The sequence below is a fragment of the Lutjanus erythropterus genome, chromosome 16, assembly GCF_056507025.1.
Source record: "Lutjanus erythropterus isolate fLutEry1 chromosome 16, fLutEry1.hap2, whole genome shotgun sequence".
Taxonomy (NCBI): Eukaryota; Metazoa; Chordata; class Actinopteri; order Lutjaniformes; family Lutjanidae; genus Lutjanus; species Lutjanus erythropterus.
Genome location: NC_139332.1, coordinates 28,759,637 through 29,040,297, shown reverse-complemented (window position 1 = coordinate 29,040,297; position 280,661 = coordinate 28,759,637). Strand labels below are relative to the sequence as shown.

At 39.5% G+C, this 280,661-nt stretch overlaps 11 protein-coding genes and 7 non-coding genes across 28 annotated transcripts; 7 read left to right on the top strand and 11 right to left on the bottom strand.

Annotated features, from left to right (window-relative positions):
- Positions 1–5,311: 5,311 nt before the first annotated feature.
- Positions 5,312–13,200, bottom strand: LOC146313304 (hepatoma-derived growth factor-like). The gene is made up of 6 exons (XM_084739325.1): positions 12,735–13,200; positions 10,668–10,744; positions 9,612–9,750; positions 8,734–8,892; positions 8,455–8,643; positions 5,312–7,084 (listed from the first exon to the last, which is right to left on the bottom strand). The coding sequence occupies exons 1-6, from the start codon at positions 12,819–12,821 to the stop codon at positions 7,064–7,066; spliced, it is 672 nt and encodes a 223-aa protein (XP_084595451.1). The 5' UTR covers positions 12,822–13,200; the 3' UTR covers positions 5,312–7,063.
- A 2,580-nt stretch (positions 13,201–15,780) lies between these two features.
- On the top strand, positions 15,781–21,885 carry prcc (proline rich mitotic checkpoint control factor). Its single transcript, XM_084739177.1, has 7 exons — positions 15,781–16,587; positions 16,684–16,731; positions 17,078–17,566; positions 17,972–18,064; positions 18,298–18,444; positions 19,196–19,261; positions 21,219–21,885. Exons 1-7 carry the CDS (start codon positions 16,276–16,278, stop codon positions 21,303–21,305), a joined length of 1,242 nt encoding a protein of 413 aa, XP_084595303.1. The 5' UTR covers positions 15,781–16,275; the 3' UTR covers positions 21,306–21,885.
- Positions 21,886–25,519: 3,634 nt separating this feature from the next.
- On the bottom strand, positions 25,520–28,486 carry mrpl9 (mitochondrial ribosomal protein L9). The gene is made up of 7 exons (XM_084738893.1): positions 28,210–28,486; positions 27,099–27,258; positions 26,848–26,972; positions 26,696–26,749; positions 26,476–26,577; positions 26,250–26,333; positions 25,520–25,967 (listed from the first exon to the last, which is right to left on the bottom strand). Exons 1-7 carry the CDS (start codon positions 28,297–28,299, stop codon positions 25,632–25,634), a joined length of 951 nt encoding a protein of 316 aa, XP_084595019.1. The 5' UTR covers positions 28,300–28,486; the 3' UTR covers positions 25,520–25,631.
- A 1,313-nt stretch (positions 28,487–29,799) lies between these two features.
- On the bottom strand, positions 29,800–32,741 carry LOC146313301 (transmembrane protein 272-like). Its single transcript, XM_084739208.1, has 4 exons — positions 32,447–32,741; positions 32,306–32,356; positions 31,982–32,185; positions 29,800–30,304 (listed from the first exon to the last, which is right to left on the bottom strand). Exons 1-4 carry the CDS (start codon positions 32,553–32,555, stop codon positions 30,036–30,038), a joined length of 633 nt encoding a protein of 210 aa, XP_084595334.1. The 5' UTR covers positions 32,556–32,741; the 3' UTR covers positions 29,800–30,035.
- A 3,290-nt stretch (positions 32,742–36,031) lies between these two features.
- Positions 36,032–40,466, bottom strand: LOC146313300 (uncharacterized). 2 transcript variants are annotated; one of them, XM_084739062.1, is made up of 4 exons: positions 40,143–40,466; positions 39,489–39,560; positions 37,930–38,500; positions 36,032–36,680 (listed from the first exon to the last, which is right to left on the bottom strand). In XM_084739062.1, exons 2-4 carry the CDS (start codon positions 39,533–39,535, stop codon positions 36,312–36,314), a joined length of 987 nt encoding a protein of 328 aa, XP_084595188.1. In that variant the 5' UTR covers positions 39,536–39,560; positions 40,143–40,466; the 3' UTR covers positions 36,032–36,311. The 2 variants fall into 2 exon arrangements, with proteins under 2 accessions (XP_084595188.1, XP_084595187.1); XM_084739061.1 differs by having other exon boundaries at positions 40,186–40,466.
- Positions 40,467–45,510: 5,044 nt separating this feature from the next.
- LOC146313299 (type-2 ice-structuring protein-like) lies at positions 45,511–50,281 on the top strand. The gene is made up of 6 exons (XM_084739106.1): positions 45,511–45,595; positions 47,568–47,693; positions 48,285–48,362; positions 48,953–49,107; positions 49,679–49,803; positions 49,898–50,281. The coding sequence occupies exons 1-6, from the start codon at positions 45,568–45,570 to the stop codon at positions 50,079–50,081; spliced, it is 696 nt and encodes a 231-aa protein (XP_084595232.1). The 5' UTR covers positions 45,511–45,567; the 3' UTR covers positions 50,082–50,281.
- A 903-nt stretch (positions 50,282–51,184) lies between these two features.
- clptm1l (CLPTM1 like) lies at positions 51,185–63,593 on the top strand. The gene is made up of 18 exons (XM_084739274.1): positions 51,185–51,625; positions 53,859–54,084; positions 54,490–54,584; positions 55,742–55,931; positions 56,325–56,512; positions 56,662–56,740; positions 57,027–57,144; positions 57,294–57,388; positions 57,912–57,996; positions 58,657–58,760; positions 59,091–59,156; positions 59,634–59,684; positions 60,072–60,154; positions 60,258–60,292; positions 60,433–60,488; positions 60,655–60,699; positions 61,219–61,334; positions 61,433–63,593. The coding sequence occupies exons 2-18, from the start codon at positions 53,920–53,922 to the stop codon at positions 61,515–61,517; spliced, it is 1,656 nt and encodes a 551-aa protein (XP_084595400.1). The 5' UTR covers positions 51,185–51,625; positions 53,859–53,919; the 3' UTR covers positions 61,518–63,593.
- Positions 63,594–64,599: 1,006 nt separating this feature from the next.
- On the top strand, positions 64,600–67,009 carry rplp1 (ribosomal protein lateral stalk subunit P1). The gene is made up of 4 exons (XM_084739739.1): positions 64,600–64,816; positions 65,957–66,031; positions 66,371–66,482; positions 66,883–67,009. The coding sequence occupies exons 1-4, from the start codon at positions 64,745–64,747 to the stop codon at positions 66,963–66,965; spliced, it is 342 nt and encodes a 113-aa protein (XP_084595865.1). The 5' UTR covers positions 64,600–64,744; the 3' UTR covers positions 66,966–67,009.
- Positions 67,010–69,111: 2,102 nt separating this feature from the next.
- trnah-gug (transfer RNA histidin (anticodon GUG)) lies at positions 69,112–69,183 on the bottom strand. The gene has a single exon. It is a non-coding gene; the product is annotated as a tRNA-His (tRNA).
- Positions 69,184–69,922: 739 nt separating this feature from the next.
- trnah-gug (transfer RNA histidin (anticodon GUG)) lies at positions 69,923–69,994 on the bottom strand. Its single transcript has one exon. It is a non-coding gene; the product is annotated as a tRNA-His (tRNA).
- Positions 69,995–70,913: 919 nt separating this feature from the next.
- trnav-cac (transfer RNA valine (anticodon CAC)) lies at positions 70,914–70,986 on the top strand. Its single transcript has one exon. It is a non-coding gene; the product is annotated as a tRNA-Val (tRNA).
- A 2,168-nt stretch (positions 70,987–73,154) lies between these two features.
- ptk2aa (protein tyrosine kinase 2aa) lies at positions 73,155–152,879 on the bottom strand. Of its 8 annotated transcripts, none has more exons than XM_084739222.1 (36): positions 152,667–152,879; positions 129,815–129,841; positions 121,072–121,316; positions 119,700–119,869; positions 117,734–117,821; positions 117,151–117,230; positions 116,462–116,524; positions 113,365–113,419; positions 106,063–106,203; positions 105,833–105,910; positions 105,492–105,599; positions 104,082–104,199; positions 103,713–103,743; positions 101,758–101,822; positions 101,297–101,383; positions 97,944–97,961; positions 94,561–94,617; positions 92,109–92,129; positions 89,616–89,713; positions 87,887–87,971; positions 87,663–87,763; positions 87,292–87,407; positions 86,902–87,002; positions 86,356–86,445; positions 85,985–86,189; positions 85,570–85,681; positions 85,402–85,461; positions 82,842–82,949; positions 81,930–82,034; positions 79,046–79,108; positions 78,428–78,467; positions 77,670–77,773; positions 75,134–75,289; positions 74,902–74,982; positions 74,487–74,572; positions 73,155–74,389 (listed from the first exon to the last, which is right to left on the bottom strand). In XM_084739222.1, exons 3-36 carry the CDS (start codon positions 121,270–121,272, stop codon positions 74,275–74,277), a joined length of 3,207 nt encoding a protein of 1,068 aa, XP_084595348.1. In that variant the 5' UTR covers positions 121,273–121,316; positions 129,815–129,841; positions 152,667–152,879; the 3' UTR covers positions 73,155–74,274. The 8 variants fall into 8 exon arrangements, with proteins under 8 accessions (XP_084595348.1, XP_084595346.1, XP_084595340.1 ...); XM_084739220.1 differs by lacking the exon at positions 152,667–152,879 and adding an exon at positions 138,443–138,682; XM_084739214.1 differs by lacking the exons at positions 129,815–129,841; positions 152,667–152,879 and adding an exon at positions 123,343–123,507.
- A 2,653-nt stretch (positions 152,880–155,532) lies between these two features.
- Positions 155,533–155,604, bottom strand: trnah-gug (transfer RNA histidin (anticodon GUG)). The gene has a single exon. It is a non-coding gene; the product is annotated as a tRNA-His (tRNA).
- A 317-nt stretch (positions 155,605–155,921) lies between these two features.
- On the bottom strand, positions 155,922–155,993 carry trnah-gug (transfer RNA histidin (anticodon GUG)). The gene has a single exon. It is a non-coding gene; the product is annotated as a tRNA-His (tRNA).
- A 953-nt stretch (positions 155,994–156,946) lies between these two features.
- trnah-gug (transfer RNA histidin (anticodon GUG)) lies at positions 156,947–157,018 on the bottom strand. The gene has a single exon. It is a non-coding gene; the product is annotated as a tRNA-His (tRNA).
- Positions 157,019–157,486: 468 nt separating this feature from the next.
- trnah-gug (transfer RNA histidin (anticodon GUG)) lies at positions 157,487–157,558 on the bottom strand. Its single transcript has one exon. It is a non-coding gene; the product is annotated as a tRNA-His (tRNA).
- A 1,754-nt stretch (positions 157,559–159,312) lies between these two features.
- Positions 159,313–190,565, top strand: dennd3a (DENN/MADD domain containing 3a). The gene is made up of 30 exons (XM_084739297.1): positions 159,313–159,495; positions 165,713–165,801; positions 167,308–167,463; positions 167,693–167,825; positions 168,175–168,290; positions 168,394–168,524; positions 168,631–168,742; positions 168,849–168,968; positions 169,105–169,203; positions 169,302–169,421; positions 170,895–171,010; positions 171,271–171,426; positions 172,257–172,353; positions 172,512–172,615; positions 173,915–174,120; positions 174,193–174,352; positions 175,879–176,035; positions 176,724–176,946; positions 178,504–178,583; positions 179,525–179,704; positions 179,944–180,114; positions 181,142–181,271; positions 182,121–182,228; positions 184,388–184,485; positions 186,828–186,982; positions 187,773–187,839; positions 188,070–188,142; positions 188,233–188,351; positions 189,153–189,290; positions 189,379–190,565. Exons 2-30 carry the CDS (start codon positions 165,721–165,723, stop codon positions 189,571–189,573), a joined length of 3,801 nt encoding a protein of 1,266 aa, XP_084595423.1. The 5' UTR covers positions 159,313–159,495; positions 165,713–165,720; the 3' UTR covers positions 189,574–190,565.
- An 8,717-nt stretch (positions 190,566–199,282) lies between these two features.
- On the top strand, positions 199,283–280,329 carry slc45a4a (solute carrier family 45 member 4a). Of its 3 annotated transcripts, none has more exons than XM_084739133.1 (16): positions 199,283–199,544; positions 201,897–201,979; positions 234,413–235,626; positions 265,666–265,854; positions 271,154–271,333; positions 271,539–271,729; positions 271,836–272,022; positions 272,720–273,163; positions 274,763–275,034; positions 275,134–275,295; positions 275,647–275,746; positions 275,851–275,931; positions 276,016–276,146; positions 277,318–277,386; positions 277,487–277,641; positions 278,749–280,329. In XM_084739133.1, the coding sequence occupies exons 3-16, from the start codon at positions 235,311–235,313 to the stop codon at positions 278,948–278,950; spliced, it is 2,679 nt and encodes an 892-aa protein (XP_084595259.1). In that variant the 5' UTR covers positions 199,283–199,544; positions 201,897–201,979; positions 234,413–235,310; the 3' UTR covers positions 278,951–280,329. The 3 variants fall into 3 exon arrangements, with proteins under 3 accessions (XP_084595259.1, XP_084595261.1, XP_084595262.1); XM_084739135.1 differs by lacking the exon at positions 199,283–199,544 and adding an exon at positions 199,641–199,786; XM_084739136.1 differs by lacking the exon at positions 199,283–199,544 and adding an exon at positions 199,681–199,791.
- Positions 280,330–280,661: the final 332 nt, after the last annotated feature.

The window sequence follows — 280,661 nt, the reverse complement described above, 5'->3', positions numbered from 1 at the left end:
AACAATGCTTTATGGATACATATTTGCAATAAGGAATAATTCAATTAAAACATTTTTACAGAAGAATATCTAGAAAGATAAGATACAACTGAGATACAGGTCATTCAAAGTTATTAGTAATTACACCTGTGTGTTCAGAAAGTCAATCCTGAGTACAAGCTTGTAAACCTGCTCCATGCTGCCCTCCTGTGGTCTCTCCTTGTATCTTCCTGTCTGTGACCAGGTCAGTCCCCATTATGCAGACCCCTGTCCCAGGTCACATTTCACCATTGTCGGCCGTGCACTCCGTGAAGTGGCAGGTGTCATGTTCACATTTACACCACTGACTCAGACACTCTAACAGGCACACTTGAGAAGCTGCAGTCGCAGTTACTGGGTCACTCCTAATGATGTCTCCTTGCTGAAGTCTAGTGTTTCATCGCTAAAAGTTTACAAATGCACACACATCCAATGCAATAGATACCAGGCACTGGACGTCAAAAGTCCACATACAAGATAATGCTCCCAGCAACATTTAATGTGGCCGCAATGAACAGGGTCCAAGGAAACTGTGAGTATTTGGATGATTGTAAGAAATTGATAAGAAACACAACACAGTCATACAGAGGTCGTCACATTGTTTGCAAGTGGGACTTGATCATGTGGGGATTTTGAACCCTTGACCTTTGGATCCCCAGAAAAGGTGACTTACAGACTGCACCACTGGAAGGACGTGGTTTCTACGGACCTTCTTACAAGTTGAGACAATCACATCAGATGTTGTGTATACAGAACAAATTACTGCAAGACATTAAATATCACTGCAGACTCACCGTTTGACCGATCTAAACACAATTCAAAAATATTTGATATTGACCATCTAGAGAACAGCTGTGCTGATTTTGGTCCCATTTGAATGAAGAGTTTTGGAGATAGAGATGTTAACTGATTTCTCAGATTTTGAAAAATAAAGTTTTGGACTTCTGAACTGAAACAAACTTTTGCCACAATTCAGCAGCTGTGTCGAAGAAATTTCAGCTCTGCAGGACAAACGGCTGATTTTTTTTTTAAAGTTTGGTTTGTTTAGATTTGTTGGAATAAGTCACGCCCAGTTTAATCATTCATTACCAAAATTCATGCACAGACTGAGTCATGACCCGAGACTGTGCAAAAAGATTTTGTACAAATCGATGCAGCCAATTATGAACTTTCACGTTTGTGCCTCGCCTTTGAGGAAAAATGCGGTACACTTTTATACATTAGCTTGGTGAAGACTCCTGAAAGCATAACTCAAGTTTTCAATGTGTTCATGAGTTATTGCAAACTTTTTGAAAATGAGCTATTTTGATTTAAAAAAAATGTTTGTCTCATACAATGAAAACACACTAACAAATCAAAATTCCTTTGATAACTTTAGATCAGCAAAGTGACGCTGACTCATTTTCAGAACGATTGACTTAAAAACGCAAACTTGTTGCAGTGCCGCCTCACAGGTTATGGTTTAAAGTAGCCTATCCTGACGTTAGCATGTGATACTTTGAGGTGAAATGTGACACGATGTCACGTATATGTGCACATTACGCCATGCACCCTGCTGAAGTCGTGTCCTCTCGTCACTCAGGGGAAGGGGCAGTGGAGTCAGTTGAAGAAGAAGAATGTAAAGGTAGATGGATGTACAGCGCTGAGTGAATAACGTTACAGTCTAATATGAAACATACAGTTCATTATCATTACCAAAGGCCACCTGAATGGCAGCATAACGCGTGCCTTTCAACATTATTGGGGCCTTCACAGATGTGATAGTTACCCATCATGCCATGGGCCGTAACACTCCCACATACCATCACAGGTGCTGGTTTTTGAAGCTTGCACTGGTAACAAGTTGGATGGCCCTTTTCCTCTTTGGGCCAGAGGACACGACGTCCATGATTTCTGAAAACGGTGTGAAATGTGGACTCATCAGACCACAGCACACTTTTCCACTTTGAATCAGATCTCAGATGACCTGCAGCGTTTCTGGCTTTCACTTTGCACGGTTGAGTCTTAACTCCTATTTGTACTTGCTGCGACAAACTTTGCTGACAGCAGTTTTCCAAAACGTTCCCGAGCCCATGTAGAATAATTATGTGGGTCTCTAACGCAGTGTCACCTGGAGGGTCAAAGGTCACAAGCATTCAGTGTTGGATTCTTGTGAATGCTTGTGAATGACTGAGCCTCTGTCTCTTTAATACCCAATCATGAGACTATCACCTGTTACCAGTTAACCTGTTTACGTGCTGAATGTTTGAGCATTCCACAACTTTTACAGTCAATAAAGTTTATCAGTTTGGACATTAAATATATTATCTTTGTTCTGTATTCATTTATCGAAATGTTAGACAGAATTATATTCACTAATCGTGTCTACAAAACATTTAGAAGACCATGAAAGAATTTATTTAATTTATTTTTATTATTTTTTGGAAAACAAATAATTAACTTTTTTTAAGGCCAAAGATGGTTTAGTTTACTACAATTTTAAGGGAGACTCTGCTAGTTTTCACATTAGAGACATGTAAAGTCAATCTGCGGAGCTTTTCCCATTCAGACATCACTATTAAAACTTATAATCACTGTTCATGTCCTGCAATTCCTGCTGTAGCTGCCTTCTGCCAGCAGATGTCACCATTTTCACTGTCAACAGTTTGATTTAGGTGGATCTGATGGCAGAAATGGAATAAAATACTAACAAGTGTTTTTATTAGCACCGGGCTTCTCAAAGATTTCGATAACTTTTGATAACTGCTGATTCAGGGAGCCGGCATATAACTGAGAGCCACACAGGAAAACAAATTAACTTGTTGGTTGTGTTTGGCCCCATAATGGAGTTTAACACTGAATTACGTGAGCATCAAATTCTCCTCAACTATGCAGTGTTTTTAGCCACGGTGGCTTTTTCATCTCACTTTCACTTTAAACTGCGGAGTTGTCCGCCAAATCACAGCGTGACTGATGATTCATGACTGAGTATAGACCCTCCAACACTCACCAGGTGACACTAGTTGCCATAGAACCAGTAGCTTTCTACAGGTTGTCGTTTCTAACCTCACAGACACTTGCTGGGGCGCAACTAATTTGGACTGTTGAAAGTGAAGTATTAGAATGGAATAATTGAAATATAATGCATGCATTTCATGTCATGTCTGGAGGCTGGACCAAAAAGGTGTTTTTGTTAAAATGTACAGGAGGTGTGCGGGTCCTCTTCTCTGGAGGCTGTCATGCTGCACAGCCATGTTTATACAGTAGATCAGAACGAACAAACCGAACACTGGCTCTAGACAGGACTTTTCATTCATTCAAGTTTCAGGGTCACCGTAGCCTCTCCTGAACGCTTGGAAGGGGAGGGTGAGATTAACTGTTTGCAATGCCCGTCACCACCGCTACTACACATCTCTGGTCTCGACTCCGCTCAGCTTTCTTCCAATGTCATGTCACTTTTCTGTACGATCATTTACCATTCACAAGTACAGGTAATGGTCATTTTCCATGGTGTGTTTTTATGATCTAATAACCAAGCATCGTCATTTTAGACGTGTAGTTTCATGCACAAATATTTGCAAAGACAGAATATTTTGTTTTTAATTAAACTGCAATTCCAAGACAGTTAGGATGTTGGGTAAAATGTAAAATTAAGACAGAATGCAATGATTTGCTAATTCTTTCCCACTTGTATTCATTGAATACAGTACAAAGGTATTTCTTGGTCATAAGGGGCAAGTCTAAAAACCAATGCTGAATGCCAGTGACCTTTGACCCCAACAGGTGTCACTGCATTAAAAATTCAATCAATTTGAATTTAGAAAAAGAGGTTGTGCTTCAACAATGGGATTCTCAGTGGAGTGTGAGTATTTTGTCTTCCTTGACTTGAAGACTTGAAATGAGATACCTTTTTTGGAGTAAACACAGTTTGTCACTGCATCTACAAATGCAAGTCAAGACTCGACCATGCAAAGTGAAAGCCAAATATCAACAACATTTAGAAATGCTGCAGATTTCTCTGGGCCTGAACTCATCTGAGATGGACTGACGCAGAGTAGAAAAAGTGTGCTGTGGTCTGATGGATCCACATTTCAGATTTGTTTTTGGGAATGAAGGACGTCGTGACCTGGGTAAAGGGGAAAAGGACCATCCAATAGTGTCCTCAGTTCCCAAACACCAACGGAGTGTCGGTGTTCAAAGAAAAGGTGACCTATCACAGTGGAAAGTTTTAACAGTTTGAACATAAAGGTTCTTGTCTTTGTACTGTACTCAATTATGTATAGGTTGTAAAGTAGTTGCAAATCATTGCATTTTCAGAATTGGTTTGTAATTTGATCAGTTTAGTTTGAATAAAAATGATTTTCATCCTCATTTGCAATTTAACTGCAACATCCTGTTTGGATTTAGAATGTTTTTGCTAAGTGTTGAATGAAACTATTTACAAAACTCAATGTGTTTATCACCACGGTTCATTCATCTGTAAAATCTGGACTGGTTGGTTGTTGAAACAGGCCCTGATTTCCTGTTGTGAGGCATCATGGAGGCAGATACAATGAGTTATTACAAGCCATACTGTAGTGTTACTGTGACAAGGCTGAGAGATATTTATAGCACCCATGTACCACAAGACAAGTTAAAACCTGCTATTGTACAGTAAGCAGTCATTAATCTTGTGAACCAGCTGCCACAGAAACAATTTACAAATCAATACTTTGCAAAAGTTTTAGTCCAGCACCTCGTGATATTGTACAAAGGACAATGAAAGTGGAGTTAAAACAAATCTCCGCCGATGTATTTAACAAACTCATACTCAACCAAACCCCATGACAAAGTCAAAACTGTCAGGACATGTTACATAACACCAAAACTAGTTCAGCCATCGCAGTGTAAAGCCCCGAACTGTGCCGCAAGGCTCCCTTGGGAGCAAATTATTTGTGACAAGCGCGCGCGCACACACACACACACACACACACACACACAAAAAGGTGCCATCGTTGGTTTCATATATTTGTACCACAGTGAAAAATGATATGTCAAATGATTAATTAGGTCTGGTTGGTTTCAAAACTAACAGCGGATTTTCCCCTTACTGAAACTTTACATAGAGCAAGACACTCTGCATAATTTCTGGTTTAGGAGGAACAGTACGACTGAAGAGGAAGATTTAAAAAACAAAAAAGTAATTACAGACAATCCTGTTGGTTAAAAAGAACACAATGACTAAGCTCAGATTGTTTTTTTAGGTGCTTTCCAGACTAAGGTAGCGGGTAATAAACAAATACGGTTTATTGAACGTAAACATGACAAAAACAAGTTTTTTGTGATCGACATGTTTATTAAATGGACTGGCAACTACAACAGTAAACTAAGCAGCAGATTAAGATGAATGACAACTTCCAAAAGTAACAGAAAGCTAAACCAAGAATTACACTTTAATGCCAAATTATACCCTTGGAATTTCTCCAGATTTAAGTGGGCAACTTTGAGCATTTTATAGTTTGAAGTCAGTGGTGTGGTGTAGGTGAGTATAAACCATCTCAGACACTGCAGTCATCATGATTTTCACTTTTAAAAGCTGAAATTTCCCTTAGGTTCATCATTTGATAAACTTGCTTAAAGTACAGAAAAAACACTGAAGCGATGACACCCAAGTAACATGGTGAGCAACTATAGCATTTTAAAAAAAACAACAACAACTTGAACCTTGAAAATTACCTATAGTGGAAAATAACAACACCACATTTTGAACATGTTTTCTAAACAAATGCTGAAATAAAACATCTTTTAAACATCACAACTTTGTTTCACAACCAAAATAATAAGACCATTGAAGTAAAACAGACTCATATTCCAGTTAAGAGGGTAGGAAACCAAAAATAATCAGAAACTAAAGTTTTACAGATGGTTTACTCTGTAGATTTTTATCATATTATTTTTGTCTTGATCATATGTTGGCATTAACAATGTCGGCGATACATTTCAGAGCTGAAAAAGAAACATATTTGGTACAACCAATTACTGAATGCAATTCACAATTATATCTCCAGTATCAAGCAATGGCAGCATTAATGTGAGCTAAATAAGAAATTATAATAACATGAAATTGAGAGCTGAGTTGGTGGATTTGAAAGAGTTTGCCAGATAATTTCTCCAGGAAAAAAAAAAAAAAAAAAAAGTGGTAACATATTACTTTTACCCACCCAACAAACCACAGCTCCACCAACATTCAGGAATGTCTTTGCTTTCAATAATGCACAATCATCAGCAAAAGAAAGTTACAGAGGGGTTTACAAAGTGACTTATTTGAATCCTAAAATAGCTCTTCTCAAAACGGGCTTTAAATATTCAACCAGGAGAAATCAATCACATAATTTGGTCACCTGCAATGAAGCATAAACTACACCAAAGCAACAAAACCTGTGTTGCATAAAAACGTCATACAGTGAACTAGACAATGATTAACGGGGCAGGACGAAGAAATCTGGAAGTGCAACTCATTGTGTGTCCAATGACTGAATATGATTGAAGATGAGGCTGAGAAGCTAGGTGAAACATATGGAAGTAAAACATTTGATTTATGTACTAAAGCTGAGAGCATGGGTGAAAAATTTGTTCCTGTACAATATCTAAGTTTTAAAACCATCAAATGAGTATTTATCTTTTTTTTGTGGTTTAAATGTTCTCCTTTTTTTTTATTTACTATATATTCAGTGTTTATTCCCTCTAAACTGAAAGAAAAAATGTTTTGACACCTAGCATTCAGTCTTTGTAATTATGTAATTGCACTTAGAAATAAAAAATATATACACACCAAAATCCCATTTATAAATGAGCCTTAAAGTGCTCATTTCAATTGTTTGAAATCAGATTAGCAAACTTTTTTGTTTCTGGGATATATGATATCCCAAAAATGGCAAATGAAGATTTGTTTGTCTCTCAATACAAACACTTAGTTTTTTAAAATTCTCCTATTAATTAAAACAGCTGAAATCTGGCATCCTGCAGGTAATCATGTTGATGCTTGAATTCCAGAGAAAAGCGTCAAAGGTTCTTGGTTTTCTTGATGTTAAGCACTGTCTGTCACAGGCTGCAGGGAGAACAATTAGAGAAAAGATTTCAGAAAAGTTTTAGAAAAATACTTAACATTACTGCAGTATATTTTACAAATCATATCATTGTGTTTTTGCCTGTTTTGAAAAGACACTAAAACGGGACTTTAAGTCCACATTAATGGGATAGTTTGGATTATTAGAAGTGGGGTTGAATGAGGTACTTATCAAAAGTCAGTGTATAACCCACAGTAGATGGCGGTCAACATGCACCAGTGCAGAGAAGCAGAGAGGAGGACCAGCTAAGCAATGTGCTGCTGTGGAAAGGATCAACAGCAAAACATGCTTTAGCCACCTAACAAAGCAAAATCAGTATCAGTTTAGGTGTATGCTATATTTTGAATTTTTTCCCACCACTTTAACTTGCCGTCAGGCCACCTTTTCTGACGGGAAATTCCTGTTCTATGAGCTAAATATCACCGTCTCCAAACCAACCAGAATCCATTGGTGAAAGCAGTAATTCTGGTTCATAGAACATGGGAGCTGCTGGTCTACCGCTGCCTCGATTGATTAGTTTGTTTGTGTTAATGTGTCATTTTGGTGTTTTAAAAAGTTAGCTCAGATGCACTGAAGTCACACAATAAGGCAAACTAACAGATCAAGGCAGTGGTAGACCAGAAACTCCAGTGAGGTAAAATTACTGCCTCATAGAACTCAGGTTTCCTGTCAGAAAAGGCTGACGGCAAGAAAAATCAGGGAAAATAGTCTTGAAGTAGCATACACTTATACTAATACTGATTTTGTTTTAGGTGCTCCTTTTTTAAACAGAAACAGTAGATTGCAAATTCAAAAATATATATTTAATATATATAATATTTATTTATTTATATATATATATATATATATATATATATATATATATATATATATATATATATATATATATATATATATATATATATCTATATATATATATATATATACACACATTTTTTTTTATATATAGTTTTGGAGATATCGACGTCGGCCTTCTCTCCAATGTAATGGGAGCTATTTGTATCTCTAAGCTGGGGAACAAATATGCATCTTGTCTCTTTAAGCGGTTAAAATACGTTTTGCTGTCGACCCAGTCCACAGCAGTACATTGCTTAGGTTCCATGCTGGTACTCCTCTCTGCCTCTCCAAACTGGGGGTGTGTTGACCAGTATCTACTGTAAGTAATACACCAACTATTGATAAGTACCTCATACAACCCCACTTCAAATAATCCAAACCATCCCTTTAAGTATCTATGTTTAAACATTACTACAGAATATTTTACAAATTACATTAATGGTGCTGAAATGGACATCAAGTCCTCATAATTTCTGACTTAAAAAAACGAAACATTAACAACTTAGTGTCTCACCTTCTCTGCTGTTAGCTGGCCTCCTGCAGGAGCGTTTTCCTGGGCCTCTGCTTTTGACTCGCTCTGTGAGGAGGGAGCAGTTGCCTTGGGTCCAGCCACATCATTGATTTTGGCCTCTGCGTTCGACTTGTTGCTGTCTACTTTGGAGTCACCTTCTGCCTCTGTATCCTTCGGCCGCTTGGGAGATGCCTTACAAAGGTATGACAAGTGTGAGAGAGCGTACAGCTACAAACTGGATATGAAGCTCTGTTTGTGACAGACCCTGTGAGTGAGCCTCACCTCTGTGGACTCCTCTGCTTTTCGTTTAGTGCCTCCTCTCTCATTCTTCTCGTCGATGACCAGGGCTCCTTCATCCTCATCGCTGCTGCCCTCAGCATCTGCTTTCTCCGAGCCACCTGTATCCCCTGCTCCTTCTGACGCGTTCTCCTTCTTCGATGACTGAACGCAGAAATGCAGTGGTGTCAGGCGCACACAGAAATACACCAATGTCTAAATGTTGTCTTGTATTAGTATAACAGGGATATTTTCTTGCATTCTTACAGAGTTTGGTATAATATTCCATTTGCAGAACTAATGGTAAATGCTTACATAAGGAAGGTGACTGTTCCTTATAAAGAAAGATTGTGTTAAAAAGAAACTGGCCTATGATGTTTGTGTTGCCCGTGGAAAGCAAAGGATCAGAAGCTGAACTGAAAAGAAAAGACAGTTTTCCTGTAGCTGCCATTTATGGCTTCAGTTCATTGCAGTTACCACTTACATCTTAAAGGCATAGTTCACCAAAAATTCAGTCATTATCTGCTCACCCTCATGCTGATTGAAGGTAGAGTTTAGTTTTTTAGTCCACAAAACACAGAAAAACAGTGTTTTAAGTGAATGAGGACCAGCAATACCGTTTTCCTGTTTAACTCCAGCAGTGTTTTGTGGACTAAAAACAATAAGCCTGGCTTTCAGTCGGCACGAGGGTAAGTAGATGATTCATTTTTTGGGTGAACTATCCCTTTAATGCACCTTATTTCATAAACCTTTCCTGGGAATTATGGGGAACCTTTTATACAGGGCACAGAAATATAATGAGATTATTCATGGTACAATAAAACAAACTGACAGCACAGCAGAGCTGACAGCTGGCCACTATCCTGCTATAGAAAAACACACACCTCGTAGCCTTCGTGTGTGACGGTGGGGTTGTTCTCGATCTCCCAGAGCCCCTCAGCAAAGCCTTTCCTCTTGTTTGTTTTTCCAAACTTTTCCTTGTGTTCATCATACGGGAACAAATCCTTGGCCCCCAGGTATGCCCTGTGGTGGTCAAACATAACAATTCAATGATCCGTCTACGTCGACTGTTGACTCAATCATATCAATATAAATGTGTGAGAGGGTTTTATGCCACACAGGTAGCAATGTATTATTTTTACAACTGGACTGATGGAAATACACAATTTTTTCACACAATTTTGTTTACTGAGAGTTTCAAGGCATACATGGAACAATATAGAGTAATAATAGTAATGATGAAGGTAGTGATGAAAATACATTCTAGTGATAAAATGAATATCAATTATTATTTAATCAACACAAATTAGCAATTTTGACAACCCACTGTTTTTCAAGTTGAATAATATGAATTATTGTTAAATATAATTTGTAAAAATGAGCACTTCAGTGTGCTTCAAACAAATAAAAAAGGAACATCAGTGTAATAAATATAATTAAAAGCAGGTACAAAGATAATAGAAAGTACAATCAATGGAACAGAAACATTATGACAGTGACTTCATAGGAATGTGGACCTGGGGCAGGTTGCAAATGTTGTGCACTATCCTATACAATCCCATGTGAAGAATTTAAGTTTTAACTTGACTGCTAAATTAGGGGTGCATCAAAGATCTTCCACAAGTTTATTCCATAATTCTAGAAATGTAAAATTTAATTGAAATCAGGCCAGTGTGACATGACTCAGATGGGACAGAAAGTGGATCAAAGGAACATTTTAGATGGCAACAGGGTCACTAAAAATGTTAAATATCATCTGGAGATCGTGGCTGAAAGCAAAAATCATAATGTGGCCAACAACTGTTAAAACATCTCTTTATGGACCTTTGTATGCACTACATTAAATCATGCTCACTTCATGTGTTCACTTCAATATTATCAATTGCTGAAACTGCCATTATTTAGTAAAAAGACTGACAATATTAACACACATTACTCACGTCTCATGCGTTCCAAAAAAGAACACCTGATACTTGTTTGAGGGGGACTTGACGGCTCCTTCAGGTAACTCATCAATCTGGAAATCAAGAACACAGCTTCATAAGAAAGGATGCTGATGAATCAGAAAAATCCATGCAATTCTTTAGATATTAAAATGACATTAAAGCAAAACAACTGATGCTAAATGAAGCTTATAGGACAGGACAAGCATGCAACACAATGGAGTGCTCTTCAATTGCTTACTGAGATGTATTTAAATGTGATTCACAGCTTGATGAAGTTCTACCAGCTCGTGTAAAAGTGCCTTCAATTTGAACTCCTCGTGAGCCTACTAGGAACAGAGGTCACTCTACTTTTGGTTTCATTTCCCATGTTTAACATCCTTACAGTTCTATGTTAGCCTCCACGTCTCTGCGAATATTTATTTGTGTTTTTAGAAAGAGCACAGACAGACACCAAGGCACAGGAAAGCAGTATTGTGAAGGCCAAACATAGTGTCCGTTGGCATCAACCAGACAGGCCTTTTGGCATTCCCAGATATGGCCACTGTGTCAGGATAGGTGGGGCAGGCAGGGCCTGTGGCCTGCTGACATGGGACATGTGTGATAAGACTGAGAAAAAGGAGGGAAAAAGGCAGAGTTGAATAGTGACACCGACTTCGCTATTTTCTCAGATCCGTTAGTTCTTAGTTAGAGGAACTCTTCATAAACCAAGGGAGTCTTGTATGGGTGGACGCAATAGATTCTATCATTTAACTGTATGAATGGTTGCTAAATCAAAAACAGAAACAGCAACCCAGTGTTTCCTTTTCAACCGTGCAGGCCTGTTGTGGTTTGGGGTTAAGTGTTGATTTGTTTCCACATTCTTCTATTTTTGCTTTGACTTCACTGCAATGCCAAACCGTTTTGGTTAGTTTTAATCACCATATTCTCTGATTTTGCATAGGCATGACACTATTAATAAAGCTCTGAGTAAGGCTGCGTTTTAGAGGGAAAAGCAACCTAGTTTGACCCGAGAGTTCAACATTTTCTCTCATGCTGGATTATTAGGAAACACTGACGGCTACTGTGCGTTTATGGATCGTGTAGACATTACGTTACACTAATGTTTCATTAGCCCGGACCAAGTTTAAACGTAATGGAAGTAATTAGTTAAACGTTACGAGAAGTAACACTACAACTTGTCGCAAGAAGTGTGGGCAGACAGGCATGTTTACAAAGCACCAACGCATATGGCTACACCAGCAGCCATGTGTAGTTGTAATGCAACAGTTAATGGTGGAAAAACTTAAAACTTATCCAGCTCATAACTTAGCTAAGTAATAACGTGGCTTCGCGTCGGTGTCCACACATAACCCAACTTTAAAATTAAGCCAACGTTTGCTACTGGAGAGACGTTAACGTTGTGTATGACATGACCGTTAATTTGTCTGTTACCCAACGGCTATTTTTAACGGTTACGAAAAAGCTTTAAGTTAACATTAGCCTAACAGGCCCCCGGAGAGACGAACACGGCACATGAAAAGCAGCACTGGTGGCGAACAGCAGCTAGCAATAACATTCATATTTAGTTATCCAAGCAGGGTACTGAGGTGTCTGACTGTCTACACGATGAATCACCCGAAAGAAATTTGCAACTGTCTACTGTTGGCTAGCTGCGTGTGGATGCTGGGCAACGTTAGCTAACGGCCGAGCAACGGTCGTGTCTAAAGGGTAACCCCAGACCCGCGAAAAATCTCGCGCGAGTGCAAATATTGGAGCAATACATGATCTTTCTCTAACCACAACCAAGTGTGGTCTGTCCCCAGACGTTACCGCAGCGTTTTAACATTTTATTACATAACAGAATTGTATAAGATTCGCAATTAAAAACAAAATCTTACAGATCTCGCGAGCGTTTAGCAAATCAAGGGTTCCCTTCCGGACACAAGGCTAACTCATGGTGGCTAAATGCTAACTACTGTTAGGCCGCGCAGGTAAACAACTGCTAGAAGCAGACAGTCAGACGGGCAGAAATGAATACATAACCAAAGCCTGGAAACAAGAGATTTAACATTGTGTGCTTACCCTCGCAGGCCAGTGCGGATACCCCTTCATTTTAGCAAATACAAGATCTCCAGGTTTGTACTCTCTTTGCCTGTTGGACCTCGGCATGTTTCTTGCAGGAACGACTTGCTGTCCGATAAAATGTGATGTTACAACAGAGTGAGTAGTTTTAATGTGATGCAGTATCCGGATTGGTCAACACCTGCAGCAGCAAACAAGCCAAGCGTTATCCAAATTAACCAGACGCGGAAAACTGGAGCGAAGACGCGGCGGGCGACTTTTTTTTTTTTCTCGGATTCTGTGGACTGTAACCACGGCCGATGACAGCAGCAACGCTCTGGTTTATGTTTGAATGGCCTTACAAATTCAAAAACGCTGTAACTAGTTGGTTTGGTGGTTTGGACGTTATCCCACAAGCTACTGGCACGTCCCTCGGACTGTTTGGGTTTGAAATTGAAACCCGCTTCCCACTTTGCAGACGCGCCCCCAGTACCTGATGAAGCTGCACAGTGGCGCCCCTGGTGACCAAAACCTCACACTGCAGGTACGCTTCTCATGTAAAACACATATTAAGCAAATTGATCAGTCACTTGGAGATCTGCAGGACAGTTGGTTAACTGAAACTGAAAAATAAATTTGTATTATAAAATACAGTAATCATATATTATAATAATTATAGGTCCGGGCGATATGGTTGAGAAACCTATCATAATAGTGTAGTTTCATATCAGTCAATATCAATAATTATTGATCATGCTGGTTGTGGCTGACAACCAGTGGTGGAAACAGTACTGATAATCTGTACTCAAGTACAAGTACTGTTACATTACTGAAATATTACTCAATTACAAGTAAAAGTACTAGTGTTACAAAAATACTTGAGTAAAAGTACAAAGTACTCGTCTCAAAAACTACTTAGAGTATTAGTTACCTTGGTCCTATAATTTCATGGTTAACTGTGTGGTAATTAGTGAATAATATATTTGAATTTTCTCAGAAATTACCCCCAAATTAACCCCAGATTTAATGTGTAATAATGTGATAATCAGCAAGTGGGTGGTAATCACCAAGTAATATATCAAATTTGCAGTTAATTTCAGAGAAAGTTCAAATGTGTGAAATGGTAATTTCCACCTGCTTGCATAAAAATGACACTTGCGAATTATCACATACTTACCATGAAATTTGGGGGTAATTTCTTAGAAATTTCAGACTTGGTAGTTACCACCCATTACATGAAAACATTACTTACTTACTTACTAAAACTGTTGACATTTAATAAATTATTAATAGAGGATATTCTTTTGGCTTTCCCCCCCCTCATTTTAAATTTTAGTTTCCCTATTCATCAAATGGTTCTACCAGAAAAAAACAAACAAAACAACAATGTTAAACGAGGTGCAATACATCCATACATTCTGGTTTTCATTGATCCATTTGCAATCAGATCACCTGACTGGCTACAAAAATGCACATGAAAGGTTTGGACATTAATCCAACTTGTACTCAGTACTCAATTATGATTTTGAAAGTAACTAAGTAGATTACATAGTGTAATATATATTTAAGAGCAAGTAAAAGCAGTAATAATCAGTAGTGTGAATATAACAACTAACTTGGCAAAATCAAATAATAGAACAGCTGGAACAGCCTGATAATTCAGAAAATGACATCACTTTACTGTAATACAGCGTTTAACATCAGGAGAAGAACACTTATGATGATATCCAAAATCTATCATGATATCTAGTCTCATATCACAATATGATATAATATAGATATATTAATTAGGGCCCTAAGCTGATATTAGGGAGTAAAACCATTCTGATATTCTTGATACAGAATATAATATACAGAATATAGAACATAAACACACATTTTTGCAATGATCCCTCAAAAGTGGTTAACACCTGTGACAAAAATATGTAATGGAGGCAGGATATTTTACAGTTTAACAATAAATGTTATAGTCCAAAATAATATTAAGGCGCTTAAATAGGGAAATCTGGAATACCTGTAAAAGTGTCTCAAAATACTTCTCCTCTATTAGTTATTTTACATGTGTGTTTATTATTCCATCTAGGATTCATAATGCAGATACCATTTATTATCAAAAGGGGTTATACTCCTAGCAGGGGAGTTTAGGGCATGTTGTCACATGGGTAAGTTGTCACATGGTTATAGCTCCAAGACCAGGTTGTGCTGTCTGAAAAAATATAACAATGTCACATGCAGTGCTCTGTTCTGAAGTAATTTAGCTCTTGACATGCATTTTTCAGCCATGAAGGAAAACAACTGAACTGCACTATTAATGTAATAAAACTCTGATAAGTAAGTTTTTGCACTGTACTTATGCAACTTCTCTGCTGCAAATGGTCTCAGTGATTTTGGGGCAAATTGTCACCCCAGTATTATCCAGGTACAACCCTGAAGAAGCTGATTTAGCTAGCTGCTAAAGTTGGTGTAATGTTCTATGCAACATGCAACAAATGGCTGAAATACATAGGGGATTGCATAAAAAACCTTTAATTAGAAAAACCTTAGAATGATAAAATGTCTTTTACAGGAAAATGCAAAAGAGTGAAGGACAAAACAAGGCCAGTTAAAATGTTTTGAAATTAAAAACGAAAGACCAGCAGCAGCCACCTGCTTTTACAGAAGTTCTTATTTATTGAAAAGTCTCATGTAACAATTAGCCTCTAGTGTGACATCTTACCAAGTGATCGGGCAACTTGTTACAAATGCACATTCTCTACTTAACCATTCATAAGTCTGTATTAAAGTGAGCAGCAAAAATCTAAAGATTATACAGTTTGATTATACATTTTGCAAATGAGTGACCAAAAATGTACTGAGACCAAGAAATTAAAAAGAAATAATAAACCATTACAAATAGTTTTCATCTTATAATTAAATTCTCTGCTTCTTACAGGAAAGGATTTAACAGAACGGAAACGCGAATAACATTAGTGTTTTAAATACTGTAAATGTCCGTAGGGGGCGTTAATGCCCTGAAGTTGTTTACCGCCGTAAAACAAACAGACGAAGAAGAACGAGCTGCGCAGAAAGCTGCGCAGTTGTCATTTCTTCAATCATGAATGATGGAGGCGAATGTTTTGATGGAGTCTAGTGACTAAAAAGGCTCGGTTTTGTGGCGTGAACCATAGCTGCTATATCAGCCGATGTTATATCGTGTGCAACAACAGATGTGAGACGAATTTAATTGGACTGAACGAGAAAAGGTCAGTTAGCTCGCTAACATCGTCTGCTGCGGCGGCCTAGCTAACATTAGCTAGCACCGTTAAGTTAGGACAGTCCTTTCATTTAACGAGCTCACTGTGAGGCCCTTCTTTAACTTGATGTGTTGTTCATAATACTACAGTTACACTGGGAAGTATTTTATTATCTGTGTGGCTATATTATTCAAAGATCATCCTACCTTTAATCGAAGTAAGTTCGTCGCAAAGCGTGAGTACGCCTTCTTCACACCTAACCAAAGGGAAGTAGTTATCCATGTACACGACTTACTGCAGACTAATAGTCTCTAATAACCTCAGCAAACATGTCTTTAGTCGCCTATGGCAGCAGTGATGATAGTGACTCAGAGGAAACTTCCACCTCTGCAGCACCGGAGAGCAGAGTTGGCACAGGAGGGCTCTTCTCACTTCTGCCTGCTCCCAAAAAGACAGGATCTGCAGGAGGAGATTATGGACCAAGCAAGGAGACAAAAACGAACCCTTCAGCAGGGGACAGCACGTCAAGCGATGACCTAGATCCTCAGCCATCTAAAGGAGGCTTATTTTCTAGTCTGCCTAAGCCGAAGAAGCGAACAGAGCCTGTCAAGATCACTGTGCCACAGATCCAGAGACGGGATGTGAGTGCTGACTAGAATCAACTGTTTGCTTACAATACATGTTGTAGCTCCTGTGGTGTATAATCAGGTTGTAATTCTTGGCATTTCTTTCCATAGTCAGACTCTGACGACGATGAACCAGCAAAGAAGAAACTACAACCTCAGGTAAAAGTCTCTCTTACCGTGTTTGACTATATTCAATTACTTGAATTATCTTTCTACCCTATTGAGATATATTCAGGCTGATTAGTAAACACTCAAACCTGTTTTTAATAAAATACAGTCAAAGCAGTTCTACATCATCTGCTGTAGGTAATATTGATATGTACCTCATACAACCACTTCATATAATCTGCACTATCCGTGTAAGACTAAAAATGCATAAAAATGAAGGGAACCAATGGCACATAATATATTATTTCATCCATTATGCATTGTATATAAATGGTGTCAAACCGCAGCTGCTCCCTGGACTCACTGCCCCTTTCCATCCATCTTTTGCCTCTTCCAGGGTGCAGGTTCAGGCCTGTCCTCTCTTCTACCACAACCCAAAAACCTGACAGTGAAGGAGATCGATAGACCCCTGATTCCTCATGCACTCACCAAGCGCCAAGAACCCAAAGGACCCAAGCCTGGGACTCCCGCTCAGGGTCTGCTTGGTTCTAGTGCATCACCTTCTGCCATCAAAGCTGCGGCAAAGTCAGCCGCCCTGCAGGTGGCTAGACAAATAGCCACTGACGACCAGGATAACGAGGAGGACATAACCCCACAGAACTACTTTTCTCTGGGTGAGAGCTCCCAGCCTCTCCCCGCAGTCGTCCCCAGTGTAGACCCTGAGCCAGGAGCCCCTGCAGAGCTTCTTCCTTTTTCACCTGCAGACGAGCCCGGCCAGTCAAACGCCCCTCTCGACTTTGGGGGGAACCACGAGGGAGCTGGTGCATGGGGAGGTCAATATCCCCAGTACCAACAGCCCATGGCAGGCCCAGAAGCTTTTCCTCCGGTAATCATGACCCACACACTATCTTATATATGTGCATGTCACCCAAATGGCTTTAGATTCAGATTAGATACACTGCAAATATTTCAATTTGCTTGATTACATTAAGTGCAGTATTTAAAAAAAAGTTGAGGCCAATCCAATTCAAAATGCAGTTCTTTTGTAAGTGCTGGATTGTCCTTTAAACTGTCCACTCATCAGATCTGAGTACAATCATGGAAAAATTAAAGAAGCCTACTCTTCATTAATGGTTGAGGTGTGCATGAACTTTTATTTTATACAGTTAGGTACTGCTGATGCTGTTTACAGCGTAGATGCAAATGTGACAAAAAGTATAATAAATTAACACCCGTAAATAACAACCATGAATTTACATAAAAGCTGCTGTTTGCCTCTCTCCTTCGACAGGGTTATTATAATGAGCCATACTACCAGGATCCTAACCCCGGACTGGCAGAGGCTGAGGAGCCTGGCCACTCGGCCATGTTTGATGACGAAGCGGTAAGAAAAATGCTGCTTCTTCTGTTTGCATTGCTTTGCTACATAACCTAACTCCATACTGAATAATGGGTTCATTCTTGATATGTTTGCAGTTGCAACACTTTTGTTTGACTGTTTCATTCCACATTTATGTTCAACAATAGCTCCTAATTCAGAAAGAATCACTCTATGACCTTAAAGTCTGGCTGAAAACGGTGTTTAATTCTTTCGAGCATCTTCTTCCTGTACCTCAGTTCATGCGGCTGCAGGGGAAACGGAACAGGGGCAAAGAGGAGGTGAAGTTTCTGGAGATCAAAGGTGACGACCAGCTGAGTGGCAACCAGCAATGGATGACAAAGAGCATGACAGAAGAGAAGCAGACCCGTCAGTCCTTCAGCAAGGTAACCTGTGGTGTTAAAGTTGTGCTTTTAGGCTATTTTCATTATCAATTAATGTGCAGATTATTTTCACGATAAATCAATTAATTATTTCATCTATAAAATGTCAAATAATTGTGAAAAAAGCTCATCACAGTTTCCCAGAGCCTAAAGTAACATCTGTAGATTACTTTTGTCCAACTGACAGTCCAGAACCCCAAGACTCTTCTTTTATTATCATAAGTGACAAAGAAAAGCAGCAGATCCTCACATTTAAGAAGCTGGAACCAGCAAATGTTTGACATTTTTGCTCGAAAAATGACTGAATTTCTTTAGATTGACTCATCGATTAATCAACTTAAAGTCGCAGCTTTATTGTCCTATGGTTTATGTTCAGATTTTAACTCAGTGGAAGTACATTTTGTGCTTTTTGCTCACCATTGATTTACACTCAGTTGAGACTGAGAACACATAACATCTGGCCTGCAGCCATTAAATGTTTCATGTGGTAGAATCTAAAAATATTTAATGGCATGATTCAACAGACAGGATTCTCTCTATTGTGCACATACACATGGAAGGAAACTGCACCTGTAATTTGACTCTTGAAGGTTCTGCTAAAAAATGCAGATGGGCTTGATGTTGTCATGAAAACGCAAGTCAAGAAGCATAAAAAAAGAGATGTCCCCATTGCTTGAATCTGAATCAGTTTTGCAAAGAAACAACACATTTAACTTCTGTGACATCTGTAACATCTACTTTTTTATCTCTGCAGAAAAAAGGGGAACAACCCACAGGACAACAGCGACGCAAGCATCAGATAACATATCTCATTCACCAGGTGAGTGCCGCTAAAGCCCTAATTCTACTTTCTCTATTGGTGCAACATAAATTTTGTCACCTGATCTCACCTGTGAACGTCTGTGGGGACGTCTGTCTGCTCGTATATTTTACAGGACTGCACCTTATATTTGAGAAATCTTCAAATCACTGTTTAGTCTTTTTTTTTTTTTTACAGCTTGTCTCTGTCCTGTGCACACATTAACGTGTCAGCATAAACTCACAGTGAGCTGATACTCATCTAACATTATTTAAGCTACGCATTTGACAATTGAAACACCTGGAATTGTTTGTGTTTTCTTTTGTTAATGCTCTGGATCAACAAGGGGATATTTATCCAAAAGTCAGTGCTGTCCTTGAACCACAGCATCATATTTCTTTTGACATCAGAGCTGCAGAATAAAACAGAAAATATGTTGTAGATAAGCCAAGAGCTTCTGGTGCATGACTGACTTAGCAAAATTCATAGATTATTATTGAGTTTGTTTTGAAGGTGATACAGAGCAGGATGGGAGTCAGGGTTTCTGTACCAACATACTTAGAGTCTGCACTCCCAGTGTGACACGCCCGCACATGCTTCAGGTTGCTGGCTGCCATTCAAGTTTGTACAGAGCAAACCTCAAACCTTGTGTTTACTTCTTTATACCTGAGGTTTGTTCAGTAAGCGGAAGCCGATGGTGAGCCCACACAAGACATTCAGACGTGTTTAAGAAAAAAAAGAAGCAGAATTTTTCTTAACTTTGCTAGTAGTGTCTTGTTAAAGGGTGTTTTCACATTGGGTAATACTGCTTTGTACCGTGCCTGACTAAGATCCCCCCCTTCTTCTCTACTCCCCCGCTGGTCAGCTTTCACATTGGTAATAGTACACTTGCATCATGGTTTACACAACATTTTTTATTGTTGCTGTGTGGCCGGCCAATTGCAAGATGCCACTAGCGGTCCACTTCCTTGTTTTGGTACGGTACTCAGGATCTCCTCTTTATGTGGACTTGGCCACAGATCAATGAATAAATCAAACAAACTGGAGTGGGTTGCACTGACGAGGACTTTTAAACCCGTTTAAAGAATGTTGCACCAAACTTGAAAAGTAGCTTAAAATTAAGAAAGATTCAATTTAAACCTCTCTTTAAACCTCAATTTAGTTTTTAAGAAAATACAAGAAATTAGAACTAGCGAACATCGAAACATTTTAAATTTTTAGCTAGCAAACAATGTTGTGTTTTATAGCTAATTAGCAAGCTACCGAACATCCTGTTAGGGAATACAAAGTTAAGTTTCCCCTTACTTTTATACTTACTAGGTCCCAACAGCATTTGAATTTATTTATCTCATTGCGTGAGCAAGCATCTCTACTTTGATTTCACTCGAGTTAATTTCAGTTCAAGTCACTAAACTTGGATTTACTAAACTGATGTTAGTTTTTAATTGCGCACCAGAGATCTGCTTACTTTATCTGGTTCTGCTCGTTTTAAACCTAGCGTTGCTAACCTCTGATTAGAACTATGCTTAGAATAAATTAATCTTCGGTAGTTCAACCTGGTCTGAGTGTCTTGTTTAGTAAATTTTTCTCAGTCATGTTGGTTATTGTTCTGTCACACACACCAGGAATGGTATTCAAAGTTGGGATAAGCACACAGGGTGGGGATTTATTTGCATTGTTGGTTGGTATTCAAATCTCATATTTGTCTGTGTCCTTCCTCTCTACTAAACTCCCCCCCCGCCCCATGATATCTCTGGTAATCTGACTCCCATAATTTGTCTTACATACCCTTTAGAGATTCCTCACTGGCCACTCACGTTTAAAAAATGTAGCAGTTAAAATTTAATAAACCGATCTGGCCCCCAAAAAATCAACATCTTTAAAATCAACATTTGCTCTTTTGAAAGGCATTATCTGTGTGACATTTAGTCTCACAAAAGCTGACCAGGAACTTTACTTTATTTTCCCTCTTTCACAGGCAAAGGAACGTGAGCTGGAGCTGAAGAACAACTGGGCAGAAAACAAGCTCACCCGCCGGCAGACCCAGGCCAAATATGGTTTCTAAATGTCACACCGCGGACTCTTTGGGGGCTTCAGAACGTAGAGTAGAGCTCTCCAGATTTCCCTGCACACAGAGAAAACTTGTGCTTGGGAAGAAACTATACACACCTTAATACAGATTTCTCCCTCCAGCCCTCCTTCCTGTATTTGTGTTGAATTGTTAATATTCAGTAGTTCTTTTGGTGAACTGTTTTATAAGGTGTCACTGTAATGAAAATCCAGTCACAGTAAATATAGGAGCTGTACCTACATGAGAGTGTAACAGTGTTTTTAAGGTACCTGCAGCCAGTCAGTGGGAGAGATTATATACGTTTTCCTTTTTAACATGTATGCTTTCTCTTCATACAGCGATGTTGGTTTGTTTCTTGGTGACAGATGACTGGAGAGAACAGGTTTGGTTCTCTGGCAAACATACAGATGTTAGTAAAATGTTTCTGATCATAATGAGAAATGAACTGAAGTCGTTATAAAGCTGTGACACATGACATATTCATACATTCAATCAGCTGCTTTGTAATAAAAAATAAAGTTGAACATGATGTGGTTGCCCATGACGATTTATTAAATTAAGGGTGTAAAACTTGTGTCAGGTATATGCTGCATTATTTTTATCCCTGTTTTTTGAAATTTCTTTTTTTTAGGTTTTTGCATTGAAAAGTTGGTTGTGAAAAAGTCTGTTTACATAATGATTTGCCAGAGAACCAAACATGCATTTTTTTTTTTTTTGTTTCAGTTGGTTCTTTTGTTGCCATAAGACACGAGAATCATCTGATTTTAACATGAAACAAGGAAACTAAAAAAGAAGAAAGGGTAAATGTAATACTGGCCTCTGGTTGGCGACAGGCAGACCAGTTGAAGCCTGTGGGAGAAGCACATTGAAACTCAACATGTCTTCATCGTCTGACCTTTGATGAAGAATCGCCTCTAAAAAAAAGAGAGAGAGAGAAACTTTCTAGAAAAAAAAAAAAAGACTTTTTTTTTAGTTTCCTTGATGTGAAACAGGAATTTTACCTCAGTTTTACCTGGTTGTACCCAGCATGCATCTTACTGTTTCAGTTGGTTTTCTTTCCTCTAAATCCCAGTAACAAGTCTTTTTAGTATCTTGAATTGATGTGATTGTCAGCTAGGCTGCGTTGCACCAACAAAAATTCATTTTTTACACCTGCTTAAATCATGTTTTAACTTTAATTTATGGTGCCTTAAACTTTGATCTAGCTTAAACTTAAACTTCTTTTTAGGTTTTGTTTCACTCTTTTACTCTTCGACTAAGTTTAAGCTGAAATCTTTAACCTTCAGTGTAAAATGTGATCTTATTTTAACTTAAAACTTACATTTGAGGAGGTTTGACTTTTAAGATGGCTTGAGCAAAAAAAAATCTCTGCTGACCCATTGTGAGTAGGCTGACTAGGCTATCAAACTTTTTAGTTAGCTAGCGAAGATTATAAGTTTTTTTGTTTTCTTGTTTGTAGCTGGGTATCAAACAATGCAATGTTTTGTTTCACATCTAAATTTTAAGTTTTCCGCCCTCTTTTACACTTACTAGGTTCAGAAAGTGCTCAGATTTATTTATTTTGATTTGGGTAAATAAGCATCTCCATATTCATTTACATCACTAAACTTGGATTTACTAAACAGATCAGTTTTTAATTATGCAGCAGAGCTCTGCTTAATTTTAACTCTAGCTTTACTGAACTCTAATCTTAGATTAAAATAATCTTTGTTGGTGCAGCCCAGTCTTAGCATCTTGAAGACATCCTATGTGGCGAACGCATTCATATTGAGTTGTTTTATTTTAACATTACAATCAGATTCCTGAATTTGGTATTTGCTGATACTGACACTGTTAACTGAGCAATTTTCTTTTAAATATTATTATTATTGGTATTATATGTAGTTACATGATGATGCACTAAACCACTCAGCAAAAATATACAAAAATGCATTTAATTTAAATGTATTCCAAAGTAATAAGTGTGTTCAAGCTCCGCCTGTACGTCTTGCTCAGAATTCTGGGGGACAAAAACATATAGGGACTATTTAGCATCATTGCAGCTACAATGTTTTGGCTATGGGCTTAAAATGGCATTATTATATATTTACTATAACTCATGAAAACATCAGACTATGAAATCTGGATTGGTACATGGATCAATGATGGAGGTCCAATATCCTTCTCCTATATCAGTGAGTTAGGTCAGTATCAGCACCAGATATTTGATAGGATCAGCCCCAGCTGTGTTTTATTTTAGGTGGCTGAGAGGAGAATATAACTTTCTTTTTGCTGCTCTGGTTTTTAGAAAAATCCTGCCATCAAAGTGAATCAGGATTATCATTGCGTGTGGATTGTCCACTGCCAGTGAGCCAGAATGTTTAAATAAGACTTCTGTTAAGGGAAACTGCTGTGAACCGTTCTCAAAATACTGCCAATCTCTCCAGCCTTGGGAGAATATTGCAGATTTATGTGTTGTTTTTCTTTTTATAACGCAGTAAAGCTCAATCTTGCATCAGTCTTTCTCATCCTGCAAAGCCGCCTTTTAAATGGAGCACTACTAACTTCTAACAAAGCAATGGGTCGTCCACACTCTAACATATTCCTTAGTTTTCCAATCAGGAAAAACAGAGCAGAAATGTGAATTCATGAGCCAGGTTGCTTCTACGTGCATTATGTATCATTCAACATTTGATTTTATGGAGAAAACTGGCTAAGTGTGGTGGCAGCTGTGCAGCTGTTCACTATTACTGTGACACCTGTCTCAAAAATCTGATGTTCGGCAGAAAAATACCAGCAGTCCAGGGAAATCAACTGTTTCCAGACTTCACAGTTATAGTTCAGCTAAAAGCAAACAGCTGACAGTCTGAATTCATATCCTCACACATATCACAGTGAGAGAAACGGAAGTCAGAGAGGTTTAACTGATTGAATATTTCTTGTTTGAGTTCCAGTTTGTTTTTGTACCTCTGGCATCTCTGGGACGGTGACAGGGGTGTTTCAACGAAATTCTAAGACAATTTAATCAGACATTCACATCACTCTTTGGTTTAATACACATCTGTGTGTCCTGGAACAAAAAGAAGCACGACTGACAAAATATACCACATTGGACACTGACACTCCAGATTCAGTGACTGACATGCTTAACGGCATTGCTGAGAAAAATATATATATTTTTTTTTTTGTTTACCCTTTACTTTTGTTAAGCGTGTTGTGCAGTTGAAATCAACGAATAAATCTTTTCCTTTCCTGGCTCCGAACCTTTGAATGCAACTGGGTAGTTTTTTTTTGTCTGGAATCTCAATAATGCTGGTTTATCCTGCTATAATTCAGAGATTAAGTGTAATATTTCGAAACATGAGACGGCATTTCCATTTGTGCTCAAGTTCCTTTGAAGTCTTCCACTTTTTTTTTAATTGTTAGCCTGTGGGAGTCTGATGACATGTATTCAAAAACAGTTTACTAATAATAATCAGTTAATAATAAATTAATGTTATACATAAATGTAGGCATTCATTTATAAAATGTGACATAAATTGACATGTTTTAATTCGCTTGTGTTTATTTACCTTGGCATTAATTCCCCTATTCATGTGCTTTCCCATTTTGTATATTAGTTAATTCTTTTTTCATTTCTGTATTGTTTCCCTTTGCCCCCACCCCATGCAATGTATTTTATTTCATTACATTTATTATTTATTTCAGTATTTAGCTTCATTATGCAAATGAGGGGAGGTGTATAAAGGAAATACAGAAATAAAAATAAATAAATGAATATATAAATAAATAAAAATTACGGTAAATGGTTGAGTAAATAGTGAAATGACACCAAGGTAAATAAATACAGCAGCGAATTAAAACAGTTGTCAATTTGTCACATTTTGTTTTTTTTTTTAAATATATTTTTAGTGCATTTAAGGCATATTATTTAGTTATTTTTGATTTTGGCAGTTACAGTCCTCCATAGACATGATTAGATTTGGTGAATGTGAGCGTGAACGGTCTGTGTGTGTGTGTGTGTGTCAGCCCTGTGATGAACCAAATGTCACCCGGGATCGGCTCCAGACCCCCACCGCCCTGCTAAAGATAAGCGGTTATAGATAATGGACGGACATTGAGGGAAGTCAACCAACTGAGAGGCAACAGTATTGTTTCCCACAATACTTCATTGTTTCAAGTGTCCAAAGTTGGATTAATACTCACATTCTTTTTTTTAATGGCATATCCACATACATTAGACAGCTGGTCCCTTGAACTGAATGAAAATGAACACTTTATTACACAGACAACTGTTTTTTTATGCATGTATTATAAGTAAACAATATCAGTTTCAGTCCTTTAATCCTTTTTGGGGCTGTCACTTGGTGGTGCTGTTGAGTCTTCACTCGTCTGTGGACTTGTTGCCGTTTCTTCAGCAGCAGCAGCAGCAGCAACGGCTTCTGCTGAGGCTGAAGCTTCACAAACTTGACTCACGGAGTCTTTACCATCTTCAGCAGCTTCGACAGCAGCGTCAGAAACTGCCTTCACAGCAGCTTCCTCCACAGCAGCAGGTTCTGAAATGTCTGCTGCCGCCTGCTGCAGCGTTTCTGTTGTCAGCTGCTTCTGATATCTTGCGGACCGGTCCTCGTACGGCACCACTGACACAGGGATGCGAACCGTGTCCAATCCATTAACCTGAGGAATTAAAAATATGAAGAATAAGCAGAATGGTCTTTGGTAGAATAACATTATATGTCCTGGGAGTCGGACATGAATTGAGAAACTGTTGGCTATTTTCTTATATGGCTTATACGACCCCACTTCAAATAAGTTAAACTATCACTTTAACATTTTAAAACATTTTGCTAGCTGTTGGGAACAACTACTAAAAAGACACCTAAAGCGTGGAGCTGAACTCGCTGCAAAAATTAAATAAAATAATTATAAAATGATGCACTGAAAATGAGCGTTTCTTACCGTAACTTCACACCAGTAGTCACCCAAGTCCTTGACTGACTCAAATGGAAGACTCAATGCATGAGGTGGCACAACAACTCCCAGCTGAGGAAAAGTTTCATTTTTTAATACTTTTCTGTTCAGCAGAAGCTTAACATACTTCTGGTCAAATAGGACATTTCTCAGTGTTTTGGCTGGATAATGAAATGTTGGGGAATCGGAAGAGAAAAGACAAAGACAGCCTTACCTTCTTGAGGAACTGTCTGCAGATGACCTCTTTAGTGACCTGGAAATCATCAGTGGGCATTTTGTTTATCCTCAACTTGGAGCGTTTGAGGAACTCCACCGTCTGTAAAAACAAAACAAAACAAACAAACAAAACATGAGGAATCTTCTTCATTTCGCTCCTGGAGGAAAATCAAATACTTTTAAATATTTTCAGATAAAGACAGCAGATTAAAACTCACCAATTGTCCAGTGCGGGTTTGGACTCTTTCCTCTGGCTTCCCTTCACGCAAAAGCTGTTGTTTAACAAGGTGACAATGATCAGTTGCTGCACATAACTGTCTTATATGTGGGGGGAAATAAATGAACGACGGTATTAAAATGCAGTACATACTCTTAACTCCTCAGCAAACAACTGTTTGTTCTCCGGTGATGGATACACTGCGAGGCCTTGAGCCAGAAGCTTGTTTCTGCCGACTGACTTTTTGACAAACACAGTGTCTCCTCGTCCACCAAGCTCTGTCAGAACAAGTTACAGTTATTTTCATGATGCAAATAAAAGATTTAAATACATATTTTACTTCACATGAAAGTGCACAAATATGATGATGGTGTGATCTGTTCAGAGGGCACTGTACCACTCACTGGGTACTGTCTGATTCAGGATGAGCTCCATCTTCTTCTCGGGAGCATGTTTGGTGTCTTCAACCAGCTTGTAGATTCTGTGCCTTCGAGGGTGAAGCCTCGGCGGACTGCCGACTTTAGATAAGGGCACCTGCCACCAACGTTCCACCACAACTGTGTTCTGTAGAAACAGCAAACTTTGATGTCTCATGTCATTTCCTCGTGAAAAGAAAATGTTACAAAGTGAACTGCAGCGTGTCATGTTTGACGTTACATCTCTCCAGTGTTTTATATCACATTAAATTGAATATTTATTTAGTGACATTTTTTTTTAAACTGACAGACACACACATATATAAATAATGGACAGATTACTTTATTGTGGAGAGAACCTTTACTTTCAGTTCACTTTACTAAAACTCCACTGTGACACATGAAAATTAAAAATGTGGGTACGAATAAAAGAAATGTACTAGTATTAACAGTAAAAATACTCATGCAGAAAACTGTTGGATGTGACTATTCATATTATATGATTGGATTATTATTAGATTACTCATGCATTAATATAAAAGCCTGATTACATTTCAATAGAAACTAAATTATTAAAATAATTACAAGCAACATCAGCAATTGATTAATTAATTGTCTCTCAATCAACACCTACTACTGTAGCTGGGTAATTTAACGTCATATTTTATAAGCTTTGTTTTATTTAGTTACTAAAGCTGTCAGATAAATGTAGTGGAGTAAAAGATGCGATATTTCCCTGTAGTGGTATGGAAGTGTAAAGGGCATGAAAGCAGAAGATTCCAGTAAAGTACCTAAACTTTCTACTTAAGTACAGTACTTGAGTAAATGCATTTCGAAACTGTCAGCCAATGAACAGGAACATATCTGACCAAGTTCAGAGGTCATGTTTTTCAAAAGTCATTTTGCCTGAGCCGAAAACAGCCACTTCATTATATGGCCAGTAAAGTTTTACACAATTCACATCTAATCTAAAAACAGCTCGCTACAGCTAATTATAAACAGTAACGTACAAGTTATTGAGCGCCCTTTAGTTTGTATCAAAATGCTGAGGATCAGTTTCAAACCCTGACGGACAGATTTATTATTTTGAGACACTGACCTGAGCAGGAGTCAGAGAGAAGCTCCTGACAGCCGGCTGGCTGAGCAGGTCCTGAAGGACACGGCGGCCGGTGGAGCTCCACATGTTCATTTACCACCGAAAAACACAACGCCACCTTTAACTCCACCTTTTTATTCGGATAAATCACTAAAAACTTCACTGCAGCCTTGATTTACACACCTTCACCATCTAATTATTCCTCCATCACCTGACAGATAACCGCTGCATGCATGTTGGCTAACAGCTAACTAGCGTGAGCATCTTTGGACGTAAAAGGACCCCATTAGCTCCAGTAGTAGTCCCGAAAAATGCCTGAACTAAAATAAATGATTTTGTGATTAAATCGGGATTTTCAGGCTTTTCTTTTTTTTCTCTCCTTTTATGACTTTATTAATTCCTTCATTCTGTATTTCGTTTTTATTTGTACTGAATATATTTATATATCATTAAAAACAAAGAGCAAGCTTTTTTAAAATATCTTTTATACGTTTTATTTTAATTTCTTTTCAATTATATACTTTTTGTTGTTTATTTGAAGATTTACCGATGAGAAGAAAGAAATGGACCCTGTTAATTCCACCAAAATTCACTTATTTTGTCTCTTTTATGAAGTAGACTAAAATGTTGTACATTGTTTTGCTGATGACAGGAAATAAAAACAATGAGATAACCTGTTAACTCAGCCTGAATGTGTTTATTTCTCAATTATAAAGTATTTAACATGTATAGATTTTAATGCACGTCGAAACAGTATATGTCGATGTGGAAATAGCTGTAAAGGGAACATTCATTAATGCAAAAATTAACTCTTCCCAAGAATTATTGATTAAGCCTTTGAATTGGGTTTGTCATTTAAAAAAAAAAATCGGTCCCCAGAAAAAAAGTTTAAAAATAATTGCCATAGGATTTTCATAATGTAATTAATTATAACAACATGAGAAAACGCCCCAGGATGCACTCAGTGAGCCTTATTATAGTACATTTCAACATTGTGTTTGCTGACCTCCAGTGGTTTCATCTCTCAGCTTGCTGCAGTGATACTCCACAATGTCCCGGTGCTCTTTTGCTTTATGCTTAACACCGTTTCTGCATCAAACATAGTCACATTTGAGCTGTATATATATATATTTTTGTTTAATATTACCCAAGGTTCATTAAAACATCAGCTACACATTCAATCATACAAACAACATAATATCAAACTTTTAATTTCAAGCAATACAGCACAGCACACACACACACATAAAAGAGTAAAATATAAAACACAGTACCAATGACAGTTTATTCAACTCAAAATGTTAGCTGCCTTCGATTATCTAACAACATATCTTCTCAAACAGGAATTGATTTTGTTGTCAAAAGGAAGCACGTGATGTGACAATGCAGTTATGTGAAAGTAATGTGATGTTTCAGCAGGGGTTAGATTTGACTACACTGGCCTGTGTAAAATAACTAATGCTGAATTAAGCTGCAGCACAGCACCATGTGTGCTCATCATAAAATCAAAATTTGATCACACTTTATTCTACAGTACACTGATAAAAAAAATAACAAGCTGTACTTTGTTATAAACTGATGGAAACTAGATTGCAGAAATAAAAATGTAGTTGCACGCTTTGAGAGCTGCTGTTTAAGTGATTTTATTTGCTGGCTACAACTTTTATACCCACTGCACAAGTACAAAAAGAACAGCAAATAATAATAAAAAAAAAAATGAAAACCTCAGCAGCAGAAGCAGAATCCGTCAGGTGAATGGTTGCACTCTTGTAAAAATCACTGTAAATGTAAATTCCTTTGACATCTGGAGACATGAACAAAGGTGTAAATCATACATCACCAGCAGTGGGTTCCTCGGCATTACTTGTCGCACCATAGAAACTGTAGCGGCTCGGTATCAACCTGCGTCTTGCATTTACAGTCGTACAGCAGGTCACTAGAATGCAGCAACAGCAGCAGAAGACCATGACAGCAATACCGATCCACGTCAGGGTGGTGACGATGAAGGCAAACAAGTAGATGGTCCTGTCGCAGTACCGAGACGATTGATCTCCAGATGTGTAGTTGGGAGGATAAATAGGATAAATCCAGTTTGAGCCTACAGGGGAACATTTCACAACATTTTAGTTCAATTTAGAGTTTAAACTCCACACTAAAACTGAACTTGAAGGCTCTTATTAATCCAGAACTTGAGTTTTTGGGTTTTCTTCAGTATCAAAGTAATTCAGTGATAATTCACTGCACATTCATGGATACACTGCAAACAGAAAGAGCTAACAGCTAATCTGGCTGCTTTTCATTGCATGGTGCCAATATGTCAAAATATAAACAAATATTGGTATTTCATGTTGTTCTTTTGTTTGCTGCTATTTTATGTACAAGTAAAAATACTTTGTTACTGTACTTGAGTAGATTTTTCAGATATCTGTACTTAACATAAATATCTGTACTTTCTACTCCTCACATTTTCAAAACAGGCTTCAGTTTTAATGCAAAATGAAAACAAAATAAAAAGATTTAACGAGACAGTAACGACATAAAGGGAAGACGTGACAAGATGAGAAGCGACAAGACAAAAACAATGTTTATGTTAAATATGATGTAAGTAACAACATCAAAATTATGTAAAAGACGTAACAAAATGAAACAGGCAGAGGTGGAATTTCAGAACCTGTAGTTTTTCACTTTTACTTGAGTAAAGAAGTTAAATCAGAACTTCTGCTTTGACCAGAGTATTTTCTACACTTGAGTACTATACTTGAGTACATAATGTGTGGCCTTTGACACCTCTGACTAAACGACATGAGAGGTTTCTGTCTATGCTGCCTTCACTGGTTTTAAGTGGGTGTGACTCGGTGAGAAAAATAGGATGTCACAAACTTCCGTGCACCAAATAGGATTGAGCAACATTTGAATCTGAATCTGATGACAGTTGGTGGGTTGTTTGGTTACCATAAACCAAATCTGATCAAACTACGCTCACACAGATGAGAGTTTTTGAGTGTTAAACTGTTAAAAGTATAGATCAGATTATTTGAAGTGGTAGTTATCCATAGTCAGTGTATTACCAACAATAGATGGTGGACAGGGTCAGCAGCAAAACAGATTTTAGCCACCTGAAAAAGGCTCATTTACAAGAATAAATATCTGTTTAAGGGTACACTATATTTAGAATATTTTCACCACTTTATGTTGCTGTCAGACAACCTGGTATATAAGTAAAGAGCAGACACAACTGGAACGTACATATAAATCACAGGTGGAACTAAAAGCTCAACAGATTGTCTGATCCTGTGCACGCACTTTTCAGGTAGATGTTTTAGAGCTGCTGCAGCAACCAGAAATATTCATTAAAAAAAAACAAACTTTCATACCAAATGCAATAACCTTGCTAAACTTGTTAATATGATTCAGACTGGAGCTGTGCCTGTTATTGTTGTCTGTACTGTGCATGTGCTGTTATAAACAAATGCAGATTGAGGCAGCGGTAGACAACTCCCAGCAAGTCCTGTCTTCTGTGAGATAAAATTTCTGTTTTTGCCAAAGGAGTCTGGTTGAGAGTGAAAGAGTGATATTTGACTTACATAGGGCAAACGATCCCTTTTTGGGGGGGATCTTGGAACTTGTTTTCAAATACAAATCATGTAGAGAAATAGCTTAAGTATTTGTAAACTTAAAAACTTTAAATTAATGTAAACTTTAGCCTCCTGCCTGATTTCATGCAAGAATGTAGAGAGACAGATTTATCCTGCTATAAACTTAACATCTCTGTGATATTTTCTCCCACCTGTGATGAGCCAGATCAAAGTGTACAGGTGTAGCAGGATCGTGCAGGTTGAGCTCAGGATGCAGACGCATCCATCGTCCCAGGCACATCTGAAGTAGGTCACAGTCAGAGCGAGGAGGCTGACCGATCCCAGCACTATCAGGTAGATGGGGATTCTGGGCTCTAATGGACAGCTGTTCACATGTGTAGCCCCTAAGATGCAGGTGTCCCAAATATATAAAATTATATAAAAAAAGAAAGACTCCAAAACATACTGCTTGCTGTCATAAATCTCAGTGATACAATACAGTGATCAAATAGAAATAAACCCACCCAAACCGATGGCTGCAATCATAACCATCCACCAAATTATATTTAGCACAGCTACAGGAAAGGAAGAAGGAGAAGGTTAAGAATCAGTGTAACAATAAAACATAAAATAAGACAGACATAAACATGCAAGAAAGACCTAACCAGTTGCTGAAATCTGCAAGGCACCCTGCAGCCTGATTTCCAGCGGTTCAGACCGATCCATGTCTGCAGTGAAGAAAGTAAGAGTGTTGTCACATTTATAAACAGACATCAGCGGGGAGAGGAGTTATACTGTGTCTTAGTGTTATACTGTACCTGTCCAGGTCTGAATGGAGACACTCTGAAGCCTTTTTTCTTCTACCAGTAGTCACTGAGTGAGTCTACAATCATGCATGAGCTCGCATTAGTCACTTCTTAAAGTCCTACCTATGTTAACATCCTTTGGCAGGATGTTAAGACATATAAGTCAAAGTGTTTCATCAACTCTTTCACAAACTCAGTCTGTATTAAACAAGGAGGAAACGTTACACAGCCCCTTATCTGATACAAACAATCTGCATGCAAAGTGTCATGTGATGTCCTTCTATTTCTCTTGCAAACCACTCTTTTCTTAAATTTTACATTTTGCAATTCACTTGACATAATTGATAGATCTCAATGGGATTGCATGTTGCAGCACAAGAGCTCGATGGATGCAATCCAGCACAGAAAAGACTGTATGTGCACTAAGAGTTACAGGGACAGGAAAACTGCATTATCATCTCATCTCATCGTTGTGATAGCGCGTGTGTGACATTTCGTCAGCTAATATTTTCTGCAGAGCAGGCGGACAGTAAAAACTGAGTACACCTGCTCATGTTTGGTTTTCTCTGTAATTTTAAAACCTGTGCCCGATTGCATGAAACCAGTTAGACTAAGGTTTGTCTCAAATTTTGTTCTAAGGACGAATAAATAAAAAAAAAAAAAAACGAGCTGTGTAAAATCACCATCATATCACAAGACAATAGAGGAGCTTAAATCTAAGAAGTAAAAGCTGTATCGGCTGATCTAGATGAGAAGAATTAAGCAATATTAGAGGGTGTGTTTTTGTGATTCAGTGAAACGGCAATTATGACAGTAAACCTTACTCTAAAGTAGGGTCAACTTGCTCTCCCTATAAAACTTTTTGCTCTTTTTGTCACAGTTTCCCTGGGAACACATGGGCTCTGACGAATAACTCAGCAACAGTCACATCAGTAATAAAACCATAGTTTATAACTCCGGCAAGTAGGTTGACCCTTAGTGCTTTAGTAATGACCTAGTATTCTATATCAGCCATCTGTGGTTTGCTTTACTTGTTGTATAGTTATTGATCAATACTTCTAAAAGAAACCTCAAAAGTTTTAAACAGGTATGGCAGCATTTTTGTGAAAACAATATGAGGGCAGCAGACTGGGATCCAGCTGTGATCTGATCTATACCCCAGTTTAAAGGAGAAATCTGTAATATATTTACTGCACTACAGCATAAAATGACATTAGAAATTTAGGGAAACATGCAAAATTGAAATACTCTCTGACAACAACACTACGGTCAGCATGTTCTCCTCTGAAATTTCCATACCAGTCTGGGATGTTTGTTTCCGTTAATTAGAGTTCACATGAATGCTGAATGTTCGCTGAATGTCTGTTTATGAGTTGTAAGAAATCATTAAAAATCTCTTAGAAGGAGAAGATGTTTATAACGGTTAAATTGAACAAAATGTTAATGCAGTCTGGCAGGCAGTTAATGAACACAGCGGTGGGCTGAACTTCACATTGACAGTTTCTGATCCTGCATCCTGCAGGCAACCAACCTGAGCTTTGAGTCTGGGGAGGAGGAAGCAAGCGAAAACCAGTAGCTTCAACCATAAATTATATATTAAATAGGGAGTCAACCTATTTAATATACTGTCTATGCCTCCAGCTTGTCATATGGGCCACAGTACTTTTTGAACCCTATAGAGTCTTACATGCTGCTCTTTTAATCAAACTGAAGACTCCAGCGATTCAGTGTTGCAATTCTGTAAATCTGTAGGACTTACAAAACACTTAGGACAAATAAAAGAGTACTACTGTTCCAGTATTGCATTATAACATACTGGAACACTGTCAGACTCACAATGGACTTTTTTGAGAAAAAAGTTGCAAAAATGCTGCAGAACCAGATTTCCTCAAAACGTGATGCCTACATTACCCACAATGCAACTTGTCTGATGGACCCTCAGTCTATCAGGTTTGCATGCTGTGTGTCAGTGACAGTCAATGTACCCTCATGCAGATATGAGGAGTGAGCTTCAGGTCCGGTGAACTTCCTCATTTCGCGTTCATTTTCAAATTTGTAGCCTTGAGGCAAGAAAAGGCTTCATGCAACTTTTTTCAGTACTCATCAACAGAGTTCTCTTTTAATGTGGTTACTGTGTTCAGTAAAATGGTTTTTAAAAATTAAAGGTAACAGTAAACCATGCAAACACAATAAAATCTGCTTCAGCATGCATGTGGCTCATGTTCTGCAAGTCATAAAACAGCAATGTGACGGTTGAAGTTGGTTTATGATGCAAAACTTGGTACACTTGCGCTCTACCTCATGGACACACACATACACACCAATGAGCCACAACAGGATGTTTGTGGCAACAAACAAGTGCCTCTGCAGCAGCACTGCCACCCTGTGACAATGAAACATGGCTGCTTACATCTGAGTTGGCTCAAATATAACTCCTGTTACTGATTCTTTCCCTCGAGCAGTCTATCCCTGAAATGCTCTGGAACGGAGCAGAGATCGATATTTAGGTAAACTGTGCCACCGATTTCTCACCTGTAGACCAGGGGAAATGGCCGTATGGCTGTGTTGTGGATGAAAGCAGTAGCACTGCAGGGATAAGTAGGTAAAGGGTTATGTCCATGTTACAGTACAAACCCAGGGAGGTCAGAAAGAGACCAGAGAAATATATGAATTATCTCCACTCTGAGACATTTTATCTGTCACTCACTGTGAACAATACACAACATGATGAAAAACTAATATTTTATGTAATTATGTAATATAAACTAAAGTCAGGGCTTTTTGGGGCCCTATGCAAAATGCTGTTTGGGGGCCACTATTTTGTGAAATTATGGTGGGAGAATCCCAAATCCTCTAAGGCAGTCTGGGGTGTGGATTTAACATTTAAATGCATCAATCTGTTGCACTTCTGTTGCATGACTGTCAAAATCTACTGAACTGGGCTTGCTCCTGAATAAAGTTGCATGCTTTAATAGTGAAAATCACTAGTGGAAACTACAAGTGAGAAAAGGCAGAAGAGACACAGAACCACAAAACCTGACATTGGCTTATGCAAAGTCAAGAAATATCTGTGACAGCTGGACTGGTGCCCCCAGGTGATACATTATTATTTATTCAGGTTATTTGGTCTTTATCACAGTTTCCAAATGACCGTACTGATTGTGGTAATTCACAATATGTGTCAAAACAGCAGTTAAAACACACTAGCAATTTATTTTCACATGTTGCCGTTTTTATTTTGTGTGACATTTTATTTTATTTCCAGTATCTTTGGCGAATGACACAATGACAAGTTTCATCCGAGGTATAATTTAAATCTCCAGTGTGTAAGATTTACAGGGATCTATTGGCAGAATATGGCAGGAATGGAATATAATATTCATATGTGTGTTTTTATTAGTTTATAATCACTTGAAAATAAGGATATTTGTGTTTTAGTGAGGCGTTTATATCTGCAGAGGGGTGAAGGTCTTCTTCCATGGAGGCCGCCATGTTGAACCACCATGTTTCTACAGTAGACCAGAACAAACAAACCAAACATTGGCTTAAGATATGACCTTTGCGTGGAAGGGGAGGCGAGAGGTATTCAGTTGGTTTTAATTAACAACCTCACCTGCTAGATGCCTCTGAATCCTACAAACTGGTCCTTTAAATCATGTTAATTCAATTTTAAGCAACATTTCTCATTGATCGTACCGTCATTGACCAGTCTACTGTTCCCTCCTTAATGTTTGATCAGCTTTTTTCTCAGTGAAGAAATCACATATTTCAAACTTGCCTTGCTCTCTACTGGGTCATAGGCCTGACTTCTCTTTACAGCCTCTGTTACTTGGAAGTCAATGATCATTTGAATAATGGGAGCGGCGGGAAAGTCCATGCATATGATCCCAAGGCGCTGGTTCAGGTCCGTCTTGGCCTTCAGGTATTTGTACAGTTGTGCGTTGATGCGCTGAGCGACGGCTCTGGGGTACGCAAACAGACCAGCTCCACTGGTGTAGGTGAGGAAAATCTGGGCCATGTTTCCGGTAGGTGCAGCCTCCAGGTGCTCATAGACGCTCTGCCATTTCTCCTCCAAATTCAGAAGGGTGGGTACCTACAGGGAACAGAAAACATTTGAAGGGATAGCTCAGATTAATCAATGCGGGGTTGTGTGACATAGTTATGCATAGTCAGTGTATTACCTACAGTAGATGGCGGTCGACGCACCCCCAGTTTGGAGAAGCAGAAAGGAGTCCTGCTGTAGGAAGCTAAGGAATTAACTACTGTGAACAGAGTCAGCAGCAGAACTACATGAGTTTAGTTTTACTTTGTCGTCAAACCTTTTCTACCGTTATATAATACAAATATTGCTCTCTCCAAACCAACCAAACTCTGCAAAAACACCTGACTGAAGTGTTTTAAGGGGTTAGCTGAGATTAACCAAAGACACACGATGACACAAATGAACTAACTAATCAAAGCAGCAGTAGGTCAGCAACTCCCATCTTCTGCAAAGTAAAATTACTATTTTCGCTTAAGGAGTCTGGTTGCTTTGCAGAGAGTCATATTTGGTTTACATAACAGCGGTTTCCCGTTGGAAAAGGCTGTCCGACAGCAGGGTAAAGCTCTGAAAATATTTTAATTATAGTGGACACTTGATTTGTTTTTAGGTGGACCTTTTTTTAAGGTGGCTAAAATATGATTTGCTGTTGATCCTGTCCACAGCAGTACATTGCTTAGCTTCAAACACCAAGTGCTCCTGCTGCTTCTCCAAACTGGGGTTGTGCCACCCATCGCCGTCTACTGTAGGTAATACACAATAAACTATACATAAGTACCTCCTGCAGCCCCACTTAAATATACAATATATTTATATTTATTTAAATATAAATATACAAATTGTCTCTTTAACAACTCAAAAGCATTCGGAAAATATGTCTTGAGTTTTGGTGCTGTTCACCAGGGGACTATTTACAGATTCATGAATCCTTGAATGCTAAATAAAGGCGAGGTGTGGAGCTATATGTAAGTCATTTTAACAAGGTATTTGAACTTATTTTGCAAAACAAAAACCCACATATTAGATACAATGTATTACTTCTTGAATGGGTGGATTTTTGTGCTCTGATATTAGGTTTGAATTGGGCGTGCTTGGACAAAAATTATCTAATTAATTCAGTGGACCAAACATAAAATAATGGCAGGTTGAGAACTCCTGAACTAAAGTGTACTACTCTTGGTTGAGCTGGAACATTTAGCAAGATCTAGCATCCTTTTTGTCTTTTTTCCCTTTTGTTGTGGGCCAAATTGGTTTTGATTTGTGTTTTTTTTATTTTTCTGTGAAATCTGTGACTTCTTTATACCCTCCAATCATCTGCTATGTCCATGGAGCCATAGCGCATCCCCAAGTCTGGCCCAGAAAACTCCTGCAGGACGATGATTTTCCCTCGGGCCTCTGCCATGGTTGGTATGAGCCGACTGTGCCACAGCATGTCCCAGTTAGCGTAGCGATGGATGTAGTCGACCACGGCGCCGTAGATGTCGTGCGTCTCACTGAACTCCTCCCTTACGCGCATCAGCACCGTTTCACTGGGGTACTCTTGAAGGAAGTCAACCACACCCTCCAGCACGTGGCCGAAGTGCGCCCGCTGATAAGACACCCCATGATGGATGGTGAGGTTCCCCTTGACGTGACGGAGACGGATGTCCAGGTAGCGGACGCCGGCTTGGAGCTGAGAGGCCAGGCTCCAGGTCTGGCACTCGGCGTACACGCCGCCGTAGACCGCCATGGTGTTGTGGGTCCCAGGCATGGTGACCTCAGACAGCGGCTGTTCATCGGGGATGCTGGCCATCCAGGACGGGTTGAGGAACTCTGGGTTCGGTGTGTCATCATAGTCTGGTCTCTGAATGGCACCATGACTCAAAACAATGACACTAAAACACAAGAGAAGTTTGTCAGTGAACAGAGGCATAAAACCACATTTGTCAAGTTTCCCTTAAATTAAAGTGCTTTACCTTTTCTATAAGTATTCTGTTGTTTGTTGCTAGAAGGTCCTCTGTGACTATTTTCCTCAGATTTTTATTATAAATTTATTTATTATTATTTATTATAAATTTTAAGGGACCCTCAACAGTCCCCTAAAAATTAAATAATTGAGAGACCAAGATGCATTTTTGTGGACAGAGAAAACCCACTGGACACTATGAGTGATATGCAACTTGCTCGAGTGTTTAGATTTGACGTTAACACTAACAACTTTGCAGCTAGCAGGCCAAACTCATATATTTGTTTCACAGCAAGATTGATTCGTCAGTTACTTCCATGTATTTGTTATGGCTGAGTTAAATTTACTTTCTGTGCTTGTGCTTTCCATATTCTTCGACGGGAACAACATTTGCATAATTCTTCTTCTCTTTCTTTTCTCTTTGTCATTGATTTTGGAGAAGCTAGCTAACTCGAAATAAATTTCGGTTTAGGGAATTATTTACCTTAATGGACAAACTTCTTCTTCTTCTCAGATGACGTGATGATGTGATGTGGTGTTTTTTTTTTTCATATTTGAACTTTATTCTATTTTTTTAAGTGTCTTCTAAGTTAAGACAAATTGTCTAACTTTAAAGGTCCAGTGCATAATATTAAGAGGGATTTATTTACAGAATATGACAGAAATGGAATATAATACCAAACAATGGCTCTAGATAACGTGTCTCACACAAACACACTCTTTGTCCCACGTTTGATTTGTTGGGATTTGGTCACCCTATGTGTGTGTCCTGCATAAATCGGCCTCTGGGATAATTAAAGTCCTATTCAACTGATAATAAAACTAAAAAACTAAAAATGTTTATGTAAATAAATGCAATGCTAATTAGTCAGTTAGGATACTGCGTAATCAATATGATGCGTTTTTAATTTACTCACCCCACGAGCACCATCAGCTTTAATAACATCTTCTGCACTTTCGTCATGTCGGATCAGTTGTGATGACAGGCTCTGTGATCAGCAGAGGTAAAGAAAAATACAACTGAGGTCAACATTCAAGAAAATTCTGAGAAAATTCAAGTTCATGTTCTGATATTATGGAGTATTTTCCCAATTACGATGTTAATGGTGACCTGAGAAACTAATCTAAAAAGCCTCACATGTTGTAGGGCTACTAAAAACTTTCCTCAGTTGATACAGAAATTTTACTTGGTCTCTTGTGCTGCTGTCTCATAGTTTTGATCCCTGGATGCTGAGTTCAAACCTGAAATCTACATTAGTCACATCCAGACAACGTGTCCAGAGCTTTAGGCTGTTTAGTGTTTATTGAGAATAAAACACATCAGATAGCAAAACCCACAACTCTAATTATCTGCCAGGCTGGAATGCACTTTAATATTACTAAAAAAGAAAAAGAAAAAAACACTTTCCCTTCGTGTGAGTATGTCAGCCAATACAGAAACCCAACAAACAGTGGAAACAATTCGATTCTGACGTTGACCCCAGCTCACCCCACCGCACCATTTCAATGGCAGGCTTAAACCTTTCTAATCCCAAAACTGAACCAAACCGCCCACAGCTGCTGTGTCAAACCTGCTGATGTGCTGCTGCTGCTGTCATCCGCTCCAGTTCATACCTGAAACCAGAAGGTGTTCGTCCTCAGTCGGGTCCGGGTGACTGTGGACAGAGAGAGAGGGACAGAGAGAGAGAGAGAGAGAGGGAGAGGAGTTTCAGGGGGTCAGAGGCAAAATGACAGAGTCAGAGTGTCGACCTGGGATGTTATTGTGGGAAATACCATAGAGGAGCAGCTGAGCTCTACGCTACAGAGCAGGGGAGGGAGCAGAGGGGTGTGTTTGTGTGTGAGAGGGTTCATCTCATCACGTCCCTCACTTACTGTGGCTCAGAACAAAAAAAAAAAAAAAAAAAAAGTCAAAGAAAGAAAGAAGGAATCCAATGAGTCTGTGAATATCTTGTTGAGCATCTGAATGTTAAAGGGACAGTTCATCTCAAAAATGCATATTTTTCCTCTTACCTGTAGAGCTGTTTATCCATCTAGATTGTTCTGGTGTGAGTGACAGAGTTTTGGAGACATCGGCCATATAGAGAAGTTTGTCTTCTTTCATACAGGCTTGAGGAGTAATGGATTACGTGTAACAGGATTATCTGGATAATCTGGATACAAAAAAAGGTAGCTGTATTCCATTACAGTTAAAGATAAAGAAGATGTAATCAGATTGCAGTTGAAAGTTAAAATAAAGAGTGATATACTCCAATGCCCAGTGTGCACCAAGTTGCCATTTCATTATCCCGGTCTCTGGTGGAAAAATTATTAATTGGGAAGAAATTTCACCATATTTTGTCAGTCAATCAATCAATATATTGTGTAACAAAGAAAGGAACAGCTGGACAATAAACCTAAGAATGAACTATTAAATTAATTTGTATCAAGTTTGATAATCATTTGAAATAAATTTGTTAAATAAAAAAAGTCAAAGCTTCCAAAATGTGAATATCTTGTGGTTTCTTTACTCCTTTCTGACTGAATATTTTTGAGTTGTGAACAAAACAAGACATTTGAGGACTTTTTTCATCTGACATTTTGACTTATTGATTAATGATCAACAGATTTATCAATAATGAAAACAACGGTTACAGGAAATATTTTTCAAGTGACAGGATTGTAATACGGTTAATTGATCAGTTAATTGTTTTGAGGTAATAGAAAAGTAATGGAAATCACTTTAATATTGTAATACTTTGATTACATTGCTGACTACTCCGCAAGTCAAATGCCGTCTCGTTCCATTATATTAGAGACATGGGAGACATTTCTGGCCGATGTCTCCAAAACTCTGCAGCTCACACCAAAACTATCTCGATGGATAAATAGCACTTAGGTAAGAGGAAAAATAAGTATTTTTGAATTTTGGGTGAACTGTCCCTTTAAAGGTTTCTTTAATCCCCTGTTACGGGTGCTGTAATAACTTATAGCACCTTATTTTATTTAAAAAATCTGATTCATACATTTATGTGTAACAGGCTACAGTGATTTAAAATACAACATTTGACTTTGGTCAGTACGCTGTAAATTCTAACAAGTTAAGTTTAAAACAATCAGGAAACACTTTAGGAAAAGTAAATAAAAGATCTTAATTGTATCAAATTGTGCCTCCAACTAAATATATAAGAAAACAGGTAAATATTATAGAATGAAACAAGTGTCAGGGCAAAAAGCTACTATAAATTATGTTAAGGCACTATTTAATTTAAGTAAGGACTTTCTTTGCATTTACAGCAAAGAATGACTTTATAATCACCCAGAAATTGTTTGTTTTAGTTACAACAGTCTTATGTGCACAATGGCAGGTGAATGTTTTCCCACAGGGTTTCTTATCAGTTATGAAAACCCCCCAAAATAGACCCAATATTGATTATACAAAAGTAAGAATTTCAGTAGAAAGAACTTAGATAGATGTAGTCTAGATATTTAAAACATGAAAGGTCTATGAATATATTTTGACATACAACAGGCTATTTTAAGAATTATTTATCCTTAATATCTTACCTATTATAAAGTATCCTGTCGACTTTAACAGGATATAAGATACGTTTTGGTGTTAATGTGAGGGGTCATCAAAAACAGATGAATAAAGAATAACATAATTTGAATCTCATGTCTTTGTTTTATTAGTTTTCATACATTTTTTAAAGGTAAGTATTTAATTAGAAATATTGCAGAATTATTTAAAACTTGAATATTAAACAAAATGGACTGAATTTTTTGAAAACAAACAAACAAATAAACAAACAAAAACCTCTTATTTTATAATGACATCTCTTTGCTCACTTGCAGTACCACCACAACCCACCAGATAGCGTCTTTTTTAAATCACATTGTCAGACATGGGCTTCCTTCGCTCACAGAGCTTTTGTTAAAGCATATGAGGTGGACAAAAAAAAAAAATCAAACCCTGCAAGAAGGATAGACATATTATCCTTTTTTTGTTTGTTTGTTTGTTTCCTTTTTTTCAGAAAAGCTCTTGTGCTCTCTGTTTTGATTTGTTTGGGCATTAAGAAACTACACGTCACACTTGTCACATTTTCACAAAAAGCCATATAACACAACCCAAGTGTATAAAACTATGCTTTATGTTAATATCTGTGGGGAAACTGAAGGTGTTTGACTTGAATCCCTGCGCGCAAAACAACACAAAAATAGTATGTGGAAGACTTTTTTAAAAATTTCACAGAACAGTAAACTGAGAAAGGTGTAAAATGAGATCACAGTGATTGACTTGCACTTCAGTTGTACACAGCTGCTGTTCACACACGTCTTCTTGCAAACTAGATATTGGAAACTGATCAGTTTGCTCCAGTTTCTCTTCTTTCTCAGGTTACAATCCGGTATGTAAATTCTCCTCACTCTGCAGCAAACGATACATCAAAATAATACAAGTGCACAAAATACTAAATGTAATAAAGTTTTAAGACATTTTATTTTGTAATTTTGAATGGTTTCTGCGTGATGTATCAAGCATTTGTTGTTGTTCAAGAAAATTATTGCATCAATTCGCAATGGAGGTCACATACTGTGTTTTTTATGGAACCTGGCAGCAGCAAATATCCACAAATCTCTGCATATTTGCAGAGATTTGTGGATATTCCTGCACAGCAGATTGATGAATGGCAAAAACAAAGCTGGGCGATACAGCCTTTAAATAATGTATTGATATTTTTAGGCTATTCCGCAACACAATATATATCTCGATATACACTCTTTCTCTAAAATAACACTGTTAATGCTCAATAGTGCAATAAGATTTCTGATAAATAATCATCAGATAATGTGGATATACTGACTAAAATATATCTGCATATATTGCCCAGCTCTGCTCACCAGCTGGTGCAAGTGGCAACTATATAAACTGTTCATATTTAAATTAGTCTTAAATTATTGCATGACCAGATTAAAAAAGACTGCAGCTCTGTCACAGATCAGATCAGCTGTCTGCAAAACATCTACTGGATAAAAAAAAACAACAACACAAAAGAGCGCCGCATCTCAGAGCTCCTCTACTGTATGAATGACATCATTATGACAAATATGCTTGAAATTAATATTTTTGGACGAGCACAAAATAATTCATCTCAGCACAGCTCGTCCCGTCACAGGACACACACTGCGAGGTCCTGCACCCTGTGGGGTCAGACGGAGTGTATCTGAGGAGTGTGTGTGTGTGTGTGAGTGTGTGTACATGGAAAAAGTCTGCAGATGTTTTCCAGATTTGTCCCATATCACTACGCGGGAAGTCAAATATTATGTAACAGACTTGTCCTTGTCCTGCTGAATAATATTTGGTCAGCTGTTAATACAGATTTTACACCCAGAGTGCAAAGAGTAGAAATTCTTGGAGTTTTTATGAAATAATGAGGCCAGGTGAATGAACACTGTAAACTAATGCTTTCTTTGACTTTTACCAGAGAAATGCAAACATTCAACATTTCTATAAAATATACTGTTACAGATATAAAAGTTGCCTATTTAATTTGTCATAGATTCCAGTTGCTTTAATTTGCTTTAAGATTTGTTTACTTATATTTGTGTCTCAGAGAATTGCCCTTTTTAGTGCACTGCAACTATTTTAAGTTCGACCATAGGTTTCAGTTTTGGAAGGGAAAAAGTTTTTCCACCCCTGATTTAGATATTCTAAACAGTCCATATTACCTCACAAACAGCAGTCAGCACAAGTTAAACCTGCCTGTTTGAAGTCACGAAGCGGCTTTAATCCTCCATCTTGCAATCCAGAACAGGGTAAATATGTGTATTGTAAGATAAAACTGTGCAAGTCACTTCAGACAGTTTAAAAATGTGTTTTAGTCTGGGTCTAGTGAGTTATTCATATTATCTGATAAATAATGTTATCATTAATGGCCTCCTGTCATTTTGCAAAAGTGGCCCTCAGGCAAAACAAGTTGAGTGTCCCTGGTTTACAGAATGTTAAGACTGATTGAGAAAAGCTGCAAATCACCTATTATTTTGTAGTTATTTGCATGAGATGCATGAGTTATCAGTCAGCTAAAATATGAAAATAAAAGATTTACAAGTGAAAAAGAATAATAAAGAATCAAAGAAAATAGAACGTTAATTAATAAAATAAAGACATAAAGAAAGCTGAGGAGCACAGCTGGAGAGATGATAACTCTAATCACATACATCTGTATTTCATACTGAAAGATTTCATTCTTTCTGCCGCTGGTTGGATAGAAGAGGTTCCAGCTGTGTTTGATATCGTACAAACTCTTTCAAATGTTATCCAAAGCTTTACAAGTAAAATGTAGTTGCAGTTATTAAATGCAGTAAAATATCAGATTTATCTGTCACTCATTATACCACTTTAATTTAGTGAATAAATCAAGTTATGAAGTAAGTCCACTTGAAAAAAGAAAAATGAGATATGAGCCTTTTTCATGTTTATACTTGTTTGTTACTTTACTTTCAAGTAATTTAATTTTTGCCATTTCCAGTGCAGCCAACTGCCTTATTCTTTCTGGCCTCAAGCTATGGAAACTCTTTTTGAGAGCAGTTTAAGTTTTTATTTAAAATAAAAACAAAAATGTCCTCACAGCAACAACGGATTCAGCTTCAGTTAAAGACTCTGTCCTCTCTCTGAACTTAGAACAGGAAGTTGCACTGTTTAAAAGAAGAAGTTGAAGGCGTTGGTAGCACTTTGATGTTAAGTCAAGACACCCAAAAGAGCAAGTGGAAAAGTCGCCGGTGAGTTTGGACGCATCAGGTGATGCTGTCTGTCTGTTTATATATCTAAAGCTAAATATTTCTAAAAGTTACCAAATACAGCCAGATTTCTTATTTGTTAGAGTTGTTTACAGAACAAACGGAAAACTTAATTTGTTAAAAAATATATTTCAGCATTTTGCTTTTGTACTTTTTGTTGCAGAGAAATTGTCCTCATCGACTGGCGGCACTTATTTTGAAGTCAGGATCTGGAAAGCTCACGTAATGAGCCAACCACCGCGCTACGTAGAAGGTAATGACTAAGTGCAATTCATGCAGTGAGGCCACTTTGCAGATTCAGATTATTAATACAAAAATAAATCAACTAAAAAATTATTATGTATTATGTAAAGGATAATGAACACTGAGTGGGTTTTTATTGTGGAAAAAAAATCCCAACAGGGTGATGCAGGTCTCCAATCATCCTGACAGGGTTTATTTCACAATAATGACCTGCTCACTGTACATTATCCTGCTTATTACATGGTTACTTTAAAAAAAATCAATAATTTGACACAAACAATATTAATTTAAAACAATATAAAATAATATCTATTACTTTTGCTACTTTTAATACATTTTGTTGAAAATACTTTTGTAGTTTTATTTGATTGCAGGACTTTTACTTGTAACAGATTACTTTCACACTGTGGAATTGCTACTTTTACTCGTAAAGGACCCAAGTGTTTCCTCCACCACGTCAGTCAACAGAACTGAACTGTGACCTTCTGTCAGCGGTCGTCAAAACGTAAAAATCCAACCAAAACATGTCTATTCTTGCATTAAAGGCCAATTTGATTTGCGGCGGCCTCTCCTACAATCAACTAAATCTTTAAGCTTTAATCCTTAGCTTAAAAGACATGTGTCCACATCTAACAAAAAATTAGGCCACCTTCAATATTGTGAATACAGAATCACAGATAGTTCTAGTTTCATGGAAAATAAATTAATTTAAACTTTATGTATGACTCCTCTTTACAATGGGAGTGTTAAAACATTGTAGATGCAACTTGAAACACAGCATTGGAGCTAAAAGATGATAAATAAATAAGCTAAAAACATCCAATTCAGCTCATGGTAGTGAATGTATTTTGAGGTTTATAGTACTGTAGAAGTCTTATGGACACTTTTAGTCTTCATAAATTAAAAGGAAGTAGTTCTTTATGTGTCTGTGCATACAGATGCTCATGTGTTTGTCACCAGTAATGAGTTGACATGTGCATAAAAACAAAATAAACATCACTGTGCCTTAGAATTGGAAGAAATATTAACAGAACTGGTTGTTTTCAGCCATTTTCACTGAAACACTTTGTGTTGCAAAAAAGGAAGCAAAGTTTCCTCATGAGTTCTGTTCTTGTAAAAGATTCCTATCTATTCAAATATCATGTACTTCACTTTATTCATTTGGTAAAAAGACCAGTTTTAGTTCAATGAGGTGTCAGGCTAAAACTAAAGTCTAAAAAGTATTCACCCCCTTGGATATTTTCGCCTTTTATTGCTTTTATAAATGGAATCATGGTTAATATAATTTGGCTTTTTTGACAAAAAAACACCAAACTTTTCAGTGTCAAAGTGAAGTGATTTCTGCAAAATAATGTCAATTAATTGAAAGTATATAATGTAAAATATGTGATTGCATAAATCTTCACCCCCTTTAAAGTGACTGACCTAATTATTATTATTTTTTATTTATTTACTTTTTATTGACATTCAACGACAAAGTAGTATGTACATCTACTTCAATTATTAGTCAGAGTATCAGCAGAATGTCCCCTTTTTTTAAGACAAAAAGAACACAAATAAAGAAAGAAATGAGGAACGGACCATATATAATATTGGTTAGACAACAGGACATGTGAAATGTGCACAGAGCAGTTTCTCATACTGACGCAGGGCAGCTGTGAAAAGTTCACATTGCTGCTGTTGTCTGTTTAAAATCTCAGCATTTCAAGGTTCCTTTTAAAATAATGATTCTAACTCATAGAAGTACAGTATGCTAAATAATTTGCCATTGTTTTTTCAAGTCATTGTTGTGCTTAAATTGAATCCGTCCAAGGCGTGGTCTTTGTTCCTGAATCCAGTTATAAAACTTCATTTATTAAGTTTTTTTTAAAGTTTTGTTTGACTCATTTCTTAGCTTTTGGAAAGCTTGTCTGGGTGTTTATGTACATGTCGGAACATATTCTCACATCTCTTTCACATCTCTGTCTCTTCTACCTGAACAGGTGAAGCTCCAGCCTCCCAGCAGCAGTCGGTGTCAGCTGAAGGGTCAAAGTTCAAGTCACACAGAGTGGCCCTGCTGGTTGTCAGTGCTCTCCTGGCAGCTGCTGTCATCGTGATTATCCGTCTCTGTGAGTTTGTCGTGCAGATTGATTTATAATTAGGCTAATCAGGTGGCTGATTTCAATGAGCACAGCAGATAAAAATTGGACAGACTCGCGTAATTTAAAGGATAAAAAAGACAGGTAGAACAAATGTTTTGATCTGGTATGATTTCTGTATAACCACTGAAATTAATGTACTATGCATGCCTATCTCCATCATGGCTTGCATTGTTTTAATTTAAATTCCTCTTAGACGTATGTACACCTATGAAAAAAGGCACAAAACGGCTGATAACTTAGTTTTATGTAAGGCCTTACAACTTATTAATGCTAAAACATATAAGTTTACAGTGCAGCGGTACAGATTTTACAATGGAGCAAGCTGAAATCAAGGGAATCACGGCACACCAGTGTTTATCTAGGTCAATAATTCATCAGTTAATTTCACCCCCTTAGAACAGTCATAAAAATGGGAAAAACAAGAAATCCAGTCACACTTTGGTCTTTGTTAGAAACCAAACTAAAGTAGTTCATATTCCTGCAGCAGATAAACTTCATATTGGAGAGATATTTACTTATTATCAAGTATTTACCAGTGGAGTGTTTTTTTTTTACCAGCTTTTGCTCATATGGACACCAAGAGAAGTTTCCAGATGCTGAGAGACGAGCATGACGCTGTGATAAAAAATCTTGCAGGTAAGCTGGTCAGGTTTGGAAATGATCACAAAGGGTTCAGTCTACAAGTTACAACTCTACTCTAACTTGCATTTCAGCACTAAAAGGTCCTTTTAAACAGATTCCCAACCTTTTACTAATGCAGCTCCTTTTCTATCATTGAATAAACTGACGTCCCCTGACTAAGCAACATATTTTATGGATCTTTCATATAGCATTCAATGTATATAAATAGCAGAACAGAAAAACTGAGACTGTACAGTTAACCCACAGATTTCTTTTTTAAAATCATTAAAGCCTTACGACCCCCTGTGAAGCTTTGGCGACCCATAGTGGGGGTCAGGACTCCTAGGTTGGGAACCAGTGCTTTAAAACGTGACATCTCACATTTGAGTTTGGGTAATGAAACTGAGTTTAGTCCTCAAGTCATATTTTGTACTAAACTTGGATTGTTTTCAGTTTAATTCTTACAGTTTAATTCTGACCCCTGATAGTTTGTTATAAATTTATCAGACGCTTTCATCTAAAAGTTCCTGCTGCTTCCAAATTACACTAATGCAAACGGTGATTTGTTGCACCAGACTCAAGTCTTTGCTGTCATCTCTTCAAAGCTGATGGAAGCTGTCTGAAGTGTGGAGATGGCTGGGAGCAACATGGAGAAAAGTGCTATTATTTCTCCAGCGATAAATCACCCTGGGAAGAGGCCAGAGCTGAATGCCGAAAACAAGGAGGAGATCTGGCTCAGATAGACAGCAGAGAGGAGCAGGTATAACACACTGCTGCAGGTTTATGTAGCTCATTGGCTTTATCCATTGGTGGATTCTGAGTCAGGGCAGTGAGGGTGAGGCCCTGTGTTAAAAAAAAAATGCTGCAAAATTGCCCCCTAAGGTAGTTAAAACATGCTGACGTGCCCTCTAGAGCGCCCTTCAGTAGACGAAATGTGGTAAAGTGCCTTATAAGAAGCCCTTATAGTGGATAAAACATGATAAAATGCCCTCCAAGATGCCTTTACAGTGGACAATGTGTGATTAAATGCCCTCCAAGATGCCCTTGCAGCAGATAAAATGTGGTAAAGTGCTCTCTGAGGTGCCCTTACAGAAACATATGTGGTGAAGTGCCCTTTCAGACACCCTTACAGTGAATAAAATGTGATTAAGTGCACACTAGAGTGCCCTCCAGTGGAGAAAATGCAGCGCGTACAGCTGGTGCCCTTTGTATGTTTTTTCTCCCCTGCCTCTCAGACAGTCCACCACTGATCACATCCCAAGTTAACATTATCTCTTAGTACAGAAAAGTGATGTTACATTTTGTGTTTTTCAACAACTTTCCTTGTCCAGTCATTTCTGAACCTGAAAGTGAGAGAAAACATGAACAAAACTGAGGACTTGTTCTGGATTGGACTCACTGACTCAAAAGAAGAGGGCGCATGGGTGTGGGTAGACAGCTCGCCGCTGAACAGAAGGTCTGACCGTTGTAAACACATTTGTTTTTGTCCATTCAGAGAATCAAAGTTGTCAGTTTTATTGAACCGGTTCCTTCTCTACTCTATATCTCAGCTTGACCTTCTGGAGTTCCCGTGAGCCAGATAACTGGACTGGAGAAAATCCTGATGGAGAAGACTGCGTGAGGATGGGAGAGCAATACGGAGCAGACGACCTGAGGTGTTGGTTTGACAGATCCTGCAAAGTGCCTCACAAAAGAATTTGTGAGAAATCAGCAGAAACTGGATGTCTAGTGTGACAAGTCAAGCATGTCTGAAATGTGGTGCAGTTTAAACCATAACTGTATGTCAGCCTGGGCTCTATTTTCACATGTTTTTGTGTCTTATGTCATCTGTGTTTAGATCTATGATTTCAATACTTTACTGTTTTTAGCCCATGTAATGTTCCAATATAGTATCCAGTTTCTATTCTTCATTTTGCCTTTGTGAATACAATATTTATCTTATAAAATAAAACATTTGAAAATATACGATTTTTACAGTCTATTTCATTCTTATAATTTTTCAACTATAATTTTTAAAGAACAGCTATTCTATACTTAACAAAATCATCTAATGTATTCATAAAGTAAATGACTAATACTTAGTTTTGTAATTGCAAAACACACAATTCCATTAGTATTGTCTCTAAATCTTGAAAGCACTGTTTACAGGATAAATCAAGGTACTTCTCTGATCTTCTCATTAACATTCTGCAGTAGAACCTACCAGAGCTAATTTTTTGTAACAGAGAGAAAGCAGTTCTTACATGAAAGTGCTCACAAAAAGGTCGGTGAATTATCTCGAGTAACCGGGTCATGACTTTTGGAAAGACTGAGGTTTTAAATTTTTTTAAATGTATTATTTTGGCCGCTTTGAGCACCACAAGTCGAGTGCTATTTAGTCCCATTATAATGAAGAGATGGCACACATCAGTACTTGGCTGTAGAGATGTCTCCAAAACTCTACAACTTACACAAAATAAAGAAAGAAATAAAGAAAGAAATTGATAAAGAAACAGCACTTACAGGTCAGTGAAAAAAATATGTATTTTTAATTTTGAGGTGAACTGTCCCTTTAACTCAGCTGTCAATAAACAATGTTTTATTTTTAAATCCAAATTATGTGGAGATTTTTTTTACGCAGACTATAACGCTTGTTTATGTTAGTTAGCCATTTTATCTGTTGTGTTTTTACATAATACAGTTGTTTTTTTTGCTTTTATTTTGATAGTGATCGCTGAAGATATGACAGGAAATGGGAGAGAGAGAGAGAGAGAGAGAGAGAGAGAGAGAGAGAGAGAGAGAGAGAGAGAGAGAGAGAGAGAGAGAGAGAGAGAGAGAGGGGAGCAACGCAGCACGCAGCAAATGGGCCGCAGGTGGGATTCGAACCCAGGCGCCCTAGTTACAGTTACCCTAGTTACCCAGTACAGTTGTTATGATCACGTCTTCGGCGTCTCAGTCACGTGAAGTCTCGCGTTACTACCACCCAAAATCCCGTCTACAGAAGAAGAAAAAAAAAACAACCAGGAAGCGAATGGCGGAAATGCGAAATGTAAGTCCACATCACGCTTTTAGCTAACAGTTTTCCTGCAGATCTGTTGTGTTTTTTTTCCTCGTGAATGGAGAGGCCAGCCGAGTAGACAGCAGATGTCTTCAAATAAAAACGGTGGACGGTTGTGAAGAAGCGATGTCTTCTCGTCTTACTATCTGGCGGGTTCGGTAAAGTGGATGGACGGATAGCGAGCCAATGATCCCGCTGATACTGTCCTGTCACTGACAGCCTGCTGCCAGATTTAACACCGGTAGGTTTGACATTACTTTCTGGTTTTTACTTTTATTACATGACATAATGTAGCTGTTATGCGGGAAAACCTTCGACTTCGGATGAGTCGAAGATAACAGGTTTCAAAAAACAAATCCTCGATTCATCGTTTCCATAGAGAAACAAACATATGGACAACTTGACAGAGTTTAAGGAATTTAAAGGCTTTGAGATTGTCTCTAACCTGTCTACAGTCAATCAAATGGTGGGAGATTAATTACTATCACTAGGAAATCTCGTGGCTATTTACTGTAACTTCAGACGTAAATAAATTTGTGGTCTGACAAGTCTGACAACTTCACTGACTAAAGTAGTCACAGTAAGTCAGCAGCAGAAATCTGATTTGTGTAATTTTTTTTTAATGTTGTGAATTTGCAAATATAAAAAATGTTTCTTTTCCTTATAAACTAGAGCCTGACCGATATTACTGGCCGAATTTTGACCTGTCACAGCAATATCGCCTAAATTGACATCGGCATGAACAACCCCAATGTTGAAATTGTAAATAAAAACAAATTGCAATCATTTGCAAATACTTTTCAATTGAATGCAGTGCACAGACAAGATATTAATTGTTCAAACTGATAAACCTTTTTCTAAATATGCACTCATTCTGAATCTGATGTCTGCAACATGTTCAAAAAGTTGGGACAGGAGCAACCAAAGACTGGGAAATGGTCTAAAAACACCTGTTTGGAACATTCAACAGGTAAACAGGTTAATTGATAACAGATGACAGTATCATGACTGGGTTTAAAAATGGCATTTTAGAGATACTCAGTTGCTCACAAGCCTGGATGGACTGAGATTCCCCACTTTGTGAAAAACTGTGTTGGTAAATAATCCAACAGTTTAAAAATAATTCTCAGCACAAAACTGCAGGAATTTTGTGTTTTCAACACCTACAATTGTTAGGTAACAATTATTTGCCGCATCTACAAATGCAAGTTTAGACGCCACCATCTGTCAACAGCATCCAGAAACACAGCAGTCTTCTCTGAGCCTGAGCTCATCTGAGATGGACTGACGCTAAGTGGAAAAGTGTGCTGTGTTCTGATGAATTCGCATTTCAGACCGTGTCCTCTGGGCTTAAGAGGAAAAGGACTGTTCAGATTGTTACCAGCACTAATGTCAAAAGACAGCATCTGTGATGGTATAGGAGCGGGTGTGGCTAACTGTTACATCTGTGAAGGTCCCATTAATGCTGAAAGGTACATGCATGTATGTTTTTCAGCAAGACAATGCCAAGACACATTCTGCACGTGTTACAACAGCGTGGCTTCGTATTAAAAGAGTTCAGGTAACTGACCTGCAGTCCAGACCCGTCTCACTGAAAATGTGTGGTGTATTATGATGCACAAAATACTACAACAGAGACCCCGGACTGTTGAGCACCTGAAATCAGATATCAAGCAAGAAAAAGAAAGAATTTCACTTTCATGCTCATGTCCCAACTTTTTTGGAACATGTTGCAGGTATCAAAATCAGAATGAGTGAGTATTTACAAAAAAATAGAGTTAATCAGTTTGAATGCTAAATAACTCGCCTTTATACTGTAATCTGTGGAATATAGGTTGAAAAGTTTTTGCAAACCATTGCATTCTTGTATGTTGTCTGATATGAACCAGTATGAAAACTTAACTTTTTTTTATATAACAGACTTTTTTATTTATTTACTTTTGCTTCATAGACAGCATTTAGGGCAATAAAGTTGTTAAATGATCATACAAGAACGAGTTCCCTTGATTACTCAGTTTTTGCATTTAGCTGCATTTTCATCAAATTTAGTAAAATGAGCCCACACTTTTGAACAATTAGCCTTGTCAGCTGTTTATGCAACATTAAATAAATACTGATAGCAGAATCGTTTGTCCAGGAGCTTATCAGTTTTTCAGTCCCGACCAGGCAGGAACCAGTACTGGTTCTCGATACCCTTATACTGTACATTATATTCTGTATTTTGTGCCCATGGTTTTGGAATTAAATCTTCAGCAGTCACATAAAGGGAGCATTGTTCAGGAGTTCTCATACTTTTGGCCAAGTAGTGTGATTTATTTGTCAGATGACAAGGTTGTAAGAAGTGAGTTAAGCAGAGAGGCCTCTGCCAGCTAATGAACACAGTCAGCATAGATTTTTGTCTTTTATTACAGCTCCTCCAGGACAAACACCATACCTACGCTTCTAAGCTTCTATCTATGACTCTTCATTTGCAGACATATGGCCCTGCTCCTCAGCTAGCCGAGGGAGACGACGTGACAACACAATACTAGCATCATGTTCCTGAAAACATCGTTCACCACCCTGATCGTGGGGGTGTTTGTGGTGTACGTGGTTCACACCTGCTGGGTGATGTATGGGATAGTGTACACTAAACCCTGCGACAGCCCCAAAGGTGACAACTGCATCACACCTTTCCTGGCAGGGAACCCGAAATTACAGGTGAGTTGGATGGGTGGTGTTATCGTTCAGTTTGATTCCCGTATGGTTTCTGTTCATCTGTCCATGTAGGTTGTTTGGTTCAATTGACCTTCCCTAAGCTAGCTTTTTGCTAACATTAGCTAACTTAAGATGTGACTGTATGTACTGTATGTTGCTTTAACAGGTCACTCAGCAACATCTTTTAACCATCTTCAAAATTTGAGTTTCCTTTCAACATATAGTAGACAAGTCAAAGTTGACAAAGGTTCCACCGGGTACTAAACTTGCTCAAATGTGATTGGAGCACAGAGCAAAAATGGGCAGGACTTAAAAAGGGACAACTGGTGGGAACGAGGCCACTAGTACACTGTATAAATGTAATAATATGTGTAATATCTTTGTGTGTGTGTGTGTGTGTGTGTCCAGTTGAGTATCTACACCTCACTGCGACCCAATGCAGAGGGAGGACATACCCTGATCCACAAAGAGGACAAATTTGATGTCAACACCAAGTTTGAGAGGTTGGTTAATCACTTCTTAGATTTGATGAATTATACAAAGTAGAGCTGCATTACAATAATTTTTCAAGCAAAAACATCAAACATTTTCTGGTTCCAGCTTCTTAATTGTCAGGAGTTGCTGCTTTTTTGTCATTTTTCACAGTAAATGAAGAGTCTTTGGGTTTTGATTGTTGGGTGGACAAAAGAGGCAATTTAACAATGTCACTCTGGACTTGGATGCATCGATTAAATGTGAAAATACTCGTCTGATTAAATGATGCTGAAAATAATTGGCATTTGCAGTCTTAATGCAAAAAGTCTGGGAAATGAATTGTCTCCGTCCGCTGATCTGATTGGTTAGGTCAGATTCAAAGCTTGACAAAGCATCGATACACCTGAAAAAACTCCTCAAATGCTGTCACACGTGCATTAGATGGTATATTAACATCATTATGAGTCAGTGTTTAATGCTGCGTATATCTGAACCACCAACCAGCAAGTATTTTAGTGAGAAATCTTAATTTTTTAAATGATTTGGCTCTCATTCCCAAAATCCTCTCCCACCAAAATAGCCATCGGAGGCTGGTAGAATTGAGGCAACGAAATGTTTGTATGGAAATACAGTTTATCTTTATGGATTGTATTGATGCTGAATGGATAAGAAGACTGTCGACATATGGTACCTTTTATCTTGTGTTTCTTGAGTTATATATTTGAATGGACATGTAAGAAATTGTTATTATGTCATTATGTCTTTGTTAAAGGAAGTTTGGCATAATATTTTCCCTGGAGAGTGCAGGGAGCTTTAGTTTATGCTGTCACATTTTAGTAACAAGGATTTCTTTTTATTGAAGTAATGTTAAGATTTTGTTTTACCTTTGCAGACTGATATTTTACGTTTTTAAGACGCTTTTCAAAGGAATGTGTATAAACAAGCCAGCAAGCAAAACTTAATTTACACAGTACTTTTCTTTGCAGGCAGAATGACAATGTGTCGTACAGAGATTTGAGATTTGATAAACATTTGACAGAAGTAAACACAATTAAAACACACACAGATAACACAAGGAAGCAAAGAAAGATGGAATAAAAAGTAAAATAATTAAGACCAGCAACCAATCAGTAAAAAAAATGTTTAGAGTTACATCCATCCAACTTTTTTTTTCTTTTTCCTCCAGGATAGTAAACGTCTCCATCCCGAAAAAGACCCGTAACAATGGAACTTTATATGCACTAATATTTGTCCATCAAGCTGGCATGACTCCGTGGCGGGATCCACGACAGGTCCACTTGGTGGCTCAGCTCACCACGTACATGGTCCCTAAACCGCCTGAAATCTCTCTGATATCTGGAGAGGATCAGAAACAGGTACTGTACTGAGTTTTTCCAGAGTGATGATGTTTTCTGAATAAAGACGGGGGTGTTTAAGAGCTGGGGGCGGAGCTTAAAGTGGCTGTATTGTATAGCATGCAGAAAAATATAACTTTGTGATTGATTGTTTTATAATTACATATTTTTGTATTTCAAACACTTTGCAGATTTGTTTTGTATGATGCTTAGATAATTTATATCACTATTTTTATTTGTAGCAGGTGTTTTATTTTGTAATATTGTTGTTAATATTTGTGACTTCTTGTTCACTCACACAACCACTTTTAGCTTAACTGCAGAACATGTAGTATCCGTATCATATCAATATAGATCAGGGAGAGTTTGGTCGTTTGATTTGAGGGTAAAATTTCTGTCTGTGTGATCTCACAGGGTCAGAAAGAAGAGGCTCAGCAGAAGAAACAGCGTGACGGCGACCCTGCGGCAGAGGGTGGTCCCACTTCCACTTCAGATCACCCGTCTTCCCACTGGCGCTCCCGTCTGACACTCAACATCGTTGGCGACCACTTCCTCTTCGACAGCAAATCCCTGCCCAGTGACGTCCACAGATACCTCAGAGTGTAAGACAGTGGACACAACACAGAAACACACACAACACTGTGAGAGAATGTTTGGGTATGGTTTGGAAACAGTGTGTACGGATATATTCAAGCAATGTGAGACAGAATTTTATTTAGTGATAGATTACACTTGTTTTTCTGTGTTTCAGATTCCAAAATGGTAAGAAGATGGTTTATCTACCTCTGCTGTTTGTTGATGAGCTCAGCAACCGGGTCAAAGACCTTGTGGTAAGTTTTTACATATAAAAAATATTATATAATACACTGTAATTGCACTGTATTTTTCTGTTTCTGGAAAATGCAAACACTTATACTATAAGCCCTAACAAACTATTTCATGTCAAGGACCCTGAAAATGCACCTTGGATCACAGACCCCCAATTTGAGAGGATTTTTTTTTTAAAATATAGAATCTCCCCTTTTCTTATTTTGAGGTTTAAATATAATAAAGTCTTCTTCATAGTCAGTTGATGCTTGAAGCTGATTATGTAAAATACTGTGCGTGTGTTTGTAGGAGATCAACAGTACCTCCATGGAGCTCCCTCTGATCATCTCCTACGACTCGATCTCTCTGGGGAGGCTACGATTCTGGATCCACATGCAGGACGCTGTTTACTCTCTGCAGCAGTTTGGTATGTTAATCTTTTTCTCTCTCCCTCACACACACACACACACACACACACACACACACACACACACACACACACACACAGTCTACAAGCATTATACCCTAACGCCATGTCTACTTTATCTGTCTGTCTCCCTGCATGATGTGTTGCAGGTTTTACAGAAAAGGATGCAGATGAGATTAAAGGAATCTTTGTGGATACCAACCTCTACTTCCTGGCTCTGACCTTCTTTGTGGCTGCCTTCCATGTAAGACTTAACTACAGAGCACTGCAACATATTACACTAGAAAAGAATAAAGTATAATCTCAAAAGATTGGTAAATGTGTTTATTCTGCTTTTGGTTTCCTGACATAATAGCATGTGAGTACATTTCTGATTAGACATATTGGATTTTCGTGACGTGGAACTTTCCAAACAGCACATTAATTAACTGTAAATGACGACACGCCTCCACTTGGTACAGAAATGAAAATACCAGGGATACGAGGGTTGCCATCTTACACAGGTGATGTCATTTGTAGTCTGCACAGACTGATAATAGCTCAGGTGTCAATCATGGCATGAAATACGCTATTTATGGTGTCAAATAACTAATTAAAACCAAACTTATAAGAAAAAATAACATTTTAATATACAAGTGTGATGAGAATGGCCTGAAATGACAGAAACCATCTTCGGGAAACATTTATGAGGTGTACTGATCATGAATGGTTAATGATAATCTTTAGCGTAAGTGTTTAAAAACAAGTCCTGTCTCTTGCCTTTTCAGCTCCTCTTTGACTTCCTGGCGTTCAAGAATGACATCAGCTTCTGGAAGCAGAAGAAAAGCATGGTGGGGATGTCCAGTAAAGCAGGTGGGGAACTTTGGAAAACTGATGTTGCATATAAGCCAAATATTTCTCTCTTCAAACCAACCAGACCCCATAGGCAAAATCGGTAATTTTAGCTCTCAGAACACAGGAGCTGCTGGTCTCTCGCTGCCTCGATCTGTTAGTTTGTTTGTGTTATTGTGACCTCAGTGAGTCTGAACTGAACTATCCAAACACTGAGCTCACACGGTAACACAAACAAACAAACAGATCGAAGCAACCGCAGAACAACAACTGCTGTGTTCTGCAAAGTAAAATGACTGATTTTGCCTATGGAGTCTGATTGATTTTGAGACTGTGATATTTGGCTAATATAACTGTGGTTTCCTGTCAGAAAAGACTGTCGGACAGCAAGAAAAAACAGTAAGCTTTTAGTAAACTATCCCCTTAATGATTCTGTATGGTTACGTACTAATTTGGTCAGACTTTTTTCCTGCACTGAAACTGTGTGTGTCCACAGGTCTGGTGTTGTGAGACAACTTATGGATTTTTACAGTAGAAAATATATAAGTAAATATAGGTTATAACCATGCAAATGCTGCAACATAGTGGAAAATCAATCATCTGCTGGATTAAAAGATTAAATCTTGACTTAGGCAAAGCTGTCACAGTATCATATTTTCTGTTTGTGTGTTTTTTTTCCAGTGCTCTGGCGATGCTTCAGCACCATTGTGATTTTCCTCTACTTGTTTGACGAGCAGACCAGCCTGCTCGTCCTCATACCTGCAGGCATCGGTTCCATCATTGAAGTGAGTGCACAAAGAATTGGAAACACAAATATGTTTAAAAATACATGTAAATACACACGTTAATGCACTCAGAACTAAACAGAAACATGTACATGAATTCCACTACATTCTCCAAAGTGGTCACAACAAACTGGGTTTAGTTCAGTCAGCATCAAGGCCTCAATTAAGGGACATTATTTAATATAGTGATATAATTCTCTATCTTAACGTCACTTTAACATCATTGTTTTGCTGTTACATGCAGGTCATAAGAATAATTTATATGATTCTTGTAGATTAATGCAATATAATTTTTAATTTTTTTGGTAATTTGTGTTTCTTTTATTGCAGGTATGGAAAGTGAAGAAGGCCTTTAAGATTCAGGTTATCTGGAAAGGAGGCAAACCAAGATTCCTGGTATGTGTGTGTGGGTGTGTGTGCTTGTGTAACTGGTTGATCTTTGTTCTATTATCTGCCATTTATTTTTACAGCTCAGTATAAATCAAATCTTGTCTATCTAGTAGGTTGCTCTACACTGTTTGACTGGTAAACGGTCGAGGAAATGATATTAGGATCATCCGTAGCGTTTCCTGTAACTCTTGTGAATGTTTTTCTTTGAGTAGATTTTCCTGATTCACTCTGACTGCTGCAGTAATAGAGCTCACAACTAAATTATTGTGGGTTGAAAGCACAGAGCAGGCACTGGAATTTGATGAACAAAGAAATGAAAATGTTTTTATGCAGTAGCTTGGGTTGGATAACATGAGATTTAAGTGCTACAATGGTCATTTCTAGTGAACACATAATGTTCGTAATTGTCTCTTTGGCCACAGCACACACGTTTCAGATCCACGCTCCTCACTCACCTGTGTGTTTTTCTTTTGTGTGGAACAGTTTGGGACACTAGATGAATCAGAGAGGAGAACAGAAGAATACGATACGCTGGTAAGACTCTACAGACAATACAATATAAAAACCGGAGATAACTGGAGACTTATCACTCATGAAAGCCAAAAATCTTTTAGTATTTAAGTTAAGTCCTCTGTTGATCCTTTACTCTGAAAATTAGAGTAGTTAGCAATTGCATTTACGTGGCAAGTTAGATGTGATGATAAAGCCTTCGAAAGTCAGGAAAGTTTTGCTTTAGGTAACTTGAAAATGCTTGAAAAGCTTTACAAACGATTCTTGTAGTCTTTATAAATAATTATTTTTAAAAATTAATGTGTTAATTACAATCAGGAAATTAATTTACTGAACTTTTATACTGGGCAGTATATATTATAGTGTAACTGGATGTATATTAATTGTTTTGTGTGTCGTGTTTCTCTGTAGGCCATGAAGTACCTTTCATACCTCCTTTACCCACTGTGTATTGGCGGGGCTGTGTATGCTCTAATATTCCTACGATACAAAAGGTAGGAGTACACCTGTGAACATAATATGCAATATGTTTTTTATAACGTGGTACTGATGGTCGTTTCATAATTACCTCTCTCTGTTTCTCTGTCCCCGTTTCAGTTGGTACTCCTGGTTGATCAACAGTTTGGTTAATGGTAAGCTTTTTTTAAACTCTGAACACAATGGTTAAAACACCTTTTACCAAATAAATGAATCAGTTCATTAATAACAGTATTAAAATTACAATTTAATGAAAAGAAAAGAGTTTTCAAAAACGTGTTCCTGTCCATTCCAGGTGTATACGCCTTTGGCTTCCTCTTCATGCTTCCTCAACTCTTTGTCAACTATAAGGTCAGTTCATTATTGAATTTAAAAATGTGGCAATGGACAAAATACATTTTATCGTAAAGACTTCCACAATTATGTGTCATAATGGGAAGAAAATAACTGCTTCATTGTTGACTGTTTTTGTCTTTCAAACATCAAACTGACTGACTTTTTCGGCTTAATTCATCAGCTGAAATCTGTGGCCCACCTGCCCTGGAAAGCCTTTATGTACAAGGTGAGAACACGATAGTCTGGGTTTTGAGATTAATAACTGATCAATCAATATTGTGGTGTTCTATCACAGATGACTGATTGATAGATACTGAATTACAGTTCCAGTAAACGGTTTGGACTTCTCATTCAGTGCTTTTTCTTTAATTTTATTATATGTAGATTAATACTGGAGACACCAAAACTATGAAATATGGAGCTATATGTAATTATGTAGTAAGCAAAAGATGTGAAAACAAGACAAAATATGTTTTTACTTTTGGGAACCTGTAATATAAAAGACTCTCACACTCTTCCAAGTAGCCACCTTTTGCTTTGATGACAGCTTCGCACACTGTTGGTTTAATATGAACCATTTCTCATAACAATAAAGGAAACTGAATTAGTGTCCAAACCTTTGACTGGTACTGTACGTTTGATATAACAACTATTCTTCAGCATTATTTTCAGATGTTAAATAAATGATTAAATTGAAGTCACTGCTTGTCCTTTTTTGTGATTTGGTGCATTTGATTTTCACCAGGCATTCAATACCTTCATCGATGATGTGTTTGCCTTCATCATCACCATGCCAACGTCCCACAGACTGGCCTGTTTCAGAGACGATGTGGTGTTTCTCATTTACCTCTACCAGAGATGGTACACACATACACACAAACACCACACAGATACTTTAAAACACCAACAGACTGTACCCGACAGTTTCCTAACCTGAAACTCTGTCTCCCCCTCCCCAGGCTCTACCCCGTGGACAAAACGAGAGTAAACGAATATGGAGTTTCTTACGACGAAAAACCCAAAGGAAAGACTCACAAGGACTAGAGAGGAAAAGAAGGGTTCTTGGCTTCCATGATCTGGCATCTTTTTGTCTTCGGTCCACTGGTTTATGAGCTGGTTTAACGCTCCAGCGGCACCTGGGAATTATTTTTCTGTTCATGGTTAGTCAGTTGTAAATGGACCAGCTGCATCAACATCCTCATGTTTTTCTTTTTTTTTACTTTTTCACCCTGTCCCAGAATGCAAAGGGTTTAAAAGTCAACATCTGCTTCTTTGTCTTTTGCCATCTGAAGGGATATTTTTCTTTGTTTTGCATCGCCGACTGGACAGGAAGATCAAGAATATAAATCTCTGACCCATTTTAAACTGACGCAACAACCCGGAAGAAATGTGTCTCTGATTGGTGTGAATGGCTGGCACCCTGCTCACATCTACCAGGGGTCACGCACTTTGGTATGAGAGGGTACTTTTACAACTACACTGTAGTAATTCTTCCACAGTAGATATTGGTGGCAACTCTGAGCCTTTTCAGCCATAAATTCTGCGCTTTTTTTTTCCCCCAGTCACATTCCTTGTCTATTGGAACAGCTAATTCCTGTTAATATCAGTGAGAAATATGATTTATTACACTGGGTGCATCTCCCATTTTAAGCTGAAGTTGCTGCTTGAGAACTACTGTAAATATTTTATTTTCATAATTGTAATTGCAATGTCAAAAAGGGATTATTTTAAACATTTTGGTGTTTACAATTTCCAATTAACTGACAGTACATATTGAGAAGAGCCTGTGAACCAATGTCTGAATATATCAGTTTTCCATTTTAATATCCCATATAATTCTATATTATCTCATAAGTACAAAGCCTGATGCATAAGAGCTTTCTGAAAAATTTGAGTTTCCTTTATATAATTAGAGCTTGGATGGTGATGTGAATGCTATTTACAAGCTGGAAACTGGTAATTACAGTAATGATGATATAAAAGGAAAGCTGCATTAGGCAAAGGTGAGCAGCGCTGAGAAATGCATTGTTAGCTCAGTTAAATATTCCTGATGCAGAATGTGAGTGCTTTTCTAGAAATTATATGACATTATGCTAACTGCTCACTGAAAATGCTTTTAACGATTTGCCTCTTAGAAAACATCAATGTGTAGACATTACAATTTTAGTTTTAATCCTAAATTGTAATGTGGACAAAGCTAACAAATTACAGAATGACAGACTGTTTTAAAGTGAGAACATAAAGTAATATATGTGCTCTAAAACTCTGAGACAGGAGTCAAAGAAAATGGCACTTAAATAGTAACAAAAAAAAATGTCAGAAAATTCAAATATATAATTTTAACTTTATGACCTAAAATAATGTACAATAATATGTAATAGATGCAAAGTAGCAGATTCCAATTTGTTGCCACGGTGATGGGAATGAATTGCCTGAACATTCTAGAATTCTGAGCCAGTAGAAGCAGATAGGCTATTCTGATTTGTTGCCATGGAGATGGGGACACACTGTCTGAACATTCTAGAATCTTGTGAGTTGAGTTGAACTCTAGCTCTGTCCGCTCCTCGAACGATACTGACTTTTATCACACTGTAACACAGGAGGGTGCCACTGAAAGCCATACTGTCCTTTCCATCCACTCTAGTTTTGTAGTTTTACCTGCTCAAGTATTTTTTACATATCAGGGCCAAGAGAATATGTTAGTGCCAAATGTGAGAATGATCTTTAAACCGTTCATGAGCTTTGTATGTTCACCATAACTGGTCCAACTGATGTTTTTAAATAGACACTAACATTGTGGGGGGAACAGTAAATGGTAAGACTTGTGAAAAGTATTACTACATCTGGACATTCAGTCACATTTTGTTTTTTGATTTTTTTTGCCATAGTTCTGATGTTATGTTGATTTTTGTTTGTATGTTTTAAATAGAAAGACTACTTGGAATCCATTTTCAGAGATCAGGATATAATAGGTTTGTGTACAGAGATGCAGTGCAGGTTTTCTGTTCCTGTGTGAATGCAGCCAGGAGAGATTTGCCAGAAATTTGCCTTGAAATGATTTTACTTATTGTAATGTTTGTGTTTTTGATTGAGATGAAATAAAATTGACTGACTGAACACGTTATTTGCATTGGATTTAAAACTTCTGGATATTTTTCTTCTGCACAGATCTTTCACATTTTCTATTTGAAGTGATAACAAATTGTCAAATTTCTAAACATCCGATGCTTCAGTCTGGAGATGTGATAGAAGTGCACCATATATACATATTCAGATCTTCAATACATAATCAGGTTTTTTACAGGTTCTTAAAATTTCTTTAAAGTCTAAAATCCAATAATCTGAATCTAAGGCTTTAAAATGATTTAAATATGATTTTGGCATGTCTTAAAATTTGAATTATGTTAAGTTAGTGATACTATTATATAGTTGAATTTAACTTAATTATTGCTTTTAAATGCCCTTAAAGAGTTATATTGATCATACTTATAGTTCACGTAGTTTTATCAGGTGATGTGTGATACTTGAAGGGGTGTGTATGAGAAGCAGAAAAACATTGCCTGTGACCCCTCGATGATTTTGTGATTTTAGAAAATCTTTTGTTTTATGTCATTTGTTTTTATTAAGCTTATTCTTTGATTTTGAAACAGTAACCTTATGATCCTGATCATGCTGTAACAACTACAAAACAAAACCAACATTAAAACAACACTAAATTATAATAATGACTTGAATGGAACAGAATCTTACTTAGTATATTTTTTTTTACCTGTGTTGTCCATATCATTTCATGCCAAAACAGCTACTGTGAAAAATGTCTTTAAATGTACTCAAAAATACAGTGAAGCTGGAGATGAAAAAAATCTATATATAAATTTAAATTAGAATAAAATAAATAATGGATTTGTGTGAATAGACCTTGAAAATAAAGTCCAAACAACGATTTGTTGTGTGTATTTGTATTCGATTTAGCAGAAACATACATCCATTTTTAAAGGAAAAATTGTAGTAGGCGCTTTCCAGACTTGAGCACAACCCTAATATAGATTGACGTCTGTCGTCACTGTCTGTGCGCCCTGACGTTGCAGACACGCAGCCCTGACGTAAGTATATATTCCAAAATCCCGCCCTCTGTCCTTCCTTTTCCGCTGTACGAAGCTAACGTGCCTAAGGTGCTCGGTTCTTCACCCGAAGCTAAGGCCCTGAATCCGGCGACTAGCACCGTCAAATTTAGGCATCCAACGCTAAAAAGCTAAAATCTATCAACTACAATGGCCTCCGTGTCCGAGCTCGCCTGTATTTACTCCGCTCTGATCCTCCATGACGATGAAGTCACCGTCACCGTAAGTGTCCTGATGTTGCCGGCTTCTCCTCGACAGTTCAGCCTGTACCTCTTTACTACGGAACATTTGCGGGTGCTGAAAGCTCTAGCGAATAAAGCTGTGAAAATGAGAGGCGTGTTGACAAACGGGGATAATGATACGTCTGTCAAAATACGTATATGTGTAATATGTATCCAAACAGTACAATGTTTAGGGTAAAAATGGCGGCATGCTTGTTGCTAGCTAACGTTAGGCCACGTTTCTGTATCAGGATAACTTCTGTCTGTGTTGTGACACTCATGAGTTATATTTACAACATGTGATAGTAGTTGTTTACTCGCCTCATGTCGGCTAAGTTATTCAGTCACTCATTGACAGGTGATAGCTAATGCTAATCTCATCCACAACAGCACACATTATGCTGTATTCTAAGACGTGGTATCAAACTGAAAAGTAGAGTAGTTTTCTACTGTATATATGCTTTGTTACATTAACTGTAATTCTAAGTAGTTTTCTAACCTTATCCTGACAGCTTGATACACGTGTGTGCTGCACAACATCAAATGATGGGCATACTAGTATTAATCATAACATACCATGTGAGATAATATAATAATGCTAATGTGATAAACACTTTTGGCAGATCAGTTTATAATATGAAACAGAATAGCATTAAATTCTCACATTTAAGTAACTGGAAATATTGTTTTATGATTTAAATTATTAGTTTATTATTGAAGTAGCTGTCAGTCCTTGTAATCAAACACAACTACCATGTGACATGATGTGGATTAAGTCGTATGAAAATTGATTCCATGATGGAAGACTTGGCTTGCCCCAGACTTGATGTTTTTATTTCCAGGGTCCCTAAAAGCCAATAGTCTGGTTTTAATGTCTTAATTACAGGCAGACAAGTCTTTAAAATTGACACTGAGGGTTTTGCTCAAATTGTAACTACAAAACAGAACAAACATTAATATACCTTAAAATGTGTCATACTTTTTTGTTATAAACTTGAAATGGGTTTAAAATTGCATTAAGTCTTGAATTTAAAAGTAGAAACCCTGATATTGTGTGCTGATAATTTTGAATGGAGTCTGTTCTATGTATTTAAAAATGTATGAAGTGGGTTCTGTAACCATCACTGTTGTGTCTCTACAGGAGGACAAGCTGAATGCTCTGATCAAGGCTGCAGGAGTCACTGTGGAGCCTTTCTGGCCAAGCCTGTTTGCCAAGGTAAGAATGACACATACTTTATCACATCATACATAAATCGCTGTTGTGCCCTGATGATGTGGAGAGATTGTCACTAGCATTTGATGAAGGTGACATGCACTTACAGGGTTTAAACCAGTAGGATGTAGAAGTGTCCATTTTTCTTAAAAAGTGTGTATAAATATTTTGACTGAACTGTGGTAGGGTTTGTAGTTATTGAAAATGTAAACGTGTTTCTTTCGTTACATAAGAACAATAGTTATCTGGCTGTAGTTCTGTAGGTTTGTGCATCACTCAACAGAACCGACCCTGAACATGTGAATGAAGTGACTCTGATCTGTAAATGTTGTCATTTTATAGGCTCTTACCAGCATTGACATCGGCAGCCTGATCTGCAACGTCGGAGCTGGAGGTGGAGCTCCAGCTGGACCCGCTGCTGCTGGAACCGCCGCCGCTACTGGTGACGCCCCAGGTAACTGAACATATAGACTTAAGCAAATGCTCCCGATACTTTTGTGTTAACAGCATTACTAAATTAGATTAATGATGATGTGGCTTGTTTGATTATAGTCCTGTGCTGTACTTGTTCCTTTAAAAGACAGGACTTAACTGAGCCAGAATTTTGAGTGTAGCAGTGGTGTAGTGATAATATCATTTCTAGATTCAGAGGGAAATCTCTTTAAGTCCTTGCCATAAAGGAAGAACTACCACTTCACCCTCATCTTTTAGAATGATTTCAAAAAGCCAGTCTGGTTTTGGCCACGTTTTTGAATTGTCAGAAATCTCCTAGACTGTTCCTACAAAGACTAGATTGTGCACCCTGCAGCTTTTAACTTAATGTTAACCATACCTTATCTTGTTTACCCCTACAGCCAAGGAGGAGGAGAAGAAAGAGGAGAAGAAGGAAGAGTCTGAGGAGTCCGATGATGACATGGGCTTCGGTCTCTTTGATTAAAACAGCTGTTTTTTTAAGAAAACACAATAAAACCACAAAAATGACTGCTGCCTTCTCTGAATCTTTTGTTCCCCCATCATAGTGTCTGGTACCAATGCAAAGGTCATCTTTCACTACGAAAACTGTTCCCAGGAAGAGACTGTGGTACATTTAATTGCAGGATTTTATAACCGCTACAAATGTCAAACAATAGGTCAGCACACCAGAAACTGCTCCTTTTTTTACTAGTATTGCCACGTGTGATGTTTTGGGCACCAGCCCTTCATCAGACAACTTGATTTATCAATGGAAAAACAATACATTTAAATAGAGTTAAAAGGGCGTTTACTTTTTTTTTTCTTTATCGGGAAAACAAAGGGCACTTCATAAATGAGACAAAATAATTGCATCAAAGTGGAATTAATGGACCCTTGTGTTTTTTCCTTTAGTCGGTAAAACAATATATGCAATTCTTTATTTTCTTTGACCCAAATAAAATCTGGTCATGTTGCAGTCTCTGGGAATGAGTGCACTAGTGTAAATGCTGTCAACCCCATTAAAAACAATGTGGTTTGTCAAAATATACAAGCCCACTTAAAAAAGGACTGGAGGACCATGGTAATAATAACAGAATAGTCTATAACAAAGCCTGTCATACTTTTGGAATCACAATATCTCAGATGATTTTTTTTTTTAATTGATTACCACTGAGGATATTAGGTTGAATAAGCAGCAAGACATAGATAATGGAGCAGTAAAACTGAAATAAAGAGAGAACAGGATATAAGAGCATTTAGAGACAAAAAAAAAAAAAAAAGATACTATATATCTTACAATCTCAGAAACCATGAAAATGTCACTTTAAGCGTTTGTGCACTGTGAAGAAAAGTTGGAAATCTACAAATCTGAAAAAGTCACTCAACAGAAATTATGTTTTATTTTGTGTTATATTTTATTTGATTGGCCTCTTAAAACCCGAAAAACATTGTTATTTCCCTTTTTTGATGCCCACAAAACTAAATTCTGAGCCATTTTTCGTTTGTCAGTTTGATGATCACGGAGAAACCCGAGACCCGTGAAAGATCTCGCGAGAATGATCAGTTTTATTCAAACAATGATCTTTCTTTGACCCTGACCAAATGTTTTCTGCACCTAAAAAATACTTAGGCCTTCAACACAGCGTTGTCAAACTTTAAAACATATATAGTTTGTACAACGTCCTAATGAACACAAATCTCGCGAGAGTTTCACAAAACTAGCGTTCCCAAAACACTAGACACAACTGTTGAAAAGCCCAGCAGTGACTCCTAGCGGACTAAAATAAATGTCACGTTCAGACTTCCGGTGTTTTGGCAATTTATGCTACCTTGTCGAAAAACTGATCCAAGAGATCTCGACAGGTAACACATTTTGACAAGACACCAGTTACCTCACTCTGTGGCACCATGAGGAGACGAGTTGACAAACAAGGGGAGAATGGACTATTATGTTGTTGTACGTTGATGAAACAATGTAAGTAGTAATTATTTACTTATCAAAGATGTCTCTTGTGTTCGAATTTTGTGTTTATCTTTGAGTTTTGTCGAGTTTTAGCCATTTGTGTTGTAAATTGGCGTGACGCAACAGCTAGCTAATTAGCAGACCAGTTTCAAGGCCGTTCGGCCGAATCGGTGCCTTTTCCATCCCCAATACATGCGTAAGTAATCATGGAAAATATCTGAATATTACACCATGTTATCAAGCAAGGCATCCTGTACTTTGTGCTAATTACAATTTTATGGTACATCATGCAAAATCCTAGTAAAAACTTCTGAGAACACTGCTAGCATATTAGCCCGCCACCACTCTTCAGACTGAAATAAAATACCTCAGATATATTATTTATTACGGAGAGGTGCATCTTGTTATCATGTGACTCTATTTCCATTTTGGGCATTTAAATACATTTCTCATCAGAAATGTATACTGGTTTTAATTTGCATTTCAGTCATGTCCCCATGCTTTCAGGTACCTTGAAATACCCCACCCCCCCTTCTTGACTGAGATCTCAACGTTCAGTCCTGTTACCTAAAATATTTCTTCGCATGCGTGTGTGTGTGTAATTTATTTCTTTAATTTTGTGTGTGAGTGCGTCTGTCTCTCTTGTAAAAACAGTCAGGATTCAGGCTGCCGTGACCCGGATTCGAACCGGGGTTGCTGCGGCCACAACGCAGAGTACTAACCACTATACGATCACGGCTCGCCAGTGTCCCAGATGATATAATAACTAAAACCAAAGGTCACACAATTGATTTTTATCAGGTCTACCAGTGTAGGTGTTATTTAATATATGTAATAATTTAGGCCTTTATTCTGAAGGCTTAATGCGATGGAGTTTTTAGCATAGCCATAGCAAATACATGAATAGTATGTGGCCACATTTAAAGGCTTGTTGACGATCCCAAAGTTTTAGAAAGTGCGGCGTAACAGGAAAGAATACTGACTGAAAACGTGGGGACATATGACAACAACATATTGTGAATTTCTGGTCAGAAAATTGAAATGTCTAAATTGTAAATAGAGTCACACGATAATACAATAAAAAATATTAAATATTCTTTTTATCAAATATCATAGTAAAGTGCTGTGTTAACGAGTGGGGACGCGCTAAAATCCTATAATTTCAGTGTTCTGGGTAGATTTTATTAGGTTTTACATGATGTATTTTCAAATTGCAATTAGGATAAAATGCAGGTCACTTTGATTGATAAATACAATGTATTATAGACTGATTGTTTTCATGCATATTTATGCATTTGATGTCCCGGGTAGTGAAAAGGCGCTGATTCAGCGGAAAAGCCGTTAACGAACACTAAACACGTCCAATGAGACAATTGCATGGATGTATTTGTCAGTCAGTCGTCCTAGTAAGAGTGGCATATAAACACGTATATTATCTTGTTAGCCTTTTTGCCTCTGCTTCAAAATGCACACCAGGTTGCCGTGACCCGGATTCGAACCGGGGTTGCTGCGGCCACAACGCAGAGTACTAACCACTATACGATCACGGCTCACCACCTGTCCTGGCTGGTGTTGCAGAGGGAATTAGGGTTCCTGGCGGATATTCGCTCTAGAATATAGTCCCAATTTCTTGTTTTATACCTACCAATCAAAAACTGAAGGCTGTGTTTGTTTTGTCACTATAAGTACACTGAGGAACGTTTATTTACCATAGTCGTAAATCAGGTAATGTAATAATAAATAAACCATCATTATAATATTGCTCAACAGTTACCTTTTAGTTAGGTACCGGAAGTGAAAATCCCTTCATATTCTGAATAGAGGATATACATTATTAGTCATAATGTCGTAACCATCCCAAGGTAGACTGTCCACGAGCCACGGGGTTGTGAAACGCTAGAATATCCTCCTATAGAAGCCAAAAGTGTGTATGATATAAACGTTGTTTTAAGAAGAATACATTGTGTTCGCGATATCGCGGAGAAGTACTACATTACCCACAATTCTAAAGTGCAACAGTGACGTCTCTGATTGGCGGACCTCGCTGTTACCCTGGAAATGTGTGCCATCCGCGCTAACGGGTAGTAGTAGGAACCAAACATGAGTCATACTAATAATGTCGTTATGCTGCATTAAATATAATTTATATAGCGTTACACATAACACAAAGTACAAAACATTACAACAATGTTATTAACAATATAAACACTGTAGTAATGACCTACCTTAAATTTAAGACGAATCGGTATTATTCGCATTGGTTTACGGAGTCAGTAGTCCCTTCACTCTTAGAGTAATTATGTACATAGTCTTGTATGTACTTTTGTCTTTTTTTCCCGTTTTTCAGTACTTTTTTTGCACTGAATCAAATGGTTTATTGGTCATATTGTTATTAATCCTAAATTGGAAACCCCTCGTATAAGGCTCGATACTAGCATGACTGTAGACGGGGGCAACTTGTAGTCACAAGTTTCCGTAGTGTAGTGGTTATCACGTTCGCCTCACACGCGAAAGGTCCCCGGTTCGAAACCGGGCGGAAACAAATTTTCATTTTCTAAATATTACTGTTAAAGAGAGAGAGGACAGTAAGAGAAGTGCCCCTTCTGATGCTGGACTGCTGAAGCCAACTTAGTAGGCCCCTCCACTCTCCCTCTGCTTACAATATCAAGCTTCACCCCGGACTTAAACCTGCAAATGTGAAAATTGCCTGAACTGTATGGATTCATATATTCACTTGTTAGCATATGGTCCCTTTATGCTCATGTAAAGTATCATATCATTTATCGGCAATAATGGAAGGAAAAAAACAGCTGACAGTGTGACAAATTTTAAAAGTGACATCCTCAAATAGCTTATTTTGTCCAACCAACAGCCCAAAACATGAAGACTCTTCATTTACTATTGTTAATGCCAAAGAAAATTAGTAAATTTCATAGCTTATTTTTGATTCTTTGCAACAGCATTTCTCATCACTTTTCAGTGCTAATTTGTATGTTTAGCTACTCACCCTGTGATCAGCTAGAAGTAGGTTTGTGTTATCCTTGTAGCTCAATGCTAACCTAACCAGTGAACTTTGATAATCTTAACTCAAGGTCTACTGATTAGCTTTTTCTGGACTTTTCAACAGCATTTATCTCCCTCAGTGGATGGAGTTTGCTTTGTTGTAGTAAAGGTTGAAAGCTCCAGAAAGAGCCTGTAAGAAGACTTTGTTATAATGAACATGTCCTGCATTTAAATTATTTGGTTTTAGTCCCTCAAAACTTAACATTTACAGTCAAAAAGTGCAAAGTCAAGCACATTGTGGTTCTGGAAAGTCAGACACCTTTTAATAAACACGTCCAAAGAATAAATATTAGATTATTAGGGCAGAGACAGGCACACATAAAGAAGCAGACTCACAAATGATTTCTTTAATAATGATAACAGTGTTTTATTTGCTTGGTTTAGCAACTGTACATGTGACTCCTTCCTGAGAATACCGCTCGCCTCAGGGGAGAGGGAACAGTGGAACGGAGAGAGAATCAGAGAGGGAGGAGAGGAAGACGAAGCTGAAGGGAGGGATGGTAACACCAGGAGAAGAAAAAGAGTAGTACTGTGTGGGTGACAGAGCCGGAGAAGAGAGAGAATAAAAAGGTATAAATAACTCCAGTGGAGGGAGGTAGAAAGACAGGGAAGGAAAACAGGAGGACTGATGGAGGAGAGATTAAAAGCAAATCATGAACAATTTAAAATGGTAAACCCAATAAATAAGAACTGTGCCCTCTTTTATCCACCAACCCATCCTTCATCTATCTGTCTATTTGTCCCTGGTTTTGAGTGGAGTTCAGGTTATACATGTAGCCATAAAACAAGTGAAGACTGACATTCAGTTAACTTTCAATCTAGTTAGTTGCAAATTAAAATAATCTAAGTGCAACTGGAATTAACCCACTAATAAAGACTAACAGATTGCTATTAATAATGTTGAATTCTACTTTGAGTATGAGCCAGAATTTTTAATAAAGGAGCAATTGTAAATTGAGTACTGCAGTCTAAATAGTGAGTTTGAGCCATAGACGATATTTTAAATAGGCTAAAATCATATTTAATATACAGTCTATGGCCCGACATTGTAATTGGACAATAACAAGTGACAGTGGATCCTACACTATGAGTTGATCAGCTGTTTATAACTGTCAGTTGTCTGTTGATGTAATTTAGCCTCGTTATCCTGAAAACAAAAGCCCACTGCTCCGAAAATGCGCACTGCAGTTAGAGTTCAGTGACTGCCTGCTTTACTTTATGCCAAAGTCCATTAAGATATTGCTCAATTTAACTGTTGTAAACATCTACTCCTTCATAAAAGATTATTAATGATTTCTTACAACTCATTAACAGACACTTACTCATTCAGCAAACATTCAGCATTAATTTAGTCTCTGATTGACATAAAACGGGCTATTAATCACACAAGTTATGGGCTTGAAAATAAATTTTTGAGGACACTACGGCTGTACTGTTGTCAAAGAAGTGAATATTTCAGCTTAGCATGTTTCCTTAACCTCAAGTCATGGTCATTTTATGATTTATTACAGTAAATATATTACACATTTCTCCTTTCAAAAGGTGTCCCTGAAAATCCAATTCCTGGATCGAATAAACCAAAAGGTATTTACTTTTTAACTGCAAGCTTGCACTGCATGAGTGAAGACAAACAGGATAGAACATGGCTGATGTAATGACACAATTAGGCTTTAATACTTTACTTCTTTTAAGCAATTAATGCAAACATGATAGGTGACTTGCTGTTAAAAATTGTTTTTGAATTACTGGGTAAAACACTATTGGAGCATTAATTTTGTAATAATCGATTTCAGTTCATATGGCACAGGGTCCAGCACCTCAGCTGTAACTCAAAAACCAGCCTCCCTCCACCTCTCAGCACCTCTCTCCCTTCCTGTTCATCCCTCTCCCTTAATTCACTATTCATGCCTCAGAAACGTGTTAAAAATATAACTTCTTTGTATATTTACTATGCAAGTTAACTTAACAAAAAGTGGCCTGTGACATTTAGTTTGTTCTTCAAAATTCAGCTTTCATATTTCATTTTTTATGCCAGCTCTTGATGCCTGAGATAAAGAGATCTAGAGAGGAGAAGATGAGAGAAAGAGATGAAAATATGACATTTTTGAGGAGCTGTAAATCAATAATTTTTGCCCATACAAGACTGAAAAATTGACAGAGGCTGTAAGAGAAGAGTCAAGGCTGAAAATAGTAATAATAATAATTAATAATGATATAAAAGCATGTTTAAAAACATTATCATCTTCATCATCCTCCTCATCCTGGCTCTTCAGTTCCAGTTGTTACATCCTGCATATATGAGAATGTTAGTTGTGTTTATGTGGCAGATTCTGGTGCGTCCGTTCACCAAAAATATCTCCGCAGTCCTTCAAGCGAGCCTCTGAAACTTCTGCTGGATTCAGTAAAACATTAAAAAGTAGTAATGGATGATTTTTTGGGGAAAAAAAAAAAAAAATCATCTTAGAGGATACGTGATGGGGGAGGAAGAAGAGCGTTTCTCTTGATACAAAAGCAAATAATGCAGCAAAATTACAAAACAAGACGATATTGACTGAAACATGACCGTCGCCAGAGAGAAAAAGGAAATCGATGAATATTTGAGGGAGGAGAAGAGGGAGCTGATTGTTTCAGTCATGTCTGCTGTCCATCAGTTCATTTGTTCATCCGTCCGTCACTGATAATCCATCCAAGTGTTCTCTTCTCTTTCTGATTGGCTAAGAGCTACTGCACTCCCCGTCTCCGCAGCAACAGCCCCCCTCTGACTTGATTAGATCCTGATCATCTTGAGTCGTGATTGGTCGATGACATCCAGCAGGTTCTTGGCGTCGACTGCGAGGGCGTGAGCTGCCATTAGCATGTGTTTCTTGTAGTCCTTTTGTAAACTGTCCGGAACACAGAAGAAAATTCATTACTATGTGACGTTAATCATCATCATCATCATCATCATTAGTGAAACATGTCAGGGGTGTTTGAACCCACCTTGTCATGACATACTGTTGGGCCAGTTTCATCTTCGATATCAACTCAGCCAGATCTGAATTCAACAACTTCTGGGCCATCTCAATCTGCGGGAACACAAACAAAATGTTAATGTGACATTTGCAAAAGAATAAGAACTTAAAAGAAACTTCAGTACATGCTCCACCTAAGGGGTGTCCCCAACTAAGATTTTTGTCAGTCGAATCATATTTGGTTGTTATAAACAAATATTCAATTATTTGTGTTTTTTTTTCACAGTCCAGCGTGCCACACTAAAATTCTTTTCAGAGTCTAGATGAGTATGTTTTACCAGTAAGACTCACATTTTAATATCAGATTTTCACACAGAAAATAAAAGTGTGCATCCTCCTGTAGGTCAGTTGTAATTCAGTTGTGTGTGTGTGTGTGAAATTACCTCTCTGTGTGTGCTGGCTGGGAGCACAGGAAGCGTCTCATCCACTGTTGCTAGCAGAGTCCTCAGTGCCAAACCCACCTCCTTCACAAACACATATTTTCATCCGTCTAGAATTAGTCTGCACTTTCAAATCTGGTGATGATAACTTGTGACTACGTACTTTGAAGTAACTTAACTTACAGCTCAGCTCACTGTGTTTTGTTTCTTGCCAGAGAGTGAATAGTGATCCTACCTTGACCATGGGGACGTACTCCTCTGGGGCTGCAGGCTGAATCCTATTGGACATCTCAATCACAGCTTTGACCAGTCCTGTCACGTTCTCGTACACTTTGTCGTTAGAACGATCCAGGTTGGCGGTGGGGGGCGGGCTGATCTCCTGAGGCTGCAACTGGAACGGTGAAAAGTACAGTGAGCCACTGAAAACATTTTTTTTTTCTAGTAAATCTTTTCAAAATAAGACTGTATTAATTGACTTCCTCTTAGAAATCTTATTACAATTTAATTTAAACTACCAGGGTCAACAAAGGTGACTGTAGTTAGACCGACACAACACTGGGAGGCAGTATCGGACTAAATTCACTCACTCTCGTACACACTCACTCATTCACTCTCATAGGTTAATTCTGTCTACATGCATTTCCAACTACATACAAAATGCGTCTATTTTCTACAGGGTGTGTAGGGTTGTTAGTTTGGTGTGATGGCAGGACAGACGGGGTCAGTTGTCTAGTAACAGACTCAACCTGCAGTAAACAATAGATTTTATACCAATATTAAATCAAAAGATTTACTGTGATGTGAAAGGGTTGCTCACAGATCAGTACTGCTGCTAAATGTTTATGGTTTGTTTTTGTCTCCCAGTGGTCAAAAAATGCCTTAACCCTTTGTGGTACAGTCCTTCCCTCTACGTAACGTAATTATAATTAATTAATTTGTCATGTGACTCTCTGGAGGTCATGCTAAATCCTTTTTTTGCACATGGTTCACATGATTCACCTCAGTCAGTGACGTTTGCTGAAATATCTCTACATTCAATCCTATAGACTGGTACACAGTCTGAAGGCAACCTCCAGACAAATAAACAATTTCAAATGACATGATAAATTTTAAACTGGTGAGGCAATTAAATGTTTTCCATTACTAATGTAATCAATTTTATGCAGAAGTTAAACAATAACTCTGTCACCCTGGTACCCTAAAAAATATTCCTTGAAAATGTCTTTATATTATGTTTACTTGGTCTATCTTATGAAAAAAAAAAAACTATTCCAAATTGTTTTTTACCAACTTGCATCATAATGTGCACCACAGAGGGTTAATGCAGGTTTAATCAATGTTCACAAAACTTTTTTTTTTTTTAATAAAGTGGTGCAGCCTTTTATATGAGAACATAATTAAAGCGTGGCTGAAGTCGTAGGCCACCTGAGAAAAAGATCAGCGGAGAGATGGATTTAAAAGAAAAATAACTGCCTCAGTTCAGTTTTTGAGCTTAAAAAGTTGGCTTGTGAATGAACAGTAGTATAACAAACCCAGAAACAATCTTCTGTGCAGTGAAAAAGACAAACATATCTCACAGTTTCTCTTCTTCAGAGGAACAACACAAAATTAATAGAGATTTTCAACAACTATTAACTACATTAATTGAACTACTGTATATGCTACAGTTATTGGTTAAAAACGCATCTACTGATCTATTGATGGTGACTTTTACTTTTTAGTTTTATTTTTCTTTACCAGGGATATTTTTCACAACTCTGGCTAATACAGCCCTGAAGCCATCTTATTCATGTGATTAGTGGTGTCCGTTACTTTGAATGGGGAACAGTGGAAAAAGCTAACAATGTTTTATTTGTGGCAAAATAATCTCGACTCCAGGGTAAATTCATAAGCCTTTTAGAGGTTTCAAACATGGTCTTTTCCATCTTTCCATGAGATGCATTTGAAAGCCCCAGTTGAGATTGTTTAGTCACAGATACTGTTCTGAGGGCCAGGAATGAACTTTAATGCTCCGATATTTTGTTTGATATGCCACAAGTTTATATTTTGTTCTGACTCTGGTAAAGAAAATAACTTTAGTATGATTCAGAGAGCTACAGAAAGCTTCTTTGCACATAATAGTGATGGTAACTAATATCTAACTAACTCTACAATGATGACAGACACACAAAGATCAGCTTACCCTCCATGGCTATAGGGAGAATGAGGAGATGGGAGGGAGGTGTGGTTGGGTGAGAGATTGAAGGAGATAGGTGTGTGCAGGTTGTGGGAAGGGGTTTGACGGATTGATTGATCGATGGATAGAATAACAGGCCAGGAATGCAGGATAAGGAAGAGCGAGATGGCAGAATGTTAAAAGGAAACAAACAGAATGAATGCATGGATGTTAATGAAAGAGGGGGAGGAAGGAGTGACGGGGGAGAGAAGAGGGACAGCACATTAGGCCAAAGCCAACCACAGGCAGCACAGCATGCAACCCATCGGTGCCAAATAGTGTTGAAGTCAACTCAAAAATGTCAGAGTGGAAATGTCCAAACCAAACATGCAAGATTAGCAAAATAAAATACAGAACTGCCAGACTTCCACATGTGATAGAGGTGAAATAAGAGCACATTGAGGAGAACAAAAAATGATCTTTAATCAGCTTCATTTGATCATTTTTAAACTGAGAAAAACATTCTGCATTTTAGGAGATTAACTGTTCACAGCCCTGATGTGTTACGACTTTTTTTTTTTTTTAAGTTTGAATATATGTATGTGTGCTTTTATACCTTGACCCCCTCGTTGTAGCTGTCCACGGGGCACAGACTGGCCAAGTTGCCTAGGTGACCAGGAGCTCCAGGGCGGGGAGGTTTCTTAGGAGGAGCCACGTGTTCTGAAAAAACCCCCAAAACAAATTAAGATGACTATCATATATAGTGTGCTAGCATTCTGGGTAATGCTAGTATCGCTGACAACATGTATGCTATTGCGCTAAGTAATGCTAATGTCGTCAGTATGGGGTCTGTTAGCATGCTAAGCAATGCTAGTGTCATTGGCATGGAGTATGTTAGCATGCTAATTCATCCTAGTGTCAAGTAATGCTAGTGTTGTCACTATGGAGTACTGTATGCTAGCATGCTCAGTTATACTAGTATTATTGGTATGGAGTATGTGAGCATGCTAACTAATGCTAGTGTCATTGGTAACGCATATGCTATTGTGCTAAGTAAGGCCAGTGTCATCGGTATGGAGTCTGCTAGCATGCTAGCTCATCCTAGTATCATCAGTATAGACTGTGTAAACATGCTAAGTAATGCTAGTGTTGTCTATCCAACAGTTTATAAACTAATGCTAATATGAACTTATTTTTAATATTCCAATATTACTCTCTGAACAGGGAAATTCAAGAATGTACAATGAGTACTTTGCAAACATTTTGCTGATATCACTTCTGTATTTTTGAATAAAACTTTCCATGCAGGGCACTTATTTTTCCAGCATGTAATAATTTCTTTTACTTCAATTTGTCAGTATTCAGTTCTCTCACCTGGTTTCCCAACAGGCTGATAGATATGTTGGCTTCCACCCTGTGCAGAGACAAACACACACACAGAAACACCAGGTTAACAGTAGACAAACTTTCATATCTTCATAACTGTTGAAGGAAACAAACTCTTTGAATCAGAGCCAAAAACATTATGTAATACTGATTCCACATTTCCCACCGGTGGAGTCACGTTTCAGCTGCAGTTACAGCCGACAGAGTGGAGATGATGAGGTTAACACTGAGAAGTTCTTAGCTTTAGGATATTATAACCCACATTTACAGTAAAATGGGGCTGCGCAGTGCCTCTGGGTTTAAAGTTCCCATGAGCCCTCTGTGGTCATGTGGTTGGTGTGTAGGCAGTACCCTCCCTGGCACACAGACAGAAATACTTTCTCCCAGCCTCTGTATTTCCTCTGTCTGTCCGTCTGTCAGTCAGTCTGAATACTTTCCCTCTGCCTCCTTCTTGCACTTCTTCATTCTTTATCTTATGAGCTGTCACCTTCTCTTCCTCCATTCTTATCTCCATGAGAATGTGCAGCTCAACAAAACAAACTCACTAACGGGTAAACAGCCAATTTCAGTTGAAGTAACAACAAACAAACACACACAGTTACTGACCGGCGCTTGTAGTGTGCCGTCCTCTCTGTCGATGCTTCCTCTGCTGTTCCTGGACTCCGTCTTCTGCAGGAAAGAGACAAAGACAAATTTAGTGGAAAATACTTTGAATTTAAAAACAATTACTGCACAGTTTCCATAACTGTAACACAACAGTTGTTCTAGTTTAGTGATAAAGCAAAAGAAGCAACACATTGTATATGACACCTGCAGGTTATACTTATTTTTTCCGATGCAAACAAGACACTTCAACAGAAAAATGCACCATTAACCAGCAAAAGTGTACACAGAATTTAAATTCCACCAGTAAGACCTGCAGGAGTTTTTCATTTTTCCTTCTGCACTGCCTCAAAAAGTCAACAACATCATCAAGTCGGTGAGGAAGAAGAGCAGCAGATAAACACAATCCTGTTCACTCAGATGACTTAATGACAGCAGACTGTTTGTCTACAGGAAAACAGCCACATTACAAAACTCTGCCCTCAGCTGCACCACTAAAACCAAGCATGACTCCAAACTCCCCCTCTCTTTCTGTTTCAGTACCGTTTTGGTGAAGCACGCCTTGAAGAGATGCATCCTGGGAGAACAGAGGCTGAAGAAGACGGGAGGAGGAAAGCAGAGAGTGGAGGCCATCGAAAGAAGGGCGGAGATCGGGACAGAAAGTATGAGAGAAAGGAAAGATGGAGGCGAAGAAAAACTTAAGACATAGAGAAGGAGAGTGATGGAGAGAAGGATAAAAAGAGCGGAGCAGCTAAGGACGTGGAAGATGGTGCAGGAGACGGAGAGAAATGAACCGAGAAAGACAGAAAAATTGAGTCAGAGAAGAACGGAGGGGGAGGAAAAGACAGACAGAGAAAGAGGGAAAGTTTTTCCAGAGGAGGAAAAGCTCCACTGAGCCACAGAGGACAAAATCCTGGAGAGAAACGATCCAAACGCCTCACTCTGCTCTCTGTTTCTCTCCCTCAGTCTGCTTCTCCCTCCCACTTTTTCCATCTCTTTGCATCTCCCTCTGTTTCCCTCGCTTCCTCAGATGGGTGACTCCTTGTTCGTTCCACCCTCTCCGTGGCTCTTGCCAATCCCACTTCCTTTCTCCCTCCTCCCGTCCTGCACTCTTGTTCCTCCTCACAAACTTCCATCTCTTTCGTCTCAGGCCGTACTTTCCTTCTCTCTCATTGCTGTTTACGTTCTCCTTCAAGTTTATCAGAAACTTTACTCTCATATTTCACAGATGGAACTGCCTGACAGTCCTCTGCAGTGGTAGAAGTATCCAGATCTTCTAGGGACCACAGGCTGGGAAATTGTTTAGCCTAATATAGTGTTTTTAAGGCTGCAGCTAATGATTATTTACATCATCGATTAATCTGTTAATCTGATAATTTGTTTGGTCCACGAAATGACCATGAAAAATGTTGATAAAAGCTCAAGAAGACGTCCTCAAATGTCTTGTTTTGTCCAGAACTCAAAAATAATCAGAGTGAAGAAACCAGGAAAGAAACAGAAAATATTCTCATTTGTCCAGCTGTCCCTTCCTTTGTTGTGTGCAATTTATTGACTGATAAAAAAAATTGCAAATTTCCAACAAGTGAAGCATTTTTTACAAGAGGTCATGATAACAAGTTGGCAACCGTGTGAGCGGCCCGCATGGTAGAATATTGTTCTTTACTCTAAAATTATAATCCTACTAATAATCCCCATTTTTACTAAATGTATCTGTAATCTGATTAAGTCTTTTTTATCTGTAATGTAATACAGTTACTTTTTCTTAAATTCAGATTATGTAATCCAGTTACATATAATCCGTTACCCCACAGGCCCGTGAGCCACTCAGCAAAGAGGACTGTTTTGTGTCCCCAGCCTTAAAGCTCAGTCTCACAAAATGTCTGCGAAGATGGATGCAGAGAGGAACTGGTACATTAAATGAACACTTAAGTCAGTAGAAAAAAAAAAAAAACTAATCCCAGCCGTTATCAAATAACAAGTAAGATATCAAAAAATCAGTGTGCCAGGTCTGTCCAGAGAGATTTTGTGTTCTGTGAAGCAATAAATGTGCCTTTAAAATACGGCAAAGCTGGGCAGATTTATCAGAAAGAACAGAGAGGGGACGTCGCTGACTCCCCATCCGTCATCACTCATCTCTGTGGTTTCCTCTCTCCGTCTCTCAGCTCTGCTACACCTGGCTCAAAAATGAAGGCAAGAGGAGAAACAATCTGAACCCAGAGAGAGAAGAAAAACAGACTTGTTTTTGCAAAAGCAGTGATTTGGCTCCTTTTGGGGGACGTTTCAGTGTCTGATGAGATAAATCAAGCACAACTGAGCCGGTTCAAATATCTGAGAAAGATATTCTGCAGATCATCTGGGAACAATAACACACACAGAGAAGTTTTACCAAGTGGAAAAAGTTCAGACCTACCGCAATTTTATATAGTTACATCAAAATATTTGTTTGTTTTATGTAGATCCATCCTGTCGGCCGTGACAGCTACAAGTTATGACACTTTTTCCAGCATCCAGTGGTTTGGATTACTAATATTTTTGATTTTATTCCTTTGTAGCTTATGTCACTTAGGGTATTGATGTAATCTTTTAAGATAACTTTTGCTATTTTTGAGTGTGCTTTTAGGTTTGTTTGTTTGTTTGTTTATATAGCACCAAATCATATCAGAAGTTCAGAAAAAGTATCAGAAAAACTCAATTCAGTAAAAGTAAAAATTTGTTTGGAAAACTTTTGGGGGCTCTTTCTAGTTAGCCTGAAAAAAAAAGGTATTTGTTGGGTCACGTTTCTGCAACAGAGGTGGAGGGTGATCCCCTTTAAGATCCCATTTGTTACTAGTGATGTTTTGCTTATAGTGCGGCGCAGACAAAGATTGAAAATGTCTCTGTGTGTTACCATGAAGCTCTCCTCCTGCTCCAGCCACCGCTGGTCGTCCTCCATCTGTTGCTGCTGCATCATCAGCCTCTCCTCCATCAGAGCCTGGCCGACACAACCGCTGTCCTGTAGAAGACATGAGTCACGTTTAATCATACTAAATAATGAAATTTAAAAGTTGTTTATTTAGACTTTTGAGGAAAGGTAGAACCTGGATAAACAGGTTCAAGCTACTGACTGTACATAAAGATGGACGCTGCATCTCCTCTTTCTCTCACTGTACAAAAAAAAAAAAAGCCAAAATATCCCAGACATGAGTGCTGCCATCTTGTGCTGGTGACATTTAAATAATGCTTATATATTCTTTATGAAGACAGAAACCTGCTTTGGTAAAAAAAAAATAATTAATAAATATTTGAGGTGTACTTCGATGTTTTAGTTTGTCTGACTTGTACTGCAGCCAACCACCAGGGGGCGACTGAGATGTTTTGGCTTCACTGTCATGTTGTCCGTCTTTATATATGTCAGTATGTTAAGTCACATGATCACCTCAGTCATCTTTATATGCTTACAAATGATTGAACTGTGTGATGATGTTAAATACTTAATAAAAATTGCTGCAGGGATCAAGTTGCTATTTGAATCATTTTCCTGACTGCAGTGACTTGATTTCCCGACACAGAGCACTGCGGTCTAGTTAGGAAAAACAACTTTAGCAGTGTGGCTGAGGTGCCAACACCTCACTGCTGTGAAGGTACCTGCTGCCTTTCATCAAAATGAAAAGTAAATTACAGAAATGTCTATGAAAGTCGAGCTGTTTTAGGCTCAACTAGGAAAAACCTGTAAAGCATTTCAGTTGTATTACTCAGCTACGATTCTTCAACTGTATTCAGGTCTGTGTGTGTGTGTGTGTGCGTGCGTGTGTGTGTGTACCTCCATGTTAGGGTTCCACAGTGCAGTGTGTTCAGGTCTGTGCTGATTCCAGGAATCAGGAGGAGGGTAGCTGCCTCCGACTCCTCCGACACCACCATGAGCTGACGGCTGGAGGGGGACAGAAAGGCAGAAAATATTAATCATGATTAAGAAAATCTCCTTTTGCATACTTGTTTTGAAGACACGAGATCCAATTCACAAGAATTCTTACAGGAATATGAGTAATAAGTAAAGCCTAACAATATTCATCTTTATATGGAATCAAATTTATCCCCAAATCTCAACTAATTTCTAATTTGTTAGTGTCATTTTTGAGGTCTAAAAAAGTTGCTGGGATGTGAAACACAAATACTGGTTTTGGTGAAAACAGAACTGCAAAAACTAATCTGAATTCAATAAAGCAAAAACATTTTGAAATGCATAAGAAACAAACATGAAGGTTAAGCTGTGTCGTAAGTTTACTGGTGCTATTAATTGACTGTTACATTAATGGACGACTAGTTCGATAATCAATCAATCATTATGAGACCCTTTTTCAATAACAAATGTCCAGAGTAAACTGAATATCTTTGGGTTGTGGACAAAACAAGACATTTGAGGACTTCATCATGGGCTTTGGAAACACTTTTCACTATTTTCTGATATTTTATGGACCAAACTAGTTATCGATTAATTGAGAAAATGATCAACAGATTAACTGATAATGAAAAAAAGAACTGTACCCTTCATGACCTTCGGACTCTCTATGATGTGACGGTCATCTCAAAGGCAAAGACTTTTGTTTTAGACCCTCATCATCCTCAACATGTCAAGTTCCAGATGCTTCCATCAGGGTGAAGGTTTATTCTCCCCCGACTAACAGATGCAGATTATCCTTTGTTTCATCTGCTACTGTTATTTTTTTTAGACAAACTTTAACCCTGGATGTCATCATGTCTCTCTTTTTCTTTTTTTTTCTCCATGACTCATTGTGACAGTGTGAGATGTGGATCTTGTGTTTGTTTCTGAATCAGAGTAGAATCTCAGTTAAAAGATCGAGGCATCACATACATCAATAATAATGAGCCTCAAAGAATCATGGGAGTTCGCGCAGACCACTTCAGCTGCTCTCAGTCTGGTGTGTAATACATGCTACCAAAATATATAGATGTTATTCTTACTGTGACATAATCAAGCTTGACTTAAATAGCAGTTAAAATTACACACTCCTTATAAGGTCGAGAACGAGAGCAGCTTATTGCCATAAGAGCTGGAGAGTGGCTTTGATTTGTGTGTGTGTGTGTGTGTGTGTGTGTGTGTGTGTGTTTTTGCACTACAGGAAATGCCTGCTGTCTGCTCGGTTTATGAGGAGAGGAATAACTGCACTGAGAGTCTCTCTCATTTTCTCTGCCTTCACATTTCTCTTCCTGACGTTGACACACGCCCGCCGTCCTCCGACGGTCTGAATTTACTGGGTCGGCCTCGATTGCGACGATGGAGCTCAATCTGTTTTCAATTTTTGATAGTTAAAAGATGACGAAGATCATTTCTAAAACCTGACAGAAGATGCTTCCAGAATTGCGGGATAAAAATTTATTAGTATTTTTCAAGACTTGTGATTAATGTATTGTTCTTAAAAGCAGCATTCCTAAAAAAAAAAAACAAAAAAAAAAAAAAAACCTTTTGATTTAATGCTCCTTGCACTTTTTCCAGACATGAACTTCCTCACAAGATTTAAGGAGGTTTGTCTTGTGCTGACTGCCACACTGCCCAGCCTCTACCCATCATTTCTACATTAAATATAGCTTAAAAGTAAAGGTGACATGGTCTGAAAACAATACAGTGTTAGTATTCTTATTAATATATCTCTATATTTATAATTTAAATGATTATTAATATGTTCTAGTCATATTTTTCAGAAATCCACATGAAATATAATCAATGTTGCAACAGATCTATGTAAGAACTAAAACACGATTCTTACTTTCAGGTGATTATACACTAATCAAAACATGATTATGAATATTATATTCAAATTCTGCCATATTCTGCCCATAAATCACCATAAATCTGACACACCTTTAACCTTAAACAACTGACAGTTAAAATCAAGCAGATTTTGTTGAAGAAAAAAAAAACACATGAAGTCAGAAAAAATACACACAATTTGCTATGAAAATATTGGATCAAGGATCTTAAATTAACACTGATAAGATCAACATGTTTCACCACCATGGTCGAATTTTTATGGGTCAAATGTACCATCGAGAACACCAACATTTCCTCAAGAACTATTTTGTTATGTATTCCTGATATTTCTAACTGAGTGTTTGTGGTGGTTTTCTTGATAACTTGGATTATACAACAGTTTGTTTGTTCTTTAAGATTCCTGTCGGACTTTATAGAGTCCTGAATTCCCAGATCTTCCTCTCTGCACAGCTAAAACCTCTGGAGGTCAGAGGAAAACACCGCTGCAGCCACGGTGGATCAGAGGAAACAGAGCAGCACAGTTTTACTCACTATGGGAGCTGTGTGTGTGTGTGTGTATTCTGAGTGTGTGTCTGTGTGTGTTTTGCTGTACCGGGAAGTGGTTGAGGAAGCCTTCACTGGAACGAGGACTGGGGTAACCGGGTCTACTGGGCTGCAGACAGAGAGACAACAGTTTGTTTTTGTTTATCAGTCATGACAGACACGTGTGCTTAAATATATTAATAATCAGAGAGCAGAGAGTCAATAAGACAATCTTTACTTTAGGCGGTGCTTCATCGGACCCCCCGGAGTCCCAGGACACGGTGACTTGTCTCCTCATTTCCATCCGAAGTCTCTCCTCCTGTTGAAGCTTCTCCTCCTCCAGTATGGTGCTGCAGGAGTTACACAGAAAGACTCGTCTAAATAAGAGGTTCATATCTTAATATGTGGATTAATACCACACTTTAAAAACATACATCACAAGTAAACATCCTGCATTTAAAATGTTACTCAGTAAGTATAATCAGGAAAATGTACTACAAGTAAAAGTATTCAATGCCTGTGGCTGCTATACTATTATATCATTATTGTTATTCATGCATTAATGTAAAAGCATGATTTTAGATTTGATTAGTAAACATCAAATGTCTGTAAATATTCAGAAAATAGTGAACGATCATTTATCAATTTGTTACCTGAGTTGTGTTTTGAGTTCGGTGAATCGCGGTCGCTTGCTGGGATCATACGACCAACATTTGGTCATCAGACTGTAGAGGGTGGGCGGGCACTGCGGAGGCATGGCCAATCGCTCGCCGTTCTCTATCCTGCCAATCACGTCGTTGTTCTTCACCCCCTGGAAAGGCTTGATGCCGTACATCAAGATCTCCCACATGCACACGCCTACGGAGAGACGGAGGATCAAACAGACGGGGCTCTTCAGGACAGAAAATTATTGACTGAATGTCAAAAATGTCCGACACGGACGCTTCTAAAGATGATGTAGCGTGATGCTGCCTGACCCTTACTGAACATATGCACACACACATAATAAATGATCATAACTCACCAAACATCCAGACATCACTGGCAGAGGTGAATCTTCTGAAGTTGATCGATTCAGGCGCCATCCATTTGATAGGAAGTTTACCTTTAGAAGCTGAGACAAAGATAAACATTAAAATTACCTTTAGCAAAATTAATTTAGTTAATAAAATAATCTTTCTTTACTCTGACATTTTCAAGGACTGGCTGAACAAACACCTGTACAAACCCTAAAATATATTTAATAGATGTCTAATATTTTTATAATAAATTTCTGGTGTTGTTCTTTCACATATTTAAAACTATATATGTGTGAAAAAAACAGGCTACATCTAATTATTCCAAGGGACGGACATGAGGGGGTCTCACTCAGTTCAACATAAACTGCAGTACCCTGATGTAACCTTTTGATGGTGGTAAAGGACCGGCAACCAGAACAGCTGGTCACAAACTGGTCTCTTGGATGAGTAAAACATTAGTGGCTCAAATGTTCTGTCATGAGAGACAACAAAGCTGTGGACGGACGTGTGAATTGGTTTTAATGTGTGTGTGTGTGTGTGTGTATCAGTACCTTTGTAGTAGGAGCTGTCCTCCATGTATCGCGACAGACCAAAGTCTCCGAGCATCACGCAGTCCACTGAGGAGACCAGCACGTTACGAGCTGCGATGTCCCTGTAAACCAGTACAGACTGTCAGTAAACCTGAATCAAAGGTGTTATTTGAAAATGTCTCTAAAAGAGCAGCAGAGATGAGCCGTGACACCGCTCCACTATATATCAGGATTCTGAGTCTCTAACATGCACGCTAACTCCTGCTAAATATCCCATGATGCAATGCTCTGCCTTTGATAGATTATTACAGCTATGCAACACTGCACCTGCCAGTAATGATGCAGAATTTCTTCTCCTATTTTCTCTCTCTATATTGTATTTTATTTGTGTGTGTGTGTGTGTGTGTGTACCTGTGCACAAAGCGTTTACTCTCCAGATAAGCCAGTGCTGTGCTGAGCTGGTAGGCAAACAGGATGAGAGTGGCCAAATCCAAACTGTACTTCCTCACCTGAAGGAACGAGCGCAGCTGTGGACAGAGAGAGACAGGAGGACAGGAGGACAGGAGGACAGGAGGACAGGGACGGGGGTTCGTGATAGAGAAATGCTTTTAACATCATGTTGATGCATGTCACAATCTCATACTGACAACGGTCTGTCAGCAGGACCTCGCCTACAGGTACTGAACATGCAAGTTGTAACAGTGGACTTTAACAGTTTCCTTTGTACACTGATGAGAAGTGACACGTTCTACTCTACTCGGTCCGTATGTGTTCATTCGTACCTCTCCGAGGGTACAGAGCTCCATGATGATCCACACGGGGTTTTCTGTGATCACGCCGATCAGCTTAACGATGTGAGGGTGGTCAAACTGACGCATCGTCACTGCAACGGAAACAAACGCGCACAGATCAGCACACTCAGTGCAGATGAGTGAGTCATGATTTGTTTAAAAGTCAAGCTGATACACAGAAACACAGAAATAAAAACAGAAGAGTGTGGTCTTACATGCTTCTTGTAGGAACTTTTCTCGGACGCTGTCTGACGTGCAGTTCTTACAGGTCTTAATGGCGACAGGTAGAGCTGGTTTGTCCTGCGCAACATACAGAACAACACGGCACAAGTTAGCAGATTATAATACAACAGGACAAGTGTTTTATTTTGACATATACAGTATAGTATATCACATGTAGTTTAAGGGTGTTCTGAATTATGTTTCTCTTAATATTCTCTTTTCTTTTTATTATTGTTGTATAAATGATGAATAACTTTGTAATTTGAATGTGATATTCTGTTTTTTAGGGTGACCTGTCATCTGTCCTGGCACTACAGATGAACAATAGCCTCTTGGCTGGTTTATTTACAGCAATGTTTATTAAATGTGCACTGCCCCTTTAAATGAACCTACGATAAATATAGCAAACATATGCAAAATTACATTACTTTATATTATATTTGATGCAGTATGACAGACAAAACTCTTAATCTGAGCTTAATTCTGACTTCTATTGACCCCTTCCTGATTTCTGCCCCTTTTCGTTCTGCTCCAGTAACAGTTGAGCAAACTGTTTTCACGCACGTCCTCCAAACAACGTCCTGACAATCAGTTGTGGACATCGTTCGAAAGTGGCCTTTCACACATGCAGCAGCATTAGGGGATTCTTTGCGTCAATACTCCCTATGGTTCATGTGAGGAGGCGCCTGCAGAGCGAGGAGGAGGAGGAGGAGGAGGAGGAGGAGGAGGAGGACTTGTCTGTAACGATGACTGTTTCTGTGTTGACATCAATACAAACTGAGTCTTGACAGTAACAAACTGTGATGGAAGCAGGAAGGAATGATAAGATGCAGAGATCAGCTGACTCTGGAGTGCTGACTCAACAATGATTTTTTTTTTTTTTTTTTCCGGGATGGTGAAGCTGCTGTTTGCAGGACGCACACTAACTTTTCTTCTCTGTATTCTGATGTTTTTACATCACAGATGATGAAGAAAGCCACTAAAACGTCAACTAAAAAAATATGAGACTTGCGTAGGCGAGCAGCTGCACATCACGTGGGATCATCAACACACCCACTGGCTCGCCCTGGACACTGAGCTGCTGTATTCTAGCAGGCGGGGTTAAAAAAATGCGGACATGTGTGTGCAAACATTCAGCTCCTCCTGGTAGCTGGAATTCCATGTGTGCATGTGTGAAAGAGGTTTTGGTACCTCAGTTAACTTCCTCCTTTTCCTGCAAAACTGACATAAAGGGTCACGTCTTAAATTAGTTAATGTCAGCAAAACACAAGCTAACTAGCTAGCTAATGCTAGCAAAATACTAACAATCAGCTTGCCATTGATGAATGCAGATTTTCTAGCTAGTTAGCTTAGTTAACATTTGCTAATTTAATCACTTTTATATCTGATAACTTGCTTTAAACAATCTTTAATTTAAGTACAGGAAACAAGTAAAATGAAAGCTTACAGAGGTACCAAGCATGTGCAACTGTCATTGGAGCACAGAGTGAAAAGGGGCGGGACTTAGGAAGGGTCAATTTACATGAAAATATTTGGACAAAAAAAAGTTTGTAAAACTTTTCAACTTAACATGTTTGGCTTATAAAGTATCATCATAAGCAGGAAGTAATCTGATCTTTACACTTGTACTGTTAGGATGCAGACTGAACACCTGCTCTGCTCAACAGCTACTTAACACCTGCTCTTATTTGTGTGTGTGTGTGTGTGTGTGTTTTCACATACCGGACTGTTATAGACTCCTTGGTGTACATCTCCAAACTGACCCTCTCCTATGCAGCGGCCTAACTCTATCCTGTCCCTCTGGATCTCATAATCCCGCGCTGAGAGAGAGAAGAAAAGAAAAGAAAAGAAAAGAAAAGAAAAGAAAAGAAAAGAAAGAAAGAAGTGGACAAAGTGAGACAGGAAACTTTACCTGCTTTTTTCACACACTGGAAAGATCCATCACATCTGACATGCTTCTCTCAGACCACATGGATGGGGCTCACCAGAACAAGGCAATTTTTTTGAATAATAAAAAGTAAGTAAAAGTATGAGGATACTTTGAAATGATTTCTAATCTTCTAGTCTTTTCAACTCTTTTTGGTAATCTCCACCCACCAGCAACCCAACTAAAATTAAAATAAGCCATTAACAATTAACAAGAATACATTTGACCCAGATTTGTACACCGTTAACTTGACAAACCTTGACTCTGACATGCACACTGCTACACAACATTACAAACACACCAACATAACAGGCAGAATGTACGGTTCATAAAGATCAGTGTTTACATTCACAGCATCATTTCTGTTTAACAATTTTGTCTCTCTTTTGCGTCTCCCCATTTTTCCAGCGTTTGCTATACGAATTCTAATTAAGACGCTGCTACTTTACTTGTCTTTTGTAGCCTTAAGCTTGTGTAGTAGATTTCTTACAAGTGCCACCCTTCAATCAATATTTCTGCATTTTTCTGCAGGGTGCCCTTTTGGTGTTTTGTGATACATCTGTTTTCTGATGTAACTGTTGTTGATATTTGGCCCCTGCCTTTAGTTTCAGCCTGATTCAATCAGTGTCTGGTTAGGGGAGGTGATTTAAGAAGATGGAAGTCTATTCTGATTGACTCAGATGAAGACGCAGTGTGCATCAAAATGTTGATAAAATATTATTTGTCACCTTAGTCTGCGTGCTCCGTTTCTTAGACCATTTTTTCTGCGATGAATCTACTTCATCCTGCCATCTAAAACTGGCATGTCTGACCCTCCTTCCAGGTAAAAACTGTGCGAATCCATTTATTTTCATTGCGAATAAGAAAATGGTCGGAGGGCCCCTCAGCACCCAATCGGGGGCCAAATTTAGCCTGTGGGCTGCAAGTTGAGTATCACAACTGTATGTTGACAGTAACAAAGGGGACTACAGGGAAACACAAACAAGCTGCTCTCAATATGATCATTAACTTGAGATGAAAACCTGCAGCGCTCTGCGCAGTAAACGTCAAGAGTCCAATTCTCAAACAAAGTAGAGCGGAGCGCCTGAATCCTTTTAGTGAAATATTCTTTAAAAGTCTGATATGACCTGATGCACTGGATTCAATATGTTTTATGTCTGCAGTAACCTTTTCATATTCAGTGAGTACGTCCAAAAGAATCTGAATGAAAGCGGTTGTTTTTGTGACTGACATCCACGTTCTTTGACATTTTATCATTGACATTTATGCGTTATCAATATTTCTGCCTTGTTGAAAAGGTCAGGAAACATTTCTACAGAGATGCATCAGTGTCAGCTGCCAAACTACCGCAGTAAAAAATGGACTAAATGTTGAGTTCGAGAGGTTTATGCAGGACACTGATCATCAGGAACTTATTCTGTAAAGGTTTACTCATCTGATGGGCTAAACAAAGTTCAGCTGTTTCACTCAACCAACAGATAAACAGTAAAATCAAAACAGTGAAACCAAAACACATTCCATTACAAGGAAATTTACTGCAATTAATTCATATTGTAGGAAACTAATAGTTGCTTCAAACACAAAAGAACCCACAGATGGCTGAAGGAAAAAAAAAAAAACATAACCATGATAATAAATCACAATGAAGAAATAAAAATCTCATAACCAACACGATGGTGAAATGAGAACCAAGCCAATAAACAACGCGAAGCTGCAGAGGATTCAGCTTCAACCGTTAATGAAGAAACATCTTGCATTGTTTATGGATTGGTCCTCCCTTTCATTTCCAACACCAGACCCGAATAATGAACTGCATTCTACGAAACACCAACGACCACAAGTCAACAACAACCTGGATATTTAGGTACTTTTCTTTGCCAGATACCAAAGATAAAAGAAGACCGGGGCCTCGTCACAGGTATCGACTGAGGTAATCCAGTGTCAGGTAGTGTCGAAACTTCTCCTACATGTCATCCAAAACTGAGATAAGATAATATTTACGACTTAGGAAGTGTCTGTGATGAGGCCCCTGGTTCCAAACTACTCAAACAGGCGCAACTGATGCTGTTACTCATGTAAATCAGTGGGTATTGTTAGGTTTAAATGAACAAACTAACATGCAGGAAGATGCATTTTAATGAGGAAAGCAACTTTTTCTCTGCAACATAATCAAGTGTCCGGCAAAGAAAAATATCAACATCAACAACAACAACAAAAAAAAAAAGGTAAAATTTCCAGGCATTTCGTAGGGAGAGAACGAGAGAGAGAGAGAGACGGGGAAGTTTTACCTTCGACTACTCCATAGCTGACTGTGTTGGCGATGGGAGAAAGAGGAAGAAAGAGAGATGAAGAGAGGGAGAGAGCCAGACAGCTGCTTTAAGATTGAAAATAGCTCAGATAGCACATCCACATATATATACAGACCCATGTCTCTCTTTATCTGATGTCTGGATGATAAATTAGCTAATGAATAAAAACAGTGGGTCTGCAGGAAATTTAAGACTTTTTAAGACCTTTGTAAGATTTGTGAATACATTTTAAGTCCATGCTGGCAAAAAAGAAAGAAAGAAAATGAAAAGAAAATCAGAGTCCTGACATGCAATTGAACGTGACTGCACAGAACCGTGTGCACGCAAAGAGCCGTGGTAGCATTGGTGATTATTGGTTCCATGTTGGCTTTGTTTTGTAGCTGTTCCAGAAATTACAAAACGTTTCTACAAAACACAGAGCAAATTCAGAACCCCATCAGTTTTTTTTTTCATTATTCATCCCCAGAATCAAAAATACATATTTTTCCTCTTACATTAAGTGCTAGTTATCGTTCTGGATAGTTTTGGTGTGAGTTGCAGAGTTTTGCAGATATCAGCCACAGAGTTGTTGATTTTCTCTTGGCACACGGCTTGTGGTACTCAAAGCACCAAAAAAAAATATCAATTTGAAAAACTCAACAGCAGTTTCTTCAGAAATCACGACCTGGTGACTGAAGGTAATGTACGGGCCTTGTTGTGAGCAGTTTCTGGGGGAACTATTTTCTCTCTAGTAGAAAGAAAGTAGTTCCAGTAGATTTTACTGCAGATAGGGATAAGGTCTGTGGAGTAACCGGGTCATGATTTCTGGAAGAAGACACTGGTGGTGAAATTTTCAAATGTTGCACAAACCGATGCCATTCAGTCCCACTGTGTTCCAGTAAAGGTAGAAACCTCCACAGCTGATATCTTCAAAACTTAGTGACTCACACCAAAACTATCTAAATGGATAAATTGCACTACAGGTAAGTGGAAAAATCTGCATTTTTGATTCTGACAACCGCATTTAAAGGAGAAATATGAAGGAGCCTTATATAAAATAATGAGTTCTGCAGTCCAAATAACAAGTTGGAGCCATAAACTGTATATTAAATTGATTGAATTTCTTTTTATTATACAGTCTATGGTTGAATTTAGTTGTTTCCCCTGCCCCCTCTTCTCCAGACTCGAAGCTGAGGCAGGATGCACGAACAGCAGAAACGCATGACATGTACAACACTGATATCTGACAATGACAAGCAATGATCAGCTGTTTATAAGCCCCTGAAAACAAAAGCCCACTGCCCTGAGTTCAGTGACTGTCTGCCAAACTCCATTAACATATTGCTGAATATAATCGCTACAAACATCCTCTTCCTTCTAAAAGATCACTGATGACTTCTTATGACTCATAAACAGACACTTACTCATTCAGCAAACATTTGGCATTCATTTGTACTCGGATAAACATGAAACGGACAAACAAAAACAGAGATTTCAAAGCAGAACATGCTGGCTGTGGTGATTTTGGAGAAGCCAGCATTTCAACTTTAATCTGTGATGACATGTCACGGTCATTTTGTTATTTAGTACAGAAAACATGTAACATATTTCTCCTTCAAGACGTTTTGAGGCATAAAATTCAGAGATTGTTGGACTGACTTTTTAAGCTGATGCAGCGACAGACTAAAAAAAGAGTAGGTCTGCTGTAGCCACGACAGTTTTACAGCTTCATTTTAAACATACTGTACAGCAGACAGTTATGACATGAACACGCATACAAACTCAGACGCAGAGTAGGAAAATATGTCTGCAGACCGTCTGTTTAGAGGAAGTCGCAGGAAGAAGGGGACCAAAAAAGCAAAGTGAAAGAGACAAACAAATCAAGCCAGACAGAGAGAAAGATAGAAAAAGACTGTGGGAGGAAAAGGAGAACACAGTCCGTTTTTTAAAAGTTGGCCACGCAATCAAATACATGAGCACTCTGTACCGGCCAAAACATCCACATCAAATGTATTGCAACAGAGGGCTAAAGCCACCATTACTTACAGGGCTGCAGCCAAACTTACCAGCACACTTAGGTTTTTTTTTACTAACATATGAATGAATTTGACAGATGTAATGCGAGTCCAACCAACCGGAGTTACACAGTATGAGTTGTAGCCTCTCTGACCTCCAGCTGTTTATATAAGACGCTGACACTGGCCTGAATCTGATTATCCGCTACCTAACCTAAATGTGGTTTAATGCAGCTCCTCTGATGTTCGGCGTGTGAGTGTGTTTCTTGGAAAAGTTTCACACCGCGCTCTGCTTTTAGATAGCAGTACCAAATAAATGAGAAGGTAAGCATCTGACAGAAGAATAACAGTCAAACGGTTAATATATAGTTCTCTTACTGCAGCTCGTTTCTTCAGTATAAATTAACTTAAAAGAGAAGACTGAATGAGTTACTTACTGGAGGGCATGGTGTATGTGTCCTCTTCATCAACTATCTCGGCATAGTCATCAGTCTCTGTAACATTACATACAAAAAAAAAAAAACAGTGAAGAAAGAGGAGTAAAATAAAAGCAAACAAAGGCATGTAAGTCTAAAATTATACAAACACAAACAATGGGAAAGTCATGCACATATTCAGTTTTACCGTGTGTCCATTACGGCATGAAGGGTCACTCTTACAACCAAAACACAAGTGAAGGAAAAAAAACACAAAATTGCACCACAAGTCTAAGAAATAAAGTGTGAAGCTAACTCAAGAGTTTCGACAACTCCTGCACAAAGCAACACCCACGTAGCTCCTCTCTCCTTCTCTCTCTGCGCACACACACACACACACACACACACACACACACATTTGGCGGAGAGTGTCAGCTGAGCATGTGTTGTGCATATCTGTCTGTGTGAGAGCAGCTGGCTGCCCGGAGTAACTGTGGCGGTGGAGGACAGGAGGGGAAGAAAAAGAGACGAAGACGCAGAGGAGAGAGTTTAAGAAGTAGCAGGAAATGAAAGATAGAAAAGGAAAGGGCACCTAGTTAAAAAGGACGCGGGAATAAGAGGGAGTGAGACAATAACAACAACAGAGAGCTGTCATGTGAGCAGATGGAAGCGTTTAGGATCAGGTCTGTGCAGAATCAGACAGATAGGCAGAGAGAGAGGGGGGAGGGAGGAGAGGAGCCAGCAGGAAAAAGAAAGGGGAAAGATGGACCGAGTCTATCCCAACCAGATGGCGGTGTTTAAAATAAAATCAGTGTGCAAACTCAGCTGTTGGAAACAAGAGTCAAACATCTGCTGTCCTGAACGCTGCCCTCGCAGCTCTGCTCAGGATTTATCTCAGCACTGTGGGAACGTGTCCCTAAATTTATCAGAAATCCTGTCCTAAAGCCTGCAGATGATTTTCTCAGGGAAAGCTCTGCCATCAAGAGAATGTAGAATACGCTGGAGAAAACTAGAAAAGTGCTGGCTACAGAGTTCCTACACATTTTCCTAATTTGAGCACTTTGCAATAAATTTCAAGGTGCATTTTCAAGATTTTCCAGCACCTTACAGCTGTGGCAAATCACATGTTCTCAAAATGATTATTTCACTTCTTCATTACACTGAATCAGATATTACTGTGCTATAAACAACCATGATAGCATTCTACACGTTTCAACATATGTCACCTGTCTGTAGGTAGTAAAAGCAGACTATTCAGTCAGGAAGTGATTTATTATGAAAGTAATTAAGCATTAAGAAGTTTCAAACCTGTTTTCAGGGATTACCAGCATCTATATGAATCCTGTGGAATTTAGCTGTTAATGTTAAGACTAAATAATACGATGGATGGTAATAAAGAAGAATGGAAAGTGTGTAATGTTAAAAAAAACAACAACAACAAAAAAAAAACACTGTAGTTTGAGATTTTGGGAAATATGTGTATTTGTTTGCAGATGAGAAGATCGATACCACTCTCATGTCTTTATGGTAAATGTGAAGCTAGAGCCATGAGACACTTAGCTTAGCATAAAAACTGGAAGTAGGGGAAAAAAGTTTAACTGTCCAAAGTTAAAGTTCACTAATTGACATGTTATACCTCCTGCCATCTTTAGTGGCATCTAACTCTGAGCTTGTAGACTGCAACATCTTGTCTCATCCTCCCCTTCCAAGCATGTAGAAGAACCTACAGTGGCTGCAAAAAGGTGAAGGGCCATATCTACAGCCGGCGTTTGGTTTGTCCGTTCTGAGCTACTGTAGAAAAATGGCGGTGCAACATGGCGGCCTGCATGGAAGAGGACCAGCGCCCTCTGTAGACACAAACAACTCATTCTAAGGTAACAAAACCACAACGATTCTTACTTTCAGGTGATTATAAACTAATGAAAACTGGATATTATATTCTGTAACTGCCATAAAGCCTTATAAATCTTACACACTAGACATGACAGTGATATCAATCTTTTCATCTGGCTCTCTAGTGTGAAACTACTCCTTTAAGGATAATATGAATAAAACACTGTAGGCTTTAAGGTTTTAATTGCACTTAAATTACTAACATTAATTTATCAGTACAATGGCTCATAGGAGAGGAGGCTGGAAAATGTTCACTCTTTTAATCAAACAGGCCTGACTTTTGCTAAAACAGTGCTGTTCATGATTTATGCTTCGCGTGAGAGGAGAGGAAAGACTTTAATGCACCTCTAAAAATATCTTCATAGGAGCGGGAATAAAAGCAACAGCGCTCTGCCGCTGCTGCTCCTAAAATGTGTTTTATTAGATAAACCGATCATAAACAACATTCAGTGAAAGGTGGCTTTCATCACTCATGGTTTATATGATAAAACACATTTCAGCAACAGATCATTTTACTTCTATATTTATTTATTTTTTTCACAATCCAGCCAGAGCTCTCAGTATTTCCATATGATAGAATACTTATTTAACTTAAACACCTGTAAATCTGCAGCTTTCTTAAATTGTTTCACTTCTATATATTAAAATGTTTTTAATACAATGTTCTTAGTTTGTACCGTGAAGCTGATTGTTTGTATTGCTGCATACTGGCTCCCATGTGGTTTGTTCTAAAGAATTAAGCGTTTCTAAGTTTGACTGGTCTAACTCTGTCTCTCTCTGTTTTCAGTGGAGGGTTAGTGTGTGCGTGTGTGCGTGTGTGTGTGTGTGTGTGTGAGAGAGAGAGAAAGAGAGATCTAGTTAGCCCATTATAGCCAGGAATGCACCCGCTCTTGAATCCAGCAAACCTCTCCCAACTCCACTCCATGTGTGCATGAGTGTGTGCGTGAATATATGTGAGTACACGTGTGCATGATTTTGCGTGTGTGTGTGTGTGTGTGTGTGTGTGTGTGCGTGTGCGTGTGGTGAGAGAGAGCAAGAAAAGTTTGGAGAAGTTCCCTTAAAGAAAATACCACTTAATATTCAAATTCTGCTTTTTTTTTACGTCATTCTTGTGGTTAAAAGCAGACATGGTTCAAATTTAGTGTTAAACCATTTTAAAAATAATCATAAATAGACACAAACACACAAACAACTTAAAACCAAAAACAATACTAAAATAGTAAACCACTCTAGCTACTGACACATCAAGCTACTGGTGATTTATTCATGTTTCCAATCACTGAAACATGAGAAAACACATTCAGCTAATGAATAATTTCATTCTAAATGATTTCAGTCTACACATACACACACAGCACCATTGTTAAAGATGTAGGAATGCATGCATAAACATCAACCCACACACCAACACACACACGCTACCCTTTCCCAGGAGGCTGCAGTGTGTTGGTGGAGTGAGGACTATAAAGACGGAACAACAGAGAGAATGATAAACAACAGCAAAACTTTACCATCCCCGCTAAGATCTTCTGCAGGGTCCAGGAGAGCATGCAGGAAACGGGACAGCAGAGGAGGAGGAGAAGGAGGAGGAGGAGGAGAACGGAGTGAGAGAAAAGCGAGAGGCAGAGTGGAGAAAAGAGGGAGAGAGAAGAGAGCGGTTAGAGCACGAAAAGCCTTGAAACAACATGGGAGATGTTGCAGGATCTGCAAAGCCAAACGCTCAGCGAGCAGTTAGTTAAGATAAAAAAAAAAAAAAAAAATCTCCAGTGAAACAGCTGAGTTAACAACTTTCATTAATGCTGAGCAGACACACGTGGGTGAAATGAAGTAATGCAAGAAAGTCCTGCATGGTTTCAATGAAGAGTAAGACGTCTGTGTCAAGCTGCAAATATTTGTGAGTTGGTTAGCAGACAGAGGAGTTTAAAGTGGTGAAACGGTGCAGTGATATAATGTAAACAGTGAGCAGAGTTAGATCCTCAACACTCTTTGCTTGATCAAAGTTTCTGACATATCTAGAAACTAGAATTTCTACCTCGTGGTTGTATGCCTCTGACAACCACTTAAGGTGCAGTTTATAACCATGTCTGTCCAGAGTCAAGTAATATGTCATGAAGACCTCGAAGGAATTTCATAAAAGTTATTAAGTGTATTTTTTGACAAAATTGACACACTAATTCCAGTGAATAACTTTCAGTGAGAAACATGCCGTTTTCACTTAGAGACTATTTTTTACAGAGGAGGACAGAGGACTGATAGAGAGCTGAACATTACGATGTCACAGTGAAGTTGACCTTTGACCTTTTGGATATAAAATGTCATCACTTCATCATTTTATCCTATTAGACATTTCTGTCATAATTAGTGCATGAAATTAAGAGTTATGGCCAAAAACATGTCTGACCTTTGACAATTTGTCCTTGAGTCCAAGTGAACATTTGTGCCAGATTTTAAGAAATTCCCTTCAGCTGGTCCTGTTTGAAATTTGAAGAAATTCCTTCAAGGCTTTCTTGAGACATCACAACAGACAACCCAATAACATGATGCCTCCGACCACGGCTGTCGTTGACATGGATGTTACTGGAAACCTGAGATTTAGCTGAAGTTATGGGGCTTTTCCGCTGGTGCGTTTGTCCGCTCTCAGTTAAAACGTGCTGCGCTGATTTGCATTTACATGACCAGTTTAAAGGTGCCGAGCTGAGTCAAGTCACGCCCGAGATGGACGTTCTTTAAAGAGGGGTCAAAGTGAGCCTGACCCGCCTCTGAGCGGGCCGCGGTGACATCTCACAGACTGCGGCCAACCTGCGACAACCCCCCCTTCTCCATTCAAACAAACGTGTGCTGCGAGAGTGAGCTTGTGTGTGCTGTCAGTACTTTTGTAGCTTCTAACTGAATCTCTGTGGTTTGAAGTTTAGTTTCTCTCCTATGTTGCTTTTCGTACTTTCAGGTATCTGATTCATTTTACTGTTTCATATTTAATTCAGCTGATAGGAGTCATGTCAAGTTACTGCTGATGAAAAGCAAACATTTCCTGATTTAGTTGCTTCATAATAAAAGCACAGGACTTTTATTGTGAATAATTTCTCGGAGTATTTGTTCGCTGTTTTATAGCCGCTAAACTTGAGCTGGATATTGGGTAGCTCTTTTGTTATGGAGGTGCAAATCCTTGCTGTGCAAAGTCAAACTGAGTCAAACCAGGACAGCACATGTGTATGGAAAAGGGGTCCTAGTTGTCCCACTTCACCACAGATGATTTCCATAAACTCTGAGAGAAGAAACTGCTGTGCGTGAAACAAAGTTCTACTGGTTCCTCTGATTCGGACAAAGAACAAAGGTCAAGCTTTCAGTTACTGTGGCTCAACTAATTTGAAGTTTATTGATACAATTTAGGTTTCTAAGACAAATCTTTAAACATACTTGGTTAGTGAGGCTTTTTATCTGTTTTAAAGTATTTTTTAGAATTTATTTTCCTCCCTTTCTTTTCATTTACCTTCTTAAAAATGTCTTCTCTTCCTTAATTGACTTGATGTCCTTATTGTTGTTTGTATTGTCATTTTTTATTGTAGTAACTCTTGCATTTTAATCCTGTGAAGCACTTTGTTGACTTAGTGTTTTAAAAAAAAATGCTATACAATTAAAGTTATCATTAAAGCAGCTGTGGAGTCGTCATATAGTAGTTCACAGTGCAATCTGAAATTCTAAAAGTAGGATGTGGACCGTGCCTGCGTGTCATGTTTGGAGCCTCCGGCAGAAAAAGTTTGGATCGTTTGTTAAAGTTTCAACAACAAACCAGCTGCTGTCCAGATCCATTGCTCTCTCTGAGCTACTGAGGAAAGCTGCCAAAGCCATAGATGGAGACACGAGGACGTGTGCTGAGCCATTCAGCATGTCCATCTTGGTTCAGGACGATAAGTAATTCAAAAGACAGAACTACATCTCTGTTTGAAAACACTTTAACAAGGCAGATACTTAGAGGTTAAACTCAGATCATTTTAATGGAAGAATGATCTTTCTAACCACGTGGCCACCCTGCCATGAATTAAGCTCTGCCCTTTTGAATTAACTGACATAAAACACTGAAAATAATGATTAAAAATAACCAAACTGTGACCTCAGCTGCAAGGCATGAGCTGAACTGAGACTCCAGAGAACTGTTTTACTCTGTGGGTCAGTCCCGACTACTTTCAGTCAAATTCTGTTGAATGAAAGTATTTTGCAAAGAGAAAAATGTCCGTCTTTGCACACAAACACACACAAGCCTCAAGTTTTATATAGATACATTTTAGTTAGAAAGTACTGCACAGTTCGGTCTCTCCCGTTTGTTTTCCAGTCTTATTTAAATAGAATTGGCTTGGTTATAAGCAGAAACACACAAGCAGTTATTGTGGTTGAAGCACGAGTCTGCGCATGTGTGTTTGTGTGTGTGTAAGACTGAATTAGTCAAAGCAACCAGGACAAAGAGGGATAAAGACAAGACAAAGACAGTTTAATAGAGGAGAGCATCTCTAAAAAAAAACACAGCTAGATTGTGATGCAACAGATAAAAGTGATTAAACCTCAATATTGTTTAAATTTAACATTAAAAATAGGGGATTTCTTTTTAAAAAAGCTGCCAAAACATGTCAATATTTAGAAAGTTTATTTTTTAACCTTTTTCTTGACCAAACTGGTGCTATAAATCAATCAAAGAAGACAAAATCATACTTTTAAAACAACTCCCATATTTTTTGTCTCATTTTATGTTAGATTTCATCAACAGGTTAGTTTTTGTCCGTTACACGATCATCAAATCAGACATTTTATTCCGCCACATCACAATTTTGTGGATGCGCTCCTCCATTAATTGTCCAATGAGAGCCGAGGGTACCATTGGGCGGCGAATCTGAACAGAAGACAAAGGGGAGGAGGAAACGCCGCGCCTTGGTTGGCTTAGGAGGTGTCGATGTCACTAGGTCTGCAGCCAATCAGGCGGGAAAGAAGACCAGAGTGTGTGAGGAAAAGAAAGAAAAAAAAAAAAAGAAAACAGAGTGAATGGAGGGGAGATGTGAGAGAGGAAGTAAACAAAAGAAAAGCAGGAACAGAGAGGACGGGATGAGAGAGAGAGAGGGAGGGAGGGAGGGAGCGGCAGTCCCAACAGAGAGGAGAACAATGAGACGGAGAAAAAAAAACAGATGTTGGAGGAAACGGAAAAGACAGAAAGAAGACAGTATCTGAAGCCGAGGGAGCTATCAGACTCCTACACCAGTCGACTCTCGTGTGTGTGTGTGTGTGTGTGTGTGTGTGTGTGTGTGTGTGTGTGTGTGTGTGTGTGCATGACTTCTGTCCTACCTGAGACAGAGATGGCTCTCACTCCACTCCTGACCGCTTCTAACTTCTTCTCATTATTGGACACTCTAGAAGAAGAGGACAAAAGTGAAAAAACAGCACATTTATCAAAGCGGTTGACACACATAATAACAAACCAAACACACGCAGGTTAAATCGAAGCCTCTTAAACATACATATGAGTCTCACTGAAAGAGCTTCAGTAAACTAACCCTCGCTCTCTGCCTTTGCTGCGGTCTCTCCGTCTGTGTCATCTGAGCTCTACTACAATCTTTACATCACAGACCACAACAGGCAGAGAGAAAAAGACAGACGCAGCGAGCAGAGAGAAACTTTAGTGTGAGAGACCGAGAGAAAGAGGAGGAGACTGCCCAAGTGTTTAAAAACCCTAAGTGGAAAATATTTGGCTCCTAAACTTATCTCCTTATTTGACCAGAGACAGCGGGAGAAAGGGGAAGAAAAAAAAAACAGAGAGAGATTTGAGCTGAAATGACCAAAAGTAAGCAAAACGTTGGTGTTTGAATTTTCGTCAGCTGACAGTGAAATGTGAACAGACAACGTCCAGGCTACTGTGATCACAGATGAGCAACCACAATCAACTCTATGCTACAAAAAAAAAAAAAAAAAAAAAAAAAAGGTACTGACGTTTCCTTTAAAATCATTTTTAAATCTCTGCAGGCAAAAACACTATAAAGGTGCATTTTGGAAAAAAAAACAGAATGTATTTGTTGTCCCAGTTAAGTTTTTCTCAGTTTTTAAGAGAAAAGGATTAAATTAATGAATTACGGGTAAAACATTTTAGCATAAAACCTTTTTTTTTAATGATTAGCCTTTTGAATTTTCATGTAATTAATTTATGGCCACACTGAAATACTCTGTCAATGTAATGGTATGTTTCATTTACCAGAGAGTTGACTGCGTTCTTTTAAAATATTTTCTTGTGCTCAATAGTGATGTCGTTCACCATATTTTTGTGCAAACAAACACCGTAGCGACACGCCCACAGATGGTACTGTGTGTACGACTGATTTAATGAGACACGAGTGCTAATTAACAGCTTTCAATACAGCTGATCCAACTTCAGGGGGGCGTTCCAGTTAAAATTTCCAACTGGGAATTCTCAATTCAAATGGAGCACACCATAAAACAAGTGGGCTGCAACTGATGATTATTTTCATTGTAGCTTTATATGTTGATGTATATGAGAAGCCAATTGTTTAGTTCATAAAATTCATCAAATTCATCACCACAATTTAGTCATGAAATAAAACAAGGTAAACTTACTCATCAGAATTTTCGTGGACAAAATTAACACTGAGTGGCAGTGAATGTCACGTACAGGAACTTTAAAGCCCAACTTCACCTCTATAAGTCTCTTTTGTTTGACAGCTTGGGATTTAATGGAGGGTTTCTCCACGGTGTGCCGGCAGTATTACAAAAAAGACGTTTCCTAATAGAAATGTCAAAATGCCTTACTCTGTGAAAAAGGAACTTAAGGGCCAGCGGCAGGTTGAAGTAATTTTGCATCAACAGATTCTCAGGAAAGTGATTCTGTCTGACTCTTGTCAAATAGCCCCTGTGACTGTTCCTCTTAAACAGGCGAGTTACTCAAACCCTTTTATTTTCAGAAGAACTGCAGCGTAAAGGATTTCCAAGGTAATGATCAGGAGAAGCAGAGCTGCACTGAGGCTCATGCATTAAACACTTTACTGTTATAATCAAACATGCAAAAACGTAAAAACTGTATTTTTCTGAACTTCTTAAGAAATGTCTGATTTCTGTGACAGGACGGGTAAACCTACCAGTACGTCCCCTCTCACAACCAACATACCATCATTGTGAGCAACAGATATAGAAATTAAAGATCTGATGACTTATAGCAGTGATATAAACTAGTTTGTTACAGTAGAATTAACATTACTGAAGTCTCAAACACTAAGAACAGAACAGGTACTTACTTTGGGATTGAAGGCAGCGCTCTCTCTCCCTCTAGAGGACAGAAACACACATCAACAGGATCAGAACGAGTGTGTGAAACACAATAAATGTACAAGACTGCATGCAGGATTTGATAATGTTTCAAGACTCATTATAAACATGGAAAACAGGAAGTTATACACAATGCAAAGGACACAACAAAATACTTCCCTGAATGTATAACACATTACTTATACAGCATTAGAACTGAACACAAGCTCATGTTTTTCCTTAAGACTTCTTCTGATAGCATATCTTTGTGCACAAAAACTGTGAACACACCTGTTTTAATAATTTTTGTTCCATCCTAAAGAGGCGGGACAGGAAAGGAGGGATCTACAGTTTCATACCTTTCTGAACTCTGACGATGAAGGAATGAGTTTCCATGGAGATGAGCCGACAGTAACCATCAATCAAGTCAGCCAAGTTCTCCGCCATGGTCAGTGATGCTGTTGTGACTGTGAGAGGCTGCGCACACACGTGCACACAAACACACACAGACAGACACAGACAGGCATGTTACAAAGAACCATTATCATACAGACACACACACACTTACACATAACAGCACAGTGGGGGTTTCCAGCTGCTCCTTATGTCACGGCGTCACTATGTCAAACTCCACTGTCTCATAGTATTTGTGCATGCGTGTGTGTGTGTGTGTGTGTGTGTGTGTGTGTGTGTGTGTGTGTGTGTGTGTGTGTGTGTGTGTGTGTGTGTGTGTGTAAATCCAATACTATAAAAGCCAATAAAACTGAAAGACTCCACTCATACAGCAGCGGGTGTTATGAACCCTTCCTCTGTGAGAGGAGCCATTATATGGAATCTATACATGGAAAACCATTAGCTAATCTCTGTATCTATGTCAGACACGCACACACACACACACACACACACACACACACACACACACACACACACACACACACACACACACACACACACACACACACACACACACACACACACACACACAGAGCCGACCGAGCTACGCACCATGATGAGCACAACTTATGGTAGTTCTTTACTAACCACTAAAGGCCAAAGCAGTCATCATGACCAAACAAATACCAATAAAAATGCCATTAGAGTCAGAGAACTTTATGTACTTTGCAGTCTTCTGTACTTTTCATAGAGTTTAGAAAACTTATTTAACAGTGTGTCAGCCATAGGAGCCAATTAAAGTTTGTGCTTGCGGGCGCCCAAATGAAGGGGTGATGGTAATTAATTAAGGTGTTACAAACTCACTTTTTTTGTGCTCGCTTTAGTTGTTACTGTGAAAATGCAAAACTGCTCTGCCACAAATTATAAGAGGCTACACTACCAGCACACAGTCTGGAGAGGGCAGTATTTACATACACATAACACTACGTCACCCCTGTGTATAGTAGTACAACCAAAAGGCAATAGATTTCTCTATTAAGACCAGACAAACCAGATCATGCTCAGCTGGCCATTTTCATCAGAAGTATTAAAAACAAATTTGAAGGGACAGAAGAGTTTGTATCCAATGCAAATGTGATGAAATATGTTAGTTAGTGTAAATGAAAAAGTAGACTTAGAAAAATATTATGCTTTTTTGGGTAGTATTTGTCCTATAAGATGACATTACCATCAGTGGCCCTGAGCCAGTTTAAGTTTGAGGCTCCTCAATTAGACAAATAGAAAGACAGACAGACAGACAGACAGACAGACACACAGACAGACACACACACAGACACACACACAGACACACACACAGACAGACAGGATCATAGTACCTCAGCAGCTCCAGCTACGTTAAGCTGTAGCATCCCTTTCCTGTCCTTCTCCTCCATAGCCGAATACTGGATGGACTGAACTTGGTTAAAGTTGGCTAGATGGGTGGGCTGAGGATAGAGAGAGAAATACAAAAAAACAAAACATGTAAACTCTGCTATGTTTATTTATATTTATTCATAATCAAATGAGCGATATCTATGTCTAATTTTATCCGTGGAGACCTTGGCTTGGACATTTGGTTTAAATATGTTTATGATGCAGAGCATTACAATCATTCATCCATTCATAACCTATTTTAATCCTGGCTGTGCAGTATGACATGGACTAGACAGGAGCTCACCGTGGATCCTTTGTCAGTGAGGTAGCTGATCCCCTCCTCTGGCCCGATGGCTAACTCCACCTGAATCACCCAGCTGGACTGTTGGAGTGAAGAGGAGAGACACCGGTTAAAGGAGGAAGAGAGACTGGAGAGTGTCTTGGATACATGCAGGACCCAATGCCACCAAAAGGGGTCACCCTAACACAACTAACTAACACAGCGGAGTGGCGGCGAGGGAGGAAGAAACCTACCCCCAGGGCACATTTGAAGCACTCCTTGTCATAGCGGTAGATCGGTGCGAGTATCTCCAAGAACTTGAGGATGCACTGCTCGTCGTTGAGATTCGCCACCTGCTTAAACGTCTGCTGGATCAACTTACGAAGAGTTTTAGCCTGAGGAGAGAGGAAAATTACAATAAAAAAACTGACTTCATGTAAAGTATTATGCAGCTGTTAGAGCAGACAATCTGTAGCTGCGAGGAGATGGTGGGAGAGGCATGATGGGATGTGTGTGGGTGCTGTGTATTTGTATGCTTGTGTGCAACAGAGACATTGATTGACTAATAGGCCACTCTGGTTCCAATCAAATTGACCTCAGCACTTCATTGCAGAGGCACTCTTAGTTCAGATCAATATCTTAACAAAGAGCCATTGATGCTGTTAGTTACCACCCAATTAAACACCACAGTCCGCCTCCTCATTCATCTGTAGTGTGACTTTCATCTCACGACATGTAATGCATACAGTTTTTTTTTCCCCAGTGTGTGTGTCAGTTGTGTTTTCTCTGCTGGCCTCACACTCACATGGTCAGACCTGATTTTTTTTTTTTTTAGGTCTGTTATGTCACCAGAGAGTCGACAGATGTGGAGCTGACAGAAGGAGAATCCATCGAGCAACATTATTCTGTCATTTACAATCCTCTCTATACTTCATCACTCGAGACGTAAGGATTCTCGCACGCACACACACACACACACACACACACACACACACACACACACACACACACACACACACACACACACACACACACACACACACACACACACACACACACACACACGTTATATCCAGTGTAATCCTCTTCATCTGATGTATATCTAAAGGCATTGTGGCTTACATGAAGAGGAATTCACCGCCAACAAAACGACCCTTTTAACCCCTCTCCCCCCTCATATGACCTTGACGTGTTTTACACATGTATGCACAAATGTGCAGTTTTAAGAATATCGAGGGCAGCTTTATCTAAACACACATAAACAGACCTCTTCTGAAGCCAAATTCAAGAACCTTTAAAGCATTTTCAAGCTTTTCCAGCACCTTCAAATCAAAGATGTCCCGTCAACCTGGGGACAGTAAGAATAGCACCTGGGGCACAAAGATACGGTGTCTGGGACAATTCTAGGACAGTACAGAAACTTTTGATTTCAATTATCATTTTAATTATTAAGTGTTCAATGTGAGGTGGCACCGGCATGAGCTCTATGCTACGGTCACATGCAGACTAAAATGACTATGGTGTTTAAAATAAAGCAATTTCTGATGTCAGATATAAGTGTGTATATGTAAATTTCCACCACCGTATAGCAATTAGGAACAGGTTCACATTTGCACCACAGTTTGCAATAATCCATTTCTGGATCTAACAGAAATAAACAAGAAACAGTGACTCAACCAACGACAAAAAGAATAAAGAAAACTCTGGATTATGGCCATTTCTAGTGCTGCAAGTGATGATAATCAATTAATTATTTAGTCTATAACATGTCTAAAATTCTGAACAATGCTCATCACTATTTCCTAGAGCCCAGAAAAGATGTCTTCACATTGCTTCTTTGGTCCAACCAAGAATCCAGAACCCAATGAGTGTTCATTTACTGCCACAAATGACAAGGAAAAGCAGCAAATCATCACATTTAAGAAGCTGGAACCAGCGAATGTCTGACATTTTTGCTAAATTTGGAATAATGGTTGTCAAGCCTGAGACACTTGAAAGTAGAATTCAGGACAGTTGAGGGAGACTGAGGAAAAAAAAGTTCATTTTGAGGCCTAAACCTACAGCTGTGGTAAAATTACATTTTCATACTCAAAATTATTTTTTACTTCTTCATTGCAAGAAGAAGGAAGTAAAAAACAAAGTTTTTTGATTTCAGCCTGTTGCTGTCTGTTATGCTCTCCACAACTTATTTTATTTCTTAATCTAAAGTGCAAACTTTTCAGTCAGATAGAGATTTATTATGCAATTACAATTTCAGGCAGTTTCATGCACTTTATCCAGAATCTAAGCTCTTCATGCCTTAAAAACGCTTTAAAATTCAAGAATTTTCAAGGACTTGCAGCGCTCATACGAACCCTGTAAACACTTTACATTTAGTGAAAATACAGATTCACACAAGCCCACATACAGCACAGGCAATCCCAAACTATAAATAGCTCTCCATATATAGATTAAGATAAAGATTAGAGGAGATTTAGTTCACTACAGACCAGGCTTAAAAAAAAAAAGCATGTGTGGATTTACAGTAGACTAGTTCAGCACATTAAGGTCATTCTACACAAAACAAATGAACAGTTTAATATTTAAAGTAACAACATAAAAGCAATCAATTGCACTGATTTATTGACTTTAAATGCAAATTAAACACAAGCAACTGACAGATTATCCAGTGAGTCTAATGAGGCCCAAACATTTTATTCTCAGAGTGCAGTGTGTGTGTACTAAACCTTTCACATTTTTGAGGACAGAATCATTCATGTGATCATTATTAAGTCTGAACTATCTGTTTCTATTTTATTTTTCATTTGTAGGTCTGCAGCTAACAATGATTTTCATTATTGATTAATCTGTCTATTATTTTCTCCATTCATCAATTAGCTGCTTGGTTCATAAAATGAAAAATGTCGAACGTTGTTTCCAAAAACCCAAGTTAACGTCCACAAATGTCTTGTTTTGTCCACAAACCAAAAATGTTCAGTTTACAGTCATAAAGGAGTAAATAAAAAAACAACAACTATTAATCGATTATCAAAATAGTTGGGGATTAATTTAATAGTCCGTTATTAATCGATTAGTCGTTGCAGCTCTATTCATTTATAAGCAAAAGCATAACTATCTATTCTTCAGTCTACTCATTAAGCCTGTAGGACTCAAGAAACACACACACACACACACACACACACACACACACACTTATCTACAATATTCCTGTGTGTTCAGATACGTGTGTGTGTGTGTGTTATTCAAACAGATGTGATAACACACATGCGATGACAGAATATAATGTGTACGCGCTCGTGTGTTCTACGTGCTCTTGATAGGATCAGTGTGTTAATTCCTAGAATTCCACAACACTCTCACACACACACACACACACACACACACACACACACACACACACACACACACACACACACACACACACACACACATAAACACACAGGGATATTGTCAGTACAAAGCGTCCACCCTTCCTGAGAGGAAATACTGCGAGTGGTTATCACCCTCCCCATCACCATGCTGACCATCACTACGGCGACAGTGCTGACAGTCACAGGTGACACAGAAACTGTTACAGCCTGCTCACACATTAGAAATCTGACTGATATTTGATATTTAATGGCAAAAAAGCCTCTTAAACAATAATACACTGAAAAAACAAACAGTTAAGAAAACTTTAACTTCAAGAGATTTTTGAGTTTTGACCCCGACTTGAATCTTTGAGTTCAAGAAAAACCCCAAACTACTGCAACCATTTATTTTTCAGCCACCCAAATAATGACACATCAGGTCCACAACTCACTGTGAACAATTTTTGGGGGGTGGACCTGAAACCTAAAGCTTCAAGTTTATCAAAAAGAGAGGAGCAAATTATCTCAGGTCTGCAAAACTTTGTTTAGTTTAGTTCAAAACTTAAAGAGATTGAATCAAAACTTAAAAGTCTAGTGAGTTTATGAGTTTTTCTTTTCTTTACAGTGCAGAAAGTGGGGCTCTGAAATTACACTACACTAATACTATAACTCTAAATGGTTCTACAGTGAAACCAGGAGCCAAGTCTAACATGGCTTCAACTTAGCTCACATTTGATATATGGTTTATTATGATTTTTGAGTCATCAGTCCCAGTGATCCTCAGCAGCATACTGGTGTCTTATAAGAGACCTGGACTAAACACAACCAGGAACCACTGTGATAAATAGTACGCTGAGGTTTAGCTTGAGGTTTCTGCCTGTTTAAAGGAGGTTTCTCCTCACATCTGTCGCCAAGTGCTTGCTCATGGTGGGAACTGTTCAGTCTCTTTAAATGATATCATTAAAATAATACATAAATCTGTACCTGCTCTACATGAAAAGAGCACTTGAACTCTGCATGCACTGAAAAAACAGTTTAAAGAATATTTAAACAATATAATTTAAAATATCACTGAATATTAAATAACAGAGTCAAACTTTAATCACTTGCACACCCACACAATATTTCAGGGTTTTATTCAAACATTTCATTGATTATTGGGTTTCACTTCTTCATGTAACAATAAGTGTCACTGCAGCGTCACCTAATTGTTTCGTGCTAACTGTCGTTTCATAAAGTTGAGGGTGATTCAGTAAGAAACAGACTGCGGGGCTCAAGCTGGGCTGTTTGTTCAAACTTTGATCTCTGAAGCCTCTAAAGGTCAGTTTCAGTAAACCTGCCGCCCGGCCTGTCGATATGAATGAACAGACCCCGCTCTTTATAACGCTTTGACCGCTGCTAACATCAGTCACTGTTTACTACCACAGCCATCTGCTCTGTGTGTGTGTGTGTGTGTGTGTGTGTGTGTGTGTGTGTGTGTGTGTGTGTGTGTGTGTGTGTGTGTGTGTGTGTGTGTGTGTGTGTGTGTGTGGAAGTGGAGTCCATTGAGGGAGAATAATCCCATTAAATGACTACCATTCTCTTTCACCAGAGCGAACCACAGAAACGTAAATGACAGCTGCGCTCTCTGTCTCTCTAACACACGTCCATGTAAGTATAAAAGAGCAGATGTGTCAGACACTTATCACTCGCTTAGCACCACTATAACTGTTTATAACCGCTAATACAGGATACAATTAGGCATAAAAAATACTCAAACATGAGCACAGCCAACTCTTCTATGTCTCGTTTTCATTATCAATTATTTTCTTGAGTAATCGATTAATCATTTGGTCCAAAAAGGATGCTCATCACAATTTCCTCAAATTCGAGGTGATGCCTTCACATCACCTTCTTGTCCTGCCAACAGTCCAGCACTCAAAGATAGTCAATGCATTATCAAATCTTACAATTAAGAAGCTTGAACCAGAAAATGTTTGGCATTTTTGCCTAAAAAACAACTTAAAGAATGAACTGATTGTCAAAACAATCTATTAATTGGCTCATTGCTTTAGCTCTAGGGCTTGAAATTTTATCAAAATCACAAAAGTGTAAGTGAAAATACCATTTTAAATCAGTCTAAAGACTCACGAAAAACATCTTTATTTGGTACAGATCACTGCAAAAATCACACCATAATTATTTTAATAAATTTTTCAGTAAAAATGAGAATAATGGTGTATAAATGATCATTCCCTCTAACATTGTAAATCATATTGCAATTGCAAAATCAGTCAAAATAATCACAATTAGATATTTTATCATGATATTTAGCTCTATATCTCATAAGCCCTAATAAACTGTTCTTAAATGACATCAGTCCAGACGTCTACCATGAAGTCAGATGTGCCAGTTTATGGATGTTTGTTTTGTGTATCTTCATTTTCATCTTTATATTAAGCGGGCTGAAGAGGAGTGTGTGTTGTCGTGTTTGCCAAAGAAGCAGAAAATGAGAGGAAGAGGAGTTAAAGTTCGTAGGTGGGCAGCTGATGAGGGGGGAGTCAGCAGGGCTTGACAGACATAAGGGGGGGGGGGGGCCCAAAAGGAGACGCACGTTGACGCCTCCCCCCCCCTCCTCATTGTTGCAAAGAGAAAGTGGGTTTAAACATGACCTGAGGGTCACACACACACACACACACACACACACACAGTTTCAGTCCCCAAGCAGAGCATCTGTCTGCCCGCCTGCTGACATCAAGACCTTTTCGGGTCAGCGGGCCCTTCCTTCGTGCACACACACACACATTCAGACACACACCAAGACCCTCCCCATAAACGCGTGCCGTAAATTTATCACTGACACAGACACTGCTCATTATGCAAGCACAGCCAGCCGTCACACACAGGCGTACGCAACCAAAACCCACCGACTACAAATCAAGTGATTTTTCTAGAACAGAAGAAATCCGAAGACCTCATTTAAAAAAAATGCACTGACTAAATGATTAATTGTGAAAATAACCTGCAGATAAATCAGTAATTGCAGCACTAATTTAATGTTTGAGTTTATCTAGTGTTGAGGATTTGTTAACTATCAACATGGAAAACATTTCAGTAGAAAGAGCTCCATCCTGTAATGGCTCCGTAAATTCTCTGTAAATTACAGCAGATCTGCAGATATTTGTCTTGGGTCCCGGTGGTAAACGATATCCTAAACTGGCCTGTCTAGTCAGATGATTATGTCTGTGTCTGATGTACACTGCTTGTTCAGAAAATCACAGGGGTTTCCTGCCACTCAGGACGAATACCTGAAGAACAGCAGAAGACTGCAGTGTAATCTTTTGTTTACAGTGAGGCATGAAGTAAATACCGCACTCATCTGCATATATATATATACATAATCATTATTGTTCCATTTAATACTGACAGAAGATCATTTGTAAATATAGAACAGAGGAGAGGTCCTATACAACTACCCTGTGGAATGCCACATGCAACCCTCTGCTTTCAGAAATATACATGATGATAAAAGCATCCGGATTTCTAATCATCTGCCTGTGAGTGTGTTTTTATTCAATAAATGTCTGTCTGATTTACCTCAATAGTTGAGGATGACCGCAGTTTGTTTCCTGGCTGTCTGAACTTTTCTGCAGTTACCACTTCTCTGGATATAACCTCTGCACCAAGTCATCGCCGAAAAAGGAAAACTAACCCGACAACACAACACTGAACTCACACTTTCCTCTTTATTTCAGCACTAAATCATCGCTACATCATTGATCATCATTATATTTGTTTTACACACCTGGGTGGTTCTTTCTTTCCAGCTAGCGCACCGTTTCTATATCCATCACATTCACTGATTTACAGATTAAAAGTAGGTTTTTCCTCATCCTTCTCTTGCTTGTCTAAATTCACCTAAACTTCACTTCTAGTTGGCCCAGATTTCATCTCAATCTTGGACTGCTTCACACACTGTAAGCCCGACCAGACAAAACCTGACAACACATCAAGTCACACATTTAAAAACTGGCTCAGTCACGCTGTTGAGCTGCCCATAAAACAACAAGGTTTGGTTACTTTTGGTAACTGAGCAACTCCAGACCAGCTGCTGAATGATGAGCGAGCATTACCCCGACAGTTTTATCAGAAACCCTCTTATTGACCATTATTTTAAGAGTGCAGTGTTTGTTTCAGCAACTCGACACGTTAAACTTTTGATCTCACCTTGACTGAATCCAACAGGTCTTTTGGGAAAAAACGCCTCAAACCAACGTCTTTCCTGAAAAGAGAGACAGAGAGAGATACAGAGGCATGTTTATTACGCTCTCATTACACCGAGGAATGCTAATTGACAAGCGCTTTTAACTTTATCTAATCTCAGCAGATTATTTTTTTCCTCCGCAGAGAAATCACCAACAGCAGCTTCAGACAGATGCATTTAGGCAGAGGGGCAACTGAAGACGAGAGAAACTGAAAACAGAAACAGAAAGCTGTGACTAAGTGCTGACTGCGGAGCACTACTCATCTTTTCCTAAGAGACGAGACTGAAGGGAAAACAGAGAGAACAGGGAGAGTGATAGAGACGCAGGGAGGAGTACAAAGAGGGAGACCGCAGAGACAAAGAAAGATGTGCAGGGCTAAAACAGGAAGCTAGCTAATGACTCAAACTCCTCTGGAGAAAAGACAAGTACAGGAGGAGGAGGAGAGAGTGAGTGAACGCTGAGGGCTTACATCATCTTATTTCTCCACCAGAGGTCAAATATCAGTCTCCAATTATTATTATAGCATTATTATAGTGTGTGGTGAACAACAGGGTTGGGATTTCAGTTCAGATGGTGTTGAGTAAGTTATAAATCACAGAAAAAATGCAATAAATAAACTTTTAGATGCTTCCCTGTGGTTCTCTAAACTACCAAGCTTGCCTCAGCTTAAAACATTCTCCTCTATGGGCAAACAGAGACGTGCAAATACTATCATTTCGCTTGGGGCTTTCCATCATTATGTCCATGAAAGAATAACTTCATAAAATGTGCTGTATGCCACCCCTAAGACTGTTCTTTCATTCTGAAAAATCAAAGCTATATCAAGCAACAGATACAGTAAATAAAGGGCTCTGAAAGATGACACACCTCAAAAGAACAAGCGCTGACAAAAGACCCACTGATTACACACTTTGCATTAGCTCACAAACCACAAGGACGACAGATGACTAAAGCCAGCTGATCTCCAACATGCACATATGTTCAGTGGCTGCAGAAGAGAAATAACCAGTCAGCAGTTTGTCCTCCTAAACTAAACAACAGCGTGGAAATGAAAAAGAAAACAAACTGGTTATATTTTCACACTAATGAACATCTGTTGACACAATCTTGAAAAAATGAAACTCGTCTGTAATTTCCCAGTAATTTCCAAATAACGTAATATAATAAGAAGTTTCTGGGGGAAAAAATATTTATTTTAGGACAGATGTTTATACTACAGGCATATATCAGGACAAGGACACTTTAATTTCTTCTGTCTTCTACAGATTTTTACAAAATGTAAGAACCTTTGCATTAAAGCGTGTACAAAGGTGCAATGGAAAGTACTTTAGGGGGAGCCTGCAACAAAAATGAAATGATAATCAATGAGATTTGCTAAAGTAAAATAAAATCACAGGGTCATTTGTTCGAAACCACCACAAAAACTGGCTGTGAGGGCTTTTCTTATTTGATCCACTTGGTCCAGAATTTAATGATCTCATTTTGTAACTGGTACAAATTTGAAGTATCCAGTGGTGCACTTCTAAGTTCATTAATTCCAATTAATAGAGTGCTGAAGAGATGACAATTTTTTGTAGGACAACTTGAAAGTTAGCTTTCACTGGTTCTCTCAACAAAAAGCCGATGGGATTGTCCAGCAAGATTGTTTTGGCACATGAACACCACTCCAACGATTTTTGAAGCAAAAATGCCATCGCCAAGGCTATAAAGGAACTGCAGCACGGTCACACGACTTCAGTGAGTGTATTTACTGATGTATTTTATGTCACTGAACAAAATGTGAAAAAGCTTTTAATCTCATGTTAGCCACGGACCTTATTTCATGCATCTAACCAAAAACTTGTTCAAAAAACAAACTGATTTCAAGACGAGGGAGCCAGAGTAAAAATGCTACCTCATTTCTGGATTTTAGGACTCATTCTTGCAGAACTCTGTTGCTAACAAAACCTACACAGTGAACACGCAAAAAAATGGAAACAAAAGCTTCCCAGAAAACTTTTTTAAGAATGAGGCATCTACTTGTGGTCTTTTGCTATTGGAAGAGCGAGAAGGAAAAGCGTAGGTGAAGTAATGTAGAACAGAAATGGGTGAAATCATTGATTTATTAAGCTGAACATACAGGTCTCTCACTGGTTTCTCTGCCAGCGATTCAAAATGGTCAATGACCATCCATAAGGGCGGACTACAGCCAACAGTGCCAGACGAGAAAATGTATGGGCGGCGATCCACCACAGACACTCAACAAGCAGAGCGCTGACAGCCGACTGTCAGCTCGGTGTATTAAAGCCCCAACAGCACTTTCCCTCTCTGTCTCTCGTTGGTTTAAAATATGCATGACACAACATCTTTTTCCAATCATCAGAGAGGCAGCGCGGGGGAGATGGAGAAAAAAAAAAACACAGAAAGGAAGAACTCTGACAAAAATAGAGTTTGAAAGCATAGAGAAGGGAGATGGACGGACAGACGGACAAAGACCGAGAGGACAAAGAGGTATCGGTGGGGAGACAGTGGGCTTTCTTCTCAGTTAATTGGAGAGCTCATTAGGCTGACGGGACAGAAAGAAAGACTTCATTGGAAGAGGGCAGCTCATTAGGATCAGACCACGTTAGAGCCAAGCCTCGTTAGGGACGGAGTTTGTTAATGTTCTCCATCGACATCCATCTACCAGGGAGCAAACCAGACAGCCAACGTACTGTAGACAGAGCAGCTGAACCCACATAAATCTACAAAAACCAAAGAGTATTAAAAACAGGTTGCTGCGACGGTGTTGAAAATGATATTTGCAGCTAGACAGAATGTAAAAACATGTCAAATCGCAGTTGGACTGCATCAAAACTGAACAATATCGATCTCTAAATGTTCCCAGACTTTTGGGCAAACTCTTTCTGAAATTGTTTTCCACTTCTCCAGGAACTGCAATGAGAACCCTGCACTAAAAAACTGAGATACTGTGTTGTTTTTCTGTTATTTCTGCTGGGTTACAAGACATATTTCCAGGTGGAAGGGGGATGTGATGTAGAAAATTTGTGCACAGGGCTGACAGTGAAGAAAATACTTACTCAAGTAGTTCATAGTTGGATTTCTTGTCCAGGGCGTTTCCTCTCATCTCTTTGAAGAACCTCCTGGAAATGGAACCAGTGGGACACAGAGAGTGAGAGAACACAGTCAGATACTCGCTGCAGACACACCCACAGTAAAGGAACTACTTGGTAAATGTCTACCAAACACAATTACTCATGTTTTAAATGTTAGCAGAGCAGAGTGTTCATTTAGTTAACTAAAACTATGACAAAACATGCTCATCAACGACCGATGAGACAATGACGACACGGTTTCATTAAACAGCGACTATTTTACAGAAAGAAAGTTAATCACAACAACAAGGCTTGGGAGAAAGAAACAAGGTGATATTTTGGCCCATTTTCAGTACAATGAGGCTGAGAAAAAGCAAATGCACAGCTTCATCAGAAGGGAAGAAATGGGGCCATACAATAGTTGGCACTTGATCTTGATTTTCAGTGTGAATACAGACCATGAAAGCGGGGCCTCACGATCCTTCTGACTTTTTGGGTTTTAAGCAGGAGGTGTCAGAAAAGTTACCACAGGGATAACTGGCTTGTGGTGGCCAAGCGTTCATCTGTGACTGTTTAAAAAGTTTGTACTGTAATATTGTGGTACACTGTACAAGTTATTCACAGACAAAGTCCTAAAAGAGCCACTGTTCCTCTCTAGTGTGAGAGCTTCCTACCTGATTTCTAGACAGCCCAGTTTGAGAGCTACATCTTGCTCCACCTGATCCCCGATCTCTGTCATATAGTCATTCTTCACCTGGGGGACACAAATACACAAGACAAAATGGTTAATGGCCTTTTCCAAAAAGCTGGACAAGGTTTTTACTGCTTATTCGTCCACTCACGCCAGCACTTATACACATATGGCTGCAAGTTACCACGCAGGATGCTGACCTGACCATCAGGAGCAATTTGGCGTTCATTGTCTTGCCCAAGAACAATTCAGCATGTGGACAGGAGGTGGGGATCGAACCACCAACCCTGTGATCAGCGGCCGATCCACTGTACCTCCTGAGCCACAGTCACCTCACATAAATATGCTTATTAAAACATTTATCTCTTAAAATTACAAAAGGCGAGCGATCTATCACACACACAAACACACACACAGTCCCTCTGACCTAGATTACCAAAAGGCAAACACACACTCTCTTCTAGCAGTGCCATATGTCTCGGTGCTGACAAGCTGCTGGCAGAAAATTAAATATGTTAGTGTGTCTGGGTGCATCTGTGTGTTTGTACGTCTGTTTGTGTGTGTACCTGGTGGTAGAAGTAGTTGAGTGTGGGTTTGTCTTCTGTAAACTGCTGCACAAAGCCCTTTGGAAGATACCGGATCCTTAATTCATACCTACAGAGGACAAGACAGAAAAGCAGAGTGAGTGTGTTATGTAACAATACCATTTTTCAAAGGTCTCGACCTTCGTACTGTACAACAACTTTAAGCTTCTATATCCACCGGGAAGAAATGTCGGGATAAAGTGATGTTCGAGCGTCTTCTATGTGCTAAAAACATCGGAATAAGTCAGTTTAAGAATTTACACCAGGTGGAGAGGAAAGGAAAGACATGAATAAGTAAAAAGAGGCTTGGAGGAGGAGAGGGGAGAGAAAGAGACAGAAGGTGGCGAGGAAAAAAAATTTATGCAAGAGTGCAAATGAGAAGACTGATTGCAAGATGAGTGGAGGAGAGACCGACAGAGGAGTTGTTGACTTAGTCAGACAAAGCGGACATCTGTTTCTCCGTCTCTTTATGTCCACAGTGTTAAAGGTCTCCACCTCACAATAGCATTAGCACCAAGACCGCCACAATAAACCTAATATACACCAGTGCATTAACATCCAAACTGCCAAACCAACACAACCACAAGGCATCCCATCACCATACAGCAGACGGGCCGCACTATTTTTCATGACGTCGTTTGCAGTAAATCTCTTCTACTACTTTGGTAACAATAGGGCAGACTGCTGAAGCAAGCAGCAACTTTGACTGAATTTACAAGACCAAATAAGTCATGTTTAATGTCTAGGAAACTGGTTAGAAAGTGCGAAAGTGCTGCCTTTCTCAGATGTTCTTTCCTCGAGGATGTGCATGCACGCACCCCAGCATCTGACGGCAAGTTGGACTACATTTTGTCTTTGACATCTCAATAAATAAAGCTCACCCACCGTGCTGCCTGGTAACTTTTTCAGATGATGTTTTTAAACCTCGGGTCACACCAGATTCTGCTCCGCACTCACTTCTGTGAGGCATGGAGCGGGACACGTTTCAGTCCGTTTCATCTGTGATGTACAAAAGGCTCTTCAAAGTCCAGCCAGTTTGAGAGAAAAGGTGAGATTGACTGTTTTTTTTATAGGAAATATCCATTGTTTGTATTGTGGCAGAGACAAGCACCCAAGTGTCCGAAGCCAGTTGGTGTTCAGTGAGACAGTGTTGTCACTTGAAGAAGTTGGATTTGGGAGGATCTGGTCTGCTTCAAAACAGACTCTGGTGCAGTTTGTTTGCTGTTTTAAAGCAAAGGTTTTAACCACAGTATTTTATGACAGCAGATATAATTTCAAAAGCTAAACTACTAATAAATCCATCCACTGGTTGTGAAATCTGTTCAGGAGGAAAAATTTTGTAATTGATCTGTGTGAGTCATTTATATATTTATGCAACCCTTTCGTAACAATGGTATGCACATGTGCACGCGAGGACGGGTATTTTCCCTGAAAAACAGATCAAAAGCTGTTCAATCTGCTGTTCTTGTGTCCAACTGTCAAAGTAGAAAGTGTGTGACAGCGATCCCACAGTAATAAGCTACGAATCAATTAAAAGATGCCACCTGTCTCCTCCTTCTCCATGGTCTCTATCGGTAAGTCACTGTAACATTAATGTAACCTAACAGGTATTAGAACACAGTAAGGCGGAGTGACACGTGGTTAAAAGTTCCAGTGATGCTGTTCTCTGTCAGCAGTCATAAAATGTCTCTCGTCCAATCAGATCACTTGGTCAGAACTAACTGTTGTATATAGAAAACAACAGCTCAGTATCAGACATTTTATTTACAGCCTGAATCAGTGACACTGAACAAGCTTCAGAATCCTGTGTTTGACGTAATCTGATGTTACATTAGTTCAATCATGACTCATCAACATATTGTTCAGTAGAAGACACACACACACACACACACACACACACACACACACACACACACACAAACACACACACACGCTCTTCTCGTCTCACCTCCACTCTTCGTTTGGTCGAGCCTGTTCATATTTCTCTCTGACGTGGGAAACGCCCATGTCGGGGTGGAGCCAGTGCACCTGGTCTCTGGATTGGCTGTTGCTCAGACGCAGACCAAAACAAGACGTCCAGCGCACTTTGTGGATGTCCAGAATCTTTTGGATGATTCCCTGGAAACAGAGAGTGAACAATTTTATTGTGATGTCCTTTTTTTTTTTTACCCACTGCCCATACACAGTTGCATAAACTTTAAATTTAAAGACTAAAAAAAGGCAATAAAAACATAATTTAGAACATTACTCTTGTATTTGTGTATGGCTGTGTATGATACTAAATTCGGCTGAATTACAAAGCATTTTCCCCTTCCTCTACAGCAGCACTCTCCTCGTTGTGGTGGCATAAACTCATGTATATCACTGTGGTGAGTGCTAAAATTAAACAGATGCCCGGTGGACAAAAACAAACAGTCTGCCAGTCTTTAAAGAAGTCAGTCTGCCATACCTCAGTGTGCCAACTGTGCCAATGTTTACGTCTGGCATTTTGCATCAGGGCAATGAGGGCACGAGTCCATCCGTGTGCATGTGTGTGTAGGTTACTTGAAGCGATTTAACGTGACATTCCCACCCAAACAAGTTGACAGACATCATACACACACGCACGATAATGCTCACAGCACCATGTGTGTTGCCATGTAAAATGCTAGGGGGTCTGACCTAGATACTGAAGGAGTAAGAGAGGAGGAGGAGGGGAGAGGAGAGGAGGAGGAGAGGAGAGGAGAGGAGAGGAGAGGAGAGGAGAGGAGAGGAGAGGAGAGGAGAGGAGAGGAGAGGAGAGGAGAGGAGAATATTTGCAGTGAAGTATCTCGTACGACCACTAAAGTTTGAGTAGTGCTAAGTAGTTTCTGCATCATGGGAGTGAATCTAAAAGCATACTGCCAAGTAAAACTCGACTAGTACACACACGTACACACACACACAGCGTGAGCCCCGAGGGTATTATATATTTTGCTAGGAAAATATTCTCAGTGTGCTGAGTGTCCTTTATCAGAGGAGACAGCTAGGACCTTGAGCTGAGGGCAAACAGGGAAAATCCACCTTTAACATTACTGCAAGGGGTAAACTGCAACATATAGAGGGTGGAGGTAGCAAATATTACCACTGTTAAGGTTATAATGTTCAGTTTTAGCAGGGATATTCTATATTTTCAACGAAGCGGTGATCCCTCTGACAAACAGGGTTGCCACCAACACTTTTTTTCATTGTTGATTAATCTGTTGATTATTTTCTCTCTAACTGATTAGTTGTTTGATCGATAAAATGTCAAAATAGGTGAAAAATATTGATCAGAATCACGGTATTGTGTCTGTTCTTACCCTGACATCGGTTGCATCTCCATATCTGATGTTGGAGGACCAGCAGCTGTTTTCAGTGTTGGTCTCAAAGTGATGGAAGACCTTCAGGACCCTGTCCACTGAGCCGGCAATGGTTCGGTCCGACCCCCCCGCACTCAGCCGTGACTTGGCGCCTCCCAGGAGGGCATGGTTCAGGTTGGGGTCCAGGTAGGCCGTCGCCATGGTTTTCCCTGCTGACACTGCTGCTGCTAGGTGTCTGTCATATTCTGGGCGGCGGGAGAAAGCAAACCAGACATCAGTGAAACAAGGACAAATTAAGAGCAGAATCAGAGGAGAGAAAAGGAACTTTTTGTTTGTTTGTTGTTGTTTGTTTTCATCATCACTGATTAATCTCTTGATTATAAATATCCTAATTCCCAAGGTGACATCTTCATATTGCTTGTTTTGTGCAACCAACAGTCCAAGACCCACAGATATCCTGTTTATACAAAACAAAAAAAGCAGCAAATCTACACATTTAGAAGGATGAAACCAAAGAATAAAAAGAATCACTTACAGGGTTGCACAAAGATTTATTTAATCAAAGATTAGCTCTAATCAAAACTAGGTTTAAAATGAGTAAATACAAATTTTAAATGAAGCAGAGTTCCATTACCAAATTAAAAACTAATATCAGTTCAGTAAATCCAAGTTTACTGATATAAACGAAAATTAAATAGCTTCTAATTAATAGGGAGATGCTTGCTTACAATAATTAAAACAAATATAACAAAAATTTGAGTGTGAACCTAGTTAGTACAAAATATGGGCGGCAACCATTAACTTTCCTGTGCTCTGTATTCCTTAACTAAACTTTACTTTGTTTGCTAGCTAGCTAAAAAGTTGGTTAGCCTAGTTAGCCTGCTTGTGATAAAATTTAAACCTCCATGAGTGTAAGTTTAAAGTTAACACTGAATCACATTTTAAGTTTTAAGGTTTAAACCATGATTTAATTTGGTTTGAAAATGAATCCTTGTTGGAGCAACCCAGCCTTAAATTATAACTCGTTTATCAAAATTGTTGCCAGTTAATTTTCTGTCAAGATTTACATCTATAATTGTTTCAGCCCTACTTCACATCACCTGTTTTGTCCAACAAAAACCCCAAAATATTGAATTCACTTTCACATGAGTCAAAGAGCAGAAAGCAGGCAGCAAATGGTCACATATAAGAGGCTGGAAGCAGCAAATCTTTGCCATTTTTGCTTAAAGAAATGACTGAAACAACTCAATCATCGCCAATAATAGCTTCCAACTATTGATTAGTCAACTAACTGACTGATGCTCTTGTGATGTTGTGAACTTGACTCTTTGTCTCTTACTTGGAATAAACGGTGTACAACATGTGTTTCTGATACAATGTTCTTTGGAAAGCTAAAAAACAAGATAAAAAACACTGAACAATGAGACACCAGAGAGACAAACAGTCATGGCCAAGCCTCGGCGTATAAGCACCTGTGTCTACGTACAACACAAAGAAGACAATGCACCTCAGCCTGACGTTTTTCCTGAATAAGAAGCCGCGACATTGACACACTTCCTGGAATTTCCTGGTAACTTCATCTGGGAATGCCCGACAAGAGCTGCCTCCTCTGTGTATCTGTGTGTGCGTGTGCAAGACGTCTGTATTTGCGTGTGTGTGTCTGCTGTAATCACGACACATTGTGTAGAAAAAGATACAGAGATCTCTTTCACTCTCTTTTTCTGCTTCCTTTTTGTCCTGCGCTCTTCCTCTGTTCTCCATTTAAAGGAAAATTGATATGTTCTAGCAGGTAATTACACCTGAGAGATGGAGAGAGCGGATACACACACTCACACACACTTGCACACTAAGAAGAAGGACTGTAAAGCTGTTGAGGGATGTATCACAGTGACATAAAAAAAAGTATTCCCATGTTACTTTGCCAATTTAGTAGTGACTTTTATGTCAACAAAATCACTCCAACATCTTTCAACACTTTAAGTTCCCTTTCTCTATCTCACACACACACACACACACACACACAAACACACACACACACACACACACACACACACACACACACACACACACACACACACACACACACACAACTTCTGCAGAGCAACGGTAGCTTTGGCTGTACACCAAGTCAGTTCCCATGGAGTCAGATGTCACACTGCAGAGGGGTTTCATGCTACTTGTGTTTGTGTTTCTGTGTGTGTGTGTGTGTGTGTGTGTGTGTGTGTGTGTGTGTGTGTGTGTGTGTGTGTGTAAAGGAGATTTCATTCATACCTCTGTCCCAACACATGGGGAAAGGGCTACAGCCGCTCATCGCCATGGAAACACATGTCTGTCCCTCTCTGTGTCTGCCTGCACCGAGGACAGACAGACAGCTAGCGGTCTCACAACCCCGCATCACACACGCCGAATGTCTCGTGTGCACAAGTTGCATAAATAAAACGCACTCACACACTCACACAGACACACCGAGGTCCTGACACAACTACGAGAACACAGACCCTCTGTCTCTGAGGCAGAAATCTTTGTCTCCAAATTTTGGCAACAGCCTCGTTAGCCAAGATTTACTTCCAGAAGGGTAACAACAGCAGTAATCCACAAAAAGGCCAATTTTCTGGTCTGTTGACACTTTGTCTCAAGTGTAAAGATGCACCAGAAAACTCATCAAAAGCGAAAGCGTAAGAAAATCCCATCCTCCAAAAGAGTTTCTTCTTTGTTAACGCTTTTCTTCTTAATCCTTTTCTTGTTATCCACAGTTGCACGAGTCAAGAAGAGATCCCCGCAGATGTAAACTTCTTTTTCTCTCCACTTCTACATGACTCCTCAGCGGCCCCTCTCTGATGACAACACACTGTTTGTTTTTTGCCCAATTTCTGCCCCATGCCTGCACACCATAGTTACACAGTTGCCGTGGAAGAGTCAAGCGACCATCGCTCAGGAGAGGATTTCGTCCCTGTGATGGTGAGAAGACTGAAAGTTCACAGCCAAATCCAACTCGTGCAAAGTGTTGATCCAGTGGAGATTCAGTCAGTTAGCGGTCACACAGAAGGAGAGACAATTACTGTGCTCGGCTGTGATATACAAACAGAAATTTATCTTCTTCTCTTGGAAAAAGAAAGTGAGAGAAAAGAGCGAGCCACAAAAACAAAGGAAACTGAGACAGCGGGACAGAGGGAGACAAGAGAGAAATGCAGCGATTGTTTCAGGATGAATGAGAGGAAAAAGAGGACAGAGCAGCAGCAGAACTGAAAGAAAGTTGAGTGGGGAATGAGGGACATCAAGAGGGAGAGAGGACTGCTGGAGAAGCAGGAGGAGCTAGAAACTATTAATATGCTAATCTCAGTGGTCTCAATGAAAAGAGAAACCCTCCCACTTCTGTTTATCAAGCTGACCTCACACTTATGTTGTACCATTATTGCAACCATTGCAAGAAAAGGAGAGACAATAAGAGAAAATGCCTTAATTTAACTGATCAAAGATACTACCAGACACATCTACGGTGTTTTATTCACTGAAGATAAAAGCAAAAACAAGGAAAAAAAGTCCAGGACCAAAACAGATGACTGATCAGAGGCACAAAAAACACTTTACATCTCCATCATCTCACACTGGATATACACCTCTCACACGTTACATTCAAAGTAGGGCTGCATCATATGGTAAAAACATCACAATTAGTGGGAATGATCATTTTTCATTTTCACTGAAAAATTATGATGATGTGAAACTTGTTGCAATCTGTGCCAAACAAACATGTTTTCTTATATCTGGAGAAAAGGATTTGAAGGCCAGGAAATCCCTGCAGCACTACAGTGCTTCAATATAATGCTGTTTTGTTGCACATCTTTCTTTTATCAAAGTAACTGTAGCTTCGGTGATTTGGATATTGCACTTGCCACACTGGGATTTTGCCAATAATGTGATTAATTGCTGGGATGTTATGATGCTACAATTCAAATTTTGATAATAAAACAATAAAAAGTTCAAGAAAAATTATCGTTTAAAAAAAAAAAGAAGACATGTAATTTATTACATTTATTTATTAAATTATGTGTGCAGAATCTTGTTGTTTGTATAAAATTTGTTTTTCTTTTTCACTTGTAGTGCATCTGCTTTCCTTCTTTAGTAAGATAAAAGCAACCAGTCATGACCTAAGCCTGTGCAAAAAATGGCATGAATTATCTTTAGCAATGAATGTTTAAATTATGTGTGGACAATTTTGCACAAGATTTATTTGCTTTTCATGGCCAATACAGATAGTGTAACCATACTTTAACATTTTCATGTATTCTAATCTGTATATCTTTTTGTAAAAAGAAATTCATATACTCTGTAGTTTATGGAAACTTATGGCTGTGAAAGACTCAGACATTTTGGGCAAATATGCATGATTTAATATTCGACAGCTCTGACTTAACTAGATTTAACTGCAATCGCTGTTAGGCTGGAGATAGGCATGCCGTTTAACCACATGTTTGAGTGCACATTAGAGTAGCGTTAAAATCTGTGGACGTACACAACAATCTCTCCAAACTGACACAGGAGACGAGAGACAGCCATGATGCATATGCAAACGCCTAGTTTAAAAGCAACAGGTCTTACCACAAAAACAAAGACCACAAAGAACAGCCGTGAAAAATGCAGCAGTGAGTAGCAGTCCTTTTATAAAGCCCATCACAGTCCAGTGTGGTACTGAGACATTTTTTTTAATTGCAATATCAAGATATTCGTTATGTTTTTGCAGCCCTAATTAATTGTGCAGCCTTAATCTCCCACTGTATATACACTCCCCCAAAACCCCATTTAAAGCTGAATATCTCCATACTGAGATAAATTGCGACCATCCCCTGAACTCTACTCTTTCTGGCTGCCCAAATCCAAAAATGGACAACTCAGCCAACCCAGACAGTGAAATTACTGAATCATGCCCTTCCTTATTTCTAACAAAACACATCAAATGCAAACGAGAAGAGAGGAGAACAGAGTATTTTTGCCCACACAGACGTCGTCCTGGCTTTGCCCAGCATGTAAACTAGCAGCTGGTAGCAACATGCCAACCAATCCACTTCCAAACCTCAAGGTCTCAATCAATCACACTTCATAATCCACATTCAGAGTCATTACGCCTGCACTTTGGGGGTCGGACGCTCTCTATCTCTCAGAGGGCTCGAGGTGCTGCCCCGGAGGCTCATCTCCACGGCAACATGCCGACAATATCCTGCGAGCGAGTGGCACCTATCTGTGTGAGGGTTACTGCCGACCAGATGCCAGCCTCCATTAATCAAACGGACATTTATATGGCTGAACAGACCACAACGACTTACTGAACACACTCAGGGAAAAATACACACAGCGCAGTCACAGAAACCTGAAGGCTTGATGCTACCTTGTGTGTGTGTGTGTGTGTGGGGGGGGGGGGGGGGGGGTGCACATGTGGGTTTCCTATAATTTGTGCTCTAACTCAGGCATTGGCCATTGTTATGAAAATCTGGTGGGAGCAGGGGGTTTCAGTCAGGGGTGTGTGTGTGTGTGTGTGTGTGTGTGTGTGTGTGTGTGTGTGTGTGTACCATTCAAAGCCTTTTGTCAGAGGGCCGGATGTTGCCATGAATGGGAAGCGCTCTTTTGGGACTGTGCCAAAGTCTCTCTCTGTGTCTTTCTGGCTGTGTGTTGATGAACACATAATTATTTTAGCAGGGAAACACACACACACACACACACACACACACACACACACACACACACACACACACACACACACACACACTGTATCTGCTAAATGCAAAATTCAGAGGTGCAGGTAAACCTCAGAAATGTAACAGCTACTTTGATGTATCCTCCTATATGTTTTATCAGGGAACAATGTGTCCACATCTGTGCCTTGTGTAAAATTAAAATGCAAAAGCTATTTGAACTACAAACATACTGTATTTCACCTCATAAATTTATTTTTTTCTTTACTTTACTACTTTATGCTTTTGCTGAATACGCAGTAACAATATAGTTTTTAGAGTCACAGTCCATTTACTACTGACAATGTCAACTTTAGTGCTCTCTCTTTCCATTTGTGATTCTGCAGTGAGGTGGAATTAGGTTCCATTGTTCTTAAAACACACTTTACTGTATCTATTTTATCTGCTGTATTATTAAATGAATGATGGATTAAGCCAGTGGTGCCCAAACATTTTCATGTTGCAGACCCCAACAATAAAAGCACATTAGTCCATGGACCCCCAGTTTGAAAGAATTTTGTCTTAAAGTGACAGTTCACACCAAAATCAAGACTACATATATACACTTACACTATGAATTACAATCAATCAAATCAACCAACCCCATTTCTTCTCTTGTTGTTTCAACTTTCAAAAAAATATGCTAATATTTAAAATATTCTCTCTCTCATTTTGCCTCTAAAACCCACTCAAGGACCCCTGTTGGTCCCCAGACGCCAGTTTGCAAACCACTGCAGGAAGTGCTTCTGGAGAAAGACAGATGCTTATTGAGTCTCATTCCCTGGTTGTCAAATACTGGACCGAGCTGGGCTCAACAGCCAAACCAATAAAACTGGTTTAAATCAGCACACCTGGATGTGTCAATAATGTGTGCAGAGTGTGTGTGTGTTCTTGTGTTATAATGTGGAATCATTTTCCGTTTCTTCCTCTCTGAGTCAAGTGATTATTGGTATCGACAGGTTAACATGATCAAATGAATAAATACATAAATCAGTGGACCAATGACAAATTTCTGGAGCGTAGTGATGAAGACCCCACACCTGAGGGTTTATTGACTAAACTTACAAGAAAGCAGTCTTTTAATTGAGCCAATAAAACCACAGAAAACACTGGTACACACACTGGAATTACCCTGAAAACATCCTGTTCAACTTTGCCTCTGTATTGACAATTCCATTGTTATTATCTTGCTTCCTCACAGCAGCTGGCAACGAGCGCTGTGAAATACATTCGCAGCGGCAAGGCCGCCTTTCGGGGCATAACGCCATGACACATAAATATGTTTCCCTGCTTGTTTTATTTCAGTAACTCAAAGGAAACAAAAACACCCTCAGGTCGTCGGGAGTTAAACTTGGACTGCCTTCAATGAACATATTTTGTTTCTGGTATCTACAGTGTGAAGATGGCAATTAGTCACGCTCTCCAAATAAGGCCATGTTCAGACGCTCCCCAACCCCTGTCTGCAATAATAACAACAACACACTGATAAGAAGTCCCACTCTGTTTTCACTCTTGTTTAATTGTCTCGCAAATATGACTCACGTGCAATTAGTGCGTCTTCTCACCAGCGCCAACACAGATTATCAGCACCTCGAGCAAAAACAGTTTTCTTCTCACAAGAGGATGTCAACACACACGCACAATAAATTAGCACATACACCTATCCTTATCAAACCTGCAGTTTATATGATTTTTTCCTTCTCTTCAATCTTGACTCACATTGCCAATTTTTTCCCATTTTCTAAATAAAGTAAATGACGACAAAGTTAAATACTGTTTAGTGGATTACAGAAGGCCTCCTTAACCTTAACTCCTAACCTTAACTCCTGGCTTGTTTTAATTTCCTCAGACTTCGACTGCATCTAATGCTCTTCATCAGCGAATTGAGGAATGATCAGTTGTTCTTGAGTTGGATTACTTGTCATCTAGAGATGGTAACAATCAGATCCAATATTGGCATCAGGATCCGATATTGGCATTAGTCTTTTATCTGGTATTGGACTCACGTCATGGAATTAATGTACTAGACACCTCACAGCAAACCAGCACAAAAATGACAATAACCAACATAAACCGCCATGTTCTGACTCTCAGCAGTGCATCAGGGGAAATGATGCAAATGACGGGTGTCTCTCAGCCACATGAGAATGTCAAAAGCCAGAATCCTACAGTGCCCCGCGGTGGCCGAAAGACGCCATTACACAAGTAACATTACGCAAACTAAACAAGCTTTCCAGACGGTGAAAACTCAGACTGGATGTGCATCAGCACCAACTGGCACAGAAAACAGAACAACACTAAACTTAAGTTCAGTTTCAGCTTACTACAACTTCTACTACTTCTACTACTACTACTACTAATAATAATAATAATGGTACTAATCAAGAAAAAATAGTGCTGGTATTGGTATAGTATTGGTATCTTCAGATATCATGTGACCTAAGCATGCAAGTTTCACACTTAAATCACAGGATGACAATACAGATACACAATACATTGTTTTAGTTTGATCATGATCTTGAATTTGCATCATGGCTAAGCTAACTCCAATGTCCTGATGAAGACTATGACACATGGTTGAAAGCTCCAGAAACAGAAAAAAGCTAACTAAGGGGTCCTTGAGTTAAGACTAAAGCTGCGATACTTTCTCAGCCAAAAGAAAACAAGTTGCTCTTGATAGTCAGCCATTTTTGAAACAAAAACACAAAACCTTTGCTGGTTCCAGCTTTGGAAACATGAGGATTCGCTGCTTTTCTTTCTTATTCATGACAGCACATGAAATGTCTTTGGGTTTTTGGCTGCTGGTTGGACAAAAGAAGCAATCTGAAGATGCCATTTTGGGCTCTGGGAAATTGTGAAGCATTTTTACAATTCCCAAGATCATGAATGGAGTTTCTCCTCATGTGTTCCCTGTTAGGGGCCCCTTGTGGTGACCTGAGAAAACCTGAGCTGCTACAAACTGTGTGTGAGTGAGAGAAGCAGCTGATCATCAGTGCTGTGGGGGGTCAGCCACTCACCTGTGTAGTAGGCAATCCTGGAAATATCTGAAAGACAAACAAAGAAATAACAGGGTTAGCTGGTTTATTTAATTATGAGCCACTGAATAAAGACAGAATAAGAAAAAATCTAACTAGAGTTTATTAAGTTAAGCCCCACAGCAGGGGCTCACGGTTCAGTTAATGAATGTGAATTGCAGAGGGGATGGCTTTGTGCCCGCTGAACAACATTTGTCAAATTTAACAGCTTCAATCAATATCCTGTCGACTTTTCAACAGGATATTGATTAAGTTTTTTAGAATCAATATCCCATTGTTACACGATTTACCCCCCCACACTTAAGACATGCTGAAGCTTCACTGTTTGAGAGAGATAACTGTGAAATGCCAACCTTCTTGCATTTGTTTGTTGGTTACGCTACAGTATGACATGTGGTTGTACTCTTAAAGGTTGCAGAGTTTACATGCTTCTTTTTTTTGACACAACAGTATAAAACCCACAGTTTTAATGCTGACTAAAAGAGGCAGTCAAGATACAATAACACCACAATAAAGAGCCCACGATACCATGTGGCAATATAAAATAAAAACCAGATCAATATATCAGTAAGCCAATATTTGGCATATCACAGCTTTATCAGTCTACGCTGTTATCAATATGTATGTTAGCCAGTATGCACCAATATGAAAGCTATTTTTTTTTACCCAACTTAACGCAGATTGTTTTAATATTTTAGTTTTGTACACATCATTTTATTATTTTTTTAATGAAAGTTTATTATATGCTGATTTTTTTGCCCTTTTGTAGTTATTTGTCATTATTAAGAAATACAACTGCAAGTTTATAGTTTCAGCATCCTGATGTCATTTTGGACAATAAACTGTAAAAAATCCTGCCACCATTACATACCTTTGACTTAAGTGACTGACAACCAAATAAGGAATATCATCCAATATATATCTAAATCATAATTATTTACTCTATAATATTTGTATTGGCTTCAAAAATCTAGTATTGGTCAGCTCTATTAAAAACATAAGAATGCCCTTTATTAAACGTGATGTGTACAACATTTTTCGTTCATATAAAATTTGTTTTTCTTTTTAAGTTAAAGTGGTTGTGCTTTCCTTCCTGCATAGAATTAAGTAAAAGTAGTCAGCCATGATCTAAATATGTCCAAAAATAGCATCTATTGTCTTTGACAATGAATGATTTAATCACTTACAAAACAAAAACAATGCAGCAGTCAGTAGCAGTCCTTTTATAAAATACAATAAAAACAATAAAATAAAATAATTAACCATGTAATATCACAATAGATTTGTCACTGTAGCTGTGTCATGCTTTTTTTGACTATGTTATTTGTTTGTCTTTATGTTAAATCTCTCACATTAGGAGGACCACTCAGCCCTTATGGGGTTTTTTGACACCTCCTGCATGTTTTTTTAACTTTCCAATCATTATGTACTGTATGCATCTTGTTTCTTTTTTACTGACCTTTTATGTATTTTCTTTTCGTATGCGTTATAAAATAAAATAAATTTAAAAAATTAAATATAAGTCCGGTACGGTATTCACACTTTTTATTGCGATTTTGCAATATTTGGTATATTGTTACACTACATTAGGTACACTAAACTACATCGATACTGCAGCTCTCAAACTCCCACAGGAAGTTCACGAGAAGCTTTCTGAAAACCTGACACCCAGTTAGAGAAGTGATAGAGCTGACTGCAGGAGGAGGTCAGGAGGATAAGTGCCTAAGTGCTTTAGACACCCTGATGTACACACACACACACACACACACACACACACACACACACACACACACACACACACACACACACACACACACACACACACACACACACAGGGTGAAATGACAGCAGGGGTTGTCAACAAAAATGATGTAATGGTGAGAAGAAAAGCCGCAAACCAAAAGGAAATACCAGAAAGGTGACTCATGGTGTGTGTATTATCGTCAGACCCTTTGAAATATGAAACCAGGACCCTATAGTGAGTGTGTGGTGGTAATGGGATCCAAATAAGACAACATCACAGGAAGACAACTATTGACACTCCTCCAATAACTCACACAACCTGCTCTGAGAACTTGTTAACTCGTCTCCCTGCAAACACAATGATTATATACAGGCGATTGATCACAATATTTAGGTGATCAGTTTCAATTTTATAAGTTAAATTTATCTGATAACTTAATTCTTGTTAATACACCCATAGTCACGACAAATCAACAAGAGCAGAGGAGTTTCTATGCCGCAGCTTAAATCTCAAAGTGTCTATAATGACATTTACGGTATATCGACACTACACACACACCATCTGTCCTGTGGATGCTCCCTCTGTCTATTCGTCTTTGTCCGTCTCTCTTGTAAGCGTTCAATGCAAGTTAAGTGCTGTGTAGCCTCACATCAGGAGACAAACTGGCGTTGCTAAAGTCTAGACTAAAAACCATAGGAGTCTGTGGCCTTTTTATGTCTGACAAACAGGATTCGACAGCACCTGAAGAGCTGGAAAAAAAAACATACTGCTGTCTTTATACAAATAATCAGTTTAAACACCAGCCCTCAGCGCTTTTATGTGTGTAACCTTATGTGATAAATGTCATATAATTTGTTGATTTAAATCATCACTGAGCTGAAAACTGTTAACTATAGCTCGCTGTGTGATTTTTTTTCACCGTATAATATCCTGCAGGAGTGCTAGCATGGTGCTAATTACATACCAGTCTGTTTAACAGCCTCCACTGCACATATATCAAACACACACACACACACACATGTGCACACACTTGCCTGTAGACTGGCAGGCGGCCCAAAACACCTGCTCCTCAAGCTGTCCGCAAAAATCACACATACGCAGGAGACGAGAGGAGCAAGGACCGTGATAGACTGCTGTCTGTCCGACAAATTATTAGCATGTGTTGTCAAAAAGACAATTAAGTCCACATTTAGTACTTGGCGGAGAAAACTCCTGCTGTGAGCTTGTGACATACATGAGCTTCTGTGAAGGAGTGAAAGCAACATAAATAGAAGAGTTCAAGCAGAAACACAAACAGTTGCCCTCAGATTTACAGCACTGTCGGCTAAAAAAGAGACAGAATGAAGAACTGCTTAACAAATTTGGATTAATGTCACCACAATCTGAATTTTTAGGGTTGTTCTGATGCTGCCTAAAATGCAGGTATCAGTATCAGGGAGTACAAGTGAATCTGCACCAATCCAACACTACGATTTATTCATCCCAAAAGCCTGCAAATTCCCAACAGCATCCCGTACTCTATTGTTCTCCCAGGATGGTGAAGTCCTATGACATGACATTCATTCAAAGGGTTAGACCAGAGCCAGGCCAAACAACAACAGTAATCATATCACATCATACAGGGGTTAATACAGCTGGTAAAAATTTATTAATATATATTTTTTAAAACACACAAGTATCAGACTATCAGACAAAAAAAAAGTTGTTTTAAGTGTATTAGAGACACACATCAAGTTTCATCATGGTCTCAGGAGAGTTTTCATTCTTTAACAATGCATGCTGGGAAGTCTGCTAATTTGGCGATCATGTTTCAAGTTGGGAGAACTCTGCCTGGGACATTTATGCAACTCATCATTTCAAGTTAGAGGAACTCATGTTTATGTCTTAAGTGTGCAGTGGTTACAATTTTTAAGGTTTTTTGTTTATTTACATTAATAACAAAAGATTAGTCGATTCAAATTCCTCTAGGATTTTTTTTTTTTTACAGTGTACTCAGTATTGGTTGACATGCAAAGTTCAGGTATTAAACTGGTATCTGGGAGAAAATAATGGTACCAGAACATTTTCTCTTTCTCTCTTCCACACCTGTGTCATGAACCAGCATTAGTAAAGGTTAAGTATGTGGATATTCATACCTGCTTGTTATTACTGAACACAAAAAAAGTAAAAAAAAACTAAAAAAAAAACACAAAAAGAAAACAAAAAGAAAACAAAACGCCATCACACAGACACCTTTACAGACTGATTTATCTACAAACGGAGACTGTGGACAGTCTCCATGTCTGCGAGCTGTGTATAATTGCATTTTAACCACAGGTTTTTTGGTGACAGTAATTTGACAGAACAATCGAGAGAGAGTCTGCTATGCAATAATGTCTAAACTACTGGTCTGAGATTAGCAGTTAAATAAAATCCACCATTTGAGAGAGGTCAAAGACAAGGCAAGATAAAATCCTCTTTAACTGAAATTAAAAATAAAAGTTATTTGTTATACGTTTAACATAACGGTGTTAAAAGACAAGAAAGGCAAGAAAAAGGTGAGCTCAGTTTGAAGAGCAAATTACCATCATCACAATGAAATGACTGTTATCACAGCAAAATATTGTTTTTCAACTTACAACCAGATGTTTTTCCCAATTATTTTATTGTCCGCTTCTATTACAAATCCTTGTTTTTGCATGATCAGACACCATGCACAGATTCAGCTTGTGTTTCTCTGAGTTTAGACCTTTATGTTAAGCAGAAAGACTGAAGCAGCTGATGACTACCAACAGCAGCTGTTGTGTTAGGTAGACTGAGGAAGTTTGAGAAATTTAACAAAACTGCGTGCAGCTCAGTGCGACAGTGATGGACCAAGCTGACTGAGGAGGAACAGGGACAGATGTTCTTTTTACTGCAAAAAATAAAACAATACTCCTGCAAGGATCAACTGAATTAACCTGATGAGAGCAGTCAGCTGTTCTGCCTCGCTGCTCTGTGTCTACTGGTTAAACTTCAAGCTGAGCTGGCACACGCTTGAATGTGTGTGTGTGTGTGTGTGTGTGTGTGTGTGTGTGTGTGTGTGTGTGACCCTCTGGACAATAGGGTGTTACTGGAGCGTGCAGTCTTACGGTGCAACAACATAACCCCTGAGGCACCGATCACACCTGCCAGTCACACTAACATAATGCATGGAATCACACACACACTCGCTGTGTTTTTGTCCTTGAAAATATATTTAGCATGGAAAGGTTCTGAGCACAGGTTTGACTTTGAAAGTGACACATGGGATCATTGCTGCAACAAGAAGTCATGTTTAACCCCTATCACATCATGGTTCAACTCTAAATTATATTGCAACAAACTAGTTTAAAATGAGGAAAGATTTTAAATCTTAGTTATGTTTTTTACTCTAAACATTGATTAAATTTAATTCTGCTGCACGAAAACGTTAAACTCCAATTTAACATCTGCTCTAGCATTAACTTTAAGTTTGCAGCTGAGAAGTTTCATTTTTAAAATGGCTACCTTTTTGAAATGGATTGAGCAACATAACCAATTTCAATCGATAAAGTACAGCTTCTCTGTCGAGTCATGATGAGCAGGCTAACTGACAACAAGGCTAACTAACTTCTCAGCTAACTAGCAAACAATGAAGCTAACATTTTGTTAACCTTTTTAGTTAGCTAGCAAACAATATAACATTCTTTTAACTTTTTAGGTAGCTAGCAAACAATGAATGTAACATTTTGTTGACATTTTAGCTAGCTAGCAAACAACAGCCAACAATTTGTTAATTTTTTATTTACCTAGCAAACAATGTAACATTTATTCTTTTTTTTTCACAAAAAATAACATTCTGTTACTTTTTTAGCTAGCTAGCAAACAACGAAGCTAACATTTTGTTTACTTTTTAAAAACAAATTGGCTAGCAAACAATGCAACATATTGTTAACTTTTTAGCTAGCAATTAAATGACACAGCCAACATTTTTGTTAACTTCTTAGTTAGCTGGCAAACAATGTAATATGTTTTCTTACATCTGGAGAACAAGACTTGTAGTTCCAGGCAAGAATTGCAGGGTTCTGTGATTAGAATATTGTACTTAACCATATTGGGATTTTTATAATATTGCTATTAATTGCACATTCCTTCTAGTTTTGTTAAAAATAATTACTCTTAGATTAAATTAATCTTTGTTGGTGCAACCCTGTCATAACGTGCTTTACGTATCGTTTATACAACGGAGGACAAATCAGTGCTTTCCATAACTCAATTTACAGTGTAAAACATCTAAAATACTGCCATGGTGAGCTGTTAAGTTAATGTGCTCAAAGAGAAGCACATGTGCACCTCCTCATTATTCACATTCAGATAAACATCAAGCAATTATTCAAAACCTTTGACGCTATCACAAAATACACTGCACACACACCAACACACAGATGACGCATACTCCAGATAAGTCCTACATGCATGCAACATAATAAGGTCACGTAAACGCATGACTGCTCATACACATTTATCTGCAAAAGCGCACACACACACATTCACTCAAGTGTGTATAGTTCAGGTGCAGTGATAAAGCTAACTGGCTTACTGGAGCGGCACGCTTGTTAATGTATCACACTCAGACCAGATACGCTATGTTTAATTCATCACGGCAGATTTAGGACGAATGAACTGGTGAAATACGCTTTATGGTTTAAATGCGATTTTATATGAAACCAGTGTCTGTTTTTTAAGTAAATCAAAACACACTTGACATTTATGACCAACTAAAGTACAGCCCCAGTTGGTGGTTTAAGCATAATTTACACTTGCTTTTTTTCTGAGTAAGAAGAAAATCAAACATGACAATAAATATTTAATTTTTCTTTGACTTTTTATGAGAGCAAACACTAGGGAACTGGTTTACAACGTTAAAAATGAATAATCAATTTTGATTGGCCAATGAAAGCAAATCCTTGCTGGCTTGGCCCTGTGCTCTGTTAGATTAGAGCGCTACTACACCATGCTAATGGGTAATTAACTCTAACAACACAATACTTATTCTTCATATAATCAGTCCTTGAGTTGCCTGCATGCTTGACAGGTAAAGGTGCAGAATCCTGTGTTTGTGTGTGAGTGTGTGTGTGTGTGTGTGTGTGTATACATGTGCGTGTGAGGGAGGGAAGCTGCTATGCCTCATGTTTAGCAAATTTCCATCAATTATGAACCACAATCGAAATATTAAAACACGCTGAAATATAGATGATATAACCTAGAAACAAAATGCCGCAGGGGGATTGCTACTTCATGCCTACATACACACACACAGACACACACACACACGTACACAAAATACACAATAATACACACTTAACACCTACACAAAAAGCCATGTGGGCAACACTCTCTACATAAGGATGCACACTTGTATTCAAACACAACCCACTAATTTGACACACACATCATCTCACACATATTGCCTCCCTCCCACCCACACACACACACACACACACACACACACACACACACACACACACACACACACAGGCATCACTAACGCCCTTCACTGCACATGCACGCTTCAAGTTGAAGCCTCCTACCTGCAAGCAACCAAACACTTGCATGTCAGGGAATTTAGTGACCCAAATGTAAACTTATGTTTTAAAAAAAAAGGCAATTTAACCCAACTTAACACAGACTCTCTTAACTGTTACACTTGTGTTGTCCACTTTTTCCATGAATTGTAACATTATTCATACATTAGGTGTCTTCAATATGACACTTCTAAGGACGTAAACTCCTGCTTCCATTCACTCCTCAATTTTAATTGCCATTTAGTTTTTTCACAGTCCACATCTTGTGTTTCTTGTCCCTCTGTAAGGACTGCGTTAGCAGTTTGCGTAGGCTTAGTAAACCCATACTTCAGCTGTGGCAACACATCAGTAGCTAGCTGGCGGCGAGTAGCGTTTCCTGTTCACATGCAGAGTAACTTTTTGTGGCCATGGTTAACGTGGAACCCTGCATGTCCTTTCTCACACATACCAAATCGTTCATCATAAGGGAGGCAGATCAAAGCCGAATCATACAGAACAGAAAAACACCTTGAAAATTCAATTTGGGCTGCAAGTAGCTTCCTTTCATTATCGATTCATCCGCCATTTATTTTCTCAAGTAACTGATTACTCATCTATGCTCAAAGGAGATATTCGTACATCCAACTAACTCAGGTGCAGTGCAAGCAAATCCTGAACACTGCTCGGTCTTCATCTTGACGAAGGTCCAGAGGGACCAAAACATTAGTGTGATCAATAAATTGTGATGCTGAGCAAGACCAGTGTGCAGGATTTTCTTTTCATAGAAATAGTTCATGTATAAAATATCAGAAAACAGTTACAGTTTGTTTCACAGCTCTAGTTTCAATCAACTGGAAGTGTGCTTGTGTGCATCCAAATGTGTGTCTGTTAGTTTTGCCAACCTCTTCTTCCTCCTTCCCCTCATCAGTCTTATAGCCACTGAAAACCACATTCATGGACAATAAATTTCAATATATTTTTACACCTCTTCTTCCACCTTCTCTTTATCATCATCATTATTATAGCAACTACGAAACTACACTTCATCATCAAATCATTAATACTTTTCAATTAATAATAACATCTGCGCTAAAACTAAACATTTCTGACCTTTTCTGATAGTACATTCAGAAACATACAAATCTAAAACCTGCACACACTCAAACAGTTTAAAAGCTACTGAATGAAAACACAAATGCTCATTCAAACATTTTCAAACACACACACTGAACCTTAAAAATGCATGAACATAACATGGCATGGTTTCACACACATGCAACCACCCACTCACATATACACACTACTGTATTTTGAAATTCCTACCATGGTAGAGTCCTTCCATTTAAAGTCCCAAAGAGAAGAGAAAGAGAAGAGAGCAGAAGAGAGTGTAATCTCTCTCCCCTGACAGGCAGCTTAATTGGGAAAAGCCAAAATCCCAAGCTTCTGTGGTCTTTGGGCTAGCGTTGAGATGCGCTAGCCAGCTAACTCAGTAATGATGGCTAATGTCGGCTTAAGCTTACAACCCAGCCTCCTCCTCCTCCTCCCTCTACTACTACAACTACAGCTACTACACTGACACTCACAGATACACAGCAGCCCGAGTGGGAGTAGGGAAGGGGAGGGACGAGGGAAGGAGGGACATGATGGGTAGGCTGCGAAAGGGGGGAGGGAGACAGAAGAGAGAAAAGGAGGAAGGAATTGGGGGGGGGGCAAGGAGGGGAGGGAAGGGGGAGGGGTGTCTTTGTGTCCCAGGAGAGGGATGGAGGGTGAGACAGGGAGCCAGATGTACAGGAGGAGACTCAAATGAGGAGGGGAAGAGAAGAGGAGAGATGAGAAAAAATGATGAAACTTCATGAAAAGAGGTGAGAAACAGAAACAGAGTAAAAACAGAGACCGTAGTGGTAGACTTTGGAAAGAAAGAAGCGAAAGTGCGGAGGAGACGGTATAGGAGCAAAAGGCAGAGCGGAGAATGACATAACAAGGGAGGGACAGGAGTATGGGTTATTTAAACATTGTGTGTGTGTGTGTGCGTGTGTGTGAGCTGCGTTGCCTTTGGCTATTCTGCTTCTCTGACACAAATGCACCCCTGCTGTGCGACTCAATTAGTCATAATCCAGTGTTCTCAACTCAACTTAGTCCTGCAGAAATCATCTATCTTCAGAACAAAACAGAAAGACAGAAAATGGGAGACACAGGCAGTGACCGTCAATTGTTCCCCTGTCTTTGTTTTGAAAGGATTGCACATTTAATCCAATTATACTGTAATCAAACCGGAGGGAAGTAAATCCACCCGAAACTAATTTTACAGATATTTTGAAACAGAATACTTTATACTCACCCCTTATCATATCAAAAACTGATTACTTCATAGTTAAATACAGCAATATAGTGGTGGGAGTTGAATTGAGAAACAACAGCTGGATATATGACAGGGAAGGGGCAGAGGATGGAGGGGGCAAAAAATAAGTACATAATAAAAATCAAAAATTTGTTACAACAAGGATTAAACAATAATCTTTTTATAATCGCATAGAGAGGGAGGGGGGGGGGTAACAAATGCAGCAAAGGGCCATGGGTGGGAGTCAAACCCACGGCCACAGAAGAGGACCCAGCCGATGCTCCAACAACTGAGCCACCAGGACTACGATGTTTTAATGTCACAAATTTAAAAAGTAATGACTGTGAAAAATCATCCAAAGAGGTCAGAGGACAGCTCTTTTGTAACCTCTCTCATTTGCCACAAACTGCAAGCTTGAGGCCCAGATATAAAAATGGACTCGGACAAGGTTGTGTTTAAACTGTCTGCATACATCAATGTGTTAACACGTTTGTCGGCATATACGGATCATTCAGACTCTTTCAGACTTGACTAAACTTACATCACACAGACCCTTGTAGATACATAGGATGCAGAAAATAGAACTTGGGCTTCAGTTTCTGAAATTAATAGTAACAGAAGTCCTCATTCATTTTAAGATTGAAGCAGTTTTGTTTCATTTTGTACCAGAAACGAAGCAAAATAACTGTATGCCTCACGTTGTCAGGTCTGCTAATAAAGATCAGTGTGTTGTGAAATAATCAGAAAAATTATGTCAGCAACAGTCAGCGATCTCTGGTGTATGACACTTTCAAAACGTTCGATTTGTTCCCACACTCGTAAAACAGATTTTAAAGATGGCAGAAAATGTTGGTTCTCAAAATAAAATGCTGATTAAAATCCTGAGCGTGTAAAAGACATCTGATATGCAAGCAGTTTTGTCTCGAATCACAAAAGACTCCAAAGAAGTCAGCATTTGAGAGCGTCAACTTTTTTGTCCCGAAGGCAGAAATCTGTTGTTGCTGGAACTTTCCCATCCATGGCTGTTTTCCACTGTTTGTGCCTGCAGATATGGGCCAGAAAATGCGCTCAAAGTGCCATAAAATCACTGGCACTTGATATTATATCCAGTATGCTACACTAAATGCTCACTTTGACACTGCAGACTCAACACAAGGCCTATGAATGAGCCATGACAGAGGCAAATGCGCGCCGTCTCTCTCTCTGTCACGCACACACACAAGCAAGCAAACAGGCAGACAGACAAGATGAGAGTTGCTCAGGAGTAAAGCAGATTAATGGGCCACTGGATTAGTAGGCCAAGATGTCACACACTCTCACACACACACACACACACACACACACACACACACACACACACACACACAGCCCCTAGTATACTCCGACTCTCATTTAGAAGGTGGATCTAAGCTCTGTCCCTCCATCTCCGTCTCCCTCCCGCCTGTGAATCCCTGCATGAGTTGGTGTGTCAGCATCGCCCTCTAGTGGTGATGCATCTCCAAGTGACGTATCACAAAGTCCTAGAACAACCCCGCCGCTGTCGTTGTGCACGGTGCTTCTTTAAGTGTATTTGTCGGTGCGTGTGTCAGGATTAATGCGATTCTCTACTTCATCTGAACATTCAAAACATTAAAGGGAAAATCTGTAAAATATTTACTGCACTAAATCATAAACTGATCATGATATTTTAGAAGTAAACAAGTTGAAATACTGGCTTCTCTGACAATAACGCTACAGCCAGCATGTTCTCTTTGAAAATTTCATTTCAGGCCAGAATAACCGTTTCTTTTTTTTGCTTGTTTCACATTAGTAAGAGTTCACATTAATGCTGAATGTTCACTGAATGAGTTAGTGTCTGTTCATGAGTTGTAAGAAATCATTAAAAATCTTTTAAAAGGTGTAGATGTCTGTTATGTTAATGGTTAAATTGAGCAATATTTTAAAGGAGTCTGGCAGGCAGTAAGGCAGGTAGTCACTGAACTCAGACTCCGAAGTGTGTATTTTTGGAGTGATGCGCTTTTGTTTTTGCAATAATGGGCTTAATGTTACACTGACAGACAAGTGACCGTTATTAACAGCTGATCAGCTTACAGAGGAGGACTCGTGGCTTTTCATTGTCAAAATATAATATTATATAATGTCTCCGCAGCTTGTAAGCAACCTGCCTGAGCTTCGAATCTAGGGGATGAGGCGGTGCTTCAACTTCTTTCAACCATAGATTGTCTATTTAAGAGAGATTCAACCTAAATTCACTATTTTGACTAGGGATAAGACAATTCGATTTCACGATAAACTGTGATAAAATTCTGAATGATTAATATTACAGCTTCAAATCTTAACTACTGTCAGAACCATGATTGATTACTTTGAAAAACTCATGATAAATACTGTCCAGCGTCAAACAAAATTAGCAACAGTCTCCTGGACGCAGGCGCAGCAGCAACGTGGGTTCGTTTTCCATCAGTGAAAACACTGAAATCGCAAAGGTCATGATCCCATTATAGAACTTGGTGAAATTATTTCAGTGTGTTTTGAACATTTACAGCACATTTTAACAATATTGTGATAATAATTATAACCTTGATAATTTTTATCCAGTTTCATCTCTAATTTGGACTGCAATACTTATTTGCAAACGCTACAGATTTAAATATTCTTCCTTTAATAAAAACTTGATAAAACGGCAAAGTAAATTAGCCACTGTGATAAAATCCAGTCCAAGTCCAGTATAGTTTGTTTCGCACCTGATTAATTTCTCTGTGATGCTGAAACTTATTCTGTGCAAAAACAATCACATCAACTGAAATATTTTTAATTACATCTTTTTTTCCCAAATAAGCCTATGCCAGGGTTTCCAGTATTTGCAGCTGCTATTGTTAAAAACATGTTAAAACAGTTTAACAACAGAAAAAAAAAATGTTTTAACAGACAAAGAAAAAAGAGAGAGAAGGAAAGACAGCCTCGAGACTTTTCTTCAATGAACCTTTGTTACAGGAGTGAGCTTGCTGGTGACTAATCACACAGACAGACACATATACACTGACACACAGGCAGACACACTGTGGCATTATACCCACATCTGACCTCAGCAACACTACTTTATGGCAGCTCACCAGTCTGTGAATATGTGTGTGTGTGATGTCATACCTATGGCTCGTATCCAGGTGTTTCACTGCTAATCTCTGTGTGTGTGTGTGCGTGTGTGTGTCTTTCTCTGTGATCTATTATGACTTTGTTTTTGTGGGTGTGTGTGGTTGTGCATGAATCTAGTGAAGAGATGAGGTCATATGATTGGCCAAGCAGACACTGATGTCTGCTCTGGTCTCATTCTCTCTCTGTAAAGTACCTGGCTTTTGCAGCTTCAATACTTTGTGTCCAGTTTTAACCCAGAAACCAGTCTCTCTAAACTAATATATACAACCGATGATTGAGTGACATCTTCATGGACTTGAAACATTGCACTGAGTATCTGGCCTATAATGTCTGAGCTGTAATGTCAGAGAAAAAAAAAAAGTTTCATTCATTTAGTAAATGCTCTGCCACCACACGGGCTGTGTGACATTTTGAGTAAGACTCTGAACTAAATGTCAACGTTATAAATCTCAAACTCTCAGAGTCAGTCAAGCTTAAATGACAGTAGTAACGTGGGAATACTTGTCTGTATTTATTGTCAGTCTGCTTTAAGGATTCTCTTGTGTAACTGTCATTTCAGATAAAGACAAGAACAAAACGAGAATTATTTTAAACCGGTGGCCAAACAACAGCAAATCTGTCATCCATTATAAAGAATGAAGTCCTTATTTAAGCACTTTGTGCTGTCAGTCAAACTTCACATCAGACAAAAGTCACTGGATTCAGATTTGACGTTTAAAAATAAGGATTCTGCGGTTGCATTCATTTGATTTAACGTGTAATTAACACATTAATCTGCATCTCATTTGTTTGATATGTACAAAAAAGGGAAAACCAAACCACTGGCAAATCAGAGAGTTACCGCACCAAAGTTTTATGTAGGGCTGGTGGGACAGTCTCAATCAATTTTTGACCAAATACCCTGATATCGATATTTATTAATATTACAACAGCATTGAGATGTGGCAGTGGCAGACTGAGACTGACAGTGATGTCCATAGCAGAGCAGAAAGCTGTCAGTCTGGCAGTAAATGTACAGTTCAGGTTACACTGTAAGTTAATAAATGCTGCAGCTTCTCAAGACCAAGAAAAGCCTCATGTTATTTCCCAATTGCTGACAAAGTAAGTAAGCTGAGCAGGCTGACGTTAAGCTAATGCTAATGCTAATGTTGTGCCTTTACAACGCTGGCTTCAGTGAGATCACACCCCTTTCAGGAGCTTTGTAATCCAGCTGTGAGCTCTTTTTTGGAGATGTCGTTGGTGGTTACTTGTTGATTTTTCCATCTTGACAACAGTTGTTGTTAGCATCTTGTTAGCTGCCCAACAGCAATCCCAAGATGTGTTGTGGGTTGTGTCGACCAATCAGACACTGAGCTCTTGACTTGCCGATCCATAGATATATTGATAGATCCATGCACTGATCTCTGGCCTTTCAAAATAAAATTTGGAGTGACAACTGTAATGAGCCCAACCCTGCGGTAGACATCACCTGATCGCGCTAATGTAGTTATCGTCACAGCCCTTACAAGCGTATGTCCCAAACTGACGAACTATTCCTTTAACTACTGTATCACAATTACCCCAGTCTATCTATTGTTAGGGCAGCTGGCTGAACAAAGAGCCTCTGGTGTCTGAGACATATCCTGAGATGTGGACAGGCACAGTAGGGGGCAAAAGAAACCTACAATCCATGGCTGCCAATCAAGCTAAATAAAGATTCGTGTCCAATAGGTAATGACACCATTTCTATATCCAGAGATAGTTTTCAAGTGTTTAAAAATCTAGTGGAAGAGGACATCTTGGGACCCTTTCTCGCTCACTCCCCCTGTCTTCTTGCCTCATCTTTCTATTTCTGTTTTTCTCTGACTTTTCTCCACCCAGTGTTCTCCTCCTCCCACCTCTCCTCTCTCTGTCTATATGACAAAGCCCAACAATTACTTCTTTCTCTCTTTCCTGCTCTGACTCATCGCAATGTAATTACACTGACTGCCCGCTCAAACGCGACACGCACGCACAGAGGGAGAGGGGTGACTTATTTACAATATCTGTGGTCGTGATTGTTCTTTTCGAGGACTGCAGTTCAATCACTGCTTCGCTTGGATAAAACTGAGGGAACAAGAGAGCGGTCATTAGTTTGTGAAGTCATTTTGCTTGAGTCAAGGAGTCAGTCTTATGCACACATGCGCGCGCACGCACACACACACACACACACACACACACAAATATACACCAGAGGGAATCGCTGTGCTCCAGTTCCATTCATCACTAGCTGACACGCTGCACCAGTGACCTGCATGACCAAAGGTGGCTCGCTCCAAGTGTGCGTGCGTGCGTGTGTGTGTGTGTGTGTGTGTGTGAGAGTATGTGTGTCCTGGTGTGTGCATGCCCCAAGGAGGGATAAGTCATTAACTACGATGTCATTTCCTGCCATTGTAGCAAATTTCAGTACACACACAGCAAGAATGCTACGCTACACAGTGGTCCATCTGTTCACATGCACACTAAAACAACTGTGTTAGGAAAAGCTCAGAAAACCTGCTAATATATTGTCTTCCATTAAACTCAAGCACGTTTTAACTGCAACAGCAGATAAAAAACTGCAGTACAAACAGAACAGAAAGACTGCAATAAATCCACACTCAAATACAATCATTAAACGGCATTGTTCAGAAGATTCAAACATCACAGATGTAGAATATAGTTTCAGGTTAGGATGACAAGGGATGCACCAATCTGCATCATTGGGGACCAATACAAATACCATCAGAATGCAATATTCTGCAGAAATTTCATTTCTGAAATGTCTGGCTCATGTGTGAACAAGCAAGTAAGTGAATTCCTTTTGAAATATTTGGAAAATCCAACTGTAAGGACTTTGACGGCTGACATATAGACTCACAAATGTCTGTCTGATGTGATTACCACCTAATACTGCCACTACATGATATTACTAACAATGCTGGTTAGTCTTTAAAGGACCACTGGCCCAGAACAAACAATGGATAGGAAACATCTGGGCCTCATAGAGCCATCCATCATACCTGTATGAGCCCCAGTCCAAATCACAGGGATTTACAGATGCATCAATTCAGCGTTGTCTTTCGCAATACAGTATCTGACACCTCAGCTCATTGTATCTGCTAATATCAAGTACTGACCCCATGCCTGTGCCATCTCCCTCCCTGTATACTTCACTGTGAGGACCTCAGACTGCTGTGTCACTAAAAAAAAAAAAGAGTCAGCGGCCCACCATGACTGAATGAATGTAAATGTTAGTGGAAACACTCAACTGAAATCAAACTCATGAAGAAAACTGTATTTAATGTGGATTGGTCACATCATGGCCACTATCTGATCTACTTAATAAGGTCAGTATCTGTGCTGATACAGATCCTGCATACCCAATTGATTCATCCCTACTCAAGACAGCCTTTCTTTCAATAATTAATTGATTACTAATGGGGTTGACTTTCTTATAATTTGCACCCTTCATTCAATAACTATATTCAGTGTTTGCGTTGGGACGGATTGAGAATGTGATTAACAGTGTGATAAGCTCTTTGGCTGACAGCACTGTCAGCAGCCTGTCAGGAAAGATGCTACGTGGTTTGCTAGGATTTCATACCTGAACTATGAGCAGGATGCACACCTTGACTTTTCTCACCAACTATTTTCATGATCTGTTAATCTGTTTGAGTACTTTTTTTTTTAAAGAAAAAAAAGTTAAAACTCTTTGATTCCAGCTTCTTGAATGTGAATATATTATGGCTTCTATCACAGCAAACTGAATATCTTTGGGTTGTGGACATCATTGTGGATGTCATCTTTGACTTTGGGAAACGGTGATCATCATTTTTCACAATTTACAGACCAAACAACTAATCGATTAATCGAGAAAATAATCGGCAGATTGATGAGTTTCTCTGACTGTGAGGAAATCTGATGTTTTCACATCACTGACTAGGCAGGGGAGCGAAATATATGATCATCCTATTTCTAAAATGTAGTGTCTAGAAATGACCTCAAACCAATTTCAGCATTTCTGTATTGCAGTCTCTTGTTACTTTTTAAGCCAGCATGCACACAGATACTAAGACATCTGCAATGAACTCATATTGGATGATATATAAAGAGCTGCTTAGCCAATTTATTAGTCTGCCTCTGATATTAGAGCTGCAAGAAATTATTATTTTCATTATCGATTTCTCTGGCAATTATGCTCATAATTTATCAATAAAATGTCAAAATTGTTCAAAACGACCAGCACAATTTCCCAGGGCCCAAAGTAACATCTTCAGTTTCATATTTTTGTCCAACCAACGGTCCAGAACCCAAAGAATCTTTGTATACTAACATAAATAACAAAGAAAACCACCATATCCTTATATTAAAGAAGCTGGGACGAACAGATGTTTGACATTTTTGGTTGAAAAATGACTGAAACAATTAATCAGCTATCAAAATAGTTGACAATGAATTTTCTTTTGATCAACTAATCAATTAATCAACCAATTATTGCAATTCTATACAATAAATATACTCATAATCCTGCTGCAACAAATGCACACGCACAATTACACACAGTCAAACTCTGCCTAAATCATCACACACAAATAAAAGTGCAAGAATAAACACACACACACACACACACACACACACACACACACACACACACACACACATCACCACACCAAGTTATAATGAGTACAAAAATGTTTTCAGCTGATAAAACCAAGACAATGTTTACTCATGTTATCTTTGGTAAACACCATCATTATCACAGTCAAGCAACACACACGCAGGTACACAGAAGCATACCGACACACACATAAACACCCGGAGAGATCTGAACAGCGTCGCTGCTGCTGCTGAGAGGAAGAAGGCGTTTTCCTTTCAGCTCCTGAGGGACGCAGCATGTTTTAGGATGTACAGTAAGTGCTCTGTGAGTGTGTGTGTGTGTGTGTGTGCATGGAGGGGTGTGGGGGCTGCTTCCTGAATGCAACCAATCCAGAAGCAAAGGGAATGGACCTTCATTCAGCCTCCAAAAAACTCACACAAACACACAGACACGCTCCTTTTCCTTCACAGCTGAAACCACATGTGGGAGGATGCAGGGGAATAAGTCCCACGGAAGACAGAAGCTGAGTTTATAGAACCATACAGTCACATACACACCGACACACACACACATACACACGCTGAAAGTTAATCATACTTCCCAATTAAGTTACCGGTTCCAAACAAAGAACACCATTTGCTCGGTTGAACTGTTCATTCATGTTTTTTTTCCTTCCTGAGGTGAGTTTGCAAATAACATTCATTCATTCATTATGGGCAAGATGTAAGAAAGCAGCTCAGACCTCCACACAGCTGGGAGTATTTACACAGTAGGTATGAAGTAACCAATCGCCGGGGAGAAAAAGCCACCGTGTTTGCTCGGAAAACAGCAAACAACTTATTTAAAAAATGCCAAAACTGAAATAGGGAGTCGTTCTTTTCCCTCCCAAGACAAATTACTTCATTTGCTATCATGAATTCCTCATGACACACATATTAAGGACACACACACTCTTATTCAGGACCTCTACATACCTTCATACACACAGTATGTGTCCACAGTGATTGCTATCACTAGTTAGAGTCATTACGAGTCACACCACATAGTGCACTCGACTGACACTAGACTGGAGGCTTTGTTACCCTCTTGTCTTTCTCTACAGTTTTTCTGTCTCTGTCTGACTTGTCGTCTGTCTGGAATAGAACAAACTCGAGCAGAATACATAGTAGAACGGCTGCAAAGAGGAGAAAAGTTTAACAAATAGACCAAAACGGAGCCACAACCCTGCAGGAATACAAACCGTAGGGTTCTCTGCAATGTAGTGAACTGCTTCTGTAAGATCTCTGAGTGTAGTCAAGTGTTTCTATAAATACTGGCCTCCTGCACTGCTCTGCAATTTACACACGCGGAAACACAAGCACAAGCACAAGCACACACACACACACACACACCACAGCCACGCCTGTATTAGCCCTGCTGTAGACCAGCCACAGGAGGAGTCCTGCCGGCAAGGTGAAGCTACAGCTTACTTACTGACAACTTGCCCACATCTATCACAAAAGTCTGATAACACAAAAATATAAAAAGAAAACCACTAAAAACTAAAGTAGAAGGTTCATATGAAGGATCTGCTTAGAGCCACATGATGTATGTTACAACTTGAAGCCAGACAACGCTGTTTTCTGCTTGTTTCACACACTGAAGGTAATGACATGTTTCTACTGAAGATAAAGGACTGCGCTGCATGCATTTTGGTCCTATGATGCCAAATTAGTAGACTGAGGCTGTAGTTTACCACAGGCTCCAAACACACAGGGATGGAATGAGTTTAATGTAATAAAACTGGTCTAACTTCTAAACAAGGCTGTGTGCTATCACTTGTATGACTCGGCAAAATGGCGAGTTGTCGCTGTCCACACAAATTTACCATTGAAGACCAATAAAAAAAAAGTAGTTCTGCATGTGGTGTAGTGCTTGGTCACAGTAAGTAAGCTGAACAAATGCAGACGGAGTGGAACTAAACGCAAGCTTATCAAGTGAATAAGCTAATTAGCAATGCAAGTCTTGTTTGCAAATTACGAAATGCCATCTCAAGCCTGTAAAAAGTCCCGTGAACATAATTTCCAATCACTTACGTTTAAATTAATAGTTGGGTGAGAGGAATTAGTCGTACAGCTGACAGCACTTAGTGCTATGTGTTTGGAACGAGCAACAAGGACGTCATCAGGACACAGACTTTCATCTCACCACTGTAGCTGTTATTCAGATGACAAGAATTTTCCAGAGTTTATTGTCACACCATCGCAACCACCTAATTTTGCTTGTTTCAGTAACTGACAGCCCATTTGACTTTACAGCACCTCAAAACAGAGAATGACAGCAACATGAGGAGGGATGAAGCGACAACTGGTTCAACACAAAAACGTGATAAAATTACAGATGATTGGTAATACTGGTTCAAATTTTAGTTATCATGATAATCGCATTTACCGCGGCCACTGCGCTCTTAAAAACTTAAACTTAACACGTAATCTGATCGTGTCCCTCTGGTTGAAATTAATAGAAAAATGGTGGAAACTTTTACAACTTTTCTGTTAAAAACCGTGAAAGATTTAAAGATACTTCAGTGCTAATTTGCGGAAACAATTTTTCTTTCTTTCCTGGCACTAGACACCAGATCCATTTCTTTTTCTGTTTTATTTCCAACAGATTAGACACTTCTCAACAGCGTGCGCATGACAAAAAAAAAAAAGTTAAATTCTCATTAATCCTTTGTAAAGTTTCATCATGATATGATATTATATTGATCTTTGGACGACAATATCATAAATTTTGATATCACAAAGTCTGTCACGAAATAATTTCGATTAGAGTCAACTCAGGGGCCTGCACCATCTGACAATATCATAAATCAATTTAAAACATTCAGTTACACTTATGTTATATTACATATATATAAAAAGCAACTAAAATATGATTCGACAATTTTATAACTGAACTTTTACAGGCATTTGAGACACAGACTTGCCATGAGAATTTCAAAATAAGAGTGTATCCTACAGATGATGACAAATTGATAGTTTCACTTTGCGCTGATTATACTGGAAGGTTGAACACTTAATCAATATATCTATCCATATCATAGTATCATTACACCACTAGCAAACACGTGTTTAATCAGATCTTTATTTAGTGTCCATGTAAACAGTTAAGTTGGAATTTCTTATTAGAATGATTTCAATTAGGTTTAAGAAAGCTTGTCCATGTAGGCATAGCTATCGACACTGCAATTTGTTTGAAGGTTTTCAATATAATACTTGGTGAAATTATTTCAGTGAATCAGGACTTTCTAAATATTTTCAGCATATTATAACAATATCACAATAGTGATGTTAATCCAAAACCAAACCTCAACCTTAAAGAAAGTCGGCATCCCCTACACTTACAGTCATGGATCTCATCAGTACACAAAGGTGTAGCTTGTCCACACGCCACAGAACTGCAAATATAAGGGTGCAGAGCAGCACTCCTATTAGTATACTGTGGGTCTGAAGCCTCAGTGGCCTCAGGATACTGCAATTCATTAGCATTTTCTTGCATCTGGAATATGAAGTAGAAGCAAATCAGGCTCCAGCAGCCTTTCATACAGAAGACAGGGCAGCATGTTTCTGAGATGTTTCACTTGGATATAGTGATTAAACTTTTGAGTGTCTACTTATGTCCATATAACTATTTGTCACATCAGAGATTAAGATTACACATATTTTAAAACAGTGGGCTGTTTTTTTTTTTGCAAGAATTCAGCCTGCAAGGAAATATGAATGAACTGCACCAACAATCACATGTTGTTTGTGTTAACACAGGACCAAAGACATGTTTTCCATGGCTCTAGTTTACAAGATTATATTTGGAGCTGCAACTAGTAATTATTTTAATTAGGCTGTAAAGTGAACTGCAGAATATTCCCATGATTAATCAATTAGTGAAAAAAATCTAAAAAAAAAAATTTGTGAAACAGTGCCCAAAGTGACGTGTTCAAATTGATTCTTTTTTCCAATTAACAGTTCAAAACTCAAATACTTTTTATTTATTATCATAAATGACAGAGAAAAGCAGAAGATCCAAACATTTAATAAGCTGTAAAAAACAAATGTTTGACATCTTTGCTTCAAGCTCTTCTTAAAACACTATAAAACTAGGAAAAGCAGCAAATAATCATCACATTTGAGATGCTAGAACCGGTGAACTAATCAATTATTCAATAGTTTCAGCTCTAATTGATTTATTTGAATATTTCTACATAAATACTATGAACCTGATCTACAATTAGTCTATTAATGAGAGCAAAACGAGAGGGACTGTAGGGATGGTACATCATATCATACACATATCATATCACATCACAACAATTATTCTACATTAACAAGAACCCTAAAAAAACTTGTCAATTGGTTGGGTTTTGAGACGAAACAACTCTACTAGGGCTGCACAATTTAGTACAAAAAAAAAAAGAAAAAAGGAAGTCATATTTAGGGTTGCAACTAACTGTGTAACCCTGAAGTCGAAGATGACATCCTCAAATGTCTTGTTTTGCACCACAAACCAAAGATATTCAGTTTACTGTCACAGAAGACTAAAGAAACCATAAGATATTTAATGAGCTGGAATCTGAGAATATTGACTCAAAATAGTTGGTGATTAATTTAATAATCAATTATTGGATTAATTGTTGCAGCCCTAGTCATATTGCGATTATTTTGACTGAAATTGCAAGTGCGATATGCCATTACAATTTTCATGTCCACTGAAAAAAACTATTAAAATCATGACGACCTGATATTTACTGAGGTCTGTACCAAACAAACATGCTTTATTTCATCTGGAGAACGAGATTTTCAGGCCTTTTCTCATGCATGTTTACTCTTTCAAAAAAAGTGCAACTTGGTTCTGCGATTTGGATATTGCACTTGTCTATATTGTGATTTTATTGCAATTGCGACTAAATCCTGCAGCCCTAAAGTGTACACGAAGAAACGAGAGAGATAAATGACCCACTGAGGAGAGTTAAGTAAGTTCAGTTTGATCAGGAGGTAAGTCAAGGTAACCACACAGCCCTGAATCCACGACACAGGGAACAACATATTCCTGAGATCAGAGATTAAGAGCTCGTGTTAAATGTAGGCTAATCCATTGCGTTTATTTACCGCAGGTTAAACGTTATTTAACGTTACTCCACATTCACATGTGACTGTGGCGACGAGTTCAGTGGCAGTAGGAGGTCACACTTCTTTTCAACTGCTGCAAGTTACCAAAAAGGAAAAGTGCGACCTAGTTACGTTCCTGTAAATACAAGATAACTTATCACTTATTTTCCTGTTTATAAGAAACACTGGAGTGGGTCTAAAAACTGGGAGAGGAAACAGCTAACGTTAACCCAGCCAGGACGAACGTTAAACCAACCGCATCCCATACTTTTCTTTTAGCTTTTGAAATAAACCCATAAACACAACATCACTCACGTCGACTTGCTCCAGGGGACGTCCGACAGGTTTGTGTTGACTTTACCGGCGGGAGAAGCTGTTAACAGTCGGTAAATAATCCGTTATTTCAGTTGTAGAGCTGGGAGTAGTTACAGTTAGTGTTTTTTCGCTCCTGCCTGTCTCCCCCCCTCTCTCTCCCTCTCTCGTCGCCTGTTCCTGCTTCCCCTCTCTCCACATCCAGCATTCCAATATGGCTGCTGCTGCTGCACGGACGGGGAGGAGGGAGGACGGAGGGAAGGAGGGAGGAAAGGAGGGAGGAAAGGAGGGAGGGAGCTGCTCCCCATGAGAAAAGCCTGGCCGCAGGCTCAGCAAACTGCTACCATGAATGAATGAATGAATGTGTACATACTTCACATGTCATTATTGGGCAATTATACTACAGTAAGAGAACTACTATCTGTAGTAGTAGTAGCGTAGTATTGCTATCTTAAACACTTTCACTTATCTAAAAGTAGCAATACAGTGACGAAATGTAAACTAAAATTTAAGAAAGTAAAAATATAAAAGTATTAGCATCAAAATATCCTTAAGACAGCAATAGAAAGTAACTAAGTAGATTTACTCAAGTATTGCATTTAAGTAAATATTTTAGGTTCTTATTCAGGGAACAGTTAGGTACACCTAACTAAAACTGATTAAGTCCTGCAGTAAATCCCACCTTCATGAGGTTAAGATGAAACAAGACAGAACTTTATTCATTCTTAATTAATTAATTCTTGTGCCAGAGATTGCTCCAAAATCACAGTACCATAGAATAAAACCTAATTATACATGATAATAATAATAATAATAATAATAATAATAATAATGAAGAAATTAAAAATAATATTACACATGATAGTGAGTGTATTATGTACAATATTAAGAATAATATTGTACATAATACATGATAATAAAACACACATAAAACACACTTGCACAGAGTATTGTTCTCCAACGCTTCAGTCTGAAGGTTAGAATTACCAGCATCCATTGAGTGGCTATTATTAAAGGTATAGTTCACCCTAAAATGAAAGTTCAGTCATTACCTACTCACCCTCATACCAATTGAAAGTAAAATGGCTAATAAAAATTGAACATTCATTAGTAGGGCTGCACAATTAATCAAGTTTTTATTGAAATTGCGATATGGCTTTTTTTGCAATTTTCAAATGGCAGGAGGTGCAACATTTCTTAAAGGCAAAATGTGTGTCAAAAAACCTTTAAATGAATGAATGTCATGAGACAGAGATGTCCTGTCCTGCAGATCAGATCCTGTTCTATTCTATTCTATTCTATTCTATTCCATTCTATTCAGAATGGACCATTTCAGAATAATGTAGTAATGTATTGATGCGTTAATTTGTAAATCTCTTTAATGTCGCAGCTGGTGAAAGTTAGGGTAATTTTAATAACTTTATACTGCTGAGTAGTGGGAATTTACCCTCAGGGATCAATCAAGTTTAATCTTATATGATCTTAATCTATAATAATACATCAGATGATTACATTTTGCATAATAATGACTCTGCAAAGTCACTAGAAATAAATGCAGTAGATCAAAAGTACAATGTCTGAAATGAGCATAACTATCTCAGTATTTTGCAACAGAATCTCATCTCAGTATCTCAGAAATTTGCAATTAATCAAATTACTCACAGCTAATTGATATGGAGTGATCCTGAGGCTTTTGGTGAGAGAGGGTCTTTTTATGTCAATACCTGGTACTCTTCTGCAAGTGAATACAGTTTATATATGAGTTTTCTAAGTCTCCCCTCTGATGACAGGCTCAAAGACGACATCTGGTGGACATTACTTGTTATCGCAGTATATTTGGGTTTACATATTGTAATGCCCCTTGGCTGGATTTCCACATATTTAGCAAAATAGCAGTTTTATTTATGTGCATGTTCCCTAGTGGGAGAACCTCAATGGATTTAGTGACCAGGCCCAACATTTGTCAAGATCAGTATATTTGTTTTTGATCCTCAGATCTCTCAGTGATGGGGGATATGAGACACATAGGTCTGTGCGATCAGGTGAACGCTACAGAACTTATGGATAGTTCATACAGTTGTCAACATGTTGACTTCTTTTGAAAAACTGAATTATTTTTGAAAGCATCCTGTCGTGATAATACTGTGAAGCACAAATAAACTGATTTCTATCTTAGTCATTGGCAATCAAATCAACCAATCACTCAACAGCTCAATATGAAGCTCTATGCTGGATGTACTTATATCATCAAACTTGTGTATGTGCTACCATCCTATCATTTAGTATGATTGCCTCTCCTTTAAAGGGACAGGTCGCCCAAAATTTTCTCCCCCTCTGTCTTGTAGTGCTAGATATTCATTTAGATTATCTTGGTGTTAGTCGCTGACTTTTGGAGATACTGGCCATAGAAATGTTGCCAAACACCAGTGTCTCTATCCAGAAATCTCGACCCGGTTACTCAAGATTATTCACAGACTTTGTTGTGAGCAGTTTCATGTAGGAACTAGTTTCTTTCTATGGTACAATCTACCAGAACTACTTTCTTTCCACTAGAAAGAAAATAGCTCCTGCATGAAAGTGTTTGCAACCAGGTCTGCGGATCTTCTAGAGTAACTGGGGCATGAATTATGATAGGGATGCTAATGATTAATCAGAAATTGTCATTAAGAATTAAGCCGATTAAAAATGTATTAATCAATAATTATGTGCCTCAGCTGACAATGTTTTGTCTGGTGGAGCCAGAAAAACTATCTAGATGGGTAATTAGCACTACAGGCAAGAGGAAACATATAAATTGTGGGGGGTGAACTGTCACTTTCCAAACAGACTGCTTACACACACACACACTGCAAAAACTGGGGAAACAGGCTGCCGTGACCCGGATTCGAACCGGGGTTGCTGCGGCCACAACGCAGAGTACTAACCACTATACGATCACGGCTGGCTGTTAAGTTATGGGATAGTTTTTTTCCAAACTTATTTGATGGTATTGTGAGCTCACAAAGATCCAGTTAGTTAAAACTCTCATCAGGTGTCACCCAACACGTAGGCGAGCGTTAAAATCCTGACGTAGGTAACAGTTCATTGAATCTGCTGTCTGTCACATCAGGACAAACGCTCGGGGTGAACAGGTCACAGATTCGTCTACTTACCTCTCCTTGAACACAGAAGACGCTATCTGGTTGAAGTCGGGATCACAGACGTGTTTTATCAAACATGTTTTCTCTCTCCGTGCGACTTGTCTGTGTCAAAACAGGCTGCCGTGACCCGGATTCGAACCGGGGTTGCTGCGGCCACAACGCAGAGTACTAACCACTATACGATCACGGCTCGCCACTTCAGCTGATTGCAATTGGAAGTCACAGACTGTTTCAATTGAGAACAAAGTCCTGCAATAAATTCTGCCTTCATGAAGATAGAACTTATTAATTATTAATTAACTAATTATTGTGCCAAAAATTGCTCCAAAATCACGGTAACATTGAATAAAATCAATACAACAAAAGATATAATATTGCCTATCAGACCTAATATTAAAAATGATAATAAAAAAGAAAAACTTAAAAGTAATGTTGCACATGATAGTGAGTGTATTATTGCACAATATTGTACTTGATACATGATAACAATAATGAAATTAACACTGTACACGGTAATGAACATAATATATGCTATTGATTGTAATATTGTACATGAAACGTATTAATGGAAAAAATAAGAATAATGTTGGACATGGTAATGAATGTGATATTGCACCTGGTATTGAAGTAAGTAAGTAATATTGCATATAATATTGAAAAAAGTAATACAGCAATACAAGCGATATAAAGAAATAATGCACAGAATATTGTCCTCCAACGCTTCAGTTTGAAGTTGTGCTTTCTATAAAACAGCATAAAACAGTTGAAACTGTTTGATTCGATGATAATAATTTTGGGCAATTTATTTGAACTGTATTGCGTTATATACAGAGAGATGGTACTATTACCACCCTCATCAATGTAATTAAATTAAATTAAATTAAATTAAATTAAATTAAATTAAATTAAATTAAATTGCATCACACTTGTCCTATGTCAAATGTCCTTTAAGATAAGATAAGATAAGATAAGATAAACAGTTTCAGCATAAACGAAACATGATAATCTTCATGCTGATGGTAGACTGCATCAGTTTTAGCTTGGTGTACGTAATAAAGTGGCCACAGTAGCTTAGGATACTTTGATAACCGTGAGGAAAGAGGAGATTGCAGAAGTTACCATTTTCCACGTATGGAGAAAACGTGCCGTGACCCGGATTCGAACCGGGGTTGCTGCGGCCACAACGCAGAGTACTAACCACTATACGATCACGGCTGGCTGATGGTCATCGAGGCCGAAGTTGAGCTCCACATGACCGTCTACATCAACATGAACTGACAGCAACGCAGGAGAACTCCTTCAACAACAGGCTGCTTCACCCCAAGTGTGTAAAGGAGTGTTACAGGTCCTTTCTACCTGATGTATATTACAATTTCAGTATTTATAAATATATCGATATCGCACTCTTATAATTTTGACTGTGCGATATCAACATTTCTTATGTGCAATGTCTTAATAAAATTAATAAATGTTGATAAAAAAAATTAATAAAATGTCTTTTATTGTAAATTGTCGATTTGGTATTTAGACAAGGCCTACTTTCAATTTTTAACAACTGGCAATCCAGCTGCTTTTTATGATTAATTCTTAACACAAATGGCCTGTACTTTATTTCAATAAACTGCGTCACATTTGAAGCTTTCTTCAGCGAGTCTGACCTTTTAAAACGACCAGCTCAGAGGTTGCCGTGACCCGGATTCGAACCGGGGTTGCTGCGGCCACAACGCAGAGTACTAACCACTATACGATCACGGCTGGCTGTCGCTCCTGGTGTGGAAACACGTCAGAATTAGACTCATTCTCATCTTTCGTCGTAAATCATTGCTGTGCTGGGAACCTTTGAGTCTGACTGACGCCTGATCTTTATTCTGATTTAGATGAAAACAACATGAACTTTAGTTTCTGAGTTCTCCTGGTTCTGTTAGGAGATAAGAGTGGAGTGGAGGGTAAGAGAGTGGAGATGAGTTTTTAAAAAAGCAGTTTTGGGCAGATATCTTGTCTCTTATCTTTATGCTTGCTTGTTAAAATAAAAATCAACCAAAAAAACATAAGACAGTTCCTTCTCTGCAAGGTAAACATGTAAAAACACCACTTCAATTCAAACAATCAGGTTGATCACTGAGCCATTACAGCAGATGTGTGAACAAAACCTTTGAGAGTCCTTCACATCATCATAAAGGCTCCTAAAACTGGAATGAGAGTGAAATAAGCTACAAAAGCCTACACTCCATGTAAGACAAGCGTGTAAGAGTAACAACACAGTTCATATCTGTAATCTTTGGAACAAAATGATTAAGTAGCCTTTTATTTCATAATATACTAAAAGTAAGGCAGCTAGATTAGAAATGAATACAGCATTTATTTAATTTCACATAATCTCACCAGGAGAAACCAGGATGGGAACATAAAATGACATCATAACAAAGCTCACCTTATTATATTTGGGATACATAAAACAATGTAACATATTGTATAATAGACATATGAGGGCTGGATTTAAATCATGAAAAGTGTGATTTACTGCTAAATTTCTCTATAATCTACTTTAATCTGCATCCAGTTTGATAATCCCTGTCTCTAATCTGCAGCTAGATTCATAGTTCCTAGAGCTGTGTGCATGTGCAAATGTTTGTATGTTTTGATCTGTATTTATGTGTGCACATGAGAAGACTGTGCACATCTGCAGCATGTTATTTATCTGTGTTTATTTTTTTATATAATAATCTGTATATAGGGTTTGTTCCTGGGACATGGCTCTGTAAACAGGTAGGTATGCCTTTGTTTAAATCAATATTTATTCAAAACAAACAACAACAACAAAAACAACAAAAACAACAACAAAAATCAGTGAAAAAAACATCTTTAAGTAGGAGATGAAGAATGCAGATTGTTTTATTCTCATTACAGTTTGTGTAGTTTTCAGGTGCAATTTAGACAATCAGAATCAGGTATATTGAGTAGTGGGTTTATACATATGTGGAATTTGCCTTTGTTATTTTTGTGCATAACAATAAATAGAAAGTAGAAAAATATAAAGGAAGATTATAAAAAAAAGCAAATACTGCAAATCAAGAAGCACAAAATGTTCTCTTGTCCATGTACACAAACATTGCTTAAAGAAAAAAAACAAAAAAACAAAACATTTATAAACAGTTGTGAACAGAAGACATAGTCTAACAGCTAATCCATGAGTTATTTCTCCCTTTTAAATTATTTAAAAAGTAAAAAAAATTAAATGTTTTGTACTTTTCTATCTTATTTTTTCTCTATTTTCTATTTGTTTGGTAGTTCAATCACATAAAATGTATTTTGTCTTTAAATATAGCAGTTCACTAAACACACACTAGATGGCGCAATGTCACTCTTTACGCATCTCTATGAACTATAAAACCAAAAGCTTTTATTTTGAAATGTAGGATACAGGAAGTCCAACGAATGTGGCGGCTGCGCCGAGTTTGACAGACCAGCGGTAAACCACACTGAACGTGTGTGTGTGTGTGTGTGTGTGTGTGAGTGAGTGTATATGTGAAGCCGTTGAATCACAGCTTACTGTAAAAGTTAGAGACCGCGTTGAAGTGTCTCCTGAAGCGTTCAGACGGTTCAACAGGTTCATGACAGCGAGCCGGAGCGAAGCGGTTCCCTCACCGGTGTAACTTAACCGTCCGCCCGTGGAAATGATCGAGTGACTTAAGGTCAGTGTTTGATTTTAACCTTGCTGAGTCAAGAATCTGGCTCGACTGGTCTTAAGGAGTCGGTTCCGTGTTCTATAACAAACTTTACGGTAATGCCAGTTGTCAGTTATGAAGTGTTATAACGCTCTTAATGCTGGCGTTCACATCTAAAATTACCTTAAATGAATCGAAACGAATAGATGATTTGGTAAAAGTTATCCTGTGTTGTGTGATTTGTTTGGGCTGTGTACATGATGAATTAGTGGGATGTGTCTTGGCACAAACCGCACGTTGCTCTTTTTTTTTTTTTTAATTACTTTTCCATCCGCCCGCCAAAATGAAAAGGATTTTACTAATGACACTGAGATTACATTAATGCAGTTTTTTAGTGCAGTGTCACAAGCTGAAGAAAGAAAAAGCAGTGAAATATATGAGATTGTCCTACATGCTTTCATACTGCATGCAGAGTGCAAAATTAAAGTTAGATAAATAGAACTTCAGTTAAGATTTTGGGGTTTTAATTTTGTTTAGATCAGTGATCTGAAACTGTGGGCCTCCTCTCTGACAAAGCTGGGAAGAAGACGACCACCCCCACTTAGTTTACTTGCTTAGTTTCACTCAAGTCCTGAATGTCTGTGGGGTCATGACTGATCCCATAGACACTCAACAGCCAAGATAACCTAATATTGCTGTTTTGCATGAGGTCAGACTACACCAAATACATAAAAAAAAAATGTATGTCCAAAGGCATTTATTACTTTCTGATTCTGGGAGCGTGGGAAAACAGTAAAATTCACCCAAACTACTGCATCTCTTAACCAGAGCCGATTGATTTAGAGAAAAATATCTGATTGCGATTATTTTGACTCATACTGCAATTGCGATATGATTTATTATATTAGAGGTAAAGATAATTTTACATCATTATTCTTATTTTGATTGAAAAACATGGTAAAAAATTCTATTGTGTTTTTTACATTTATTTATTTATTTGTATTTGCAGGAATGTGTAGCAAACAAAGATTTAAAAAAAAGTCTGCAGAATCTGATTTGTAGGACAGGACATTTCTGCATCACAAGATTCATTCATTTAAAAGTTTTTTTGACACACATTTTGCCTAAGTGATCTCCCAACGTAACAGCTAAAGTAATAATTCCACTGTCATTCGCTGAAACTCCCCTGAAATTGGTTTGCGCCCGCCAACCACTTTGAAAACCTCTGATCTAGTTTTGACGTGAGATGCAGAGTTGTGCGGATATCAACCATAAAGATGTCTGCCTTCTCTCGATTATAATGGAACTAGATATCACTCAGCTTGTAGACTGTAGACTCCCCACCCCAAACTTTCAGGCTATTCTTTGCGATCTCCTAATGTAATAAGTAATGTAATGAGTCTCCCCTGAAACTGGTTGGAATGCTCCCTGGGGAGGCCCGCCACCCACTTGATAGTTTTGATATGAGTTGTTGAGTTTTTGAGATTTCGGCGCTCTCTTGATCGTAATGGAACTACACGGCACTCAGCTTGTGCTGCCAAAAGCGCCAGAAACAGCAGTGTCTCTTTCCAGAAATAGTGATCTGTTACTCAAGATAATCCACAGACTTTGTTGTGAGCAGTTTCATGTAGGACCTATTTTTGTTCTACGCTACAAATAAAGTAGTTCCTACACGAAACTGCTTACAACAAGGTCTGTGGATTGTCTTGAGTAACTGGGTCATTGTTTCTGGAATAGACACTGATGTTGAGGACCATCTAATTCCATTATATGAAGAATATTTAAGGCAGACACCTCTATGAAACTCAACACCAAAACAGTGGATAAATAGCACTATAGGCCAGAGGAAAATGTGTATTTTTGATTTTGGGGTGAACTATCCCTTTAACTTTATTGTCCACCAGACAAATGCAGTGAATGTTCAAATATGTGCCACTTGCATATTTTTCCAGCATTTGGCTCGTGCCAATTTGAAGCTCTGAGTGCATGACTTTCTTTATTTTGTGTACCGGTTCAGGTCAGGAATGATTAGCTCCAGTTTTCTCACAAACCACCCAAAACCTAGTAAATGTTGGCTGCTCCCCATTAAAAGGACATGTCACCCGTTTTAAGAGGTCGGCCTCTTCCTGTGTTCCAGAACAAGTCAGTAAACACCTGTGAATGTGCGCTGATGTGTTTGTGATGAATATTTCCAGGCAGTTTGAAGTTAAAATTCTAGCATTGCTTCAAGGTGTGAACCAAAACCTGGAAGCCTCATTTGTACAAAAATAATGTGTCAACAAAGTCATTGGCCCATTTACTGACCACAGGACTGTGCCAAATTTGAATTCAAAACGAACTCCACGTGATTTCTAAATTTAGGAAAGCTTGACACTGGCAGATAGGATATAAAAAAAATTGAGAAACATGTTTTCTTACATCTGGATGACAAGGTTTTTAGGCCAGGTCATCTTTGCAGCAGTGCAGTACTTCATTATAATGCTGTTTTGTTGCACATTTTTTCCTTTATAAAAAATATTATATTATATTATTATATATGAATATTGCACTTGGCCATATTGTGATTTTGATAATAGTTTGATTTACTGTTACTGGCAGGACTTTCCTGTGTCACAGAAATCACATATGCAGATTCCCAAAATTACTTTCATTACTCCATAAACGTGTTGTTTCTCTTAACCACTTCCATTTTGGAAGCAGCAGTCTACAGTACGTGTTTTCAGTTCTATAAAATACCTGCTTACCAGGCAGCACCTGCTTGGTGAAATTGATGTTGGCTCTATCAAAGCTGCCTCGTGTCTGAATGAAGACAAACTTGTTTGTTAAAGTTCCAGGACGGTCGGCCTCTGCACGTCTGCGTGGAGGCTACCTCCTCAAAGCTAAACTCGAGACTCGAGTCTTAACTGTATTATTGTGAGGTAAACTGAGGGTAGAGTTCTTGCACTCTGTGCTGTTTTTCAAGTGAAATCTGAAAGCATGAAGGACAGGCACTGGTTCCATTCAGAAAGACGATAGATTCTCTTTTGTTTCTGTCTGTCTCAGTCTCGCATGCATGACATCTGCCTTTTATTAAGTGTTTGAGTGTGTGTGTGTTTGTGCGCAAGAGACTCTCCTCCCAGTTCATTTGTGTCAGATGATTATAAAACGACTATGATGCTGGACTTTGGCAGAGTTTACGAGAAGTGTAGCGCACAGTCCCACACGCATGGGGTTTCCAAAATTAGGGGTTTGTCGGGGAATAAATTACTTCAGCTTGTGTGTGTGTGTGTGTGTGTGTGTGTTTCCGTGACACAGCAGGGTAGTTAGTCAGAGGCCGGAATGGCCTGAAGACTGAGAGAAAGAACGAAACCAAGCGCGTCGAAGGTGGAGAAAGACAAAACAGAGAAGGGAACAAAAAGAGCGCACAAATATGTGATGAAAGAGGTGAAAAGTAGATAAGATGGGAAAAGCAGGGAGGTGAGATGCGAGGGGAAGAACTGATAGACATGAAAGAGAGAGAGAGAGCTGAGAAAAAGGATGCAATCCTCTGGGTTTCGCTTGTAGCTGCAACTAATGCAAGTCAGATGTTTATTATTGGATCTGCCTGACCCAGAAAAATAGACGGGCAGACAGATAGGTAGGTAGGATGGTGGGTAGGTTAGGATTGTAAGAAAGTATTGATACACTCAACCACCTAGATAGGAGCAACTTTACTGTTTTAATTGCTAAAAAAAAGTAAACATTTAACTCAGATTTAATGCATATGGGGCTCTGTTGGTTATACTGACTGTTTAACTAAAATTAGATTTAATATATCATTTTCACTCTTATATTGCAATATATTAAATGTACCATGATACGTACTATATTACCAGATTCTTGCTAATACACAGTCTGGTTTGAGGTAGGCTGGTTAATAAGAACTTAAAGCAGTACTCTGTGTTGGTGTTATCCAAACAAGTGTGTTTATACCTTTATACCTCTGCAGTTACTAACTGCAGACGTACCCTCTGGGGGATATATGTACCCCCATAGAGAGTAGCTTGGCCAATTAAAAAAAAAAATATATATATAGAAGTTATAATTTGGTAAATGGTATGTGCTATGTAGCTTCTTGATGCACTAATTCTGTTCTACACTTTAGTTACGTAAATTAATTTAAATAGGGTTAGTGCACTCATTCTTGAGAAGGGATAAAACACAATTTTTTTGCAAATTAGAAATCTGACAGAGCTACAAAAACCTGGGACACGACTTTAAAGAGCAAACATTTTCATGAAATACATATTTTAAAACAAAAAAGATGATTTCTCCCTCTGCGACCCTTCAGGGTAAAATAGTAAAATAGTGGTGGGGCATCGTCTGTTGGTTTGTATTTGAGTTTGTCCCCTCAGAGTTGCTGCAGAGTTGTTGCCTAAGTTCCGATTTTGACACGTAGGTGAGAAAATAAAGCAAAGCTGTTGCTCCAGGTCATTGCACTATGTCTCCATGTCATGTTTCTCATTTTCTTTTTAAACACAACAAAGTTTTGGACATGTGGTGCCGAGTTGAAGACCCTTTTAGACTCAACAACTAGTATGAAGTGTGCAAAGTGCTCTCTTTTTTTGTGCACACTTAGGTGAGTGTATCAACATTTCATTAGCTTAGATTTCTCTCATCTGAACTTCAGTGGCTAAACAATAAAAGAACAAAGTTTAGTAAGAAGATCAACCCAAATCAAGTAGGCGTAGCTTGATACTACTTTTTCATGTCCAGTACTAATACCTCAACCGTGAGTATCTGTCGATACTAAAACCATCAATAAAAGTGAGAGGCACATGAGGTCGCCTTCATCCCCACCTGAAATTATGCACTTGCAAACAGGAAGGAATAGGAATAGAAATGGGTGTCACTTGTAAGTGTGTGAAAACTACTTAGCAAGTGAGAAGGGAAGTCAAAGTGGATGCTTTTGAAACTAGAGGTCACTGAAAGTGCTTCTGATCTCCACCAGGCAACCTGAACCCCTCTGTAATCACCAACATTTTGATTAATTTTGTAATAGTTTTTGCTCATAATTAGTGTAATTATGAGCAAAAACATGTTTTGTGAGGTCACCGTGACCTCTGACCTTTGCCCACCAAAATATGAGCAGTTCATCCTTGGGAATTTGTGCCAAGTTATAAGAAATTCCCTCAGGACGTTCTTGAAATATCACGTTCAGAGGAGTGGGATGGACATGAGGTTACAGTGACCTTGACCTTTGACCACCAAAATCTAATCAGTTCATTCTGGAGTCCACGTGGTCCATTGCTGCCAAAGTTTGAGGAAATTCCCTGAAGGCGTTCTTCAGATGTTGCCTTCACAAGCTGCAGACACGCTCCAGGTCCGTTGGTCATGCACACACGCAAGCAAAAAGTAATGCAGAAATGGTTTGGTTGAAATGTTCAGCCTCTCTCATTCCAAGTAGTGCGAATGCTCGTCAGTTACATTGAAGATAACAATCAAAATTACTGTGACTTCTGTTTTCAACAGAATGGAGCAATTCTTCTCGAGAATGTGCTCAGCAAGTGCTGCAGCTTTTTGTGTTTTCTGCTTTGCCCACTTTCAAGTACACTTGTTGTAACTTGGTTCTCCCATCGGTGATTGCAACGACAAAACTGGATTACTGCATCAATCGCTAAACTCTAACATCTGCTGTGTGTGTGTGTCTGATTTAAATGTTTATAGATGTGTCTTGGTGTGCCATTATGTGTGTGTGTGTGTGTGTGTGTGTGTGTGTCGACACACATCTGGAGGAAGTTTACGGGAAAAAGAGATTTGTCTGTGTGTGTGGGTGTTGATGTTGTGCGTAATGCTTTAAGTAAGACCCAATACTGAGCTGTTTTTATTTGGATCATGCTATATTTTACGCATTATATTGCTCAAGCACTCAAGCACACATTTGTTAAACTGAACTCTACCTCAGATGAGATCAGCATCTGCTTTGGGAATCTTTTGTGAGTCATAGTCAAAATATGAAATTTTTGACCCACCACAGCTACTTCTGACATTGTGGTCACCAGTGTTGCCAAATTTTGCCACTGGTTCTCTGTAATTATGTAGTAAGAGTAAGTGATATATATATATAAAATCTTTTCACAGTACATGTAATTTTATTAGTATGCATTATATCATGATACAGTAAATCATTTGCTAATTTAGTTGAGAGATTTTTGTAGATAAAAGTTGTTGAAAAATGTACACAGTGATCTCATCTCATCGCACTTTCTGTGTGTGTTTCTGGCAGTTTGTGTGATGGCAGAGCTCCCGTCTGGACTGCTGGAGGCATGTGTAGTGGTCGGAGCCTCCAGTGATAAACTCCGGGACTTACACCAGGTATATATATATATACACACGGAAACACAGACAGAAGCAGAACCATGTGCACACAAAGTATGCAAATAAACAGAGGCATTTACACTGTGCATGCTTCTTATGTCAACATAGGCTCCATTTAAGGATTAGCGGTACATTTTGAACATTTCAGAGATATCTGAATCACTGAACCACTCCTCTGTACTTTCGCTCTTGTGGATTTCAGTTAATACTTTTGCACTTGGGAACTTAATCACACCTGTTATGTTTTGAATTGCAGAAAAAAGCTAAAAAAAGACAGAAAAGAGAACGTGTTTTAAAAGGTTTTATTTGCAGTGTGAAAATAGAAACAGTGCACCTCATGCAAGATCCTCTCTTACAAACAGATTTGGTCTAAAGTGGTTTGTACGAGTGATTTCGGAGGACTTGCTGTATTCACATATTTTCTCATATTTTGAATTTAATTTAAGGTATGAACACAATTTTCGAGTGGTTTGGACCTTATGTCCTCATGTTCAGTTAATCTGCTGTTACACAACCAAAGTTTTCACTAATGATTGTATATTTCATTAGTTTGAAGATGATTAGATTAGTTTGACTCTGCATTTTGAATTACAATGTAAAATCTAAGTTTCTCCATATAGCCCAATGATATTGTCATTAATTTAAAAATGGAGATGATCTCCTGTCAGTCCAAAGCTTCACACATGGGTTTATGCAAGTTGCCGTCCAGGGGAACGGCCTCTGTTAGAACATCGTTTGTAACAGCATGAATTTTTTTTGTCCATTTCTGTGAATGAGACTTTGCCTTGACCCTCTCCCCTTTTAGCAGTCGTTGCTGTGGTGAGGCTTTTTTTTCCCCTCTTAAGCTATTTTCATACTGAACGATTTCCTCTTTATTTCAGTGACAGTACTATCTTCAGGAAACAGCCTTAACATCCTTCATGTTTCCCTTTTCTTGACTTTAGCAGGTCCCTCAATTCCACTGATGACAGTGTTAAAATGATATTTTCCTTCATGGATCTGAAAGCTTGTAAAGTTCTTGTTTTTACTCCTTGATGCCATTTTAATTAAATGAACACTTTCTGCCATATAGGGCAGGAACCATAGGCTTAGTATTAGATAATATTGGGTGTTAATTATGCTAATTTACAGCTCTCATGCATGTGCACTCAAATAAGCACAGACAGGTAATTTTCACAGTTAGTTGAGGGTAAGAGTGTAAGACTGAATCTGACGTGGCGTGTTTGTACAAGCCAAAAAAAAGTACGAAAAAAAAGTAAGAGAACTTTAAGATAAGAATATGAAAATGTTCTTGCATGAGGCCCATTGTCTTTAGATACATTGGTTCAAAACTATATAAAACTATACAAAACTACAGCTTCTTCCACTTATACTTATGCATTGATTCTTCACAGTTTCACTTTATTATGACAGTAGAATACATTTTGTGTTGTGTGTTCATGTGTACAATGACTTCTATGTGGCCAAACCTCTCACCCTAAATATTTCCAAACTGTGTCATAGCTACATCAGCAGAGTAAGTTAAATGAACTCCCCCTGCTGGAAGCTGAGGTACTGCAGGTCCACGCCCCGCCTTTTGTCTCCAAGGAAACCAACTCCAGCCAGTCGATTGGTCCAGCTTTCAGTCGTGTGCAGAGGAGGAGAAGCTTCATCAAGAAGGTAAACATTTTTTTTTCTTTAAATACAATACAAATACTGTTTTTTTTAAGTCCTTACATGTGGATAAAGGTTTGGGTGTTTCAGATCACATTTAGGGAGGAGTCTTACAAATTAGCAACCGTTATAAACACTACAATAGATGCATCAGACGGCTTTTTCAGTTTATCTTATGTATACTGTTTCTGTACTGATCAAATAAACCAGAAATCCATTGTCTGTCTGTTTGCAGAAGAGGCGAGATCGTGCTGCAGAGGTGCCCAATGGAGAGACAGTCAATCGTTCGGAAGTGTCCTCAGCAACAGAGGACATCAGCGTCCCAAAGGATTTGGACCTCATCGCCTTACCGCAGCTCTGTTTCCCTGGTATGGTCCGTTTCCTCTGTGACAAACTGCACATCAGCATGTTTTGAATTTAACAACACACACCTGTTTGTGAATACAGCAGTCCATTTCTTCAGTACATGGCCTTACATGTTCAAAGACTCATTGCTTCTGATCTAACTTGATAATGTCATGATGTGATTGATGTTGCTGCACTATGGTACCATCATGGCTCACCTTCTTGCCAGTCTGGCACCAGGACAGCCGAGGTTCCAGATCATAATCTTGAGTTGTTATCTTGTTGTTGTAATTCTTATATGACATGAAACTGGCATTCAGCTCCACTCTGCGTTGTGGCATATCTTGAGACTTCTCGTTTTCCGTTGGCTAGGTGGTCTTCAGTTAGCCAGCGAGCAGAGGGAAGACAGTTACCACTTCCTGGTTTTCACTGACCTTTTTGGGAACCGAACCCATGGAGTTGTTGCGCAATACTACAGGGCTGTACAGGTACAAACACACACCCTCACACACACACACACACACACACACAACAAAACCCTGTTGAATCCAGTGAATGCAGATGGTTGTTTCTCTCTGTTTACCATGTCAGTCCTGTCAGGACGGTGCTGTCCAGAATGGCCACAGGTGGAATTCATCAAAGGCTCGTCTCTATACACCGTTCGCCGTGTGTGTCATCTCCAAGTTCCCCTACTACAGCGCCCTGAGAGACTGCTTGTCATGGTAAGAATTTCTATAAAGCCTATGGTTGACCTGGCCTCAGTGAAGGTGATTTGATCACATGTTAAACCCGTTCTCTGTGTCTCCCACTCTGACTCCGTCTTCTCAGTCTCCTGGTCCAGTTGCGTCCCGCAAGACAAGCTGACTTCGAGGAGACGATAAAGGAGTTTTCAGCCAAGCTGTCCCTGGTCCCTTTACCGCCTCCTGGACAGCTGCATGTGGTCAGAAAACACTTTCTCTCTGTGTCAAGCCACCTCTTTAATTTGTCTGACCATTGTCAATTGCTTGATATTTACAGTAATATATTTGTGTGTGTGTGTGTGTTAGTGCTTCAGCCTCCGTCCCCTCCAAGTGGTTCTTCCATCAAAGGAGGATCAGGACAGTCCTCTCATCGACATCGACCTGCACCTGCCTTTCCTCTGTTTCACCCATACAACCCTGCTCCAGGTAATGCAGCACACAGAGACCGATAGAAGCACAAGGAGTCTTGGAGTGATATAAAATATTTCTTTAGTGCTACAAACTTTTCTTTTTCCTAACAGTGATTTAAAGCAAGCCATAAAGTACATCCTGCTTTCTCTAGGTGCTGTCCTGCCTCCTTCAAGAGCAGAGGATGGTGATCTTCTCTGCTGACTGGGCCAGACTCACTCTGGTTGCAGAGAGTTTGCTGCTGTACCTGCAGGTCGGTGGAGGAGGGACGCTGTGTCTTACATTTGCAGCAGTTTTTATTTTACATTGAAGAAGTATTCCCTCATGTGTTCTTCTGTTCATCTCGTCCAGCCTCTGTCCTGGCAGCAGCCGTATGTTCCTGTCTTGGCCAGAGGAATGCTGGACTTTCTCATGGCTCCAACAGCTTTCCTGATGGGCTGTCACATCAGTCATTTTGAAGAGGTTGCTGCAGTGAGTATAACTATTCACTCTTTCTGTTCAAGCTATGGACTTTAGTTCTTTCCACCTTTTTTTTAGATTTTTGGCACATTTTTATCTTCATTCAAGGACAGAGGTAGACGGGGGGAAACTGAAGAGAGAGAGAGGTATGACGTTATGCAACAAAGGTTGCAGGCATGCACTGTAACTATTCAGCTACCAGACTTTGTTCTTATTAATATCTAAGATTTAAGTTTTGGCTTTCTTGCTTTGGGATTTTATCTTAAAAGGTAACGTCAGTATTTGTCAACATGGGCCCTATTTTCCTGTACTTTCGTGTCTTAAGTGACGAAAAGGGAAAGCAGTTTATGAAACTGGTCCAGTATTGAGCAAGGCTGCTTCAGCTGACAAAACAGAAGTGTAATCTTTATGGGCAACTGCACACAGTCAAAGTATATCCACAAATATGGTTGTTTTGGTTTCACCTCTAAAAATATGTCAGATATAACAAGCTGCACTTTATATTACACAAGACAAAAACTAGAAGTAAAATATTATTTATTAGTCAGTAGTTATACCCTAATCAGACACTATAGACCTAAAGGTACAATAATTAGAGGTAATAAGTTATACTTAATGTCAAATTAAACAAAAACTAGAAATATGTTCTTTATTAGACAGTATTAGACCTTTATTAGACTTTTAATGTGTCCATAATTACCCTCTAATAAACTCTATTAAGTGTCTAATTAAGAACACACATTATTTCTACTTTTTCTCTTATTTAAATACATCATACAGCTTGTAATGTCCACTGACAGGCTCAAATTATTCTGTGTGTCTGATAACATTATGGAAGCAAGCCTGACAGAGATAGACCTTTTTGTTAAAGGGGAAGATCGATTTTAATTAATCAGAAGTAGACGTTTTATTGCTCTGGTCAAAGCCACCAGACTCCATTTGTCCAGTTTTGTTGGACCAATTTCAAAAATTGTTGTCCCCATTAGTAACTTAGACACAAGGACATAGGAAAATATGGTCCAGGTTAAAAAAAAAAAACTACAGCAGTTACCATTAAAGGTGCTATCAAGCTTTTGTTGTTTATTTGATGGCACTGATAGATTTATATGCTGGAGATAAACAAATATTGCTGCAGATTTGCCCTATAATGTCTTGGCCATTTCCCAGAGTGAACGAGGCTCTTGGCCTTACAGTTAACATCAGATCATCATTTGTCACAAGTATTGTTTAAATTGCGAATGTGTGTAAGTCATTGTAGTTGTCCTGATTCACACACAGTAACAATAACAGTTGATTCTCCACTGCAGTCATCTTTATTCAGTATCTTACAGAAGCTCAGTTCACATGTTTAACAGTAGCTGTCTGTTAGTCACGCAGAGCAGGGTACAGTCAGACTGTGTTGCAATGAATTGTACCCATTGTACCTACAATACTTGTGTGTGTGTGTGTGTGTGTGTGTGTGTGTGTATTTATGTGTGTGTGTAGGAGACAGAGGAGCTAATCCTGGTGAACATTGATGATGGCATCATTCAGTCGTCATGGTCTGAAACCATCGACCTACCAGCTATCCCTCTGGCTGCAGCTGAGAGCTTTATGTCAAGGTGACACACACACACACACACACACACACACACACACACACACACACACACATACACAGCACTGTAAAAGTAAATGAAACATCTGAATCATCTAGAACCACCAGTAACGTCTTAGCTTGTGTCAAAGCTAGAACAAATTTAGAACTAAAATTCAGTGTAACCCCCTAAATGCCCACTAAATCAAATTACAAAGGGAACTCAGTTTCAGTGACTAAATTAAATCGATGACTAAATGAGGTTCTTGGTGTTTGTGTGTGCAGGGCAGAGTGTCTGCAGCTGCACTATGACTTGGAGCTGTGTCACCTCGGAGCGGGAACCGATGCCAACGCCCTGCGATGTCAACGCAGAGAGTGGCAGACACGTCTCAACACACAGATACAAAACATCTCTCTGGAACTAGTGGTCAACATCTTCAGGTAAGGCTGTGTGTGTGTGTGTGTGTGTGTGTGTGTGTGTGTGTGTGTGTGTGTCCTGCTCACAGCTGTGTGATTTTGGGAACTAAAGTGGTCATATGAGGTACTTATTCATGGTCAGTTTATCACCTACAGTAGACATGACGGTTGACACGCCCCCAGTTTTGAGAAGCAGCAAGAGCACCAGCAGAGAAGCTATGAAATGTACTGCTGTGGACAGGATCAGCAACAAAACATACTGTATTTTAGCCACTTAGAAAAGGCCGACCCAAAAAGAACAGTTTTTGCCAAAGGAGCCTGGTTGCTTTCAAGAAAGGCTTATATAATGGCGTTCTCCTGTCAGAAAAGGCTGTGACAGTAAGGAAATGGGGGAAATATTTTAGATATAGTAGGGTTGTATCAAATGAGTCAAAGCTTTGAAGCTTTGTCCATTGCCATGGTATTCAACGCCAAATTAGTATTCAACTGTTCCCTGCTGGCCTCCTCCGTGTCGGCATGTCTTTCTCTCTCTGGTTAATTTGTCTTGGGCATCCCTCTAACTCACTGCAGTGACCGAGTGAATGTCACACTTCTGTTCAGACCTCAGCTGAACAGAGAAATGTGTGGACTCCAACTTAGATTGATAGCGGCTAACATATGTTTTGCTGCTGATTCCTGTCCACAGCAGTACATTGCTTAGCTTCCTGCACCGGTACTCATGCTGCTTCTTCAGACTGGGGGCGTGTTGACCATCATCTACTATCAAATAGCTCCTCATACAACTGCACTTAAAAAAAATCCAAACTATCCCTTTAGGATATATTAAATAATTTAACTTCAGCTGTCTTTGACAGAGGCGTCCAGGACTTTCTAAACCATGAACACAGAGTTTTTAATAGTGAGGAGTTTCTGAGGACCAGAGAGCCAGCAGACCAGTCCTTTTACAAGAAGGTACGCTCACATATTTACATACATGGACACACACACACATACACACACACACACACACACACACACACACACACACACACACACACACACACACACACACAAACACAACACTCTGATAATCGGTGCTGCATACTTCTCTCTGTTGTTCTCGTCCTCAGGTATTAGACACTCATATCTTCCACTCGTTCCTGCGAGACAGGCTGAACAGGAAATGGGACTCCTTCAGCCGCATGGAGCAGAACACGCGTAGCCATGGTCACAGGTATGATGTCATAACTGAGGGACAACCAGGGGAGGGGATAAAAATGCAAGCCAAGTGAAAAAAAAAAAAAGGAAAATTAGTCCGACAAAGAGCCTGGGTTTAAAATTATTTCCCTAACTCCAGTTTTTCACCGTTTACATAACTATCTATGTCGGTTTTAGTGTGAACATTCAAGTGGCACACAGTGGGCTTTTCACCCCGCCTTCAAGTGTTGCTATAAAATACAAACACTTTTAATTATGATTAGGTTGAACAACATGTCGCATGGACTAATAATTTCCTGAGCATGATCTGGCCCTTAGCCTGCCACAGATGCCAGAGCTGCCCAAGAGTTGTTACACTTGTTAAACCTGATGGAGCTAAAAACAATTAGTTGATCAGCGGAAAATTAATCGGTATTTCTCAAGCAAATATGACAAACATTTGTTGATTCAAGCTTCTCATATGTGAGGCTTTTCTTTGTCTTGTATGATATGTTTTCCTTTTAAATAAGAAGAAAAGACATCAGCTTCTGTGCACCAAGTAATCGCTTGATTAGCTGATAAAATGATTGACAGATGAATGGGTAATGAAAATAATAATTGGTTCTAAAGCCAGGAAAAACAAAGCTTTCATCTACAGGGTTCATATGGGTGCTGGAAATCCCTGAAAGCACTTGAATGTTATTTTAGCGTTTTCAAGGTTAGAAGAGTGCTTTTGGATTTTGGATAAAGTGTTTAAAACTGCTTGAAATTGTAAGTACATTACTTTCTAATAAATATCTGTAGGACTGAACAGTTTGCTTTTTAGATAAAGAAATAAATTGAAGACAGTTTGCTGGGAGACTGCTGTATCAGTGAGTGTTGGTTTGTCCCGGGTGCTATTTTTACTGTCCCCAGGATGATGGTAAATCCTTAATTTGAGCACTGTGTATGGTGCTGGAAAAGCTTGAAAATGCTTAAGAAGTGCTTGAATTTGTCTTTAGAAAAGGTGTAGGAACACTGCGTCTAGTTTTCATACATTGCCATCTGTTCAAAGTGAGAAATGCTCACGGTGTTGGAGAAAGAAGGAAATAATACGGTGCTTATCAAAAGGGAAGAAACTCCTATCATCACCTGGAATAGTTGATGTTCGCACAGCTATAAACATTAATCATCTGTGTTTATTGTACAGCCTGCCTCTCATAAATACATATCAGATTGTCCGTATTGATATAAATATAGACAAAGATAATAATTAAACCTGCTTAAAACTACTGTGACTGATGTCTTACTCTCAACTCAACCTCAACTCATCTGTGTCCTCCTCAACTGTCTCCAGGAATCGTGCGTTGACAGAGTCTCCTCGACGTCCTCTCATGTCTGACCTGTCCAGGACTGGCTACAGGAGCTACACCAGCCCCGACGACAGGCTGAGCAAGAGGCTGGGAGCCAGCCTGCCGAACCTGGAGCAACCTGCCAGTGACATGACGATGGCCATCAGCCCCCACAGACCAGCCTCCCTCAGGAAGATGACTCCTGATATCGGTCAGTACTGGTGGAGCAAAGGCGTTAAAATCAGACTTTGAACTGTTTCTAATTTATTGTGTCACCTTCCAGGGTTGAAATCCGCTCAGAAAGCAGTGAAAGTTTTCCGCCTGCCAGAGTTCCCCCCTCCGCTGGCCTATCATTACGTCCAGAACTATTATTCTGACATGGTTGCCTCCCTGGGGAAGGCTATTAACACTACACCGCCTGACGAGTCTGCTCTGCTGGCCAGGTACTGTGAGGAGGAGACAATGAAAACAAGAAAGCTGGTTTGATCATTTGGTAACACTGCATCTGAAGAGGTGTGCATAAGACTGTCATTACAGAGTCGTAATCGTGTCATGACACCTATCTTGAACATGAAGCAGTGTATATAAATGTTTATGACTGTTGTCATGTTGTCACTGAAGCCAATAATGTCTTATACGTACATAAAGCTTTTAAGTCACATAATGATGGATGAGGGCTCAGTGGATGGATGATCCCGTTGTACATCTGCCCAACTCTAGTACAAAAGGCTGTCATTACAATGTCATAGCCACGTCATGACACCTGTTATGACCACGAGGGAGTCTTTATAAATGTTTATGACTGTTGTCATTAAGTATCATTTGGTCAGTTGTCATTTTTAACGTAAAGTTGGCATTGTTTGTCATGTCTTGAGAATGTGACAGTCATTATGCCAATGATGTCTTGTTATGACAACTTGACATTATCAGGCATAAAGAAACTGTTTAGCTTAATGTTTTAACACTACATTACACTGTCATAACCATGTCATGATACCTATAATAAACAGGAAGGAGTCTTTATTAGGGATGATCCTGGCGACTTATTTCCCTGTCGATTAAACGATTTAATTTAGACTAGTCGACTAGTCTAACATTAAGAAAAAAACCTTAAAAAAATCTGTTAAAATTGAGCAGTTTGTTAATTTGTACTGTCCAAAAAAAACAGTGTGTATTAAGAGCCATTTGAAGCCGTGAACCACAGTCTACAATCACTGAATCGTACTTTAAATGCTGCTGAAATGCACCTACTTTGCGCTGTGCAATACAAACATTACACATTTACATACAAAACATAACAACACCTCACTAAATGCTTCAACTTTTCAGACCGAAGCTGATGTTAGCTGCCAGCCTGACAAACAGCATAGCTAATGTTAGCAGAGCAGCAGCTAGGTAGCAGGCTAATGTTCATGTCTGTGCTTAATGTGCACATATGTTGCTCCAGTTGACTAATCGTGCGCATCCCTAGTCTTTATCAGTGTTTATGACTGTTGACTGTTGTCTTCCTGAACTGTGAACGGCAGGCAGTGACTCCAACACCAAACAAAATTTTCATAAGAAGTGTTCAAATAAAGTAAAGAAAATGCTGTAAGAAATAGTCTTGCAGGATTTGCTGTTTGCAGTGTGCCCTTGTTTGCTTTCACTTCTGTTTAAGGTGCAAAGCTACGACTGCAGCACAGCAGAAATCTCAGATTTCATGCTGAGTCATAGTTTTCTAAGAAAATACTTAACTAGAAAAATAGGTTGCATCCTGTGAGTTGTGATATTTATTTTAAACTTTCATAGAGTCATGTGTGATTGTTTTGGCTTTGTGAATAATTTTGAAATTAATTAGATTCTTTGAAAGGCCAAAGACTTTAATTGAATAGAAATTAAACTCCACAGAGAGTATGTATATTTCAAGTAAAAAAAAAAATGGCTTCTAGAAAACTAAATGACCCAATCCTGCTCATCTGTCTGTCTCTAGGTATCACTACCTGCGTGGTTTGGTAAACACCGTCTCCAACAGGCGTCTGGATGCCCTGGAGGACTTCCAGAGTCTGTATAAGACTGACTCAGATATTTTCCCGTCTCAGATGGTTAAATCACTGGTTGACTGTCTGCCAGAAGTTGAACGGTTACAGGTCAGTACAGGCCATGATGAATGACAGCAGTTATAATACTGTTATCTAGATTCACTTCAGTTAAATGCATTCATTTATTTGTGGACGTGTAGGTTCATTTTGATTTGTGTTTTTGTTTGTTTTATTCAGATTATGTTCTTGGCTGTTTTGAATGTTTTACTTTGATTTGATCGAGGTGTGTACGGTGAACACTGGGGTGAAAAGTTGGAATATTGATGTCTAAATTAAAATATAAATCTAAAGAAATTACAGTATTTTATTGAGGTGTACAGCATATTAACTATCTGGCAAAGAAGTCAAGTCAGTTTTATTTATATGCCACATTTCATATGACGAGTGTTACTCATTGTGCTTTAAAATAAAAGTAAAGATACATCGTACATGACAAAAACATCTAAAGCAGCTTAAAAGATAAAGGATTGCATATATAAACATTTAGAAAAAGATATAAACATACATAATTATAATAATAATACTGATTCCAAAAAAATAAAAAACACAATTTAAAGCTAAAAGCTTGCAAAAAAGACATGTTTATAGTCTGTTTTTTTAAGATGATGCTGTTGTAGCAGATCACATTCCAGCTGGTAAAAGATTCCAGAGTTTAGACCCACAGTGACCGAAGAAGAAACCATAATAACCATATTGATCAGCGCTGTAATAACAACTGACAAAAATCTCTCCGCAGGCGGACAGACGGCCAGAACTGAAACGGCTCATCAGTCGGGTCAAGAGGGACGAGGAGCGGGAACGCGCACGCCACAACAACGGCCACGAGGAGGGTGCCGTGAAGCGCTTCCAGCTGCCGAAAAAATACATGCAGCTGGAGGAGTTTGTGAAGTGTGTTCAGGAGTCCGGCATCGTAAAAGACCAAGGAACCATACACAGACTGTTTGATGCTCTGACTGTAGGTAAGTAGTGTCGTACACTGTGTATACATACAGTATGATTTATGATTAGAGGGAATGGTCATTTTTGCATCATAATTTTCACTGAAAAAAAATGCAGGTTTACTTGGCCGTGATGTGATTCTGATAATATTGCGGCCTTAATCCATATTATATTCTGTAAATGCAGAGTTGTCCTGTCCTGTAGTTTCTCAAGCTCCACTACATTCAGCTATCTCAGCACACACACACGCTCATTCACACAAAATATTCCACTATACCCCTCCTCCTCTCCCTCCTCTTTACTTTTTCCTGGCAAACATTTATTCCTCAGGTTAATCATTACCTCACTCCTTCTTGAAGAAGGAGAGTTTGTCCGGCGGGGCTGTTTGGTGCTGTAGGTGTAACCAGGGCTTCAGTGGTCATTTACTGGCCTTGTAGCTGTGGTGAAAATAGCAACATGACTTGATATTAATCCCTTTAGTTCTTTCACCACTGGCATTAAATTACTTTACACTTTAGAGAGTGCTCTGTCTCTCTCTCTCTGAGCAGACTTGAACACCACAGTAAGCATTACAAGCAGCCTGTAGTAAGTTTTGTCAGGCAGTGTGAGAGCTGCAGCGACCTGACCACATTCCTGTTATCTCGGATTGAGAGAAACAGGAAGGCGAGGAAGACGTGTTGGAGTCAGGAGAGCTGTGAATAATTTGTTTTTAATTTAAGATAAGAGCTCGGGATTTTTGAAAATCTGAGGTTTTAGCAAAAAAATTACGTGCTTGAAAATCTTTCCTCAGGAAGACACGTCAGAGCTTATCTTGCCCTCCATGCTCTGTTATAGGAAAAAGGCATTCATGTCCTGCTGGGTGTTAAGAGCATTATCAGGTTTTCCTTTCCTCTTCTGAAAGAGATGCACGCTGTTCAAAGGGTTGGACGCAAGAGCTCAATTAATCAAAACTGGAATTTATCAGCTCCAAAAAGAATCCACTGTGGTGGAATATTTTTAAAGGGTGTTTCTTTAGGCTCATGTCCAAGTGAGGTCATGAGTCACTGGTCTTAAAGTCTAAGTCAAGTTGCAAGTCGTTTTTGATTTTGTCGAGTCCAGCGTCATCAAATTTATGACTCGAGTCTGACTCAAATCCAAGCCATGTGACTCGAGTCCACACCTACGCCTGCTGCTACACACTGAGTAAAATGCTGCATTTTTTACATAAAGCCCCAAAATGAAAGACTTTTGAGACTCAACTCTTGCTCGGTGGCTGTTAACAAAGGACTGTGTGTATGGGATGTTGTTTGGGTGTGAGGGAGCACACACACACACACACACACACACACACACACACACACACACACACACACACAGGCTTTGTATGTAGTCATTGTTGTAATACAGTACAAATGACAACCCCCGACTGCAGGCAGATTAGATTGCATGAGAAAAAAAGACTTTGGCCCGGTCAGCTCCCAGATGTTTGTATGTGCGAGAGAAAAGGAGTGTGACGCTAAGGTCAAATGTATAGTTTTTAAAGTCAGCGTCGCCTCCAAATTATCCTCACTGTTAAAGTTTGTGTTTATTTGCTGCAGGTCATCAGAAGCAGATCGGTCCAGATTTGTTTCGAGTCTTCTACACCATCTGGAAGGAGACCGAGGCCGAAGCACAGGAGGTGTGTGTGCGTTTGTTTTGCTTGTCAGATGTGACATGAATTACAATTATATTCTCATTCACAGCACACAGAGGGGTAGTGTCACATATCAATGGAAAATCAGCATTTTGTCTTTGTCAGCTGATCATAATTTAAATTAAACGCTTATTTTACCTCTGTTTAGACGTATACAACCAACAAGAGAAAGCAGTGTTAGCTTTAGACCTTGTATTAGTTTATGTATAAATGAGGAAGATTGTGATGCAGTATGATGTTACTCCACAGCTGAGTCTGACCAAATCTGACTGATAAACACCTTTGCTTATAAAATCACATGTTAAATATATTTATTTTGGACCTGAATGACCTGAGAGTCTGCAAAACAACTTCTGCCCCAGGTGTCTTATAGCTGTGCAAAAAACAGACGTCCACAACCAAATTAGTTCGGAAGAACATGCAAAAATGTGTAGGAACTCTGAGAAAGTCTGGAAAATATTTTTTGGAAAGAAAGGATGTTTGTAAGGATCGATGGAGAGAGTAGCCACTCAAACAATGTTCCAGTATGTCAGCCATGAATAAACTAAACTGTCAATCAAAGAAACTGTTTCACTAATCAATAATATAAACTGATTTTGTGATCTTAACTGCCAACTGAATCAGTGTGATACAAGTAAACTTTTCATGGACAAGATTTGATTTATAATATCGTTAAATTCACATTTCTGTAGAGTTTTGACAAGTATTACACAAGTTGTGTTGCTGTAGAAATGTGCAGTTTGTGAGTTTTAGTTTTAGTTTTGTTATCACCCTTAAACCCAGAAACTCTGTGGTAACTGAGCTGAACTTGGTTGTGACGCACTTGGACAATACTCTGAATCGAGGCCAGTAAAGACCTGTATTCGTTGAAGGGATTCTGCTTGAGTCAGTGAAATCAGCTGACTCGTGTTTTTATGTGGTTTCAGGTGTGTTTGCCAGCGTCTGTGCTGGAGCACATCGAGCCCAGCGAGTGCGTCTTCAAGCTGTCCTCTTCTGTTAAGACGAGCCGCGGCGTGGGGAAGATCGCCATGACTCAGCGGCGGCTCTTCCTGCTGACTGACGGACGACCGGGCTACGTGGAGGTGGCACAGTATCGAGATTTAGAGGTGAGACAAAAAGGGAGGACTAAAAGAACCTGTGAGATGAGTGACTTGTGTGCCGTCAGGACACATTATTGAAATGGGAATATGGCCAACTGCAATATCCAACACACAGATAATGAGAAAAATAAAGGAAAAAGGAGAAATGTGTCATAAAACATTATTTTAATGAAGCACTGCCCTGGACTACAAACCTTGTTGATGTTGATCCTGCATAGTGATAAAGATCCTGTCTCTCTCTGCAGGAGGTGAAAGTGTCCTCGGCTCCCTTCCTCCTCCTGCGAATCCCGAGCCTGAAGCTGCGTGTCCGGGGCCGAAAGGAGGCGTTCGAGGCCAATTTGAAAACGGAGACTGAGCTGTGGAACCTGATGGTCAAAGAGATGTGGGCCGGCCGCAACATGGCCGACCAGCACAAGGTAAATCTGTAACTGAAGGGTACATGTGTCTGTGACGGTGCGAGGGTATACATGTGGGGGAGAAAAGAGAGGAATAAATGCATGACAAGGAAAGATAATTTGGTGAGTCAAGTTCAAATTATAATGTGCTTTTATTACTTACACCTTGTCTTTATCTAGATATCAGTTACTGTGTGTGTGTGTGTGTGTGTGTGTGTGTGTGTGTGTGTGTGTGTGTGTGCTAGTCGTTGTTGGCTTCAGTGACCTTTGTAGGTGTGGTTGAAATTCCATGAGGCGTTCATGAACATAAATACAGACCCTTGAACAAAGACAGAGGGTTTCCTTTGTGAAACCAGATGATGTAACTGTAACATCTCTGTCTCTCCCCCGTCTCCTTTCTCTCTCACTGTTATTCTCATTTCTCTCCTCTACATCTCCTGCACTCCAGTATATTATGAAAGTGAATCCAGCTTGTCTCCTTCTGTTTGTAAGACCTTAAAATAATGACGTATTCTCTCGTCAAAGCCTATTGATATTTATAATTGAATCTGCACCACTACTCACAACCTAAAATCTAATTTTCTAGACTGGCTTTAACTTTTTTTTAATGTTTTTTTCTTATATTTTCAAACTTTTGATCACAGAAGCCTTATATCTGACTATAATCTGTAATGCATCTAGACAGGGGTTCGACTAACAATCATTATCAATTAATCTGCTGATTATTTTCACAATTAATCGATAAATTATTTCGTCTATATCATGTCAGTTTCCCAGAGACCAGAGTGACGTCTTCATATTGCTTCTGTTGTCCAACCAACAGTCCAAAACCTAAAGACTCTTAAGTTTACTGTCATAAAATGACAAATAAAAGCAGCAAATCCTCACTTGAAAAATGACTGAGACAACTAATTATCATAATAGTTGACAATTCATATTCTTTCGATAGTTCTTCTTTTCATAATCCCCTTTATTAAGCTTTTTTTTGTGAAGCACTCATTCTCTCTATTTTTTTTAAATGTAATTGTAAATGGATGTTTGTTTCCAGGACCCCCAGTACATGCAGCAGGCTCTGACCAACGCCTTGTTAATGGACGCAGTTGTGGGCAGCCTTCAGAGCAGTAAGGCCATCTACGCTGCTTCAAAGCTGGCTCACTTTGACCGCATCAAGATGGAAGGTAGACGAAGATGATGATGATGATGATAAATATTGTCGTAGATTTGCTGCTTGCACTATTAAACTCATCCATTTTTGTCAACATGGAAAGCATTATGAATTCAGTTTGATTGCGGTTCAAAAAAACACAATTAATGTGGGTCGTGGAGTTTAAAGGGATAGTTCGGATTATTTAAAGTGGGGCTGTATGAAGTACTTATCCATTGTCAGTGTATTATCTACAGTAGATGGAAGTCACCCCGCCCCCCAGTTTGGAGAAGCAGAGAAGAGCACCAGCTCGGAAGCTAAGCAAATAAAGCCCACTTTAAATATATATATATTTATATGTACACTATATTTACAATATTTTCAACACTTAACCAAACTCCTTTAACAAAAAAGTCTGTAATTTTATCTTGCAGAACACGAGATGCTGGTCTACCGCTGCCTCAACCTGTTGTTTTGTATGTTGGTTTAAAACACCAAAGTCACACAGTAACACAACAGCAGCTCGTATTCTGCAAGATACAATTATTGATTTTGTCACTGGAGTCTGGTCATTGGAGAGAGAGATAATTGGCTTATATAACAGTGGTTTCCAGTTGACTGTGGATAAGTACGTCACACAACCACACTTGAAAAAAATCCCTTAAATATCCCTGTAATGACTTTGTTTCCGTTCCAGTTTGCATACTGAAGACTCTCAGTTAAGTTGATTTAGAAACTTTAAGTGTTTTTTAATGTACAGTGACTCATCAGAGGATGTGTGTAGAATTTTATTGCCGTTTGGGGTTTTTCAGCGTGTGTTTATGCACTCTACACCTGTTTGAGGTTAGCTACCTCCCTCTAACAGCGGTTTGTGTGTCTCTAGTGCCGATGATGGTTCCCAAGACAACTGCAGAGACGCTGAAGCACAAAATTAACCCCTCGCTGGAACTTACTGCACCTCAGGCTGTAGATGTTCTTCTATACACACCAGGTACAAACACACACACACACACACATTGTTCCCAAGTGAGACCTGTAGCCAAGCAGTTCCTACAGTGTTGATATTATCAGTGTGATGACAAGTGTCAGGTTCCTCTCTCTCTCTCTCTTAGCAGTTTCACAATCCAGAGTTTCAATTGTGACACAACACATGGTCACTGACATCAACTCTGGTTGACAAATATGCACACAGACGCTCACGCGACCTTTGCTTTGTCATCACTGCTGTCTCTCTGTCTCACACTCTCTCTGTGTCCCACCAACATACAAAAGACGGACATAAAGTCATAAATCTGCATATTTAGTTAGCACTTCCTCCTGCGGTTTCCTTTAGAGTAAAACTATAGAGAGAAGTCAACCAGAAATACACAAATGTGTGCAGAGGGAAGCTTCTCCTCAAGACTGAATTGTCTTAAATATACACAGGGTTCTTAAGGGTTCTAGAAATCCTTAAAAACAGTTAAATTTTAATATCATGTTTTCATGGTTTGCTTGGATTTTGGATAAAGAACTTGAAATCAGAAGTTTCAACCTCTTTAAAATATTTTCTTGGCCATTTTCTGTCTGAATTTATAGCCAACAGTTAACGAGGTGACATGCAATAAAATGGCCCCTGGTCAGACACAAACCTGGAGACATTGCTTTTAATGGTCGACCCATCGGCCTCCATGGCGCCCTGTAACTGAACAGTGTAATGAGAATGAAGATGAAAGAATATGTTACACCAGATTTTGAACACCTCTGTGGGAATTTGGAATGACAATATGTTAAGACAACGCTCTCCCGCACGTCATAAACGCATCAAATGAGGGAGCAGAATCTGCAAAAACTCACACCAAGGAGCACTGAAGTTTAAGATTAAAATGTATAGAATAATACATTTTAGAATAAAACCCTGATAATTTATTGATATAAATATCAGTTTCAGAGGTTTTAAAGATAATATGAAGCACAGTGTCCAGGCTGTTCACAGGACTGTTGTGGTACAGTTATTTTAAAGTCCTAGGAGAGGCAGGAACTCACAAACACAGTTTTAGATATTTTCTCATCACAGAGGCTGCACTCTGATATTTTATGAGTCTCGTCAGTGCAATAGACAAGTGAAAAGACATCAGATATACTCTTAATATTTTACAAAAAACGAACTGGACATTTTTAAGCAACTTAAAACAGGAATTCTAACTTACATAAGTAATTTAATAGAGGACAGGATTTTGGATACAGGACAACTGCTCAAAATCCCGGACTGTCCTGCAGTTTTCAGGATGTCTGATCACCCAAACTGAAGCTGCTCTGGCAGCTCGTGGCGGCCCAAAACTTTACTCAGACTCTTTATGTGTTTTTTATTTTAGTCTGTCACCCATCAGGAAATTCCCGTCATCACTTTTGACCTTAAAACACATTTCTGTTTACTGTTGTTTGGCCTTTTGTATACAGTCCATTGAGTTTATTACAGGGGCAGACAGACTGGCGCGTTACGTGGCAGGAAGACTGAGCTTAAAAAGAACTATAAAGCCACCGCGGCCTTCTCTGCACCAACCATCTGGGGCCACTTAGATGCCCGGCTGGTGGCAGACTGACCCCCAGCACTAACACACTCATACTCAGTGATGCCCACATATTCACACACTGTTCACTTCTTCTATGGCAGTCAGTGAAAAGAACAAATCTGCCCATTCAGATCCTCCCTGCCTGCCTCTTTCTGACTCTGGTTTGTATATAGGTCACTGAATTGAATTCCTGGCATATGTCCAGTTCACTCCTACCTCTCTCTCCCCTCCTCTCCACTCTCTATTCTCTCTATTCCTTTACACTCAGCTCCCCCCCCCCACACACCCTGCTCTCTCCTTCCCCTCTACGTCCCACTGTCCCTCTCCGTCTCTCCTTCTATGAAAGACAGGATGTTACTTTCGTTTTTTTCCCGCCAGCTGCGTTTTTAAATAGCAGTGAGTACGTTGGAGGAAATCTGACCGTTAGGTGAAGACTGGCAGCAGAAAAAATAGTGTTTCCACTCAAACTCTTGGTTGATATTCACGGTTTTTCTTGGCCTCCATGGAGAGTAAACACTGGCAGCTGTAAGCCACAAGTTTGTGATAAGGTATTGAGAAATAACTGATAAATACTGCGTGTGTGTGTGTGTGTCTGTTTCAGGTCAGCTGTGGGTGTCTGTGGGCGGGGGGAAGGTGATGGTGTTTGATGCCTCCAGCTGGTCCCTCACACACACCTGTCATGTTGGAAATGCAAGACTGGTAAAGAAGACACACACTGCAAACACACTAACACGCTAGTTTAACCGCAAACCAAAACACAAGGAGGCGGGACACACAAAGAAGATTTGGGGTGTGTTCACAAGTCACCCTTAACAAGGCAGACCAGACCAGACCATGAAATAACCCTTGACACATTATCAATTTATTCATTTTTAACTGGTTAAATTCTTGACAGTCATAGTGATTAACATCCCTAATCCTGATCCTCACCATCTCCAAAAAGACTCCTGGCTCCTGCTTCATTTTGATTTCTGAGTGACAAAACAGAATCCAACAAAAATTTCTCCAAGTGGTTGATTGGATTGTAGAAGTAACCAGAGTTTCTCAGAGCCACGGCTCCTCCTTAGTTCTTCAGTCAGTACTAAAAACCACTTGGCTGGATGTTTGACGTGTTTTTTTTTTTTCACATCGCTGGACCGAATCAGCAGATAAACGGCACCCACATACCTCTGACATCAGATACAGATAAAACTGTTTTCCCCACGTTTATTTATTTTCCTGTTGCTGCTTCTCTTCAAACAGTGTCAGTATTATCTTCAGACGTGTAAGCACATGTTTTGGGGAGTGTACAGTGTGTTTTTGAATAGTTTTAATTTCCTCCCCTAAAGACCAAAACATTTTCTGTTTGACTCTGAACAAGTGAAAGTTGTCAGCTGTGTCTTAATGTCCGTGCTAAATGAGGTTAAAGACGACCGCAAAATTTTAAGGCACCACTCAGGACTGTGCTAATCACTGACCTCTACTCCAAGCATGCAGGTCACAGTCACATGAAATATGTTAACCAGTGTGTGAGAGACACACGAACGCACACAGAGAGAGTGTGTTTTCTCTGGACCTAACCATAATATTTGCACACCGTTCACTCCCAGGTCATGTATGAAACACCTGGACGGTGCTCTGCAGTGTTTACATGAAGCATGACAGATGATTTGATGATGATTTGTTTACACAGTTCTATGTTGTTTAAGTTTGCATCTGTAAAAATACAGTATAGTATTGAATTATTAGATATCATGTGATGATTGTTATTATTTGCACTGCTGTTGAGAGGACAGTATGTTGTAGTGAAGTGCTGAAGTTTATTATTATACAGTGTCTCCACCTAGTGGAGATCTTAGGTACTGCACAAAATAATGCTTACTGTTGATAGAAGTTTAACTATTTTTATTTTAACTTAAGTTGTTTGTTTTAACTGAACTGAATTAACTTTATATAAAAACTGCACTGAACTGAATAGTTTTTTCTTTGTGGTGATCTGAGTTGAAAAGAAAACCCAGAGTGGATTTTTGAGGGTTTTGTTTTTTGTTTTTGGTTTTTGATTGGTACTTTGGATTGGGATTTGGGGGAGTATCTGTGAATAGATGAAGCTTTTGTTTTCGAAATACATTCATTCTGAAATTTTGTGTTTGGGCTGTTTTTGTAGAACTGTGACTTGTGGACATTCTTCACTCTGCAGGGTGTAGATTTTTGACTTGTCTTTTCTATTGAGATCGAGGTTTTTGTTTAGTTTCACTTGCAGTTTCTTTTCTTCAACTTTAAAGCAAATCACACAAAGGATGTAAATCTGTCACATAAAAAAACCCAGGTGGGACTTACCTGAAGGAACAAAAAGTAGTTTTAAGACAAATGATCATAAACCATACAAGTAAACCACACAAGTTGCAAAGCAAAAAAAAACAAAGGAAAACAAGTTGGCTGGCGCTCCTAACGAAAGTCAGACCTGTCACATTATGCAAACTCAGATCTACTTATTCTTATACATACCTGCTACATTTACATGTGTATGAAAGAATCTACTGTAGGTGTACCCAGTTTACATAAGGACAAACGATTATTTTCAGTCTTAATCAATCTGTCGTTTATTTTCTTGTTTAATCTGTGAATTTTTTGGACCATAAAATGTTAGAAACAAGAGAAAAGAACAGTGGCTAAGAGTCTATCACACTGCACCTTAAGAACAGACAAGGACATCGACGTGTGTGTTGTCCTAAGTTGCAATGCTTTGAGTTCTTTGCTTGTATAAAAAAAAAACTGGGTGACTAGTGTTCAATTTTGTCCAAGATCCAAAAGTAATTAATTCACTGTCACAGAAGACAAATCATCGGATTAATTATTCTACTAGTTTTTTCAGCTCCACTTTTTTGTTAACCTGCAAAGAGAAACCCAACTGCATGAGGCCTTCTGCAAATAAATAGTGATTTATTAATCACTTACCTTGTTCTAAAGAAAACTACTGTCCCTTACGTTGCCTCCTCTCAGCAGCCTCTCTGTATAATTAGTCGTAAAAGCTTTAATTTGATTTTCTGTGTCTCTGTTTGCAGAACTGCATGCTGGGAGTTGATAAGGACCAGGTCTGGATGGGCTCTGAGGACTCTGTTATCTACATCATCAGCATGGTGGCGATGGTCTGCAACAGACAGCTGACTGAACACAGGGCGGAGGTCACCGGACTGGCACTTGACACTGACAAATATAGGTAACACACACACACACACACACACACACACACACACACACACACACACACACAATTAATGACACAGGAGTAAAGAACAAACCACTTCAACTCTATAAACATACTCTCTTTCTCTTCTGTATATTTCTACAGTGAATATAGGTTGTAAATTTTAAATGGCCATAATAAACTCTTAGGAGTCCTAATAGAGAAACTAATGCGCTCAGTGGAAATGTTTTGGCTTTGATCCCATGAAAGCAACTTATACTGATGGTGTTTTTGATTTTATACAATTTTAAATGCAGTTTTGAATAATAGCCGACTGCTGTGGGATTTTTGAGACCACTACCTACTCAGATTACCAGTGTAACGGTCGATATAGTGAATTTTTCAGCTGTAATGAAAATAGACCTCTTCTTTGTGGATTGTGCACCAGTTCTGTACTGATACAAGTATGCAGAAGTACACAGGAGGCTGAGACAATTAAGAATATTATGTACATATTATTTAACACGTTAAATAATTAACATATGCATATGCCAACCAGCTGTAGAAAGGAACCTTGAGAAAATAAAGAATAATTAAAGATAAAATAAATAGAAGAAAGGATCACTTTATGCATTATATGCTCTGTAAAAAAAGTGTTTATACCATGCATATGAGTAAACATACCGATATATCTGTGACAGGCCCAAAACTGGTCAGGCTCTGTTTTAAATTGATTTTAACAGAGATGAGTTTCTCTGTCAGTGGAGCTGCAGCTCCTGAGGGAAAAAATTAAATCTCACTAGATTTGTACTTTGTTCTTCAGCCAGAAGGTGGCGTACTCCTGCAGCGCAGAGGGAACCGTCATGGCGTGGGACGTCTCAACACTACAGGTCAGTTTCCAACAAACAGTTTGTTTGACTGGAGAAGGTTCAAAAACAGTTATTGGTTTTCTATTTTAACAGACGGTTCATTACTGGCCTCAGTCCAGCCATTTGATCATTCAGATGGTCACACTTCTACTGACTGCTCCTCCCTTTTCCCAGTTATTTTCCTGTTTCATACCAAAATTTTCAGATAAATTTTTCATGATATTGATTCTTTGTTGTGCCTATCCGCTCAGGTGAAGAGGCACTTCCGCCTCTCCTGCGACCGTCTGCAGTCGGTCTCCAGCTGTAACGGGACGCTTTGGTGCTGTAAGTTTCACATCTCATCGCTGGAGCATCAAAATAAGGAACTTAATGATGGAAATGAAATAATCTCACAGTCTCTGTCTGTATGTCCAGGCTCCAGGGACAGTATACTGGAGGTGTGGAGGAACGGTTCAGTGAAACATCGTCTGAATCTGCCAGAACAACAAAGAGGAACTGTTGCTACATTCAGCTGTGTGCTGCTGTTACCTGAGGTACCACACACACACACACACACACACACACACACACACACACACACACACACACACACACACACACACACACGCATACAGGTGCCAAGCTATATTAAAAATGGGGGTGTGAGATTGATATGGCAGGAAAATTTTCATTAACACTTCATAGTGCAATTTCTTGCAATATAGAGCCTTCAGTCATCACCAGTAAAGCAGTAAAAATACCAGTTTTTCATTGTTTGTGTGATTGTCAGGCACCAAGCAGTGAGGCAATGAAGAGAACAAAAGTTTGCTGAAAAAAAATATGGTTTTAATTTAGCCAAAAAATGCAAAGCAATATAAACCAAGAACTTAATAACTTTTTCCTATAAAAGAGGTCAAAAAAATACTTTATCCAAAAACACATCTGCGTGAAACAGTGCAGCATCTGATGGATTTACCTTCAGCAGCTGGCTGTGGCAAAAAGTGCCCTGGACTGACTTTGCCCCCCGTGTTCTACTCAAGTTGGCGCCCATGTTAGCCACTAACAGTAATCAATACACACATTATTATACTGATTTTGTCACCTCAACTCAACCAGCCTCCATTGGTCAGCTGTGCTATTTTAGTGGGAGAAGACGGTGGGAATGAGAGACGAACAGTTTCAAAAATTAAGAATTCTCACCAAAACACTTTCTTACTCTGTTTGCTCCATTGCTCAGGCACCTATGTGCACAGGCAAACACACAGAGTTTGACTGTATCTCTCTGGTATCTTGGCGTGTTTTGTTGTATTTGAGTGTGACTCCTTTTCCACGCTGTGTTTGTTTGTTTGTTTCAGATGGAGGAGATGTGGAGCATCTGTGTGGACTCAGGAGAGGTGTGCATTTGGCACATCAAGGACACAAGCAAACCGTTCCACCGCGTGGCTCTACAGGACTGCACCGGATGTTACTGCATGATCAAAGTTAAAAACCAGGTTAATATACAGTTTTAATACACATAAAACACATAAAACCCTTTATAATGCATTATAATCCTGGCACTGACCTCCTGTTTCCCTCCAGGTGTGGGTTGGCGGTGTCGGTCGCAGTTCTACCAAAGGGAAGATTTATATCTTGGACACTGAACACTACCAGATCCTGAAGGAGCTTCACGGCCACAACGACAAGGTGACGGCGCTCTGTTCTGCTGAGGATCGCTACGTCCTCAGTGGAGCCGGCAAACACGATGGCAAGGTCGCCATCTGGAAGGTGGAGTAGAGCGGTCGACCGTCTGGAAATGGACAAACTTTGGTTGAGAAGCTGGAGCTCTTAACGCCATCACACTGTGAACTAATAAGGGACCCCGTGCTGAGAATCTGTGGGAATATGAGCGGAGAACGGTGTTTTTGAAAACTCGACTTGCCTTTTGCATCTCAGAGACGCGATGGAATCACATGACCGTCAAGTGAAGCAACACGTTTACTCAAAATGACACCAACTGAGCAGCTTCTCCCGCCTGCTATGAAGTGGTGACCTGCAGTTAGAAATGATAATAATAGTACTAACACGTTATTTATCGGGAATATGAAGGACAAATGAAGACTGAAAAAAGTTCCGCTGGACATGTTTTTTATTCCAAAGTGCTTCACTTTACTGAGGGTTTATTTTTCAGTATTGTCATACTTTATTTAGTGCTGCAGCCTGTTTTATATTGAGTTTGATCACACTAGTATTATGTGGGAACACCGTGTGAGTGAGCCTCTTCTCCAGCTGAGTTTCTACGGCTCAAAGGAGTCAAACTACCCTGAAAACAAGCTCCTGTGATCGGAGGTTTCACCATCGCTGTGGGAAAATCCCTGAAAACAGTTTATTTTTCATAGACGTTGTGCTTTAATGGATAATGTACAGAGGAGAGTGATGGGAAATACGATGAAATATGAGACAAAGTTAGGAGCTGGACTCGTGATACTCAGTGCATCTCAAGAGAAAAAAGGTTCAGTCCTGCAACAACTGGACGCTATGGAAGCCCTGAGAGCCAAATCTGAAAAAAAAAGTCTGATCTAAATAGTTTTATGACTTAAGAACAGGTGAAAAAAAAAAATGCCAGGAACAATTTTCTAAGTTGCCTCTTTTCATATGTGAAGATGGCTAAAAGAGGAGTTTTGGATGGTGTTTTTTTTTTTGTTAAAAGTATTTTTTGTTGTTGTTCAGCCAAAAGTAGCTTAAGTACACTACTACTGCATGTTTTAAAGAGAACTAAAGCATCCATGTAGTCTTTAAACTTAGTTTTTAGATGATCTATAGTGCATGGTCGACAGTGCACGGCACACATGCAAACAGGGCATGTCCAATTCTACTTGGCTATTTAAACAGCTAGAATCTAAGTAAGGCACAATGCACAAAGGTGTTTAATATATTTATGTGTTTAGTCATCATAGGTTGTGGATGTAACATGAATGAAACAGGGAGTGTCATCTTCCACTCTCTTTACCAGCCAGGTGCACCTGCTTGTGGCACATTGCAGCAAGTTGGAGAAGCGAGCAAAGAGGCTGAAATGACAAACTGGAGGTGATGCAGACTCTGCGGTTAACCTGCAGGTTGGGAGGGCTGGGTCATAAAAATTAACTTTATGATTGTGAATAGCAGAAGGGTTGCAGGTGAAATAGGCTGAACCGTCTCTCTCTCTGTGCGCATTAACATGCACAGGACCAGTAGCGTGACTGCTTTGACATGACGGTGCACATGGAAACATCACCAAGTCAAAGACTGCAGCCTCTCTAATCGTTAAATCATCAAAGAAAACACTCAACACAAACACATAACACACACCCGCGGGTGCACAGATGCCAGGATCAAGTACATGTGCTAGTTACACAACATCAGTGCTCGGTGGGAAAAATGACAGAAGATAGGTAGAGCCCTTTTCAAAGCAGGATTTTCCTATAAAATGATGCATAGACTAATAGAAATAATCCTTCTTAATCATCAGTGATGACCCACTAGAAGTGTGTGGTGGTGTCTAGATCTGCAGAGACCTTTATTTCCAGCCTTTCATTCATTTTTGGGACATTTTACCAACCCAGAATGTCAGTATTTAATGACCTGGAATGAGACTCAACAATCAGCCGTCTTTCTGGTGCGTTTACAAACAGCAGCTGACAAATCCTGCATATTCTAAGTTAAAGTCATAAACACAGAAGGGAAAACAATTTAAGATCAGACCTCGAATTGTTTTTCTCACTGGGCTTCCATAGCAGTCTGATAAAAACACACAACATATGTCCACAATGTTTCACACTTGCTGGGCTCCTTTACCAAATACTTACCTCACTGTTAAACAAAGTTGCTACATTTTTCTATATTTATATTCCTATAAATTTAGTTTAATCTGTGTAACCGGGCAGTTGATTTTAACAAGCAAACACAAAATGTTTTAAAATGTGGACTGAGAGAAGATGTGAAGGATCTAGTCAAGATTTCTGGCTATAAAATGCTTTATGCATATTAAAAATGTAGTTTTTTTTAAAAATCATTTTAAGTGAAAAGTTGCATCTTATATGTTAAAAGTTATTTATACTCTGCAGACATTTGTGTCCTGTGCATTCTGTAAGAATTTCTAACTCGTTGTTATTACAGTGCAATTTTTATCAACTACGTGCAACAGGACAGACTGAAGTTTATTTATATTCACTTTTTCTTTCTTTCACAACTTTCGCAACCAGAGTTAATAAGTACACACGCAAAGGTTTTTTTTCCTGTTTAACAAAAAGTGCGATAATTTTGTTTCATTCAAAGGTTCAGCTTATCTTTTATTAATGTATGTATACACTGTAAATAACTGGTGAACATAAGATATGTTCCTCTTGTAAACTAAACTGTAACAATCCACACAAACATTTATGTATTTTCTGTTTTGTTTTATATATTTTGTTTTCTCTGAGTTTTTATATGACTTCATATGAAATTGTATCAGACCGTTAACCAGATTTTCTAATATTTGATCAAACAGTGAACAAAGAAAATACACACTTTTTTAAAGGAAGTCTTCAGATTGTGTTTGTTTACAACCAGAACAAGTTTCACTTTGATCTCCATGCCAGTGTTTCCCAACCTGCGGGGTCGCAGAGGAGCCAGGAGCAACTTTTCAAACTTTCCTCTGACTTCTCCTGTTATTTATTAATTTATTTTATTTTTATTAAGTTATAGTACAAGGTCAGTACAATCAATGCACACATAAACCTTTGTGATACTCAAATCACTTTACTAAAAGAAATGGGGGGAAGAAAAAACAAAACACAGAAATTCACTTTAAACAAATTGTGGTCCTACAGGCGTAATATATACAGTCCAGCTTTTTTTTCCCCCATCATAAATGTGTCATAAATAATGTCAATGTCTTCGCCAACTGGAGGTCGACTTTTTAAGTGTTTACTTGAGAATAACTTGAAAATTAATCAAATAAAAAGAAAAAAGAAAAATAAACGAACAAAAAAATCTGGTTGAACGAGTTGGGTACCGATGCTTCATGCAATGATTTTATAGATTTTTTCGCATTTGCTGCTGTTTCCATTCCAGAACTACATGCTGTATGCAAATGATTTTAATTTTTCTGCACCTGCTAAACTTCACCAGAAGAGGGCGCTGTTTGATACCAAGAGAAGTTAAAGAGGGAGCCGGTTTATTTGTGAGAGTTGACAGAAGTTCAGTTTCACGGATCACAACCGACAATATCATTGTTATGATAGAGACGTTGTCTTTGTCAATTCATCTGTTATTTTCTCTGCTGAATTATTAACCAGGTCGTCAATAAAATGTTAGAAAACTGTGGAAAAGGGCCATCACAGTTCTCAGGAGTCAAAGGTGACATCTTCAAAGTGCTTGTTTCAATTTCTCAGTCCAAACCCCTCAAATATTCAGTTTTTATCACGTATGAGTCAAAGAAAAGCAGCAGATCTTCATATTTTAGAGGATGCAACAAGAAAATATGCTCACACTTTATTTTACAGTACACCAACAAGATGTACTTTGCATCAAAGTGAACAAAAACTAGGAAATATGTTCTTTATTAGACAGTAGTAGGTCCTTTAAGAAACTCTTATTAGACTTGGAAACTAAACTGAAATCATGTATCTGCTATTTTAGACGCACTTTGATTGTTTGGTCTCGTACAATCGGCAGAGACCAATGCCTGCGTCTTTCATCAAAATCACATTATCTGACTACAGTATTACAGTACGTCTGTGCAGTCAGCCACAGATAAAATATTCCTCTACCTTTATAATTTTGCTACTTTACTTGGTGGGGAGGTAGCAGATACGTGATTTCACTTTAGTTTACAGTACAGGTCTGTTGTAATCTGCCCCCAAATAAAGGGTGTAACTACTGTCAAATGAAGAACATATTATTTCTGGGGTTTTTTTTTGTCTAATTTAATAAAAAGTATGTCTTGTTATTCTTATGTAAAATAAAGTACTTTGACCTCCACAGCAAACATAAAAGCTATCTGACTCCTGCTTCACCTGCTCGAGCTGCAGGGTGTCAGCGTGATATAACATAAAGCTAGAACAGACTGATCAGGTGTTCCTGAGCAAAACACTGAGTCCCTGCGGGGCCGCTGCTCTGTGAATGACCTCTGACCTCCGGGCAAAGCTGTTTTTTTATAAGAGAGCAGCTGTTAATCTCTCACCGCGCAGGTCCACTCATGCCCCGGCTACAGCGGGAGATAAGTTGTTTTTCTGCATCTCCTGCAGCTCAGTTTACAATAATCTATAAACCTTTACTTACAGGAAGCAAGAGTTAGATTTGAGAGAGAAAAAAGCACACTGTTGATGTATACGGTCCTGACTTTTAAACCTCAGCAGTGTAGAAGGAGCAGCTCCAGTCAACAGAGGCTCAGCGCTCTGCAGTGCAATGCTTCAAAGATAGAGGTTCCTCTCATAGAGCTGCAGTAGCAGCCTGTGCAGCATTTAGTTCTATTTCTGACTCTTTGTTGCTGCTCAGAAAAACAAAACAAAACAAAAGGTAAAATGACAAGGTGTGTAGTACTCGTCATTCGAGAGACCGCCTTTCAACTGGAGGACGAGACTGGTGATGTTGTATATTTTTCTTACTGTCAATAAATGCCATGAAAACACAAAAATCAATGCATTTTTCTGACTTTTCTTTGTCTCTCTGCAGCTGGAGATGTAAATCTTTAAGGCCCTGAAAAGATCATGCAAGTGCTACATATTTTAATACATTCAAGAAAAAATAAGCAACAATCAAAGTTAGACTTTCCGGGAAAAGGAACATTTTTAGTTATCATTTATTCTCAGAAATATTTTATCTCGGGATAAATCTATCCAGATGTGTTAACTTGTTGTCAAGGGCGTCCTAAACAAACACTTGCAGATGGAGTTACAACCTTAGATTAGACACAATCGAAAGGAAACAAAGATAAACCAGATGCAGATCCAGTGCAGATCCCCGCCAGGCAACAGACGGTGAAGCACCTACTGCAATGCCGCTGTAACTGCCAGATGCAACCGGTGGAGGTTTTCAAAGTTCTGCCGACATTAACAAGACATACAGATATGCTGTCCGGAGCTGAAACAGGATTTCAAACTCAAGTAGAAGAGCGAGAAGTCAGCTGTCAATGTTCGTACAAATCAGAGCAGTCAAAAAATAGAATTACTGCCTCAGAGTTGTTTGTCTCCACCAACCAGTCAAGTCACAGTTGACATCCACGTCTGTCCAGACTCATATAAAGTTTGTAGTGAAGACTTTTAAGGACTTTAAACTGGAACTTAACACTATATCGACCTATAACTTTAAAGGAATTCAATAAAAGGTATCAAGTGTATTTTTTTTTTTTTTTTTTTTTTTTTGGCTAAATGGAAGTTCTTGTTCTGCATGTGTGATTCCAGTGAATGATTTCCAGTGAGAAACATGCTGTCTTCAATTAGAAACTATTTTTACTGAGGAGGACAGAGGACCAATAGAGCGCTGAACATCGTCATAATTAGCGAATTAATTCTGGTGTTACGGCCAAAAATGTGTTTACTGAAGTCGCTGTGACTTTGGCCTTTGATCGCCAAAATCAAAGCGTTCTTGAGATATCACATTCGCAGGAGTGGGATGACCTGAAAACACGACGCCTGTGGCCACGGCCGTCCTCGGCATGGAGCCTCAAACAAACAAACAAACAAAAAACAGTTTTTTTTCCATCATTTCTGAGGTCCATCAGTGTGCAGTGATGAATGTGCACAAAAAATCAGGCTGATCGGTTAAATCCCACAAGCATGGAAGCGATCAAATGATCCTCTGTTGGGAACAGTGATGGCATGTTACTGAAAACACGGGCAATTTGTTTTAAGATGAAAAAAGGACACATTTTTAAACAAGCAAAATGATGATAAAGCACACATTTACACGTAACTTTCTTCTTAGTGAGTAATTTGATGTATAAGGAAACAAGAAACTGTTGATGCATTTAAGGTAAGCTCCTTGTAATCTTTTAAATCTCTTTTACAAACACATTTTTGTAAGTGTGCTTTTACAGGACCTTTGGTCTGACCTGTTAAGTCACTTCTTGAGTGCTGTTTTATACAAAGCCCCGACACGCCATTTATGCACCGTCACACCGCCCACACCCAGTTCAGACAGTGTGCATTTGAACGTGGCTCCAAGCTAAGGATCTACAGTGAAGATTCAGACAAAAAACATGGTGTGAATAACATTTTTTAGTCAACTTGGCATGTTGGGGCCTTTTAGGAGACTCGGATTACACTAGATGAGCAATATAGAGGCATTTTATTCTTTCATTCTGTTGTTTTTTTGGTTTTTTTTGACGTTTGGTCACCATTCACTTCCACTGTTTGGGAGATTCTGCAACACTGTTTCCCTGTGAAACTCCAGCAGAGTTTTGTGGACTAAAAAACTAAACCCGACCTTCAGTCGACATGAGGGTGAGAAGATAATGACTGAATTTTCATTTTTGGGTGAACTATCCCTTTAACACTCAAAGCCTCAGGTGAGTCTTCTTTGTCAGATGTTGCAGGCATGGTTCGATCACATTGGATTTACAGTCTGACGACAGACCCGAACAAGCCCTCATCATTACATTTGAATGCCAACTGAGCCGCGCCCGCTTCAAACCAGCAACACAAGGAAGACCAAAAAAAAAAAAAAGACGATTATGAATATTTTTTTATGAGAAACAGCCAAAACTGGTCACGTAGACTCACATCAGTTATTGTCATAAACTGGCTTTTAAAATGGCTCATGGTGATTGTAGTTTATTTCAAAAAGCACTATGGTGTTTAGCAAATGTTATTCAAAGAGGGGGAACAATTACCAGTCAGTTTATAAACATTTTATTCTTTAGTGAGTATTTACAGCAGCAGGATGATGTATGAGGTGTTGACTGAAAACAAAACATGTTCATGGTGATGAAGAAACTAATTTATGTATCTTAAATAGTTTTTATTATCATCATCACGAACATAAACTTTGTTTATACAGAACAAAACAAAGTTAGGGCATGTTTTACATTTCAGAGGTGCATGAAGCGAATAAAATAAGCCAAATTGAAAATAAAAAAGATAACAGATATTAGGATAAATGCCATTTCATCAGAGTGACGGCTCATCAGGTTCAATCCCTTGACAAAGATTTATGGTTGACAATATTATATTTTTAGGGTTTGTGGTGATGCAAGTTATGACAGGCAACACGATAGAAGAAGAACACAGTATCCTCCAGGGCAAAACAAATGACAGAGAGCATTAAAGATACTACGTCAGTGACATTTCTATTCTATTTTGTACAGACACCAGACAGATCTTTAACTCTGGATTATTGCTTTATTGTTGTACATCTGCTCCCCAAGAAAAACAGGTGTGTTCAGATTCTAGTTCAGTTGTCTGACACTGAACGCGCAAAATGAATTATTTTTCACTCACCAGGAAAACATTCCTTTCTCTGTCGTTTCTCGCATCAGACTGTTTCTTCTGTTGCTTCACGTCTCTGTCTGTTTTGGTATCAGTTCGCCCTCTAATGAGGCCACAGAAGCCAAACCATGTAATCAGTATATCAGTACAGATGCTAATAGACAGGGAGAGCCAAGCCCCCAGGCTTTCAACTTTCATAGGGCTGCATAGTTTTGCTGCACTTTCTGCTCTTTGTCGTTGTTGTTTTTCTTGGCAGTTTCAATATCACATGTTTTTTCATGGGCAAATTATAGCTGTCATATACCCTATTACCCAAGAGGCTCAACCCACCTGGGCTGTAGGAAAACAGATGAGCGGTTTTGCCCCTGGAGGCAGCAGGCATCACCTACAGTACAGAGCAGTCATTCCCAAACACTGGGTCGGGACCCACAGGTGGGTCACAGGAGATTTCATTTGGGGCCCCAAATAAAGAAAAGACTATTGGAGGCAATTCTGCTAATTTAAGATGTATATATGCACATCTCTGCACAATAAAGATTACTGATTGTATTTTTTAACAGGTAATCAGTAATCGTATCAGAACACATTTTAAAATCAAGCATCGCAACCCTGCTGACAGTAGATAATGGTAGTGTGCCAACAGTAATGTGTACTAACAGAAACTAATGGTAGGGTTGGCTAAGAATAGCTAATGGTACTAACAGTAGCTAATGACAGTGTCAGCGGACATACGCTAACGGTAGTGTTAGCAGAGAGTAGCTAATGGTGATGTTCAGTAATGGTAGCTAATGATAGTGTTAGCAAAGAGTAGCTAATGGTAATGTTCACTAACATTAGTGTCATAGGACTACTGATTATATTTTTTAAAAGATAATCAATTGTCTCAGAATACATTTATAAAGTAAACCTGCCAATCCTGCTGACAGTACTGTTCATAAACAGTAGTTAACAGTAGGGCGCTAACAGTAATGTACGCTAACAGAAGCTAACGGTAGAGTTAGCTAAAAGTAGCTGATGGTAATGTTCACTAAGAGAAGCTAATACTAGTGTTAGCTAAGAGTTGCTAATGGTAAAGCTTATAAATAGTAGCTAAAAGCAGTGTTAACTAAGAGTAGCTAATGGTAATGTTCACTAACAGCAGCTAACAGTGGCGTTAGAGAACAGCAGCTAATGTTAGTGTTAGCTTACTGTTTAATCTATTTGGCTGCTCTCTCTTTTAATCTCCTAAATTAGCATTGTTGTAAATTTCCCCAAAATAAAAAATGTTTTATATACCAAAACCTCTTACTTATTTGTCTTGAATTAAGCGCCCATCATTGTTTTTGGTTTTTTCTTTCCTTTTCTTTTTTTGTTCTTTTCTTTTCTTTTTTTTTTTAACCTGATGTTGATTGCTTGATAACAGACATAAAGGTATATAAATGCTGTAGGATACCAGATAGGATTCCTCAATGTGGTCAGAATTTATTTCTGTAATACCAAATATTGACAAATCCTAGACACATCTTTTGCTGTTACGTTCTATGAAGACTTTCATTGTCTGGATGCTTCAAGAACATTTTGCCACGATTGAGTTTCACAAAGGGCAGCTTAAAAAACAGTTACACCGCAGCATGACTTTGATCCAGTTCGGCCACATTTTGAATAGAGTCGTTTGTCTTGAACGGTCTCATGAATCAATTTTAAGTGAAGACTTTACTAAACAGTACCCACACAAAATACACCAAAGATTAGTTTGCTCCAGCAGTAAGTCACTCTACTGAAAGAGCTTTGTACTTTTACTTAAGTTTATTTGTAACACCAGTACTTTTACTTGCGACTGAGTAACACTGTAGCGGTGTGACAGTACTTCTACTTGAGCACAGATTTTCAGTACCTTTTCCACACACCTGCATGACATTTGCATTACTGTACATGAAAATGCAATAACAATGAAATAAAAAAGAAAATACAAATCATTAAATACATTCTAAACATGCTGAACATGAAGCACATTAATGTATATAAACACACAGTAACATAGTTTTTTTTAAATTTTTTTTTACGGTATTTCCCTTTAAATAGTCACTTCTTTGTATACCACCGCCACGGCTCCGCCCCTTTATGCAAATGAGCCGTGTCGTCGGCGGAAGCCAGCGCTACGTTTCTTCTTCCGACAGATATTCCTTTAAAGGCGTATTTAAAGCCCTGGCTTCAGTTGCAGGAGCAGCGGACAACCTATGCAACAAAAGCTGCCGCAGAGCCGAGCGACTCTCCGACCGACAGCCCAGCGGACACACACCCGGAGCCCGCGGCCGCTGACACCACCACCGGCCCGGAGAGGTGAGCTCCGCGTCGTCGGCAGAGGAGACGGATATATTCTGCATTTTTGTAGCCGCTGTCTGTCGGTCGACTCCGGCGGGCGGAATTACACAGCATCTCAGGTTGCTGCTGCAGAGAGGAGGAGGAGGTGAAGGAGGGAGAGGAGGAGGAGGAGGAGGGGGAGGCATATACAGTAGTTTCTGTAGGCCTGTGTCAAAAACAAAAAGACAGCAGAAGCTGGAGGTGCCCACCGCCCGGGACAGGTCAGGTTGTATAATTAGGCTGCTCTAATTATAAAGTCTTTTATAATTAGCATATCTGAGTGAGTGTTTAAATATAAAGCAGGTAAAGAAGGTGAAAGGCGTTTTTTCCACAGTTTTGAGGACGTTTAAGCTTAATTTTCTTCATCACTTTGTAATTAAACAGGCAGGAGCAGTTTCCTGTTGTGAATCATAACACACCTGTGACTCGTATGTTTGGATTCTGGGCTTGTCATTTAAAAAAATAAATAAATGAAAGAAATTATGAGGAGTGTCCTGCCTTCTAATTAACTGTGTTTTCATCATCACTATTTTTTATCATTAGTATTGTCAGCTGGTGCGTTTTAATGTTATCAGTTGTTCAGTCAGCCTGCATGCAGTTTTATTTAGAAATGGAAAAAAAAACTATGTAGGGCTGAAAAGATGAGTCGAACAATCAAAAGAAAATTAGTTGGCAACAGTTTTACAAATAAATGAATCGTTTCTTTAGGAAAAATACCAAAAAATAACTGTTTCTAGCATCCTAAACGTGCGTATTTGCCTGTTTTCCTAGTGTTATACAGAATTATGAGTAGTGTCCTGCTTTGTAATAAACATTATCATTATTATTGTCTGCTGGTGCATTTTTGTGCAACCAGCCTGCATGCAGTTTTATTTGGAAACGAAAACAAAACTACATAGGGCTGCAAACATGGGTCCATCAGTCAAAAGAAAATTAGTCAGCAACAATTTTAGCAGCTGCCGAGTCATTACTGTCATTTCTTCTGGAAAGATAACAAAAACATGTTTGGTTCTAGCACTGAGTATTTGCTGTTTTTCTCAGTGTTTTATGGAAAATATGAGGAGTGTCCTGCTTTGTAAACTAACTTTATCATCATTATCATAACACTGGTGCGTTTAAATGTCACCACTTGTGTTTCTGATGTAACCAGCCTGCAAGCAGTTTGGTTTCACCATAAAAGTAAAAGATATTTAGATTTGTGGGGCTGAAAAGATGAGTCGATCAGTGAGAAGAAAATGAGCCAGCAACAATTTCACCAAATGCTTAATCATTATAGCAGCTTCTTTAGAAAAACTACCAAATGATCTCCAGTTCTAGCTTCCTAAATAAGAGTATTTGCTGCTTTTTGTAGTGTTTTAGCACAGCAAACTTAATATTTTTTAGGTTCTAAACTCCCGATCTGACAGAGAAAGGAATCTGAAGACGTCATCTCGTGCTGTGCTTGAGAAACAGCTGTTTTTCACTTGCTACTGACATGTTGTAGATAAAGCGATTCATTGATTTAACCAGGAAATAACTGTCAGATTGAAAAGGATGATATAAACAGTGGTTGTTGCAGTTTTTGAAGAGGGGTCAGTCATGCAGCCGTGAATAATTTGGTGCTTCTTGCTTTATGGTGTTATAGTGAAAAAAAAAAAATCTAATCTAATAATAATCTAATAATAGCAAACTGAATGTTTTTGAGCTTTAGGCTCTCGAGTTGTGCTGTTCTTGGGAGATTGTGATAGTTTGTTGGTTCTTGTTTTATGGTGTTACACTTGTGTCTTGTATTGTTCTGACTATATTTTGTCTTGAGTTTTGTGTTCTTAATGTAAGTATTGTTTGTGTTGTGTACTATCTGTTGTGTGTTTGTTGTTGAGCTTTATGTATTCTAAAGGTCCAGCGAGGGACGGGCATTGCAGATTAGTTTAATGCTTTGTTGCGTGGCATTAGATTATGCTACACACCCGTCCCTATGCAACATAAAATAAATAAATAAATAATATAGATGTCAAAGTTGAAGCAACAAGAGAGCTCCTCCACCTTTTTGCCATCAGAAACCATTTATGTTTTGTTTTATTAAACCCTCTTTCCATTCGATGTTTGTTTCTATCAGATGTGTTTGAAGGATTCTGCACACAGTTGTTGTTCGCTGGCGCCTGTGTGTTCTGATTTATTGACAACCACTGATTTATTTTCATGTGCGAACGCAGAGTGGATGTGCGTATTTGCTGTGTTGGATGCTGTATTGATTTAATGTACAGTTCAACCTGACTTACTGTGTGTGTGTGTGTGTGTGTGTGTGTTTGCACTGTGCTGGGTCTTAACTCTTAGTTCTGTCTGTGTGTTCAGGTACAACTGCAGGGCTTAAGATTGCAGCCTGGACCAAAACGTCAACGTCTCAGCGACATTTATGAAGCTTTCAAGGCCTTTTGGTGAGTGCACGCACGCAAACACTAGGAAGTGAGCCACCACGCAACAAAAATATAAACAAAATACTTTTGTCCTCCCCCTTTGTTTTTCACAAGTTGATGTAAAAGATCTAAGACTTCTTCTCTTCCCACAAAAAGGTGTATTTCCTCTCAAATTTTGTTTACAGATTTGTTAAAATCAGTGTCAGTGAGCACTTCTCCTTTGCAAGATAATCCATCCATCTGACAGGTGTGGTATTTAGAGACGCTGATTAAACAGCAGGATTATTGCACAGGCGTTCCCTGAACTGGTCACAATAAAAAGCCACTCTAAAATGTGCAGTTTGATCTTGGAAAAAAAAAGACATAAATGAGGCACTGAACAATGAGTATTTCACACAGGGCTTTAGAGGTTATGCAAGCAGTGTCACAGTAGGCGGAGTTACAGCGGTTATACCCACTGAGTGGCAGCATTAGCTCTCGGCTTGAATGCCATGAAAACACAAAAAAACACCAAGACGGGACAGAGCAGTTGTGCGACTGACTGGACAAATAGATTCTACAAGAAATCGGAGCGACACACCTGTCCAACATGCAACCAGAATATCCTTAATTTCCTCAACAAATCCAGCCCTGAAACTCAGCCAAGCAACTACTTTTGTATGCCTTCTTTGCCTTGTGTATTTCCCAGGCGTTAAATACTAGGAAACACGATTCTTGGTCACATGTGTCTTTGATAAGTTGTACGGATCACTGTCAGGTCACACTGCCCTTAATTTATACAAATAATTGCTTGTTTTACTCCTGTTTTTGCAGTTTCCCTGACTAAAAGCAGACAAGTAACAGGGTATTTTTGTCACTCACTCAGACTGAGGGGGCGTCTCCCAGTGGGAAAGTGACATCAGTGCAAACCCTCAAGACTTTGTCCTCCTGGAGAAGAAATTTGGTACCTGTAGCCCTCTGTGAAACAGCCATAACTCAGTGCCTAAAGTGGCTTTTAATCGTGTTGCTTAATCAGCATCTCTATATAAATTGAGTGAAGTAAACCTTTTATATGCACAGAAGAAGTGTTAGACTTTTTACTTCAACTCGTGAAAAATCGGAGCAAAAACAAAAGTGTTGCGTTTACATTTTTGTGGAGTGCGCTTTAATTCACTCTGAAGATTTTAACAGCCCTTCTTATGCCTGTTGTGTTGTTGTTTGGTGGAATAAATCTGCTCAAAAACACAACAAAGGTGCCAAACAGAGATGTAAATGGTCAACAGATGTTCTTCCTCTATTCTCTTTAAAGTCCAATGTGTTTCTATTCTGCTGAAAACCACAACCAGCACAAGCAGAACAATAGGGAATAAGTATATTCAGCAGTCTGTGGTGAGATCCAGTCGTGGTCTTGGTTTGGACCGACCTGACAGGATTTGCTCACACAGACACGTTCATGCCGCACACTTCCTCCTTTTAAAAGAAAAAAAAAAAATCCGTGTCTCTTTGTGTAAGCCACTTGCTTTCAACATACTTGCGATGGCACCTCGGTTTCAGATCGGCCGTTACAGCTGAAGTGAAAGCAGTCGACTTCCTCTTGATGAAATGTGTGCTGACTGTCAACTGGTGCTGAGTAAGCATTAGCGATGGGTTATTACCGCACAGTCAGGCGCATAAAATGTAGCCAGACACAGCTGGTCACACGCAGGTAGTCACATGAGCACACACACTCATGCACCTAAATGTTATGCAAACAGCACATACACGCCCAAATGCATACTTTCACATAGGAAGGTTTTTAATCATCTGCGCACATACAGATATTTAGATAATTTGCATGCAGAGCTGGATTATATTTCCATAAACAACATATAAATAATGACTTAGTGTGCTACCTCTCATTCCAGTGTATGACAAGGGTTATAAGCCTGTATCTGTGCTGTGATGTTTACATGTAAGGCACCCTATTCTAACCACATACAAACACACTCTACATTAAAGGGATAGTTTGGGTTATTTGACGTGGGCTCGTATGAGGTACTGATGCATAGTGGGTGTTACCTGCTAGAGATCGCGATCGACACGCCCCCGGTGTGGAGAAACTAGTGTTGTAGCCACAGAAAAAATAACAATATTAGTTTAAGTGTAAGCTATATTTAGAGACAAAATTTTCTGATGAGAAAACACAGTTAAATAAGCCAAAAATCGTGCTCTCCAAAGCCACCAGACTCCACTTGCAAAAACAGCAGTTTTACCTTGCAGAACATTGCAGTTGCTGATCTGCTGCTGCTTCGATCTGTTAGTTAATTTGTGTTCCTGTGTGACTTTGGTGAGTTTGAGCTAACCTTTTAAAACAACAAAGTCACACATTAATGCAAACAGGCTAACCGATCGAGGCAGCAGTAGACCATCAACTCCGGGACAAGGGACGCCCTCACTGCCAGCCGATGAGCTTATCATGGGGCCACGCGAGCAGTCGGACAGAAGGCTACCTGCTGCCAGAGCCATGTAGAGAGGGAGTTGCTGCAGTGGTAACTAGTGGTTTGGTGAGGCGTCTGTAACATCCGCACCACAGAGCAGCAAACAACAGCTCAGGGGCCGGTTTCACAAAGATAAACTAAATCTGTCCGTTGCACAATGCAGTTTGGCATTGTGTAATAGCTTAGTCTGTCTTAAGTAGGACTACAGCACAACGAACTCTGGGTAAATTAAGACATCTGTCAAAATACAAAACTGGCCGACCGAGTGACCACATCCAACCCCTCAGCTCTGTTTACCCCAGCAGAAAATATGTGTCTCTTTTGGAGGAATTCAAAAGTTATAAGCACATTTTACTTGAAAAAGTTTAGCAAAGAGTGTAAAAATACAAAAAAAACCCCTGCTGATATGGGAAAAAAATCGCAGTGACAGTAAACGGTGTTAATCCCACTGTTGAGAGGAGCGTCAAAGATGAAGAAGCAAAGAAATCATTGCTCTCTCCACAACAATGTTAGCAAAGCACAAATTACAAGCCATGTTTTCCTGGTGACGCTGATTGTTGCCACGGTAACATGGCTCTTAAGCCTGGGTTAGTCTGTGGTTAAGGTGTTAGTTTACAGTTAGTCTTTGTTTTTGTAAAATAGTCTGACTTGCAAAAGACCAATCTAATTAATATCTTAAAATATTTTACCCAACCCTAGTGTTGCGTTAGTCGGAGAATATTTTTATGTACCAATCATCATTCTCTTCCTCGACCAAGGCGTGAATTCTCACCACTCGTGTTGAAAGTAACCCACCAGAAATGTGGTGTTGCAGGTACTTGATTGGCCAGTGCTGCAGTCAGCGTCACACTGTGTTGCTGCAAAAGATGAGTCGAACTGAAATGTGTTGTATGAAGTTGAAGAGAAAAGCGGTTTGATTTAGTTTGAAGCTACGTAGCCTGCCTCACTCTCTCTCACCAGGTTTCTCTGTCCATCACACACACATACGCGCACACACACACACACAAACAGACACAGCTGATCTGGCTTTGTATCCTGGACCCTGATCCTGTGTGTAGATAACCCACTTCCTACTGGTGTGAAGTTTTTGTACACAAACCTGAGAGACAGAGAGGGGAAAGAAAAGAGTGAGCCGGTGTGTTTTCCCACCTCTGATCTGAGAGCAGCACTGTATGTTTATGTGTGTGCGTGTTTGCCGTCTCACTTACATCAATGCCATCAATAGCTCCCCTTATCTCCTCCAGATCTTACACACACACACACACACTTGTTGCAGCTGTAAATTATGTTGGGAAAAAGACGGCAAGTTGCTGTGGGGTCTGTCCACATCTGTCTTATGTTTTAATGTTTTTTGACCCAACAGTTAAATATGGCGTTAAGTTCGGTCACGGGCTTTCACAGGTTTGCAGGTTTGTTTACTTTTTTCAGACAGCAGAGAACAGGAGAAACATCGATGTTGAGGTAAAACAGAAAGTAGATGTTACAGTTTGATTAATGTGCCGTCCAGTGTGTGTGTTTATGCATGCATGGCTGGCTGGTTGGTTTTCTGTTGGTGGTGGACTTTTATCAAAGACAGTATCAGATGTCTGTACTGTATTTAGCCCTGCCTTTGGGTTAGAGGACACACACTCAGACGCACTCTGTAGCCAGAGAGATTGTCAATAATACAAAACGTCTTCTAAGAATAGAGACTTTCCACTGTTTGCCTGGTCTCCTGTCAGCGCTCCTCCCCTCTGTCTTGTCTGTGTCTTTCTCATTTGTTTCTTCTTCCCTTTTTGTTTCCATTTTTACAGAGCTTGAGCTCCGTTGTTGCACCCAGAGGCCTCTTGAATTCTGTAGTTTGTTTCAGGTGGTTTGAAGAAAGCAGTGATGTTCACGTTATCGCCTGAGCAGACTTTATTCTTGACAAAACAATCTCCCACTCAAGGTCCATTAAGTAGCTCTTCAGCTCCTTTTAATCAAATCACAAGATCTTTAAGTCCTTAAAGGGATAGTTTGGGTTTTTTCAGGTGGGGTTGATTGAGGTCCTTATCCATAGTCAGTGCATTACCTACAGTAGATGGTGGTTGGCACGCTCACAGTTTGGAGAAGCAGAGAGGAGTACCAGCATGGAAGCTGAGCAATTTACTACTATGGACAGGGTCAGCAACAAAATGTATTTTCCCACTTAATAAAAATCAGTTGAAGCGTATGCTACGTCTACAATATTATCACCGCTTTACCTTGCCATCAGACAGCCTTTTCTAATGGGAAACCACTGTTATACAAACCAAGTGTCGCTCTAACTAAACCAACCAAACTCCATAGGAAAAATCAGTAATTTTACCTCGCATAACACAAAAGCAATCGCTTGACTGCTGCCTCGATCTGTTAGTTTGTTTAAGTTATTGTGTGACTTCAGTGAATCCAAACCAACCTTTAAAAACACATAAGTCTCACAATAACACAAATAAACTAACCAATTGAGACGGCGGTAGACCAGGAACTCCTGTGTTCTGTGAGATAAAATGCATGTTTTTTCCAATGGAGTTTGGTTGGTTTGGAGAGAGCGATATTTGGCTTATATAAGGGTGAGTTCCAGTTAGAAAATACTGTCTGATGGCAAGGTAAAGCAGTGGAAATATCCTGAATATAGCGTGCACTTAAACTAAAAATTAGCTGACTGCCATCTACTATAGCTAATACACTGACTAAGCTTATAGCCCCACTTAAAAAAGCCTGAACTATATATTTAAAATGCTCAGAAAAATGGAAAATTAATTCCATGACAATTGGGCAAACTGAAGATCATGTGGTATGATTGAAAGCTCCAGAAAAGCTGCTAAATCAGCCTTGTGGTGATAAAGATTGGACAGTTTAGAGACATGCAAGTTGGTTTCATAAGTTTTTTTCTGTTTCAGTGAACTGTTTAAGGTCACCTGCCATCCAGAGTACACTATGTAGAAAACATCTGACTCATATCAGAGTTTGATACTCTTGTAGCTCTAGTTATTGCTGTCAGAACAGAACAATGAGCTGGCACGTGTCCCTGTGTTTTTCAGCAGTTTTTTGAGGTGTGAAATCCTGTTAATAGATCTGTTTATAATCACATGTGAAGGAACAGTGTTGTTCACCTCCACCAAAGTAGATGTGCAGCCAGATTGGCAAAGCCAGCAGCAGCAAGACCCAAATCTGGACCTTTCAAAAACAATGCAAGTGTCTTGCTCAAGGTTACCATATTCGTTTTTCTTGCCATTCAGGGTTTTGGAATATCAGCCTGGTGTTCCTGCAGAGCTTGCAGAGATGTTTCTAACTGCAAACATGCAGAAGAAGTTATGGTAAAGGTCAGGCTTTTCCTTAAGGCAGGTCTGAACTCAGATAGCGTGAAAAACTTGGACAAATGTGGCCTCACCGCATTTCTGAGCCATTTGGCCTCGGCTGCCTGCGGTTAATTTTAATAGTCCGTCAGTGAGCTGGGTTCTGTTGTGAAACATCTGCGCTCAAAGCCAGTTGTTCAGTGGACAGACTGCAGAACGTCATTGAAGTTTGCTCTCTCCAAAGTTTCCTCCAGAGTCATTTTATCCCGCAGTGGACACGTCCGCTTTAAATCAAATAATGAAAATTCACCCTCAAGACGTCTTTTTGGGTTTTCTCCAATCACTGTTCCCATCTTCACTGACTCATCCTGAGCAGAAAATGTCCCAGGACAATGATGTCAATTAAATTACCTAGAGAGCTGACTGGGTGCCAGAGTCGGATCTCCTCAGCGTGATGCTGGGACACCACACACCTCTCCCTTTATTATTTACATTACAGATCCCTCACGGCAGGTTAGAAGTAGTGCTGTGTTGATGTCGTTTTTGTCTGAAAGGCGGGTGTGGCGGCCGACGCCCTTTGATATTGTGTCAGCGTGTCACAGCGTCTTAAAGTAAATCCGAAACAAGGCTGAATGAACTGGTGAACTGCAGAAGCAAACACATGCAAGTCAGGCTATATGTGCTTTTAAACAGGAAGTCTGTGTTACAAGTAAAACTGCAGTACTTGTTGGATATTTGGAACAGGCAGCACAGGAAGTTAATCTGCAAAACAAAATTTTACCACAACATGCCGCTTAACAAAACCTGGTGTTGTCTGTCACATCTGGCTTTTATCTTCTGTGGGGAAGGGCACAATCTGCATTAATTCTCAGGTCAAACGACTGAAGTGCAAAAAAATGCAAAAATAGGTCTGCACACCAGAAACTGCTCCTTTTGGAAATTTTAATAGTATCACCACAAGTGATGTTTCGGGCACCAGCCCTTCATCAGGCACACACATATTTGCAGGAGTATTGTTCAGGAAATATTTGGTTTTCATCAGCAGTAACTTAACACAGCAGCTCCTGTCAGCTGAAAGAAAACATGAAACGGTAAAATAAAGCAGATACCTGAAAGTACAAATAGTGACGCAGGAGAGGAATTGACTTCAAACCACAGAGATTCAGTTAGAAGCTACAAAAATACTCTCAAAAATTCTCTCTCCTCTGCTGCATTAGAAAAAAAGCAGCAAAACAAAAGGGTTTACTGACAACAGGAAAAGGGTCAATTGCCTATTTTTTGCTGCATAAAAAAAACAACTTTTTATAAAGTGGTGCACTTTGGGCAGATTGCAGAAAAGAGTTGAAACATTCCATCCAAAAGTTAAAACAATTTGAATAAATGCTTGAAAACTGAAGGTATTCTGATGATTTGGAGATCACCTCCACTACTCCAGTGTATTTTATTTATTTATTATTTTCATTCCCTTCATGTTTTCAGTGTATATCATATTATAATGACGTGCACCTGCTGGTTTGACTAAGCATGAAAGCTGAATGCTCCTCACTCAGCCTGTCTCTTCATTGTGGATTTATTAATGTTGATGATGATGAACAAAGTTAAAAATTGAATTAAGGCTAAGCAATTAATCTGCTTCTTATTTTCTGGATTACTCAACTGAATGATTGTTGTATAACAAGTCAGGAAATAATAACAAATCCTCATCAAGTATATTCAGTTTACTGTCGTACTAGAAAAATAGCAAATATTCACAGTTAAGAGGCTGAAACCAGTGAATTCTTGGCATTTTGGCTCAGAAATAACTTAAGATTATCAAAATATTTTTTGTCGACAGATAGTTTCAGCTCTATACTGTATATGTTTATGCAGAATTGGACTTTATTGCCTGAAAGGGGGCTGCGCAGACAGACAGGTAGTCAGGTATCCAGGGTGAAAGAGGAGAGACGATGACTGGCTGTGTGCCAGTAATGTCATTAACACTGTTAGTAATACTGCACTCACAGTAATGGACACACGCTCGTGCACACATGGTCACTTTAAGCTGATTTTCCTGCTACAGAAGAAGATCATCCTTTTACGCATTTCTACAAATGAAAGTTGATGACAGAAGCGGATGGATTATACAAACTAATGTTTTATTATACAACTCAGTGTGACGCATCGGTTTAACACCCGTTAGGACGTCGACCGTCCCTCAGCGATCTGAAACTTTATTCCTTTTTCATAGTCTGTCTCTGTTTGTCTTATTGTTGTGTGTTTGTTTGGTTTTATTTTGTCTCCCTGTGGGGATTGCGACATGTTTTATTGTGACCTCACACAGATGAAAATGTGCGCACTCATTGTACTTTAAAGCACTTTGGTTTGGTTTAAACGCCCCACCAAATAGTTTAATCGGCTCTGCGTGTTTGTGTGGCCCAGTTATTGTAATGGTAAACTGATATTTGGACCGTTTCTGTCTTTTTTTTTGTGGGCATGTTTATGATTATTTTCTCAGAGAAGGTTATTTTCTCTGATTCCTGGTGAAGTATTTGGTGCAGTCAGGCACGATGAGTCACCACAGCTCACCTCGTGCCAGATTCAACCATAACATCATCTTGTCTGTTCCCTTTTATAGTTTGTTGTTGCTGGCTGCAAGAGTCTACGATCGCACTGCCCTTTTAATATATTTTTCACTGCATTGTGGCTTTGGGAAATGACTCTGCTATTTCCCAAAGCATTATAATAATTCAGAATTTGGACGGCAACACAGAATAGCAGAGCATCGGGGCCTCTTTAGAGTGGTGTGCTTTAACTAAAACAGATGACCCTTGAAATTTGGAGATACATTTTCAACAATTTAAGAAATTGTTGGATTGTTTTTAACAATGTAAAAAACAGCAACTGCCTTCACTAGATTTTTGAGTTTTGAATCAAACTTAATCCTTTTAAAAAAAAAAAAGAAAAAAAGAAACTAAACAATGACCTGTAATCTTTTGATGAGATAGACCTCATCTGTCATATTTCAGTGCTTGAACATTATATGGTTTCAATCAAAAATATTAAATTATTAACCATCATTCATGTTCGCTTCAATGAGTTTACACAATAATTTTTTAAATACACTTTTTGGGGGTTTCTAAAACTCAAAGAGTCTAGTTGTTTTTAAAAGAGAAAAAAATCTGTTATCTCCGTAAAACAGTTGCTAAAATGTTTTCTAAACACGGCGTATCTCAGGAATGCTTGGAGGAAATTTCTTCAAATTTGGTACAACTGTCTACTCAGACTCAAGAATGAACTGCTTATATTTTGGTGGGAAAATGTCAAAAGTCACTGTAACTTTCCGTAATTCAAGAATTTATATGCTAAATTACAACAAAAATCTCACACAAATGTCTAATAGGATACTAGCAGTGTTGGAGACTTACATGCAACTAGTTAAATTAACGTATTAAATAAATGTAATTATAATCCAGTTACAGTTACTGACAAAAATATGTAATTAAATTACAGTTATTAATCAAAAAGTACTCTACAAAGGGGTTACATCCTTCGGGTTGCCTGGCGGGGATCTGCACTGAGTTTACACATAAAATTAGTCTCATTCATGCACCATCTATTTCTGGTTTATCTTATCGAAGTTTGATCAGATTGCAATACTTGTTAAAAAGCATCACATATTTTTCATGGACTGTGATTTTCTTTCCTCAAGTTAGTTTGCCACAGGGCTCCGCTGGCACACATCTACCGCCATTTTGCCAATATATCAAACAGACACTGGTGTGTGTGTGAAGTTTGGGCATGTTTTGCAGGATTGTTGAAGCTGCAGGTTTTGGTGAGATCACTGGACAGTTTGGTTCGTATCATACCACGAGTTAAATTAGCCGCTACTCTTTCCTGTCCTGCTCTGACCGAGAAACAGCATTCAAGTAGAGGAGTGAAACAAGGGAGAAAAACTTAACTTTTATCCCTTTTCTTTGTCATATAATGCTTTTTTTTTATTACTAGCTGGTAGGTTTTGTTTTTCTTGACAACAGGAAACTATAGAGAACAAGATGTTCCGTTGTGGTTAAAACAGTGCCAGTGCCAAGCTTGAGCAAAGCTGCACTTAAGACTTAATTAAAGTATTACTGCAAGTATATGTGGCCAGGCCAACGAGGGAGGAGACCGGACACAAAAAATAAATTTTAGTAGGATCTTTAATACCCCGACTGCCCTCAAACGAGCACAGCATTAATTCTCTAATTTTGAGAGAAATGTTTGTACAGTCAAATAAAAAAAAAATAAAACAAGTTCTTTCTTGTCTTTTCTGAATATCTTATGAATGTCTCCGTATAAAACAAGCAAAACCAACCAAAACAAAACAAAAACAAGTAAAACAAACAACAGTAGTGGCCTATTCCTATGTAAACAGGAAATAAAATACATTAATTAACATGAATACATTTTTAAGCCACTCTCCTCATTTTATCAGACACATTTTACAATACACATGAGGTTTTAACTCAGTAAACTTCATGAATTAATTTAATATGCACCATGAAATAACTTTAATGTACATTTTTATATATCTCGGTGCAAAATATGTTTTTACTGTGACCTTTAATGAACTTGCAGTACATTCAGAAAGCAAAATCATGTGCTCACTTACTCTAGCTTGTAGCTTGAGAGCCTCACCCTGCACCTGGATGCAGCTCACACGCACACACGGCTCTCTGTCTCCCCTCTATATGGGTAACACAACATATAGCTTAATAAACAACATTTAACACCGAAAATGTAACCGTAACTAATGTTTCAGTAAACTATATGCCACTTACGCTGACCCGTGGTCGTCTAGGGCGGCTCCCGACACACTGGAGACCACACACAAACCCTCGACTGATGAGAACTAAACACGAAGTCTTCAGTCACACACGCTCGTCAGACGGCTCAGTTACCGGTCCGCTCTAACTCTTTCACTCGGTCACTTATTTCCTCTGTGATAAACGTTTTTCTCGGTTCACACTCTTCAAACACTCTCACAGACAAGAAACACACCTCTCCTCCATTGTTTGTGTTAGGAAGACGACGGTTCGCGCGAGTTATCGTGTCTCGTGTGACTTCCTAATTCTCATGGGATTCTCAACCTGGCTGGCCTTAAAGTGACAGTACACATTCTATTAGGGCTCAGCTAACACAAAAAAACACAGTAACCCCTGTTCACTTGGCTACATTCTCCCCTGCTACAAGTCAACGTCCTCGGTGACTTCTGTATCCATAGCCCCTTTAAGTTGTGATGAATAAAAGATCATGCCAGCTAACACCTGAGACAGCAGATCTGGACTAAAGGACACTGCGTTGCATGCAGACCTGGGTAAGTTAAAAGGGTTTCTGTTCTTTCCAGCTGTGGTTCTCTGGCTCCTTCGTGGAGGGGAAATGGGTGTGTCACCACTGAAGGTTCCCTCCTTTTTCCCCCGGGGAGCAGGCACAGGCCTTTCCTCTGGCTTCTCTGCAGGTGCAGAGGGAGATCCTGACAGTGGATGAGAACAGAGCAATGGTTCCGTCTCCAAGCTCTCCTCAGGTATGTCACTCATCTCCTTCTCACGTTCATCCTCACTCTCTCCCATTCTCTCAGTCTCTTCCTGGTATTCAGTCTCAACAATCACTGGATCCACATTCTCAAGCTCCTGAGTTGCAACCGGCGCAGCTGCTGGATATGTCACTCTCTCCTCCAAAATGAACTCAGGCTCCATGAACTCCATCTCTAACTCTTGCCTTGGGGCAGGTTCATCCACAGGAGTAGCTGAATGGCGACGTCGCCTCGGCGCTGGCACAGGACCCACACAGGGCCGCAGGTTAGATCTATGCACCCTCTTTACCGGCCCACCCTCTAGGGGCTCCACTGTGTACGTGGTCCCTTGGATCTCCACAACCTTGTACGCCGTGGCTGACCAAGCGTCTTGGATCTTGTTCCTGCCTGGTGGACGATGGCGGAGATAAACCAGCTGTCCCACCTCAACATCTGGACAGTGGACGCGCTCTTGCTGCTGAGCTAGTCTCCCTTCAGCCTTTCGTTCTGCACATTCTCTCGCTCGGGCATGCGCATCTTGAAGACGCTCCTGGTGTACAGCCAACCAGTCTGGTTTATCACTGTTCTCCTGTTCATGGCCCAGCAGTGCATCAATAGGAAGATGAGGGTGAACCCCAAACAGCAAATAATAGGGTGAATACCCCGTGGTCGAGTGTGGTGTGACATTGTACGCATACACTAGCTCTGACAGGTGTTCAGGCCAACGCCGCTTCTTGTCAGGGGGAAGTGTACGCAAAAGATCATGCAGAGTGCGATTGAACCTTTCACACTGGGGGTTCCCTTGAGGGTGATGTGGTGTTGTTCGGGTTTTCTTAACTCCATACAATCTGCACAACTCTGCAATCACCGCACTTTCAAAATTTCTGCCCTGATCAGAGTGCAGGCGTTCTGGTACTCCATACTTTAGAAACCACTCTTTCAGGATGACTTTAGCAGTGGTTTCTGCCTTCTGATCACGTGTGGCAAAGGCCTGACTGAACTTAGTAAACACATCTGTCATTACAAGTACATTTTCACGACCATCTGTGGCACGTTCCAGTGTTGTGTAATCCATAGCAACCACCTCAAGTGGGCGAGTGGCCAAGAATGGAGTCTGTGGTGCTTGAATCTTTGGCTGTGGCATTTTTGTTAACACACACCTCTGACATTTCTTCACCCACTGCTCAACATCCCTGTACATACCCACCCAAAAACATCTTTGTCTCAACAGGCCCAACGTCCTCTCAACTCCTTGATGTCCCATTTGCTCGTGAACACTTTTGAGAACCTGTTCCTTGAGACAGTCCGGCAGCAGGAGCTGATGACAGGTTCCGGTATGAGCATCTTCAATCACTCTGTACAAAAGTCCATCTTTCTCCTGTAGACGCGACCACTGTTTCAGCAAGGAGCAGACTGGCTTTGTCAGAGTCTTCTTTTCCTGGTAAGTTGGTTTCCTCTGTTTATCCCAGAACCCTCTCAAAACTCTGAGCGCTGTGTCGGACTCTTGGAAGCTCTGGAGTTCAGCTTTGGAATATCCAGGGAGTGTGGGAGTATTATCCTGGGCCGCACTGTTAACTCCTGTCTCACTGACCTCAGCTGCACTTAACTGTCTGAGCTTACAACACTCAACACCTGCTGTCACAAGATCTAGGTCTAGGGCTGTACCTGGCCTGAGAGTGTTACATATGGCTACACATCTATCAAATTCTGCATCCTCACTATCTGGTTCTGGCTCACCATTTGCTGGTCGCCGAGAAAGGGCATCAGCAGCAGTATTACACCGGCCGGGGCGATACTTTACATCAAAATCAAACACAGCCAACTGAGCAACCCACCGCTGCTGAACAGCGCCTAAACTGGCTGTGGAGAGGTGGCACAGGGGGTTGTTATCGGTGATGATAGTGAACTTTGACCCCAAAAGATAACTCCTAAATTTCTCAGTGACTGCCCACTTTAAGGCTAGGAGTTCAAGCTTCATGCTGCTATAGTTTTGATCATTCTTTTCTGCCCCTCTGAGCCTCCTACTGGCATAGGCTATAACTGTCTTCCTCCCCCCCTGTTCTTGATACAGAACCGCCCCTAAACCCAGGCTGCTAGCATCTGTCTCTAGTATAAAAGGGAGAGTGAAATCTGCATAGCCTAGTGTGGGAGCACTTGTTAGCTTTTCTTTCAAATGCTCAAAAGCTCTTAGACACTCTGGGGTCCAGGACGACCTGAACAGCTGATTAGCCCGGACCTGGCTGCTCTCTCTGACACATGCAGTTACAACATCGTGGAGAGGCCCTGCAATCTGTGAAAACCCCTCTATGAACCTCCTATAGTAACTGCAAAACCCCAAAAATGACCTAAGCTCTTTTACAGTGCTAGGGATGGGCCATGACTTGACTGCACTTATCTTTTCTGGATCTGTGTCTATGCCTTGGGCTGAGACCTGGTGGCCAAGGAACCTAACCTCAGGTTGGAGAAAATGGCACTTTTCCACTTTAACTTTCAGACCTGTCTCTTTCAACCTCTTCAGAACGGTCTCAAGTCTCTCCAAGTGGTCCTGGAAGGTTGGAGAAAACACAAGCAAGTCATCCAAATAAATCAACACAATCTGGAAGGCTAAATCACTCATCGTGGCCTGCATCAAACGTTGAAACGTTGCAGGGGCGTTACATAGCCCGAAGGGCATTCGTAGATACTCGTATAGCCCAAATGGTGTTGTGAACGCTGTCTTGTTTCTATCTTTCTCATGCATCACAACCTGGTGGTATCCGCTTGCGAGATCGATGGTTGAGAAGAAAGCTGCACCACTCAGGGCATCCAGACTCTCGTCGATGCGTGGAAGTGGAAACGCATCACGCCTTGTCTTCGCATTCAGCCTCCGGTAATCTACGCACAGCCTCAAACTTCCATCAGGCTTGCGCACGAGAACGATCGGTGAAGCATATGAGCTTGAACTCTCCTGAATCACTCCCTTCTTCAACAGGTCAGAAATGTGCTCTTTAACCTCTTTGTACTGATTAGGTGGTATACGGCGGTACGGTTGAGAGACTGGTGTTTCATCCAGCAGTGGGATTTCATGTTTCACTTGATCAGTGTATCCCAGATCCTCATCATTAGCTGCGAACACATCTGTGTACTTCATCAAAACTGCCACTAGCTCTTTCTGTTGCTCTGGTGTACCACCTAAGTGCAAGCGGTCAAGTAAAGTCTGTGCGTCACTGTCAGATCCCTGATCATCTTTCCGGGTAACTACCACTTCCTCATGATTAGCAGAGATACGCTGGAACTTTACCTCATAGGGGTCACCCTCAACACACTGACACTGGCCAAGAATACCAAGCCTAGTCTTTGGGGAGAGCCAAACATCTTCTGGTGAAAAGTTGATTACTTGGACTGGAAAAATGTGATTGTTGGATGATATCACTGTAGGAACAACTATCAACCCACCAGGAAGTGGAACGTTTCCCGGTTCAAATAACATGACGCCCCCACCCTCTGTCTGGTTTTTATGGCCTCTTACATGGACGGTGGAGACGGATGAAGCAGGTACATGTACTTTGTTTTTGCCAGCTACACGAGCCACGGACATCTTCTTAATGAGCTCTGCCTCTTGCACCCGGTTGAAGGCTTCTCTCCAAACAGAGTCCAGCTCACCCTGTAGAGTTGTGTCGAACTCTGAGAGCATTAACTGCCTGCACCGTTTAGCAATGTTCATTCCAATGATGCCAGGTAGAGAAGAGTCTGGTTCGTTTGTGTCATCGTCTTTGATTATGAGAAAACCACACTCTGGGATGGTAAGTCCAGCGACCTGTATGTCAAGCTCAACATAGCCTAAGTATGGCAGCGGTAACTTGTTTGCAGCTGTTAATTTGAGCCATTTAGCAGTGCAGTGCATGTCATCTTCTTCTCCATGGAGGTGGTCTCTGAAGAAACTTTCTGTCAAAGTGCTAACATTACTTCCTGTGTCTAACAGGCATCTCAGAGGGACACCATCTATCTGAATGTCTACCTCGGGGCACTCACCTACAGCATTTTTAAAAAAACGCTCTTTGGTTAAAGTGTCTGCTGAGCCTTCTGACTTGCCTCGCATTGCTCGGCTCATAGCAATGGAGGGATCTCGTTTCCCTGTGTTGTAGGAGAAATGGTAACATTAGGCTTGCTCTCTGATTTACGTGGTGTAGTGCAATGTCTAGCAATATGCCCCACCCCTTCACAGCGTAAACAGATTGGCTGACCATCGCTTGTGTACTTAGGCTGAACTTTGGGTCTACTACCCTTGTTACCACCACCTGAACTGAGATTCTGGGTAGTGAGCTCACGAACTGCATTGGTTAGCTCACCAATAGCTTTACCCTGCTGCGTGATTATCTTAACCACTTCCTGCAATGCCAGTCTCAAGTCAGTTGGTGAGTCAGTGGTCTGTTCTGTCACCTCACTGGGGCTAGCACCAACTAGATTTCTACTTCGTGCTACATTTGAGCTCCGAGGACGGTCTTCCAGAGCCCACATGATGGCTTCTTCACGGACATCAAACAAACTAGACTGCGGCTTCTCTCTAACGAGCCTTCGGAGTTCGCGTCGGAGGGCGGAATCGCGCACACCTTCAATGAACTGGTCTCTAAGTGCTAACTGCGTGTCAGCTACTGCATCAGAGGACTGTTGGAGGGCGGAGTTAAGCAGCTGTGAGAGTGCATGGGAGTAATCTCTTAGGTCCTCTCCCTCTAACTGTCTACGGGCATAGAACGCATGCAACAGTTGTGGGGTACTGCGCTTTTCCCTGAAGGCTCCCCTAAGGCACGTGAATAGATCACTTGGTTCCCACACCTGTCCCCTCATGCACAACTTGACTTCTTCTAAGGCCGGACCCCTTAACAGTGAGAGGACAAAATCTGCTTGATCCTGATTGCGTAGGCCCCTCGTTCTCATTGCCCTCTCTACCTCCTCTATGAACTCATCTACAGTATAAACATCTTTACCTGGTTCACCACTAAATGGTACAATGTGTTTTTCTCTTGGAATGTAAACAATAGATCTTGTTTGAACATCACCCAAATTAGCAATGCTGGACAAAACTTCATCATGTTTCTTACTTAATTCCAGGATTTGTGACTGCAGCTGCTGTACCAAAGGGTTACCTTCATCCCCCTGCACAGAAGCAGTGGCGCTGTCCATCTCCTCGTCACTGGACACTCCAGGAGCAGCCGCTCCCCTGTCTTCTTCTGACATTTTGAAAAGTCTTATTGTGTCTTTATTGCAGGGAAATAACACAGTCAGTAGCAAGTTCTATGTCTCTCAGTCTAAGTCTCTGGGACGGGGACACCAGACGATCAGCTCCTCCAGCGATCCACGTCAGCGATGCAGACGCTCCTCTCGTCCTGGATCACCAGCCCGCACAGCCACTTCAGGAACACCACGCGCTGATCCAGTCTTCACCACTACTGTTGTTTGTTTGTTCTATGTAACTTCTCTGTCTGACTAAAATCTCAAAATTAAACAGGGTATCCCACTTCTGACACCAATTAGTGTGGCCAGGCCAACGAGGGAGGAGACCGGACACAAAAAATAAATTTTAGTAGGATCTTTAATACCCCGACTGCCCTCAAACGAGCACAGCATTAATTCTCTAATTTTGAGAGAAATGTTTGTACAGTCAAATAAAAAAAAAATAAAACAAGTTCTTTCTTGTCTTTTCTGAATATCTTATGAATGTCTCCGTATAAAACAAGCAAAACCAACCAAAACAAAACAAAAACAAGTAAAACAAACAACAGTAGTGGCCTATTCCTATGTAAACAGGAAATAAAATACATTAATTAACATGAATACATTTTTAAGCCACTCTCCTCATTTTATCAGACACATTTTACAATACACATGAGGTTTTAACTCAGTAAACTTCATGAATTAATTTAATATGCACCATGAAATAACTTTAATGTACATTTTTATATATCTCGGTGCAAAATATGTTTTTACTGTGACCTTTAATGAACTTGCAGTACATTCAGAAAGCAAAATCATGTGCTCACTTACTCTAGCTTGTAGCTTGAGAGCCTCACCCTGCACCTGGATGCAGCTCACACGCACACACGGCTCTCTGTCTCCCCTCTATATGGGTAACACAACATATAGCTTAATAAACAACATTTAACACCGAAAATGTAACCGTAACTAATGTTTCAGTAAACTATATGCCACTTACGCTGACCCGTGGTCGTCTAGGGCGGCTCCCGACACACTGGAGACCACACACAAACCCTCGACTGATGAGAACTAAACACGAAGTCTTCAGTCACACACGCTCGTCAGACGGCTCAGTTACCGGTCCGCTCTAACTCTTTCACTCGGTCACTTATTTCCTCTGTGATAAACGTTTTTCTCGGTTCACACTCTTCAAACACTCTCACAGACAAGAAACACACCTCTCCTCCATTGTTTGTGTTAGGAAGACGACGGTTCGCGCGAGTTATCGTGTCTCGTGTGACTTCCTAATTCTCATGGGATTCTCAACCTGGCTGGCCTTAAAGTGACAGTACACATTCTATTAGGGCTCAGCTAACACAAAAAAACACAGTAACCCCTGTTCACTTGGCTACATATAATATGAAGATTAATTTCCATACATTATTATGGACATCATCGCTGCAGTGTGAGTTTGTTTGTTTTTTTTTCAAATCATCTATTTGCACATTTTGATGATTGTACTTTTTGTGTTTAAGTGAGAGAGATGCAGGTCAAGCAGTTTGGTGCTGTGGATTTCATTTGGCCTTTATCAGCATCAAGCATGTGTGCGCATGCGTGTGTGTGTGTGCATGTGTGTATGTATGTGAGCTTTACCGTGGAATATTCCATTAGACGTGTGGGTGGGGTTAAAAACTTTAAAAACAATCTTTATGTCTGACACGGTCCTGAACAGGTCTGTGCAGGTGGCTATGAATCTTGCGGCTTGTTTTCAAACCTGCTGTTGTGTTTGTGACAGTTTTTACCGTTACATCAGTGTTTAGCTGCTTTAAGTTGGCTCATGTGGTGAACTGTGTGGTAGGTTATACAGAATGAGAGTCTATTAATGAGGTCTGAACTTACTCTAAGGCGGGTTTAGGGTTGTGTTTTTGTTTTGAACTGCACTAATGGCTGTAAAGACACAAAAACACACCCACAAAGGGTGAGACACATAAAGTAGATCTGTATCACCTCCTTGCACGCTCTCTCCTTTTTTTTTTTTTTTTTTCTCTCCTATCTTGTGTTTGGCTGGCTGCTCCCTTGTGGGTAAAGGCCTCAGGGGGCTGCAAGGGGGAGGATACTGACATGCACACACAAACGAACACACAAACACGCACACATTCCCTCTAAAATGCAGCAGCCCCCCCCCCAAGACAGGATGCATGTAGGGGGTGCAGTAATGTGATGTTGGGTAGGGGTAACTGTAGTCAGAGGGGGCACAAATGAGGGTTGGGGTGGTGAGTTATATAGCCCTGTGTATGTGCGTGTGTGCATTTGTGTATATGTGTGTGTGTGGTTTTGTGGTGAGGGTGACACACAGCCAGTAACGTGACTCCGATGTAGAAGTAGGCCAAGGCTGCTGTCAGCAGCTTGTCAAAACTTCACTGTAACCAGCTTCAAACATCCAGACCTGCAGGAGTTTTAACACACCATGCTAACAAATCATGACTTCTAATGTTCAAAAACTAAGTAGTTGTGGGTGAAAAAAAAAGCATCTGGGTCAGCAGATTACATAAAAATCTAACTAAATTTGAGACACCAGGCACTACATTGACACTGTCTAGACAGGCTGGGATCAGCAGGCAGTGGATTAAAATAACTGTGTATATGTTTGCATGTGTGCCCTCAGTTTCCAGGACAGTCTGCTGTTGCTTAATGAATAATAGTGTATTAAAAACTGTATTTTCAATAAAGCTCTTGTCACCTTCTACCTGTGTAGATACAGGCTTTGAAATGCTATTTTTGCTTTAGCCTAAACCTACAGTAGCATGTAGTTAATGTAGCAAGAAAATTTGCTAACTGGCTAAAAGACCAAAATGAACTGAAGAAAGCCAAAAGTCTGTAATGTTTTTCTTTTAAAAACAAGAAGCTTTGACTGTCTAGGTGTGTTGGAAAATTAGTTAACTGGGTTAAACACCAAAATGAACTGAAGAAAGCTAAAAGTAAGATTTTTTTTTCTACTGAAATCGGGATGTTTAGTTATCTAACTTTTTTTTGGAAAATGACCTAACTGGTTAAAAGGCCAAAATAAACTGAAGAAAACTAAGTTACTGATGTTTTTCTTTTAAAATAAAAATGGTTTAGTTAGCTAACTATGTTGAGAAATTAGCTAACTGGCTAAAAGACCAAAATGAGCTGAAGGAAGCTAAAAGTTAGTGATGTTTGTTTCGTTTAAAAGCAAGATGGTTTAGATAGCTAGCTAACTGTGTTGTGCTAACTGCTCTAGGTGTGACCTGTGGGTGTGGGCCAGTCAGAGTGTTAACTAGCTAGCCTATTAGCCAGCTAGGGTAAAAATAAACACAGGGATGATTGGGCTAAAACTGTCTGCAAATCTAGCTGACACCACACACAGCAGAATCCTCTCCTCTCCTGTCCAATAATTTCTGCTAATGTTTATGCTAGCATAGCTAACATATGTCTTGAACCTGTAGCACCACCAAAATAGACCTGAGTCCCATTTTGGGCCTCAGGCCTCTTGACCCACAGAAGGCTTCAGGTGGCAGACCTGCTAACACCGCAGTTGAACATAACCCGTACAGTATACTTGACCCTACAGAAAGCAGAGCAGCCAAGCTAGGTCAAGTTTAACTACAGTAAACATGTTTCTCAATGCTAGCTTTATGAGGTTTCATCAATAATACACATAAAACTGGTCAATGTCTTATAGTCGGTGAAAAAAGGAGTTGTAGGGTGAGGAAAACATCTGGAGAACCAGGTGTGTGACGTGTGTTAGCTAACAAAAAGTGGCTGTGTCAGGTCAGACATGTCTTGTGTTATCATTTCCTCACTGTTACACTTGATAACTTTTATATTAAACTAAAGTTTTCTTGAAAGATTAATCAGTAAGCTCACAGTTACTATCTCGGTTTGCACATCTGTACACATGAAGAGTGTAGAAGAACCTATTAATGTAGTTAGCATTGGCTAACATTACTGACTTAATGCTGCAATCATGCAATATTGTAAGACTTCATTCTCAAACGCTCTGAAAGTGTCTAATTTGATGGTCTGTACTGCAAGATCTCAGATGCACTGGAGTCGACCGTTGTCAGCAACGACCCTCTCGCCTTGTGGCTAAAAGCATGAGGCGGGCCCACTTCCGTGTTTTGGTCCATTTGCTTTCACACCCGATGCGGATCGTGCTCGAGCACGCACAACCAGTGCCCCAGACTACCTTTTCAGACAGAGGCGGGCACGAATCAACAAACAGCATCCCCAGTACTCAGAGTTCACACTTACCAATCAAACTGGACTTTGGTGGTATGAAAGCCCTCTAAGATGCTTTAGACGACTGTACAGGCTGACAAAACACAGCAGAAACAGGTTTTTGATATTTTTACTAGAGAGCTTTGTAGCCTATTGTAGATTTTGTCAGTGGTTGAAAATATTTTTTTCTTTTTTGTAGAAAAACATCATTTTATATATTTTCTTTTTTTGATTATAATTTTATACAATCAGCTAAATTTTTAATTAAGTGATACCCTTTTTTGTGTTGCATAATGGCTCCGTTCATGAGTAAAACAGTGATCTGAGTGCACTCAGTACTTAGAAGGGTTTAAATCTACATAATAAGATAATAGGGAAAAAAAGCATCTGTACTCCAATGCATTTTTAATGTGTCACAACAAAGTGGTGTTTTTTTGTGCAGTGCAGGTTGCACTTGCTGTGTGCAGATATAGATCTGCACTGATCTGTCAGACTTGATCATCCTGTCTGTAGGAGGAGGAATGATGGACGTTTACTGACCTTGGACTCAGAAACAATGTCAGCACTCATCTTGTCCTTTCGTCAGTCATGACGGCCAAATGTTAAAGTGAGGGAAGACGTTTAGCTTCTATTTTTAGAGGAGGCAGCTGTGAGGTTCAGGTGAGGCTGAGATTGAAGATTAATTTAGATCTGCGAGGGCGTCATGGGGATAAAACCAACTCAGTGGGTGGTCCTCTTCAATGTTTAATATGTACTCGCCCGTGTGTGTGTTTGTGTTTGTGTTTGTGAGTGCATGTATGTGAACAGCAGGTGTATTACGTCACATTCATACCAGCCAGTATAGTGATATAAGCCCTGTGTTATGAGTAAGGGATTTGTCATTGACGGGAGTGCACGTTGATACACATGTGCCCCCCCTCATGGTCTCTGCACTGCAGCAGCACTGCACCATAATGCACACATCCACTCTGTGTTTACCTCCCTTTCTCTCTCTCTCTCCCTCTTTCTGGTGCTTATCCCGGCCATCTGCTTCCCAAAGCTGGGAATATGGTTATTTTTCATGGGAATATCATCATGAAGCAGCAGCATGAGAATGTTGAAGTGTTTGTATGCATGCGTTGTTTTGCAAGGGCAGCCTATGTGCTGACATGTTTTTCTGTCGGTGTAGACGTCCTGAAGCTGTGTTCTCTTCTGTCAGATATGTGTGTGTGTGTGTGTGTGTGTGTGTGTGTGTGTGTGTGTGTGTGTGTGTGTGTGTGTGTGTGTGTGTGTGTGTGTGTGTGTGTAAGAAACAGGGAAAGAGTATGCCACTGAAGACTGAAGAGCCTCTGTGCTCCAGTCACTCTATCCCAGTAACAGACAGAAGAGCCAGTAAGACTAAACATCTGTCAGTGACATTTAGCTGAATTTCTCCTCTCTCTTTCTGTCTCTCTCTGTCTCTCTCTCTCTCTCTCTCGCTCACACACACACACACACGGGCAAGCATCAAACTTTAAAACCACATCATTTCCATATCAACAAAGGTGTGTCTCTGATTTTGACAAACATCACATGTCCTCAACTTTCTTTTGTGCTCAACGTTAACGTATATATGAGTATTTTTTTTAAGATGGATATTTCCCCCTGTGTTCAAACAAAATTTTGTCCACATGACCTGTTTTGCAAAGCATCTCCATACACAGAAGAATGCATAAATGATCCTGAATGCTCGAACAACCATGAGATAAAGCCTGCATCAACATCATGCAAGAGTTAGAAGAATTTCACTTTCAAGATGTCAACAATTAGTGTCCTCAGTTCCTAAATGCTTAACGAGTGTTGTGAAAAAAATGTGATGGATCACAGTGGAAAACATGACCCTGTCACAACTTTTTTGGGACATTCTGTGAGTATCTAATGCAGAATGAGTGCATGTTTACTAAAAAAGTTAATTAGTTTGAACATTAAATGTCTTCTCTTTGCATTGTATTCAGTTGAATATAGGTAGGCACCGCACATTTTCAATGAGAGACAGGTCTGGACTGCAGACAGGTCAGTCTAGCACCTGAACTCTTTGTTGTAACATGTGCAGAGTATGTCTTCGTATTGTCTGAAATAAGCAGGGACGTCTCTGAAATAGACTGGATGGCAGCATATGTTGCTCCAAAACCTGTATTTACCCTTTCAGCATTAATGGGGCCTTCACAGGCGTGACACTTACCCATGATGCCATGGGCGCTATCACACCCCCACACGCTATCGCAGATGCTTGCCTTTGAAGTTAGTGCTGGTAACAATCTGGATGATCCTTTTCCTCCTTAGCCTGGAGGACACAACGTCCTTGATCTGTGAAAACAATCTGAAATGTGGACTCGTCAGACCACAGCACACTTTTCCACTTTGTGTCAGTCCATCTGAGATGAGCTCAGGCCAGAGGAGTCTGCAGTGTTTTCTGGATGTTATTGATATTTGGCTTTCACTTTGAATGCTAGAATCTTAATTTGCATTTGTAGATGCAGCGACAAACAGTGTTTACTGGCAACAGTGTTCCTGAGTCCATGCAGTATCCTTTATTTGTTTATAAATAAAGGGTTAAGGTAATCTGCATTCAGTGTTGGTTTTCAGCCCTGCCCCTTTATGAGCAGAGATTTCTCTGGATTCTCTGAATCTTTTAATGATATTATGATGTAGATGATGAAATCCATAAATTCCTGCAGTTTCATGTTGAAAAATGTTCTTAAACCATTGGACTATTTGCCCGCACAGTTTTTCACAATGTGTTGAAGCTCAGCAATTTTGCCGTTTCATATTCGCTTCCAGGTGTCAGAGTTGTGTTAACTTACTGCTGATGAAACCTCTGAATGAAAACATTTCCTGTTTGTGCTGCTTCATAATGAAAGCACTTTTATTGTGAAGAATGTAAGGAAAGAGTGTGTTTGTCCCAGAGACGTATATGAACGGTGTAGCCACCGCTTTACAGCCGTGCTGGGCTACTGAGTCGAGCCAGGCCAGCTCTGTATATGGAAAAGGGCCACTAGATGCGGCATTGGTTGTCGTCCATTATGACACAGTACACCGGATGAAATGATCGGTTGTCACGCCTGGTGCCCATCGATCGTTTCTGAACTTATCCGACGGCCTGTGTCTTCAGGGTTTTGCTGTAATCTGGCTGATATCATGTAGTCTGGCCTCAGCATGAGCGTTCAAGCTTTCCTCTACTTTCCCAGCCTTTTGTTCAAATTCAGAATGCATGTGTATTTACAAAAAACAATAAAGTTTAGCGGTTTGAACATAAAAAATCTTGTCTTTATACTATATTCAGTTGAATACAAGTCAAAAAGTATATGCTCATACAGTACACCTGTTGATATTATACCAGTTGATGTAATGAGACACTAACAAAGAGACAATAACAAAACTAAAGAACAATTTTAAACACTCTTATCATGAGTAACTGAAAAGTAGCTTCTTGTTACAAGAGTCTGAACTGAAATGAGAGTTAATAGAGGGCGGACATCCTATAGCTCCCAGTGGCAATTTATAAAACAAGATTACATTATTTTCTGGCTTTTGTGCCTCTGGTGTGAACCTATCTGTTCTACCTGAAGGGATTTCTTGGATTTCACGGGCGCTTCAGGCCCACAGATACTCCCAAATCGAACCAGGTAAAGCGTCACATCAGGTCATTGCTTGAAAAATCGTGATCTAGTGTCTCTCTCACGGTAACAAAATACTGCTCTCTTTATTTTCATTCACTGTCTGTCCCTCTTTCCTCTTTCTCTCCTTTTTTTCCCCCCTCACACACACACACACACACACACACACATGTAGATCCCAGACACAAGCATCCATTGGCCACAGCAGTATGTGAACTTGATCCTGAGGTCTTCAGCTTTGTAATGTATATCCAGCTCTGTATGGGTCAGTGCTGTTGTGTTTCGTGTTGGCAGAGCGTTCACGTGCCTCGCTGGTGTGTGTGACGCCTGAACTCATGTCCAGACACAAGCCGATGGAATAGTGATGGGGTTTTCGAAGTCGGATGACAAGATGTAGACAAACAAACACACAGAGGCTCATTAACAGACTCACAAAGATTGATATACACAGATGGAGGCTGCAGCTAAAGATTATTTAATATTTTATAGAGTCATTGATTGGTCTGTAAAGTGTCCAAGGAGGTTATATTCATTCACATTGCTTGTTGCACCCAAATATATTGAATTTACAATCATATAAAACAGTGAAAATCACAAAGTCTTTACATTTGAGTAGCTGGAACCAAAAATGTTTGACCTTTTGCATTAATTAATGATCAAAATTGTTTTCTGTTGATTGACTGATTGCTTGAATCAACAAAAATGATGCCGATGGTTGCAGTCAGGCAAATAAAACTACTTTTCTTGATTTTTGACAGAACAGTCACAGCATAGAGGAGCATTATGTAACAATGGCATGTACAAAAATGAGTCCTAATAGTGAGCTGGAGCCAAAACAGTATAGTAAATAAGTTGAAATCGTATTTAATATATGATCTATTGTTTCCAGGTTTATCACACCAAGCTATGCAAACATTTAGTGGCCTTAAAGCAAGTCAGCAGTTTGTGATTTAGTGCCTTCCTCTTTCTGAAGGTTTTTAAATTATTAATTAAAATTCTCAAAGCAAAAATTCTAAAAATTCATTCTCACCTCTTCAGTGTGAATATTTGATAGTTCTTAGTCTTCTGTGATATTAAACTGATTATCTTTGGCTTCTTTTTCACTCTTTCTTGAAACTTTATGGATCAAATGATTAATTGAGAAAATAATCAACAATTTGATTGATTGTGAAAATAATTTTTTCTTGCAGAAAAAGGGCTGGGACATTTTTTTAAAGGTTTTTCTTGCAAGGAGTTTCTTATGATAATATGAATACTACAAATGTTTTACAATGGCAGTAACTTCATATCATAGAAGCAAGAAAGTCTTTTTATTATTATTATCAAAAGTTAGTGTCAGGGCTGCCTTAAAATTTTAACTTTACTTAATTTGAATTACTTTTTTTGGTGAAATGCTCCACTTTAAGCTTAAGTACAACTTTATTTTGGACCCTTTGCCTTGATTTACAGTTAAATCAAGTAGTTGGGTTTAGCTGTTGAGGTTGCCGTTTACTCATCCCTCCCCAGCTTCACTTCTTTGTCCAGATAAGTATTTCTTGGCTTTAGATCACTGAAAAGGCAAGTGACGGGCAGAAAAACGCTCGCTGCAGAAACGAATCATGTTACCTGTAGTTCAAGGACGCCAAAGGAGTTTCACAAGAGCACAGACAACATGCCGAGCATTTTACAATGCAAGGCGCTGGTAATCTGGTACTGTATTCAATACATGACCGGGCTTGCTGCAGACTGTTTTCTCGTGTTTGCGTGTAAGAGAGATGGAGAGAGGGCTACAGTAGAAGAAGAAGAAGGCGGAGAAGGGGAGTGGAGAGGGCAGACGGAGCGAGAAAGAACGAGCTTGGCCTGATTTCACGCCGGTGTTACAGGTAATCTGGTCTGTGGCGCAAGAATAAACACTCACTAAAATAGACCTGGGTTATGTGTATTTAGTGTGTGTGTTCGCAGAATCAGAAAGCTTGTGTGTGTGTGTTGATCTGTGAGACACAGGAAACGACAGACTCTTAATTTGTCCGTGACCTTGGACTTCACAGGCATCTCCTTTCTCCTTCCTGCTTGTTTCCAGAACATCTTCTGTCTCTTTTTTTTTTTAAATTCTCTTTGTTCGCCGGAGGAAAAAAAAAAAAGGCTCTTATTTGGCAAGTATTTAACATTACCTGGCTATTTTCCACCTCAACAACCCTCTAGTCCCCATAGCACCCTAGATCACCCGTTCTATATTTCACTAAAGCACCCGGGAGCACCCATCATTTTTAAATAATTTCCAGTGTATTAAAACATGAAAAAAGCCCTGAGCTTTGCATTGTAGATACTTTAGGTTGTCAGCAGTAACTGGAGGTGGAAATATTCATCGGAGATTGATGCAGTTTTCCAGGGGGAAAGTGTGACAGAAGTGACTGACCAGGTTTCAACTTTCCCAAATATAAATTTGGCAGTTTTTCTCATAAATTGCTGGACACACTACAAACTACAGCATCGTGGAAAACGATTGTGAGTTTTTTGTAAAAAAAAAACAAAACAAAAAAAAAAAACACGGCTCTGAAGACTTCCTGGAAGAACTTTGCCAAACTCTTGGTAGGGACAGCTGTCTGGGTTGTGGTGACTTTTCCACATATAAATGAGGCATTTTTCTCAAATAAGTTGCCAAAAACACTGCCACGTTATTGCTGTTTATTATTAAAACGTGGCCAAACACGGTAAAGTGCGGGACATTTCTGTTTTCTTTTGAAACCGGAGTGTTATCCAGCGCAGGATCTGTGGTTGTCAGACTTTGAATGTGGACTTGGCAAGCAAACAGAGAAATGTTGTGGTGTTATAAAACTGATCTTAAGTTCCTTTGTCTTCTTTGAGGCAGACTGACATTGATTTCATTATGGCTATTTAGAGCAGTTTTAGTGCTACTTGTTGTTTTGCTTGGTGTTTTTTTGAAGTATTTTGCATCAAACTTGGTCTAAAAAGCTACACATGACTCATGTTTGGTATCAAATTAAAGAGGAAATTGTTTTTTTCCAAATGAAAACAACTTGTGATTGTCGATTCCTTTCTTTTTTTTTTTTTGAGATCGAGCTGTTTGTTTGGATTGAGTAGGAAAACGTACCTCCATCCTGCTCCTGCACATTTTTGACCCCCACCCTCTCATCTCTCCTCTGCCCTCACCTTTCCTTCCCCTGTGTCCTCCTTCGCTCTCACGTGAGACTGCATGTTGTTTATTTTGGCGCCTAGAAAAGCTGAGGTGAAATTTAATATAAGCTGAGCTCATGTTACGGACACACACACGCACAAACACCCAGAAACAATAGGACAACTGACAGGTGCTACGTATACGCACCTATAATCAGATAGCATTCAGTGCTTTGTGTGTGACTGTGTGTGAAAATTACAGATGCAGGCCAGATAGTGCAGTCAGCTGAGAGAAAGAGATGCATGGAGGCATAACAGCGCATTCACTTCTGTTTTGTTTACTTTGACCTGTCGGCATGCAATTACGGTTGCATATTTCGTGTATTTACAGACATACATGACCTACTATTAGATATTAGACTCTTAAACTCTACTGCAAACTTCAAAACAGCCTCCAACTGAAACGTCTCCCTGTCAGATCAGATGAATTAATCACTGCTCATGTGTTTACAAAATTATTCAAATAAATTCAGCTCCTGTTTCATCTCTGTTTGCACCCCGACAACATGTGCTGTTTACCATTTCTTTGCCTCATTATTCCGAGCAGGTGTCAACTCGCAACACGCCCAACTACTGATGCAAATAATGCTTTATGTTGTTTCATGAAATATGTTAAGAGACCACAACTGCATTCATGGTACCTGCAGTACTGCAGATAAATTAAGATGGTCATGTTTCACGACTGCCTTGTTTGCTTCTTGCTTTTCTGAGTTTGTTTTTTAAGACGGCACGGCTTGTAAATGTAATGCAGCTGACTCGGGCTGCGCAATCAATCATAAAAAACATCCCATCGTCAGTGACTTGTTCTCTCCTCTGCCTCTTCTGTGTCACGACAGTTTTTAGACACTAGCATCTTTTGTTGAGATTCTGATTGGGCAACATCAAGTGAAATCCTGGGCACACAACCACTGGTCGGTTAGATTTCAAACCTGATATGAATCACTGGAAAACCGCAGTGCGATTTAAGTGCGATGCCGCACGGACAGGACGCTCAGGACGAGCATGAGAAAGGGAGTGTGCGAATAGGGACAGAAGTGTTCATGTGAAACAAACTGTGTTGGACTGGAGTCTGTCTGTCTCCATTCACTCTGTCTCTTTCTCCCTTGCTGCCAATAAAATCATCCTTAACCCTTAAGGTATATTCATTATTTCTGTGAACTTAAAATCATGGTTTTATTTGACGACCCTGGCATTTGGCCCCTGTGCCCTCAAAAAGTTGATACCACCATAGATCAAGTGGCTGTGCGCCTGAAACAAACATTTTTTTGCTTTTTATTTTCTCCATAAATCCTTCATAATGATAATGATTTTAAGTTGTAGTCGTAATTGCTATTCAGAAATGCTGTAAATTTGACACTCAAATTAAGCTGATTAAATGTTGTAAATCAGATCATAACCTTAACCTTACTGTTTTGGGCAGGATTGTGTTGGAACAAACTCCCAGTTGTTTACACTGTAAGCTGCAGCTGTTGCTTTTTAATGTTAAACATCACATTAACATGCGAACCATTCAACAAGGCGTGACAAACCAAACCTATAATTTCAGCATCTCCACCCTCCTCGGATTTTCCCAACTCGATCGTAACTTGTTCCCACTTGAAAACAGCGCTCAGCTGGGTCTGAACATGTTGTTGTTGTTGTTGTTGTTGTTGTTTGTATGCCGTCACATCGTGTTCTGTCTTCGACCGTGAAGGCTGTGGTGTTCTCTCTGTGGTCGTCCTCTATTTTTAAGAGAATTTAGCAGATAATTAGCGTGTATTTGTCACGTATATATAGCTACAGTATGTGTGCCTGTAAAGTGGAGGGGGCTGTTATGTAATCTGCTGCAGTGTGTGAGGTCAGGTGGGGAGGGGGCTGTGTGTGTGTGTGTGTGTGTGAGGATAAAATATTCATGACCATCTTGAGTGCTTCGTGAATGTTAATGGGGACATGTGAGAGTGCTGAAAATGGAGAGGAGAGATGAACCAGAGAAAGTAAAGAACGGCCGGAGAGGCGAATATTTCCGACCTCCGCCCTCTCCCATATGTCCGTCTGTCTCTTCTCTACGTCTGCGTCCGTCTGTTCCTCTACCTCTGCTTCCTCTCTCCTCCAAACTCTCCTCCGTGCTTCCTCCCACCTTCCACCTGCTCAAACCCTCCTCCCCTCCTTTCCTTTCCTGTCCTCCCTCCCTCTCTTTCATTTTGTTTTCTTTCTCAATCTCTCCCTAAGAGGCTTGATGAGGGTCTTAGCACTGTTATGATGTGTGTTTGTGTGTGCAGTTCACGTGGCAAGCATTAGTGTGTGTTGGGTGTGACGAAACGTGCTGTCTCCATGGGTTATAATCCAGTGGCCCGCTGCACAAAAAAACACATACTTTGGAATTTAACTCTGCGGGAAATTGTATTGAACATCCATGCAGGCTGTTTTTCTCTTTCCCTCTCTCTATGAGGCATGTTATTAGCGCCTTATTCTCCTCTTTCTGTTTTTTGTTCTGTCAACATATCTCTCATTTCTCCTCTGCACACACACACAAGCCCTCTGTTTGCGTGCTTTTCATCCTCCCCGTCCAGTTTCAGAGACTGTCCGAGTGTCTGCGAGGATGAATCATGTGCTCAAACCAATTACACTGTTTAAAAATGGACTCTTTTCATAGGCGGGAACACGTGTGTGTGTCTGAACACTCGCAGATTCAAACACATGTGGGTTGCTTTGTCCAGATTGCACAAATAGGCCTACACATTATTCTAGCTTATCCTTGTAAAACTGGGTCATGCAGATAGTTTTGTTTTGTTTTGTCCAGGTTTAGTTAGCTTTTAGCCTGCTGCTCATGGGCTTGAACTTAAAAAAGCAGCATCTATATGCAGAAATAATGAGCCCATTTCTCTAGATTAACCACAGTGGTGGTATTTTATGGTTTATAGGCACTTATCAGTAGTCAGTGTATTACCTGTAGTAGATGGAGGACAGTACAGCCTCAGTTTGGAGAAGCAAGAGAAGAGTTCAAGCATAGACGCCAAGCAGTGTACTGCTATGGTGGGGGTCTGTAGCAATCTTAGCCACCTAAAAAAATTAATATTATTATAAGTGTTCGCTATATTTAGAATTTTTTCACTTCTTAATTTGCTGTTTAACATTACTTAGCTTCCTTTATGCTTCAACCTCCATCTGCTGTAGGTAATTCACTGACTGTGGATGAGCACCTCATACAACCCCGCTTCAAATAATCTGAAGTGTCCCTTTAATGTCGGGGGGGGGGGGGGGCACTAAATTTAAAAAAAGTATTTTACTGTTCCACTTATCTCACTTGTATTTGAGTGGAGGCAAACATTTCAAAACATTTCTCTGCAACATGAGATATCACAAGGTGTTTTTTTGGTAATTTGTGCAACCTTTTCACACACAAAAGTAACGCCAAATTAAGCAATTTTTTTTTTGCATTTTTAGAAAATGCTCAATGTGTTGAGAGTAGAGAAAATGGATTGGAGTCACTGAATGCAGAAAAGTGATAACATTTGATACGGTATGTTTAAGGGCCTGAAAAACACACAAGAAAGGCTCGGACTTGGAACGATTCTGGATTGCAACGTGTTTGAAGCATGGTATTCTTCCTCAGGCAGCACTGATAAAGCAATTAAGGATAAATAAATAAATAAATAACAGCCAGCGTATGATGTGCGTCAAAACACCCACAGACATCATTTTTTTTATAGAAGCCCAATTGTCAGTTGTTCTTTTTGAGCATTTATGCATATCAGTTCTTGTGAAAAGCAGACATTTTTGCCCAGGGGATCTACATAGCGTGGTTGGTACATCCTCACCACTTCTTCTTTCTTCTTCTTCTTCTTCTTCACGTGCCAGCTGATGCATACTAAATAATGTCACGCTCTGCTTACGCATCTCATATGTTGGTGTTGACAAACCTGAGATACAGGCATGACGGGAGAAATACAGTGTTGTCTTTTGTTTATACGCAGCACACCTCCCATGTTCTGCTCTATATGGAACATTAAAGGGATAGTCGGGGGTTATTTGAGGTAATGTTGTACTTTGATAATCAGTGTCTATGCTTGTCTGAGCTGTGGTATCAAAGATTTAAACACATTGGTTCCTCCAGATTGCACAAATCATCCTACACATTTTCCCCCTTAACAGCAACAGCAGCTGTCAGTCCATCATGCCCCCCATTTGGAGAAGCAGAGAGGACCACCAGCATGGAAGTTAAGCAATGCAACATATTTTAACCACCTAGAAAAAGGTCCAGTTTAAATGCAAGCTGTATTTAGACTATTTTCACCACTTTAACTTGCCTTCAGACAACGTTTTCTGACGGGAAATGGCTGTTAAACAAGTGAAATAGCGCTCTCTCCAAACCAACCAAACTCCATTAGCAAAATCAATAATTTTACCCTGCAGAAAACAGGAGTTGCTGGTCTACTGTTGCCTTGATCTGATATTTTGATTGTGTTATTGTGTGACTTTGGTGTTTTAAAGTGTTGATTCGGCTTCACCAAAGTCACACAATTAGACAAACAAATGAATAGACTGAGGCAGCAACTCCTGTGTTCTGCAAGGTGAAATGACTGATTTTGCCAATGGAGTTTGGTTGGTTTGGAGAGAGGGATATTTGGCGTATATAATGGCAGTTTTCCATCAGAAAAGGCTGTCTAACGGCAAAGTAAGTAAAATGAGTTTGATTTGTTTTGTTTTTTTCGGGTGGACCTGTTTTAAATGGTTAAAATACATTTTGTTGTTGACCCTGTCCATAACGGTACATTGCTTCACTTCTGTGCTGGTATTTCTCTCTGCTCCTCCAATCTACTGTAGCTAATACACCGACAATTGATAAGTACCTCATATAATCCCACTTCAGATAATCCAAGCTAACAATTTTTTTTAAATTGCTGTTCTAATTGTGATGTTTTCTCTTCTTTTCTCCCCCTCTCTTCTCCACCCGTTGGTGTGTTTTGCTACAGATTGATCAGCCATTCGATGGGGATTTTCAGAGGAGCTCCGCCCACCTTTGCTACCTGCCCTCCTCCTCCTCCCCCCTCCCCCTGCAGCCTCTTCCAGCCCTCAATACACAAAATGACTCTGGAACTCACCGAATGGTCTTCTATATGGATTTTTACTGCTTGTAATAGACAGTAAGATAAAGAGGGGGAAAACCTCAATGACAAAAAAGCCATAAACACACACACACACACACATACACACACACACACACACACACCCCTACACATACACACACGCACATACATATACATATACACACACACTCACACAAACACACCTGACACACAAAGAAAGAAGCAAATGCACAAACTCACTCTTGGAATGTACCGCTCACTCTTCCTGTGAAAATTCAACCGCTTCCGTTATTCTTCGGGAATTTTCTACAAGCCTTTGGAAAGCCGATTTTAATTTTTTTTTGGACTCTGTGGGGAAACAAAGGAGGATTAAAACGTGTTGAAGCTGCAGTGTTTTTGGAGGACAAGTTGTTTAGAGGACAACCGATTGCTTCTCTTCATGTTTTTTTTTAGCATCTGTAGCCTTTTCGATTTTCAGTTTTAGACCTCGATTTTCAGACCTTGCATGCTGGGACACTATCTGTTACAGTTTTTTTTACTTTTCTTTTGAAGCAGTAGTAGGTTAACTACTATAAAACCGACAAGTTACTACGACAGGTTGCAGTTTGTAGCTTGTAAAGATTGTATTTAAGTTACTTCCAGGAAGTCACTTCTAGTTTTACAGTAACTACCTTGATACGAGTGGTTTGTGGAAGCAGGGAAGTATTTATTTATTTTTTTGCTAGCTATAAGTAATTGTTCTCAGATTTGTTAGAAGGGGTGCGCTTGTTTTCTCGTTGCTTGCATGCCCTGCACCATGCCTCCCCAGAACACAGAGGCTGACGCTATGCAGGTCGGATCTGTGGTGGGCGGGGTTAACGCCAAAAACTCCACAGCATCAGGCTTGGACGAGGAGAAGGGAGGAGCAGCCGGCGAGACGGATGGATTGGGAAACGGGGGAGGCGGAGGAGGTGGTCGAGGAGGGGAGGAGTCAGCGAGCGAGGGGTCGCTCGAAGGCATCCCCCTGAAGAGATGGGTGATGCACGGGGCCGTGATGTTCGGCCGGGAGTTCTGCTACGCCATGGAGACGGCGCTGGTGACGCCCGTGCTGCTGCAGATAGGTCAGTGAAGAACCCACACACACACACAGATTCACACCATATATTCTGTGTTTACATGCAAACACTGGTGCTTTACATTAAAACAAAGATGGAAGTGGTGAATCTCAGATGAAATTTCTCTTTAGTCACCTGCTACCTGCAGTGGCATCATGTCGTGCAGCTCACACGCCCTCTGACCCTTTAAAATGCAGCAGTGTCAAAACCAGGGCCTCAACTAACGATTACCTTTACAATTGATTAATTGAAACATGAATAATAAATTGTTTGGTCTATAAAATATCAGAAAATGCTGACAAATGCTTACCACAGTATCCCAAATTTCATGATGACATCTTTAAATGTCTTCTTTTCTCCAGCTAGCAGTTTGAATCCCCACAATAGTCAGTTCAAAATTGTATAAAACACTGAAAAGCAGAAAAAAACAAACAATGGAACCAATCACATGTAATGATAAGGCTGACTTTACCTGGTGAAACTTAAATGCAACTATTTTAAGGTTGCAAACTGCATGAAATAATTTCTGTACAACTTGACATGAAGCATTTGGAAATTAAAAAATAATTAAAGTTTCATGCAACACAACGTTAACTGCAAAATAGTTAATTTCACTACAATTTCCTAGCTAGTTTGGTAACTTTTTTTTAGTAATAACTTCTCACTAAATTATATCAAGTGAGAAGCATAGCTATAGCTAAGCTAGCAGTATTGTTAGTCACTTGCTATCTGCAATGTAAGCAAACTTTGCCTCACTCATGTTTGTTTGTTGACAGTGTTACTAACCTTGCATGAAGTTTATGACAATAATTTCCTTCTGAAAACATCCAAAAGATCATCTTCTGTTTTATTAATCTGTTCATTTTAGTGATGAGCTGTTTTAAAGTTGAAATCCGTCAGTAAAAATCGGTTAAAATGTCAGAATGTTATCAGTGCTTTGATTGGCTGTTGCAGGTAAGTAGTTTTTGCAACAGTTGCCACTGTGTTTCAAACAAGTTTCAAGTGTTAAAGAGGGCTTTTCAGCTTCAGTTTCAGCATGTAAAGCCAGCCTAAAGGCCCTCTGTAGAGCCAGGGTTTAATTTTTCCACACTGGGCTGCTGCAGAGACGCGGTGTTGCAACATGGCAGCCTCCGTGGAGGAGGACATGTGCCCCCTGTAGATACAAACAACTCTTTCCAAAGTCACAAAAACACAACAGTTCTCATTCCAGGCGATCGCACACTAATGAAAACATACTTTTGAGTATTATATTACATTTTTGCTGTATTCTGCCAATAAATGCCCGTACATCTTACACAGTGGACCTTCAAGCAGTTAAAAAAATAATCAAAATAGTAATGGATTAATTATTTACGCTCTACTCAAAACCTCTGCAAAGAAGCTAGATGATTAACTAGCCTGCTGAAAATGACCTTGACCTGAAAGAGCTATCGTAAATAAGGATTTGTTTAAGTTTGTAGAATGTCAAGAAATAGTTTAGATTATAATTCTGATTATTTAAAAAAAAAAGCTGCAACCATCTAGTCGAGGAATAATAAACTTTTTATTCAGGATATAAATGTTGCAGCCCTGTAAACAGTAATAAGCAGTAGTATGACTGTAGACATCAAATAGGTTGTGAGTGAGAACAGGGAGTCTTGTTGTTCTGACATTTAAGGAGGCATTTTAGCTGCTGGATGTATCCCACCTTGTGTTCACCTTGTTCAAATGGACTTCCACCGGATCTTCCAGGAGATTAGATAGCTTACACTCACACAGACAGACACAGTGAGTGTACCGTCATTTGCACTCAGCGTCGCCTTTGACAGCCTTTGAGATTTTGCCATGTCCAATTTTGTCTGGAGTACACTGGAGCCCTGAGGGGGAGACGGAGGGGGTGTAAAGAGAGAAAAGGAGGAGAGGAGGGAGGGCAGAAGGGGAAGAACATAAGAGTGAGGAATGGAGGGAGATAAAAGGCTGAAATAGCCGTAGCCTTGTTTATAATTCCAAGTCGCTTCCCATGCAAACCCTCCATTCTCACTTTTGCTTCCTTTTCTCTGTAAATCTCTCCTTTCCCCCCTCCTCGGTGGCTGAGTGTGATCTCCTATCTTACATAACCAAGGCGACATGAGTGGCAGGTCGCTCTGTGGCCACCGTGTGACTCCTGGCTGGCTCACCCAGGATGAGCCGCCGCAGGAAACCGGGCTTTGAGACACTCGCTTCCAATTTTCTGTTGTTTCAAAATGACGGTCCGGAGATCTGCCAAGTGGTGGAAGTTAAAAAAAATTCCAGCTTTACAGAGGAGTGCTGTGCTCCAATGCAGGACTGAAAAATAATGGCGGCATTCATAAAAACAATCTTTTGAATCTTAATTACTGTATCAGGCTTGCCTCCTGTGGTTGTATTAGAGCAGGGGAGTTGCTGCATGTTTTTTGTTCTATTTTTAGCCCCGATTTAGCTGCTCTAACCTATTTTTGTAGATCAGGATGAGCCCCTCTTAGAAGATTTTAGGAACCACTGGGAGGCACAACTGCTACAGATTAGTCCAGGGAAATAAATAAAACTAAAGCGGACAGAGACTCGCCGTGTCTCGCTGTGATTCATTACTGATATGTCGAGGTAATCCGGTCATGTCAGGCCAATTGACTGCTGTTCAATCTGACCTTTTATGCTGATCATAGGTGGAGAGGATTGCCCTCCATCCAAATGAATGAAAGTAGATTGCAATCAGTAGATGGCAGACCTCCAAAAAAACACTATAGTTGTTAAGACACACCAGTGCAACATGTTTAACTTCCGTAATATTTTGTTGTATGCTACGCGTTGCACTGACTGTAATTGAAATGTGACGAGCGACATGAGATCCATGCAGTTTGCAGCATCAATATCTCAGATCAGTCAGCACCACATATGTTTCAGTGACCTGAAAATGACAATAATTCTTTTTTTCACCACTGGAACAACGCATCATCACCTTTTACATTGATATGGCTGCAGGCAGGCCAGTTTAGTACCTGAACTCTTTTACTACGAAGCCGCATGCACAATGTTTCAGCATGAATGAGGCCTTCACAGGTGTGACAGTTGGCCATGATGGTATGTGCACCAACATACCCCCGTGGCATCACAGATGCTGACTTTTGATGTTTAAACTGATACCAATCTGGATTAACCCTGGAGGCCATGAGGAAGATTTCCAAAAACTGAAAACTTTTCCACTTTGTGTCAGTCAGTCTCAGATGAGCTCGGCCCCAGAGAAATGTTTCTGGATGTACTTGATGTATGGCTTTCGCTTTGCATGGCAGAGTTTTAACATGCATTTGTAAATGCAGCAACAAACTGTGTTTTCTGACCATGTTCCACAGCTCATGTAGTTTCCTTTACACAGTTTTTAATGCAGTGCCACCTGAGGGGCCGAAGGTCACGTTCAGTGTTGGTTTTAGGGCATGTGCAGAGATTTCTCCAGATTCTCTGAAGCTTTTAATGATGATTACGGATTGTAGATGGTGAAATCCATAAATTCTTGCAGTTTTGAGTTGAAAAATGTTTTTCTTTTGGACCTTTTGCCCACACAGTTTTCCACAAAGTGGTAAATCTCAAACCATCCAAACCCTTCTAAAATCTGATGTGGTTTCTATATGATGTTGCTATATAATCTGCTCTAACCTGTGTCACTGCTTTCTGCTAACAGCTGAGTGGGAGTTTCCATATGAAAACCCCAGAAGAAAACACAGATAGTTGCCCTTTAAGGTGATCTTAAGGTGTGTTTTATTTACCGTTGAGAGATTTCTTTGCAATGACTTTCTTGTGCTCATAATACATCCATGGTCAGCTCACTAAGGTGAATTTTGTAAAGTGAATTCACTTAAAAATGATTCTGTATTGTCTTCAAACATGTATTTCCTCTACCCCCACCTCTTCAACCAATCATGACCAACTTTTCCACAAAGGTTTGTTTTGTCCAGACTGTAACAGACAAACAAACAGGCACAGTGAGATGAAAACAAACCCTGTTTCCAACAGTGTGGGCAGGGGTCCAAGCTTTGGGATAACAAATATCGACCCCCCCTCCATGTGTTTAATGCCTCATGCATGCTGGAGACTGACTGTAGCTACTGGAATTAGCTGGATAGTTGGTAAGCTGGCTGGTTGGCTCACCCTGAGTGAAGCCATTGTGTGTGTGTGTAACCCCCACAACACTGGGGTCACAGAGAGAGAGAGAGAGAGAGAGAGTGTGTGTGTGTGTGTGCAGCAGACACCGTTTGGTTAAGGAGCCCATATTTACACAACGCAGAGAAAGGATAAGAAACTTCTACCTTACAAGGTCTTGTGTGGAGAGTCATGCAGAGCCCGTTTGTGTTCTGTCTCTGAGCTGCTGGCAGCAGTCACTCACAGGACACCGGCTCGTCCCCTGAAGGCAGGGACATTCATAAAGAGACCGCTGGACCAATCACATCATTGCCTATTTTAAACCTGTAACATATGCGCAGAGAAATGCAGAAATCTGTCATGTTAAATGACCAAAACAGATCTAACTTTGGCAGAAAGCAGTGTTTTCATGTGCAAACCCTGATTCTAAAAAAGTTTGGTCATTGCGTGAAAGGTAAATAAAAACAGAATGCAGTGATTTGCAAAATGTTTTGATCTATATTCAGTTGAACACAGTACAAATACAAGATATTTAATGTTCAAACTGATTAAGATTATTGTTTTTTTTGTAAATACACACTAATTCATGAACAACACCTTTCAAAAAAGTTGGGACAGGAGCAGGGGGGTCCCAGTTGTATTTGGGAAACAGGTCTGGACTGCAGGCAGGTCAGTCTAGTACCTGAACTCTTTTCCCATGAAGCCACGCTGCTGGAACATTTGCCGAATGTGTCTTGGCGTCGTCTTGCTGAAATAAGCAGGGACGTCTCTGAAAAACACGTCATTTGCTCCAAAACCTGTTTGTACCTTTCAGCATTAATGGGGCCTTCACAGATGTGACAGTTACCCATGATGCCGTGGGCACTAACACGCCCACATACCATCACAGATGCTGGCTTTTGAAGTTAGTGCTGGTTCCTCTTTTGTGCAGAGGTCGCAATGTTCATGATTTCCAAAAACAATCTGATATGTGGACTTGTCAGGGGCGTTTTTGTAAAGATTTTACTTCTTGTGCAGTGACTTTGATTTATCGTACCTCTCTGTCACTAGATATATTTTACTACCAGCCTTTTTTTAAACCTAATCTTGAGTAAGAGCATCACCTAATGACTTAACGCAGCTGAAAGTGAGATACGAGTGAGCGAGAGATTGAGTCAATGATGAGAAACGAGATTACGAGAGATGGTAAAGGAGTGAAAAGAGAGGGAGGGAGAAGAGGAACAGCTTTTGAGCAGAGAGTGGAACGAGGAGGAGAGGAGGTGATGAGTACAGACGGCGTGCTGTGTTGTTCTTTGGTTAGGAGCTTGGTGTATTACGTAACAACAAGCTTTCTCAGAACTGAGCCCAAAGTGACACAGAGAATGCTGTTAAATCACCATGATGGTCACTGAAGACAAATCAAAAATAACTTCATCTAATGCCTTCGTGTTTGGTTTTAACAGCAGCTCCACATTAACAGCAGGAACAGTAGAATTAAATACAAAAAGGTCACGATTTCACTTTCCCACTTAGGGATGTTATGAGACTACAAAGCCTGTTATGTGAGTCAAATAAAGACATGAGGCAGTGCTTCAGAATATAATGAATGAATACATGTGAGTTAAAATTAGGATTAGGTGATAATGAGTGAGGGGACACAACTCTAAGCCAGTAGAGAATAAAATATAATTTAATGCAGAGTGAAGATTTTATTAAATTATATTCAGTTAATGTTGAGGCTCTGCAAAAATCGTGTCAAATCATTTTGTCCAGCTATTGTGTCTAGACTGTGTTGCACAAACAAAGATTATTTTAATCTAAGATTAGTTCTATTCAGAGTTCAGCAAAACTAGGTTAAACATGAATAAATCCAGATTTAAAATGAAGTGGAGCGCTGTTGCACAATTAAAAAGTAATCTCTCTAATAAAAGTTCAGTGATATAAACAGAAATCATTAAATAGACTTTGCTTATGATAAATAACTGCTTAAAATAAAAAATAAATAAAGTCAAATTCTGTTTGGGTCTAGTAAGTACAAACGAGCAGGTTAAAACTTTTGGCTCCTCTGTATTCCTTAACAAGACATTAGCCTACATTGTTTATGAGTTTGGTAAAAAAAAAAAAAAGTGAACAAAACATTACAGTGTTTGTCAGCTAACTAAAAAAAATAACAAAACATTGCATTGCTTGTTAAGCTAACATTAGCTAAAATGTGAACATTGCATTGTTTGTTAAGCTAATGTTGGCTAAAAAATAAACTATACACTGTATTGTTTGCCAGCTAGCTAAAAAGTTATTTAGCTCAGTAATGATGGCTCAGTGGAGAAGCTCTAATTTATCTCCTTTAAGAAAAACTCATTGGCTGAATTAATTGACAGACTTGATTATTTTCATCTAAAAAATAGCAGCCATTTTAAAAGTTAAACCTCATCAAGTGTAAGTTTATATTTAACACTGGATCAGCTTAATGGGGAAGAGCAGTAGAGCAAAGTAGAAGTAGTCATAAAGTTGTTTGCTCCATCTAGAGCAGCTACAACAGTAACATGCTGCACACTGATGCTCCAGTATTAATGATCTAAAATCACTTCTAGTGTGTGTTTTTGTGACAAACAGTAGTTTGGAGAGCAGACAGACTCATCAGAGATTCATCCCGGTGAAAGATCTTGCTGATCAGTCATGTAGTGTGAAAACCACAACAACACCAAGACTCAAAGCAGAAAGTTGTGTGGTGTGAACAGCACAGCGATCTGACCACTTTAAGAGTCCTGTAGTGTGACCCAGGCAGTCTGATTGGGCATCGGGACAGTCTGAAGGTGACCTAAATGGCACCTTTTCACCAATAGTCCTGTTCATTCTTGATCTGTTTATTTGGTTCTTTGACTAACTAGCAGTGCATGCAGCAGCAGCTATGCCACCAATGTGGTACCCATAGCAGTCCAGGGCTGGCAGCTCTGCAGCAACGTTATCCGTCTTTGGAGGCCGTCTTGGCTTTACTAAAGGAGATTACTACAATCCAAGAGGAAATGTCCTTCTATTCATTCAGGTTCTGTGGCTGAAGCCTCACTGTATTAGTGTCTTGACCTTAACTTTATTTAATTTCTCGGGCTAAACCACTAATTGACGCACCACACAGCGGTAGAGTGACTGTGTTCAGACTGACTGATGCCCCACATCCTGATGCATCTTGTGTTCAGTTTACTCAGAGGACAAAAACAGGGGTTCTCAAAGTTTTGATGACCCAGTGCCAATTTAAGGAGCCTTCATATGATTTATGGCTGCTGTTTGCAGAGAAAGCACGTCGCTTAATCTGTGTATCTGAGTTGATCCGTTTTGCAGAAACCATCTTTTCTTGTCAACCATACAGTGTTTTTTTTTTTTTTGGTGGCGGCTTTCCCAGCTCACCTCCGCTTTAAACCTCCTCCACCTTTCAGCATCAATGGTGCCTTCATGGATGTGCAAGTTACCCATGATGCCACAGGCACTAACACACCCACATACCATCACAGATGCTGGCTTTTGAAGGTAGCGCTGGTAACGATCTCGATGGTCCTTTACTTCTTTAGCCTGGAGGACACAACGTTCATGATTTCCTAAAACAACCTGAAATGTGAAGATTTTGTTTCTTGTGCAGTGACTTTGATTTACTGTACCTCTCTGTCTCAAGATATATTTTACTACTGGCCTTTTTTAAAAACGTAATCCTGAGTAAGAGCATCACCTAATGACTTAATGGAGCTGAAAGTGAGATACGAGTGAGAGACAGTTTGAGTCAATGAGATTACGAGAGATGGTACCATACAGGGTTTTTTTTTTTTTCCACAGTAACTTTCCCAGCTCACTTCCACATTAAACTGCTGAGTTGTGAACTGAAATTACAGCAGCAGCTTTCTGAAAGCTGTCATTTCTTACCTGACAGATGCTTGTTAGGCGGACACAGTTTGATGTATTATTCATGTATTAAATGTGGGCTATTGAAAGGGAATGTATTGAAATGGAATGATTAAAATATAATGCATGCATTTCATTTAACATTTGGAGGGTGTAAATATGTCTCTGCAGGCTGCACGTTGAAAACCTTGGTCTAGATAATAGTCCTACTAATTAAGTCCGTGGCATTTGTGCTTGTGTGCAGATTGTTTTCCCCTGAACGCAAATGTTATAAAAGTGCATTACTTCAATATGATGTTAGTGGAAATAGTCTTACTTAACAAGTCAAGTTAAAAAAAAGTGCCACCAGAACTACAACAGACAAATTATAGGAAAAACAAAATAAAGTAAAAAACATTACAGAGGCAGATTTAATCATAGGGGGTCATTTAAGGGGAAAATTTGTCACTTTTCATGTTCATGGTGCAAAATCTGCTGCAAAATCTGTTGTTCTTTCTGCAGCCAGTGTTGTCACAGTGATGTAGTCGCTGTTAAGGAGGGACTACAGGCTGGTTCAGCTTGGATTTTCAGTCTCCTCCTCTGGGTAGCCAGGGGGCGTGCTAGATGAGTATTTTTGTCACACAACATTATGTTTTGGCCAACAAGTAATAGCTATAGGCTACAGTAATGATACACAGCAGCGTGGGCGTGGGAGTCGGTAATTAGAGTTCAAATTAATGCAGAATGTTTGACGAATGGGTTGGTGTCTGTTTACGAGTCTGAAGAAATCATTTTAGAAGAAGCAGATGTTTATAACAGTTAAACTGAGCAGGTTGTTAGTGGATTCTTGCAGGCAGAGGGTCGCTTCAGAGTGTGTGTTTTTAGAGCAGTGGGCTTTTGTTGACATTGACGGACAACTGACAGCTAACACAGCTGATGAACGTACATTGTAGGACTCGTCGTCGCTTGTTATTGTCAGATTGCAACGTTATACATGTCTTGCGCTCTTGCATCATTCCTGCGGCCTTCTTGTGTCTGGGGAGGAGGCGGCAGTGGGAAACCACTCGCTTCAACCCTAAACTGTATGTTAAAAAGGATTTTAGCCTCTTTAATATACCGTCTGTGGCTCCAGCCTGATGTTTGGACTGCTGTACACATTTTTGGATGTGCAATTGTTACATATCACTCCTTTAAGTTAACAAGGGCACCTTAGTTTTTACTTTAATTTGCGATCAATCTGTAGAAGTTAGCATCCAGTAGCATTCTGCTGGCATCACCTGAGACTTTCAGAATAAATGTCAAGTATGCTTGATTCAATGTAATGCAAAGTGCCATCTGGTTTTGCCATTTGTACAATGATATACCTACCTTTATTTCATTCTGTAGCATCATACCAACATTAGCTGCCAGATCCAGTGTTATTGATTTGTAGTTTTTAGCTACATGCTAATTTATGCAGGTTCTACAGCATTTATAGTGCTGTGTTGCTGCATGCTACATGTAGCATGCTATTTATTGTGCAGCAAATCAGCTTGATCTTACATTGTTTATCCTAGCATGCCAGGTAACCTAATCCACTGAGTGATCCTGTCATGTTAGCCGGTCTAATCTAGCTGATGACCTTGCAGACGGAGTAATGCAGGGTTATATAAATGAGTGGCCTGATGTCACTCAGTGAGTAATCACCATAATCTGACCCAGTCATTCATGGGACAAAGTAGATGGAGGACAGAGTAGGTGGATAGACGGATAAAACGTTGCATGTGTGAGGTCGCTACAAGACGTGGGCATTTATTAAAGGGCAGATGAAATACAGAATGTGGGAAAGAGAAGAACATCCATTTAGAGATAAGTGAGATAAAGCAGTGTGAATTGCGTTCTTGCCAGCCAGCAAGACCTTTTAACCACAATCTAAAGCCCTCACTTGTCTTTTTACACTTGAGCCTGTCTCTGCAGAGCAAGACAAACACACGGCCAGTTATTTAAAACCTTTCTATTCATAGCTCTTTACATAATCGCTGCAGTAACTTTGTTCATTTATTAATGTTATCACTTTACACATGCAGAGACACAATAAGGTTTTCAGAGCTTTATTTGCCAACATCACCAGCGTTGCAGGGCGAGATTATTGGTGCAATACTGATACAGTGAAGGACAAGGCAAACAGCAGCACCAGTATGTGTTGACTGAATGTCGGCGGTTCCCAAGCTGTGGTCCATGGACCACACGGGGGTTGTTGAGACGGTTCTACCATAATCAAAACTGTGTTGCAGGATAGATTCATGCGTGCGTTTGTGATGTTAAGTAAATGCTGAGTCAGCAGACACTTTAAGACAAAGACATATTATGTGTGTCCATGTGGGTGTGCATGTTTTTCCATGCAACAGGCGATAAGCTAGGTATGTGTGTGCTATTAGTGTAAGATATGTGAGGAATGCAGAACTGAATGTGTGTGTGTGTGTGTGTATTTGTTTGTCAGCACATTGCTCCCACCCCTCCCCCTCCAGGGAGGTGAGGTCATCAAAAACAAGCCACCACCGAGCTCTCAGGTGATGATGAGGGACAAAGAAACATCAGAGAAAGCAAATTCTTTAAAGCTGCAACTAACAGTTATTTTCATGATACCTTCGTTATATTATTGTTTTGATTAATTCGTAGTTTAATCAATCATTTGCTTCATTAATCCCCAAAGGACAAATGGTTTTGCAGCAGTGAAACAGACATGCAAGATAAAATCACACATGAACAAACAGGAGTGAAAAACAAAAGATAAAACCATTTAAAAACAACAAGGGCACTTGGAGAGCGCAGACCAGTAGTCCAGTTTTATATGATATGCAAAGTGCAACCACTATTTATGTCTGCATATATTTAAATAGGCTTATTCTGGTTATAACAAATAGGAAAAAACAGTAAGGATAATTAAGACATTGCTTATTTCTTACATATCTGCTGCATTTGTCTCTACAGTGCTGTTTTGTTTTTGCATGCACAAAGAATTCAGTGTTATAATTTAATCCATGTCACAATGTTTAACAAAGATGAAAAACAATTTGTGTATCTGCTCTATGATTTGGTTCCGCTCCAAATTTTAGTGGGTCCCTAATCAGCCCACGCTTCATTCATCCACTAAGTTTCATGAAAATCAGGTCAGTAGTTTTTACGTAATCCTGCAGACAAACAAACAAAAAGAAAACCCAAACATAAGTTCCCTTAAAATTTTGATTCTGAAGAGTCCTGCCTGATCAGAAAACACTGTTGTCCAAGAGGGCATGGACAACATACTTTTAATTTGAAGGACTTGTTGCTGTGTAACTGGGTTTAGTTTTGAAAGTGTCAGAATTTGATAACAAATGCTCCTTAAATTTCCTGAAACATGTTAAACAAACAACAGCAACAAACAGCAGCAATGTTTTCCCAGTACTCATATAAAACAAAACACTTCAACCCCCTGAAATAAGCTAATTTTGGGGAAGAATGCAAACTAACTTGTGCTTAAATGTGAGTGTGTGACTTTGGAAAGAAGAAATAACATTTTTATTATAAATAAAAAGTTGAATTCAAAAACAAACAAAAACATGCATGCATGTTTTGTTGCTAAAACTTTACTTGGTCTGGTCAGACCTGTAGCTTTTGGTGGCTATTTCATAGGGCTGTGATATGAGACTAGATATTGTCTTACATTTTGGATATCATATCAGGATCTAGTGTCTTTTCCTGCTTTTAGGGGTTGCATTACAGTAAAATGATTCTCTAGCTGTTCTATTATTCACCTTCATGACTAATGATTATTTAAAAAAAAAAAACAATAGTCATCTCTACATTATTGTTGCAATATTGATGTCAGGGTATTTGGTCAAAAAATACTGTCCATATAGCCCAGCCCTAATTTAAATATTTATTTTCTAAAAGAGCAGAATATGTTTGTACTATATGCGACTTTATAGTATGTTATATTAAAGAATCACAACATAACGCAGATAACATAACTCTATAAGATTGTTTGATCGAGTATTTCTTGAGTAAATATGTTCCATATTGAAGTAAACAAAAAAATAATAATAAAATAGAAATAATAAATAAAAAATATCTGTAAATTAAAATTAAGAGTTTGACAGTACAAACATTTAGATGGAGTTTCCATGTTTTGTCGTTGTAATAAGTCTTGTTTGTCTGAGTAAACACCTGCGATTGTGCAGGTGCAGGTTGGACGTCTGGGTGAGGACGCTCCCATCACAGATGTTTTATTTAATAAGATTCATGTGGCCTCCAGATCGTCCGTATGTGGAAATAGATTTGTTTTAAGCACTCCACTCACACTGCATTAACACTTCACCTGCAGCTTGTCCAGAAAATCACAGCCGGTCACCTCGGCGATCTCAGCACGAGGCTAATGGGACATGAGGCTCCGCTCAGAGTGTTTAGATGGCCCTGAAGCACCTTGATAGATTGACAGCGCACACATTATTAAATCATCATCCTCAGAAATGAGAGCAAGGGAATTTAAGTCCCTCCAGGATTTCACTGGGCTCTTTAGGGATTGCTGTGGCCTAAAATGCCGGATTTCACAGCAGCTTTTCTAGGAAATTGTGACGCATGTTGGAGTGTTTTTAGGTGTTTTTTTTTGCCATGAAATTGTGGGAGCAAGTGAAAATTGCGAACAAAATCTGCTTTATTTGTAAATGAGGAAGTGCACCTGGTGTGTTCGCCTCAAAGAAGCAAATTCTGAAAATGAAAATGCAAAATGAAATAGTAAAGAATAAAACACTGAGTCGGATCATTTGACGTTTGCGCGTGGGGCTGCTCGTAGGACTCACAGGAAGCCACGACGGTCGGTCAAATTTGCGTAAAAATTGCGGCGATTGGACAAAATTGCAAGGTCGTGCAGCGTTCAGAGGGATCGGTTGAGTTGACGTTAATTATTGTGATCGCAGCTTCCTTCCTGGAGGGACAGAAATTTCCATGAAAGATACAAATCTTATATTTACATTAAATCAGTATAATTACCATGTTTACAACGAAAGACATATTTATGAGCATGAAGAATGTTTAATAGCCACAAAATTGGGTTCACGCGGATTTTTACTGTCTATGCATGAATTTTACTGTTTTCATATAATTGTTCTACTTCATGTCTACTTATTTTTCATAAAACACAGAACAAGTTGGACTGTAGTAAACTAGACAGTCAAACAGACTAGAAAATCTATAAATCCTAACAGCGTGACATTCACACACACATGAACACACACACACATTCATAAGCACACACAATGGGCCTAATAGCAGCCAGTGAGAGAGGCAGTAATGGCTGCCCTCAGGCTTATTTCTTGCGTGTGTGTGTTTGTGTTTGTGTGTTTAAGAAGGAGAGTAGAAAAACATCTGCTGTCTCTCACTGAGGCTCGTTGGCTTTGACAGTATATAACTGAAAAGATGGATGGATGAACACTGACAGACTTATGGTGCTCAGACGTATATCCAGATTAAATGACGATGGTGGTAGGAGTTTAACCACAAATGATCTGTTTGCTCAAGTTAGTGATGCTGTTTTCAGATTCGCTCCAGGAGGCATTTAAGGTTTGTTTTTGGGGTGTGTTTTCTTTGTATGTTTACTGGCTAATTTTGAATCTCCTGCTAGAGGAAACGAATGCTGGCAGAGCAGCAAAGCTACAATAAGTGAGCTATAGCACAAAAAATAAAGGTTGTAAGTTCAGCCGTGTTTAATCATTTATTTATTAGTTAAAGTTTCTACGAGGAGTTTTTAACTGGTTATAAAAGAGTCTCAGTTTGATACTGATGCGTCTATAAGACCTAAACAAACAAGGACATCAGAGAGAAGACTGGATATTTCAACATATCCTACATTATTCCTAATGTCTGCAACCAGCTGGGATTCTCCTTGAAATAATTTGAAACAAGCCAGTGTTTACATTTATCCAGTCAATGTTGCAGTGAGGAGCCAATTATCCAGTTTAAAAGGAGCAGGAGGAGATTTTTCTATAGAAAGGTTGCTTTTTAAGTTATATTTTGTGGCTCTTACAGTGGAAACACCACTGCTTTTGCCCACAGGAACCTCCAAAACCAACAAAATATGAGAATTTGTGTAGTAGGTTTATTTAAAAAGGTAATTTTTGAAGTCTTAACTGCAAATGTAAGGATCACCTGCGCAAATGACTTTCAGTTGTCGTTCCGTAGTCATATTTTATGTATATGTTGCTGCATTAATAATAATAGTAACTTTATTTATATAGCACCTTTGAAAACTGAGTTTACAAAGTGCTTTGTTGGACAAAGCAAAAGAGCAGGATACCCCAGAGGCAAAAGCAACAGAAGGCCAACACAATAAAGCAAAACAGGAGCAGAAAAAACATTAAGTAACTAAAATTAAAGTGAAGCTAAGATACAAGCAAAAGACACTAAAACAGAGTAAAACAATACAAGACAGTACAAGAGATAAGAGCCAGAAAACTAGAAGAACATGACAATAAGAATAAATGAAAATAGAGGGAGGAGATTACAGAAACAGTACATGATGTTGTCTAGTCAATATTAATAAAAGATGTCACTGATTCTACATTATACTGTGGAAAAGGGAGGTAATGCACATGTAAATCCTAGAAATCCCAAATCAGAAAATATCGGAAAGTTGCCTCTTTTTCTTTTTGTGTCAAACACTGCATGTAGTCGCTCCTCTTCCTCAGTATGAGTTGTCTACGTCTGTGCTCAAACACTTATTAACAGGTTAGTTAATAATGTTACTGAGTAAATAACGTGTGGCTGCAGATCAAAGTGGATCAGAAAAGAATCTTTGTGAAAATACGGCCCTACCACAAAACACCGGTTTTTAGGATGGAGTTTGGTTAAACAGTCTCTTTGCTTCAAAGCTCACGTAGAGCAGAGGGTATTTTAATGTTAATAATTCACATAAATTGAGCCAACCTTCCCTCTAATAGTGAACCTTTTGTTCAGAATAAAGTATGAGTGGAAATGGAGCTAAAACTGACCTGTTTTCTGCTTCTCTTGGCTCTTAGTGACAGGTCATGTAATAAGCTCAAACTGTAATCAAAATAGAGATGCCACTGCACCCCCCTTCAAATGATAATGAGATCTGCACCCTTGTTCTGCAGCTGCAAAAATTTAAAGTTTTACCATGTGAAAATATTATTTTTTTTAGTGATATGATAGAGAAGAGATAGGATGGGTTAAATGCAGAGACTGAATCTGACTGAATAATTGTATATGTCACGACAAACCTTTGTTTTCTCATTATGAGTTTAAAGGAAACATCCTTAATTGTAGCTATGAGTATAACCAACCAAACTCACATTTCTGCCATTTTAAATTCACACCTGAACGCACCACGATGAGGAGGATTTTTTTGCTGACCTTGTGTCTTTGTGGTTACGTAAGACCGCTGAGTGATTGCTGCTGATTGGCTTTATTGATCGCTTCTTTGGTAGTGAAAGGGCAGCCGGTGATGCTGGTTGGAGCTTCCTGCGTGTGATAGGTCAGCCACAGTCAGAGGCCCGCCTCCCCCCTGTCAGTCACATATGGTCGCATATTGATGTAGCGTGATATAGGCAAATTATACAGGCTTTAAAACAGAGCTGAATAAATAAATTTGGATGATTTGTGAGTTCACCAGATTTTAATTTTCTGTCTCTGTCTCCGTCTCTCCCTCTGTCTCTCTCTCTCAGTAGGAGGTAGCCACTTTACTGCAGTGGTGTTACATAACATAACTCTGCTGACTGGAAGCAGCTGTATGTGTGTGTGTGTGCGCATACATGCAGGCTTCATGCAATTTTAATGCCACCTCTCACATAGAGAGGACGGTTGGTGGGGGATTTTTTTTTTACCCCTATGCACACACCCACTCTCACACACGTTTAGCGGATAACAACCAGCACTGTTTTGTGTTAAATGAGCTGAATAGACGACTCTAAAACCAGTTTCCACTCAATGTAAAGCAGGGCTGTGTGTGTGTGTGTGTGTCCTCTAAAGGCTGACATTGACAATGAGAGGATACACACGCAATTTAATATTTCATAACAACAATTGCATCTATACAGCGACCTTTAAAACAAAGTTCTACAGTACAGAAAAGAACGGTGCATTAAAGAATCAGGGGCGGCTCTAGAGGGGTAGCATTGGGTGGTAGCTGCCCCAGCTTTAGACAGTCTAATAAAAAAAAATATACACAATAAATTATGTCTTTTTGGAAATTTACAAGAGCAAAATTCCAGTGCCCGAGTGCAAGTAAATGCAGCAAAAGTTGTCGCTCTCCGAGGTTTCAATTTCACTCGGCTCCACAGGCCGTCTGTGCAGCAGGCAACTTCTCATCTTCCTAGGGGTGTCAAATTGAATGCATTAATTTAGATTAATTTTAAAAGTAATATGATAAAAAGCATACATTAACACATATAATTCAAAGATGTGTTCTGGCCACATGTTAGACTAAATGATGGGCTTATGCTCAGTGGAAAAAGACTTGTATTTGGAAAAATGTTTGAAGATTTGGAAAGAAAACAGTTTAAGTTCATATGGCACAATCGCATTTGTGAGTTAAAATATTCTCATTTGGGAGCTTTTCCTTGCAAATTTTGATATGAAAAATAGAAAGAAAATAGAAAGATATTACTAATTGCATGCAAATGGTAGATTTGCCTTTGCTTTTGCGCAGAAAAAGGCAGGTTCATCAACACGATGGTGAGGACTGAGTTGAGGTTAGGAAAAAGAATAAATAGATGTAAAGTGCTGTGTGCTGAGGTAGTAGGCTGACCTCAGAAAGTACCTGCCCTTAATGATATATTATTATTAGCAAGTGCTTCTGCTTTTCTTCTTAAATAAAATAAAATAAAAGTATTGAGCCATGAATTTTCTTTGGCAACAAATGTTTGAATTACATGAGCACAACTGGAGAACAAAAACAATGGTACAGTAATGAGACTGTTTTTAAATTGTGATATTATGTTATTCAGTATATTGTTGCATCTCAACAGTATTTACTTTCTTGAGATTTTTTTTAGTACTTTTCTCCTCTCTGCTTTGATTTGATTAGCAGTTAGTCGTCACCAGCGGAGCCACATGCAGCCATACATCACTCAGTGTTTCAGTCTGTACTCGGCGCTCTGTTCACGATGACCTTGGCCGTGCAGCTCGCATACCTCACCGCTGCATTTGCTTGACTGTGCGTGTGTGTGTGTGTGTGCGCGGGTACTGTTTCTGCATGTTGTGTGATTGATGTCCTCGCCATCTCTCGCTGCTGGGAAGCACAATGACTCACTCCTTTTCTCTTTCCCTCTTTTCTTTCCTCTGCCTTCTTCCACTCTGCAGTCCTTGACAGCGTGAATGAAGTTAGCAGGTAGCACGAGCTGTCACCTTGTTTTATTCGCCGTTATCTCAGCGATGTTTGGGTCGCTATGGTTTCACAAATATCTGCAGGGATGTTATGTGTTTGGTAGAAACATTTACAGCGCCTATAAAATGTTATCACCCTCCATGAACTTGAACTAATGTTTTATTGTTTTACAGCTTTGAATCCCAGTGAATTAATGAAGCTTTCTTTTACACGGTTCATTAAAAATAAATGTCTAAATTGACTTAAATTAGGCACAGAAATAAAAAACAGAAGAATCATCTGCATGGGTTAATCATCTGTTAATAATATTATTATCATTTCATCACTAGAATGTCAGTAAATATCATCCTTCAGGTCTTTAAACTGCTTGTTTCGTCTGACCAACAAACCCCAGATATTCACTAGTGGGCGGCAGTAACTCGGTCTGTAAAGAGTTGACCTGGGGCCTGGAGGGTAGCAGGATCAAATCCAGCTCGGACCAAATAGTACGGAGTGGACTGGTCGCTGGAGAGGTGCCAGTTCGCCCCCTGGAAGAAAGATTGTTTTGGTGTGAGTTGCAGAGTTTTGGAAATAGAAGCTGCCTTGGCTGCGATACTGTGGAACGAAATGGCACTCGAGAAAATCCACAGACCTTGTTGTGAGCAGTTTTGTGTAGGAACTACTTCCTGTCTGCTGCAGAATCTACTTTCTTGCAGAAAAAAAAGTAGTTCCTACATGAAACTGCTCACAAAGAATAAAAAAGTTAATAATCCAAACTCCTGCTTTGTATGCAAATATTGCTGATGTAAATTGTCCTTTTTGTAAGAGGAGGAGGAAGATACCGAATGTGATCTAGTTTATCTGCAGAGACAAAGTTGGCCTGAAGCTACTGTTGGCATAAAACCCACAACCAGACGCTTATCAATAATAAAATATTGGTGTTAATATTTCAAATCTGCTCCCCAACTCCATCTGTCGTATTTCTTTCCTCCTCTCTGAAAACTACACCTGACTCAGTTCACATGTTTTGTTTATTCAAAAACACCTGCTTCCTCCTCTCCTTTCCTTTCCTTTCCTTTCCTCTCCTCGTGCTCTCTGTCTGTCATTCTCTCGCTCTCACCCTCCTTCCTTCCTGCCCACTTTCTCCCTTCACGACCTCTGGCCCACTCTCACTTTCACACCATTTCTCTGGCTCTTTTCGGGGGACGCTTGTCATTTTTCTTGCGGTTTTCTCACGCCGGCGCAGGATATGAAAGGATTGTTTTTTTTGTGTATGTGAGAATGGGAACGGAGAGGAGAGGTGAGGGGGGACGGAGGAGAGAGTGAGGTGGATGTTTGCTGGTTCTTTAAGGAAAAGTTGGATTGTTTGATTTCAGTTTGGAGTAAATAGCAGCTGGAAGGAGATATCAGAGTTTTGTTTGCTCGCTCTCAGCTCATTGTGTGAGAGAGAGAGGAGGAGTGAGGTCTGACAGAGGGATGGAGAGGTGTGGACGTGAGGATAGAAACGTTTTGTTTACTGCATAGAAACATAACATTGGTCATGAGAGGTGAAGTAAAAAGTGTAGTAATCCAAACCTTTACTCAAGTAAAAGTACTAAATAAATACCACAGTAAGGAAAAGTAAGTAAAAGTAAAAGTATGTACGTATAATCAGAAAAAAAGAGAAAATATTAAAGTAAAGTACTGAGTGCAGAAAAATGAACCCTTAACTGGTGGACTATGATGTATTATACAACTTACGTCATTATTACACATGAATTAAAAGTACAGTGTGTAAGATTTACAGGGATTTATTGGTAGAATATGGCAGAAAGCAATATCCATTAGTGTAAAATCACCTGAAAATGAGAATTGTTGTGTTTTTGTTACCTGAGAATGAGCTATTAATATATACGGAGGACACAGGTCCTTTTCCCTATTAATTGATTGATTATTTGGTTTGTAAAATTTCAGAAAATGGTAAGAAATGCCATCACAAATACCTGCTGACCCCGTCATAATGCTTGTTGTGTCCAACACGTGAGAAGCTGTAACCATGAAATGTTTTCTGCATGAAAAAAATGCCAAATGTATCAGAGTTCTGGTCAGTTAATCGACTAATCATTTGCAGTATATCTGAAGATTGTCATGGGTTGCACGCACAAATCTTAAAAAAGTCAAGTCCAGAAAAGTACAATTACCCTATAGAATTAAATGTAATGAAGTAGAAGTAGTAGCATGAAAAGAAAAGATGAAGAAGTACCTCAAACGACATATTTTTCCACCAGCCTGTAGTGCTATTTATCCATCTATTTTTTTTTTTTTTTTTGGTCTGAGTTGCAGATTTTTGGCGATGTCTGCTGTCTCTCCAGTATAATGGGACTAAATGGCTTGTGGTGCTAAGAGCAACAACAAAATACATTCTAAAAAAATCAAAACCGGCATCTCTTCCCAAAAATCATGACCCAGTTACTGAAGATAATCCACAGACCTTGTTGTGGGCAGTTTCATGTTGGAACTATTTTCTTTCTGGTAGAAGAGAAAGCGGTTCTGGTTGGTTCTAAAGTAGTTTCAGTTTGTACAGTAAGAAAAAAGTAGAAGGAAGAAAATGAAAGGATCAGATCGGTAATATTCTGTATTTTTCTTACTGGCAGTGAAAAGACTAAAACCAACAATGTGTTAGTCCGTCTCACCCCGTTTGCGGCACTCAGCTGTGACTCTTCTTTGTTCCTACTGAAGCTGTAAATCTTCATCTCACCTATGTGACCGTTCATTTAAAAAAGGTTTATTACCTCCTTAAAATAGTGCAGTATTAGGGAACTATTGTCAGCAGTGGAATAATACCCATTCAGTGTGGAAATATTAATGGCAGCAGGGCGGTCTGGGATTGACTGAAAATAAAGTGTTCCTGTACAAGGTAATAAATGAACGTGTCACCCGGTGCAAAACTGTGACTCATAGATGTGTTTTTAATAGTTTTTGACAACAATGGAGCTCCAGGGCACAGAGGAACAAGCTATATACGGCTTCTGATACACAGACAGAACTTGTTAGAAGGATCAATTCATTGTTGGTTTTTGGTCTTTTCATGAGAGCGAGTGAATATTCCCCGCCTTAATCTTTAAAGTTTTAATTAAAAAAAAAAAAAAAAGCTTCCGAGCGCCCTGCATTTTTTGCATTAATCCTAGTTTCCTCCACGTTTGAGCACATTAACTGAAAAAAAAAATTTATGAGTTCCAATAAAAAAAAATAAGAATAGGTTCTGACTTCTTACAGATTAAAATCTGATGCAGCTTCACACGTAATTATCATTTCTGCACAGACGACAGGAAACCGCCACGCCACAGACATCACTGGATAAACTTGCACGCCTTTTTATTTCACTCTTAAAGGGACAGTTAGGATTATTTGAAGCTGGATTATAGGAGGAATTTATCCATAGTCAGTGTTTTATGATTTGATGTTTGATGCTGATGCTTCACCTCGCTGCCAGACAAACTTTTCCGACATATATAACCAACCAAACTCCATTGTAAAAATCAGTAATTTTGGCTTGCAGAATACGGACGTTGCTGGTCTACTTCCGCCTGGATATGTTAGTTATTTTGTGTTATTGTGTGACTTCTGTGTTTTAAAATGTTAGTTTGGATTCACCGAAGTCACACGATAACACAAATAGATTAACAGGTCAAGGCAGCGGTAGACCAGAAACTGCTGTGTGCTGGAGGGCAAAATCATTGATTTTGTCAATTGAGTTTGGTTGGTTTGGAGAAAACGCTGTTTGGTTGATTTAATGGTGGTTTCTCATTATAAAAGGCTGTCTGATGGCAAGGTAAAGCAGTGAAAATATTCAAAATTTAGCTTCCCTTACATGGATATACGTTTTTTTAGGTTTGCCTTTTTTTTAGGTGGCCACAATATATTTTTCTGTTGATCCACAGCAGTACATTGCTTAGCTTAATACATCAGTACTCCTGCTGCTCCTACAAACAGGGTGCATATACATAATAATATCCTGATGATGGATAATAACCACATACAAGCCCACTTCAAAGGAATCTGAACTATCCCTTTAAAGATTAAAGTTGGCATTAATGTTCAGAGGGCAGCGGAATATCTGTTTGTTTTTATTTGCAGCAGAATACAGAGGGCACTTTCTGCAATGTTGGAAATATTTTTATCCGAGCATCATGATGCTTCGGGAAAGACTGTCAAAACAAATCGTAGAAGTGCTAAAACACACATAGTGTAATTGTTGTTCAGGATTTCCTGAAAACAAAGAGAGGACTGTAGTGAAATCGTCGGCGTCACGATTCATAGTATTCAGCTCAGGCTTCTCTTTGAAGAAGGAAACAGTGGGCATCATTTGTTTGAAATAGTTCTAAAAAATTAAAGTCTGCGGGTTGAAAACAGGAAAAAAAGCTCAAGTAATAGATGTGTTGTGTTTTATTATTTTTCACTTTTCTTTCTTTTTTTTCCTTTTTTTTTTGCGCAGTGAGACTCAAACAAGCTGTGTCCAATCCAAAATGTGTCCAGAAAACAGCTGGGGCTACAAAGTTTTAGTGTCAGTGTGTTTTTCTGAGTGCAGGCCCGACGCGGAGAAACACACTCAACGTCTAGTGGTGATGAATGGGCAGTCTGTACTCCAACAGTCACACATTCAGCTCCATATTTAGTGTGTGTGTGTGTGTGTGTGTGTGTGTGTGTGTGTGTGTGTGTGTGTGTGTGTGTGTGTGTGTGTGTAGGAAATGTGCATAGTAAAATGAGCACTTTGATGATAGATGGAGCAGATTGTACATTTTTCTTTCCCACGATCAATCAGCTGCACCGCCTGCGCCGGCCCGATGATATGAACTTTTTCTGTCTGTCTCTCCATCCTTCCGGCTTTCTCCCACCTCCCTCCTGTCTCCTCCTCCTCCTCCTCCTCCTCCTCCTCCTCCTCCTCCTCCTCTTCTCTTACCTTATCCTCTTTCTTTCTCCCTGTCCTCCCTTTTCTTGAATTTCTTTGATCTTAATCCTTTCTCACACTCCTTCTCTCTTTGTTTCCTCCCTCGCTCCACTCATTTCTTTTTCTCTCTTTCTGAAAATACTTCCTGCGTTTCTGTTCTCTCAGTATTGTTCCTCGTGTGTGTGTGTGTGTGTTTGTACCTACAGTGCTAGAAGAGTGTGTGGGAACTCAGCTGTGTGTGTTTTGTTTTGGTAGGTGAGTCTCTGTGTGTGTGTGGGAACAGAGACATGTCTTTATTTACTAGGTGTTGACTGTGTTTTTCTGAATTATTAGCGTGTGTGTGTGTGTGTGTGTGTGTGTGTGTGTGTGTGTGTGTGTGTGTGTGTGTGCGTGTGTGTGCGTGTGTGTGTGTGTGTGCGTGTGTGTGTGTGTGGAAGGGAACTGTTTACTAGACACAGTTTTCCTGTTTTCATGTTGACAAACCTACAGACAGACAGATTCCTATCTGCTGCTCTGTCGCCTCCTTTATTCCTTTATGTCTGTGCTGCTGTTTGAGCTCTAACAGGTATTGTTGTGTGTCTGTGGGCTCTGCACTTTTATAAAAGAAGGGTTCTGAAAGGGTTCTGTCTGAAGGGCTGAGGTTCTACCCAGAACCGTTTTCTTCTGAAGAACCACTTTTTGAAAAAAGGTTTAAACTCTTAAAATATAAAACGTTTCTCGGTGGAACTCACTTGATGGGTTCTACATGAAAACGTGGATATTATCGGGTTCTCGGTGGAACCTTCTCAGTGGTTTCTAGATTAAACCCTTGGAATACAAAAGGGTTCTCATTAGAACCCCAAAGGTGGGTTCCTAATGAAACCCTTGGAATATAAAAGTGTTCTCTATAGAACTCCTTGAATGGGTTCTACATGAAAACCTGGAAACAGGGTTCTTGGGACAATGCTCTTGGTGGGTTCTAGATTAAACCCTTGGAATATATTGGGTTCTAGGTAGAACTCTCTGAAAGGGTTCCAAGTGGAACCTTTATAAAAGGTTCTACCAGGAACCAAAAAGAGTTATAGTCCTATGGGGAGAAAACCCTAAAAGTTTTATTACTAAGAGTGTATGTGTCTATGCTAGTGTCTTATTTTGGCAGGTATGTTCACATGTAGGCTGTGTGTGTGTGTGTGTGTGTGTGTGTGTGTGTGTGTGTGTGTGTGTGTGCGCGTGCGTGTGTGCATGTGTGTGTGTGTGTGAGAAAGAGAAAGACAGAAAGGGGCAGAAACAAAGCTTTCCTTAGTTTGAACAAACCCCACAACAGGAAGCCCTCTGTGAATGACACAGCCATATTAGGAGCCAGGAAGTGAAGGTGATGGAGTCTCCGTGGTGACAGGGTTCCCAAGACCTGGTCACCACGGCGACAGGGGGTCAAGCCCTGTTTACGGCATGAGAAACACAAGAGGTCGACGGGAACAAGGCCTGTAAGGTTTCAACAAGTGACGCTTCAGTGGGATTCTGTGGTTTAAAGGGAAATGCCACTCAAAATCCTAAAAATAGTTCAAAGTCAGAGTGATGATCTCATAATAAATATCTCTGGTTGTAGAGCAGGGCTGGAATGATATGCTTATCTCCTTGATACTATCATGATACATGGGTGCCAATTCAATATTAAAAATTTTTTTCTGGTATTTTTTTTCTTTTAAACATTTGATATTGGGGAAAAATTGAATCCTACAGTCCAAAAGACTTTATATCATGAATTATATTTCCAAAAACTCTTGCGGCCCATACTAGAAGATGCTTTAAACACTTTATTAGAAGGCTGTCCTTACATTTATGCATATAATTGTTTACATAGGCAAAAAAAAAACGAGATTCATCCCAATCACATCCATCAAAATCTCTAGAGTGAACTAGTGCACACATACTGAAGCAACTGAGGCTCATTAGATGAGCAGAAAATTAATCAGCACCAGTTGTCTTAAGTCATTAATCATTTCAGTAATCTTTTGTTAAGCTGCTGAAAACTATAAATAATTAACTGATAGTAGCTTCTCTAAATCGAGGATTTGCTACTTTTCTTTCTTATGTAATAGAAAATTAAATCTCTTTTATGGACCGTGGAAGACATGACCATGACTTATATATATATATATATATATATATATATATATACATATATATATATATGAATCGTTATCGGACCAGGCAAAGGATTAATCGATTTTTTTTTAACCCAGCCTGAGTGTGCAGTGCACCTGATTCAAATGACTCGCGACAGCAGCAGCTGTTACAGTGATGACATTTGTCACAGTTTCTGTATGATCGCAGACCACAGTTCCTGACATAGAGAAACATGTGATTCATCATGAGCGGTGAAAACGTGAAAATTACCACGATTGCAGCAGGGGAGGTTTGCACATGACGCCAAACAAACAGCTCCTTCCCGAACTTCTGGAAAAGCCTGAAACGCTGACAAAAGCTCCATCAGCATCACGCTCAAGGACACCGACTGTGCCGAGTCATGAGAAATTTCCCTGAATTTACCAACCAAATGAGCTTTATGTCTCCGGCGCTGGTGGCCAAGAACCAGACAAACTCTTAATACTGGTGAGTCACACCTCAGACTGCATTCAGAAACCGATAATGGGTCTGTGCAGGAGGTGGGGACATTTCAGACGAGCTCCTGGTGATTAGATGCCATCATGGCACTCAGTTATCGATGTTTGTCTCATTAAGGGGGTCTGTTTGAGAAATATGAAAGTGCATTGTAAATTTATAAGAGCCCTAATGTCCTCAGAATCAGATTAGCTGCCTCTGCTCTCCGGCTTTCCCCCCCATCTTTCCATCTGTTTTGTTCACTGAGGAGTGAAATATCAGTGGGATTTTCCTCATATTGATCTGCAGCCACATCTCAACTGCCTCTCTTCCTCTGAGATTAATTTAGATTTAATTAAAAAAGTAAGAGGGGATTTTAGCTTTTACTTGGAATTACTTAAAGGGATAATTTTAGGAAGTTGCACTCTTACACAAAGAGTACCCTTTTATGTGTCTGTGGGTTTGCCTGTTTTTGTAATAATATCCTGGTTCTTGAGTGAGTTGCAGCTCGGATCAAAGGGAGAGAAATACACCTTCATCAGTGCTTAAAGGGATAGTTCAGATGATTTGAAGTGAGGGTATAGGAGGTACTGCTCTATAGTTTAGAGAAGCAGCAGGAGAATCGGCACAGGATCTGCAGCAAAGCATATTTTAGCCACCCAAAAAAAAAGCTTGCATAAAAAAGTCAGTATCACTTTAAGTGTACATTATATTTGGAGTATTTTCACTCTTTTCACTTGCAGCCAGACAACATTTTCTTACAGGAAACCAGCCGAATGTCGCTTTCTCCAAACCAGCCAAACTCCATTGACAAAATCTATAATTTTACTTCTCAGAACATGCCAGTTGCTGGTCTAATGCTGCCTTGGTCTGTTGTTTTGTTTGTGTTGCTGTGCGACTTCAGAATCCAAACTAACCTTTTGAAAGACAGAGGTCACGCAATAACACAAACAAACTAACAGATCGCAGGAGCGGTGAACCAACAACATCTGTGTCCTGTGAGATAAAGTTATTGCTTTTGTCAATGGAGTTTGGCATATTATGGCAGTTTCCTTTAGTTAAAAGATCTTTTACTGCCTATTCTTGTGGATTTTATATATATATCTGCTGCCATAAATGTATTGTGCACTGTTCATCAAAAGAAAAAAAAAAAAAAATTTGCAAAGTCATCCTGAAGTTGTCAGAAGGAGACTCCCCCACATTTTGGCACTGTACAGCGGTGAGGTTTCAGACACTGTTTGAAAACCCTGAAAAGTTCTTTGTTTGAAGCAGACTGACTTCTTAAGTTTGGAAAGTTTAAAGGTGTGTTTCCCAAACTTTAGGCAAAGTCATCAATCATTATTTGAGCCAACTTAGGCTGGCACACCTTCAAAATGCAAGCAGAGACATTATCAAGATTGGGACAGATTGCACGATTGGATATCAGCAGCGTGTCTCTCTCTCTTGTCTCTATATGGGACGGATAGTGTGGCGGCCAAATGGCACTTAATGTATTTGTCTTCTTCCTAAGTTAGCCGCATTAAGCGACAGTTTGACAGTGAGACGCTGATTAAGTTCTGATTTAATTATTTGAGATTCAGCTGACTTCACTTAGCTAAAAGACTGTCTGCCTCCTCCTCCTCCTCCTCCTCCTCCTCCTCCTCCTCCTCCTCCTCCTCCTCCTCCTCCTCCTCTTCATCGTCTTCCTCTCAGGAGCTCAGTGAAATCTTGGTTCTGCACGTAGTCTGATTTTATTTTGTTGTGGATAATGCGTGGGCACATGATGACTCAACTGATTTCCTTCTGTGATAACTGATTTTATTAAACACACTATGAGGATTCGGCTCTTTTGCAACAAACAATAGGAATGCCAAGAACATTATTTCCAGTTTGAGGATGAGTTACTGCGAGTTCAATGGGTACAAGAACAAATGAAAAAATATCTCAGAAAATCAGTAGCCTTGTGTAATGAGCGCTCAATTTCCTGTTGTGGGTTTTAAATTATTCTGGATAATTATGAAGGCTTTTGACTCTTACAAATGAAGGTAGTTGAGTTAAAAGTTTAATGAGCTGAGTGAATTTATAGTGGTATCATTGGCTCCATAAGGGGCCACCTAGATTATTAGTTTATGTTCAGTTCCAGATTTATTTATTTATTTAGGTATTTATTAGTTTGTTCTACAGTTACCCACTTAGTCTAGAGTGTCTGCTTTTTCCTTCTCAAAACCATCATATCAGCCTTTAAAAACCACTATCTGTTGGCCTTAACCCTGAATTATACCCGATCCATCCTGGTTAGTGTTTGCTGCTGAGAGAAACTGAAGGCAGACCGGTTGGGAAAGCAAATAAAGTTATTAAACTTACTTGACATTCTCCAACCTCCAGCGATTCCTGCTGCAGAGTTTCCCTCCACATGATGTATTTTTAGAAATTAGATTTCAGATTGAGTCTTCCAGGTTTTTACTTAAGCCACAACCCTTCCCATCTGCATGTACAATAATATGTGTCTTGAACCAAACCCTGCAGGACACCCGTCCTTAAGAAACCGGGTAGAATCAACACACGGAGCTCGTCAGGTGCAAACAGTTTAGACGAAAAGCAAACCCACTGAGTTTGCACAAAAAATAAGGTAAAGTGAGACGCCGGATGCTGTAGATTTGACTCTCAGCTTCGACAAACACAATCATTCATCCTCCCTTCTGTCAGTTAGTATCTCTGATAATCTCATCTGGTACATAGCAGTGCTGCAGCTAATTATTTTCATTATTGATTAATCTGCTGATTGTTTTCACGCTTAATTGAACTGCAAAATTGCTAAAAAATTTTTTAGAAATCCGTTATTTTGTCAAACCAACAGCCCAAAAACCTAAAGACTCTTCTTTCACAATCATTAGTGACTGAAAAAGCAGCAAATCCTCACATTTAAGAAGCTGGATTCAGCAAAGGTTTGCCATTTTTGCTTGAAAATATTTTTTTTCTAATTTACTGCAAAAATAGGGTCTTTCCAAACCGATGCATATAATATTTGTGAAACCCATGCGCACATTTTATTAGGTGATAATAGAAAAGTGCTGTAGGCTCAGGCTGTGTCTTTAGATATGTGTGTGTGTGTGTGTGTGTGGATGGATGTGTGTTTGTGTGTGTGTGTGTGTGTGTGTGTGTGTGTGTGTGTGTGTGTGTGTGTGTGTGTGTGTGTGGATGTGTGTGTGTGTGTGATTGATGGACTAAATATAATGTGAATGTACGTGTGTATATTTTAAGGGTGTGTGCATCCTGCAGTAAATGACTGAATTAATGAACGTCTGCTTCTGATGGTGACAGGTTTGTCCGATCGGTTTAGAGGGTGTTGTCTGATTTTATTCAAAGCTTTTGAAAAGCTGTGTACATTAAGTGTTTCCATTATGTCCCTGCATCCTGTGTGCGTCTGTTAATAAAGGTGCCGAAGTTATTATAAAGTTATTTTCCAGCGGCTCATCCTAAATTGAGACGCCGTCATTCAACAGGTGTGTGTGTTAATAATCCTCACCTGGTTTCCGACGGTGGAAAGTTAATACAGTAGAATATGTCCACAGTAATAAAGTCACATGTGCATAACAGTGTAGGTCAGACTCAAGTCCAGTTTAATTTAATACATTGATTTTCTTTTCATTTTAAAATGCAGGAAAAGAAAAAGAGCTTTTCTCTTCATCTGTTTTTGCTGTTAACCAGCATCACGTTCAGGTACTTTTTTTTTTTACGCTCCTGCTTTCAAGATCATGTTTTTAATGAGTCTATTGAAGCAGCAGTTGTCAAAGGACACAGGAGTTGATGTTGGCGGCCTTTGTGTGATAATCTGGGGTTGATGTTCACACAGAGATAAATCCTCCTGCTGCGCTCGGTTGCTGCGGCTTCTCCTCTTTACCTTTGTTTGGGTTTTAACATGCAGAGCTGAACAGGTCAGCCTCAGGTCGGTTCGTAGGTAACTAAGGCGACAACACAAACACAACGCTGTATACTTCACCTGCGACTACACTGTTGAATTAGGTAGCAATTAACTGATAATGCTGTTGTGTAATCACATTATAAGTTATGTGTCAAAACAGCACAATACTGTTAAAAAGAAGTCCTTCTGCACAGCCAGTCTCAAAGATCAGGTGCTGGTCAGCTGCAGGAACATCTCAGATAAAATCATCACCACACACTGAACTGATCACAGTAACTTCAGTTCAGTGTGCGGTGGATTTTAGCATCATCCTTAACATCACCATTACATCAGTTATTGCTGTTTTATTGCTCTTGTTTTCAAAGGGTGATATTTTAATTCAACTTAAGTTTCACTACATCTTAATGCAAATCACTGGTGGCTGCTGCCCATGGATTACAGATTTTAGCCATTTCTGGTGCAATAAATGTACCATGTGCAATGCAAATAAATAACAAAAATTATGTATATCCTATTTTGCATTATATGTTATCAGTGCATAACTCTAAGTCAGCATTGCTGCATTGTAAATCATGTGAGCTCTACTCTTCCCCCCATTTCTTAAGTATATTTTTAATTTTCCTGTATTGTGTTTCTTGTGAACAACTGCCTCTACGTGCAATTGTCCTTCATGGACAAATAGAATAAATAAATAAAATTATTTTTCACTTCTGGTAAGATAAGGGAAGATAATCCTTTATCATTCCCACAACAGGGAAATATTCAGTGTTACAGAAGCAAACTGGATGGCAAAATAGAAGGAAGCAGTAATAAAAAAACAAGCTATAAATAATGAACAAGGAAATACAAAAATAGGAAGAATATAAAAGAGAGAAGAAAAAAACAGGAAAATACATGCAATCTAAACAAGAAACAGACTAAACAGTAGAATTTACACCATAGCACATATGAAATGTTGATAATATACCTGAGTGACATACTGATATTTCACAGTTGCAGTTTTGCTGATGCATGACTCAACTGAATCAGCAGAACTGCCCTAAAATGCCCTTAGTCTTGTCTTAAAACTGATTCTAGTTGAAAGATATTCCAGTTTAATTAAAAGCAATCAAATAAAATTTGTCCTTCACTTCTACGATTAGGATGTTACTTGCACCCCCTGGTGGACGACAGAAAAACTTCTGTCAGATCTCTGTTTTTAAAAAAACAATCCTTCTCCATCTGTCTCAATGTGGTTGCAAATCCCTTAAATCCCACAGAGTTCCACCTGTCTCTCTCTCTACCTGTATATAACTCATATCTGTCTGTGTGTGTCTGTGTGTGCAGGTCTTCCAGAGCAGTACTACAGTCTGACGTGGTTCCTCAGTCCGGTCCTCGGCCTCCTGTTCACTCCTCTGATTGGCTCGGCCAGCGACCGCTGCACTCTGCGGTGGGGCAGGAGGAGGCCGTTCATCCTGGCTCTCTGTATAGGAACACTGATCGGAGTGGCTCTGTTTCTGAACGGATCGCTCATAGGTGAGTCTGTGTGTGTGCGTGTGTGTGTTAACTGTTAGTTGATGCCTCTTATCTGCGTCTCCTCAGCTGCACTTCATCACATCCACTTTACTGAATCACACTTGTGCAAAACATTAAATAAGTCTGTGGAAACGATCCAACAGAGCCTGTAAAACTTTAAAAAACAAACACAGAACGGATGTGTTATCTTATGAATGATCAGTATATTTCTGCTCTCTGGGCACATAATGAGCTGCAATAGTAATAACCTGGGATGGTAAGTATTTCATCTAAATGTGTTTAAAATACATATTTAAATTACTTTTGAGTATTTTTAAAAATGTAATTTGCTTGGCCAAAAAATAAGATGTAATTTGCTTGAAGATCTTGTATTTGTCTATTTAAAATACATCGAATATGTCATTTTATCCCCATGTTTAACTGTTAAACAAACAGTTTTTTGGATAAATGAAAGTGAATCTTGTGACATGCCCTGTCAGGTTCATTGGTGTTCTTTGTAAACTACAGTTTTACGTTTGTGTTCCTCATCATAGGCCGAGGAAAGAAGGTGCTTTGGTGTTTGGTGCAAACCTCCACTGAGATAAAAGTTATGTCATCAAACTATAATTAGATATTGCAGGTAAAGCAAACTTACTGAGCGACACTAAAATACAACAGAAGAAAAGAGCAACAGAACTGGAAAATATTTCTGGCCTCCCTCCTGCTCGACCGCTTCAAATCTAAGATGTTGGAAATAAACAGAGCTTATCTTTTCAATTTAGGGAAAAGCCTTCAGGGAGTGCGTCGAGCTTTGAAGCGCTTTTGACATAGTGGCCAAACCGTGTAATTACATCTCATGTGATGCGCTGCGGCCAACAAGATTTTTCCCCATAAACTCACAGCTAAACTCATCAGCTGTAAAATAGTCAATACAGTTCTGCCAGTCAGAGCATGAAAGTAGTAATTAAATTAATTAGTTGTCATTATTGTGGGGTTTAGAGGAGTTAAGAGCATCATCAGATTTTAAAATTGCAGGTAAGATGTGAAAATGTATTGTTGATGTTTTCACTGTAATGTACTTTTTACTGTATTCTGTTATTTTAAGTAATTTGCACCTCTCATAAGGAGATTACTTTCTTTCTTATTTTGAAACAACATAGCAGAACATGTCAGGAAAGCAGCAATAGTATATTAGGACCATTATAGTTAAAAATAATTAAATTAAATTAAATTAAAAATGTGTTGGAGAGGGACTATGATATTCTGAGAAAAAACCTCAGAATTTCCAAGATTAAAAACTTAAATTTCTGAGAATAAAAATCATTCTGCAAGGTTTGATCAGCCTCGTGACACCACATGATGCCAAATCTTGCGGTGTATTATACCTGCGGTGTATGGGAAATGACAGTTGGACTTAGCAATAAGGAAATACTTCACGTTGCGTCCTGTTGTACCAGAAATCTCATTTGAATTGCCTGCAGGTGTAACCAACCAGCGATGTATTTGCATCTGTCTATTATGATCTAGCTCCTGAAGCAAAACATGCATCACCTCATCCAAATCAGCCACGTTATACACAAAACAGTATGCCTGTTTTGGATGAGATGATACCTTTTTTGCATCAGGAGCTACTAAGGTCGGATCAAAACCTTTCAAAGAGAAGTAATTTCATTTTCATTTATTTACTCTGAGGGATAATACACGTTGATCGACAGCTCTGTAAATGTACCAGTGTTGGCCAGAAGGCTAATTTGCAACTGTTGTTCCTCAGTCTGATGCTAAACCGATCATTAAAACAATAAGGGAAATATAACATTTAAGGTTTGAGCTGGAGAAGGCAAAACAAAGTTTAAAGGAGTAAGGCAGCATCAAACAAAGAACATGTAACAATGTGGTTCCTTAACCTTTATTTTGGAATTTTTCCTCCCTCTCTCCCAGCATGATGCTTCTTTTTTAACCTAATAAACCGTTGTAGGAAAGCAACATATACATTCAACAAAACCAGACACACACACATCTCTTATTGCTGCCCCAAATAACAACAAACAACATTTGTAGGAAAGTTGGAGCCGTACATGCAGGACTGAAGACATGTGGCACAAAAAATGTGTCAAACCACTTAAACCATTTCTGGGAAACTGCAGAACATGAGTCATCATATGAACGTCACATTTCAGAAACAAAATGTGTTTTTTTTTAATCAAATAAATAGTTGATTTATATGAAAATGCTTTATAGCCAACATAAGCTGAAGGCAACAACAGTAAAACCGTCATGAAAAGTGGTTAATTTTCAAACTGATCTGTCTCTGTGACTAAAAACATGTTGGCCTAAAAATACAGAAGTTTTCTTTGTGCCATCTGCTGAACGCTGTTATCTAAACCACCCGAGACTCTCACGACCTCAGTGGGGATTCAACCCCAAACTCAAACTAATGCGAACCCTTTGGTTGTACCCAGCATGCACTTGGGCCACAGAGGAATTAAAATAACAGGACAGAGAGTTGAGAGCTGTATTTTTGCGCTGGTGTTGCCCTCAGTCTGACCCTCAGATTATTACATCATCCAAATGTCATTCCAAGGACATACTGTATTCATCCAATCCAATCAAACTTATTGATCAACTTTCACAGATATTGATCTTCCACTTGTTATGTCATGAACAGTATCTTCCTGTGCACATGTAAACATACACAAAAACAACAGCAGTGTAAAGTTTTCAGACTCTCCTCATCACAAAGTAACACAGCTGAGAAAAGTAATTCTGAGCCACTGAAGGTGGGTGACAAGAGACAAAAACAGTTCAATTGAGCAATCAGTTATAAACAGCTGATCAACTTACAGTGTAGGACTCGTCGTCACTTGTCAGTGTCGGCGGTTAATGTTTCTTGCAGCGTCCTTGCAGCCCTGCAGGCAGCCGGCCTGAGCTTTGAGTCTGGGGAGGGAGGAGGTTGCGGGAGAACAACTTGCTTCAGGCAAAAATCATATATTAAACAGCGATTCAACCTATTTAATACACTGTATATGGCTCCGGATATTTGAACCGCAGCACTCATTTTTGAACACTAGGGTCTGCAGCTGAATGATTTTGAAAAAATGCAAAAAAAATTGCGATTATTTTGACTGATATTGCAATTGCAACATCTCTGGACATCTCTGCCTCATGACGTTCAATAATTTGAAAGTTTTGTGACACATTTTGCCTTTAACAAATATTACACCTCCTGTGATTTAAAAATTGCAGGAAGCCATATTGCGATTAATTGCGCAGCCCTACTAGGGTCTCAAATATTTAAGAAAACTAAAAACTTTGCATGCATCTATGTAAGAAAACTTCTTCTGCTCTTCTCTGAGTGACCTCTTCAAGCTGACCTTTAATCCTCACATCGGTGCATCTCTACTCAGTTGCAGCAGTCACACACATAACATAATAGAGTGAAAATATTCTATATTCAGATGGGGAGTAGATGTGTGACAAAGTACAGAGCAACAATAGCTGACTGGGTCTCAAGATGTCTGTAAATAGAACAAAGTGAAATGAATTGTCAGAGGAGTTATAAATAACAAGAACGAGAGTGTGTGAACTGTTTTCAGTCAGCAGATTCTATTCACTTCTATTCAAATGTATTTTGTTCTACCCCCATTCTTCTGCAGAGAGAGGTTGGCACTCAGGTCGTTTTAGGGCACTAGCGTGTGTGTGTGTGTGTGTGTGTGTGTGTGTGTGTGTGTGTGTGAGAGAGAGCACCTTGCTAGCGGGGTTGACCTGGGAAAAAAAAAACTGGCCTGCATCTGTGTGGGAGAAATAAGAGATTAACAGAGAGAAAGAGTACGTTTCCATGGTTGTATATATATGAATGTGTGTGAACAACGTAGGGTGACATGGGAAACCTGTCATAACCTGCGTGTGTGTGTGTGTGTGTGTGTGAGCATGTGTGTGTGTGTTGACATGGGAACACAGGAGCAGGCAGTTCACAGGGAAATGCTTCCTGTTTGCTTCCCCCTTTCCACCAATCACAATTCACTTCCTGTCTGTCTGCCTGGCTAGTGAGTAGTACCGTTCCATTGTCCCACATGCACGAGTACACACATGTACACGCACACACACACACACAGACACACACAGACATACACAGACATACATATACACACCCTGCTTTCCTTCTATGAATGTTTGTTTCCCCGACATTAATGGATTTCAGTTTGTAAAGTCATGCTGCGTCACACTGTCTGATATATATCTCTCTTTTACACACACACACACACACACACACACACACACACACACACACACACACACACACACACACACACACACACGTATATTCAGCTTTACTAAAGCTTTTTCCCATGTCACAATGTGTTGCTTTCATCCATTCATACAGTTTTTCTCTCAGACACACACACTGTGCAGCTCGAGGGGACGACTGGCCCACAAATGTAATGAGACACACAAGGTCACACACATCAAGCAAGCAAAGCAGTATGGGTAATGTGCAGTGACCCATTTGTGTATGTCTTTGTGTTTGCGTTGCGCAGCTGTTACAACTCACGTATCGGTTATTGATTGCATGTGCAGCTCTGACCCGGGTTACATCAGCACAACAGTTCCAGATGTTTGTGTGTGAATGAAGAGAGTGTTTATATTATTATTAATTAATGGCAAAAAGATTTGATTTTATGTATACTTTCTGCACATGTGCCATTATTATAATCTTTCTGTTGATCTTTGTTGGTCTTTTGTTTACCGTCAAACACTTATCAAAAGACGTGTGTACATTTGAAATGATTTAATTTGTTCCCATTTACCCATATGAAATATTTTCTCAGTAATCTCTTTTTAATGGATAGTTTATTTGAAGTGGAGTTGTATAAGGGTTTGTATAATGTCTGATAGCAGGGTAAACTGGTGAAAATATTCTAAATATAGAGGCGGGGGGGTGGTGGTCGCCGATTGACATCTACTGTAAATTATACACTGACTAACCCCACTACAAATAATCTGAAATGTCCCTCTATAACATCTGGGCAAATAAATAAAAATCTATGTCCATGGCTTGATACAATTAGACATGATTAGTGGGAAATATATGTTGTAAATTTAGTAAACTGACCATTTAAAAACTAAACATGGACTATTTCCATGTAACAGCTGTCATACTTTATATATAAACATTTAAAAACACTGTTAAAATAAAAATGATCTTTGAATTTAAAAAACAACCAAACAGGTTTCACTGTTGTTTTTTTTTATATTGTGTAATGACAACAAACCCACATTTCATAATTAAAACTCTTCGTCCATTCTTGTCTTTCTCCGTCAGGTTTGTCGATGGGCGACGAGCAGGGGAGACAGCCAATAGGGATCGTTCTCACTGTGCTGGGGGTCGTGGTGTTGGACTTTTGCGCGGATGCAACGGAGGGACCAATCAGGGCGTACCTGCTAGACGTAGCAGACGCAGAGGAACAAGACATGGCGCTCAACATCCACGCAGCCTCAGCAGGTATCGCTGACATCTGACAAACACACACTACTTACTTGCTGTTTCCATTTCTTCTTCCTCTTGTTTTCTACATATATATACATATACAGTCAGAAATTACAAAATTTGTGAACTCTGTGTCATAAACTAGGAACAACAGGGAAAATGAGATGAGGCACGGTCTCTTCTTTAAGTCTAAATCCGTCTGTTTTGTCCATGCGTGCAGGTCTCGGTGGTGCGGTCGGCTACGCTCTCGGAGGTTTAGACTGGACGCACACCTTCCTCGGAGCAGCCTTCAAGTCCCAGGAGCAGATCCTGTTCTTCTTCGCTGCCATCCTCTTCTCCGTCTCTGTGGTGTTGCACCTCTTCAGTATCGAGGAGCAGCAGTACTCGCCCCAGCATGACCGGCTGGACCAGGTACAGCACGCATGTGTCTGTAAAACACGACTTTAGTCAAAAAGAAAAACCCTAAGATTTCATTTTGACGCCACAAAACACTGTCCTCTCATTGTCCTCTCACCAGGAGAGTCCAGATCGCACCAACCACCAACCGTCGGCCAATGGCAGGACTGGACTTCTCGCCCCCAAGCTGGAACTGATCGGCGAGGATGAAACGATGGACAGCTACGACCTCTACGACCCCTACAGAGACGACCAGTCAGAGCGAGGGGATATGGACATAGACTTCCTAGAGGTGGAGCTTGTGAGAAGTAAGTTCACAGACTCTTTGCTGAATCTGATTTACATGTTTTTATCTTCATATGAAAAGAAATCTGGCAGTGGTCGCATGGAAATATCTGTTCTGTGTTTCCAAAGCTTAAAGAGATAAGAAAGGAAGCAATGACGCTCATTTCTTTTTCTTTTTTTAATTTTTTTTTTTTTATCACAGCTGTTACTTAAAATATAGTTTGGAACCATTTTTATTAACTTATATCCTAATCAGACAAAAACATCTTGTGTCTGTGTCTCTGTTCTGTCCTGAAAATAGACACTATTAGTGGTATTATAGGCTGTATCTAGATCAGTGGTTCTCATTCAGAGGCTATTACAAGTCTGCAGGTTTTTAACTACACAAAACAAAACAGATCTGTTGTAAATGTTGAACACAGCACTTGGCCTTTTAGGTTTTTACTGGAAAGAGTTGTGAAACTTGGATGCCATAAACAACAACAAGACAACGCAAATGAACCTGAAAATGAATTAGTACGATAAGAAGGAAACTGGGATCATAAAGTTTGTGAAGCTAGTAAAGCTGTGTAGCTGTTTTAGTTCCATTAGCTGGTGCTCAGAAAATAAAAACGCTGTGTGGATCACAGGCTCTTACTGGTTCGCCTCCCCCTCCTTTCTCTCTCCTTCCACTTATTTCTGCATGTCAGTCTAATCAGTCCTCTTCTTGTCTGTCTTCAGGTAAAAGTGACAGCGTTCTCGCCATGGCAGACGCCACTTTGGACCACCTGGACCACGACGCGTTCTTCCTGTGCCACCTGGAACCGTCCATCTTCGCCGACCGCCTCTCGCCCTATCACGGCTCGCCTCCTTCGACCTCCTTCTTCCACCCCAACCGCAACACTCCGCCCCTCCGGTTCGGCAACATCAGGCGCAGCAGCAGCTCAGGAAGTCAGGACCTGCTCCGCCTGCAAACCAACAGCCACCTAACACACGCCCCCGCCACCAGGATCTCCCGCCTCTTCCTGGAAAATGATGACGGTCAGGAGGCGCTGCTGAACAACCAGCTCAATGAGCAGCGGACTCTGAACGGGCAGCTGTTAGCCAGTGGAGCTAATCCTGACAGAGTTAATGCTAACAGGCTGAGCTCTAAGGGACAGGCACATCGCGCTGGAATGGTCAAAGGTCAGTATTTTTATTTGTTTTCCATCATCAAATCATCACTTGTGACCAATTAGAAGTGTGTCTGTATCTGCAGACACTCTGGCCTTTGTCTGTATTTTCTTATTTTCTCCTCTTTTGCTGCGTTTGTGTAACCTCCAGCCAATGCAACGTGCAGGCTGAGAGTTCGGGACTCTATAAAAATGGAGTAACCAACGCTTACATCACTGTCTCTCTCTTTTCCTCTGACTGACGGGACACAGCACAGGATTAAGGCTGTATTCACACAAAATCTGACGGTGTGCCGAGATGTGGGCGGGTTTATTTGTGCAGCAGAACGTAACCGCTGTGAAACAACCAGAAAATATTGGTTTTATTTCACTGATTCACTACTTTGTTCTCGCGCCATTCAATCTCTGCCTCTCTCTCATTCGTTGAGCAGGAGAGGAGGGGCCAACTTTGAAGGGTGTGATAACAAACAATCCTGCATATTCTACCTTTAAATAAATATATGTAAAATACAAAATTAGACAGAGCCAGCATATTTAAGCTAAGCTAAGCTAACCAGCTGCATTTACAGTATTCTGCACACTACAGATATGAGAGTGGTTTTGATCTTCTCTTAATAAGGTGACATCACACAGAGGAACCTCTCTTCTTCAGCAGCTCACGAGCAGAGCCGTAGTTAGCAAGCAGATTTGTTTCCTGCAGTTGTGACTGTGAAAACCTGCTGAGGGACACTAATACGGGCTGTCTTTGACCCCTGATGTGTGTGTGATGGACATGCATACAGCCGGGCAACACCTGTTCACCTAAAGTTTGGAAATAAATACACTCCTAACCTCAAGATTCTCTCACTGGAATCATTTCTATAGTGTCCCAACCTGTACCAGTTACCGAGATTACAATTCCTCATGTATATTTGATGCAAATATGCAGAAACTGAAAGATCTTGTTGGTATTTGGGGAAAAAAAATTAATGCAAAACACACAAAACCTTATTAATCAAACTTAAAAACCATTACGAGGAAACATGTCGTTCAGTCCAGAAACCGTATCAAAACAGAGCTCACTGTCTTCAGACTGAACGTGCCCCTCGTGTTTCAGCATCGAGGTTTGTGCTGGTATCTAACGTTGATCGATAAGCTGCAGATATACCAGCCACCTCCTCACAGAGGAGATGAAGGGTGATATCAGTGGCTGAGTCCCGCACCTGCCAGGTGGAAAAGATGCACAATGAGAATGGAAAGATGTCTGACTCTATCTTTATAAGGGATAATGCACAGTGTGCAGATCCTTCAGGATGATACAAGACTGCTCTGCTTTGTGTCAGGGTCCTGCATCACTCTGTCAGGGTTTATTTCACAATAATGAAATTAACTCTGTACATTATCCCACTTACATGGTTATTTAGAAAAAAAAACAATAATTTGACACAAAATATAAATTTAAAAATGATTTTATTGCTCCTGCAGAATCTATGGTCCCAACCACAGGAACGGTCTGTTAGACAGAAATAACAGACCTTACAATGCTGCAATTGACCAATCACAATCAAGTATTTAACAACACTGTGTAATAAAGAAAAAACAATAAATAATCATTTAATGTCTCTTATTCCAGCTGCCAGTACTGGAGCCCCCATGCGGCAGCCACGCCACCGCCACACCTTCTACCGCCAGCCGTCCTGCACCTTCTCCTACTACGGTCGAGTCGGGAGCCACCGCTACCGCTACCGCCGGGCCAACGCTGCTTTTCTCATCAAGCCGTCCCGCAGCATGAACGACCTGTACGAAGTGGAGGCCAGACACCGGAGGAGGAGCCGACAGAGGAACAGGCACCGCAGCGGGAACACCAACTCTTCCAGCGGAGACACGGAGAGCGAGGAGGGAGAGGTGAGAATGAGATTTTTTTTTTTTGACTTGTAACCGTGACAACCATCTCGCCCTGCAAGGTAGGATAGGATGTCGTCTGAGCTCATCTCCTCTCCTCAGGTCGAGACCACCGTGCGGCTGCTGTGGCTCTCCATGCTGAAGATGCCTCCGGAGCTGCTGCGACTCTGCGCCTGTCACCTGCTCACCTGGTTCTCCATCATCGCCGAGGCCGTCTTCTTCACCGACTTCATGGGACAAGTCATCTACCATGGAGATCCAACCGTACGAGAATCAGACAGATAAATAATATATCCCTACACATCCCTACGACCCCCTTCAATTATTTTAATGGAATGAATGCTTGTTCAAACCAATCTGAAATTTCAGAAAGAGACGATTAACAATGCAAAACACACTGACATTAATCATTATTTGACCTGAAAACATGTCCTCTGCTGTATTACATAATCTGTAACAAAACACTGACATAAATTAATAAATCAAAACCCAACCCGGAGGTTTTCATGGGTCTCTCGTGTGTCATGTCAAGCTGTCTCCAGCAGGTTCAACCCTGAACTCCACTCTGTCTCTAGTTAAAAACTAAGCCTGCTTTTTTCTCTCTCTTTCCCTCAGGCTCCTAGTAACTCTACTTTGTTGGAAAATTATCACAAAGGAGTTCAGATGGGATGTTGGGGACTGGTTATATATGCTATGACTGCCGCTACATGCTCAGGTAATCAGAGGGACGCTAACTGCCTTCAAGAAAACAAACTCTCTGAAAGAATAACACATCTTCACATTTAGATCTGGACTAATCAGTTAACTAATCTTTTCCAGCCATCCTTCAGAAGTACCTCGACAACTTTGACCTGAGCATTAAGGTCATCTACATCCTGGGAACGCTTGGATTTTCCATTGGTATGAACCGTTTTTCAGTAAAACAATAGAACAAAAATAGATGTGAGCAGCTAATCAGTCTTTCTTTTTTTTCCCCTTCCATAGGAACTGCTGTCATGGCAATCTTTCCTAATGTTTATGTTGCCATGGTGATGATCAGCAGCATGGGCATCATCTCGATGAGTATCTCCTACTGTCCTTATGCTCTGCTGGGACAGTATCACGAAATAAAAGAGGTGCAGACAACTTTATTATCCTTGTTTGTTTCTTTTGAATATGCAGCATTAACCTGCTTTATGGAAAGAAGCTTTAGTTTACATCAGTGTTTGTTTACAAATCAAAGAAGTCTTTAAAGTCTGGTGACATTTTAGACTTTTCTCACGGAAGGAAAGACCAAACCAAACAATTATTGAAAGACTGATACTAAAGAGTATTGCTTAATGTACAGCATCATGTTCCTCTGTGATATAGAGATGCAATGTTTTTATTAAAAACACTCAATGAACACTGTACTTTATTTTGATGCTGCTGTTAATATTCAGTAGCGCACCATTTGTGTATTAATCCACAGCAGAAAATAGTCCAAATGCACCATTTACTCCTATTTGAGTTGCATTTGCTAAAAACCTACAGCGCCCAGTAGGCTTAGGCCATATTAAGGTATTTTAGAAATCCCAAAGATATGAATAAAATTATCAGAAACATAGAAGTTGCTGTTTTTTTTATTGATGGAAAATAAAAAATATTATATGAAATTAATTTGTTACATGTGGAAGAATGATGTGGAGGTATAAAAGAAAAAAAAATGTTTTGTAATTTCTGCTCTATAGCTTTGGTCTCCTTGCTTATTACTTAAATATAAGTAGATATGGAATTATGAAAATATTTCCACATAACTTTTTTTTAACATGACTTTAAACCCTGGAAGACTTGTCTAAGAATAATAATTGCATGTTAGACACAAAGCATTGTGATATATACTACCAGCTTTTAACAATTACTGTCATATACTGTATACCATGGTGAAATATCAGGAAGGTATTAAGGTATGTAGAATAGATACCACCCAAGCCTAGTGCCCAGATGATTGAGGAAAACGTTTTGGCCTTGTTTTTTATTTTAAAATTAACCGTTATGTTTGCGACTCTTCTTACATCTTCACTAAAATTCTTACCATTGTTCTCTTTGTTATCGACTGGTTCTTTTTTGAAAGTCTAGCAAGGTAAAGATGAATTCTTGCAACTGTTACATACATCGATTTGGTATTTTAGTTAGAGATGGCAGTAAAAAACGTGAATCAGGGTGAGCTACGCTTAAGAGAAATTGTTTATTCCTTTTGCAACATTTTGTACCTCAAAGCTGTTTTTCCAATATGTAGCTTTCATTAACTGTGACTGTCCTCTGCAGTACATCCAGCACAGTCCTGGTAACTCCCGGAGAGGCTTTGGCATCGACTGTGCCATCTTATCCTGCCAGGTGAGTGTTTGAATTGTTTCAGTGAACTTGTCTCATTATGTGTGCTATATAATGTCCTGAAAAAGACCACGCTCTTATGTAATCCTTTGCAATTTTGCAGGTGTACATCAGTCAGATCTTGGTGGCCTCAGCTCTGGGCGCTGTGGTGGAAGCCGTCGGCAGCGTCCGCGTCATTCCCATGGTGGCCTCTGGAGGCTCGCTCCTTGGATTCTTCACCGCCTGCTTCCTGGTCATTTACCCGACTCCAAACAGCCGGTGAGAAAACCACCTGAGGCGTGTTCAGTCCCGACAAAAAGTCTATTTAAACCCTGTTGTGTTATACAAGCTCACTCCTCTTACAGCAGGGTTTATATACACGTCTCTGCTGATTGGATAACGCAACCACCAAACAAAAAAAAATGTTCCTCAAAGTCTGTTTCACACTGTTTTGAGGAAACGTTGTTCAACCACGAAACGGCGAACACCATTTTCAGATTGAATACGCCCCTGGTCACTTGCTGCCGTTAAAGGAATAGTTTGATATTTTAGGAAATACTCTTATGACTTTTGTGGCAAGAGTTGGATGAGAAGAAGGGCAGGAATGTTATGGAGGCCATGAGAAAGTGCTCGGGCGAGCAGGCGAAAGAAAACACTGACTTGACTTTTATGATATGCTGCAGTTCTGTGGTTTATGCTGCAGACTGGAGTCTGTAAACAGTAACAAACTGCTAGATCAGTGTTATATACGCTTGTCACCTCTATGAAAAGTTTGATTGTGTAGCTGGATGCGCCATCTCTCACTGTGGAAGCACATTGGCGCCAATATGATGCAATAAAAGGCACTATAAGTCAAAGTAACGTGTTAGTACATCTAAAAAAGGAGTTAGTGTATCAGAATAATAATAAAAATGATTGTTAACAGTTATGTTAAGTTAAATTCATTATTACCACAGTCATAAAATCATTTGGCCAAACATTTGGCCTTGTTTCCCCGGCATTTGGTCTTAATGCCCTCAAAAAACTGACAACACCAATGAACAACTGGCCTTGCACCTAAAATCATGAAATTCCAAGCCTGCTGGACAGTAACTATGAAGCTAAAGCCAGCAGCCAGTTAGCTTAGCTTAGCATAAAGACTGGCCATGGGGGAACACAGCTAGCCTGGCTGTCCAAACATAAACAAATTCCACCTGTCAGCACACTTAAAGCTCTGTTGTTGTGACTGTTTCCAGTGTTTAAGCTAAGCTTTTAGCGATCTGCTAAGCTAACTGGCCTCTGCCTCTTAACAAGAAAAAAACAACAACAAATCAACAAAAAATTTGAACTGTTCCTTTAAGCCTAAAATACAGTTTTAACAGCTGTGATTTTGATTCTGACTGACAGGGAGTCGGACTCAGCCAAAGCTTCAGAGAAACGGGCCTTGACGACGCTGGAAAATCCCAACAGCAACAAAGTGGCTGTTACCGTGGCGATAGAGAAACCCAGCTTCCTGAAACTCAACAAGAAGGGCAAGGCCACCACCACCACCACCACCACTGCCACCACCACCACTTCCTGTCACACGGAGAATGAGTCTACTCTGTGATTGGCTGGTTAAGTCTGCGGCAGAAACAACTAAAAATTCACTATTACGGTAATCGCTGATGGAAACGCGTGAGGATGTGCCGCCATCCTCATCGCGCTGGAGTTTACGGACATAAAGACAAGAGAGGAGGGCGGCTGGCGTGAGTTTGGTCCACTCCCGGTGTCTGTTCTTGCTTTGACCGGCTTTTTTCTGATTCGGCGTGTCTTTTATTTGCTGAAGAAAACAACTCGATCTGCTGTGGGACCAGTGTTGAGACCAGACCAACCCATCCCTGCAGGAAAGCGTTCTGGTCCCAGTGACGTTCCAGCCGTCGCCGAAATTCCTTCCGCTTAACCCTCACGGACGTTTGAGTGATCCGCCAGGGTCGTCCAGAAGTGAGAAATTTATTGGTCTTGGTTTTGTCTCTCAGGGCCTCTGGGAGGTGCTACTGAGCAGCCGCCTGGACAGGAAAACTTCAGGGGACTCACACACACATTTAATACATCCACGCACACACACACACACGCGCACCTCTTCATCTGATCAATCGAATGAACACCTGAATAAAGAACGTTAACGATGAACGTAAGTCCTCAAAGCTGCAATCATTCAAAAATGCTGAAAATTGTTCTTCCTTGCTGTGGGATCGGCTCGATCGGGTCTTCGCTCCATGAAGCTGATGGACGGGAGTGTGTGTTCACCAAAATAAACCCGACGACACACTCGGCTTCGTGTGACTCTTACAGCACTCTGTGACAGTAGCTTTAAGACTCTAGAGACTTTTGGAAGTGGCATTTCTGAAACTAAGAGCCCGAAGCCTGGTTCCTGGGGGAAAATTTATTGATCTTGAGTCCCCAATTTGATTGCGAGTGTTTTTTCTTGTTTGTTCTTTTTTTTAAAAAAATCGCCCTCCTCCACATGGCTGTCAGGAGCGCTTTAGCCTTCACTGCAGGGCAAAAATTTAAGAGCATGAGCATAAAGTTGTCTGTATATTGAGAATCAGAAATACAGCAGATGTGTATTGAGTGAAAGAAAGAGCGTAGATGCAATATGTGCAGCATACAGGGCATTAAAATCCCAAATATTATTTTCATGATGATTTATCGAGGGCCCAGAATGATGCTTGTGTTTGTTTTGAATAATCAGACATGCTGCATGTTGAGAGGAACAGAAAAGAGAGAAACCAAACAGTAGCGGAGAAGAGAAGAAAGATGCAAAGTTGATCTCCGTTTCTTGCTTAAATTTTTTTAGCTTTGGAAACAGCTGTTGGCACCACGTTTGTCACTAACTGCACATTAGCTGAGCCATTGTTGAAAGAGTGTGAAATAGCATTCGGTCAGAAAAGCTTGTTTGAAATCCACTTTTATCCACCGATGGAAACCTAGTGCTAGATCTGGGCTGGGGCTTTAGGGGTTTGTTGGATTTCTTTGTCTTACGACACCAGCGGGACGGAGCTTCCTGACACTCTTGTGCTCCAGTGGATCCAGTAACTCTGCCAGTAATCGTCGGAGTCTGGACTGGGATGACAGAGTGTTAGAATGGATCCTGGAGATGTTGGAAGAAAAAGAAAGTAAAACAAGTAAACATTGTGTATCCAGAGCCAGAGAAAATTAATCCTTCAAGTGCTGAGTGTTAGTCGCCTGTAGTCTCGACTTCAGGCTTGTTGCTTGAGCCTCGTTGGAGGATTTACACTCCTGCTTTGCAGCAGGTGTCTTGGTCGTTACATCTGTGT

Excerpts from the sequence above, each read along its gene's own strand:
- LOC146313304 (XM_084739325.1), bottom strand. The coding sequence starts at position 12,821 with ATGCCGAGGTCCAACAGGCAAAGAGAGTACAAACCTGGAGATCTTGTA. Across the intron at positions 10,745-12,734 it reads ATCCGCACTGGCCTGCGAGG|ATTGATGAGTTACCTGAAGG; the intron begins GTAAGCACACAA and ends CTTGATTTCCAG. Across the intron at positions 8,644-8,733 it reads AAGCAGAGGAGTCCACAGAG|GCATCTCCCAAGCGGCCGAA; the intron begins GTGAGGCTCACT and ends TACCTTTGTAAG.
- prcc (XM_084739177.1), top strand. The coding sequence starts at position 16,276 with ATGTCTTTAGTCGCCTATGGCAGCAGTGATGATAGTGACTCAGAGGAA. Across the intron at positions 16,588-16,683 it reads CACAGATCCAGAGACGGGAT|TCAGACTCTGACGACGATGA; the intron begins GTGAGTGCTGAC and ends TTCTTTCCATAG. Across the intron at positions 18,065-18,297 it reads CCATGTTTGATGACGAAGCG|TTCATGCGGCTGCAGGGGAA; the intron begins GTAAGAAAAATG and ends CCTGTACCTCAG.
- mrpl9 (XM_084738893.1), bottom strand. The coding sequence starts at position 28,299 with ATGAACATGTGGAGCTCCACCGGCCGCCGTGTCCTTCAGGACCTGCTC. Across the intron at positions 26,973-27,098 it reads CCTGAATCAGACAGTACCCA|AGCTTGGTGGACGAGGAGAC; the intron begins GTGAGTGGTACA and ends TTGTTCTGACAG. Across the intron at positions 26,578-26,695 it reads AAACCCGCACTGGACAATTG|ACGGTGGAGTTCCTCAAACG; the intron begins GTGAGTTTTAAT and ends TTGTTTTTACAG.
- LOC146313301 (XM_084739208.1), bottom strand. The coding sequence starts at position 32,555 with ATGTCTGTTTATAAATGTGACAACACTCTTACTTTCTTCACTGCAGAC. Across the intron at positions 32,186-32,305 it reads GATTGCAGCCATCGGTTTGG|GGGCTACACATGTGAACAGC; the intron begins GTGGGTTTATTT and ends CCTGCATCTTAG. Across the intron at positions 30,305-31,981 it reads CATCACAGGTGGGAGAAAAT|GCTCAAACTGGATTTATCCT; the intron begins ATCACAGAGATG and ends GTTCCCCTGTAG.
- LOC146313300 (XM_084739062.1), bottom strand. The coding sequence starts at position 39,535 with ATGACGAAAGTGCAGAAGATGTTATTAAAGCTGATGGTGCTCGTGGG. Across the intron at positions 38,501-39,488 it reads AAGCTGATGGTGCTCGTGGG|TGTCATTGTTTTGAGTCATG; the intron begins GTGAGTAAATTA and ends CTTGTGTTTTAG. Across the intron at positions 36,681-37,929 it reads ACATAGCAGATGATTGGAGG|GTACCCACCCTTCTGAATTT; the intron begins GTATAAAGAAGT and ends TGTTCCCTGTAG.
- LOC146313299 (XM_084739106.1), top strand. The coding sequence starts at position 45,568 with ATGAGCCAACCACCGCGCTACGTAGAAG. Across the intron at positions 45,596-47,567 it reads ACCACCGCGCTACGTAGAAG|GTGAAGCTCCAGCCTCCCAG; the intron begins GTAATGACTAAG and ends CTACCTGAACAG. Across the intron at positions 49,804-49,897 it reads AGCTCGCCGCTGAACAGAAG|CTTGACCTTCTGGAGTTCCC; the intron begins GTCTGACCGTTG and ends TCTATATCTCAG.
- clptm1l (XM_084739274.1), top strand. The coding sequence starts at position 53,920 with ATGTTCCTGAAAACATCGTTCACCACCCTGATCGTGGGGGTGTTTGTG. Across the intron at positions 57,997-58,656 it reads GGGGATGTCCAGTAAAGCAG|TGCTCTGGCGATGCTTCAGC; the intron begins GTGGGGAACTTT and ends TTTTTTTTCCAG. Across the intron at positions 58,761-59,090 it reads GCATCGGTTCCATCATTGAA|GTATGGAAAGTGAAGAAGGC; the intron begins GTGAGTGCACAA and ends CTTTTATTGCAG.
- rplp1 (XM_084739739.1), top strand. The coding sequence starts at position 64,745 with ATGGCCTCCGTGTCCGAGCTCGCCTGTATTTACTCCGCTCTGATCCTC. Across the intron at positions 66,032-66,370 it reads GGCCAAGCCTGTTTGCCAAG|GCTCTTACCAGCATTGACAT; the intron begins GTAAGAATGACA and ends GTCATTTTATAG. Across the intron at positions 66,483-66,882 it reads CGCTACTGGTGACGCCCCAG|CCAAGGAGGAGGAGAAGAAA; the intron begins GTAACTGAACAT and ends TTACCCCTACAG.
- ptk2aa (XM_084739214.1), bottom strand. The coding sequence starts at position 123,502 with ATGCAACTTGTGCACACGAGACATTCGGCGTGTGTGATGCGGGGTTGT. Across the intron at positions 82,950-85,401 it reads GCTTCCTCAACCACTTCCCG|CCGTCAGCTCATGGTGGTGT; the intron begins GTACAGCAAAAC and ends GTCCCCCTCCAG. Across the intron at positions 78,468-79,045 it reads ACGGCACACTACAAGCGCCG|GGTGGAAGCCAACATATCTA; the intron begins GTCAGTAACTGT and ends GTCTCTGCACAG.
- dennd3a (XM_084739297.1), top strand. The coding sequence starts at position 165,721 with ATGGCAGAGCTCCCGTCTGGACTGCTGGAGGCATGTGTAGTGGTCGGA. Across the intron at positions 168,525-168,630 it reads CTGAGAGACTGCTTGTCATG|TCTCCTGGTCCAGTTGCGTC; the intron begins GTAAGAATTTCT and ends CCGTCTTCTCAG. Across the intron at positions 179,705-179,943 it reads CACAGTATCGAGATTTAGAG|GAGGTGAAAGTGTCCTCGGC; the intron begins GTGAGACAAAAA and ends CTCTCTCTGCAG.
- slc45a4a (XM_084739133.1), top strand. The coding sequence starts at position 235,311 with ATGCCCTGCACCATGCCTCCCCAGAACACAGAGGCTGACGCTATGCAG. Across the intron at positions 275,747-275,850 it reads GACTGCCGCTACATGCTCAG|CCATCCTTCAGAAGTACCTC; the intron begins GTAATCAGAGGG and ends AATCTTTTCCAG. Across the intron at positions 277,387-277,486 it reads GTGCCATCTTATCCTGCCAG|GTGTACATCAGTCAGATCTT; the intron begins GTGAGTGTTTGA and ends GCAATTTTGCAG.